The following is a 218,773-nucleotide window of genomic DNA, read 5'->3' on the forward strand; positions in this document are numbered from 1 at the left end:
GAATGGCGTGAACCGGAAGGTGGTGCTTTGCAGTGAGCTGAGATCGCGCCACTGCACTCCAGCCTGGGAGAATGAGCGAGACTCTGTCTCCAGAAAAAATCAGGCAAGAATCTACTCTTAAACTACTAGGGAGGAAATGGAAATATATTGCTGTAATGTTACTTTTTTGAGACTGAGTCTTACTCTGACGCCCAGGCTGGGGTGCAGCGGCACGATCTCGGCTCACTGCAACCTCCGCCTCCCGGGTTCAAGCGATTCTCTTGCCTCAAGCTCCCGAGTAGCAGAGATTACAGGTGCCTGCCACCACCCCCGGCTAATTGTTTGTATTTTTGGTACAGACAGGGTTTCACCATGTTGGCCAGACTGGTCTCGAACTCCTGGCCTCAAGCCGTCCACCCACCTCAGCTTCCCAAAGTGCTGGGATTACAGGTGTAAGCCACCACACCCGGCCTGTTGTATTGTTCTTATGCTGTATGTGAAGTAGTGTAATATATTTGAAAGTAGTCTGTGCTGTGTTAAAGATATATATTTTGGATCCAAGCACACTAAAAAACAACAAAACTAAAAATAAAACAGAAGAACTAATGTAATAAGTCAATAAGAGGAGAAAACAGATCTATAAAAAATACTCAATCCAAAAGAAGGCCATACAAAAGGGAAAAAATAATCCCAAGAACAGATGGGGGCTGGGTGCGGTGGCTCATGCCTGTAATCCCAGCACTTTGGGAGGCCGAGGCGGGTGGATCACCTGAGGTAAGGAGTTTGAGACCAGCCTGACCAACATGGAGAAACTCTGTCTCTACTAAAAATACAAAATTAGCCGGGCGTGGTGGCACATTCCTGTAATCCCAGCTACTTGAGAGGCTGAGGCAGGAGAATCACTTGAACCGAGGAGGCAGAGGTTGCGGTGAGCCGAGATCACGCCATTGCACTCCAGCCTGGGCAACAAGAGCAAAACTCTGTCTCAAAAAAAAAAAAAAAAAAAAACAGATGGGACAAAGAGAAAATAGCAAAACTGTATATTTAAATCCAATCACATTGATAATTACATTAAATGTAAATTGTCTAAACATGCCAATTAAGAGAAAATGACTGTCAGATTGGATTTTAAAAAGACTCAAATTATATGCTGTCAACAAGGAACCCACTTTAAATATAAAGACATAGATAAGTTAAAAAGTAAAAAGATGGATAGGTTGGGCACAGTGGCTCATGCCTGTAATCCTAGCACTTTGGGAGGCCAAGGTGGGTTGATGGCTTGAATCCAGGAGTTAGAGACCAGCCTGGGCAACAAAGTGAGACCCTGTCTATACAAAAAGTAAAAAAAAATTAGCCAGGTGTTGTGGTGCAAACCTGTAGTCTCAACTACATGAGAGGCTAAGGCAGAAGAACAGCTTAGAACCTAGGAGGTCAAGGCTGCGGTGAGTTATAACTGCACCACCGGTTATAACTCACCGCAGCCTTGACCTCCTGGGCTCTAAGCTGTCCCCCAGCCCGGGGGACAGAGCAAAACCCTGTCTCAAGAAAATAAAAATAAAATAAAATAAAATAAAATAAAAAAATAAAAAGATGGAATAAGATATATCATGTGAACTTTAATCAAAAGAAAGCACGAGTGGCAACACTAATACCAGATGAAATGGACTTCAGAACAAGGAATATAACTAGACATGAAGAGATATGTTACATAATAATAAAGAGGTCAGTTCATCAAGAAGCCATACAATCATAAACGTGTATACACCAACAGAAAACTTCGAAATAAATAAAGCAAAAATGGCCAAAAAAAAGTGGGGGGTGCGGGGGAGGAACAAATCTACAATTTAGTTGAATAATTCAAAACTCCTCTTTTGGTAACTGACAGAACAAGCAAACCTTACCATCACTACCAACCAACTTAACTTGGCTGACATTTACAGAACATTCCACCCAATGACAGCAGACTACACATTCTACTCAAGTGAACATGGAACATCCACTAAAAGACACCATTCTGGGACATAAAACAAGCCTTGGTAAATAAAAAAAAAAATGAAATAATGAAATTAAATTAGAAATCAACAACAGAAAAAGACTTGGGAAATCCTCAAATACATGGAGCCTAATACACTTCTAAATAACCCATGTAACAAGGAAGAAATCACAAAGGAAATTAGAAAATATTTTAAACTGGGCCGGGCTCGGTGGCTCACGCCTGTAATCCTGGCACTTTGGGAGGTCTAGGTGGGTGGATCACCTGAGGTCAGGAGTTGGAGACCAGCCTGGCCAACATGTGAAACCCTGTCTCTACTAAAAATACAAAATTAGCTGGGCATGGTGGCATGTGCCTGTAATCCCAGCTACTCGGGAGGCTGAGGTAGGAGAATCGCTTGAACTTGGGAGGCGGAGGTTGCAGTGAGCCAGGATTATGCCACTGCACTCCAGCCTGAGCAACAGAGTGAGACTCCGTCTCAAAAAAAAAAAAAAAAAGAATTTTAAACTAAATGCAAACAAAACCCCAATATATCCAAATTTATGAGATGTAAAAAAGCAACACTCAAAAGTTTTTAGCTTTGGATTAAGAAAAAGGGAGGCTCAAATCAATAACTTAAGTTTCTACCTGAAGAATCTGAGGAGCAGGGGAAGCCAAGCACAGTGGCTCACACCTGTAATCCCAGTACTTTGGGAGGCTGGGGTGGGAGGGTCATTTAAGCCCAGGAGTTCAAGGCTTGTACCAGTGTACTCCAGAGAGACCATGTCACAAACAAAACATATGGAAAGCTCGAACCATGAAAGTTTAATAAATCTAAATGAGGACTGGGTGCAGTGGCTCATGCCTGTAATCCCAGCACTTTGGGAGGCTGAGGCAGGTGGATCACCTGAGGTCAGAAGTTCCAGACCAGCCTGGCCAACATGGTGAAACCTCGTCTCTACTAAAAAATACAAAAAATTAGCCCGGCATGGGGGCGGGTGCCTGTAATCCCAGCTACTTGAGAGGCTGAGGCAGGAGAACAGCTTGAACCTGGGAGGTGGAGGTTCCGGTGAGCCGAGATGGTGCCACTGTACTCCAGCCTGGGCGACAGAGTGAGACTCTGTCTCAAAAAAAAAAAAAAAAAAATGGCTGGGTGTGGTGGCTCACATCTGTAATTCTAGCACTTTGGGAGGCTGAAGCGGGCAGATCACTTGAGGTCAGGAGTTCGAGACCAAAAACCCAAAGTGTGGCACCAATTATTTATGATGCGCACGACCAAAAAGACTGTAGTATCCAGAATATTTAAAGTACGCCTACAAATCAAGACATGTACAACAGAATAATGAACAAAGGATATAAATATACAACTCACAGAAGGCCAGTAACATATGAAAAGATGGTTATTCATGCTTATTATTTTTTATTTATTTTATTTTTTTTTGAGATGGAGTGGCACTCTGTTGCCCAGGCTGGGGTGCAATGGCATGATCTCGGCTCTTGCAACCTCCGCCTCCTGGGTTCAAGCGATTCTCCTGTCTCAGACTCCTGAGTAGCTGGAATTACAGGCACGCGCCACCAGGCCCAGCTAATTTTTGTATTTTTAGTAAAGACAGGATTTCACCATGTTGGTCGGGCTAGTCTTGAACTCCTGACCTCAAGTGATCCGCCCACCTCGGCCTCCCAAAGTGCTGGGATTACAGGAGTGAGCCACTGCGCCCAGCTCCACTGGTTATTAAGAAAATATAAATTGAAACCACAGATGAGATTCTGTTTTACACCCCACCAAACTGGTACAATTACAAAATCTGACAATTCAGCAAAGATATGGAACACAGGAACTCTTTTACTACTGGCAGTTTAAATTGGCACCACGTTTGAAGAGCAGTTTTGTATTGTCTAAAATAGACCTACATAGTTACGGCTTAACAATTCTGCTTCTTGGTATAAACACTGGAGAAACTTGCACATGAGCATAAGCAGACATGTATAAGAATTTCTTTTCTTTTCAGAATTCTGTTTCTGAGACAGAGTCTTGCTCTGTCACTGAGGCTGGAGTGCAGTGGTGCCATCAGCTCACTGCAGCCTTCAACTCCTGTGCTTAAGTGATCCTCTGGCCTCTGCCTCCCTAGTAGTTCAGGAAGGAATAAATTTATTTATTTATAAAATAAAAATGCCAAGAATTTATGATCCAGTATCCACTTTTTTTTTTTCTTTTTTTGAGGCAGAGTCTCACTCTGTCACCCAGGCTGGAGTGCAGTGGCACGATCTCATCTCACTGCAACATCCGCCTCCTGAGTTCAAGCGATTCTTGTGCCTCAGCCTCCCAACTAGCTGAGATTACAAGTGCCTGCCACCACGCTCGGCTAATTTTTTGTATTTTTAGTAGAGATAGGGTTCTGCCATGTTGGCCAGGCTGGTCTTGAACTCCTGGCCTCAATTGATCTGCCCACCTCAGCCTCCCTAAGTGCTGGGATTACAGGCGTGAGCCACCACACCTGGCCCAGTATCCACTTCTTGGTATATACTTTTGAAAACCTCATGCAGATTTGCGGAGAGACAAATAATTGGAACATCACTTCTAATAACAATGATAACAAAAAAAATCAGAAGTAACCTAAATGTTCAATAACAGAAAACCAGCCAAAAAGACGTTCTATGGAAGAACACACAGTTGATTAAAAGAACACGATAGAACAATACTTCAAAGTTCTCCGGGCCGGGTGCAGTGGCTCACGCCTGTAATCCCAGCACTTTGGGAGGCCGAGGCGGGCGGATCACGAGGTCAGGAGATTGAGACCATCCTGGCTAACACGGTGAAACCCCGTCTCTACTAAAAATACAAAAAATTAGCCGGGCATGGTGGTGGGTGCCTGTAGTCCCAGCTACTCGGGAAGCTGAGGCAGGAGAATGGCGTGAACCCAGGAGGCAGAACTTGCAGTGAGCCGAGATCGTGCCACTGCACTCCAGCCTGGGCGACAGAGCGAGACTCCATCTCAAAAAAATTAAAAAAATAAAAATTAAAAAAAAGTTCTCCAAAACACAACCTGGAATTTTAAGTTGCAAAATGTAGACCTTATGAAAAACATGTTCACATTTCCATACTGTGCCATGCCCAAAAAAGGTGTTACCTTTAACTGGAGACATTTAAGTTAATGACCTTGGAAAAAGATAAAAATCGTTTTTATTGGCCTGGCACGGTGGCTCACGCCTATAATCCCAGCACTTTAGGAGGCCTACAACAGGCAGATCACCTGAGGTCTGGAGTTCGAGACCAGCCTGGCCAACATGGTGAACCCCCATCTCTCCTAAGAATATAAAAATTAGGGCGGGGTGGCCGGGTGGCTCACACCTGTAATCCCAGCACTTTGGGAGGCCGAGGCGGGCAGATTACCTGAGGTCAGGAGTTCGATATCAGCCTGGGCAACACGGTGAAACCCCGTCTCTACTAAAAATACAAAATTAGCCGGGCGTGGTGACACATGCCTGTAGTCCCAGCTACTTGGGAGGCTGAGGCAGGAGAATCGCTTGAACCTGGGAGGCGGAGGATGCAGTGAGCCGAGATCGCGCCATTGCACTCCAGCCTCGGCAACAAGAGTAAATCTCCGTCTCACCAAAAAAAAAAAAAAAAAGAAAAAAAAAATTAGGGTAGGGTGCTGTGGCTTATGCCTGTAATACCAGCACTTTGGGAGGCTGAAGCGGGTGGATCACTTGAATCCAGGAGTTTGAGACCAGCCTGGACAACATGGCAAAACCTCATCTCTACAAAAAATACAAAAATTAGCCAGGCATGGTAGTGTATGCACCTATAGTCCCAGCTACTGGGGAGGCTGAGGTGGGAGGATCGCTTGAGCCCAGGTCGAGGCTGCAGTGATCTGTGATTGTACCACTGCACTTCACCCTAGGTGACAGAGTGAGACCCTGTCTCAAAAAAAAAAAGAAAAAAGAAAAAAGAAAATACATTTTAAGAAAACTGAAGAACTGAGATATACGTGAGACAAAAGTCCAATGCTGATTCACACGTAATTTGAAAAGCTAATGAATAGAAATGAAGATCTGCTCTCCCCCAAGTAGATACACAGGCACACGTTTTTAGGTTGCAGATGGAAGTACTGAACTGAGAAAAAGCCAGGGAGAGAAGCAAAGATGGTTTTGGTTGTAGATTGTTGAACTTTATTTTTTTTTTCCCCAAGACAGAGTCTTGCTCTGTCGCCCAGGCTGGAGTGTAGTGGTGTGATCTGGGCTCACTGCAACCTATGCCTTCCAGGTTCAAGCGATTCTCATGCCTCAGCCTCCCGAGTAGCTGGGACTACAGGTGTGCACCCCCATGCACAGCTACTGACTGTTGAACTTTTATTTTTATTTTTTTGAGACAGAGTCTCGCTCAGTCAGCCAGGCTGGAGTGTAGTGGCGTGATCTTGGCTCACTGCAAGCTCCGCCTCCCAGGTTCACACCATTCTCCTGCTTCAGCCTCCCGAGTAGCTGGGACTACAGGTGCCCGCCACCACGCCTGGCTAATTTTTTGTATTTTTAGTAGAGATGGGGTTTCACCGTGTTAGCCAGGATGGTCTCAATCTCCTGACCTCGTGATCTGCCCGCCTCGGCCTCCCAAAGTGTTGGGATTACAGGCGTGAGCCACCGCGCCCGGCCCCTGACTGTTGAACTTTAAGCCCTAATGAATTATTAGCAATTATTTATTATTTTGAACCGGTTGCTTCTCCTGCTCCAAAAGATAGATGGTCAAGACTCGGTAGCATACTTTCCAAGATGTGCTTACCTCAACTGCTCTCCTTAATGCGTCTTCAGTCTGGCTTTATGGTATCCCACACAGCAAAAATAACCAAGATGGTCACCTCATCTGTCTCCCCAGATTTCAAAAGAAAAAAATTATGCCAGTCACCCTGCCTATCAGTGGGGTCATCTGGATGTAGCAACCTCATTCTGGGACTCCACATCACACTGATCGCGCACTTCCCCACAAGTGCTCTGCAATCATCCACCCTGAGCAAGCGAGGGCTCTGCCTCTGGAGATCCATTAAAGTGTGTGGGGTCCACATATTTAATGGAACACACTACATACATGGTAGTGTAGAGAAACAACTTTATAACCTAGTCATTTTCAATAAGAAAAATCAGTGCTAGCCTTTGCATTTAAAAGTGTGGAAAAATTTAAATCTATTTTAACTCACTAAGGTAATTAATAGTAAAACTAAATAATTGGCCAGAAAGAGTTGTTTTTCAACTAGAGCCTTTTAAAACAAAAAAGATGTTTGAAACATTTCTTTTTCTCCTACCCAAATGTTGAAATACTGTACTAATGCTTCAGAGAGTAACTATATTAATGAAACATCAACAAGTTACAGATAAACATTTTAATTGATTAAATATATTACTTTCAAGATCTTTTTGAAATCGCACTTGTACTGTACTAATCAACAGCCAAAGGCAATAAGAAAGTTTAAAACCAAAAATATTCTGACATGAACACATGACAGGAACCGCTGCTATGTAAAGTAACATACACTGCTCCCAAGAACAATGATATTTTTAGGAGATAATTCATCTTAACATGTGCAAGGACAAATTTGTAATCAAAGGCTGGAAGAAATATATATTAGTGCCTGCTTTTTAAAAGTTTATTTTACATTTTAAATACAGTATTTTTCTCATAAAAAAAAAATCCAGGAAGTGCCTAACTCCATGGTTTCTATACCATATGTACATGAAAGCTGACAGAGAGCCTGACAAATGTTCTGGATGTAACAGTATGAACACCTATGAGCTGGGACTACTTCTGAATCAAAATTAAAAAACACAAATTAAGCACTGCTTAAGAAAAAAAAAATCCAGTTTCTGAACAACCAAAAGAGAACAGAGTTAGATATGTACAAAACCAGGTATTAAAAAACAGAAAGAAATACAGCACACAAAAAACTCAAACAACCCATATGTAGTGAACTGTATATACTGCAGTTAATGAAAACCCTCCTACAAGAAGTGATTTAGGATTTGAAATTTTAAAAATCTAAGTACTTCAGTAACAACATACAATAACAACATTAAGTGTATATTGCCATCTTTGTCATTTTCTATCTATACCACTCTCCCTTCTGAAAACAAGAATCACTAGCCAATCACTTATACAAATTTGAGGCAATTAATCCATATTTGTTTTCAGTAAGGAAAAAAAGATGTACCTCTTCCCGTCAATAAAGAAATAACACAAATTAAAGCTATAAAATTTAAGCATGGGCATATGTATTTCCAATTCTCCTTAATAAGTAATTCCAAACTGGAATAATGTGGGGTTTGTGACTAAGTAGTAACAAATTAAAAGAAAATAGACTGTCTCTGGCAGTGATTTCCATATTAGTGCAATGTTACTTCCCATATGCTGAATTATATTTAAATGATTTTATGTATTTTAATTCAGTAGGTGCCAATTTGAGTTTATAAAATCCTTAATTTTATTCTTTGTGCAGAAAAGTTTCAATTTGAGATACTCTATGAAGCCAAAACAAAACAAAACAAAACAAAAAACCTGTATTTTGCTACTAGTAGTATGAATACCAAATAAAGATACAAGGATTCAAAGTTTGTGGAAGTTCCTGAAGAAAAATCTCTGAGGTGTTCTACGTATCTTGATACTTCAATTATCAATTAGTTTTGAACATTCTAGTTTAAGATTATCTCAGAAAATAATTCTCTGTAATATAACTCTGAACTAAACAGCTGCACCCAAAGCAGAAACAATCTGGGTCATTCTGAACGAGATCAAACTGAGGCCATTTCTTTTTCTATTATAATCTGTGAGGTGTTGAGTTTTTAAGTTTTAAAAATGGCCTTTAATCAAAGCCAGCTGCACCTGATATAGACTTGTTAACTTATGGATTTCAAATTAGAGGACACTGTAACTACGGGCTCTCATAAGACACATGGAGCAGGCAGCAAGGGGCTAACCATCAGCCGGGTAAGGTCAACGTTGGGGTGTTTTATTTTGGAGACTTTAAATATTTAACATGTAGCTCATGTAACTTCAGCATCCACTAGTGACTCTGCTGGTCAGCACCCAAGGGCTGGATGAGTCTGAGGAATCTCCTTTAACCCCAAAGTATGAATGCTAAAGAGTCTCAAGGAAATTTTGATTCCCAGCAAGAGTTCACAAACCATCAGACCAATATCAATAAGGTAAACTGTGACTCTAATGCTCCACAAAAGTAAAAAGAAATTTCCAAATTAAATGTCATCTTCTGCCCAACCCTAGACTCCAGACTTTGTAACAACATTTTTATCTAGTATAATAGACTCTGTAGTAGACTGATTTTGACCGCCACAAAGAGTAGGAGTTGTCAAACTTGAGGAGATAGACTCCTCTCCCTGGATATTGATGGCTGCCAGCATACACCTCCTCATGACAGTCCCGTCGGTACACAGGCACAATCTCATCCAGCAAAGGCTTGTTGGCATTCTTTTTGGCTTTCTCTTCACAACCGATGTTTTCTGTAAGAACAGAGACAAGTCAATGAACAGATTCAGGAAAACCACACTTGCATCAGGCAATTAAAATCTATCCTTTCTTTTTTTTCTGGAGACAGAGTCTTGCTCTGTCACCCAGGATGGAGTGCAGCGGCGTGATCTCAGCTCATTGCAACCTCCACCTCCTGGGTGCAAGCGATTCTCCTGCCTCAGCTTCCCAAGTAGCTGGGATTACAGGCGTGCACCACTACATCCAGGTAATTTTTGTATTTTTAGTAGACATGGACTTTCACCATGTTGGCCAGGATTGTCTCAATCTCCTGACCTTGTGACCCACCTGCCTCGGCCTCCCAAAGTGCTGGGATTACAGGCGTGAGCCACCGTGCCCAGCCTATCCTTTCTTTGAGAAACTGCTCTTGTTGGGAATTCTGTTGAACCATTTAACAAGTTATGTGCATGTGAGCATTTATTAGTTCGTTCATTCATTCATTCATTCACTCATTCATTCAAATACCTAAGTATGTGCTATACACCAAACCCTGTTCTGAGCCCTGGGAGCCCAGTGATGAACATCTAGTGGTAGCAGTGGTCAGCATCCTATCTCTTTCTGTGCTTACTACCATTCCTATTTCAAGGTCCCATTTTCCCCTTTCCATAGCCATTCAATTCCTAATTCATCCTCAGGAATTTCACTCATCTGAGTAACATGAAAATGTTGCTCTCATCATCCTCCTTCTGACCAATATGAGTCCTCCCCATTTTAGAAAGATGGAAGATGATTTGTGAGGACTATTGCTTTCTGTATATCTTAAATATAAGCAGTAAAATGAAAAAATCATAGTAGAGAGATAGGCATTCAGAGATACTCTGAAAATTCAATTATTTTCACTAGGCCAATTTAACCCAGAGATGATCTAAGTGGCAAAAAATGGGCTCTGAAAGGTTTGCCCCGGTTAAGAGTTTTTTGAACTGTAATGCTATGAGGTTAGGAAAAAAAATGCCTCTAGAAACCTACAGGAATGAGAAAATTATGAACCAGCTTCGAAGTCACAGTTTAACATATTTAATACAAACCAGCTCAAAGAGGTCAAGGGAGTATTCAGCACAGAAGACAAGACTTTCGGGTTTATGGTTGTTGTTTTTGTTTGTTTGTTTGTTTAAGAGACTGGGACTACAGGCATGGATTTTCAGGTTTATAACATGGCAGAGTGAATTCTGGCAACACACTGAGTGATGCTTGTCAATGGCCACTATCAGGAATTTAAAACAAGGTAAGTTTGAGAAATTCTCACCGTCTATAGCAGATTAAGGAGATATGATGACTGACTATAATGTGGCATCCTGGAAAGGATCTTGGAACATTAGGTAAAAACTAAAAACATCTGAATAAATATGGACTTTAGTTAATTAATGAATCAATGTATCAATATTGTTTCATTAGCTGTGATGAGTGCACCACAGTACAATGTAAGATGCTAACAACAGAGGGAACTTGGTGCAGGGTATATGGGTACTCTTTGTGCTATCTTTGTAACTTTTCTGTAAATCTAAAACTATTCTAAAATTAAAAGTTTATTTTAAAAAAGCAGATGGCACTCTTATAAAGGTAGGTCAAAACCAGATTTACTTAACCACAGAAATACCTATAATTAAGCATGTTTCACATGCAAATGAGAAATACAGAACCATCCAAAATGTACACTATTGTTGACATCCAAGAAATAGACTGGTCCATTGATTCAAGACTCAAATTTTGTTTTAAATCTATAAAACTAAAGATTACTGGGATAGATGAAAAGGCATCTTTTATGAATTTAAGCCAAGGTTTAGGACCTGTAAACAATGAAGAAAATGGAGAATTAAAACAGGAGGATGTGTTACCATCCATGCTTCTTCAGAGAAAGCAAACTCCTCTGTCTACCTTTCAAGACCTAAGGAAGAAAAACCAAACCAAAACCCAAAAAACTCAGACTCTTCTACCATATGAAATACAAGACACGGTAGGACAGTAGCTTCTAAGGCATATGGACAAATACAATTTGTGAGCTAAATCTTTAAATGGGATGAAGTGACGCTCATGTAATGAACAATTCTTAGGAATGATAAAGCTTCACTGCTGTGAGGCTAAAATGTTTTAGCTGCAAATCATTTTATGATTAGGAATGGTACAAGTACAGGGAATGCCATCTTTCATTTGAGGGACATATTAGAACTAAGATCAAGGATATTAAGGTTCTTACCTCTAGAAATGAACCCCTGCCATTTTCACTAGTGATCTTCCCAACACCAATATAACCCCAAAACTATCATCAGCTGAGGGTTCAGACTAGGCAGTAACCACCTTTTAGAAGCTCTCTAATAGGCAAGCCAGGAGAAATACATTACCTCAACCAACTTCTGAACAGAGAATTCTTATTCACAAAGCTCTTTCATTTTTTTTTTTTTTTGAGACGGAGTCTGGCTCTGTCGCCCAGGCTGGAGTGCAATGGCACGATCTCAGCTCACTGCAATCTCCACCTCCCGGGTTCAAGCGATTCTCCTGCCTCAGTCTCCCAAGTAGCTGGGATTACAGGCATGTGCCACCATGCCTGGCTAATTTTTGTACTTTTAGTAGAGATGGGGTTTCACCATGTTGGCCAGGCTGGTCTTGAACTCCTGACCTCAGGTGATTCACCCACCTCAGGCTCCCAAAGTGCTGGGATTACAGGTGTCAGCCACTGCGCCCAGCCATCTTTTTTTTTTTTTTTTTTTTTTTTTTTTTGAGATGGGGTCTGGCTCTGTGGCCCAGGCTGGAGTGAAGTGACTTGATCTCAGCTCACTGCAACCTCTACCTCCTGGGCTCAAGCAATTTTCCCACCTCAGCCTCCCAAGTAGCTGGGACTACAGGTGCACACCATCACACCCAGCTAGTTTTTTGTATTTTTGGTAGAGACAGGGTTTCATCATGTTGCCCAGGCTGGTCTTGAACTCCTGAGCTCTAGCAATCCATCCGCTTTGGCCTCCCAAAGTGCTGAGATTACAGGCAGGGGCCACCGTGCCTGGCCTCACAAAGCTCTTTGTAAGTACAGTAATTTGTATGCATACAAAAAACTTTCCTTCCCAGACATCTGCAGACAGTCTGACTTTAATGAGTCCCTGTGATGCAACAGAAAGGACAGAACAGGTTCTGATGTTGTTGAAGGTCACATGAGAAAACAGTAGTGCCCCCTGGCTAATCTGCTACAGTCCTGCTCTCTAACTGCTTTTTATTTTTTTTAATTTTTTTTTTTTTTTTTTAGAGGGAGGGCCTAGCTCTGTCGCTCGGGCTGGAATGCAGTGGTGTGATCATATAGCTCACTACAGCCTCGAATTCCTGGACTCAAGCAATCCTCTTGCCTCAGCCTCCCATGTACCTGGGACTACAGGTACATGCCACCACACCCACCTAACTAAAAAAAAATTTTTTTTGTCGAGATGTGGTGTCACTCTACAAAACGGGTTGCCCAGACTGGTCTTAAACTTCTGGCCTCAAGAGATCTTCCTTACTTGGCCTCCCCAAAAGCTGAGATTACAGTCATGAGATACCATGCCCAGACAGGCTTTTTCTTTTTTTTATTTTTGAGACGGAGTCTCGCTCTGTTGCCCAGGCTGGAGTGCAGTGGTGTGATCTCGGCTCACTGCAACCTCTGCCTCCCAGGTTCAAGTGATTCTCCTGCCTCAGCCTCCCGAGTAGCTGGGATTACAGGCACCCACCACCACGCTCGGCTAATTTTTATATTTTTAGTAGAGACAGGGCTTCACCATGTTGGCCAGACTGGTCTCGAACTCCTGACCTTGTGATCCACCCACCTCGGCCTCCCAAAGTGTTGGGATTACAGGCGTGAGCCACCGCGTCCGGCCCAGGCTTTTTCAATCTTACATTTTTTCTTTCTGTCTCAGTCAGTATTATTTATGAGCAATGCTTTGCCTTGCTGGTGGTACTCAGGAATAAAGACTGATGAAAACAAAATGCCGTGTAAGACAAAGCAGCTCATGCTTCCATATTTACCAGCTAGAATCTGGACCTGTGGTATAATGAAGGATTTTAAATCTGCTTCTGGGGTAAAAGTCAATCTGCAAGATGTACTGAAATTTCTGGGATACTCTGATGGTTCATGTAGATAATGATACGGAATTATCTTTGGATTATCTTTTGATTAGCATTAAATATTAACTGTTAAATTGAATATTAAACTTAATTTCAAGAAATGTATGGCACACCTGCAGTGTATGTTTCTGTAGATAGCCCCAGAGGCCCCAGGGTGTTGCATGGTATGGTAATATGATTGGACAACTCTGTACTTCACAAGTTGATAGAACTTTCAGGCTTATTCCATGTACTTTCAATAATATCTTTTTAACTTTATCCCACTGTAATCTGTAAAGCAACATTGCCAACCCTCTTCAAGAACAAGCAGTCTGTTTACAAGCCACCTGAAAGGTCAGTTAGTCTGGAAGAACTGAGACATGGTGCTTTTCCATTCTCACAGGGCATGCATTCCATATCACTTTCAATCAAGTCAACAAATAAATTAAGTGCTTATTAAGTGTATATAAACAAACCCTACATTCTAACTTTCCTGGGTAACAAAAATAAAGAGACCCTCTTCTCAAAAAGCAATACATTTATAACCTATTTCTTAGACCAAGATATTTTAGACTGTCCTTTAAAACACCCAATTTTGTCTACTTATTCAGAGGAAGTAAAAAAATTCCACTCTAGCAAAATAGGGATTTCCAAATGGAAAAATAATTGAAATTTTTTTAAGTGGACTATTCTGGTGAGTTTCTGTATTTACATAAAAAATTTTAGAATAATGACCTAAAATGCTAATATCAACAATATAAATTTAAATAAATGCCAGGGTTGACAGGAATTCTTACTTGCTCCTTTAAAATTTTTCAAAGTGGGTCGGGTGCTGTGGCTCACGCCTGTAATCCCAGCACTTTGGGAGGCCGAGGCGGGTGGATCACAAGGTCAGGAGTTCGAGACCAGCCTGACCAACATGGTGAAACCTCGTCTCTACTAAAAATACAAAAAATTAGCCGGGCACAGTGGTGCGTGCCTGTAATCCCAGCTACTCAGGAGGCTGAGGCAGGAGAATCGCTTGAACCTAAGAGGCCGAGACTACTGTGAGCAGAGATCATGCCACTGCACTCCAGCCTGGGTGACAGAGTGAGACTCTGTCTCAAAAAAAAAAAAATTTTTTTTGAAGTAATCTTGCATATTTGGCTTTTCAACACACACGGTTAGAAGTAAAATAGTATTCAGAAAGGAGTAAAATAGCAAATTGCCAAATAGATTTTCCTGGCATTCAGAAAAATTCAGGTTTAGGCCCCAGTCCCCTACAGGAGCCTGGCCTCATAACATTTTCAGCCCAAGGTCCCACTAATGAAGAAAGTGTTCCCTAACCATGAAGTGTTAGTCAGGAAGCATAAGGCTGGGTGACACCTGAACTATGTACCATTTCTGCCAACACACAACCCAGCAGCTACTGAATATGGACCAAGGGTTCTACCTTCTTCCTCCTCGTCGTCATCGCTGGACTCACTGACATGCACGCTGACAGCAGTGTTTGGAGAGTCTGTCCATTCAAAATACACCCCAAACCCAATGTCATAATTGTCTGTGGCAAATTCCCAAAAGAGATATGATCCTTCTTCATGGGTGGGTACTCGAACAGTGACCACTTCTCCTCGGCCCACTGTAATCACGGAATCTGCATCCTGCTGAATCTTCTCTTTGAAGTCTTTGATCTGAGGTCGTGTCCACATGGATGGAGCTGCTATTACTGGAAGAGATTCTAAAGGCAATAGGTATTAAAAAGCTAAAGAAAAAGAGCCTTCACCCTGCAGGTAGCCACATTTTCATAGCACTACCTGATCAGTTGTACTCAGGCACCAAGTACAATATGGTCTAGCTTAGATCAAGGACTTGGAGGAATAAAAAAGCCTCCCCATGGGAGTCTCTCCAGATTACTATGTTTAACAATGTTGCAGGCACTCAGAGGTCATCGTACTTCTTCAAGTAACAATGGCAGCCCACAATTTTAGAAACGAATTTTTTTCAACACTCCCTCTATGGGGATTCAAGAATGACCTTGGGAAGGCCCCAGCTGGAGTGAGGGAAATATTCTAGCAAGGAAGAGAGATTCTGGCTTTAGGAATAAATTACTCTTGTGGATGTGAACAAAGAAAGCTGGACTTTGACTTCAGCCTGTCTGTTGAAAAATTCTTCACCTCCAACTATCCCAAAGTTCTAGGGGCTATTCTAAAGGAGCTCAAAGAAACAAAAACTCGGACAGGATTAGAACCACTAGGGACTGAGAAAAAGGGGTAAAGTCTTGTTACTGAGCAGTACCTATGTGCACTTGACTATGCAATAAGTTTTTCAAAGTTAGTCACAGAGCCTTTGAAATATTTTCTCTCATTTGAAGATGCTAGTATAATCCCTTGATAAGAAAAAAAAAGGGAAGGGGGCAGTAAACCAAGGGATTTCAAAGCCTTTTCTGAAGCAATTATTACTTGTTCTAAACAGACAAGGAAGATCTCTGAAACCAAATTTCTTATGAACCATACCACCATCCCTGACCACTGTCACTGAAATGCTCTCCTCTTCCTCCTTACTTAGTTAACTCCTCTTGCTTCAGATATCTCAGGTCAATTGTCCCTTCCTCTGGGAAGCCTCTGGTGGCCTCTCTGACTAGGTCACACTTCCCTGTTTTACATTCTCTCAAAGATAATGTACCTCTCTCTCCATCACCGTACTTATCACAGCTACAATCTACATTTTCTGTGTGTTATTTTGCCTCACCACTGTACTCCTAGCACTCAGGAAACCTTCAACTAATTGCTGAATGAACAAATGAGCTGCCCATGGAAAGCTAGTAGAGCTTTGAAAATGCAGTTATTTTCTAGGCAACATGATACATTAGTCTCAAAAATATATCTATTTCTATGGTAGCCAGCCTCCAAGATGGTCCCCAGAGATTCTCACCTCTGGGTCTTCATGCACTTGTGAGGTCACCACCCACAATATATAAGGATTGGTATGTGTGACCAACAGAATATGGTGGGAGTTCCAAAGTCAAGGCATAAAAGACACTGCCACTTCTGCTAGGGGAAGCCAGTAACTGTTTTGAGGACCCTCAAGAAGCCCTATGGAGAGGCTTCATGGGGCCAGGAATTGAGCTTCCAGCCAAAAGCCAGCCATGTGAGGGAACCATTTTGGAAGCAGATCTTCTAGTCCTGGCATCAACATCTTGACTGCAATCTCATGAGGGAGCCTAAGTCAGAGCCATTCAGCTAAACTGCTCCTGAAACCCTGACCCACTGAAGCTGTACAAGATAGTAATAAATGTTTATTGTTATTTCAAGCTACTAAATTTAGGTGTAATTAATTTTTGTTTGTTTTTTTTTTGAGAGACAGTCTTGCTTTGTCACCCAGGCAGGCGGAATCATAGTTCACTGCAGCCTCAAACTCTTGGGCTCAAGTGATCTTCCTGCCTCAGCCTCCCAGAGTGCTGGGATTACAGGTATGAGCCACTGCGCCCAGCCTGTAATTTGTTATGCAGCAATAGATAATTTATATATATATATATGACAAAACATAACTTTTGTCTTAAAAGTGTCCAAAGACATCTGATTTGCTCTTCTACACTGGTCTATGAGTCACCAGAGCATTAGATTCAGACTAAAAAGAGTAAAAAAATGTTCAACTCTCACAAATATGTAATTGTTCTCAAAAGCTAATTATAACCTGACTTCATGACTTTTGCCTTTCACAGATTTGGAATTATGACATCTGGACAAACACATATGCAAAACCTACCTTTTGGTCCATTCTCCAGGGCTTCTTCTGCAGCTTCTGGTTCCAGTTCTTTTTCGGAGCTGTCAGTGTGTGTTTTGGCCTGTCCATTAACTGACATCATATTACTTGGTACAGTTGCATTCACTTTTGATGATGTAGGCAAGGAAGACCCAGCCACTACTACTTCCTGTTGTTTCTGTAATGCTGCCTACAAACCAAGAGAAAGTGAAGACACACTGACCAGGAAGGCTAGCAAATAAGACATCTGCCCTGGAGTACATCTGATACCATGCTTTTGCCCTACCAAAGTGCTATGCTCAAGAAATTACTAATAAATTTTTATCAGTTTTTATCCTGTCTATAATGAATATTATTAGTACAATATCAAACTGACAGCTAAAAATAATAAAAAATCAATAAAAATTAATGTGGACAAAAACCTGCAACTAAGGCTCACATTTCTGTGATCTGAGAATCACCATAAAAACTAACCAGGAAAAATGAAAGTAAGGCCAGCCAAAGTGGCTCACACCTGTAATCCCAGCACTTTGAGAGGCGGAGGTGGGTGGATCATTTGAGGTCAGGAGCTCAAGACCAGCCTGACCAACATGGTGAAACCCCGTCTCTACTAAAAATACAAAATTAGCTGGGCATGGCAGCACACGCCTGTAATCCCAGCTACTTGGGAGGCTGAGGCAGGAGAATCGCTTGAACTCGGGAGGCGGAGGTTGCAGTGACCTGAGATCGTGCCATTGCATTCCAGCCTGAGCAACAAAAGCGAAACTCCATCTCAAAAAAAAAAAAAAAAAGTAGAAATAATCAACCCAAAATAAAACTATTAAAGGCAAAAATTGAACACAGTAATGTGCTCTTGAAATTGATGGAAGAAAAAAATCTTGATAAACTTTAAATACACAAAATTTGAATTAGAAAAATTAAACTTGGTGGGAATAGTCACAGAAGAAAATTCACAAAGGCAGAAGCTATAATTGGCAAAATCTGGTATGGGCCCCCAAAGCAATAAAAAAATCAAATATGGACAATTTATTCTAACATAATTGACCCCAAAAAGTCAATAAATTAAAACTTCAGGGAAAAATTATGATCACAATGAAATTGAAAATTGTTAATCGTGTTGTAAAATGCTGACCTAAGAATCAAACAGACTTACAGGATGCAATTTGAGGTTAAAAATATTTTCTCAATGAAAATTTGTCACTGTTTATATAGTTATGATTGAAATGTGTATTCATAAATATAAAATCAAAATGTCCTCTGAGTCAAAATGGCAGTAAAAACATCTTAAATCCAAAGGACTATTTTGGGACATTCCTCTTCTAAATCAATATGGACAGATACTACTTCAAATATCTGAGTATTACTTAGGTAACTTTGGTGGGGAACTATAAATTGAATTACAACATACATGTAGAAAGTGTACAAATGATAAATTACACAGCTTGATCAATTTTCATAAATCAAACACATCCATGTAACTAATACTCAGATCAAGACAGTATCTGCATCCAGAATATTCCCTGGTACCCCTTTCTGGGCACCTGCCCTGAAGGGTAACAACTATTTGACTTATAACACTATAGATTTGCTTTGCCTATTTTAAAACTTTAAAGAAATGGGTTGTATAGTATACATTCTTTTTTATGTCTGGCTACCTTCACTCAACATTACTTTTATAAGCTACATCTATAGAGTCACAAGTAATTGTATTTTGTTGTTTGCATTACTTTTAAGTTATTCCATCATAAAAAGATAAAATCTATCCATTCTACTGTTGATGAGCATTTGGGCATGTAAGCAATGTTTTAAACTAAAACACTGTCACAAATAAGCAAGTACGTATATGTTCACTGCAGGAAAAAAAATACACACACGCACACATACACACACACACGGAAAAAGCCTTTATGATCCCATGGGGTAGGGATAATGATATATTTTGGCATATCTCTACACACATTTCATTGAATGTATCATTTACAAGCCAATTACTTAAATGAATAGCAATGCTTCTCTTTGCTGCTAATATAGGTTAATAACACAATTAAGATTTTAAGATATCTTCTTCCAAGGTCTGGATTTTCAGTAATTTCCACATCAATTTTCTAGAAGGGATACTAGCTTCCAGAGAAAGTACCTAAAATCAAAACAAGTCAGCACACTCAGAACATTCACTGCATGACAGGAAAGCAAAAGAGCATTTTTGATGATCAATAGGCCCAGCTCAAATGGTCCCTCATCTCCACTAATCCTTTCTTGAAAGGCTCTAGCAGAAAAACAACTTTCTCTGGGAACCCCCGACCATGAATCTATTGTACTACATGTAATAGATTGTAATGATATATTTCCATACTCTCTTCCTGTTATTAGGAAGTTTAAAAAAGCACAGAAAGGTATAAAAGCAACGTATCAAACACCCACAAATGTATCTACACCCCAAAATTAACAAATGTGTTCATTTTGCTATTTATATAAAAATTAATATTTTATAGGAGTAAAGTTCCCTTTGTTCCTTCCCCAGTCTCTTTCCTTTTCTCTTCTCAGAAGCAACCAATAAATTTGATAAACTGAGTTTGATCACTCTAATCTCAATTATGGATTTTTTTTTTTTTTGAGACGGAGTTTCTCTTTTGTTGCCCAGGCTGGAGTGCAATGGCACAATCTTGGCTCACCGAAACCTCCCCCTCCTGGGTTCAAGTGATTCTCCTGCTTCAGCCTCACGAGTAGCTGAGATTACAGATGTGTACCAACATGCCAGGCTAATTTTGTATTTTTAATAGAGATGGGGTTTCTCCATATTGGTCAGGCTGTTCTCGAACTCCCAACCTCAAGTGATCCACCCACCTCAGCCTCCCAAAGTGCTGGGATTACAGGCATGTGCCACCACACCTGGCCTATGGCTTTTTTTTTCCTCGAGACAGGGTCTCACTCTGTCACCCAGGCTGGAATGTAGTGGCGCCATCACAGCTCACTATAGCCTCAAACTCCTGAGCTCGAGTGATCCTCTCGCCTCAGCCTCCCAAGTAACTGGGACTACAGGCGTGCACCACCATGCCCAGCTAATTTTTTTTTTCTTTTTTAAGAGATGGGGTCTCCCTATGTTGCCCAGGCTGGTCTCAAATTCCTGGCCTCAAGCAACCATTATGGCCTTGGCTTCCCCAGGTGCTGGGATTAAAGGCATGAGCCACTATGCCCAGCCTCCATTATGGCTTTCTAGTTTTGTTTCAAAGATTTGCGGTTTTGTCCTATTTGACTTTCTTCTCATTAAATGATAGCAACCTATAAACAGGACAGAGTGTATGTGCTATTAAAAATCATCTCACTGCCTATCAAAGAAGCAGGAAAATGGAAGTGAAACTAAAGTAGAAACAGGCTTCAGAGGAGAGAGAATAAATCTCTCAAAAATACCACTTATTATCTTGAATAAACTCTGGTTTGGCATCTTTTCCTCCTCTTCAGGATTACAAAAAACTTGCAGTGCTTTTTAACTTCTAACTGATGCCAAAGACTCAGGAGAAAAGGTTGTTTAGTAAGAATACACATTTTCAAGGAATTTAAAGAGTTTGGCAAAAACAACAAAGATTATTTCATGCAGTAAGAAATGCTGAGCAACTATAATGTAACACTTTTCTTCACTCAGATTTTTTGACAGGTGGTAACTGCTTTATAAGTGAAAATTAAGTAAGTTAAACTAAGCTACGTTAAGTTTAAGGAGGTATTTTATGCCTGCACAAGATGTAAAAAATGAATGTAAAATTAGTGTCTTCTACAAGTACAAAAATCGTTCACAGGGTAACTCTTTTCTCATTTGACTCCTCTGATAGTCCTGTGAGGTTAACAGGACAGGTGCTTTGATTTTATATCCTATTGTTACGGACTGAAAGAAAGAGCAGAACAATCAGAGCAGTAATAACTTGTCTGAGATCAAACAAGGTAATGTCAAAGCCCAAAGAGAATCCAAGTGTTATGAGACTCCCAGTCCCATGTTCTTTCACCTAAACCAACCTCTCCTATGTGGAAGCAAAATACTTGGGGGCAGGCAGTTGGAGGAGGAATAGCAATGTGCTGTTATGAGCACTGCCTAACTATGGTGCCTAACACAAAGTCAAATGGACCCAATCTAGCTCTGCAGAACCAGCCCATGGTCTTAGGGCAGGGGAGTCCTCCCACTGGAGGCTGTCCAAGCCTCTGACAATGCACTGCCTGAAGGACATCTCTGAACTATGGCTAGTTACTCAGGTCCTCATGTTCCAGGACCACTATTAGGGTCTATGCCAGACTCACAGTAAAGACACTCAACCCATACAACTCCCAAATACCCTTATGACAATATAACATCATCGGTTGCTTCGATAACACATATTTTCTCTCACAATTGCCTGTGCAATTCTCAAGTCTGCCTAAAAGATCACCCAAAAGTTACTTTACACCTTAGAGGCTAACTAATGCAAAATTCATTTGCGACTGTTAAAAAAGAACTTGGGTTCCAATGAAACTAAAAACTCTCTCTAAGGCTGAATTCTAGGGTTGTCTATCGTACCTGTTGCTGTGCAAGCTGGACTTGATACAACTGCTGCATGTACTGCTGATAGTGTTGCTCCTGCAACTGGCGGATGAGAATTTGCTGCTGTTCGTAGTTCCCTGGATACTGTTGGGCTGCATACTGCTGGAACTGCACGGCAGTCTGGGAGTTTAAAGCTGCCATTATCTGCTGCCTAAAAACATTAAAAATATATATACTAGTCTGGCTACAGGAGATTGTTCATGACAAAATAAAATGTCCTTATTACTTACTTTTACAGTCTGTAACTCTTAAAAACAACTAAGCTAGTAATGTACACCAATTAGTATGTGTTCTGGGTCCAGAAGAAAGATTTAAGAAAATAAGCCTGGCCTCTAATTTTTTACTTAGGATTTTCCAGGAAAATTCGGGATGGAAGATAAGCATATGATCATCATCATCATGACCACCATCATAATTATTAACATTTATTGTGCCCTTACTATGTGCCATGCAGTGTTGAAAGTACTCACACATACTAACCCATTTAGTCCTCACAACAACCCTCTGACAGAGGGTTCAGTAACTTGCCCAAGACTATACTGCTAGCAGATGCTACAGCCTGATGCAAATCCAGGCAGTTTGGCTCTAGAGCTACACTAATTTACCACGATGCTTTAAGATGATGGATTGTCATCTCTGACATAGATGAGGTATTTAACTGTTGGCTATGGCTTCTGTACCTAAATACATAAAAAACAGTAAGAGGCAGAAGAATAGCTGGAAGATGTTACAGGTGGCCCTGGTAAGTATAAATAAAGCCAGTGAAAAATTAAGGGTCCACAGCATTTAATTTAAAGCCTGTCTTAATAGAGGAAATACTGAAAATATCTTGGCATGCTTAGTTTAGAGATACTCATATTCTTTTATAGATAAACCACATGCTTCTTCTTTTTTTTTTTTTTGAGACGGAGTTTCACTCTGTCACCCATGCTGGAGTGCAGTGGCGTGATCTCAGCTCACTGCAACCTCCACTTCCTAGGTTCAAGCGATTCTCCTGCCTCAGCCTCCCAAGTAGCTGGGATTACAGGCACCTGCTACCACGCCTGGCTAATCTTTATATTTTTAGTAAAGACGGTTTCACCATGTTGGCCAGGCTCGTTTCAAACCCCTGACCTCAATCAAGTGATCCGCCCGCCTCGGCCTCCCAAAGTGCTGGGATTACAGGCATGAGCCACCACAGCCAGCAACCACATGCTTCTTAACTTACTTATGTGACCAACTTAACAGAGACCTCAAAGCCATCTATTAATAGATAACAAAGCAAAGCCTCACAAACTCCTACATACAGCACAACATTCGATCCACCTAGGACAACCTCCCCCAAAAAAGAGCTGCATTCATAGTCTTTCTCCAAAGTTGAATGAGGGCCTGGATTAGTTTGAGGCTAGCACTAAACCTTTTTCTGAGGAACTACCCAGAAATAATGAGAAGAAATCAATGGACTCTCATGTTCTCTGGTTTAACCTACAAGCCATGCCACCCCTACAAACTCAGACTTACTTCCCAGTGTTTTATGGGTGTTAATCACTGCCTCCTTGTACCCACAGCTCCCTCTTGAAGAACCTGTCAGTCTCTGAGTCTCAAAGCCCTTACTGAGTAAGCAATAGTTGAAGCCTCCAAATCTTGTACTAAGGACTATAAATGGATATCTGACATAGACTGGACCAACAAGATTCTCTGTCCTGGGAAACTGCAACTGGGTCTCACAGATTCCAGCCAGTCTCTGTCAGATGCATGGAAACATAGACCAAATAAATCCTCGGACAGCCTTGCATATGCCAAAGCAGACAGTTGACAATTTGCAGAGAGCAAGGATGAAGCAGAGACATAAGCTGAGAGAAGCAGAGACAAGAAACAGAGAGCGCAACCAAGCAACCTCAGCTCCTGCTTCCAATCTCTGGGTTCTGCAAGTGAACCCCCAAACCTTCTAATACATTCCTTTTTTTTTTTGAGACGGAGTTTCACTCATTACCCAGGCTGGAGTGCAATGGCGCGATCTCGGCTCACTGCAACCTCCACCTCCTGGGTTCAAGAGATTCTCCTGCCTCAGCCTCCTGAGTAGGTGGGATTACAGGCATATGCCACTGCGCCCAGCTAATTTTTTGTATTTTTAATAGAAACAGGGTTTCACTGTGTTAGCCAGGATAGTCTCCATCTCCCAACCTCAGGTGATCTCCCAACCTCAGGTGATCTGCCCGCCTCCGCCTCCCAAAGTGCTGGGATTACAGGCGTGAACCACCACACCTGGCCCGCTCATTTCTTATTTTTATTCTATTTTTTTTCCATTTCTCATTTTAAAACATAAGCCACATAATAAACTTACTTTTGCTGCTCCAACCGAAGCCTTTCTTCTTCTATCCGTCTCCTTTCCTCTTCCTCCCGTCGAAGCCTTTCCTCTTCTTCTCTCCTACGTTTCTCTTCCTCCTTTTGCAGACGTTCTCTTTCTTCCTCTTCACGCCGCCTTCGCTCCTCTTCCTCCTTCCTACAAGGCAAAGATAGAGAATGAACCCTATACGTTGAATCCTGTTTAAAAATAAAACTTTAGCTCCCAGGGAAAACTGACATGACCTTTTTAGAGAACAATGTGGATATATACATCAAAATTTAAAATACATACACTTTACTAGCAGAAACTTATAGGGAATCAATCGCACAATATACAAATCACATCAAGAATAATTATTGTTGCACAGCAACAGAAATGTGTCCATCATAAGAAACTACTTAAGTCATTATGATATTCCTATACCCTGAAGGATCCCCTCTAATATATGCTCACAGCACTAAAAGCTTTTCCTTCATAATACCTGCTGTCATTATAATTAAATTTGTGTGATACATTCAGCAATAGATCTGCATTACCCATTAAACTAGATGCTCCATAGGGGAAGAGACTGCCTATCTCACACCACGACATCCTCAGGGCTTAGCACAGTGCTGGAAAGAACAAGCACTCGACAAACGTGTACAGAAGTAAAAAATCCACCCTGAAATATCGCAGAGCCAAAGGATAGAAATACATTGCCTAATATGTAAAGACATGTAATACACTTGCTTAATGAAAAAAAAAAAGGTGAATACAAAGGAAAAGATCTGGAAGGACATACCCTAAATTTATCAGTTATTATCTATGCAGAGGAGAGTGGAATTAAAAGAAATGTGGGAAAAAAGATTTTTTTCAGTTTGTGTTTCATATACTGCCATAAATGAAAATTTTATATTGCATATATTTGTGTATTATTTCTGAAATTAAAATTTTTTGTAAAGCTTTTAATTTAAAAAAGAACGGTTAACCTCTCAGGGCAGCCCTTGCCCAGCTTTCACCCACCCCACAAGACCCTTCCAAAAAGAACAGATCCTATTGTGCTAGGAATGGACATCTTCCGGGTCTGAGAGTGGTATGGTGTTCAGGGAGCCTGCAGACAGGATGAAAGGGAAGATTTCTAAGGAGTATCAGATAAGACACTATTTCATAAACCTACCACGAGAATTGTCTGGGCTACCTCACCTTTCTCCCCTCTAACTCCTATAAGTGATTAACAACTACCTGAGCCACAGCCAAGTCTCAAAATATTGTAATAACATGACCTATTTTTTTTTTTTTTTTGAGACAGGGTCTCACTCTGTCACCCAGACTGGAGTGCAGTGGCACATTCTTGGCTCACTGCAACCTCCGCCTCCCAGGCTCAAATGATCCTCCCACCTTAGCCTCCTGAGTAGCTGGAATTACAGGGACCTGTAACCACATCCGGCTAATTTTTGTATTTTTTTTTTGTAGAGATGGGGTTTTGCCACGTTGCCCAGGCTGGTCCTGAACTCTTGGACTCAAGTGATCTGCCCGCCTCGTTCTCCCCAAGTGCTGAGATTACAGATGTGAGCCACCACAGGCGTGAGCCACTGCACCCGGCCATGACCTACTTTTAATGTGTCACAGCTGGTACAGAGCAAGAAGGTTCACAAGCCAGAGCTTAAGCTTCAGGATAGATGAAGTCTACTCTTAAACACTTTAAAATAATTCTATGTGGACTTTATCCCATGACAAAAGTATATTTTTAAAACGAAAACGCAGCTCTATATGTTGAGTAGTAACTTTTGACAATGCTTAAGAGAAATATGCATATATATCATTAAAATAAGAACTTAAAAAGCAATATATAGATACTTCTACAGACACCCTAGCGATACCTGATTGATCCAACATCACTACACAATGGACTGTAGGACATAAATCAATTTTCCAGTTAAAGAAATCTCATTCTTTTCTCATAAGAATCAAAACCTTTCCTTTAGATTAAAAAAAAAAATTTCTTTGGATAAATATCTTCTGAAAATGTAATCAAGCAATTTCCTATTATCTTAAATAGGAATAAATCATATCTAATGTTCCATCTCTTGATAACTCAGGGGTTACAGCTGTAAACATAAAAATTGTACATCATACTATTGTAATGGAGAAGTTTACCTTCATATTAAATGACCCCTGACTGCCATGCTTTTATAATTCTCGTGTCTATTTTTCATGCTTTCTATTATGTCCCTAATTATCAAGCTATTTTCTCTTCTAATCTGTTATTTCTAATCCAGGTTAAGGTAGGAAACCAGAGAATCAATTGTTTTTAAAGAATAACATCGGCTGGGCAAGGTGGCTCATGCCTGTAATCCCAGCACTTTGGGAGGACCAGGCGGGTGGATCACCTGAGGTCAGGAGTTTGAGACCAGCCTGGCCAACATAGTAAAACCTCATCTCTACTAAAAACACAAAAATTAGCTGGGTTGGTGGCAGGCACCTGTAATCCCTCTCCCAGCTACTCGGGAGGCTGAGGCAGGAGAACTGCTTGAACCCAGGAGGCAGAGGATTGTGTCACTGCACTCCGGCCTGAGCAATAGCAACAGAGCAAGACTCCATCTTAAAAAAAAAAAAAAAAAAAAAAAAAAAGTATAACATAACCTGAAGAAAAATTGGTTTTGTAGCATCATTTTCATCACCTAAAATTTTAGATAGTCAAAATTGATGAAAATATAGCCACTAGAAAAATAAGGTGTAACTATAATTCTAATTCACAACTACAACAGAGAATCCCATAAGCATAAACAGCACATTCAGTAGCTCCTCCTCCAAAACTTGAAAATAATCAATAAGCCAGCTGGAAGCCAAAGCCAACATGAATGTCTATATAAGGTAGCATAGTTGCAAACCATGAAATGGAGCATGAGGATTCTAGAAGCTCGAGGGAGACTGCAACAAAGGGTATGTCAGACCAGAGGATAGGGAGGAGGGAGTGGTTGAGTTTATGGTGGGGCTTATTCAGAAACTTAGTGTAATAAAACAAAAGGAAGGCTGCCATGATGGATGGGAGGTTCCTTTTAAAGGCACGGCCAGTAGGAAGCAGTCCTCCCTCCCCCCAAAACTTATAATACAAGTACCTGTTCACATCAGGAAGTTTGAACAATTGCCACAAGAAATGGGGATCCAAGGAAAGCAAGACACCTGATCTAGAACTAGAACAGACACTCTACAAAACAAAAGCATCAGTACACTGGGCTGCGCAGCAATAAAGTATTCCATGCCCTCAAACTTCACCTTTTTTTTTCTTGCTCTTCCTTCTCTATTTTGTGGGACGCAACATATGTTGAAAAGAGATGGCAACACCTATTTAAGAGCTTGACAAACTCCACCATGGCATCCTCTTTAGACATGTTTCCCAGGGCTGCCCATTCTCTCCTGTAAGGAATAACAAGAAAAGTTACCTCCCCTTCTTAGTAGAATGAGAACTTTTAAATTTAAACCTAAATATGAATAATTCTCAATTGTAAGTAAAATGAATGATTCTATTGGGAGCAAAAGGCTCAAAACTTCAAGTTTTAACAAGTATGTATTGATTTACTAAATTAGATACGCCACATACAATCCAAACAACTGCATTGCTGATGATTCCCATATAGCAAAAGAGTATCAATTTTTCTTTTTTCTTTTTTTTTTTGAGATAGGATCTCACTCTGTTGCCCAGACTGGAGTGCACTGGTGCGATCTTGGCTCAGCAGAACCTCTGCCTCCCAGGCTCAAGCGATTCTCCTGCTTCAGCCTCCCGAGTAGGTAGGATTACAGGCATGTGCCACTACCGCCGGCTAATTTTTTAATTTTTAGTAGAGATGGGGTTTTACTATGTTGGCCAGGCTGGTCTTGAACTCCTGACCTCAAATGATCTACCCACCTCGGCCTCCCAAAGTGCCGGGATTACAGGCATGAACTGCCGCACCTGGCCTATTTTTCTTATATAATATTTGAGCCTTAATTAAACAAAAATACTCAATGTATTCTTTTTTTGTCACAATTTTTTTTATGCCTCAATAAGGGAATCAATTACTATATATTTTAAATGGCTACTTTTAATATTATTTGGGAAGAATCAAATGAAGCTCTACTTGTCTTATGTTCATAAGCAGATGAATACAGTTCTTCCACAATATTTAACCATAAACATCTCTAAGCTAAAAACAGATAAATATCTGAAGACTCCAGAAGCTGCAAGCAAAAATGTTCAGTTCTTATCCTAAGCTAATGAACCAGCTACTTACACCTTAACCAATACACATTGTACCCTTTGCCAACATTATCCTCATTAAATTCACTATACAGAAAAACACTGTTACCTCCTGTCATTCCCCAACACATCAAAGAATCCAACCTCAGGACAAGTGTCTGGATTATATGGGCCCATAAGAACTTGCTTATGCAGTGCCACAAGCTTCAATTTTTCTTCATAAGTTGGATGAAATGCTTTGCCATCTTTTTCTATAAGAAAAAGAAACACAAAGAAAACAATTAGCACAGGCAAAATACATAATTTTCAGCATTATATACTAAAGCTTTGCTACAAAGCATGTCACAAACTGCCTGTAATAGACACAAACACTAATAGTGAAATTTTTATTTCAATTACTACTTTTAAAAAATTTTTTTATTTTTAGACAGAGTCTCACTCTGTTGCCCAGGCTGGAGTGCAATGGTGTGATGAAGGCTCACTGAAGCCTTGACCTCCGGGACTCAAATGACCCTCCCACCTCAGCCCCCCAAGTAGCTGGACTACACGTGCGTGCCACCAAACCTGTCTTTTGGCAGAGACAGGGCTGCCCAGGCTGGTCTCGAACTTTTGGGCTCAAGCAAGCCTCTCGTCTTGGCCTCCTTTTCAAAACTGCTGGGATTTGAGCCAGCATGCCCAGCCCAATTACTACATTTTATTAATAACAGAACCTAAGACGGAAATCCGGTATGCTGATTTTTTTTTTTTTTTTTTTGAGACAAGGTCTCGCTCTATTGCCCAGGCTGGAATGCAGTGGCACAATCACAGCTCACTGCAGCCTCAACCTGCTGAGCTTAAGTGATCCTCCCACCTCAGTCACCCAACTACCTGGGACTACAGGAGTATGCGCCATCATACGTGGAAAATGTTTTTATTTTTGTAGAGACAAGGTCTCACTATGTTGCCCAGGCTGGTCTCGGACTCCTGAGCTCAAGTGATTCTCCCGTCTCAGTATCCCAAAGTGCTGGCATTACAAGTGTGGACCACCATGCCTACCCTGAATTAGGTTGTAAAAATAAGCCAACTATCAATACTTATGCTAAAGCTACTACAGAAAAACCCATCTGTCAAGCTGCAGTCAGGCTACAGCCTTGACCTCCCAGGCTTAAGCAATCCTTCTGCCTCAGCCTCCCGAGAAGCTGGGACTACAGGCATGTGCCACCACATCTGGTTAATTTTTTACTTTTTGCAGAGACGATGTCTTACAATGTTGCCCAGACTGGTCTTGAACCCTGGGTTCAAGCAATCCTCCTGCCTCAGCCTCCCAAAGTGCTGGGATTACAGGTGTGAGCCACCATGCCCAGCCCAACAATCGGTTTTTAAAATAGCTTTTAAAAATAATTTTTAGCCAAAAGAGAAAAGAAAAACTTAAAATAATTTTACATTAGTCCCTTTTAACATGATCATGCATAGAAGATTATGTACACTTTGAAAGGCTGTATTCAAAAATGTATCCATCCCACTAAGGTAGTATAATGTGGTGGAAAAGGCTTTGGAATTGGATGGCCTGGGTTTAAATCTCAGCTGAGACACTTCCTAGCTATGTGACTATTTAACCTCTCAGTTTATTCATCAATAAAGAAAGGGTTACCCTTCAGAGGTTGCTACTTCAGAGGTAATAGGATTATTATTATTACTAACTTATTAATGCTTTTCTTTCCTTCACCTGATTGGCTCTGGTAGGTTTCCATATAGGCAATTAAGAGTGCGACCAGTTTGACCAATAAAGACTAACTGCTACCAACATTTAAAAGCCGTATGAAATTGGGTTCTGGTAAAATGGGAAATATTCAGAGAACAGTTCCACTTCTTTGATAAATGGTAGCACTAACTACTGGTTGATTCCAATGACAACAGACTACCAAATTTAAAGAAAACGGGGAGGGCACTTGAAAGTAGCATATGCTACTTATATGTCTCATTCATGTATATAGTGGTGAAATAAAATCACTAATAAGTGAGAAGAATATGGGTTAAAGAACAGCAGGAAACTCAGAGAAGAAAAAATATAGAAGCTGCCAATAAACATCCAAAAAGATATTCAACCCCACTAGTCAAGAAATATAAATTAAAAGCATTAGATACCAAGACCCCCACCTCCCATCAGATAAACAAAAAAGTTAGATAACATCTAAAGTTATTAAGATCCTACAAACAGGTACCCATTCTCATATATGAATGCTGAAAGTATAAACTGTTATAGTTACCTTGAAGGTCAATTTGGCAATACACAATAGTCCTTATCTTATCCCCCAGTGGATGTTTAAGACTGCAGATAATATTGAACCCTACATATATTATGTTTTTCCTAAATGTACATACCTGTAATTTATAAATTAGATACAATAAGAGATTAACAATAAAATACTGTATTATATTTGTATATTGTAATTATATAACAATATACAACAACAAGTTATGTGAATGTGGGATCTCTGTCTCTCTCAAAATATCTGAATGTATTCTACTCACCTATTTTCAGACCTTGATTAACCCCGGGTATCTGAAAGAAGGGAAAGCAAAACCATGGACAAGGAGAGACTCCTGTATTTCAAAACTATAAATGTGTATGCCCTATGATCCAGTCATTCCAGTTCTCATTACATATGCTTGACAAGCACTCTCAAATATATAAAAGGAGGCAGATACAAGGACATTCATTGCAGCACTATTTTCTTGTTACTGGAAATAACTTAAAAGGTTATCAATAAGGGAAAGTCGAAACAACATGGTACAGTCATGCTCTGCATAATGGCATTTCAGTAAAGGACAGATTGTTTATATGAGTGTAGTCCCATAAGATTATTATAATGGAGCTGAAATTTTCCTATGGCCTAGTGGTGTGGTAGCCACCATAACATGATGCAACATATAACTCAAGTATTTACGATGATGCTGGCGTTAAACTAACCTACTGTGCTGCCAGCTGTATAAAAGTATATATAGCACATACAACACATAATACTTGATGACATTAATCATCAAATACTTGATAAGGATATTAATCACCAAAAGTTTTCTTACACTACGTCACAGGTAATTATTAGAGAAACACAGCCCAGAACAACTTCCTTCTCACTTTTTATTTGAGACGGAGTCTCGCTCTGTTGCCCAGGCTGGAGTGCAGTGAGTGGCACAATCTCGACTCACTGCAGCTTCCGTCTCTTGGGTTCAAGTGATTCTCCTGCCTCAGCCTCCCAAGTAGCTAGGACTACAGGTGTGCGCCACCATACCCGGCTAGTTTTTATATTTTTAGCAGAGATGGGGTTTCACCATGTTAGCCAGGCTGGTCTCCAACTTCTGACCTCAGGTGATCCACCCATCTCAGCCTCCCAAAGTATTGAGATTACAGGCGTGAGCCACTGTGCCCACCCCCTTCTCGCTTTTAACAAATGGCGATAATTTGAAAAATAGCTCCAGCTCCTGATCTTAGCCTTGTGATTTAGAGAGTTTTTTTTTATTTTTATTTTTTTTCTCGAGACAGAGTCTCGCTCTGTCACCCAGGCTGGAGTGCCGTGGTGCGATCTCGGCTCACTGCAAGCTCTGCCTCCCGGGTTCACGCCATTCTCCTGCCTCAGCCTCCCGAGTAGCTGGGACTACAAGCGCCCGCCACCATGCTCGGCTAATTTTTTTTGTATTTTTAGTAGAGACGGGGTTTCACTGTGTTAGCCAGGATGGTCTCGATCTCCTGACCTCGTGATCTGCCCGCCTCGGCCTCCCAAAGTGCTGGGATTACAGGCATGAGCCACCGCGCCTGGACTGCCTGGCTATTTTTTTTTTTTTTTTTTTTTTTTGGGATTTTTAGTAGAGATGGGGTTTCACTGCTTTAGCCAGGATGGTCTCGATCTCCTGACCTCGTGATCGGCCTGCCTCGGCCTCCCAAAGTGCTAGCATTACAGGCGTGAGCCGAGTTTTTGTTTTTTAAAACAAAAAAAAAAAAGGGCATTAAGCAGCCGGGCACAGTGGCTCACACCTGTAATCCCAGCACTTTGGGAGGCCAAGGCAGATGGATCACCTGAGGTCAAGAGTTCGAGATCAGTCTGGCCAACATGGCAAAACCCTCTCTCTACTAAAAATACAAAAACTAGCTGGGTGTGGTGGTACAGCACATCTGTAATCCCAGCTACTCAGGGAGCTGAGGCAGGAGAATCGCTTGAACGAGATGGAGGTTGCAGCGAGCCTAAATCATACCACTGCACTCCAGCCTAAGAAACAGAGCGAGATTCCATCTCAAAAAAAAAAAAAAAAAAAAGACATTAACCTGTGTCATTTTATCTTGAGCCTATAAAAGAACATATGCTGCCAATGATTCAAGAAAAAAAGATGTGGTGGGCCTGAGACTGAGAGTGCATTTTTCCTTTCCTTTTTTTTTTTGGTTTTTTTTTTTGAGACGGAGTCTCACTCTGTCACCCAGGCTGGAGTGCAGTGGCATGATCTCGGTTCACTGCAAGCTCTGCCTCCTGGGTTCACGCCATTCTCCTGCCTCAGCCTCCCGAGTAGCTGGGACTGCAGGCGCCCGCCACCACGCCCAGCTAATTTTTTGAATTTTTTTTTTTTTTTTTTTTTTAGTAGAGACGGGGTTTCACCATGTTACCCAGGATGATCTCGATCTCCTGACCTCGTGATCTGCCCACCTGGGCCTCCCAAAGTGCTGAGATTACAGACGTGAGCCACCGTGCTCGGCCTTTCTTTTTTTAAGAATAAACTCAATTAAGTAGTTTTATCTAAATAAATGTCAGTAAAGATAAAATCACATGGAAACTATTCACCTGAAGACAACTTTTCTGATTAGTCATGCAAAACAGCAATTTCGAACATACACACACACAAAATTTTTTTTTGCTGCAGGAAGATGATTTGAACTAATAGATGGGGCAAGTGGATATGAAAAAAATTTTTTGAAATCCCTGACTATTGCTATAAAGTTATCTGTAAAATACTGCTATTTGGGTTTTCTACTAATGGAGGGAGGGTTCATTTCCTACCAGATGATACGTTTGCTTCTTTTTGAGACAGGTTCTCACTCTGTCACCCAGGCTGGAGGGCAGTGGCACGATCACAGCTCACTGCAGCCTTGAACTCCTGGGCTCAAGGGATTCTCCCACCTCAGCCTCCTGAGTAGCTGGAACTACTGGTGAGTGCCACTATGCCCAGTTAATTTTTGTGTTTTTGTAGACAGAGGGTTTTGCCATGTTACCCAGGTTGGTCTCGAGCTCCTGGCTTCAAGTAATCAATCGCCCTAGGCTTCCAAAGTGCTGGGATTATAGACACGAGCCACCATGCCTGGCCAACTTGTCTCTTTATTTCAAGCATTTGATAATGTGAACTAGGCGCAGGGTCTTTGAGGGATGGTAAGTAAACAATTTTTTTTTTTTCTGAGACAGACTCTCGCTCTGTCACCCAGGCTGGAGTGTGGTGGCACAATCTCGGCTCACTGCAACCTCCATCTCCCTGGTTCAAGGGATTCTCCTGCCTCAGCCTCCCAAGTAGCTGGAATTACAGGCATGCACCACCACGCCTGGCTACTTTTTGTACTTTTTAGTAGGGACGAGGTTTTACCATGTTGGCCAGGCTGGTCTCGAACTCCTGATCTCAGGTGATCCACCCACCTTGGCCTCCCAAAATGCTGGGATTACAGGTGTGAGCCACTGTGCCTGGTCGAGTTTCAGTACTTTTGGATGTTATTTTAACGTCTGCCCTTTTTACACCTGACAGAATTAAAAATACAGTGCAAACTTAAAAAGTATATTTATTTATTTATTATTTTGAGATGAAGTCTTGCTCTGTTACCCACGATGGAGCACAGTGGCGTGATCTCGGCTCACTGCAACTTCTGCCTCCCGGGCTCAAGCGATTCTTGTGCCTCAGCCTCCTGAGTAGCTGGGACTACAGGTGTGCGCCACCGTGCCTGGCTAATTTTTGTATTTTTCACAGAGATGGGGTTTCACCATGTTGGGTTGGCCAGGCTGGTCCTGAACTCCTGACCTCAGGTGATCTGCCCGCCTCAGCTTCCCAAAATGCTGGGATTACAGACGTGAGCCACCGTGCCTGGCCAATAAATGTGTTTTTAAAAAGAAGAATATGTGGCCACACACGGTGGCTCATGCCTGTAATCCCGGCACTTTGGGAGGCTGGGGCGGGTGGATCACCTGAGGTCAGGAGTTTGAGATCAGCCTGACTAACATGAGAAACCCCGTCTCTAATGAAAATACAAAAATTAGCCAGGCATGCTGGCGCACACCTATAATCCCAGCTACTTGGGACGCTAAAGCAGGAGAGTTGCTTGAACCTGGGAGGCGGAGGTTGCAGTGAGCCGAGATCGTGCCACTGTACTCCAGCCTGGGAAACAAGAGCAAAACTCCATCTCAAAAAAAAAAAAAAAGAGGAATACATTTTCAGTGCTAGTCCTGGTCAGGCAAACAGATTCGCTGACCTCTGTGAACTTCAGTGCTTAAGCCTACGTTTTTGTTCACAGGCCCTCATCAAAAAACACGCCCAGCAAATCTCACAAAAGAAATTGACTTTATGGGTCAACTACTGTGAGAATGAACAAAACAGTATATCCATTCTTGTGAACTGTCCTTGCATTCCCATTTACTCTTTTATGCACGTACTAGTTTTAAGAATTGCTCTATCGCCAGCTGCAGTGGCATGCACCTGTAGTCCCACCTACTTGGGAGGCTGAGACAGGAAGATCATTTGAATCCACAAGTTAGAATCTAGCCTGGGCAATCCATTAAGATTCTGACTCTGAAGAAAATAAAAATAATTGCTCTATAATCCTTTCTTTAAATCTTACTACTGAATCTCCAAATTAATAATTTTTCTAGATGAGAGCCAAATTTGTCTCAAAAAAAAAATCAAGAAAACAAACAGCCAGGTGCAGTGGCTCACACCTCTAATCCCAACACTTTGGGAGGCTGAAGGGGGAGGATCACTTGAGTCCAGGAGTTTGAGACCAACCTGGGCAACACTGCAAGACCCCATCTCTACAAAAAACTAAAAAACAGCTGGGTGTGGTGGCATACAGCTGGGTGCGGCGGCATGCGCCTGAAGTCCAGGCTTCTCTGGAGGCTCAGGATTGCTTGAGCCTGAAGGTCGAGGCTCCAATAGACTGTGAAAGCACCACCGAACTCCAGCCTGGGTGACAGATGAAGACCCTGTCTAAACAACAAACAAACAAACAAACAAACCCAGCTGGGCCTGGTGGCTCATGCCTATAATCCTGGCACTTTGGAAAGCTAGGGCAGGTGGATTGCTTGAGCCCAGGAGTTTGAGACCAGCCTGCGAAACAAAGTGAAATCCTGTCTCCACACACATACAAAAAACCAAAATTTAGCTGGGCATGGTGGCGTGTACCACAGTCCCAGCTACTAGGGTGGCCAAGATGAGAGGATCCCTTGATCTTGGGCATTGAGACTGTGGTGAGCCATGATGGTGCCACTGCACTCCAGCCTGAGTGACAGAGTGAGACCCTGTCTCAAAACGAAACAAAATTCAAAATGTTAATACTAATAATTATTTTTGAAAGACTGTATTACAAATTAATTTTATTTTATTTATTCATTTTTTATTTCCCCAAATTTTCAGTAAGCATATGTACTTTGTAATCAAACACACATACACATTATCTTTTTTAACACACATTTTTAAAGTCGAAGCAATGTATTTTCAGCCTTTGGGATGAGGTTAAGAGATTATTCTCCCAAGGAATATACAAAACCCAGGAGGCTGTGCTAACCCCAACCACTTTCGGTATAGCACAGTTCACACAGTACTGAAGTTCTAAGCTTCAGAAAAAAAACACAGAAAAATAAAAATCCTTCACAATCTATATTGCTATGCAGACTATTAGTATTACACAAAAGGTTACAGCTCTCTTACTCTTCAGGTGGCTCTGGTTGACACATCACAAGAGTTTAGTATTTTAAATCAGGTGAGAATAATTTTCTTCTTTTTTTTTCTTTTCTTTTTTTTTTTTTTTTTTTTTGAGACAGAGTCTCACTCTGTTGCCCAGGCTGGAGTGCAGTGGGATGATCTCGACTCACTGCAACTTCCACCTCCCAGGTTCAAGTGATTCTCCTGCCTCAGCCTCCCCAGTAGCTGGGATTACAGAAGTGTGCACTACCACACCTAGCTAATTTTTTTATTTTTAGTACAGAAGGGGTTTCACCATGTTGACCGGGCTAGTCTCAAAACTCCTGACATCAGGTAATCCGCCTGCCTCAGAGCCCCGAAGACCTGGGATTACAGTGTGAGCCACCGCACCCAACCAAGAATAATTTTCTTCTAAATTATTTCTGGTACCATAAACGTTAAATGTAGTTAGCAGGAAAATAATAAGTACCACTAACTGCACAGACACAAAAAGCCTTGTAGAAACTCAAAAATCTTTAACCAGGGCCCTATTCCTAAAGGAAAGTTCTATTTCAGTCCTCCCAGAAGGGAACACAAGCATCATCCTCGGCTCTTGCACTCATTAATTATTAATATTACAAAGTTATTTAATTCAATCAATTTTGGAATTCTGCTTTCTATGGCAAACAAAACCAAACACAAATTCTGCTTGGAAAAGAAAACATGCAGATAAACCTCTAATTAAACATGATAGATTGAACACAGACAATTACCTCTGATCCTTAATGAAACCACACTAAAAGGAATAAGGAAGCCAATTTAGAGAACCCTGGAAAAAGCCAGGTGTGGTGGCTCACGCCTGTAATCCCAGCACTTTGGGAGGCCAGGGCAAGTGGATCACCTGAGGTCAGGAGTTCGAGACCAGCCTGACCAACATGGTGAAACCCAGTCTCCACTAAAAATGCAAAAATTAGCTGGGAGTGGTGGTGCACGCCCTGTAATCCTAGCTACTTGGGAGGCTGAGGCAGGAGAATCGCCTGAACCCGGGAGGCAGACGTTGCAGTGAGCCAAGATCGTGCCACTGTACTCCAGCCTGGGTGACAGAGCCAGACTCCGTCTCAAAAACAAACAAACAAAAAAAGAATACTGAATGCTAGAAAACAATGAATGGGAAGGTGGGCACAGTGGCTCAGGCCTGTAATCCCAGCACTTTGGGAGGCCAAGGCAGGCAGATCACCTGAGGTCAGGACCAGCCTGACCAACATGGTGAAACCCCATCTCTACTAAAAATAAAAAAAAAATAGCCCGGCATGGTGGCATGCACCTGTAATCCCAGCTACTCACGAGGCTGAGACAGGAGAATCGCTTGAACCTGGGAGGCGGAGGTTACAGTGAGCCGAAATTGCCACTGTGTTCCAGCCTGACAAAAGAGTGAGACTCCATCTCAAAAAAAAAAAAAAAAAAAAGAAAGAAAAAGAAAAAAGAAAGCAATGAATGGAATAATGCCTTCAAAATTCCGGAAGGAAATTATTTCCAATCTAGACTTTTATGCCCAATCAAATAAATCAAAAGTGACAGTAAAACACATTTTTGGAAAGGCATGGTCTCATGCACTCTTTTCACAAGAAGATATTAAGGGGTGTGCATTTCCAAAGTAATGGAATAAATAAAAACAACAACAAAGGAAAATAAGTGATTCAGGGAAAACAAAATCTAACCACAATAGGAAAAGACGAAGGTAATTTCCAGGATGACAGTTGGGCAGCCGACTTAACTAAGTCTTACCACAAACACTAAGACTGATTCAAGAATTTAAGGACATTTAAGATAGATGTCTTTATAAAAAGGTTTGCACAAGAACAAAAATGTAATCAAAGTGTATCATCTGTTTCAGCAATGAATAACATAAAAACAAACAGCAGACAACAATTTAACCACAAAACAAAATTAAGAGTCTGAGAAGAGGAAAGGAGAAAGAGAGATACAGACATACATTAGAATTTTTTTTTTTTAATTAAAGCAGCAGTAGGAAAATGGAAGCAAATACCAGAAGAAACAGTTAAAATAATGGAAAGCAGCTGCCTCTGGGGAGAAGGCCTAGGAAATGGGAAAAACACCAGAAAACAGGATGACTATTTTTCATTATAAATGTTGTAGTCCAATTTCACCTTTTCAATTGCTCTGGTTTCCATTTTTAATAAAAAGGTAAAACGAATAAACTCATGCACAATTTCAGTAATCAGTTCATAAGCTACTATGACACAAGTGGTGGGCAGAATAATGGCTCCTCAAAGATGTTTAACTTCTGGAACCTGTGAATATGTTAGGTTACTTGCAAAGGCAGAATTAAGGTTGCAGTTGGCCTTTTCCTGAACTACTCATGTGGGCCCAATGTAATCATAAGGGTCCTTATAAATGGAAGGGAAGAAAGAAGAGTCAGAGATCTGAAGAGGCTATGGTGGCTCTGAAGATGGAGGAAGGGGCATAAACAAAAGCTTGCGGCTGGGCGTGGTGGCTCACGCCTGTAATCCCAGCACTTTGGGAAGCCGAGGCGGGTGGATCATGAGGTCAGGAGTTCAAGACCAGCCTGGCCAACATGGTGAAGCCCTGTCTCTACTAAAAATACACAAATTAGCTGGGCATGGTGCACGTGCCTGTATTCCCAGCTATTCGGGGGGCTGAGGCTGGAGAACTGCTTGAACCGGGACTGGGAGGCAGAGGTTGCAGTGACTCAAGATCGCACCACTGCACTCCAGCCTGGGCTACAGAGCGAGACTCCGTCTCAAAAAAAAAAAAAAAAAAAAGCTTTCAGGTGCTCTCCAGAAGAAACAAAGCCCTGCTGACACCTTGATTTTACCCCAACAGGACCTATCTCTAACCTACAGAACGGTAACAGTGTGTGTGTGGTTTTTGTTTGCTTTGCTTGTGGTCATATTTATTACTACAATTTTTTACACCTTCTTTAACAATAGTTGTGATCCTGGTGGTCTTTGGCAAGAGGGCACTCAGAAAAGCACGATTTAACTTTTGGTATTATGAGTGAATGAGAAATTATTATCATAAAAACTGTGACTATATGAATATGAAAAGTAAAATATACATGAAGAAAAAAATGCCTCAACTTTTGTGAATACTGACTCACAATGTCAAATAATCAGCAAAATTATAAGGCTAATTATAAAGTTTATCTGATCCATGACTGTCAATGAGATATTTTAATATTTCTTCTCAGTAAATTTAAAAAAACAGTATTTGTTAGTAGATAAATTGTTAGAAATTGTTTATTAACTGCTTTCGAAGAAACATGTCCAGCAACTTTGAGGAAAAAATGTGCACATTATTTTTAATCACATACAATCAAACATAATTGGTAATGTACCGAAGATTACATTCAGCCGTGAGTAACAGGAAACACCCACAATATTCCTGATATGAGGAAAGTGCTTATTCTCACATCAAAGTACTGGGTGAAACCAGTCACTGCACAATGCGGCAGAGGAACAAATTCCCATGTAGCTGTTTTTTTTTTTTTTTTTTTTAGACGGAGTCTTGCTTTTGTCGCTTGAACCGGGACGGGTTCAAGTGGTCCCAGTTGATGCTGGAGTGCAGTGGTGTGATCTCAGCTCACTGCAAGCTCCACCTCCCAGGTTTACGCCATTCTCCTGCCTCAGCCTCCCAAGTAGCTGGGACTACAGGTGGCCACCACCACTCTTGGCTTTTTTTTTTTTTTTAAGTAGAGACGGGTTTCACCGCATTAGCCAGGATGGTCTCCATCTCCTGAACTCGTAGATCCGCCTGCCTCAGCCTCCCAGAGTGCTGGGATTACAGGTATGAGCCACCGTGCCCAGCCCCACGTAGCTGTTTTTGACAGTACCATTGTAGCTGTCATCTTGAATCAGGAACAGTCAATACCAGTATGAACAGAGGAGTTTACTATACAAATCAGATCTTCTATCAATTTAATCCATAGACTAGGGGAGTCAGATCATCAGAGGATATTCCCAACCATGAGAGTCTGAACAGGTTGTCCGGTACACGTTAGGGCTTGCAGGAAAATCTTAAGTGCAGACGGATTTTTAGTATGAGTTGTTTTGAGCCACTATTTTTTTTTTTTTTTAGACAGGGTCTTGCTCTGTAGCCCAGGCTGGAGTGCAGTGGCACGATCTCACTCACTGCAACCTCTGCCTCCCAGGTTCATGTGATTCTCCCACCTCAGCCTCCTGAGTAGCTGGGGCTACAGGTACAAGCCACCAAGCCTGGCTAATTTTTGTGGGGTTTTTTTTGCAGAGATGGAGTTTTCCCATATTGCGCAGGCTGGTCTGGAACTCCTGAGCTCAGTGATCCACCTGCCTCAACCTCCCAAAGTGCTGGGATTACAGACGTGAGCCACTACACCCAGCCCAAGCCAATAAATTTGTGGTAATTTGTTACAAGAGCAATAGGAAACTAACATGATATACAAAACACATTTTTCAGGCAATTAAAAACAGATAATGGGATGTACATTATGTTCTTACTAAACTCACAAGTATTTAACTTTACAGTTCAAATAGGACAGCATAATTTGATACCAAGTCCAAAGCTCTGAAAGATTACAATTAAGTCCCTCCCACCTGAAATTAAGTATACAAAAGACTATTAGGGGCTGGGCGCAGTGGCTCACACCTGTAATCCCAGCACTTTGGGAGGCCAAGGTGGGCGGATCATCAGGTCAGGAGTTCGAGACCATCCTGGCTAACATGGTAAAACCCCGTCTCTACTAAAAGTACAAAAAAAAAAATTAGCCGGGCATGGTGGCGGGCGCCTGTAGTCCCAGCTACTCGGGAGGCTGAGGCAGGAGAATGGCGTGAACCCGGGAGGCGGAGCTTGCAGTGAGCCGAGATTGCGCCACTGCACTCCATCCTGGGCGACAGAGCAAGACTCCGTCTCAAAAAAAAAAAAAAAAAAAGACTATTAGGCTCACACCTCAATTGCTATTTTATAGGAGAAATCATATTTTTTCTCTTCTCTCTGGAGGCAAAGGAAAGTACCAAATTATTTCAATGTCCCTTCTAGCCTTCATTTAATGAAAGAAGGCCATAAAATCTACGGCGTGGAAAGGATGTTAAAGATAGGTGATTGAATTGCAAACTAAATCTCAAATCCTCTCTACAATATCCACCCAGCAATTGCTAACCTATGCTTGAATACTTCCTGGTGATAAGAACTCACTGTCCCAAAGCAGTCTAATCCATCTTTGAATAGCTGTGATTCTTAGCTCTTTATTCTGAGGTGGTATCTCTCAACTCCATCCACAGGGTTTATTTCCTGTCCTCAGCATTAACTAAAACACATCTAACTAATTAGACCTCAAGAAAGTCACAAAATATGTATTGTGTTTGCCCTGAGTTCTCTATTCTCTTGGCTACACATTCCCAGCTTAGTCAATCATACTTCAAATTTAAATTTAATTCCCAGCTCTGCTATTAAGTATATAACATGGACAAGTTATTTAATCTTTTGAAATCTGTTTTGTTATCAATAAAATAAATACTGCTCCTTAGGGTTCATATGAGTGTTAGAAATGTGTCCCAAAATCTTTGTATAGTGCCTGCACAGAGCAGACACTGACTAAACAGCAGCCATTATGATAATAATGGCAGGGACTTGAATTCCCACTAGGTACAAGTTGCTCTCTTCTGAATGAGCTCCATTTTGTTTTTAACCCTAAAGGATGATGCCTCAAACAAGCAGTATCCACGGCTTGTTTGAGGTGTACTCCTTGGTGCAGAGGAGAGCAGGACTATCTCTCTCTTTCCCTCATCCTAGTTACCATATTTCCACCAAAGCAGCCTAAGATCAAATCTGTTTTATTTCATGGCCATATCACACTGTTGCCTCACAGAGAATACACTTTGATTAAAATCCATCTTTTAGAAATATTAAAACTGGGCCAGGCGTGGTGGTTCACGCCTGTAATCCCAGTACTTTGAGAGGCCGGGTGGGCAGATCACCTGATGTTGGGAGTTTGGGACCAGCCTGACCCAACATGGAGAAACCCCATCTCTACTAAAAATACAAAAATTAGCCGGGTGTGGTGGTGCACACCTGTAATCCCAGCTACTTGGGAGGCTGAGGCAGGAGAATCGCTTGAACCCAGAAGGCAGAGGTTGCAGTGAGCTGAGATCGCACCACTGCACTCTAGCCTGGGCACCAAGAGTGAAACTCCGTCTCCAAAAAAAACCAAATATTAAAACTGAAAAACCAACTAGGTGCAGCAGCTCACGCCTGTAATCCCAGCACTTTGGGAGGCCGAGGTGGATGGATCACAAGGTCAGGAGTTCAAGACCAGCCTAGCCAACATAGTGAAACCCTGTCTCTACTAAAAATACAAAGATTAGCTGGGTGGGGTGGCACGTGCCTGTAGTCCCAGCTACTCGGGAGGCTGAGGCAAGAGAATAGTCTGAACCTAGGAGGCGGAGGTTGCAGTAAGCCAAGACTGGGCCATTCCACTCCAGCCTGGGCAACAGAGCAAGACTCTGTCTCCCAAAAAAAAAAAAAAAAAAGGATAATACAATGCAGTATTCCTAAATCAATGAGTAGGAAACACTCTGGGAATTGCCTAGCATATACTAACTGCTTAGTAAAAGTTTTAAGACTTCCCCTCCATTAACTCAAAACATCCATAATCAATTCTCAGAAGTACCTCCTTTTCAACAACATAAGCAGCCACAAAAATACCAATAGCCAGGCATTCTGCTAAGAGTTTATATATATAATTTCTTATAATTCCTAAAACAACCCTTTGAGTACAGGAAAGCACAAAAAGTTAACAAAATTAAGTGGCAGAGCAAGGAAAACACACCCTAAAGAGTGTTGACTCCAGAGCTTACCTTTCTAAATACTGATTCACAGTAGCTCTTGTATTAGTTAACTGATAAAACATCTGCTCCTGGGCATTGGCTACACTGTCCACTTTCTGAAAACTCATCAAGCTACACACTTAGTATTTGTGTACTTTAGTGCACTGCATGTGTGATAAAGGGAAGCCTCGGGAAAATGTTAAAATCACTTACATTAAAAACATATACACACTGGGCACAGTGGCTCACGCCTGTAATTCTAGCACTTTGGGAGGCCAAGGCAGGTGGATTACCTGAGGTCAGGAGCTCGAGACCAGCCTGACTAACATGGTGAAACCCTGTCTGTACTAAAAATACAAAAATTAGCTGGGCGTAGTGGCATGTGCCTGTAATCCCAGCTACTCGGGAGGCTGAGGCAGGAGAATTGCTTGAACCCAGGAGGCAGAGGCTGCAGTGAGCTGAGATCGCGCCATTGCACTCCAGCCTCGGTGACAGAATGAGACTCCATCTCAAAAAAAAAAAAAAAAACAATGACAACAACAACACATACACATTCCTGAATCCAGTCAAAGGAAAGTTTTGGTTCAGCTCAAATTTAACATGAACTTGGTGGCTATAATTGTTTTTCTGTCTTACATCTGTCTCTCTTAGGTCTATATATCCTCCTACAGTATTACATACTTATGTCTAAAGGTAAAGATAATAAAAGGGAAAAAGAACTCTAATAGATGTTCCATAGTAACAAACTTGAAATTATCTGAGGATAGACCACTGAAGTCCAGGAGGCACACTAATTATATATGTTTCCAATGAATAAATTACAGCTGTACAGTATTTTAAAACATTAAGGAAGCCATTTATAAATGCTCTTGTAGTTGCCTATGTTTAAAGAAGACAAGAGGAAATGGAACCATTTCAGTTGTCCATTTGTTTGCTATCATTAATATAATTCTCTCCCAACATATAATACTCTACTATCAGTAACACAATTGGGTATAATCAATAGCAATGCTAGTAGAACTATTCCATAAAGAAAATGAGTCCAAGACTTACCTTCCAAATAACTGAGGGGCCTGAGGCAGGATCCTTAACTCAGAAATGGGATTAATACCCTTACAGAAGGCCTCTTGGAGGATTAAACAAAATAATGTACATACAGTTTTTGGCATAGTACCTGAGATTTAGTAAACATCTACTCAATAACTATTGACAATTATTACTCTGAAATCTTAAATTAATGTAAACAATCTACCAGCTTAATGTAATACAGTAATAAAGTATTAGAGAAGGAAAAGTCCACCCCAAAGAACTCTAAAAACCAAAATACAATTCCCCAGGTCAACTCCATCCAAGAAGTATAAAGGTCATAATAAAATGAACCCACTGGATTCCTGTGGGTCCTTAACCCATGGAGATAAGAAAACCTAGCTTAACATTGTTAAAATAGAACTGGGCAACTCTGGCCGGGCGTGGTAGCTCATGCCTGTAATCCCAGCACTTTGAGAGGCCAAGGCGGGTGAATCGCTTGAGCTCAGGAGCTAAAGACCAGCTGGGCAACAAAGCAAGACCTCTGTCTCTACAAAAAATACAAAAATTAGCCGGGCATGGTGGCTCGTGCCTGTGGTCCCAGTCACACAGGAGGATGAGGTGGGAGGATGGCTTGAGCCTGGGAGGCATAGGGGGCAGTGAGCCAAGATCGCACTACTGCCCTCTAGCCTGCATAACAAAACCAGACTGTCTAAAAAAAAAAAAAGAATTGAGCAACTTTGCTCCTCCCTTTAAAAACCTCCAGTGGTTCCTCATCTTCTAATTTACTGACAAAAAGGCCGAACTATTAATACTTACATGGCCAGGCGCGGTGGTTCACGCCTGTAATCCCAGCGCTTTGGAAGGCCGAGGCGGGGAGATCATTTGGGGTCAGTCCAAGACCAGACTGGCCAACATGGTGAAACCCCATCTCTATTAATAATACAAAAATTAGCTGGGTGTGGTGGCACAAGCCTGTAAGCTCAGCTACTCACGAGGCTGAGGCAGGAGAATCACATGAACCCAGGAGGCAGAGGTTGCAGGGAGTGGAGATCATGCCACTGCATTCCAGCCTGGGTGACATAGCAAGACTCCGTCTCAGAAAAAAAAAATGACAATGGCATGCAAGTCCTTCCAAGAATTGAACTCAGTTACCTTCCCAGCTCTCTCCATCAAACTGCTTTCTATTTTCCATTTTGCAAACAGACATGCTTTGACTTCTCATGGCTTTCATGGCTCTTGGCCTTCCCCCCTCTGGAATGGCATCTGCTCCCTCAGTCCTCCACACTGTACTGCAGTTGTCACTGGGTCCTTAACTCCTCTTTTGGACTCTAAGCAAAAGATAACGTACTATTCATTTATAGTTGTAACCTAATATAAAACTATCCATACTGAAAAGTCAATAATGTCTGAAATTTAGATGGTAAAATGCTAACTTACATTTACCCACATCTTCATCTATTTTACTTTTACTGTCATAAAAAATTAAGAATAGTTGACGTAATTGATTCAGTCACTGGCCTATTACCACCCTGACAAGGATGGAATAAGAAATAGGGCTTGTCATTTCCAACCCAAGCTATTTGCAATGGAAAAATATATCCATGCTTTCAAGATTCGTATTTATTCCACAGTGGAAGAGAAAATGTAATGTTCTTTCCTTTATTTATTTATTTTTTTGAGATGGAGTCTTGCTCTGTTGCCCAGGCTGGAGGGCAGGGACGAAATCTTGGCTCACTGCAAGCTCCGCCTTGAGGGTTCAAGTGATTCTCCTGCCTCAGCCTCCCAAGTAGCTGGGACTATAGGCGCCTGCCACCACGCCCAGCTAATTTTTTTATTTTTTTATTTTTAGTACAGATGAGGTTTCACCGTGTTAGCCAGGGTGGTCTCGATCTCCTGACCTTGTGATCCACCCGCCTCGGCCTCCCAAAGTGCTGGGATTACAGGCAAAAGCTACCACACCCGGCCGAAAATGTAATGTTATTTCTAATTCTCGTGAGATACTGGTATAAAACCATAGAATAGCGATTAAAAGTCCCAGCAAGACTGACAAAACACCATGTGTTCCACCAGAAAAATCCACACATTAAAACAAAGGTGCCGGGCACGGTGGCTCACGCCTATAATCCCAACACTTTGGGAGGCCAAGGTGGGCAGATCACCTGAGGTCGGCAGTTCGAGACCAGCATGGAGAAACCCCGTCTCTACTAGAAATACAAAAGTACCTGGGCGTGGTGGCACATGCCTGTAATCTCAGCTACTCGGGAGGCAGAGGCAGGAGAATCACTTGAACCCTCGAGGCAGAGGTTGCAGTGAGCTGAGATCGCGCCATTGCACTCTAGCCTGAGCAACAAGAATCAAACTCTGCCTAAAAAAAAAAAAAAAAAAAAAAACCAGGCTGGGCACAGTGGCTCACACCTGTAATCCCAGCACTTTGGGAGGCTGACGCAGGAGGATCACGAGGTCAGGAAATCGAGACCATCCTGGCTAACACGGTGAAACCTCGTCTCTACGAAAAATACAAAAAATTAGCCGGGCGTGGTGGTGGGCACCTGTAGTCCCAGCTACTCGGGAGGCTGAGGCAGGAGAATGGAGTGAATCCGGGAGGTGGAGCTTGCAGTGAGCCCCGAGATGGCACCACTGCACTCCAGCCTGGGCGACAGAGTGAGACTCTATCTCAAAAACAAAAAACAAAACAAAGGCAGCATTACTTGGCTCACTCCACATTCCATAATTCTTCTGACTGCTTTTACATCCTTCCCTTTTGTCAGTTAGTGTCTCATATACTAACAGTCTCCAATGACACATGCAGAAAGGTAGCTTTTAATTGCTACACAGCTATTTCTCCTTTTTAGTACCTGGATATTGCTTTGAGAACTTCATTTAGGAAGTGAGTGAACCACACCTATCAGTGTAGCTTTATTCTCTAAGGTGACTAACACCTAGGCCCCAAGTTATAAGTTTCCCCAGGATTCCTACCACTCAAGACACATGTTAAAATAATCTGTTAGGTTAAGACCACTGAATCTTAAATCTGAGACATCATATTTTATAGAATCCAGCTCCCTTTATACATATGAAACTGATTCTGGAAAAGTTAATTGTCTAGTTTACAAGGTAACTAGAATCCAGAGCTTCCTGACTCTCCAAACAATGTTAAGTATACTACACGTTACAGTGTTTTAATCTTTTTCTTTGTTTTGAGACAGAATTTCACTTTGTCGCCCAGGATGGAGTGCAGTGGCATGATCTCGGCTCACTGCAACCTCTGCCTCCCATATTGAAGCGATTCTTTTTTTTTTTTTAGACGGAGTTTTGCTCGTCGCCCAGGCTGGAGTACAATGGTGCCATCTTGGCTCACTGCAACCTCCGCCTCCCGGGTTCAAGTGATTCTCCTGCCTCAGCCTCCCTCAGTCCTGCAACAGAGCAGGACTCCAGCTCAAAAAAAAAAAAAAAAAGGAATTAGTTCATTTCTACTCTTACTCTCTGCTACAATATACTTTACTGAAAAATAAGTTCCAAGAATAAAAATTTAAGATGGAATGTAGCTATATGAATTGTACAGAAACCACCTGATTTTTATCAAGTGGTAATATATCATCACTACAGCAAACTCTAAATTCAAGCCGGTGATCTAAAAGTCAAATGATCCAAAACCCATTAGCCATTACCAATTCCCCAAGCTAGTTAGTACACAGAGGGCTCAACTCATTGTGCAATGACCACGAATATGTCATTGAATGTGAAATGATCAAATGTTCTGGAAAATTTATAAAACTTTCACTAGTTTGCACAATTAAAGTTATTTTGAGAGAAAACAACTTCCGTGTGTATCATTACATTGAACTACTCAACTTTGGCTAGTAAAATATGTACTCCAAAAGGTACTCCCTCTGGGGAAAGTGTCATAAATATGCTGCTCTGGAATGTACGTGGAACCTAGCAACCACTTTTAAAGTTGCATTTGCTGATGTCCCTCCCTGTCCATTCGCCCTACAAGACTAAGTATCTTTAAGAATCAAACTAACGGGCTTTCATCAGTTTTTCCCACTGACAAAAATCATGTGATTGGTCTCTCCACCATTCGACTAAGTGAATCACCCAATTAAAAAAAAAAAAAACCGCACACTACAATCTTGCTCTAAGACAAGAGACATTTAACAATTAATTATGCGAAAAGCACAGAAGGTACTGTTAGGCCTTACTCTGAGAATTCACTCTTGCACATTGCTTACAATGTAAAATTTTAACCACCTAGAAGTTACTAGAACATAGTGGACATCTCTCCTCAAGAGTTTGACAAGCCGGAGAGGATGATGAGCTTAACACTTTACTTCCTCCTCTCTGCCACATCAATCTGCCGGGGGATCAAGTCCTGTTCCAGTTTATGGTTCCCAAGAATGGCTGGAAAAGCTATGTATGGAACCTCTTGACAGATTTCTTCCACTAAGGGTAAAAATCGGCGGGTTCTGATGTGACAAGCCATGGGAAATAGGAAAAGAAAAGCGTCAGTTAAAAAAATAATAATAATAAAAGGCAATCCCAGAATGGGATCCTTTGGAAGAAAGTGGGCTCATTCTTCCACCAGGGCTCCTGGAAATCCCAGAAGCTAAATCAGGTAAAATGTCCCGGTAACCTCTGGGAGGCGGGACATGACTGCTAAACCAAGGTTGCAGGCCCGTCAGGGGTGTGACCTAGTGGCCAAGCGGGTAGTGACAAACTTCGGGTACCCCCAAGGAGGGAACCCCGCTTGAGTCACCACAGCCCAGTATGAGTGGGTGAGGGCAAGTCTGGTCCAGTCACCCTGGGGACCACAGCCCACGCCGGGCTCCCGGGGCCGGGCAGAAGCGGCGGGGGTGGGGCTGGCCCGGCTCACCTTTGAAGAAGCGCAGTGCCAGGCCGTACAACTCCTCCAGGCCGAAACCCCAGCGCTGCTCCAGCCGCCGCGCCTCCTCCGCCGCGCCCCCAGCCGCCGCCTCCCCGGGCTCGGGCTGCTCCCCTGAGGCGCCCGGGCCGCGACCGGATCCAGGTGGCGAGGGCGGTGGCAGCGGTGGCGGCAGCAGCGGGGCGCCCTCCGCCCCAGGCCGCTCCTCCGGGTCCGGGCTGAGCGTGAGGCCGTCGACGGACACCTCGAGTCGCTCTGCGTTCAGCACCGCCGCCATCTCCGGCTGCTGCACCTCCTCAGCGGGGACAGACGGCAGCCACGTATCGACTTCCTGCTGACCTCTGACCTCCGCTTACCGACACCGGAACTTCCGCTGCTGAGGAGGCTGGAGGGCTCCGGGAGAGGGGCTGAGGCCTGGCGCCCCACCCCCTCCGGAATCGTCAGTTGCCCTGGCTCAGCGACCACCCTTCAGGCTCCCCAACTCCCGTTGGTCCCGAACTCCCCTCCCCCGCACCCCATCCTTTCGGATCCCAGTTGCTCCAGGTGGGCGGGTGCTACCACCCCCACCGCTCGGTTCGGTGCTGCGGCTGTCAGTGCCCAGCAGGGGCGGGGTCAGTGGAGCCCCGCGCGGGGGTCGGAGTAGGGAGGATTGACGAGGTCGGCCAGCACCCAACCCTCCAGGTCAGAGGCCCTTCACATTTGCAGGGGCCTGCGTGGTTGGCAGAGCTCTTTTGCCCACCACCATCTCGTTTGGCCTTCACAGCAACTCTAAGGAAATGCAGGGCAAATTCCCAATTTTTTTAAAAGGGGAAACTGAGACTGCAGAGAAATTCAGTGACTTTGAGGTTGCAGACGGGGCTGATCCTGGTTTTGCAGGAAGCGCAGCTCATACAATTTGTGGGGACCCTCATTAGGAAAGAGTACAAAAAGTTACGCGCAGAAGGGTAGGAAAGTGAATGTATATTTAGAAAGAGAAAGAAAAAACAAATGATATTTTAAAAGTTAATAAAACCCACAAACATCACACACATAACCGTAATATTTTCATTGACTGCCTGATATTCTTCTACAGGGCGTCTGAGAGCCCAGAAACCTATTTTTTTCTAAAAGATTGAAGTCGCCCCCGACATTATGTATATTCACCTGTGTTTCCAGACTTTGGGAGCACCATTTATGATCATTTTTCCCACCTTTGTTTTGGCTGCGTACTTCTGATTGCCTTTTCCTATAACAATTATTTTGTAACTTTTTTTTTTTTTTTTTTTTTTTGTTTTTTGCAGACAGTCCTGCTGTGCCACCCAGGCTGGAGTGTAGTGGTGCAATTCGGTTCACTGCAACCTCTGCCTCCCGGGTTCAAGCAACTCTCCTGCCTCAGCCTCCCAAGTAGTTGGGATTACAGGTGCTCACCACCACGCCCGGCTAATTTTTGTAAACTTAGTAGAGTCAGAGTTTCCCCATGTTGGCCAGGCTGGTCTCAAACTCCTGACCTCATGTGATCTGCCCGCCTCAGCCTCCCCAAAGTGCTGGGATTACAGGTGAGAGCCACCGCGCCCGGCGTATTTTGTAATTCTCTATAAAGAAAAGAGAAAGATCAGTCTTTTCTCCAGCATGGCTGATTAAATTTGTTTCTTAATAATTGTTTATAAATTTATTTCAGCATCACAACTCATTACTGATATTGTTAACGTACTTTTTTAGGGTTATTGTTCAGTTTGGGAAACCTCTCTCAAGTTTCATGGATGTGCTATGAGATTTTTATGGCCGTTTGGCTGCTTCAGTGACAATTTTGTGTGTGGTTTTTACTGAAGCCCTAGAGAGTTTTTTTCTTTTTTTTGAGACGGAGTCTCTCTCTGTCGCCCACGCTGGAGTGCAGTGGCGCGATCTTGGCTCACTGCAAGCTCCGCCTCCAGGGTTCACGCCATTCTCCTGCCTCAGCCTCCTGAGTAGCTGGGACTATAGGTGCCCACCACCATGCCCGGCTAATTTTTTTGTATTTTTAGTAGAGACGAGGTTTCACCGTGTTAGCCAGGATGGTCTCAATCTCCTGACCTTGTGATATGCCCGCCTCGGCCTCCCAAAGTGCTGGGATTACAGGCGTGAGCCACCGCGCCTGGCCGAGGGTTTTTTTCAGGACAAGATTTGTATGCTGCATTCAGACAGGATCTCATTCATTACGGTGGATAAGACATATAACTTCACATACAGACAGACTCACTGTAGTACAACTATAAGTTTTTGTCCCATAAACATAGGGTTTCTAATCTATTCCCTTTTGCATGCTTCACATAAAAACATGAAGTATGGTGCAGTTATAATTGCAGATATGACTTAGATTCTCAGTGAGTGAGAACCTTCATTTTGATTAGGCATTGAGAGAATTGATCCCTCTCCTTATAATCTTCCACTTCTGATGGTTGGAAGCATATTTTTAAGTCTTTTAATTTTAATTACTCAAAGAAGCTTCATTTTTTATTTAGCTTTCTGACCCTGTGCTTGTGCCTTCAACACTCTCACAATGATTTTCTTTTCCTCGATAAGGAAAACATGCTTGATCCTGTCACAAACACATATAGCACACATGGAACCACCATAGGCCCTGCTGACATGGTTTTTTGTGTTTTGGACAATCTCATAAGACTTCGGGTCTTATAGCACGAACCCCTTGAAGTCTGCGTGGGTACACACCACAGTAGATTTTGGTGCTTTCCCAGCCTTCTTGGTATAAAGGTAAGCAATTATATTACCAGGGGTTCAGGACAGCCTAGTTTTATTAGAAGCTGTATTGTAGGAAAGCCTACAACAGTATGTCAAACGCTGGACCATTCTATGTGCCTATAGACAACATCCCCAGAAGAGGAAAAAGAATGGAAGAATTTTACTAGCTCTTTCTTTTCTTTCAAACCTTGTTGCTCCTCCACTACCCAAGTACTTCCTGTGTCAGGCAACATAGGGTTCCTTCGCCCTTTGGCCTTGCACTTTTGTGACATGGTGCTGGCTGAATTGACATAATGGGCAGTAGGTATATTCCAGAAAGCCATTCCTACACCCATGGTGAGCAATAATTTAAAAACATGCAGAAGTGACTGCAAACCACTTAAATGCATGCCACTGACCCCAAATTAAATGTATCCCTATTCATTGTCCCCTTAGCCAAATCCCCCACAAAGCCTATAGCCATTTCAATACCTCCTAACCAGAGGAGGATGACGAAGGGAAGTTAGAAACGAAGACAGAGGTCTTAAATATCTTACTCTCAAAACTGTTACAGAAGTGTATACTGCTAAGGCCGCTCTAAGGGCCTTGGGAGGGGCCTGTGTAAGCAAGGGGCCCTGAAGCTTGAGCTTCATTAACTTTATGGTAAACCCACTTCTAGTTGTAGAGGACTAAAAACTCTAATTCTACTGCTCTAAGGTCTGTGTTCTTCCCACTTAGCTTGGATCTTTATATTTAGCTTCATTAGCTTAAAAATATGCATATTATGTGCCTAACCTTCAAAATGTTATATATACATATATATTCCCCTGTGTTTTGCTCAGTGTTCTACCTTTAACATTCAATAACTGTTGGGATGATAATGAGTAGGGTAAATATAACCCTTCTTCATGAAATGCTAGATTCTGTTTTCCAAGTTTTCACGATAAGCATTTCTTTTGTAATCAGAAAAAAAGTTATTTTTTTAAAAAGTATACAATAATTATTAAAACCTATAGAATATACCTAGGAAGGTAGGTAAAATATGGTAATTAATTAATTACATGGACTTTTTATACAAAAATTAGCTGGGCGTGGTGGTAGGCACTTGTAATCCCAGCTGCTCAGGAGGCTGAGGCAGGAGAATTGCTTGAACCTGAGAGGTGGATGTTGCAGTGAGCCAAGATCACACCACTGCGCTCCAGCCTAGGTGATGGAGAGAGACTGTCTCAAAAAAAGACATACATTAAAAAAAATTATATGGACTTTTTTATTGTTTTGTAATTTAACATATTGAATATGGTTGGAAAACCCAAACATCCTCTAGACCAAGCATCTGAACCTCTTGCTAATCGAAACATCAAGGGCCATTGTGTAGGTGGTTGCCCTTAATGACTAAAAACATTAGGGGTTGGCACAGTGCGTCATGCCTGTAATCCCAGCACTTTGGGAGGCTGAGGCAGGAGGATTGTTCGAGCCCAGGAGTTTGAGAACAGCCTGGGCAGCATAGGAAGACCCTGTCTCTACAAAAAATAAAAAATTAGCTGGGCATGGTGGCATGTGCCTAGGGTCCAGCTACTTGGGAGGCTGAGGTGGAAGGATCACTTGAGCCTGGGAGGTCAAGGCTCCAGTAAACCATGATGGCGTCACTGCATTCCAGCCTGGGCGACAGAAGGAGACCCTGTTTCTAAAAAATAAAATTAAAAAATTAGAGAATATAACTTCGCTTTAACAGTTCACTGTGGGAGATGAGTTCCAGACACGCTCACCTGAATGTCTTATTAAACTGCAGATTCTGACTCAGTAGGTATAGAGGGAGGCCTGAGAGTATACATTTCTCATAAGCTTTCTGGTGATGCCGATGCTGCTGTCTACAGACCACACTTTGAATAGCAAGTCTAGGAAACGTGTTTTTCCCATGCTTTATTGAGTATAATTGTTGTATAATAAACTGCAAATATTAAAGTTTACAATATGATGAGTTTTGGCACAGGCATATACCTGTATAACCATTACCATAAAATAACAAACATCCATTACTGTTTTGTAATTCCTTCTTCCCCCAAGATTTTTCAATAGATCTTTGTTATAATGCACTTGTCACAGTAGAATCTAACTTACATAAACAGTTCAGCGCAACTATCTGTTTTTCTTTTCCTTTTTTTTTGAGACGGAGTCTCGTTCTGTCGCCCAGGCTGGAGTGCAGTGGCGCGATCTTGGCTCACTGCAAGCTCCGCCTCCCGGGTTCACGCCATTCTCCTGCCTCAGTCTCCTGAGTAGCTGGGACTACAGGCTCCTGCCACCACACCTGGCTAATTTTTTTGTATTTTTAGTAGAGACGGGGTTTCACCGTGTTAGCCAGGATGGTCTCAATCTCCTGACCTCGTGATGCGCCTGCCTTGGCCTCCCCAAGTGCTGGGATTACAGGCGTGAGCCACCGTGCCCGGCCAACTACCTGTTTTTCTATATCCCTGTCTTTTATATGTGAGGAGGCACACAGATTGATCAAAAAGGTGTATTTTTGAAAACTTTCAAATATCTTCTCCATGTCTGTTCTTTTATAAAAGAGGATACTTTTGGGTGTTCTGCCTATGGTGTACCCATTCTTTTATTCCTTTACTTTCTTAATAAACTTGCTTTCATTTAAAAAAAAAAAAAAGGATACTTTTTTTTTTTTTTTTGAGATGGAATCTCACTCTGTTGCCCAGGCCGGAGTGCAGTGGCGCGATCTCGGCTCACTGCAACCTCCGCCTCCTGGGTTCAAGCAATTCTCCTGACTCAGCCTCCTGAGTAGCTGGGATTACAAGAATGCACCACCAGCCAGGCGCGGTAGCTCACGCCTGTAATCCCAGCACTTTGGGAGGCCGAGGCGGGCAGATCGCGAGGTCAGGAGATCGAGACCATCCTGGCTAACACAGTGAAACCTCGTCTCTACTAAAAATACAAAAAATTAGCTGTGCGTGGTGGCGGGCGCCTGTAGTCCCAGCTACTCGGGAGGCTGAGGCAGGAGAATGGCTCGATCCCAGGAGGCGGAACTTGCAGTGAGCCGAGATCGCGCCACTGCACTCCAGCCTGGGTGACAGAGCAAGACTCCATCTCAAAAAAAAAAAAAAAAAAAAAAAGAAGAATGCACCACCATGCCCAGCTAATTTTTGTATTTTTAGTAGAGATGGGGTTTCACCATGTTGCCCAGGCTGGTCTCGAACCTCTGATCTCAGGTGATCTGCCTGCCTTGGCCTCCCAAAGTGCTGGGATTCCAGGCATGAGCCACCGCGCCCAGCCAAAAAAGGATACTTTCCAATCCGCAAACTTTGCTGTGTGAATTTCTTAAGCTCCATTCCATTCAATAATTTTCCACATGAAGTGTTTACCATTTCTGAAATGCTTTCTGAAATTTAGACTTTCCATTTGTTCTCTCCACATATTTTCATCTTTTCTGTAAATATCGTGGATCACTAGACAGGGACTGAGTTCAACTTTTTGTTTCCTGCTTTTTCTGGTGAACTAATAATCAGTACTCAGTAAAGTTTTGCAGTTAGTCTTATTTAGTAATGCAGTACCCTTTAGTAGTGAAAATTATTTTGTATTCCTTGACTGCAAGCACTTAGAGATCAAGGGGCATTTCCCTGGACTTCCACAGTCCCTAGCACAGGATAGGAAACATGGTAGGTGTTCAGAATGTCTTACTGAGTGAATGAATGAAGGTGTAATTACACTATTATGTACGATATCAGTTCAGCTCAACATACATGTAAGGAGTGCCTTGTATACCAGGTATTTTATTTTATTTTATTTATTATTATTTTTTTTTTTGAGATGGAGTCTCGCTCTGTTGTCCAGGCTGGAGTGCAGTGGGATGATCTAGGCTCATCACAACCTCTGCCTCCCGGGTTCAAGCAATTCTCCTGCCTCAGCCTCCTGAGTAGCTGGGACTATAGGTGCGCACCACCATGCTCAGCTAATTTTTGTATTTTTAGTAAAGACAGTGTTTCACTATCTTGGCCAGGCTGGTCTCGAACTTGACCTCGTGATCCGCCCACCTTGGCCTCCCAAAGCGCTGGGATTACAGGCATGAGCCACCATGCCTGGCCGTATACCAGGTATTTTAGGATACAAAGGTGAGTGCTGTGGTATCTACACCCAAGGTGTTTATGGTCCAGTAGGTGAGACTGTGGCAAAAGCACCAAATTAGGGCCAGGCTTCCAGTGCTGGAATTTTACCAACTCGTGACGTTGAGTCAGTTACTTTACTTCTGTTTCCTCCTTTATAAAATGAGAATAATAGTACTATCCCCCTCTTAGGCTGTTGAGAGGACTGAATCTATGAATACTGTACATGTAAAGCACATAGAAAAGGACCTGTTTGAGACTAGGCACAGTGGCTCACACCTGTAAACCCAGCACTTTGGGAGGCCAAGGTGGGAGGATCACTTGAGGCCAGGAGTTCAAGACCAGCCTGGACAACACAGCGAGACCCTGTCTTTACAAAAAATTTCAAACATTGGCCAGGTGTGGTGGTGCACACCTGTAGTCCTAGCTATTCAGGAGGCTGAGGTAAGTGGATATTTGAGGTTATAGTGAACTATGATCGTGCCACTATACTCCAGCCTGGGCAACATAGCAAAAAGGACTAGCCTGACACGTACTGGGCCTTTAGTAAATTTTGTCCACTATTATATACAATGCTCCCTTACAATGTAAAAGAGAGTTTGCACACTCGGGGCTCCCAAGATAAAGCCTACCCACTAGTATCTTTTATTTGGCTTGGAAGAATTAGCCCCTATAATGCTTTAAATTTGAATTGGTTGCTAGCATTTTAAAATCTGGAATTTTAATGTAAAAATCCAGATTTATGACTTACCTTAAAAAACTAAGAAATCTGGCAACTGTGGGCCTGACACTGGTGCTTGACAACAATGAGGTGCAGTTGTGTAGAGAATGCCTTCTTCAGGAGAGACATGTGCTCTCAAGTTCTCAACAGTCCCCCAGCCCATGGTGACAGACACTGTCCATGCTATCTATCATGGACCTATATTTGGTTTTGTAGAAAATGATAAAAATCAGTTTATCAGCTGGGCGCAGTGGCTCACACCTATAATCCCAGCACTTTGGGAGGCCAAGGTGGGTGGATCACCTGAGATCAGGAGTTCGAGACCAGCCTGGCCAACATGGCAAAATCCTGTCTCTACTAAAAATACAAAAATTAGCCAGGCGTGGTGGTGTGTGCCTGTAGTCCCAGCTACTCAGGATGCTGAGGCAGGAGAATCACTTGAACATGGGAGGTGGAGATTGGAGTGAGCCGAGATCGCGCCACCGCATTCCAACCTGGGCGACAAGAGCAAAGCTCTGTCTCAAAAAAAAAAAAAAAAATCGGTTTATCATCTTACACAGCTCTCTATCAATTTATATTGTTACTTGCCTGACCACTGTCTTAGTCTGCTTGAATTGCTATAACAAAATACCATTTACTGGGTAGCTTAAAAACAACAGAAATTTATTGCTCACCATTCGAGAGGCTGAGAAGTCCCAGATCAAGGCTCCAGCAGATTCAGTGTCTGGTGAAGTCCTGCTTCCTAGTTTATAGATGGCCATCCTCTGGCTGAGTCCTCACATGGTAGAAGGGACAAGGGAGCTCTCTGGAGTCTCTTTTATTTTATTTTTGAGACAGGGTCTCACTCTGTCACCCAGGCTGGAGTGCAGTGGCGCAATCTCACTGCAACCTCCGCCTCCCAGGCTCAGGTGATCCTCCCACCTCAACCTCCCAATTAGCTGAGACTACAGACACACTGCATCACACCTGGCTAATTTTTGTATTTTTTTTGTAGAGATGGGGTTTCTCAAGCTCGTCTTGAACTCCTGGACTCAAGTAATCCACCTGCCTCAGCCTCCCAAAGTGTTGGGATTACAGGTGTGAGCCACCATACCTGGCCTGGGGTCTCTTTTATAAGGGCTCTAATCCCATTCATGAGGGCTCTCCCCTCATGACCTCATAACCTCCCAAGGGCCCCACCTCCTATACCAACACATAGGGGATTAGGTTTCAACATACACGTTTTAGGAAGAGGTAAACATTCTGTCTACAGCACCACTGTAGGCATTCATAACTCCCTAAGATAGAAGAAAGAGGAATACACAATGTCTGGAAGGTTTGTGGATGGCTTCCACACAGGATAGAATTATCTGATTGGTCCCTGTGCTCCTTTACATCTGAAGGATGTGGAAACAATCAGATAGGCAGAAGGAATACCATCTGCTAATGCCCTGAGGGCTAAGAGAGCCTGGCATGTTTAGTTATCCCTGGCTGGAGCATTTACTGCAAGGGTGGAGAGATAGGAGATGAGCCTGGGGAGGCCAGCAGGGGCCAGGTGTGCAGGGCCTAGAAAGATTGGCCTGCGGTGGTCCTGTAGGTGGTGGGGAGCCAGTGAAGGATTTTATGCAAGGGAATGTCATGAAGGAGAGGCTGCAGGAGAGGCTGGCAGCAGGGAGCTCAGAATGGAGGTTCCCCTTACAGTCCAGGTGAAAATAATGAGATCTGGAAGAGAAGCAGGGTAGGGAGATGACAAGAAAGAGGAGATTAGTAGCACAGTCAATAGAGCCAGCAGAGCTAACCAGAGTAGGTGAGGGAATGGGAGTCCATTACATTTAACTGTGGCAATCTGAGACCCACTTTTTGGACCTCTGTCTCTTTATCTGTAAAAAGTAGAAACTGTTTCTGCCCTAGTTTCATCACATGATGTTGATAGGTCTAAGTTAACTTATCTCTGTGAAAGTGCTCTAGAAACTTTAAAATATGATAAATAGATAAGATATGGTTTTTATAGTCGCTATAATCATTTCTCTCTGGACTTCATGTCCAAAACACTCTTTTTTTTTTTTTTTTTTTTTGCTTTGAGACAAGGTCTCATTCTGTTGCCCAGGCTGGAGTACAGTGGTGCAATCACAGCTCATTGCAGCCTCGACCTCCCTGGGCTCAGGTGATTCTCCCACCTCAGCCTCCTAAGTAACTGGGATCACAGGCATACATGCCTGGCTAAATTTTTTTGTATTTTTTGTAGAGACAGGATTTTGCTATGTCGCCCAGGCTGGGCTCAAACTCCTGGGCTCAAGCAATCCACCCACCTCGGACTCCCAAAGTGCTGGGATTACAGGCATGAGCCACTGTGCACAGCCCCAAAACACTCTTAAGGGCCACTGTCCATTATGAAATTATACATATTTTTTTCAGATTCAAAAGTAAAGATGATTCTAACAAAAAAAAAATCAAATACCGGTGGGCAGATCACTTGAGGTCAGGAGTTCGAGACCAGCCTGGCCAACATGGCGAAACCCTGTCTCTACTAAAAATACAAAAATTAGCCTGGCGTGGTGGTACACGCTTGTAGTCCCAGCTACTCGGGTGGCTGAGGCAGGAGAATTGCTTGAACCCGGGAGGCGGAGCTTGCAGTGAGCCGAGATCACGCCACTGCACTCCAGCCTGGGCGACAGAGCAAGACTCTGTCTCAAAAAAAAAAAAAAATCTGTAAGTGTTTGATTTTTCTTTTTTTGAGACGGAGACTTGCTCTGTCGCCCAGGCTGGAGTGCAGTGGCGTGATCTCGGCTCACTGCAACCTCCGCCTCCCGGGTTCACGCCATTCTCCGTCTCAGCCTCCCAAGTAGCTGGGACTGCAGGCACTCGCCACCACGCCCGGCTAATTTTTTTGTATTTTTGGTAGAGACGAGGTTTCACCGTGTTAGCCAGGATGGTCTCGATCTCCTGACCTTGTGATCCGCCCATCTCGGCCTCCCAAAGTGCTGGGATTACAGGCATGAGCCACCGCGCCCAGCCAGAAATTTGTTTTTTAAAAAACAAGTCTCCCCAAATCCCATAACATTGACAATGTTGGGAGCGTTCTTCCACTTGTCTTGCAAACTGACATTCACATAGTAATAATAATGATAATTATTATGAAATAATATCCTCCAGTTACAGCAAGAAGACGTGAAAGGTTGGGAAAGGAGACCTCTGATTCCAAGGACTCGTTCAAAAGATGCTGAGACCGAGGCTTAAGCTTCAGGGCACCTCGGCCCCACCTGCTGGCCGGAGACGGTAGCGCTGCCCCAGCCGCTCAGTGCTTATGGGGCTGGCAGAGGGATGGGATGGGGCTGGCTGGGAAGAAGAGGTCGCTGAGGCCCCGCCTGGGAGCTGCAGAGCTGGGGCAAACCTGGGGCTCTGGGCAGGTCTGCCCCAGGCAGTATACTGTGGAGAATGAAACTTTTCTAAATGATCAATAAAAAAGCCAAAGTGGAGTCAGCTGTGCTGAAGGAAAGACTGAATTATCTTTCTATTCTCTCTATAGACAAATTATGAACTTACCATATGGAGACCAAGGAGTATGCAGTCAAAAAATGGAAGAAAAATGAGTACAGAGCTGTGTCATGAAGTTAAATAATACTAGCAATAATAATATAATAGGCCAGGCGCGGTGGCTCACACCTGTAATCCCAGCACTTTGGGAGGCCAAGGCAGGCAGATCACTTGAGGTCAGGAGTTTGAGACCAGCCTGGGCAACACGGTGAAACCCCACCTCTACTAAAAATACAAAATTAGCCAGTTGGGGTGGCACACACCTGTAATCGCAGCTACTCAGGAGGCCGAGGCAGGAGAATTGCTTGAACCCGGGAGGTGGAGGCTGCAGTGAGCCAAGATTGTGCCACTACACTCTAGCCTGGGCAACAGAGTGAGACTCTGTCTCAAAAAAGAAAATAAAATTGGCAAGTGCAAACAAATAGGAAGAGTGGGAACTGGGTCCCCAAGTGCTGAAAGGATGATCAGAAAGGGGCCATAATAATTGCTTAGTGCAGTTTGCGAAGGCTTCCTGGAGGAGGGGTATTTTTGAGACTTAATTAAAATCAACAAACAAAAAGATGTGAGAGGTGCAGTAAAAGGATCTGGGAGAAGGAGGTTGAACCTAAGAATGAGATATGTCAAGGAATCCATGATGACTATCGTTATCCCAGTGACTCTCATGTAAACAGAAGCTGGTCTTCTTTTATATTCAGTTGTGCTCACAAACCTGGCCCAGTTCCTGGCACACAGGAGATGCCCAATCAGTGTTTGTTGAACCGGCTGGGCACGGGGGCTCACACCTGTAATCCCAGCACTTCAGGAGGCCGAGGCAGGTGGATCATTTAAGGTCAGGAGTTCAAGACCACCGTGGCCAACATGGCAAAACCTCATCTCTACTAAAAAAATTACAAAAATTAGCTGGGCATGATGGCATGCGCCTGCAATCCCAGCTACTAGGGAGGCTGAGGCAGGAGAATCACTTCAACTCAGGAAGTGGAGGTTGCAGTGGGCTGAGATCATGCCACTGCACTCCAGCCTGGACAACAGAGCAAGACTCCATCTCAAAAAAAAAAAAAAAGTTTGCGGAACAACTGAAACTGTATGCAGAATTCCTGGCATGGCAATACCAGGAAGTTATAGGGGACCAATATCATCTCAATAGCTTTCTAACTATTAGAACTGACCATTAAAGAGTGCCAGTAATAGCTACCAAACGCCTCAAAAATGCCAGGAGCTAGGCTAAACTCTTTATATACATTGTCTCATGTTAGCTTGCAATAGCTGTTGAAGAATCATTGTCCCTATTTATTCATTTATTTTGAGATGGAGTCTTGCTCTGTTGCCCAGCCTGGAGTGCAGTGGCGTAGTCTCGGCTCACTGCAATCTCCACCTCCCAGGTTCAAGCGATTCTCCTGCCTCAACCTCCCAAGTAGCTGGAATTACAGGTGTCTGCCACCACGCCCGGCTAATTTTTGTATTTTTTTTAGTAGAGATGAGGTTTCACTGTGTTGGCCAGGCTGGTCTCGAACTCCTGACCTCTGGTGATCTGCCTGCCTCAGCTTCCCAAAGTGTTGGGATTACAAGCATGAGCCACCGTACCCAGCTTGTCCCCATTTAAAAATAAGGAAATTCCAGGTTCAGTTCAATTAAAACATAAAAGAAAAATTAGGAAACTATCCAGGCATGGTGGCTCACACCTGTAATCTCAGCACTTGGGGTTCTGAGATGGATGATGGCTTGAGGCCAAGAGTTCGAGACCAGCTTGGGCAACATAGTGAAACCTTGTCTGTACCAAAAAAAAAAAAAGGAAACTAAATTACAGAGGTGGCTGGGGGCGGTGGCTCACACCTGTAATCCCAGCACTTTGGGAGGCCGAGGCAGGCGGATCACGAGGTCAGGAGATCGAGACCATCCTGGCTAACACAATGAAATCCCATCTCTACTAAAAAATACAAAAAAAAATAATAATAAATTAGCCGGGCGCGGTGGCAGGCGCCTGTAGTTCCAGCTACTCGGGAGGCTGAGGCAGGAGAATGGCTGGAACCCGGGAGGCGGAGCTTGCAGTGAGCAGAGATCGTGCCACTGCACTCCAGCCTGGGAGACAGAGCGAGACTCTGTCTCAAAATAGATAGATAGATAGATAAATAAATAAATAAATAAATAAATAAATAAATAAATAAATTACAGAGGTTAAGCAACGTGCATAGGGTGCATGTTATCTATTTACCTGTAGATAGACTTTTGGATTTCTTCAAATTCTGGGCTAATACAAATTAAACTGCTATGAACATTTAGATACAAATCTTTGCATAGACATGATTTCATTCCTCTAGAACCTGATGTGTGTCCAAATCCCATCCTGAAGTTCTAGCAGTGCCTCCAGCCCTGGCTGGTTTTTGCCTCATGCATCTTGCTCACATGTGGGGTGAAATCCATCATTTTCCCTCCACAGATCTGATCAAGAGCATTCCTCAAGGGTATATCCTTGGAAGATCAAGGTCCGTATACAGCTTACCTCCCAAACCCCCATCCCCCTCAGTGGGATCTCCCAGGATATTAATAACGGTTAGTTAATTTTTTCTTTTTTTCTTTTTTCTTCTTCTTTCTTCTTTCTTCTCCTCTTCCTCTTTCTCCTTCTCCTGCTTCCTCTTCACCTTCCTCTTTTTATTTCCTCTTTTCTTTTCTTTCCTCCTCCTACTCTTCTTCCTCTTCTTCTTCCTCCTCCTCCTCCTTCTCCTTCTTCTCCTTCTCTCCTTCTTCTCCTCCTTCTTCTCATTCTTCTCCTTCTCCTCGGACAGGGTCTTGTTTTATTGTTCAGGCTGGAGTGCAGTGGCACTATCATGGCTTACTGCAGCCCCCATCTCCTGGGTTCAAGCCATCTTCCTGCCTCAGCTTCCCAAGAAGCTGGGACTACAGGCATGTGCCACCATACTCAGAAAAATTTTAAACTTTTTGTAGTGGTGGGGTCTCCCTATGATGCCCAGACTGGTCTCCAACTTCTGGGCTCAAGCGATCCTCCCATCTTGACCTCCCAAAGTTAGTTAATGTATTTCACATATACTATGCCCTACACGCTTTATCTATTTGGTATTATTTCTCAAATTTTTCTTGAAGTAGATGTTTATAGGTGAGGAAACAAAGGGTCAGGGAGATCTATAATAACAGAACATTACTCAACAGAGAGGTGAGAGAGGGCAGTGCTAAGCAGAGTAGACTCTAGAGCTGGTTTGCACAATTTTGGAGCCAGTTATACACTATCCTAGCTGTGTGATCTTGGGCATGTTGCATAACCACCCCATGCCTCAGTTGCTACGTCTGCAAAATGGAACAATAGTAATAGTACCTAATCAGGATGTTGTGTATGTTAACACATATAACCACACTTAGAATAGTGACTGGCACAGTTAATTCTCCATAAGTGTCAGCTATTTAATTATTGCTATTTTTATAAAACCCTCCCAGAGTCCTGAGTCAACAAGGGGATAAGAAAGATCCTGTCACCAGATGCCAGAACACAGGCAGAAATCCCAGCTCCTACTCCACATCCAGGCTGCTGTAGGTAAACCACTCAAGGGAACACTACACAAGAAGGAAAAGGCATTCCCAGCTGCCAGAAAACTATTCAAGATAAAATCTAGGTGTTTTTCTTTTTTACTGTAAAAGTACACGTTTGTTGTAGAAAATTTTGTTAACAGAATAATATAAAGAGAAAAATTTAGATAGAATTCTGCCACCAGAAAGCTTCTATTAACACAGGTTCTGTTAATACGATTGTTTCCTAGTGGGGTGCTTTCCTGGCCTGGCCCAGCAGAGGTTGCTGTTTGAGAAACAAAGCCCTCCTCCCATCTCTTTGCTTGGGGCTGGCCAGGGGAAAGCAAGATTTAAATCCAGTCTCATGGCGAGGGGTGCAGAGAGCTCTCAAAAGTGTGCACAGGATAGAGACAGTGTCGAGTGCCCATCAATAAGGGACAAGTGACATACATTATGGTACATCCATTCAGTGGAGTTCTAGTAGTTGTTAACAAGCATGCCCTAAAATGGAAAGATCTCAAAAATATATTACTATGTTACAAAAGCAAGGTGCAGAACCGTGTTTATAGTATGGTTCTTTTTTCTTTCTTTTTTTTTTTTTGAGACAGGCTCTCTCTCTGTCTGTCACCCAGGCTGGTATGCAGTGGTGCAATCACAGCTCACTGCAGCCTTGACCTCCCAGCCTCAAGCAATCCTTCTCCTTCAGCCTTTGGAGTAGCTGGGACCATAGATGTGCGCCACCATGCCTGGCTAATTTTTAAATTTTTAGTAGAGACAAGGTCTCACTATGTTGCTCAGGTTGATCTCCAACTCCTGGGCTTGAGAGATCCTCCCCACTCAGCCTCCCAAAGTGCTAAGATTACAGACATGAGACACCATGCCCAGCCATATAGTAGGGTTCTTTTGGATTGAAATATGTATGTAGATTAAAAAATAAAAATATATGGGATATATATGGGTGAGATTTAACCTTTCATTTCCTACTTTCTGTACTGTTTGAATTTTCCAGTCTTCCACATGCATTATTTTTTAAATGCCACTGAGAATTAACTGGGAAGGAAGATTATGGCTTATTTCAAAAATCTTTCTATTGTGTACATACTTGTATTTTTTTTTTTTTTTAGACGGAGTCTTGCTCTGTTGCCCTGGCTGGAGTGCAATGGCGCGATCTTGGCTCACTGCAATCTCCGCCTCTTGGGTTCAAGCAATTCTCCTGCCTCAGCCTCCCAGGTAGCTGGGACTGTAGGTGCCCACCACCACGCCCAGCTAATTATTGTATTTTCAGTAGAGACGGGGGTTTTACCATGTTGGCCAAGCTGGCCTCGAACTCCTGACCTCAGGTTATCCACCCACCTCAGTTTATCCACCCGCCTCAGTTTATCCACCTGCCTCAGCCTTCCAATGTGCTGAGATTACAGGCCTGGGCCACCGCACCTGGCCCATACTTGTATTTTTTAAAAATAATCTTTTCCTCAAAGCCTATTGTAGGATTTTTTTGAGCTACAGCACCTGTTGCTACCATAGCTGCTATGCCTCCTAGTGCCTGACACATAATAAATATTGAGCAAACATTTGTTCAATGGGTGAATAAATCTAATATAAAGGTCAGAAGCATTTCTTTTTAGCTTTATTTCCCTTCAGAGAATATTTCCTGAATTAAATTTACTGCATCTTCCCCTCTAGTGTTCCTACAGTCCCTGAAGGGCAGGTTAGGTGACAAGGTTATCTTAAACTCACCTTTTGCAGCTTTCCTCTTCTGCCAAAAGCTCAACCATCTGACACATTCATTGCAAAATTATGTAGCTGGGCACAATGGCTCACACCTGTAATCCTAGCACTTTGGGAGGCTGAGGTGGGCGGATCACTTGAGCCCAGGAATTTGAGACCAACCTGGGCAATATGGTGAAACCCCATCTCTACAAAAAATACAAAAAATGAGCTGCGCGTGGTGGCATGCGCCTGTAGTCTCAGCTACTCAGGAGCCTGAGGTGGGAGGATCGCTTGAGTCCAGGAAGTTGAGGCTGCAGTGAACCATGATCGCACAACTGCACTTCAGCTTGGGTGACAGAGAGAGACTCTGTCTTAAAAAAAAAAAAAAAAAGAAGTATGTACTGGTCACTTACTGCAAAGGACAGAACAAAGAGCTGCTGCTAATTTCTTGGAAAGATTTTCCTAGTGAAGTTATTCATTTAACAAACATTAATTGAGCACCTACCATATATTCCTGGCGCAGGATGATTGGGGTGGTCTCTGTTCTAATGTACCCTGAGGCCTGAGCACCATGGATCTCAGCCCTATCAGACCCAAAGCCTCTTTGTTAAACAGACAGTTTTTAATATCCCTTTTACCATGTGAAAGAAATTCATAAATAAAACAACATATGTACCCAATGAATTTGTAAATGTCCTAATTGTAATATAAAGGAGACATACAGGGAAAGTGACTAATAACAAAACTGTGAATGTTTGTACATGACTCCTAGGATGATCATGAAGTGGTCAGAGGTTTGAACCTATCCATGGAACCACCCTGAATACATCTGCTGCAAATGCAGATGGATACCAGCTTCTCTGTGGGTGATGTGATCTTTTAAATTTCAAACAACCCTTGAGAAACAAATTAGTTTCAGTAATAGATGCTTTCTTGAAAAATTCATCATATGTTAAAACCATGCACAAATTCACCGTGTTTATTTGTAAAAACGCAGGTTCTAGGCTCAGATAATTATAGATTGTGTTTTTGTCGCCATAACTGTCCAGGGACGAGGGATGTTGAGTGAACTGACCTGTGCATTGCAGGACATCTGGCATCCCCTGCCCCACCCAGCAATCACCAGGCCCATCCTCTCCAGGCCTGAGCCTTTTCTCCTCTGAGAAGAGATCCCCCACTGTTGAGAACACTGGGTCCAGGGGCTGCTATGTGAGGCGTCAGAGGCAGGAACTCTGAAAAGTCAGAAGCAGCCCTGTCTCACTGCATATCTTCAAGCACCAGGAAGTCCTGACACCCAGGAAAATGTGGTGTGCAAACCCCAGAGCAGGGACTAGGGTGATGGATTCCCAGGTGTCACACAGCAGGATTCTGGCTGGAACAGACATAAAGGTGATAATCGAATAAAACCCCCAGTAAGAAGGACCTTATAATAAGTACCAAGAGAGCAGGCCAGCCATGCTCTCCCTCATGACACAGGCATGTGTGCCAGGCTACATCTATTTAAAACAAAACAACTTTTTAAGGTGTCTGGGAAGCAGGGCTATGGTGGCTGTTGTATTAGGTGCAGAACAGGTGAGAGGCTCATAGTACATACAGCACACATCAGTCAAAAGGCAGACAGGCAGGGGATAAGGCAATATTTTCTTATATAATTTTTATTCCTTATGTAATTTATTTATTAATCCTTAATATTAATTATATTTAGTATATTTTATACTCAATATATTTTAATATATCATGTATTTTAATAAATATAAAATATAAATATATTCTACAACTATAATCAAATAATATAATCATATAAATATTAATGATTAATATTAATCATTAATAAAGAAATATCCAGTCAGGCTTGGTGGCTGATGCCTGTAATCCCAGCATGTTGGAAGGTTGGAAGGAGGATCACTTGAACTCAGGAGTTTGAAACCAGCTTGGGCAACATAGTGAAACCTTGTCCTTACCAAAAAAAAAAAAAAATACAAAAATTAGCCAGCTATGGTGGCTCATGTCTCTAGCTCCAGCTACTCAAGAGGCTGAGGTGAGAGGATCGCTTGAGCCTGGGAGGCAGAAGTTGCAGTGAGCCGAGATCACGCCACTACACTCCAGCCTGGGTGACAGAGCGAGACTCCGTCTCAAAAAAAAATCCTTTATTTCTTATTAACTTATTTTCTAATAATATATTTACTTTTTAATTATCACAAAATAATAGATATTTGTGGGAAAAAAATAAAAGATTAACACAGCACTGAAGGGTATAAGGGTGAAAAGTAAAATTCCTCTTCCCTACCCTAACTTCCCAGTCCCACTTCCCAGGATTGAGTTTCTACTTATTTATTTATTTATGTATTTATTTATTTTTCAAGGCAGAGTCTTGTTCTGTCACCCAGGCATGATCATGGCTCACTGCCACCTCAACCTCCCAGGCTCAAGCAATCCTCCTGCCTCAGCCTCCCCAGTAGCTGGACTACAGGGGTGTACCACCACACCTGGCTAATAAAAAAATTTTTTTTTTTTTTGTAGAGACAGGGTCTCCCAACCAGCCTGGTAACACGGTGAGACCCCATCTCTACAAAAAAAAGTAAAAAAATTAGTCGGCTGGGCGTGGTGGCTCACACCTATAATCCCAGCACTTTGGGAAGCCAAGGTGGGTGGATCACCTGAGGTCAGGAGTTCGAGACCAGCCTGGCCGACGTGGTGAAACCCTGTCTCTGCTAAAAATACAAAAACTATCTGGGCATGGTGGTGGGTCCCTGTAATCCCAGCAACTCAGGAGGCTGAGGCAGGAAAATCGCTTGAACCCAGGAGGCGGAGGCTGCAGTGAGCTGAAATTGCACCATTGCACTCCAGCCTGGGCAACAGAGCAAGCTTCTGTCTTAAAAAAAAAAAAAAAAGGCCGAGCACAGTGGCTCATGCCTATAATCCCAGCACTTTGGGAGGCTGAGATGGGCAGAGCACGAGGTCAGGAGTTTGAGACCAGCCTGACCAACATGGTGAAACCCTGTCTCTACTAAAAATACCAACAAAATATCCAGGCGCGGTGGTGTGTCTGTCCTCCCAGCTACTCAGGAGGCTGAGCAGCAGAATCGCTTGAACCCAGGAGGCAGAGGTTGCAGTGAGCTGAGATCATGCCACTGCACTCCAGCCTGGGCGACAGAGCGAGACTCCGTCTCAAAAAGAAAAAAAAAAAAAAAAAAATTAGCCAGGTGTGGTGGCACATGCCTGTAATCCCAGTTACTCAGGAGGCAGGAGAATCGCTTGAACCCAGAAGGTGGAGATTGCAGTGAGCCAAAATCGAGCCATTGCACTCCAGCCTGGGCGACAGAGTGAGACTCCATCTCAAAAAAAAAGAAAAAGAAAATGGTATCTTGGCTGGGTGTGGTGGCTCACGCCTGTAATCCCAACACTTTGGGAGTCTAAGGCAGATGGATCACCTGAGCGCAGGAGTTCCAGACTAGCCTGGCCAACATGGGAAAATCCTGTCTCTACTGAAAATACAAAAATTAGCTGGGCATGGTGGCATATGCCTATAATCCCAGCTATTTGGGAGGCTGAGGCAGGAGAATCACTTGAACCCGGGAGGCAGAGGTTGCAGTGAGCCAAGATCGTGCCACTGCAATATAGTCTGGGTGACAAAGCAAGACTCCATCTCAAAAAAAAAAGAGAGAGAGAAAAGAAACTGTATCTTTTCCATATTGTTTTATTGTGTAGCTTGCTCCCCCCTCAGCAATATATCATTATCCCATGACAATCAGTGTTATTTCACAACACAATTTTAATTAATTTTTTTTTTTTTGAGACAGGATCTCACTTTGATGTTTAGGCTGGAGTACAGTGGCTTGATCTTGGCTCACTGCAGCCTTGACTTTCTGGGCTCCAGTGATCCTCCTGCCTCAGCCTCCTGAGTAGCTGGGACTACAGGTACACACCACCACACCTGGCTAAGTTTTTGTATTTTTTGTAGAGATGGGGTTTCTCCATGTTGCCCAGGCTGGTCTAGAACTCCTGGCCACAAGCAATCTGCCCACCTTGCCTCCCAAAGTGCTAGGATTACCTAGGCGTGGACCACCGTGCTTGGCCACAACACAATTTTTAATAGTTGAACAGCATTCTGTCTTATGGATGTACCATAATTCACCCAAGCAATCCTCTATTGGTGCTGCTTTATCAGATCAGATGTGGAGAGGTCAAGTGACCAGCAACACATATTCCCTGTGCACCTCTTCTGTGTTCAGTGTGTGCTGAGGGGAGGAGAGAAGGGCAGGTCATGGCCGTGTCTTCAGGAAGCCAACCATCCACAAACACGGCTCCAGGAATGACACGAGACTGTGTGTTGCTAACTTGGGAGGTTATGAATGTGCTGGAGTTGAAGAAGTGAGTGATGGAGCAATGGAGGGTTGCCGTGGTGAGGTTAGACTGTGGTATCAGGCAGACCTGGGTTTGAGTCCAGGCTTGGCTGCCAAACAACTTGAGTAACCAGGTTTTGGGTAAGTTACTTGGTCCTGTCCCAAAGCCCCAGCAACTTCATTTGTAAAATAAATTGTGGTATCTATACAATGGAATATTATTCAGCCATAAAAAGGAATAAAGTTCTGATACATGCAATAACATTAGATGAACCTCAAAAACACTACACTAAGTGAAAGAAACCAGGCACAAAAGATCACATCTTGTATGACTCCGTTTTATTTTTTTAAGAGACAAGGTCGGCTGGGCATGGTGGCTCACGCCTGTAATCCAGCACTTTGGGAGGCTGAGGTGGGCGGATCACTTGAGATCAGTAGTTGGAGACCAGCCTGAGCAACATGGTGAAACCCCGTCTCTACTAAAAATACAAAACTTAGCTGGGCATGGTGGCACACGCCTATAGTCCCAGCTATTCGGGAGGCTGAGGCATGAGAATCGCTCGAACCTGGGAGGCGGAGGCTGCAGTGAGCCAAGATCATGCCACTGCACTCCAGCCTGGGCGACAGAGCAAGACCCTGTCTCGGGAAAAAAAAAGAGACAGGGTCTCTCTCTCACCCAGGCTGGAGTGCAATGGTGTCATCATAGCTCATTGCAGCCTCAAATTACTGGGCTCAACTGATTCTCCTGTGTCAGCCTCCCAAAGTGCTGGGATTACAGGCATGAGCCACTGCGTGCAACTCTAACCATCCTATTTAAAAGTGTAATCTCCACCCTATTCCCTATCCCCCTTCCCAGACTATATGGACAAGAAATCAGGGGTTAAGTGTTGGCCCAAGTCACTACCAGTTGACGGAAAAGACCCTACCACTTCTAACAAAAAACATAATTATACCACACTAAATTATTGTATAATCATGTATTGATTTTGTTTATTGTCCCCAAGATGGCTGAGATTTTGCTGTTTTGTTCCCTGCTGTGTTCACAGGGCCTAGAACAGGTAAGCTCAAGCGAGGTGCTCCATGAATACCTTGTGAATGTGTCAGTTCCCAGAGGCCAGGACGTCTTCCAGGAGATGCATGGAATGGAGGGGCCGGGGCCAGAGAGAAGGTCTGCGGCTGAGTGAGGGACCTTAGGGGCTCAGAAATCCTAAACTTCTGGCCAGGCGTGGTGGCTCATGCCTGTAATCCCAGCTTTTTCGGAGGCCAAGATGGGCGGATCGCTTGAGGCCAGGAACCCTGTCTCCACAAAAAATACAAAAATTAGCCAGGCTTGGTGGTGCCTGCCTGTAATCCTAGCTACTCAGAAGGCTGAGGCAGGATAATCACTTGAACCTGGGAGGCAGAGTTTGCAGTGAGCCGAGATCATGCCACTGCACTCCAGCCTGGGTGACAGAGTGACTCTGTCTCAAAAAAAAAAAAGAAATACTAAACTTCTGGTTGATTTTCTGATTGTTCTGAGAGAGGTTGGGAAGGAGGGCACACTGACCAGATGGTAGGTTCCAGCAGAGCCAGGGCATAACTGTTTTTCCCCAAATGGATTGTCTGAGTACACAGTTGTCATCTCAAGGTCCAGTCCCTCTGGGGTTCCCGTGGAAGAAATAGCTTCATTCCTGGATGCTCCTCAATGGCTGGAAGGGAGTAGGAAAGCTCTGAGACAGGTGACCCTGGCTTTCCCATGGTCTCCAATGGAGTGCCAGGAGTCCACAGGGTAGTGGCAGAAATGGAGTGGGGTTTGGAGGGGGTGAGCAGACCCATCTATACCACGTACAAGCTATGGAAGCTTGGGCACCTCATCTACATTCTCAGAACCTCAGTTTCCCAACCTGTCAAATGGGAGAAACAGTGCATAAAGAGTGGATTGTCGGGGAATTTGTCAAGGTAATAATGCACAGAACACCTAGAAAAGTGCCGAGCCCAGCACAGACACTGCTTTCTCCTTCTTGCCATAGGCCGCAGTGGGCTGTAGGGCTTCACTGGATTGTAGAGTCACTGCTCATTTCTAGGTGGGTGTGTTTGAGAGCAAAGCCTCAGCAGGTTTGCAACTGGAACCTCCATGCAGCACACTGTTGATCAGAGTCCACGAAAAGGTCCTGTAATAAAAGCCCAACATATTCATTCCTAAGGGTTTTTATCGGTGGTCAGATGAACACACGACTCCATCTCCAGCGGAGCCGGGGAAACGAGGCGAGCTGCCTGGGCAGTTTGGGGCCACCTTCTGTCTGCCAGACCTGGTGCGATATGATGGACAGTGAGGGCCTGCCCCAGGGCCTTCTACAGAGCCTCAGACACTGGGGGTGCGGGGAGAGTCTGGATCATTGAGGGGACACACATCCAATCCCAGCACAGGAGGGTCCAGGTGGCACAAGTGAAAAGCCCACCAGGCATTTGGCCGTCTCCGTCTGTCCGCGCTGTTCCTGCAACTCAACACGGCGCCGCTCTTTTTCCGTTCTCTGAAGCTGCCTCCGGCAGATGGCTGAAATGCCCCTCTGAGCCAGGAGGCACCTGCGCTACGTGCGGGAAGTGGTCGGACTCCCAAGGTCATCTCCTCTCTGGAGTCATTTCCTCTCCTGAGATGACAACTCTGTTCTCAGAGTGTCCTTGATGCTCAGGCATTGCAGGTTCCCTCTCTGCACCCAGGGTCCCAGGACAGGTCCAGAGCCCCATCATGGGACTTGGTGAGAATCTGGAGCTGGTGCTCTTCCGGGGCCACTCTGGACAGGGATGGGGAAAGTTGATTGGAGTCTCTGAGGCAGAGAGAGGGAGAGGAGCCAGGCCTCAGGCTTTCCAAACCCTTCTCCTTCTGGTGATTTGAGGTTGGTGGATAATCCTTGTGCTGCTTCCCTCTCCCGGCTGCTGGCTTTCAGATCATATTTCACTGTTCACTGAGGTTTCTACCAAAGAGTGCCAGGAGAAAAGAAAAGAGATAAAAAATACCAAATCGTTTAATGAGATTATCTACTTGCAACTCTAAGTTTAAAAAAAAAAATTGGCCAATGGGGAGAATAAAACCTGACCAAAAAGAGTACTGGAAAGATTATAGGTTGATTTCAATTCTGCCATATTTTACCTTCTGATGTACAATTGAGAAATGGTTGAAAATAAATTAATACTTAAGTACTGTACACATAGGGTGTTCCAAAGACTCAGACAGAGCAGTTAAATTTCCAGATCCCCTACCAAAGCCCCCAGAGCCTGCTCATGTGGTAGGAAAGTGAGTTATGATTATGGAGTCACAGAATTCTAGAAATCCTCTATTCCAGTCTTCGAATCAGGCCGCATATTGGAATCACCCGGGGAGCTTTAAAAATTCCTAATATTGGGGTCCCACCCGCCCCAAGAGACCTAGATTTCTTTCATCTGGGGTGCAGCCCGGTATCCAAATTTTAAAAATGCCCCCAGGAGATTCTGATATGCAGCTAAGTTTGGGAAGCACCCCATCTTCTCCTTTGACACATCTGGAAACTAAGGCTCAGAGAGGAAAGGCCTCGCCTGAAGTTACCAAGGCGGCCTTGTGGGCCTCCATCCCTTGGGCCCAGTTTCCTCAGCATGTTGTCACAAGTCCCCTCCTCAGGGAAATCACAGATTCTCATTCCTGATAAGCGCTGTCCTCCCGCATCCCATCCCCCCTCGCGCCCTAGGTGTGACTGATTGGCATGCTAATTCCCCACCGGCATCACCCTCTGGGGGGCTTCACAAGTACCTGTCAGCTGACCACTTCCTCTTGCCGCTCCTCCAAGGCTTCAAAAACCCAGGAGAAACTTAATATGGCCCCAAGACCCTTTCATCCCATGGCTGCCTTTCATCTGAGCCTTTGAAAGTGCCGTGAAAAGTTTCAACTATCAAAGAACCCCCAGGAAGAAGGCAGCAGGCAAGGACCACTTCCCCATTTCAATGCTGGCAAAACTGAGGCTCTGGGAGAAGCTGACAGTTGCTCCAGGCTGTAAAGCTGCAAATCTTCAGCTCTGCCCTCTGGTTCCTTTTTGAGATAAATCAGTTGACAGAAACCTGTAGGGGCTGAAAGAACCCCTGCTGAGTCTTCCAGAAAGAGATAGTGAACCAGACAGTTGCTCTTGGGTGGACACTGTCCCTTGTCCTTGTCCTTATCCTCTTGAATCTCAGCAACTTGAATGGGTTCCTTACCTCTGCACCCTCAGGAGTTGGGGTTCCAGCATTTCCTACAACCACTGCCTGAGCGACCACCATTTGAGCTGGTCACTGAGTTTGCCATTAACATGGAGTCCTGCCCACCAGGAGCTCACAGACCAGATGGGATCCAAGATGAGCACACCTGAAAAAACACTGACTTTGCAGAGCAGTGTGGTGAGATGTGACAGACTGGCAGTGTGAGTGCCTGCCAGGGGCCTGGCCAGGTGGAGGCCATGGACGGCAGGAGGGGCTGTCGACTGAGCTAAAGTGAGTGTCTCCACCTCATGAAATCTGCAGCATCAATAACATCAGCACCAACATTAGTGTAGGAAGAATCACCAAGATACTCCATGAGCAGTGGTTTGTAATGTGTTCATTACTATGCACACGTTGGTTTTGGCTTGTATGGGCAGGGCTGTACAGCTTAAAAAATGTAAATATGCCAGGCACAGTGGCTCACACTTGTCATCCCAGCACTTGGGAGGATCGCTTGAGGCCAGGAGTTGGAGGCAAGCCTGGGCAATATAGTGAGACCTCATCTCTATTAAAAAAAAAAAAATTCAAAATTAATCAGGCATGGTGGCATGCACCACCTATAGTCCTAGCTACTTGGGAGGCTGAGGTGTGAGGATAGCTTGAACCCAGGAGTTGGAGGCTGCAGTGAGCTATGATTGCACCACTGCACTCCAGCCTGGGCAATAGAGTGAGACAGTGTCTCAAAAAAAAAGTAACTAGGTAAGCTCATGTGTTCACTGCTGGCACATTTTGCAAAAGAGAAAACCGATGCTCAGAGAGGTTAAGGGACTTGCCTGAGGGCCAGCAACTGATGAGGAACTAAAGTGAAGACAGTCGGGCATGGTGGCTCACGCCTGTAATCCCAGCACTTTGGGAGGCCGAGGCGGGTGGATCACCTGAGGTTAGGGGTTCAAGACCAGCCTGCGCAACATGGCAAAACCCTGTCTCTACTAAAAATACAAAAATTAGCCGGGTGTGGTGGCAGGTTCCTGTAGTCCCAGCTACTTGGGAGGCTGAGATCACGCCACTGCACTCCAGCCTAAGTAACAGAGCAAGACTCCATCTCAAAATAATAATAATAATAATAATAAAATAAAAAATAGGGCGAAGACAAATTCAAGAACCTGCACTATTTGTAGCGTTAGAGTCTTGACCCAGCAAGGGCAGGACCTGTCAGAGCTCATACAGGAGGCCAGCAACAGAGGCACCTTCGCCCCTGCATATTTATTCATTTCTGAAGTGTTCATTGGGCATTATCCAGTACCACATTCTGGGCTGGGGTTGGAAGTGTGGTGAACAAGGCAGACCCGGCTTCCGACAGTCTCCCAGGGATGACAGCCCATCACAAAGGGAATCCCGGTCCACGGAGATGAAGAGTACACATGGGAGGGCTGACGGTGCCCTGCAGAAGACCTTGACCTGGTCTTGGGGTATGGGCTCTTTTAGGGTGTCCTCACCCACATTTCCACGTGGGACAGACCTCAAGCCATCTACTTAGCTCAGGTCAGGAACTTTGATGGCTGTGTGGGTGGAAGGGGGAGTCACTTGGACGGAGCTGTGTGTGAGGGGGTGCCCCTGTCTGGATCCTGGCTGTGGAATGACACCCAGCCACAGTTTAGTATTAGGCCTGAATGGACGCCTGCTGCGAGGAAAAGCTGTGGGGCTAAACCAGGGAGACTAATTTTAGGGTCTGAGATGGATGCTCGCCCAACAGCCTCCACCAGCCCTTCCTTCCCCAGGCCCTGGCTGGCTCAACCCCTTCACCCCTCAGACTTAGGGTGCCTCATGGAGGCCCAAGTAAGAGATGCGAGCTTGTCCTCACACCATGCTCTCCACCACGCCTCATTCTCTTTCTAGGAAGCAGAGGCCTGCTCACGTTCCTGATCTTCTGACTTAGCGGCTTTCAAAACATCTTTGAGTCTAAACAAAGGCTGTCGCAAAGTTCCTCGCTCAAGACAGATCTCTCTCAAGGCCCTCCTGGAGTAAATGTAATTATGTTCCTCTCCCACCCCCAGACTGAGCAGGCCTGGCCCTGGTCACGGCAGAGATTATTACAGATTTTGTAGCATCCGAGTTGTACAGCAGACACAGTAATACCAAATATTTGTGCCCTCAAAGAAATTATATTCTGCTTAGGGGAACAAGATTAGTTTACATAAAAACTATACATGAAATTTACATAAATTTACATATGTATATGCACACACAGAGAAGGCTTTATTTGAAAGGGTTGATAATGGCTACCCCAGGATAGATTTATTTATGGGTTTTTTTTTTATGGTTTATGTTTGATGTATCTGTAGTAAGCATAGAATACTTTGTTCTTTGTAGAGACAGGGTCTCCCTTTGTTGCTCAGGCGGTCTTGAACTCCTGGACTCAAGCGATCCTCTTGCCTCAGCCTCCCAAAGTGTGGGATCACAGGTGTGAGCCACCAAGCCTAGCCTAGCATATAATATATAAAAATATTACACTAATATAATATATATTATATATATAATAATAAGAGAAAATTTTACAAAAAATAGGACTAGCATAAGGTGATAGAGAACAGCACATAATTAACAGAAACACTGTGATGTGGGCAGCTCCGGGCAGAGAAACCTTGGTTTCCAAGGGAAGGAGGACTTGAACCAGCTGTGCAGCAAGGTGGGTGGGTGGGACTTGCAGCAGGAGGAGGAACCGTCTTAGGCTAGAGAAGGAACAGGGAGTGGAGAGTGGGGTATGCGAGGTGAGGAAGGATGGCCTAAAGCAGGGCCAGATGGCTAGGCCCTGGATTTGGTCCATGTTGTTCTCATTCCAACAACCTGGTGCCTATTGAGCCCGTTCCCTCCGCCTGGGTCATCCTCCACCCCATGGGGTGCAGGGATGAAAGGCCACATCTATGAAATCATACATAAAAGGCCTGTCTTTGGTGCCTCTGAGAGCCACTCAGGGACTTCCAAGCTGGGCAGCGCCTGGCAAATCCTCCGTTAGGCCTGCAGGAGGCAATGTGGATAATTAATTAATTAATTTATTTATTTATTTATTATTTTTTTGAGACGGAGTCTTGCTCTGTCGCCCAGGCTGGAGTGCAGTGGCGCGATCTCGGCTCACTGCAAGCTCTGCCCCCGCATTCACACCATTCTCCTGCCTCAGCCTCCCGAGTAGCTGGGACTACAGGCGTCCGCCACCATGCCCGCCTAATTTTTTTTTTTTGTATTTTTAGTAGAGACAGGGTTTCATCGTGTTAGCCAGGATGATCTCGATCTCCTGACCTCGTGATCCGCCCGTCTCGGCCTCCCAAAGTGCTGGGATTACAGGCGTGAGCCATCGCGCCCGGCCGGCAATGTGGAGAATTTAAAGCAGGTTCTCCTGCTGCAGTGGACCAAGAGTGGGCTACCCAACTGGAAATTTCCCAGGCTGGGCTCCTGGGCTCAGCACTGCCCAGACAAGTACCTGCTTGCCCCAGTCTGTGCCTCCAGCCTAGGAACCCAGGACTGAGTGTGCAGGAGGTGGGAGTGGCCTTCCAGAGTGGGCTCCCTATCCCCAGCTGCTTCCCCAAGATGAGGCCTGGGCCTATGCACCCCATCCCTGCTAGAGCTACCAGAAAGGATGCACCCTCTGTGTGGCCCGATGCTGGGTGTGTTTCTGATGCCTCACTGAGGGTCACTGTTAGGGGCTGTGGTTAGGGAAGTCCCTTCTCCCAGACTTCTAAATGAACAGTTGTAAGCTGATCCACTGTGTGGCCATCTTGCCACCTGTGCTGATATAGCCTCCAGCGCCTCATTTGGAGTAAATTTAACAGATAAGAAAAAATTCCTGGAGACATCCAGAACTCAACCCAGAGGCCCCAGAAACTTGCACAGGACAACAGGGGAGAAGAGATGGACCTCCCGGGTAAAGGGTTGTTGGTGGAAGGAAAAGCATCCCCCTTGATTTTCCTTGTCTGTGTGTCCCAGATCTTCCTCTGGGGCCGCTGGGTCCTCAGGGTCCATGCCCCACAGCCTGATGCCTGTGCTGGGGGTAGAGTGCGGTCTTCCAAGCCTGGGCCCCAGCCTGCCTGCTGTGCTGGCTCTCTGCAGGCCTGGCACATTCTGCATTTGTACTTTTGTTCACACCTCTGCTCCCAGGGTCCTTCTCACGACCTACCTAAACCCTGCCTCCTTTCAGGCTCGGCCCTGGCCCCCTTCATCCAGAAAGCCTCCTCCCCACACTCAAACCCGCCCCTACCTCTCCACCAAGCCCATATTCCCCAGACACTGAGCACAGCCAGGTGTTCTGTGGGGTGTGTAGGAACTAGGGCTTGGTGGCTGTGGCTTGTGCAGCCTGCCCTGGGGAGGATTCCCCAGAGGAAAAGTCATGCTCACATCCGGCACTGCACTCCTCCAGCCCCTGGCTCCACAGGGAGGGACTGGGGCTGTCGAGTCTCCTCTGGGTTCACACAGCGAGAGCCACCTCAGACCAGAAGACCTTGCCTTCCCAAAATGGTACTTTTGTTCTCATGCTCACTATCTTCTACCTCTCTCAAAGATGCTTTTTTTTAAAGCTTTTTATTCTGGAAAATCTCAAATATACACAAAAGTAGAGAGAGTCGTAGAATGAATCCTCATGACCTAGCTTCAACTGTTACCAGTTTCCAGCCGGCAACCTTGCTTCTTCTCCATTTCCCTCTCCTTCCCTTAGCCTCAAACTAGATTATTTTGAAGCAAATCCCAGACATTTTATTATTTCATCTGCCAAAATTTCTGCATATATCTCTAAAAGACGAGGAGGCTTTTAAAAATATGACCCCAAAATCACCATATAAACTAAAAGAAAATTAACCACAATTCCATTATCTCACATCTAATGCTTAAAATGTCCCAACTTTTCCTAGAAATAAATATTTACAGATAGTTTGCTTCAATCAGGATCCAATCATTGCATTTGGTTCATATGTCTTTTAGGTCTCTTTGAATCTATAGGTTCTTTTTCTATCTCTCTCTTTTGCAGTTGCTTTGATTATCTGATGAAGCAGCTGGCTGTTTATCCTGTAGACCCCGCAGCAGTCTGGTTTTTGTTGATTGTCTTCCTGTAGCGATGTGGGGAGAGTTCTTGTTCCCTGCAGTTCTTTCGAATAGGCAGTGAGTTCCAATGCTGGATTCGATTCTGGTTTTATATTTTGGCAAGAATGATTCATAGGTGGTAGTGTGTATTTCTACAGGGAAGTAGTTATCAGTAGCCACGAAGGTCATTGCTTAGGCCCATTATTTGATCAGAGGTTGCCAAATGGGGCTATTCTAACTGTAGCATCCCTTCTTTATTTACTAGCAGAATACTTCCATAAGGAGGAACTTTTCTTCGTCAGCAGTCTGTTTACCTTGTGTTGCAGTAATACAGAAAAGGCAGGACAAATGCTTGCCTCCTTCTCTTGGCTTACCAGTTTGCAGAATTAAGCATTTTTTCCCTAGAACCTTCCAAGGGGATCAGTTTTGTTTCCCCAGGATCATCACAAAATAATAGATTTTAACACATTTAATGTGTTTCAGTCTACTGCTGTTATTTTTCTTATTGATGCTCACACTCTCATATGTTTGGCTAGTGGGAGCCTCCTCATATTATTTATTGAGAGTGTTTGCTACCTTGGTAGACGGTTACAGTTTTCTTGTTTTCAGCTATGACTATTCCAGGCCTGTGGTGTTTTTTTTTGTTTTTGTTATTGTTTTTGAGGCAGATTCTCGCTCTGATGCCCAGGCTGGAGTGCAGTGGTGCGATCTCAGCTCACTGTAACCTCTGCCTCCCGGGTTCAAGCGATCCTCCTGCCTTAGCCTCCCAAGTAGCTGGGACTATAGGTGCACGCCACCATGCCCAGCTAATTATTGTATTTTTGGTAGAGACAGGATTTTGCCATGTTGGCCAGGCTGGTCTCGAACTCCTGACCTCAAACAATCAGCACGCCTTGGCCTCCCAAAGTGCTGGGATTACAGGCATGAGCCACTGCACCTGGCCCAGGTTTGTGTATTTTTTCTCCCAGGCCTAGAATGAGCCATTTCTCAGTGGAGTGTTTTTTTCTCTTGTGGGAAATGGTATGGAGAGACGAGAGTCTGAGTGCTAATGGCTTTCAATGATCGCACAATGGGCAACCACGTTATAAACACGGCTCTCTTTGGCACTATTTGTACAAGTGATAAACCCAAAGTGAATGCAGATTTGGGGCAATATATGAGAATGAGCTGAGTGTAGGTCTAAGGGAGATTCCCGAGAGGGGTGAGTCGGCTGAGCCAGATGGACTTCCTCAGTGCAGGCCAGCCACTCACCCAAGCAGCCAGGCTGCTAAACAGAAGAGATTCTTCTTACGTACTGCAACTCGGGGCCTGGCCTGACACGAGTTGGTGCTTGGAGCACGTGAGTTCAATGTAAAAGAAGAGGTCAAAGTTATTTCCTCTTCCATCTACATGAGTACAGAAAGTTCAGGTTACTATGAAGGCTAAATGCCCAATCGCCTGAGAGAGTAGAACTGTTGATTTCAAACCACATCTTCCTAGTGCACACTGAAATGAATGAGGATCTATTTGAAAGTGTCTTATTATATCCCAGATCCTCCAAGAACCTGTGTTTGATTAGATAACAGAGTGGCATTTTACCTGCAGGATGTCTTCCAGCGATTACAGGCAATCCAAAGAGAAAATGTTTGGGAAATACACACCCAATGTGTGCAGGCTGGGACAGAGTCCAGAATTGATCTTAGGTTACTCTGGGTGTCTGCTAACACTTTAATAAATTATTTGGGGCAGGGTGCAGTGGCTCACGCCTGTAATCCCAAAACACTGGAGGCTGAGGCGGGCAGATCACTTGAGGTCAGGTGTTTGAGACCAGCCTGGCCAACATGGCAAAACCCCATCTCTACTAAAAATACAAAAAAATAGCTGGGCATGGTGGTGCGCACCTGTAATTCCAGCTACTTGGGAGGCTGAGGCAGGAGAATTGCCTGAATCTGGGAAGTAGAGGTTGCAGTGAGCCGAGATTGTGCCATTGCACTTGAGTCTGGGCGACAAGAGCAAAACTCCGTCTCAAAAAATAAATAAATAAAAATTAAAAAAATAAATTATTTGGGAGCAGAAAAGACAAATATTGGCAGATTCTATGTTCTCCTAATGCCTCTCTCTTTACTTGTCCTTGTCCAGTATGACTTCATGCAAGATATGTGATACACATGAATTCAATATCATGTCATATCCCACAGAGTCAGTGAATGACAGCAGAGTTTCACTGTATGGTTAGAAAATAATTAAATGAGGTTTAAGTCAAATGACAATGTTAAAGAAACTTGTATTATTATTCCTTAGTAGTATCATAATTCTTTAGCCAGCAAGTGACCTCAAATTGTCACTTTTGGAGAAAGATAATTTACGAATGCTACAGTAACGTGTTTTTGTTTTTTAAAGACAGGGTCTTGCTCTGGTGTCCAGGCTGGAGTGCAGTGGTGTAATTATAGCTCACTGCAGCTTCAAACTCCTCCTGGGCTCAAGCAATCTTCCCACCTCAGCCTCCTGAGTAGCTGGACTATACGTGTGCACCTCCATACCCGACTAATTACAATAATATTTAACACGCTTTTTGCCAAATCTATAGGAGTCTGTCAGGTATAAAATGAAGTAACGGGCTGGGCGCGGTGGCTAACACCTATAATCCCGGCACTTTGGGAGGCTGAGATGGGCGGATCACCAGAGGTCAGGAGTTCAAGACCAGCCTGGCCAACATGGTGAAACCCCATCTCTACTAAAAATACAAAAATTAGCTGGGCGGGGTAGCACATGTCTGTAATCCCAGCTACTTGGGAGGCTGAGGCAGGAGAATTGCTTGAACCTGGGAGGCAGAGGTTGCAGTGAGCTGAGATCATGCCACTGCATTCCCACCTGGGTAACAGAGTGAGACTCTGTCTCAATAAAATAAAATAATAAAATAAAATAACAACTTTGATGATCCAGAGTTGTGATTAAACAATAAAAATGAGAGTCTAGAATTCAAGTCTAGTGTATTATTTTGTACCAACTGGATACCTCTCTGTATATACACATAAAAGGTTATCAGAGCCGGGCACAGTGGCTCACACCTGTAATCCCAGCACTTTGGGAGGCTAAGATGGGTGGATCGCTTGAACCCAGAAGTTTCAGACCAGTCTGAGCAACATGGCGAAACCCTCATCTCTACAAAAAATACAAAAATTAGCTGGGCATAGTGGTGCGCACTTGTAGTCCCAGCTATTTGGGAGGCTGAGGTGGGAGAATCACCTGAGCCTGAGGAGGTAGAGGCTGCAGTGAGCTGTGATCCACTGCACTCCAGCCTGGGTGACAGAGCAAGACCCTGTCTCGAAAAAAGTAAATAAAATAAAATTATCAAAAAAGGGTGATTGGCCGGGCGCGGTGGCTCACGCCTGTAATCCCAGCACTTTGGGAGGCCGAGGCGGGTGGATCACGAGGTCAGGAGATCGAGACCATCCTGGCTAACACGGTGAAACCCCGTCTCTACTAAAAATACAAAAAATTAGCTGGGCATGGTAGCAGGCGCCTGTAGTCCCACCTACTCAGGAGGCTGAGGCAGGAGAATGGCGTGAATCTGGGGGGTGGAGCTTGCAGTGAGCTGAGATCGCACCACTGCACTCCAGCCTGGGTGACAGAGCGAGACTTCATCTCAAAACAAACAAACAAACAAACAAAAAGGGTGATTTGCTGGATGACGGTTTAGGGCTGTGCTGATAGATATGGAAGCTACTAGCCACCTATGGGTAAATTCAAATCTGCTAAAATGAAATGAAAAATTCAGTTCTTCAGTCACAGTAGCCCCATTTCAAGTGCTCAGTGCATACACTGAAGAAAGGAATATCAGTCAAATGTCAGGTTTGAGAATATTCTGCTAGTTGTTTCAGTTCTTCGTTTCAAGTATGCAGATATAAGTTTGGAAAACTTCTGGATTCTGTTCTCTGAGGTTGAAATGTTATTTTAACTTTATTGGTTAACTGTGTGGATTGGGGTTGCAAAAGACTCCTCTGTGTGAGACGAGGCTTCAGGCAAAAATAGTGGGAGGAAGAAAAGGAATCACTATTTTAAAATACACGTTGGGTTCAGCATCTATTGTGTGCTTAGTTTTTGAATGTATATGGTGCCAAATACACAACAACAAACAAGGCTTCTTAACGAGGGGATTTAATCACTTTCCTGGCACATTAATACCTTTTGGGGGCTGTTGTCTTTCAGTCTGTTGTAACCACTGGTTCTGAAATAAACTTCAGGAATTGTGGAGGCCTGGGCAGCCAGAGGAGAGGAAATCAAAGTGAGGCCAGGATCAAAGGGGCAAACAGCGCTGCGGATCTCAAGGTGGAAGCAGAGCCGTCAACTCCCCTCGGCTGTCTTTTCCTGGTTTTCCCTTTAATAAATACCCAGGATCTCGGCCAGGTCTTAGGCAGTGGAGGGCCTGACTTGAACAACAAAGAGAGCCCGGGGAAGAGAGTACTTAGCACTTGGGGAGGAAAGACAGGCCTCTGTGATATTTGGGTGATTCAGTGACAGGAACCGTGGTGGGAAATGTTGAGGACGCAGAACGGGACAGTGACCCCAAGTGGCCCCATCCTGCCCAGACTGGGCTGCTGTAGAACCGGCCCTGGATCCAGATAATCATGTTTTTTTTTCCCTACTGCCTCTTGTATTTACTGGTCTTCCCTCATTATACAGGAAGCATCCTTGAGGATTGTCTTCTATTTCACCTTGCCTTCCCTTGTGTCTATTTCAAGTTACTGACAGACTAAATGTAAATAATGGCCAAAATCTCTCAGCAAATCAAGTGGTGAGCTCGCCCAGGTGCTGGAGAGGGAGGAATCCAGATCCTAATCTCAGTGATTGCTGTCTTCAGCTAACCCTGAACTTAAGTTTGCTATGCTGGAGCTGGTCAGCTGATGTGCTTCTGTAGAAAAAAAGCACTTTATGGAGCTTTATACATCACAGGGTATCTGTTTTGGGAAAATAACTTGCAATAATTATTTTAAAAATTATATTGCCAAGGATAGGGCTCTTCCCATTTTCCTATTGAAAAACTGAATATAGAAGAATTAGCAAATGGATATGTGATATACATATCCATTGTATGCCTGCAGCAGGGTAACTGAGTCAGGAATCTAGAACTTGGATATAGTGAAAACCATTTATATGTTTATAAGTGTCTGTCAAAGAAGAGAAGTAGCAAATCATTTTAATTTCAAGTGCTTTTGTAGAAACTCAATATGACTTCTATCTTTCCAACCCTAGTCAATGAAAATCCCAAGTGAAATGGGAAATCCACTCGCATGGAGAAGTAATTTCTTTTTTCTTTTTCTTTTCTTTTTTTTTTTTTTGAGATGGAGTCTCAGTCAGTCACCCAGGCTGGAGTGCAGTGGCGCGATCTTGGCTCACTGCAACCTCTGCCTCCCGGGTTCAAGCAATTCTCCTGCCTCAGCCTCCTGAGTAGCTGGGATTACAGGCTTGTGCCACCACGCCCGGCTAATAATTGTTTATTTATTTATTTATTTATTTATTTATTTATTTATTTATTTTGAGACGAAGTCTCGCTCTGTCACCCAGGCTGGAGTGCAGTGGCATGATCTCAGCTCACTGCAAGCTCCACCTCCCAGGTTCACGCCATTCTCCTGCCTCAGCCTCCTGAGTAGCTGGGACTACAGGTGCCCACCACCATGCTCGGCTAATTTTTTTTTTTGTATTTTTAGTAGAGACGGGGTTTCACCGTGTTAGCCAGGATAGTCTCGATCTCCTGACCTGGTGATCCGCCCGCCTCAGCCTCCCAAAGTGCTGGGATTACAGGCATGAGCCACTGCACCTGGCCAATGGATGTTGGCTGTTTTGGAGATGCTGGGGAATTAACTTTTTTTTTTTTTTCTGAGTCAGAGTTTCACTCTTGTTGCCCAGGCTGGAGTGCAATGGCACAATCTTGGCTCACTGCAACCAAGAGAAGAGGGGGAAAGAAAGGAGAAGGGGTGGAAGGAAGATGGAAGAGCAGGAGGTAAGTATATCAGCTGCCCAGAAGGGCCTCAGGGGCTACACAGGACACAGTCCCTGCCAACCCCACCCCTTACCACAGCCAGGAGAGAATCAAGCCCAAAATTCTTCTCTGCAGCAGCTCCAAGAAAACTTTCCGCTTTGCCACCTGGAATGTCCACCCAGGATAAAAAGATCCAAGCTCTTCTGAGACTGTCTTTTGACCTTCTAGAATGCAGAGACAGGACGGGGATTGTGCCCTGAAAGATCCTCCCAATAAAGATCTCCCTTTGAGTCGACCACAGTGAGTGATCCCGGTGAAATCAGCGCTCAGGTGCTGGGGGCAAAAAGACCTGGGCCTCTGTGTTCCTCTCTTGAGTTCTTGCACTGTGGTGGGGCAGTTCCCATAGTGGACCATGGGTTTCTCTTTCAATAAGGAGAGCTCAGTGACATCCAATTCGACAGACATTCACTAAGGGGCCTAGCACCGCGCCTCACGCAGAATAGGTGTACAAAGCAGACACTCAATAAACTCAGAAAGGGAGAGGTGGGTTCCTGCTTGCTAAGACTTTATATCTAGCAGATAGAGAAACCATAACCATAGCACAAAGTAGAGAAAATGGGAGCTTTCAGAGCCCCAAGGGGCAGAGGAAAGAATGATGATTCAGGGCGCGTGGAAACTTCATGAGGTGGCTTTCATCTCCTCCCATCCAATAGACGGGTCTTAAGCATTGTTGAGTATCTCCAGAAAGGCCAAACTGCGCCGTATCCTCTGCTAATGGGGCACGTTGCCAACCCCGCCCTACCTAGGGTATCTTTATTGGTGGGCCCATGGACATTCCAGCCAGACCCCCCCACTCCCCCCACCCATTTAATCAGGAGGAATGTGCTGCCCCCTGGATCCTTTATCTTCACCCCCCTCCCCGCTTGGATTCAGGATGTGTTAGGGAGGCTTGCAGAAGACAGGGGCCGGGCTGTTTGACCAACCTGGTACAGGGTCTAGCACATAGCAGGGGTGGTAAATAAATAGCTTTGATGAGGACAGACGGGACTAGGGCAAGGCTCAAGGCCCAGGCCATGTAAGGCACAGGCCAGGCAAGGTGCTTCCGCCGCTCTTAACGGGGATTTGACCCGGAGAAGAGAGTTCTGTCGCCTGCGGCCCGCGCACCCGGGCCCCTCCGGGCTGCCCCTCCCAGGCAAATAGTCCTTCGGGGATGTGGATTGCGCCGTCCGGGCGGGTGGGCGGGGAAGAACACGGAGGGGGCCGGGACCCAAGTTCACGCCTCCCTCCTGCATCCCGCAGCCGGCGGAAGCGATTATTCCCCGGCGTCTGGCGGGGCCGGGGGCGGGCTCGCACCCGGAGGAGACACGGGTCTCCCCGAGCCCACCTTTGATCGCACCGCCCCGCCTTCCCAGCCCCTGGCCCGGGAGGGTATAAGTGCGGCCCGCGCCCCTCCGAGCGGCGCGCTGGGTTCCGGAGCGATGGCCACAGCCGAGTCCCGTGCGCTCCAGTTTGCCGAGGGCGCCGCGTTTCCAGCGTACCGGGCCCCCCACGCCGGCGGGGCGCTCCTGCCGCCCCCGAGCCCTGCGGCAGCCCTGCTCCCTGCGCCGCCCGCGGGCCCCGGCCCAGCGACCTTTGCGGGCTTCCTCGGCCGGGACCCCGGGCCGGCCCCGCCGCCCCCCGCCAGCCTGGGCTCGCCTGCGCCCCCCAAAGGCGCGGCCGCCCCGTCGGCGTCGCAGCGCCGCAAGCGCACGTCTTTCAGCGCCGAACAGCTGCAGCTGCTGGAGCTCGTCTTCCGCCGGACCCGGTACCCCGACATCCACTTGCGCGAGCGCCTGGCCGCGCTCACCCTGCTCCCCGAGTCCAGGATCCAGGTGAGGGCCCGCTGCGTTCGCAAGTGCGCGCTGGAGCGGAGGCGCTGCGGACTCTAGGTCTGGACTGCGGGCTCCTGAGGCCACACCCGGGACGTTGCAGGCACGGTGCTTCCCCTGAGGCTCTGCGTACTAGACTGAAATAGGGGGTGATATCGGCACCTGCTGCATAGGGTGGTTGCGAGGCCTGTGTGAAATAATTTAGGCCTGCACTGAACGATTTCTCTCATTATTAAATATAATAAGGGCTCCTAGGAGGCTAGCCGGTCCCCTGAAATGGCCAGAAAGTAATTCCCAGCAGGAAGATAAGAAGTTTTACACTTTTTCTTTATCCGGGAAGAAGACACAGATGAGGGGCAGTTGGGGTTTTCCTCTGGCTTTGAGCGTGAGAATGGTAGCTGAAAACGGGGAAGGCTGGCTCGCCAAGTTACCCCCATGCTACTTTCTTGGCAAGTGTTACGTTTTGGGATTAGATTTGAAAGGATGTAGCGAATTGAGATAAAGCGAGAAGCACCTGGAGCTTGTTTTCAGTTTGAAAAATCTAGTGCAAGGTGTGTTTATTTTTATTTATTTAGTTTTTATTTGAGATGGAGTTTTAACTCTTGTTGCCCAGGCTGGAGTGCAATGGCGCGATCTGGGCTCACTGCAACCTCCGCCTCCCAGGTTCAAGTGATTCTCCTGCCTCAGCCTCCCGAGTAGCTGAGATTACAGGCGCCAGCCACCACGCCCAGCTAATTTTTGTATTTTTAGTAGAGACGGGGTTTTACCATGTTGGTCAGGCTGGTTTCGAACTCCTGACCTCAGGTGATCCACCCGCCTCAAAGTGCTGGGATTACAGGCGTGAGCCACCGCGCCCGGCCGTGTTTATTATCTAAAGTAATTTAGATCAGAATCTTAGAGTTGGTAAGGAGAAGCCTGCCTTTTTGTCTGTCTGTAGCCCCGTGGTCGGTGTCCAAGCGCAGTTTTAAGTAGCAGCCCTCATTTAAACACTGGGAGAGTGGACTTGTTTTCTCTGCACCCCTGGCGGTCATACAGCTGTCAGTCTCAACAGCTGGCATGAGCAAAATACCTCCTTGATTAGTTTGACAAGGGAGTGCAGACCTTAAAAAACAGGTTTTCTTCATAATTTAATGCAGTTTTTTTCTAAGAATTCTAAGTGCTTCCATTTTTGTGACCCCATTTTTCATGAAAATTTCTCTAACTAAAGAGTAGATAGAACTAGGCATTATTCCAATGTTTCCATCTGGGAATGGGGAGGCAAGGAAAGCCAGGTGTTCTGAACTTCTAATCGTCAACCCAAGTGCTTTCTGAAGACAAGGCTCTGGAGAGGAAGCCAGGGGATGTTAAACTGGAACTTACCAGTATGAACTGTGAACATAATGTTAGCATAAAAAACTCCAACCAAAAGCAGCTTTTATTTTCTCCCCTCTTCCAGGTATGGTTCCAGAACAGGCGTGCCAAGTCTCGGCGTCAGAGTGGGAAATCCTTCCAACCTTTGGCTAGGCCGGAGATTATCCTCAACCACTGTGCTCCTGGAACTGAAACGAAATGTCTGAAGCCCCAGCTGCCTCTTGAGGTAGATGTGAACTGCCTGCCCGAACCAAACGGGGTTGGAGGGGGCATCTCTGACTCTAGCTCCCAAGGTCAGAATTTTGAAACCTGTTCCCCTCTCTCTGAAGACATTGGTTCAAAGCTGGACTCATGGGAGGAACACATCTTTTCTGCCTTTGGTAACTTTTGAGGATTCTGGGAGAATTCGGGATAAGCTCTGAGGAGCCATGACTGACAGCCTGGGAGAGACACATCAGCATACTGTCCTTTCTGACTTCCATGCTAAGGACATGTCCTTGTTAACCTTGATGATGGTTTTGACAGCACCTCTCACATTTGAAGGTACCCCGCCACTTTGTCAATGACGTTTTAAGCCCACACTCCCACCCCAGAGTTCCCGCATTCGTTTTTACCTGTGTTCTCTCCAAGCCTGCACATTCCATTGGTCTGCATCCCTATGCCTTCTTGCCAGGCCTGTTTTTAGTTTTTGGACTGGTTGTTCAGAACTCATTATTTTCTTCACAAGAATGCCTCAGCTTGACTCAGTTTCCCCTTGTGTTTGACAGCTGCCATTTTCTCCTGGTCCCTCCAAGGCTTATAATCTTAAAGTCACTCTACCCCGTCTCTTCAACCCTCATCCTAGGTTTATTACTTTTTAAAATTGGGCCTGTCATCTTCACGTTCAATCATAGCTCCAATGACTCTGCATGCAGATTATTTCGACAGCCCCCTTGCCTCTAGCTTCTCAACTACTTAAAAAAAATTACCCTCTGTGGGCCAGGTGCAGTGGCTCACTCCTGCAATCTCAGCACTTTGGGAGGCCGAGTGGGTGGATCACCTGAAGTCAGGAGTTCAAGACCAGCCTGGCCAATATGGCGAAACCCCATCTCTGCTAAAAATATAAAACTTAGCTGGGCACGGTGACGGGAGCCTGTAGTCCCAGCTACTCAGGAGGCTGAGGCAGGAGAATCACTTGAGCCTGGGAGGTGGAGGTTGCAGTGATCTAAGATCGTGCCACTGCACTTCAGCCTGGGAGACAGAGGGAGGCTCTCAAAAAAAAAAAAAAAAAAAAAAAAAATTACTCTATGGTTCTGTGGTAGCCTCCAGTTGCTACCAAATTATAAAAAGCTTTCAGTTACCCTCCCAGATAACTGATATCATCCTTAGCCTGCAGGACAGCTATGCAAATCTGAAGGTCAACTATCCACAATATATGCTTTGGTCTTAAAGTCACTCCTTTCAGTTTTGAACCAAATTCATACCTTTTGCTTTCAAAACACTCGAGGACTCCCCACCTGCCTTCTGAAGTCTGAAATTTTCTCTAAGTAATCCTGATTTTGCACCTGTTACTTCGATCACTCCATTACCCTTAGCACTTGTTATTGTACTTCCTGTGCAAGTTTTGTGGATTATTAAATGTCTTTCACAAATGTTCCAATGTAATTTCTATTTAAATGAATTCTTCTAGATAACTCCTAGTACAGTGCTTCACTCCACAATTGCTCAGTACATACTATGTGGCCATGAAAGACATTTCTAAAAGTTTCTGCAAATGTAGTTTTTAGCCAGTAATCAATATTATATCAGCAGGCCACTGAGCTGAGAAATTTAATTGGGTTAAAAACATTTTTGCTTGAATGTTTAATAATATTTTGTGAGTATTTTGGTTTTGGGAAATTTCTCTTTGCAATTTATAATTCTAAATGTATGTAAATAACCGTTTCTAAGTCAGTCTAAGATCAATTAAAATATTTTGATATTTTGAGAGTTTTCAAACTCCTTTAGAGTCAAAGGAAATGGTCTGTGTATGAGGCAACCACAGGTGAAGTTTCTTTGTAAACTGTGCTTTAAAGTAGGCTCATGGGATGCCATAGCTAGCTAGGGCCAGGACATCATGTCTTGATGGTTACTAGAAGAGCATGAGATTATACATGCCAGATGCCCTAATTTTCAGAGATGTTATTCAAGTGGTTTGTACTTTTCTTTTTTTGAGATGGAGTTTTGCTCTGTCACCCAGGCTGGAGTGTAGTGGCATGATCTTGGCTCACTGCAACCTCTGCCTCCCGGGTTCAAGCGATTCTCCTGCCTCAGCCTCCCGAGTAGCTGGGATTACAGGCGCCCGTCACCACGCCCAGCTAATTTTGTATTTTTTAAAGCAACCAAGAGCTGGGCAACAGAGCAAGACTGTGTCAAAAAACACCACAACATACAAAAATTAGCTGGGCATGGTGGCACATGCCTGTAATCCCAGCTACTCAGGAGGCAGAGGCAGGAGAACTGCTTGAACCTGGGAGGTGGAGGTTGCAGTGAGCCAAGATCGTGCCACTGCACTCCAGCCTGGGCAACAGAGCAAGAATCCATCTCAAAAAACAAAAACAACAAAAACCAACCAAGAGTTTCCAAGCACTTAGGAGTTGAGGAAAAAAGCAAGCAAGCAAGCAACCAACCAGGAGGTTGGGCACAGTAGCTCATGCCTGTAATTCCAGCAGTTTGGGAGGCTGAAGTGGGAGGTTTGCCTGACCCCAGGAGTTTGAGACCAGTCTGGACAACATAGCAAGACCCTGTCTCTTGAAAAAAAAAAAAAAAAAAGCCAGGCACGGTGGCTCACGCTGTAATCCCAGGACTTTGGGAGGCTAAGGCAGGCAGATCACTTGAGGTCAGGAGTTCAAGACCAGCCTGGCCAACATGGTGAAACCCTCTCTCTACTAAAAATACAAAAATTAGCTGGGCATGGTGGCAGGTGTCTGTAGTCCCAGCTACTCAGGAGACTGAGGCAGGAGAATTGCTTGAACTCGGGAGGCGGAGGTTGCACTGAGCCGAGACTGGGCCACTGCACTCCAGCCTGGGTGACAGTGAGACTCTGTCTCAAAAAAAAAAAAAAAAAAAAAAAGTCAGGCATGGTGGCATGTGCCTGTGGTCCCAGCTAATCGTGAGGCTGATGTGGGAGGACTGCTTGAGTTCAGGAGTTCAAGGCTGCAGTGACCTATGAGCGTGCCACTGCACTCAGCCTGAGTGACAGAGTGAGACCTTGTCCCTGCCATTCCCCCAGCAAAAAGCAGCCAAGAGAACATAGTTGAGGCCTTAGCAGCAAAGTGTACTTATCGATTCTTTGAAAACTGTTTGAAACCAAAAATGAGCTGATAAACATTAGCTATTAACACTGTGCTCAGGGCCCATCCTGGAGGTGCTCAGGAGGTCTCACAATCACAGAGCTTTACATTTAAACTTGTGACTTACATTTAAACTTGTGACATGGCCAAATGAGATACTGCAAATACATCCACAAAACTGAAAGACATATAACACTTTAAATTATGGTCCACTAAGAATCGCACTTACGAAAAAATCTGGTAATTATTTTATTATTGCTTTTATATTGTCTCATGTTGTTTCCCCAGTGAACAACTGTAAAAATCTATAAATATGTAAATCCTGTTGTCACATTTTAAATTGTGGGATCCTCTAAGAAGTAGCCTGCAGCTCTCTCAAACTCTAAGAGGCCCTAACTGCTAAATGTGTTACAGACATTATCTATTTTATCCTCACACCTACCATGTAAGACAGGGACTAATCTTCCTACTTTAAAGATCAAGAAACTGAATCTAAGTAGTGTCTCACAATTATACAGCTTATAAATGGCATGGCCAGGACTCAAACTCAGCCCACCCATTAGTCTACCACCATACAGTGCCTCCTATATTGCAGTGGTCTTGTTAGTCAGGACTAATGATAAAGTAATGTGATAGGTTTAAAAGCAATCACCAAGTCAGAATTTCTACATGCCAGTCATTACTGTCTCATCTTTCAAGGAAATCACCACGGAAGACCATACTCTTATTCTGATGACATTAATGTTGCTTAGAGCTTTTTTGAAACTCTCATTTGCCCACTCATTACACAAATATTTATTTGTTGCCCATGAACAGGCACTTTACCAGGACCTGGAAATAAATGGTGAACAAAAACAGAAACAGTCCCTCCCCTCATGGAGCAGAGGCTAGTAGGGAGACAAAAGACCTCCAAGAAATATTAATATTAAATTGCAAATGTGCCAAGTGCTGGAAGGAGAGATATATGATCTGGAGACATTGTAATAGATGTGCTGTGGTTAATGAAAGCTTCCTTGAAAAAGTGATGCTGAAGGTGAGATCTGGAAGATGATCAAGAGTTACAAGGAGAGGAGAGGGAACACACTGCATGTGCAAAGACCCTGTGAAGTAACGAGCAGATAAAGAAGTGGGGGGGGGGGGGCCAGATCATGCATGGCTTTATAGGTCTTGTAAAAGAGTTTTGAATTTGTCCTGAAAGCCAAATGAAGACTTTAAAAGCATTTATAGACAGAGGGATAACATGATCCATTCTGCATTTTAAGATGATCCCTCTGACTGCATTTGAAGAGGGCTGAGTAGATGCTGGGAGGTAAGTTAGGAGACAATTGCAGTGTTCCAGGCCAGTGATGATGGCAGCTGGGCTGCAAGTAGTGGTGATAATGAAGATGGAGAGAGGTGCATTGATTCAAAAATGCTAATGGGCAAATATTTTTGTAGATTCTCAATGGTTACGAGTGAATGTGACTTTTGGAACTAGCTTAAAGTAACTCAGAACCAAATCTATATAAATAAAAGCCATGTATGTGCTTGCATGTTTGCTCAATCTGGCTTTGATAGCTTTCTTTAGAGCTCCGAAAGTGTGTTAAGCAGTGGCATATCATTCAAATCAATGTATGGCTGACCCAACATGACTACTTGGAAATATAGATTTCTTCCTCCCAAAACAGAAATAAAATTCAACTGTATTCTCCAGCACAGTCCCTGCTGTCAACACATGAAGGCACTGAAAGATAAACAGTGCTCAATTAAATATGTGTAAAATGAGGTACTATTTAAGTGTGACAAATAAGCCTTAAGAAATGTAAGTAAGACAGGCCGGGTATGGTGGCTCACACCTGTAATCCCAGCACTTTGGGAGGCTGAGGCAGGTGGATCACTTGAGGTTGGGAGTTCGAGACCAGCCTGACCAATACGGTGAAACTCTGTTTCTACTAAAAATACAAAAATTAGCCAGGCGTGGTGGCGCGTGCCTGTAATCCCAGCTACTCAGGAGGCTGAGGTGGAAGAATCCCTTGAACCCAAGACCTGGAGGTTGTGGTGAGCTGAGATTGCATCACTGCACTCCAGCCTGGGCGACAGAGAAAAAAAAAAAGAAATGTAAAAGAAAAAATGCACAAAATACCCAATTCTAGGCAGAATATATTAAAATCAACCTTTCACTAGGTCTATACCAGGCCAAATAACTTACCTGCTTAATACCATACCACTGGATGGTATGGTAATAAATAAAATCCGTATCACTGGATGGTATGGTATGGTAATAAATAAAATCCATACCATTGGATGGTATGGTACTTCAGAGAGACTCGGTAATCTGTACTGTTTCCCCTAAAAATATAACTTAATGGAAATTACAATTCTTCAAAACTTTTTAAACAGAAGGAATGCATATTGACTTGAATTAAATGAAAATATAGAAAATAATAATTTTCATAGATCAATTTATTTAGAATTACAAATATTAAGAATAGAAGATTTATGCATTTCTTAATTAACATAACAGTTTAGCTAAATATAAACTCTGCACTAAAGTTCTGCAGTGGCACAATACCAACAAAGAATACGGAAGCCTTTTTAAACTATACAAAAATTTCAAATGGAAAATAATCTTGTTTCAGTTTTATTATACATTAACATATAAAAAGTCTCATTTTATGAGACATCTAAAGGAATTAAAACCACCTCTACAGCTATATCTTAAACTCCAAATTTGAAAAAAATTTATATTTTGAGTTTATAATATTCTATTAAAACGAAGAAAATTCCAAATACATACTTTTTACAAGATTAACATTTTAGGCAGCGTTTTCCTAAAAAAGAAAAACAACCAAAACAAGCCTTTCTTCTGCATTTCACAGCACTGGTTATTATATTTGTTTTCCTTATAAAATCTTTTTACTTTATAAATTGTGTACTGTTGGATTTTAACCAGTAATCTGGTTTAAAAGTTGTGCAAATAAACAAAAAAATATGAAAATAGTGTGTTATCATTTTTTTTTTAATAAATCTCACAACAATGCACTTTTGACCTGAACTGATGGGAAGACATGCCAAATCCATTTTTAGAAATTTAGCATTTTGCACCTTTTTTCCCCCTGTTCCTTCATTTTCTTTCAACAAACAACAAAGGTTTCTTTTATATGTTATGATAAATTAAAATATTTATTATTATAAAATGATCTACAGAACCATGTCACATTGCAAGTATATATAACATATACTTGTAAAGTCCACATTTCCCATCTATATTTCAGTGGTTTCCTTAAAACTAGGACTTCCCACACCTCATGATGTTATCTTTTGAAGACTGAGATGGTGATCAACTAAATCAAGTGGAGTTGTAATTTTCTGGATGGAATTTCCACACTGCCACCGACATGAATAAAAAGACCAGGTTTCTTCATACTCTCCATTGCAGCAGTTGTCTGCATGTGTTGCGGTGAATTCATGCACATTAAAAAAAATGGTCAATGTATTCTTCCACGAAATTATATTATGTTCAGATATTTCAGTTTAAAAATATTTGTGAATATAAACATATGTAACATAAGCAATGCTACTGCATCTGAATAATAAAAGAAAAATAAATATAATGCTGGTCAGCAATGCTGGTTTAAGAAGCAGTACAGTCTATTAAAATGCCTTATTTGGAGATTTAAATTTCCCTTGTTTTCCAGCAGTTAGGTTATTTGGTGTTGGAAGCCTATATAAAGGAAAAGAACTTCTCAAAAACAATGTCCCGTGCAGTTGGAATAATGAAATCTTTACTCAGTCTCTGTTGGTGTTATTTGCTGCAAAGGCATGTAAGTTTCCCATCTGGCTCAGGCCACTCTGAATATGTGCAACATGGATTTCTACATTATTCTGAAAGCAACTAAAGAAAGAAGAAACATGGTTAACTACTTTATTTCAAAAAATTAAGAAAAAAATTTTTAAAAGAAGACCTGAATTTTAGTTAGGAAACAGCTATGATAAATCTTAGGGAAGGAATAAATCTCCTCTAATATATTAGCCATAATTCTACTTCAGTAGTAGTTGAACAAATATGCTCTAAAGAAGCAAAGGAGCCACGGGGGGCTGGAAGGAGAAGATGAGTCTCTCACTGACTGGGGAAGCTCTACCTCTAAGCTCAACCTCCATGCTGACCCCAAACCTAAATATATGTCCTGATTTCTTTATATACAAAATCCATGTGAAATTTCTATTCTGTCCATAGGCTGGATATAAGTGAAAAGCTCTTACAAATATATTTAACGGATAATAATATATGAGTACTTCACAAATATGCATAATTCTTAAAACCTGGACTGAAAATTACTATGAACTTCACATTAAAATGATTAGAGTATACCTAACGAATTACCTGATATTAGAAGCGTCTATTGTACTCTTGATATCATTTAATGAGTCTGTAAGTGATTTGAATTCAAAGGAATTCAGGTCTCCTCCTTCTGCTAGACACTAAAGGGAAAAAAATTTCAAAATTTAATTGCATTATAGCTCAAATATAGTCATAAAATACCTGATATAATCAATGAATTAATTTCTTAGCAACAAATTAGCGTGGGTTGCTTTGTGTCAAATTAAGAAAATATTTTCTCTAAGATTTACCTTAATTTGTAACAAAATAGCTGTAAGCCTGGAAATTAAGTCTGTCAGATTTTCATTTTCAACGCAGGGCTGTCCTGTTGAGGAATTTGCATGCCGAACAATTTCCTGTGCTTCTTCCTCACACCTGCGTCTCATATCTGTTGGCTGATCTGCAGGCTGGAGCCCCTGGTCTGGAGCAAGCTGAATACAGATGATTGAAGCATGAGACGCATGTTCGAGAAGCCATGATTATTTCTGTATGTGTTTGTGCCCTCTTTTCAGATTTTAATTTTTATAAAACTAGCATTTAAAACTAAAGTGGTACTCTTACCTTAGAAGTTTTTTTCCTTTAACAGTTTCTGATTTTCTATTTTTTGTAATTTTTAATTTTGATATAATTTCAAACTTCTAAAAAAAGTTAAAAGAATAAAACAAAGAACTCTTGATAACATTTACTCAGATTTACTGTTTATGTTTTACTACATTTGATCTGCCATTTGATCTCTGTGAATGTATAATTCTTCCCGTTACTAATTTAAGAATAAGTTGCAAACACTGTGCCTCATTACCTCTAATCACTCCAGTTTGTATTTCCTTGGTATTTTTGAAGAGTACGAGCCAATTATTTTGTGTAATATCCCCCAATGTGGGTTTGTTTGTTTCCTTATGATTAGACTGAAGTTATGCATTTTTGGGCAGAAATACTACAAATGTGGTGCTGAGTTCTCTGGCATCTTTATTAGAAGGCACGTGATGTTGACCTGTCCCATTACTGGTGATGTTCTCTTTGATCAATTGGTAAGTTAAGTGTCTGCCAGATTTCCCTACAGTAAAGGATTTCCTTTTTGTAAGTACTAAGTAGTTGTGAAGAGATACTTTGAGGCTATGTAAACATCCTATTTGTCATCAAACTTTTACCTACCAATTTTAGCATCTGTTGATGATTCTTGTCTATATCAATTATTACTATGATGGTTGCAAAATGGTGTTTTTCTCACTCTTAACACTGCTTCTATATTTATTAGTTGGCATTTTACTACAAAGTAGTTTCCCTTAAAAAATGAACTAGTATCAGTATGAACCCATACTGACATAACTTTTATTCTATGGGTTATAATCTCTTACTATATTTATTTATTCTGAAGCTCAAATTGTCCCAGATTTGGCCAGTGGGAACCCTGTCAAGCTGGCCCTTTTTGACACGTCCCCGTAATTTGGGGGCACATTTTACTTCCTTGGCATAATAAGGTGGGCCGGGCTCATCTTCTTTCTCTGCCTCAGGTCTGGAATCAGTCTCTTTTTCAAGAAGTCCTGCTTTTTTAAATTGGAGAACAGAGATAAGAGACCAAGATCTGGGTCTAGTGTGTTCTTTGCTATTAGGGTGTCTTTGCTTTTGGCTCTCTCAGCAGACATATACACTCACTTATACATATAGCATAAAGATAAAATAAACCATGAATTCATACTGATTCCCCCTATTCCCATCTAATGCCACAGGGTTCACTCTAGTCTTCCCCCTCTTCATAACTGCCTTCTTCAACAGTGAGAAACCTGGCTCGCGTTATCCTAAATTTTTTTTTTTTTTTTTTGAGACAGTCTCACTCTGTTGCCCAGGCTGGAGTGCAGTGGTGCGATCTCAGCTCACTGCAACCTCTGCCTCCCAGGTTCAATATACTTATTTGCTTCTTTGCTCAGTCCTAGAGTACACAGTAAGAGTTTCAGAACTGCTGCTGGGTGTGGTGGCTCATGCCTGTAATCCCAGTACTTTGGGAGGCCGAGGTGGGTGGATCACCTGAGGTCAGGAGTTCAAGACCAGCCTGGCCAACATGTCTCTACTAAAAATATAAAAATTAGCTGGGCATGGTGGTACATGCCTGTAATCATAGCTACTGGGGAGGCTGAGGCAGGAGAATCGCTTGAACCCCGGAGGCAGAGGTTGCAGTGAACCGAGATTGCGCCCCTGTACTCCAGCCTGGTGGACAAGAGCGAAAATCCGTCTCAAAAAAAAAAAAAAAAAAAAAGAGTTTCAGGACTGCTATGCATGCCACCAAGAGAAAAAATTCTACTAACTAGAGTTCAATGTTTATTTAAATTTTGGTTCAGACTAAAGGTATACAGTCAAAATATAAGTTGAGTATCCCTTATCCAAAATGCTTGGGACCAGAAGTGTTTTGGATTTAGGATTTTTTAAAATTTTAGAATATTTGCATTATACTTACCGGTTGAGAATCCCAAATACAAAACTCCAAAATCCAAACTGCTCCAGGGAGCATTTCCTTTGAGTTTCACTTTGGCACTCAAAAAATTTTGGACTTTGGAGCATTTCAGACTTGGGATGCTCAACCTATGCTATGTTCAAGCTATCTGAATCAGTTTTTATCCCCTTCAGTAAGTTTATGTCACTCCTTTGAAATATAGTTAGGTTCATTTATTTCTGTTTGCATTTACTTGTATTTGTTGGGGAAACAAACACTCAGAAAAATGTCATTCCTTCTTGCTCACCAACTCCTACCCCATTCCCAAATTAGTTTCTAATGTATCCTTTCTGCTTCCTTTTGAAAAATTAAGCTGATACATATACATTGTATTTCCACTTATTTCCTACTCCAAAGGTTATACTTTGGAATATGTATGTGTATTTTCGTATTTGCTTTTTGCATCTAATAACATATCCTGGAAATCACTCTGTGTCAGTAAATAGAGAACTTCCTCTCTTACAGCAGCATAGTATTCAATTGTGTGGATGTACCATAAATAGTCAGTTCCCTATGTGTGGGCATTTATGTTTATTTCTAATATTTTTTAATTACCAATAATGCTTCAATGAATAACTGTATCCTTTAATACTTTTCTAAAATTTAAATTGAAGCATACATAAATACATAAAAGTACACAAATCGTAAAGTGTACAGGTTAATGAGTTTTCACAAATCAAACATGCCTGAGAAGTCAGCAACTAGATTAAGAACCAGAATATTACCAATGCCCCAGACCCCCTGATAATGCCATCTTCCAGTACCACCTCCCTCAGGGTAATCACCATCCTGACTTCTAGCATCAGAGGTTAGCTTTTGAGCTTTATAAAAATGTAATCATACATTATATATTCTCTTGTGTCTGACTTTATTTATTTATTTATTTATTTTTTCTTGAGACTGAGTCTCGCTCTGTTGCCCAGGCTGGAGTGCAATGGCGCAATCTCGGCTCACTGCAAGCTCCGCCTCCTGGGTTCACGCCATTCTCCTGCCTCAGCCTCCCGAGTAGCTGGGACTACAGGCGCCCGCCACCACGCCCAGCTAATTTTTTTTGTATTTTTAGTAGAGACAGGTTTTCACCGTGTTAGCCAGGATGGTCTCGATCTCCTGACCTCGTGATCCGCCTGCCTTGGCCTCCCAAAGTGCTGGGATTACAGGCGTGAGCCACCGCACCCGGCGTGTCTGACTTTATTTGTTCCACATTGTGTTTGTGAGATCCATCTATGGCACTGAGTTGTAGTCGAGTTCATTCATTCTCATTGCTGGGTAGCATTTCCATTGTGTAATTATACCATGTTTATTAGTTGATTGTAGTACTGATGGGTATTTGGGTACTTTGTGATTTCTGGCTATAAGGAACAGTGAGGCTATGAACATTCTAGTATATGTATTTTGGTAAATACATGTTGATGTATCTTTTTGGTATATATTGAGAAGTAGAATTGCTTAGTCATGGTGTTCTCTCTGATATGTTCTTATTTTAAAATCTATATTGTAGTTCCATAAGAGCTTTGAGAAGATTAAATCACTTTACTTCATTAGGAAAGGAGCCTATCACAAATGGCCTTGGGTACTACAAAAAGATTGATGAGCAACCCGTTTCTGCATGTACCATCAGCTTTGTTATGTGTCATCCTGGACTGCATAGTCTGCATGTCTTGTGAATAATTGCTAGTCCAGGGGAGAAAATCTATTTACTAATACAATGCATATTGTTATGTGGATGACTGACAACTATCAGGAAAATAAGCCAACTGTTTAAAAATCTGATATTGCTGGGCGCGGTGACTCATGCCTGTAATCCCAGCACTTTGGGAGGCTGAGGCAGGCGGATCACCTGAGGTCGGGAGTTTGAGACCAGCCTCATCAACATGGAGAAACCCTGTCTCTACTAAAAATACAAAATTACCTGGGCGTGGTAATGCATGCCTGTAATCCCAGCTACTCGGGAGGCTGAGGCAGGAGAATCACTTGAACCTGGGAGGCAGAGGTTGCAGTGGGCCGAGATGATGCCACTGCACTCCAGCCTGGGCAACAAGGGCGAAACTCTGTCTCAAAAAAAAAAAAAAAAAAAAAATCTGGTATCACAGCTGGGCACAGTGGCTCATGTCTCTAATCCAAGCACTTTGGGAGGCCGAGGAGGGCGGATCACTTGAGGTCAGGAGTTCGAGACCAGCCTGGCCTATAATATGGTGAAACCCCATCTCTACTAAAAATACAAAAAAATTAGCCGGGCATGGTGGTGCACAGCTGTAATCCTAGCTACTCAGAAGGCTGAGGCAGGAGAATTGCTTGAACCTGGGAGGCAGAGGTTCCAGTGAGCCGAGATTGTGCCACTGCACTCCAGCCTGGGCAACAGAGTAAGACTCTGTCTCAAAAAAAAAAAAAAAAGAATCTGATATCACAAATAGAGGTGGCTTTCCTGGAAACACACAACCTCAAAGTATGCAAATTCAGGAGCATTTTAAACTCAACTGAATCATTTTAATTCTTACCCTGTAGTAGGAAACTCAAATTTTGGATGAAACTGTTGAACCACTCTCATATGATCACATGTGAATGAAAATTCACAAACAACCCTGTTATCTATGTATTTGAAATTCAAGAATTCATAGTTCTAATGCTAATTTAAGGTTTAAAAGAGAAGGCAACAAAATTGTATGGCCAGCATGATCAGAACTTTGTGAGAAAAAGCAGGTATTGTTTAAAAAACAAAAACAAAAAAACAACCAAAAAAGACTAAGAAGAAATAAAGCAAAATTTGGTCTTTGGGGCTGGGCACAGTGGCTCACACCTATATCTCAGTACTTTGGAAGGCCAAGGTAGGAGGATCGCTTGAGCCCACGAGTTTGAGACCAGCCTGAGCAACATAGCGAGACTTCATCTCTATAAAAAATAAACTGGGCATGTCGTGCACCTGTGGTTCCAGCTACTCAGGAGGCTGAGGTTGGGGGATAGCTTGAGCCTGGGAAGTTGAGGCTGTAGTTCGCCAAGATTGCAAGATTGCATCACTGTACTCCAGCCTGGTCAACAGAGCTAGACCCTGTCTCAAAAAAAATAAATAAATAAATAAAGAAGAAGAAAAAACAATGACAACAACAAAATTTGGTTTCTGGGGTAGTGGAATTAAGAGTAATTAGTTTTCTGGATTTTTCCAAATTTTTTTGGAGGGCCTTATTTGTATCTTGAACCAAAAAACTCAGAATTGACAGCTTTCTGTGTATAAAGCACTCTTCAACACTGATGCTGGGAGGAGTAAGAAACTTTATATAATACAGTTCTGCTAAAGGACTTTATGAAGATATTGGCTTGGTATGGATTTTCTAAAGTGTGAAAGTAAAAGGATTAAGCTTCAAATACAAATATGGAGGGAAATCTATACATATCACTTACCTCATAGCAATACTGTTGAACTTTATGCAAAACTTTGTTTAGGTCCTTGTTCAGCTGTTCAAGCTCCAGAACAATTGTTGCATATCTCCGCTGAAATTCAATGCTGATGGGCATGGAATATGATTTCTGAGAAGAGAAAAAAATCAGATCTTGGTAAGAGTTTGTTTTTTAGCAATGCAATTTCAATGATCTAAAAGGAGATTTGACTTATCTAAAAAGCAAACTAAAGGTTATTAAATTTGTCTGTTTTAATTGTTATAGTCTTGTCTGTGATAATGGCATTGTTATTTAGGAGATTGTCCTTGTTTATTGGAGCATCATGATGTCTGCCATTTGCTTTTTTGAAAAGGAGATCTTCTATAGAGATAAATTAAATGGAGCAAAATGTTAATTGATAAATGTGTAAGCAATGTTCGTTATATTCGTCTTTCAACTTTTTCATAGGATTGTTAGTTGTTAAACCGTATGTCCTCATTTAAAGCATTCTAGTTATTTAAATCAATTGACGCTGTACCTGGAATCAATTCAGTATAGCATAATGGTTTAAGAGCGTGGGTATTAGAATCAGATTATATATGTTCAAATTCCACCTCTATCATCATCTAGCTGTGTGATGTTAAGGAAGTTTCTTAATCTCTCTGTGCCTCATGTTCCTCAACTGCAAAATGGGGATTATAAGAATATCTATCTAGTGGGGTTGTTGCAAAGATTAAATGAGATAATACATGCTAGCACAGTGCTTCCCACATAGAAGATGCTCAATGGATATTAACTTTTTATTGTGTCATCATTCCATATATGCTCCTTACCAACAAGTGTTAATGGACTTTGATGCCATTTCCTTCCCTCTCTTCACAATACTTCCAATAAATTATACTCTCCATTTCATTCCTGCTAAAAATGCTGGCAATGAAACCTCTCTAGTCAAGGAAAATTTAACATTTCTTTTTTCAGAGGATTTCTGAGAAAGCACGTTGTTATGCACTAAGGAAGCAAAATCGCTCCTTCTAGTAAGTATAGGTAGGGAAAGAAAACTTTCCTAGACCTAGGGAGGAACTACTTATATAGGTTCCAAATCACAGAATTATAGACTGAGCTAACAGAAACCTCAGAGGTCATCTAGTTAAGCCATACCATTTTACAGAGGAGAAAACTGAGGCCTAGAAAAGTTAAATGACTTAACAGCACACACTATTAATGATGTGCTGATTACTTAATGATGACAACAGATGTACTAAATAGAGCTGACTAACGTGCCATGCACTAAGAGTGGTTTTGTTGTTGTTGTTTTTGGGATGGCGTCTTGCTATGTTGCCCAGGCTAGACTCGAACTCCTGGCCTGAAGCCATCCTCCTGCCTCAGCCTCCCAAGTAGCTGTGACTATAGCATGTGCCACCACACCCAGCTTGTTCTAAGTTTTTTTTTTTTTTTTTTTGAGACAGGGTTTCACTCCCGTCACCCAGGCTGGAGTGCAATGACGTGATCTCCGCTCACTACAACCTCTGCCTCCTAAGCTCAAGCAATCCTTCTGCCTCAGCCTCTCAAGTAGGTGGGACTACAGGTGCGTGCCATCACACCTGGCTAATTGTTGTACTTTTAGTGGAGATGGGGTTTCATCATGTTGGCCAGGCTGGTCTCGAACTCCTGACCTCAAGTGATCTGCCTGCCTTGGCCTCCCTAAGTGCTGGGATTACAGGTGTGAGCCACCGCGCCTGGCCTGTTTTGTTTTTTAGAGACAGGGTCTCACTCTGTTGCCCAGGCAGGACTGCAGTGGCATGATCATAACTCAGTGCAGCCTCAAACTCCTGGACTCAAAGGATCCTCCTGTCTCAGCCTCCCAAGTAGCTTGGACTACAGGCATGTGCCACTATGCCTGGCTAATGTTCTAAGTGTTTTTAAAGGATTTCATTGAATCCTCACAATAACCCCATGAGAAAGAAGATATTATTGCTTATTGTCTCCATTTTACATATGAGGCCCATGTACCGCAGCCAGTAAGTGGTAACCTTGTGGGATCTGAAGCCAGTTTGCATCAGTTAGAATTCCTCTGCTACTATAGATCTGAAGCAGTAAAAGAGAAAGAGGGGAGGGAATGCCACAGTGGGAGTAGGGAAGGGATAATTTCCACATAGGCCTGGAATCATATCCAGGACATCCTACTTTTAGTTTACCATTGGTGCTTCCTGAATTGCTTCCTATTCGTAAACCTCAGTTTTTGTGAAGTTAAAACCACTGGATCATCCGAAAGATTTTCTATAAGAATGCAGGGATAATGCAGGACATGCTGAATTTAATTTCATTTCCTTGTTGGGAATTGGGGGTTACTGAGGATATAGTGTAACATAAATTATAACTAAGTATTTGATCAAGCCTCTTCTCGGGGAAAAGTGTATACTTTTGCAGACTCAGAACTAGTTAATCAAAATCAAAATCATTAAAAGCTCTATCTCTTACAGCGAATTTGAGGGTGTCAAAAGTCTCTATCTTCATCTTTTGTGTTCAACATTTTAATGAATTAAAGATGTACAAAGGGTTTACATATACAGTATACATCAAAATGTATGAAATTGGGAGATGGCTAATGCATTACAAAATGGGGTGATATAGGCCGGGTGCGGTGGCTCACGCCTGTAATCCCAGCACTTTGGGAGGCTGAGGCGGGTGGATCACGAGGTCAGGAGATCGAGACCATCCTGGCTAACACGGTGAAACCCCGTCTCTACTAAAAATACAAAAAATTAGCTGGGTGTGGTGGCAGGTGCCTGCAGTCCCAGCTACTCGGGAGGCTGAGGCAGGAGAATGGCATGAACCCGCGAGGTGGAGCTTGCAGTGAACTGAGATCGCGCCACTGCACTCCAGCCTGGGCGACAGAGCGAGACTCTGTTTCAAAAAAAAAAAAGAAAAGGGGGTGATGTAACTAATGAACCATAAAAAAAATTCCAACACTAAACAGATATATACTTCCTGTCAAAATTATCATCTGGTTATATCTCCAACTTCTAAAAATATTTTTTGAGCTCCCTTTTTTGAAGCTGTTCTCAAAGTCTTTATCTTTTTGAGTATCTCCCAATGATGGAAAATATTTCCCTTATCTTCTTAAACATCTAAATAATAAAGGGTTAATATAGAAGAATAAATGTACAAGAATGACCAAACCAATTTTGAAAGAGAAAGACAAATGGAGGGACTTGTACTGGTAGTTATCAAACAGTATGGTATTGACATGGGAGACAAATACACCAATGGGAGAGAATGGTGGCCAGTCTATACTGAATTCCAACACATATGTATATGTATGCCTGGCACATATGTTTGTGTGTGTACGAATATATGTATATTGTTTGGAAATTTTGTATATAGTAAAGCTGGCCTTTCAAATCAGTGGGAAAGGATGAACTATTAATAAATTGGAACAATTATCTATTTGAGGAAAAAAGCTCTCTGTACTCAAATCATTCACAAAATTTTAGGATGTACTGAAGGTCTAAATATTAAAAGAAACTATAAAAGTATCATGAGAAGACAGGAGAATATGTTTATGAATAAGAGGTAAAGAAGCTATTTTAAACAAGTTACAAATACCAGAAAAAGGAACAGGCTGATATAGAGCTGACCCTCAGACAACACAGGTTTGAATGGTGCAGGTCCACTTACATTACTTATATGCAGACTTTTTTTAAAATTAATTTTTGCAACAGCCTACCAGATCGTATAGATGCAGACTTTTTCAAAAGTTACAGCAGTGTGCCTGCTTCTCCTGCCTTCCCTTCCATCTCCTCTACCTCTTCTGCCTCTGCCACCTGAGACAGCAAAACCAACCCCTCCACTTCCTCCTTCTCCTCAGCCTACTCAACGTGAAGATGACAAGGATGAAAACCTTTATGATCTACTCCCGCTTAATGAATAATGAATATGTTTTCTTTACCTTATGATTTTCTTAACATTTCCTTTTCTCTAGCTTACTTTATGTAAGGATACAGTATATAATGCATATAGAAGATATGTGTTCATCTACTATTTAGGTTATCAGTAAAGCTCCTGGTCAACAGTAGGCTATTAGTAGTTAAGTTTTAGGGGAGTCAAAAGGTATATGCGGATTTTTGACTGCTGGCGGGGGTTGCACCCCTAACCCCCATGTTGTTTGAGGGTCAACTGTATTTGACTACATCAAAATTTAAATTTTCTGTACTATGGTAACATGCGAAACAAATAATTTTGTTAATATAAATGGCCAATTAAAATACAAAAAGATGCTTAATTCCACTAGTAGCCTTAGAAATACAAAATAAAACAATGAGATTTATATTTCACCTATCAGATTGCTAACAATTTAAAGATCTTCTAACACTAGGATTGAAGAGAGTGATCTATATTTACTGATACTATACAGTGAAAAGCAGAATGTTACATAGTATAAAATTTATTTAAAAATGTCTGCCCTTGGCCGGGCATGGTGGTTCAGGCCTGTAATCCCTGCACTTTGGGAGGCCAAGGCGGGCAGATCACTTGAGGTCAGGAGTTCGAGACCAGCCTGGCCAACATGGTGAAACCCCATCTCTACTAAAAATACACAAAATTAGCTGGGCGTGGTGGTGCGTGCCTGTAATCCCAGCTACTTGGGAGGTTGAGGCAGGAGAATCGCTTAAACCCAGGAGGTAGAGGTTGCAGTAAGCCAAGATTACAGCACTGCACTCCAGCCTGGGCAACAGAGCGAGACTCCGTCTCAAAAAAAAAAAAAAAAAAAAAAGGTCCCCTCCTCAAAAAAACCCAATAGTATATATTCTATAGGTATTTATACATTAAAAAATAAATACAAAGAAAGAAAAACACACATGAAACTCAATAAGAATGGTAATTTTTTAAAGAAAAGTATATTCATTTTACACATATACACATACAATTAAAAATTATTATTATTTTTTGAGATGGAGTCTTGCTCTGTCGCCCAGGCTGGAGTGCAGTGGCACAATCTCGGCTTACTGCAACCTCCACCTCCAAGGTTCAAGTGATTCTCCTGCCTCAGCCTCCCGAATAGCTGGGATTACAGGTGCAGGCTACCTGCGCCGGGCTAAGTTTTGTATTTTTACTAGAGGTGGGGTTTCACCATGTTGGCCAGGCTAATCTCGAACTCCTGACCTCAAGTGATCCACCCACCTCAGCCTCCCAAAGTGCTGGGATTACAGGCGTGAGCCACCGTGCCTGGCCTAAAAATTACTTTTGGAGGTGGAGGAGGGTAGATCACTTGAGGCCAGGAGTTAAAGACTAGCCTGGCCAACATGGTGAAACCCCGTCTCTACCAAAAATATAAAAAATTAGCCGGGCGCGGTGGCGCATGCCTGTAATCCCAGCTACTCGGGAGGCTGAGGCAGGAGAATCGCTTGAACCTGGGAGGCAGACGTTGCAGTGAGCCGAGATCGTGCCTCTCCACTCCAGCCTGGGTGACAAAGCAAGACTCCGTCTCAAAAAATAAATAAATAAAATAAAAACAAGTCAAAAATATGACATTCAATTAGGCTTGTATGAATAAGGTGAGGCATTTGAACCATTAGAAATAACTAATACATTCTGATAAAAAACCAGGTATGATCACAAAGTAATGAAAGATTTTCTTGTGTGGCTTACAGGTTCATGTTGAAGGCAAACAGTCTGTAAAAATATGAGCTTATAAGGGACAAGATGGAAAATATCAGATTTAGCAGTTCATGATCAAGGGTATGGATTTATTTGACTAGTCCTCTACAGATATTCATTTAACCATTTACAATTTTTTGCTATTACAACAATGCTGTGATGAACATCCTTGTATGCGCATCTTCTGAATGATACTCTAGAAGTAAAATTTCTGGCCCGTCAGTATGGCCAAGCTACCTTCCAAAAAGACTTCAATTAACTTATATTCCCACCTAAAGTGTATAAACATGCTCCTTCTTGATGAACATTCAGGTTGTTTCTAACCTTCAGATCTTGCAAACATGCTGCAATGAACATGTAGTCATTTTGGACAAAGGCAAACATAAGTGTAGAAGTTTCCAGGAGTGCAACTGCTAAATCAAAGGATTTGAGCATTTTAAATCTTGATAGATATTGCCAAAGCACCTGTAGAGGCCAGAGGGAACTCCCCTTCACCATCTGAAGGCTCACTGAAAATCACTGACAAAAGAGAGATTAATAGGAAAAAAGGCATACACATTTATTTGGTTATAATTTTATGTGACGCCAGAGTCTTCAGAATGAAGAATACAAAATAAACTGTCAATTTTTGTGCTTAGGTTCACAAAGCATATGGACAGTGGTATAGAAATATGATTGGACACAGGAGACTGAGGCATAAGAATTGCTACACCCTTCATAAAAGATGTACTAATTTATGTGTAAGAATGCCTACTTGTCTACATCCTCACCAATACAGTGTTTTGTTAAAGTTTCTTAGTTCTGCCAGTCACATACTTGTCTTTTTTCCCCCCCCCCAAGAAACAGGGTCTCACTCTGTCACCCAGACTGGAGTTCAGCGGTACCATCCTAGCTCACCACAGCCTCAAACTTCTGGGCTCAAGCAATCCTCCCCCATCAGTCTCCTGAGGAGCTGGAACTATACCATGCCTGGCTAATTTTTCTAAAAAACAAAAATTTTTTTTTTTTGAGACTCAGTCTTGCTCTGCTGGCCAGGCTGGAGTGCAGTGGCGTGGTCTGGGCTCTCACTGCAACCTCTCTCTGCTTCCTGGGTTCAAGTGATTCTCCTGCCTCAGCCTCCTGCGTAGCTGGGATTATAGCTGTGTGCCACCACGCCTGGCTAATTTTTGTATTTTTACTAGAAACGGGGTTTGGCTATGTTGGCCAGGCTAGTCTCAAACTCCTGGCCTCAAGCAATCCAATGGCATGAGCCATTATACCCAGCCCCAATTAAACATTTTTATTGTTCCATTTCCCACCTACTTCCCCCTAATTAGCTTGATAAATATTCATCTTTTACTATTATTTTAATAGGTTAGAGATTAAAATGTCATCCATCTTTGATTTATCTAGGCCTATATGTATATACACCCCTACCCTGACCAACAGACAATTGTATAATTCTCTCTATACTTTAAGTGCCACAAGAGTTATTTAATGTGTCACTTAGATTAATCCACATATTTACCCTTTTTGTTGTTTCTTCATTCCCTGAATCTTCATGTTTCTTTTACAAACTTCAAGTTTTTTCTTCTGCTTAAACAAAAACTTTAGTATTTCCTTTAATGTAGGTATTCTGGTAAGAAAGTCCATAAATTTGTCTACAACTGTCCTTGTAACTTTATCCTTGAAGGCATTTTCACTGGTTATGGAAATCTAGGTTGGTAGTTATTTTGTTTCAGCCCTGTGAAGATGTCATTCCATTATCTTCTGTCTTCTATTGTTTCTGTGGAGATGGTAGCTCTCAGACAAATTGTTGGTTGCTCGTTTGTACATACTCCCCACTCCCATCCTGCCCTGGGTACTCTAACATTTTTTCACTTTGTGTTTAGTTTCAGCAGTTTTAAGATAACGTGCCTAGGTCGGGCGCGGTGGCTCACGCCTGTAATCCCAGCACTTTGGGAGGCCAAGGCTGGTGGATCATGAGGTCAGGAGATCGAGACCATCCTGGCCAACATGGTGAAACCCCGTCTCTACTAAAAAAAAAAAAAAAATACAAAAAATTAGCTGGGTGTGGTGGCAGGCGCCTGTAGTCCCAGCTACTTGGGAGGCTAAGGCAGGAGAATGGTGTGAATCTGGGAGTCGGAGCTTGCAGTGAGCTGAGATTGTGCCACTGCACTCCAGCCTGGGTGACAGAGCGAGACTCTGTCTCAAAAAAAAAAAAAAAAAAAAAGATAATGTGTCTAAAAGTCACTATCAATTTATTTATCTCATTGGGGTTGATAGGAATTTATCTGTGGCTTGTTGCCTTTTGACGGTTTTGGAACGCCTTTAGTCATTATCTTTTAAAATACTGCTTTTGTCCCATTCTTTCTTTTTCCTTCTGCTATTCCGTTACACATTAGACCTTCCTCACTGTATTTCCTATTTATCGTCTCTTCTCTTCTAAATTTTCCACTCATTTTTATCTTCATGTTTCATTCGGGATATTTTCTTCTGATCTATTTTAAATTACTAGCTCTCTCTTTAGCTGTTTCTAATCTGCTGTGGTTGTATCCACCGAGTTCTTAATTTTGATTGCTAGAGTTTATAGTTTTCATTTGGTCTTTTTTATTGTTGTTTCCAGTTCTCTTCTAAAATTCTCAATTTTGTCTCATCTCTTTTAACAAATTAAGCATTTAAAATATATTTCTAAAAACTCCATTGTCTAGTCTACCTACTGTCTACAGTTGATTTTCTTTTTTCCTTAGGGTTATTGTGTCTCCTATTGTGTCTTGAATTTAAATTGAGTTTTAGATACTATATATAAAAATTTATAGAAATAATTTGAGGCCTATAAAAATGCTATATTCCTCCAAAGAGGACTTAAAGTTTGCCAACTTCTCCCAACCCTTGGTGGGTCTCTGGACTCTAATTTTGGCCTCCAACCCACTTAAGCCTTTCAAGAATGCCACTTAGCTTCTCAGCTAGCTTTTCTGGAACTTGCAGAAGTCCCCAAGGAAAAAGCAACCCTGAACATCAGGTTCCCCCTTACTTCTTTCCTTCTTTTCCCAGATCCTATAATTCCTTAATGCCTTGTTGTTTGTTTTCTTTCTTTTTTTTTTTTTTTGAGACAGAGTCTCGCTCTGTTGCCCAGGCTAGAGTACAGTGGCACAATCTTGGCTCACTGCAATGTCTGCTTCGTGGGTTCAAGCGACTCTCCTGCCTCAGCCTCCCAAGTAGCTGGGATTACAGGTGCACACCTATCACACCCAGCTAATTTTTTTTATTTTCAGTAGAGACAGGGTTTTGCCATGTTGGCCAGGCTTGTCTTGAACTCGTGACCTCAAGTGATCCACTCGCCTTGGCCTCCCAAAGTGCTGGGATTACAGGTATGAGCCACTGTGCCAGGCCTTCTTAATGCCTTGTTAATGCTCCAGTGTTCTTCAAGCAGGTTATTTTAATATTTTATTCCAGAGGAAACAGTTATTTACAGCAGGAAGGTTAATCCAAATTACCTAGTCTACTCTTACCAAAAGCAGAAAAAAACCTTAACTTTCCCCAAATAGTACATTCAAATTCTTTAGAGAAGTGCTTCTTTCTCTCCATTTAACTTGAGTAAATGCCACGTTTGAGTTCTGTCACTGAGATGAAGAAGGGGAACAAGGAGAAAGACCTTGAATTAATTGCCTTTTAAAATACTAATCTCACTTCTGCACTTCATCATATTTGCCAACTCTGGATCTAGGGCCTCTTGTAGCTATGGTTTCTGTTTCATTTAAAAACATGCCAGAAAAAATTTCGAAATCTCATAGACATTGTTAAGCAGACTGCTTCATTTTTTCTGTTTACTTCTTTTTGTACCTCATATTCTATGTGCAATTATAAAGGATATGAAAAAAATTTGTTCAGCCTACCATCTTTAAATTAACTTTCATTAAATCTTTCATTTTACTTTCTAAAATTTATCCTACAGATAGACACAAACAAATGCACAAAAATATTAGCATTATATTAATAAAATGCTGGAAATAAATATGTTAACAGGAAGTTGTTTAAATTATGGTACAATACAATCATTTTAAAAGATAAGCCAATATATCATAATTTAATTCCATTTTGCATGAAAATAATTTTTAGTATATGCACAGAAAAAGAAATCCATATGGTAAACATATAAATAAACATATTTATAACATATGCTAACTTAATACTATTTATGGAGAAGGCATTATAAAGAACTACAGTTTGACTCATTAAATCATTTCATAATATTTGAATTTTTATAGGGAAACTATTTTTACATAAATAAAACAAATAATAAAACATATCAAGCCAACTAGATTACTTCTACAGAGTTCTCATATGCTAAGAAGCCAAGCCAACATCAAAACGGTCTCTGGGAATACAAATTCGTTTTACACTGAAGCCTACATCTCCTTGGTTTGCGAAACAACCCAAAATAGGTCTCTATTTGAAAGCAGATAAGATTAACTGGGCAAAGGCAAGCCCAGTGCTTTAAAGCATGGAACTTAGAAGAAAACAGTCCTAACTAGTGATATTAAAGGGAAATAATTCATTTATACATAAAGATAGAAGAGATGATAAGGTGACCAGAGAAAAACAGAAGTGGGGTGGAAGAGCACTGAAAAGGCATCGAATATAAAGGGCAGAAGTAGAACTGATGGAAACCAAGAATTAGAGTCCAGTAGGAAAGAAGCACGCACATACATTTCTATGTTTAAGATATGTAATGGCAATATGCTATAGCTAATCCTTTTCATTTTCGGATGGCTTGTGTATCTGATAATACTAATTTCATGTTATGCTTAAATGAGTTAAACTGGGAAATAAACCCAAGTTTTAATACCTGTACTGCTAAAGAGAGCAGTATGATCTTACGCTGAAATCACCTGACATTTTTGGTCTTAAAAATTCAGTAATTTTTGGATAAAAAAAATTCTATAATCCTAAAAGAGGATTGTTCTTTATTCACTTAGGTATCTACTTTTGCAGCTGTAGATACCTAACTGTATCCACACCTATACCCTTATAACATTTCATTCCAGAGATTCCCAGTGCCACTATTCCCATTCCTGCACTTACAACAGACACTGATCATCAGTCACAGCACTTTGCCCCTTGAGCACAGTCAGAGCCCTCCCTTTCAGACTTCTATACAGTCATTTTCAATAAACTGGAGATAGTACATGAGATAAAACCTATTTGCCATCCTACATATCCTTAAGCAAGATGTGAATTTCATTACAATTCAAAGACTTTCTTAGTGAATAGTGCCTACATAAACAGCTTTTTAAAAAACTCTGGGCCGGGTGCTGTGGCTGGCTGGGTGCTGTGGCTCACACCTGTAATCCCGAGGTGGGTGGATCACCTGAGGTCAGGAGTTCCAGAGCAGCCTGGCCAACATGGCGAAACCCCGTCTCTACTAAAAATACAAAAATTAGCTGGTCGTGGTGGTGTGCGCCTGTAATCCTAGCTACTTGAGAGGCTGAGGCAGGCGAATCACTTGAACCCGGGAGGTGGAGGTTGCAGTGAGCCGAGATTGCACCATTGCACTCCAGCCTGGGCGACGAGCAAAATTCCATCTCAGAAAAAAAAAAAAAAAGACTTCTGGTAATTATCTTATGAATAAAATTGGCTCTCATTTTTTGAACTCATTAGATAATAAATTAGGATATAAACGTTGTCAAGATAACCTAAAGATGACAACATAGATATTTCCTGACTTACTTATTCTGAAACATTTTTTATAACCTGCCATTACAACTTCCTTGGTCACAGGTATCTGAGCAATTCTAGACTCATGCAAACTGCTGAAAGAACCTAATATATCCATTAATCCTATTCAACTGTACAGTCAATGGCATAATGAGGTCTGGGGCAATGCACTGCCAATTTACTTAGCATATGTTCTGTATAACAAGAGATAGTGATAGCAATGAAGATTTACTGTTGTATGTATGTATGTATTCCTGTATTCATTCATTTACTGAGACAGGGTCTCGCTATCACCCAGGCTAGACTGTAGTGGTAGAATCATAGCTCACTGCAGTCTCTGACTCTAGACTCAAGCAATCCTTTTGCTTCAGCCTCCCAAGAAGGTGGACTACAGGTGTGGACCTCATGCAAATGAGGATTTAAAAATAATATTTATCTGAAGGTTTCCTTCCATAGATATTTTTAAATCATTAGATATAGATGGTCTCACTATTTTAAAATTAGACAAGCAAATGAAGAAAAAAAAAGAGAAATTCTTACCAATTTTTCTGCTTCTGTGTTCATTTCCCTTAATTTCTTGATATGTTCCTTTTTAATCATGAGAATTTTTGATAATCTGGTCTACAGACAAAGAAGAAATATTTTAGAATAAACAGAGGCATTTAGGTATATTGGTTAGACATTAAATTTCCAATATTTTAGTAAGATACTTCAGCAATAGATTTTAGTGTTTCAACATATATATATAGCATAGCATTGTTTTGGTTTTTTTTTCTGAGACAGAGTCTCCCTCTGTCACCCAGGCTGGAGTGCAGTGGCACAGTCTTGGCTCACTGCAACCTCTGCCTCCCAGTTCAAGCAATTCTCAACTCAGCCTCCCGAGTAGCAGGGATTACAGGCACACGCAACCATGCCTGACTAATTTTTGTAATTTTTTTTTTTTTTTGGAGACGGAGTCTTGCTCTGCTGCCCAGGCTGGAGTGCAATGGCGTGATCTTGGCTCACGGCAACCTCCGCCTCCCAGGCTCAAGCAATTCTCCTGCCTCAGCCTCCCGAGTAGCTGGGATTACAGGCACCCGCCACCATGCCCAACTAATTTTTGTATCTTTAGTAGAGATGGGGTTTTGCCATGTTGGCCAGGCTGGTCTTGAACTCCTGACCTCAGATGATCCACTCACCTTGGCCTCCCAAAGTGCTGGGATTACAGGCATGAGCCAGGGCACCCAACCATTTTTGTATTTTTAGTAGAGACAGGGTTTCACCATGCTGGCCAGACTGGTCTCGAACTCCTGACCTCAAGTGATCTGCCCATCTTGGCCTCCCAAACTGCTGGGATTACAGACATGAGTCACCACACTCAGCGTCATAGCACTGTATTTTATATATCTGATTAAACCGACAAGCAAATATTATTTTAAAAATCCATTGTAACTAGGACATGTCAAAAGGACTAAGGAGTCAATCTGAACAAGCTTTCACTGGTCCAAAATAGGGCAATTTGCAGACCAGTAAGAACAATAACTGAAATGAACTAAAGCCAAATGTTAAAATCCATGAGTTACAATGATACTTAGGAAGAAGAAATAACACAGTGAGAGCAAGTCTGAAATCTTATTGAATGAATGGATCTAAGCATTGATAATCAATGGCAGCTAACATTAAAAAATAATTAGGTCAGAGATGCAGTGGCTCACACCTGTAATCCCAGTACTTTGGGAGGCCAAGGCGGGAAGATCACTTAAGCCCAAGAGTTTGTGACCACCCTCAGCTTCCCAAGTAGCTGGGATCGTGAGTCTAGGAGTTTGAGACCTCATCTCCACAAAAAATAAACAAAATTAGCTGGGTTTGGTGGCTTGCATCTGTAGTCCCAGTTACTCAGGAGGCTGAGGTGGGAGAACTTTGAGCCTGGGAGGTGGAGGATGCAGTGAACTGAAATCATGCCACCGCACTCCAGCCTGGGCAACAGAGCAAGACCCCATCTCAAAATAAATAAATAAATAAATAAATAAATAAATAAATAAATGAATGAATGAATGAATGTCTCCTATCAAAAGAACACAAAACCACCTGTAAAAGTAGTCACATAAAAACAATCAGCCAACCAAAAAACCTAAATCCGTCAAACCTCTAGAAATAATTTTCAATTTACGTTAAGATACAAAGAACATGTTAAATAATCCCACAAGGATTTAGTCAAAAAATCGAGACTGTGGGAGACTGTATGGATAAATAATCCAGTTTCTTCAATAAGTTGCATGGAGAAAAAAGGCACTCAACATTTAAAAAACAACTGAAAAATCTGAATACCAACTGAATATTTGATATTGACATTTAAATTTTTATAGATGTAATGATGGTATTGTAGTTACGTTGCTTAAAAAAAAGAAATCCAGGCCAGGTGTGGTAGCTCACGCCTATAATCCCAGCACTTTGGGAGGCGGGTGGATCACCTGAGGTCAGGAGTTTGAGACCAACCTGGCCAACATAGTAAAACCCCGTCTCTACTAAAAATACAAAAATTAGCAGTGCGTGGTGGTGGACACCTGTAGTTCCAGCTACTCGGCAGGCTGAGGCAGGAGAATCGCTTGAACCCGGGAGGCAGAGGCTGCAGTGAGCAAAGTGGCGCCACTGAACTCCAGCCTGGGGGACAAGAGCGAAACACCCTCTCAAAAAAGAAATCCCAGCTGGGCACAGTGGCTCACACCTATAATCCCAGGACTTTGGGAGGCAGAGGTGGGAGGATCACTTGAGTCCAGGAGTTTGAGACCAGCCTGGGCAACACAGCAAGACCCCATCTCTATGAAAAAGTAAAAAATTAGCCAAGTGTGGTGGCGCCCACCTGTAGTCCCAGCTACTCAGGAGGCTGAGGCGGGAGGATTGCTTGAGCCCAGGGGTTTGAGGCTGTAGTGATCTGTGATCATGCCACTGCACTCAGCCTGGGTGACAAAGTGACTGAAACCCTGTCTCAAAAAAAAAAAAAAAAGAGAAAGAAAGAAAGAAAAAAATGTATCTCTCTTTTTTTTGGAGATGGAATCTTGCTCTGTCGCCCAGGCTAGAACGCAACTGCATGATCTTGGCTTCACCTCCCAGGTTCAAGGAATCCTCATGCCTCAGGCTCCCGAGTAGCTGGGACTACAGGCTCGCACCACCACGCCTGGATAATTTTTGTATTTTTAGTAGAGATGAGGTTTTACCATGTTGGCCAGGCTGGTCTTGAACTTCCTGACCTCAGGTGATCCATTAGCCTCAGCCTCCCAAAGTGCTGGGATTACATACAGGCATAAGCCATCATGCCTGGCCAAAAAAAGGGTTATCTCTTAGAAATAAATAAAAAGGGCCGGGTACGGTGGCTCACGCCTGTAATCCCAGCACTTTGGGAGGCCAAGGTGGGTGGATCACCTGAGGTCAGGAGTTTGAGACCAACCTGGCCAACATGGTAAAACCCCATCTCTACTAAAAATACAAAATTTAGCCGGCATGATGGCAGGCACCTGTAATCCTGGCTACTCAGAAGGCTGAGGCAGGAGAATCACATGAACCCAGGAAGCAGAGTCTGCAATGAGCTAAGATCACACCACTGCACTCCAGCCTGGGCAACAGAGTAAGATTCTGTTTCAAAAAAGAAAAAAAAGAAAGAAAGAAATAATAAGGCCGGGTGTGGTAGCTTATAGCTACCCAGGCTGAGTGCAGTAGCGTGATCATGGCTCACTGCAGCCTCAACCTCCTGGGCTCAAGTGATCTTCCCACCTCAGACTCCTGAGTAGTAGGGACTACAGGGGCGTATCACCACACCTGGCTAATTTTTGTATTTTTTTGTACAGATGGGGTCTCACTATGTTGCCCAGGCTTGTCTTCAACTCCTAGACTCAATCCTTGTCTATGTTGCCCAGGCTTGTCTTGAACTCCTAGACTTCCAATCCTCCCAGCTTGGCCACCTAAAGTGCTGGGATTGTAGGTGTGAACCACTGTGCCTGGCGGCAAAACATTTTTAATGTTTATTTTGTCATAAGAAAAAATACATTTGGAACAGCAAAAAAATCAAAATATCAACTTCACTTAAGAGCAAAACTGAGAGTTTTATAAAACCTCACATACTATAAAAGGTAGGGACATAAAATAACTTTTATTTTTACCTCTTAAGTATCTTAAAATAATAGTGGAAGTAGTATTTTAACTAGGCTTTACATATAGATTATAAATTTTAAATTAAGTACTAAAATCAAATACATAGACTTTCAGTTTACAGTCTGGGATATAAGAAGCTGGGAAGGTGCTACTCCATCCTAACACCAGGTAAAAAGCTGACATACTTAAAAAAATCAATGACACTTGGCCAGGCGCGGTGGCTCACGCCTGTAATCCCAGCACTTTGGGAGGACGAGACGGGCGGATCACGAGGTCAGGAGATCGAGACCATCCTGGCTAACACGGTGAAACCCCATCTCTACTAAAAATACAAAAAATTAGCCGGGCGTAGTGGAGGGTGACTGTAGTCCCAGCTACTCGGGAGGCTGAGGCAGAAGAATGGCGTGAACCCGGAAGGCGGAGCTTGCAGTGAGCTGAGATCGTGCCACTACACTCTTGCCTGGGCGACAGAGCGAGACTCTGTCTCAAAAAAAAAAAAAAAAAAAAAAGTCAACGACACTTCTTAGATCTCTAAGAAAATTGAGGGCCAAGGCAAACTGTTCACAAAATTGGAAAGAATGAAAGGCAAGTATGTAGAATCACAATTTACTGGAGCAGAAACCCATGAGCAAAAACCTCTAGGAACCAGTGCTTGGGTAGGGAAAACTGAACTGTAATATATGTGGTAGGTGCATTAAGCATTTACTCTACGGGACCCAGTTAGGAGGCTTTTTTGAAAAGCATACTTTGTGAGTTTTACTTCCAGGGGCTTAATCTGGTTCTTAGTGAATACTGCAGAAATACTCCCTCTTGCTTCCTGCAAGGGGAAGGAAAACTAACGATTTTGAATTAAGATGGAGCATTCTGTTCTTAGCAAGGCCTGCCCTCAGGAAAAACTATTTAACCAGAAGCTAACATGCTAGGGTTTTATCAGAGGCTTACTGACCTGGGGGAAGAGAAAAACCCAACCCCAGCCCACTCTAGCCACCCCGTACCACATAAGAGGAGGAAAAACTGAGGTGCATTTGTGAAGTTCATAGTCCAGAGGCTCAGGCTGACACAGTTCCTTTTACATAGTACATCATGTTTGGCAATTAAGAAAAAATTACAAGGTACGCCAGGAGGCAAAAAAAAACATAGTTTGAAGAGACAAAGCAAGCATAAAAACCAGCCTTAGATATGGCAGGGATGTTGAAATTTGAAAGAACTATGAGTAATAAGCTAAGGCCTCTAATGGATAAAATAGCATGCAAGAACAGATGGGCAATGCAAGCAAAGAGATGAAAATTTCTCGAGCTTGAGGATATATTATTTATTTTTCTTTTTTTTCTTCCACAACAGTTATCTCAGAAGAGGATATATTAATAGGAACTTCCAAAACTAAAAAACAAAGAGAACAAAGACTGAAAAAATCAGCACAGAATGTCCAAGGATTGTGGGACAACTACAAAAGGTATAACTTATGCATTAATGGAAATACAAGGAGAGGAAAGAGAGAAAAAAAGGAAGAACTATCTGAAATATAATGAATGAGAATTTCCCCAATTTAATGTCAAATACCAAAGCAAAGATCTAAGAATCTCAGAGAATACCAAGCAGAAGAAACACCACAAAAACCTCTAGATTTACACATATCATATTCAAACTACAGAAAATCCAAGATAAAGAAAAATTCTGGTCCAGCTATGGTGGCTCACACCTCTAATCCCAGCACTTTGGGAGGCTAAGGCGGGCAGACTGCTTGAGCCTAGCAGCTCGAGACCAGCCTGGACAACATGGCAAAACCCCATCTCTACATACTAAAAAAAAGGAAAAAAAAATCCTGAAAGAAAACACTTTACCGATAGAGGAGCAAAGATAAGAACTTCATCTGACTTCTTCTTAGAAACCAGGCAAGCAAGAGGAGACTGGAGTGAAATATCTTGCGTTGAGAAAAAAAATCTGGCAATCTAAACCTCTGCACCCTATGAAATTATCATTCAAAAGTAAAACAGGACTGGGCATCATAGCTCACGCCTGTAATCTCAGCACTTTGGAAGGCCAAGAGGGAGGACTGCTTAAGCCCAGGAGTTGTGCAGCAGCCTGAGAAACACCGCCAGACCTTATCTCTACAATAATAAATAAAATAAATATATATATATATATATTTTTTTGAGACAGAGTCTCGCTCTGTCACCCAGGCTGGAGTGCAGTGGTGCGATCTTGGCTCACTGCAAGCTCCGCCTCCTGGGTTCACAACAGTCTCCTGCCTCAGCCTCCCGAGTAGCTGGGACTACAGGCGCCCACCACCATGCCCAGCTAATTTTTTGTATTTTTAGTAGAGACAGGGTTTCACCATGTTAGTCAGGATGGTCTGGATCTCCTGACCTCGTGATCTGCCCACCTGGCCTCCCAAAGTGCTGGGATTACAGGCATGAGCCACCGCACCCGGCCAATAAAATAAAATTTTTTTTAAGTGAAAGAAAAATACTTTCTCAGAGAAAAAAACTTGAGAAAATCTGTCGCCAGTAGGACTGCCTTGTAAGAAATGATTTTTTTCTTTTTTTCTGAGACGGAATCTTGCTCTGTTGCCCAGGCTGGAGTGCAATGGAGCGATTTTGGCTCCCTGCAGCCTCCACCTCCCAGGTCCAAGCGATTCTCGTGCCTCAGCCTCCCAAGTAGCTGGGACTATAAATGCCACCAGGCCCGGCTAATTTTTGTATTTTTAGTAGAGACGGGGTTTCACCATGTTGGCCAGGCTGGTCTCGAACTCCTGACCTCAAGTGATCTACCCACCTCAGCCTCCCAAAGTGCTAGGATCACAGGCGTGAGCCACCACACCTGGCCAGAAATGTTAAATGATGTTCTTTAAAGAAAAAGAAAATTTTATATGTCAGAAACTCAGATATAAATAAAGGAAATGTATCAAAGAAAGAATACGTTGAAGGTAAAATACAAACTTTTATTTTCCTTATTCCTAATTGTTCCAACAGATAACAGTTTGTTCAAAATAATAACAGCAACAGCATATTTGATTATATATGATTATGTGTATATATGCTTATGCATGCTTAGGTATAAATAAAATAATGAGAGCAATGATACAAAGGAAAGGAGGGATGAATTAGGATTATTTTGTTATTATCAGGTACTAGCACTACCCATGAAGCTGTACAGTGTTATTTGAAAGTGGATATGGATTAGTTGTAAAAGTATATAATGTAAACTCTAGGGCAACCATTAAAGAAAGCTAAAAGAAAAAAAAGTATAACCTATATGCTAAGAAAGCAGAGAAAAATGGAATTATATAAAGTAAACCATAAAACACAAAAAAAGAGTGGAATATAAAAATAGAAATAAAGAATATGAGCAACAAATAGAACATAGTAATAAACACGGTAGATATTTATTACTATATGATAATCCAACTACATCAACAACCACTTTGAAATCTACTTTAAACATAAAGACACAGATAGATTAAAAGTAAATGGATGAAGGCCAGGTGTGGTGGCTCATGCCTATAATCCCAGTACTTTGGGAGGCCGAGGTGGGTCCCATCGCTTGAGCCAAGGAGTTCAAGACCAGCCTGGGGTACACTGACACCCCATGTCTATACAAAAAATACAAAAATTAGCAGGTGTGGTGTCTTGTGCCTGTAGTCCCAGCTACTTGGGAGGCTGAGGTGGGAGGATTGCTTAAGTCCAGGAGGTTGAGGCTGTAGTGAGCCACCGCACTCCAGCCTAGGCTACAGAGGGAGACCCTGTTCTCAAAAACAAACAAACAAACAAACAAACAAACAAACAAACAAAACAGGGCTAGTCTCAGTGGCTGACACTTGTAATTCCAGCACTTTGGGAGGCTGAGGCAGGCAGATTTCTTGTGGTCAGGAGTTCCAGACCAGCCTGGCCAACATGGTGAAAACCTGTCTCTACTAAAAATACTAATATTAGCCAGATGTGGTGGAGGACGCATGTAATCCTAGCTACTTGGGAGGCTGAGGCATGAGAATCATTTGAACCCAGGAGGCAGAGGCTGCCTGGGTGACAGAGCAAGACTTTGTCTCAAAAAAAAAAAAAAAAAGTAAATGGATAAAGAATATGCCATGCTAACACTAATCAAAAGAAAGCAGGAGCAGTTATATCAATTTCAGACAAAGCTGACTCCAGAGCAAGAAAAGGTGTCAGGAATAAAAAGGGGCATTATGGCTGGGTGTGGTGGCTCACACCTGTAATCCCAGCACTTTGGGAGGCTGATGCGAGCGGATCACAAGGTCAGGAGATCGAGACTGTCCTGGCTAACACGGTGAAACCCCGTCTCTACTAAAAATACAAAAAAATTAGCCGGGCATGGTGGCGGGCACCTGTAGTCCCAGCTACTCAGGAGACTGAGGCAGGAGAATGGCATGAACCTGGGATGTGGAGCTTGCAGTGAGCCGAGATCACGCCACTGCACTCCAGCCAAGGGTGACAGAGCAAGACTCTGTCTCAACAAAAAAAAAAAAAAAAAAAAAAAAAAAAAAGGCATTACATAATGAGAAAGGGGTCAATGTTCCAAGAAGACATAATAATTTTTTTTTTTTTTTTGAGACAGAGTCTTGCTCTGTCACCCAGGCCAGAGGGCAGTGTTGCAATGTCAGCTCACGCCTCCTGGGTTCAAGCAATTCTCCTGTCTCAGCCTCCCAAGTAGCTGGGATTACAGGTGTCTGCCACCACACCTAGCTAATTTTGTATTTTTAGTAGAGACGGGGTTTCACCACATTGGCCAGGCTGGTCTCGAATTCCTGACCTCAAGTGATCTGCCCGCCTAAGCTTCCCAAAGGGCTGGGATTACAGGGGTGAGCCACCACACCCGGCCAACAATACTTAATATTTATATGCCTAATAACAGAACATCAAAACATGAGGCAAAATGATTAACTATTGACAAATAGATCAATCCACCATTATAGTTGGAGATTTTGATACCCCTCTATCAGAAATGAACAGATTCAATGGGCAGAAAATCAGCAAGGACATAAACTCAACAATACCATCAATTAACTGGATATAATTGGTATCTATAGACTACTTCATCCAACAACCATAGAATATACTTTCTACTCAAGGTCGTGCGGAAAATTCATGAAGAGCTCATTCTGGGCCACAAAACATACCTTAACAAAATTAAAACAATAGAAATCATACAATGTATGCTCTTACACCACAATGAACTTCTACTAGAAATCAATAACAAAGAAAGCTGTAAAATCCGAAGATATGTCTAAATAATACGAGTCAAAAAAGCAATCTAAAAGAAGAAATGAAAAAATATTCTGAACTAGATAAAAATAAAAAGACAACTTGTCAAAATTTGTGTGATGCAGCCAAAGCAGTGCTTAGTGGGAAACTTGTAGTATCGAATGCATATATTAGTAAAGAAGACTTAAAATCAGTAATTTAAGCTTCCACCTTAGGAAACTAAAAAAAAAAAATAGGAAATTAAATACAAAGTAATCAGAATAATATAAACTAGAGCAGAAATCAATAAAATTGAAAACAGAAAATAGAAAAAAATCAACAAAACCAAAAGCTGGTTGTTTAAAAAGATCAATGATACTGATAAGCCTCTAGCTAGGCTAAGAAAAAAGAGAGAGGACACAAATTATTAATTTCAGAAATGAAAAAGGGGCATCACTACAGATCCTATGGACTTTAAAAAGATAAACTCCTTGAAATTTCTAAATTTGCACAAGAAAAAAATGGAAGGCTCTGAATAGGCTTATATCTACTAAATAAATTGAGTCAATAATTAACCTTCCAAAACAGATAGCACCAGGCCCAGATGGGTTCACTAAGGAATTCTACTAAACATTTGAGGAAGAAATTATACCCAACCTCTGTTATGTTTTAGAGGATAGAAGCAGAGGAAATACTTCCTAACTCTTCTCCAAGGTTAGCATTACCTTAATACCAAAATCTGACAAAGACACAGTGAAAGAAAACTATAAGCCAGGCACAATGGAATGTACTCATAGTCCTAGCTACTGGGAGGCTGAAGTGGGAGGATCACTTGAACCCAGGAGTCTGCGCCTAGCCTGGGCAACATAGATCCCCTGTCCAAACATGAAAAGAAAAAAACTATAGATCAGTATCTTTCATAAACACAGATGCAAAAATCCTCAATAAAATATTAGCAAATTGAATCCAATGATGTATAAAAGAATTTAAGATCACGGCCAAATGAGTTTTTTTTTTTTTTTTTTTTTTTTTTTTTTTTTTGAGACAGTGTCTTGCTCTGTCACCCAGGCCGGAGTGCAGTGGCACGAACTCGGCTCACTGCAAGCTCCGCCTCCCAGGTTCACGCCAGTCTCCTGTCTCAGCCTCCCGAGTAACTGGGACTACAGGCACTGGCCACCACGCCTGGCTAATTTTTTTGTATTTTTAGTAGAGACGGGGTTTCACCATGTTAGCCAGGATGGTCTCGATCTCCTGACCTCGTGATCTGCCTGCCTCGGCCTCCCAAAGTGCTGGGATTACAGGCGTGAGCCACCGCACCCGGCCCCAAGTGAGATTTACCTGAAGTATGCAAGGCTGATTCAATGTTTGAAAATTAATTAATATAATCCATCACATCAGTAGGCTAAAGAAGAAAAATATGATCAGATTGATAGAGGCAAAGTATTTGACAAAATTCAACACTCATTCATGATAAAAACTCTCAGTAAGCTAGGAATAGACAACGTCCTCAACCTGATAAAAAAAAAAAAAATCTACAAAAAAACCTCATGTCTAATATCATACTTAATGGTGAGAAACTAGAAGTTTTCCCACTAAGATCAGGAAGAAGGCAACAATGTCCTCTCTTATCACTCTTTTCAACATCATACTGGAAGTCCTAGCTAATGCAATAAGATAAGAAAGAGAAATTAAAGGTAGAATTGGGAAGGAAAAAAACAACTATCTGTTTTAGGCGGGTGACATGACTGTCTACGTAGACAATCTGAAAGAAATGAGAAAAAAAAAAAATCCCTGGAACTAATAAGTGACTACAGCAAAGTTGCAGGATACAAAGTTAACATACAAAAGTCAATTGCTTTGTCAAACAATAAACAATTATGATGTGAAATTAAAAACACAGTATCATTTACCTTAACACCCCCCAAAATGAAATACTTAAGTATAAATCCAACAAATATGTACAAGACCTATGTGAGCAAAACTCTGATGAAAGAAATCAAAGAACTAAATAAATAAGAGATATTTCATGTTCATGGATAAGAAGACACAACACTGTCAAGATACCAGTTCTTCTCAACTTGATCTATAAATTCAATTCAATACAAGTCAAAATCCCAGCGAGTTGTTTTATGGATATTGACAAAATGATTCTAAAGTCTATATTGAAAGGCAAAAGACCTACTATAGCCAACACAATATTGAAGTAGAAGAACAAAGTTGAAGGACTGACACTATTCAACTTCAAAACATACTATAAACCTACAGTAATCAAGACAGTGTGGTAGTGGCAAAGAATAAAATAAAATAGATCAATGGAACAGAATAGAGAGCCCAGAAATAAATCCACATAGTCAATTATCTTCAACAAATGGGCAAAGGCAGTTGCGCAACAAATGGGCAACAGTGGAGAAAAGTCAAGTCTTCAACAAATGGTGCTGCAACAACTGGACATCCACAAACAAACAACAAAAAAATGAATCTAGACAAAAACCTTACACCTTTCACAAAGGGAATCACAAACATAGATGTAAAATCCAAAACTATAAAACTCCTAGAAAGTAACACAGGAAAAAAAATCTAGATGACTTTGGTTTTGTGACAACCAACTTTAGATATGACATCAAGGGCATGATCCATGTAAGAATGAAATGATGAGCTGAACTTCATTAAAATTAAAAACTTCTGTTTGGTTAAAGACATTGTAAAGAGAATGAAAAGACAAGCCACAGACTGGGAGAAAATATTTGTAAAATATACATCCGATAAGGAACTGCTTTCCAAAATATACAAAGAACTCTTAAAACCCAACAATAAGAAAACAAACAATTGGATTAAAAAATGAGCCAAAGACCTTAACAGACACCTCACCAAAGAAGATATACAGATGGCAGATAAGCATATGAAAAGATGGTCAATGAGGAAATGTATATGTCATCAGGGAAATGCAAATTTAAATAATAAGATACCACAACAAACCTATTAGAATGGCCAAAATCCAGAACACTGACAACACCAAATGCTAACGAGGATGTGGAGCAACAGGAAATCCCATTCACTGCTGCTGGGAATGCAAAATGGTACAGCCACTTTAGAACACAGCTTGTCAGTTTCTTATATAACTAAGCATACTCTTACCATATGAACCAGCAATTACACTCCTTGGTATTTACCCAAAGGAGCTGAAAACTTACGGCCACACAAAAACCTGCACACAGATGTTTATGGCACCTTTATTCATAATTGCCAAAATTTGAAAGCAACCAAGATGTCTTTCAGTTTGTCAATGAGTAAATAAACTGTGGTACATCCCGACAATGTAATATTACTCAATGCTAAAAAGAAATGAGCTATCAAGCCACGAATAGACATGAAAGAAACTTAAATGTATACTAGTAAGTGAAAGAAACCAATATAAAAAGGCTATATACTGTATGACTTCAAATATATGACAGTCTGCAAAAGATAAAACTATGGAAACAGTAAAAAGATCAGTGATTTCCAGGGGCTCAGGGGAAGAGATAAAAAGGTGAAACACAGAAGATTTTTAGGGCAGCAAAACTACTCTATATGATACATAATGGTGGATACATGATATTATACATTTGTCAAAACTCTTAAAATGTTCCACATCTTTAAATACATTAATGTGAACTATGGTCTTTAGGTGAAATGATGTGTTAATGAAAGTTCACTGACTGTAACAAATGTACCATCTGCTGGGAGATAATAGGGGGAGACTACACATGTGTGGGGTCAGGAAGTATATGGGAAATATCTGTATCTTCTTCTCAATTTTGCTATGAACCTAAAATTGGTCTAAAAAAATAAAGTGTATTGAATTAAAAATCAAATATAACAAGGATCGATAAAAATATCACATAGTGATATTTAGACATAGTGTAGTAGTACTTAGCTTCTGGCTCCCTTTGCTTATTGATCTCTCTCAAACTCTCTCACACACACAACACCTGTTCAAATATAACATATTAGCTTTGTTTTTACTTCTACTATTTAAAAGAAAAAATTAAAAACAAGTGTCTTCTTTGTGAAAAGAATAAGTCTTTGCTCTTATCACATTTTCAATCTTTCATATAAAATATCCATCTGCCTTGAGAAGCCAAAGGTATAAGAAATTTTATATTGCAAGGATAACTAACAATATATCATTGGCTGGGCATGGTGACTCAAGCCTGTAATCTTAGCACTTTGGAAAGCCAAGGTGGGAGGAACATTTGAGCCCAGGAGTTCAAGACCAGCCTAGGTAACATAGTGAGACTCCATCTCTACAAAACCAATAAAAAATATATTAGCTGGGAGTGGTGGTACATGCCTGCAGTCTCAGCTACTTGGGAGGCTGAGGTGGGAGGACTGCCTGAGACTGGAGGTTAAGGCTGCAGTGAGCCATAATGGCACCCCTGTACTCCAGCCTGGACAACAGAGCAAGACTTTGTCTCAAACAAACAAATAAATAAATAAATAGGCCAGGTGCAGTCGCTCATGCCTGCAATTCCAGCACTTTGGGAGGCCGAGGGCGATCATGTGAGGTCAGGAGTTTGAGACCAGCCTGGCCAACATGGTGAAACCCCGTCTCTACTAAAAATACAAAAAATTAGCTGGGTGTGGTGGCGTGCGCCTGTAATCCCAGCAACTTGGGAGGCTGAGGTGATTCCACTGGAACCCGGGAGGTAGAGGCTACAGTGAGCTGAGATCGTGCCACTGCACTCCAGCCTGGGAGACAGAGTGAGACTCTGTCTCAAATAAAATAAATAAACAAATAAATAAATAAATATTAAATAAAAAAATGTGATTGAGGAACACAGAATGCTATATACAGACACACAACTGACAAGACCTTTCCTCAAAATAACATCAACTGCAAAAGAACACTGTGAATATTTTCATGGATTATGTTATAAACATTTTTATTTATAAAGATCATATCAGCCAGGTGCAGTAGCTCACACCTCTAATCCCAGCACTTTGGGAGGCCAAGGTGGGGGGATCACTTGAAGTTAGGAACTGGAGACCAGCCTGGCCAGCACAGTGAAACCCCATCTCTATTAAAATTACAAAAAAAATTAGCCGGGCATAGTGGTGCATGCCTGTAATCCCAGCTACTCAGGAGGCTGAAGCAGGAGAAAAGCTTGAATCCAGGAGGTAGAGGTTGCAGTGAGCCCAGACTGACCCACTGCACTCCAGCCTGGGCAACAGAGCAAGACTCAGTCTCAAAATGAATAAATAAATAAACAAATGAAAATAAAGATCATTTCTATCCCAAGCCAAAGTAGTTTTCATTTTCCAAAAAGGAAATGAAACATTATTAGACTATGATTCAAACTAAAAAATTTATTTAATCTAATTTTCAAACTCACTACATTTTTAAGAGTCCAGCTATAAGGAAATTTTCCAATATAATACTTCTACACTTAGTTCAGTTTAGGCTTAGATTTCTTAGTGTCTAATCACTAAGTACTTAGCAGGTGAATACCTGTTTCTAGTCTCTGAAAAGAAATAAAATTTCTTCTAACCATATAAGCTAGCCAGGACATCATAACTGTTGAACTGACTGATGATGGCAGAATATGCTGAGGTTACTAAATAAAAGCCTTCATAGTTACCCAAGTTATTAACAGCCAAACATTCAGAATTTCACAGAACATATGCAAGAATGTTTGAGCCCTTAAAATAGCAGAATAATAAGAACTCAGACACAAGACAAAGCTCAAGAAGAAAGATCTTTAAGTCTTTTTTGGTTTTTATAACTTTTATTTTCAGGCTTTGTTGGAAATAGCAGCTCTTAAAACCTACACGGTGATAAACCTACACGGCCCTAGAAAAATTTTCAACTTTAATAACATAAAAGGCATTGAGTTTTTAAACAAACAGCCAAGATATTCAGAACAATTCTTACCACTTGGATAAGAAATTCTACTGGAAAACCACCTAATGTTTCAGTGTCAGAGCCAGAAATTTTACTTCTCCACGGCGACTGTCCTAATAAAGGATCATTATCCTATGGGAATAAAAAGGAATTATTTAATCATTGACTATTCAGAGGAAGTATCTTATTTTTTTATTTTTATTTTTTTTTAGACGGAGTCTCGCTCTGTTGCCACTTGTGATCTCGGCTCACTGCAATCTCTGACTCCTGGGTTCAAGCGATTCTCCTGCCTCAGCCTCCCGAGCAGCTGGGATTACAGGCGCGCGCCACCACGCCCAGCTAATTTTTGTATTTTTAGCAGAGACGGCGTTTCACCATGTTGATCAGGTTGGTCTCGAACTCCTGACCTCGTGATCCGCCTGCCTCAGCCTCCCAAAGTGCTGGGATTACAGGCGTGAGCCACTGCGCCCGGCCAGGAAGTATCTTATTTTTAGAAAAAGAGAAAATTCTGTTATAATTAATATTATATTAAAATCCAATAAAAAGGAAATTATTTCTGGAGATGAAGCAACTATTTATTTTATTTAATATTTTCAATTCAAAATAGTGTGCATACTTTGAAGTTGCTGTAATAGATGTGTATTTCTTAAGAACATAGTTCACCTTCATAAAAATCAATTAAATTATTGATATTTCTAAAATATACTTACTATAATTGGTGACTGGAGAGGAGGAGTATAATGTAACCGTGGTGGGGTCATAAAAAATCGAGAAGGCCGCTGTTTTTGTCCAAAGGCAGCAATTGGCATTGTCTCATGAGGTTCATTACTCTGAGAAAACAGAATAATTCACAAAACTTAAAGAAATTTACCAATCATTTAAGCTTTATAATCATTGTATTTCAGCTTGAGATATATATTCACGCATATTCTATGATTCATATAGAATTTATTACTTATATATTTAATTATTTATAGAGTAGCATATTAGTCTATACAGATCAAAGGCTAGAACTTGAAACAGAGTATGAAAACACTACTTTGCTGCCAAAAGGATGAACCTCCAGAAGAAAAAAAGAAATAAAAAAAAAGGGGGGGGGTCAAAATAGTTCAGAGAATCAAAGATTAATATTAAAGTTTTCTATGGCCACATTTGGTTATCTGCATTTAGACTGTCTGAATATACCCTACAATTAAAAATCAACTCTTATTTAGCCAGGGAGAAATATTTGGGTGATCTCATAAAAACAGTTAAATTAATGAAACAGAGAAGCAATTTACTTTTTTTTTTTTTTGAGACCGAGTTTTACTCTTGTTGACCAAACTGGAGTGCAATGGCGCGATCTCGGATCACTGCAGCCTCCACCTCCTGGGTTCAAGCAATTCTCCTGCCTCAGCCTCCCAAGTAGCTGGGATTACAGACATGTGCTACCCCACCCAGCTAATTTTTGTATTTTTAGTAGAGATGGGGTTTCACCATGTTGGCCAGGCTGGTCTTGAACTCCTGACATCAGGTGATCCGCCCATCTCAGCCTCCCAAAGTGCTGGGATTATAGGTGTGAGCAACCGCGCCTGGCCAATTTACTTTTTTTGAAAGGAGAGTTTAAAGCTTTCATCCTTTAATGTAAAAACTTAAGAGCAGTGTACTCTGTTCTACATTTAGTTCTAATTTTCTTTCTCTCCTATTGCGGAGAGATATCAAGCAATATTGTATTTCTGCACTAAGGAGATATATATATATATATATATATATTTCTTTTAGGAAATATATTTACAAAGACATACATATATATGTGTGTGTATATATATTATGTATATATGTATGTATGTATGTATGTATGTATATTCTAGGCAGAGGTTGCAGTGAGCCGAGATCACACCACTGCACTCCAGCCTGGGCGACAGAGCAAGACTCCGTCTCAAAAAAAAAAAAAAAAAAAGATCTCAATTCTAGTCTCAGCCTAATAGGAAACCAGATCTAGAGCCTTGAATAAATTACGCAATTGTACTTATGTCTGAGTTTCATCATGCAAAAGTGAAGGTAATTAACACCCACCTTGCATGCCTCTGAAGATAAAACAGGAGAACAAATAAGTACAAGATGTTACTATACTTTAAAAACAATTTTGCAAGAGGACTATACTTTAACCTAACAGCTGCAATGAAAATGTTATGTAGCTTCTTCTCCAAGGTTATTTAGTCAGGACTCATCAGTTTGGTTATACTAAAGTGCTGTGTCGTTAAGGTCCAACAGAGAAATGCTAGTTCCTGGCAAATGGAAGACTTAAGTATAGATCCGAACCAGGGGTCTAGCAGATAGGGCTGGGGTCCCCTAAGGATCTCTTCCTCTGTGAGATAAAGTCTTGATTCTATCATAAAATACGATTTCTAAAAAAACTCTATATAACACATTTAACAGGCATAAAACACAAATGTATTATGAAATACTACTTACGAGAACTTCATAGTCAGGGATGGTATGGGTTCCAAGCCCTGTCCTATCAAAAGTTACTCTATAAGTAGCATTAAGAGTATCCACAGCATCTATTTGTCCAGTGAACAAACCATCATGAACACCACGTAATCGTGCTGAGAAAAGAACAAAGGCATTATGATGTGTGGGAGATACAAAGAATAGTCAAATATAAAACTGTTCCAAGCATGTAATTTAAATCATAGTACAGTATTTTGTCTATTAGAGTTTCAAAACAAGCACACACTTTATTTTTGGCTTAGAGAAACAACAAAGAATTTTTGAAACAAAAACAAAAACTATAAATGATGATCCCTAATTTCATATTTGAATAAAATTATATTACTCCCAAATTAAGAGAAAAATATTTTAAATCATTTAACTGCAAAAAAAACAACAAAAGAACTTTGGTCATTATACTCATGAGTGAAGCACCAGGAGTAGTTCAATTTAAAAAAAAAGACAAAGATGTTGTGTAGAAAATAATTAAAGAAGTTAATACTGCAGGCCTGATGCTGCTATACTTAGGAAAACCTCCTTGCAAGGTTGGCCTTTGTCTGGTATCTGGGAACTTGGATTTCGGAAGTGTTCCCACTGTTCCCTAATTAATAATGGTGGTTTTACTGTGTCTAGATTGTGCAAACGATGTGGTTAATGCTGGACACCTGCTTTCCCTCTGGAAGACTGGAATTTTAGTATGTACTAGGCAAAAGATGCCTACATACTCAGCCCCCAGTAGAACTCTGGTCACTGAGTCTCTAATGAGCTTCCCTGGTAGACAACACTTATAAGCATTGTGACAACTTGTTTCTGGGAGAATTAAAAGTCTTGCATGACTCTATTGGGAGAGGACTTTTGAAAACTTGCACGTGGTTTCCTCTGGACTTTGCCCCAAGCACCTTATTCTTTTGCCAATTTTGTTTTGTGTCCTTCACTGTAACAAATCTTACCCATGAGTACATGTGCTGAGTATTCTGAGTCTTTCTAGTGAATCACCAAAACTAGTAGTCTTGGAACTGATGACACAGATGAACTGTGTCACTATTATTTAAGTCCAGCCTAAAATAACATCAGAGAAATCCAAACAAACATCCAGCATGAGTAAAAAATTTAAGAACAACAGCATTGATGGCTGTAAACTGGGCAAAGTAATACATTTTATACTAACCAAAAAGTATAATACACAACATTTTAATAGAACACAGAAATACACAATGCAAGACTGTTTAAAATAAAAGGATCAATTGATAAAAACACAACTGTAGAGGACTAAAATCTCTCTCAGTTTCTGACAGATCCTTTAAGGGAAAAGTAAACATGGATACAGAAGATGTAAATAATGAAGCTGAGTAAACAAATATAAGCATAGAAAAGGACTACTAGTTATGGTGGCATGAAGAGGCTGGTAATTCCTCTCCACAAAAAACAAGTACAAACCTGAATGAGATTGTGAAAAACAACCATTCCAGGGTACTGGAAATGGATCAAATGTAGAAAACAAGAAACGTTTATTGTTGAAGAAGTGCTAGAGCTTCAGGTTAGGGCAGGGGGACTCAGTGGCCTCTTTGCACGAGGTTATTCACACACCCACTACTACCACCAACGTGGTCGATGAGAATGGTTTTATTAGTTCAGGGTTGGTCACGAAAACCAGCCAGAATTTTGACTGGTCATGAAAGACAGCCAGAAATTTAACAGGGAGATCATGGAAACTAGAGAGCCATAAAAGGGCGGAAATAAGCTCTCTACCATCCCTGGCTAACTGGGTTACTATGCAAATGGAGGGGGAAGATCCAATAGTCTGGCAAAAAGTAAAAGCTAAGGATGACTTGAAAACTAGCAGCAACTTTGTATTTACATTCCCCAACTCACATATAAATCAATGTGAGGCTTTTCCCGATCAAGATGTTTGAGCATAACCTCTGTTCAAATCATTAGGTGACCACTAAATTATTATTATTATTTTGAGATGGGAGTCTCGCTCCGTTGCCCAGGATGGAATGCAGTGGCACGATCTCGCTCACTGCAACCTCCACCTCCCGGGTTCAAGTGATTCTCCTGCCTCAGCCTCCTGAGTAGCTGGGATTACAAGTGCCCGCCACCACACCCGGCTAATTTTTTTTTGTATTTTTAGTAGAGACAGGGTGTCACATGCTGGCCAGGCTGGTCACAAACTCCTGACATCAGGTGATCCGCCCGCCTCAGACTCCCAAAGTGTTGGGATTACAGGCGTGAGCCACCGCACCCAGCCCTGACCACTAAATTATATGCAGACACAGGGGTAACTCTTTGGAAATCAAGTTTAATAATAATAATAAATATAAGAATAAAAAATGAAGCAGAGACATCAGTATTTGCATAGCCAAGTTATTAAAGCAAATCCAACAACTCTCCAAAAAATTAGAATACATAGTTGCTACAATATATTATCTGAAATATCAAGTTTTCCACCAAAAATTACTAGACATGTAAAGAAGTAGGAAAGCATGGCTCTTAAGAAAAGTACAGTAAGAAATTGAGAGAGATATTTAGCAAAGACTTAAAAAAGCAGCTGTTATAAATATGTTCAAAGAATTAAAGTAGGCTGGGCGTGGTGGCTCACTTTGGGAGGCCCAAGAGGGTGGATCGCTGGAGCTCAGGAGTTCAAGACCAGTCTGTGCAACATGGTGAAACCCCATCTCTACAAAAACATACAAAAAAATTAGCCAGGCATGGTGGCATGTGCCTGTAGTCCCTGGAGGCTGAGGTGGGAGGATTGCTTGAGCCCAAGAGGTAGAGAGGTAGAGACTGCAGTGAGCCAGGATAGTACCACTGCACTCCAGCCTGGAAGACAGAGCAAGACTCTGTCTCAAAAAAAAAAAAAAAAAAAAAAAAAAGGTTTGTGTATGTATGTACTTTTTTCCTATTCTCTTCATTTCTGTTTTTTGAAAAATTTATTTGATAAATAAAATCTTTTTTATTTCTTTTCCATTTACTCCTTTAGATAACCTACAGAAAATCCCAGATAACCTGGAATTATCGTTCATTTTACAAAGATTACTTTTAGGATAGTTCAGATTCTTATAATTTCTTAACAAATCAATGATTTTAATATCTTTTTTAACACTCTCATTTCTCCAGGGGTAAACAACTGTGGCTTAAGTATGACGTCTCAAACAACTTTCTATATACTGTAGCTAAAGTATCATGTCTAGACATTTTTCCAAACTTCTCTACTATTCAAATTTTCCATTACTTTGAATACGCAGTGCATCTGTCAAAACTCTTGTGCTTCTAACTCTGTATCTGACAATCACAAAGTCCAGTCACTTTTTACCTGCCAGATTCTTTGTTCCTACAGCAAAATCCCTAATAGAGTGACTTTTTAATTCTTTTGGCTCTTGTTTTTGAGGAAAAATCTACTACTCTTTGTTTACTAAAATATTTTCTAAAGAAGGAATATGTTTAATTAAATTCTATTGTGGTCAGAGAAATTCTCTATATGATTTCAATCTTTCAAAATGTATTGACATTTTTAATGGGCCAGTATATGGTATATGTCGATAAACAAGCCATTTGCCTATGTAAATAATATGTATTCTGCAGTTGAGTGTATTGTTCTAAACATATTATTTAGATCAAGATGACTGATAGTGTTGTTGAGATCCTCTATATGTGTATTAACATTTTTTGGCTTCTTCTACCTATTAATTACTGGAAGTGAGGTGTTAAAATCTACAACTATGATTGTGGATTTGTCTATTTCTTTCTTTAGTTATCTCAACTGTTGCTTTCAAGTATTTTGAAGCTTTATTGTTAGGTATATAGTAATATACATACATAATATTAGGATTGGTATATCTTTCTGAACTGGCCATTTTTATCATTATGAAATACTTCTGACAATACTGTCTTGATGCCTGTTTTTCTCTGATGTTAAAATAGCCACTTTAGCTTTCTTACAGTTACTATTTGCACTGCATATCTTTTTCATCTTTTTGCTTTCAACCTGTCTATGATTTTATATTTAAGTATAACTCTTGAAGACAGCATATAGATGAGTCTTACTTTTTTTTAATCCGTTCTCATTATCTTAACTTTTTTTTTTTTTTTTTGAGACAGAGTCTCACTGTTGCACAGACTAGAGTGCAGAGTACAGTGGGTGAGATCTTGGCTCGCTGCAACTTCTACCTCCCAGGTTCAAGTGATTCTCCTGCCTCAGCCTCCTGAGTAGCTGGGATTACAGGCACGTGCCACCATGCCTGGCTAGTTTTGTGTTTTTAGTGGAGACGGGGTTTCACCATGTTGGCCAGGCTGGTCTTGAACTCCTGACCTCAAGTGATCTGCCTGCCTCGGCCTGCCAAAGTGCTGGGATTACAGGCATGAGCCACCATGCCCAGCCAATCATTACTTTTTAATTGAAGTGGCTTTTTTTTTTTTTTTTGAGACAGAGTCTAGCTGTGTCACCCAAACTGGAGTGCAGTGGCATGATCATAGCTCACTGTAGCCTTGAACTCCTGTGCTCAAGCGATCGTCTCAGCGTCCTGAGTAGCTGGGACTACAGGTGCCCACTACCATGCTTGACCTTTTTTTTTTTTTTTTTTTTAATGTTTGTAGAGACAGGGTCTCACTATGGTGGGAAAAAGCTGAGTGTTAGGAAAAAAGCTGAGGCAGGGCTTGCATGTCTGACATAATGTCCCCTGGAATGTGTCTAGACTTGCTGGCTCCTTGCTTCTAGCCCTCCTAGGCTCCTAGATTGATTGTATTCCCATTATCTCAAGTAGCAGAACATGTTCTATATAAAGGCTAAGCCGTCACAGCTGTAGATCATGTGCCTGCCTTTTTGACCCCCACATTCTCACCACCTGTTTCTTTGTTGGATTACCAATAAACAGTGTAGGGTCCCAGAGCTTGGGGCCTTCACAGCCTCCACAATCGCGATGGGTCCCTGGTCCCACTTTCTTTCTCAAACTGTCTTTTTCTCAATCCTTTGATTCAGCTGGACATCATCACCCCCACGACCTGGTGTTGGGTCTGATCACCCCAACACACTATGTAGCCCAGGCTAGTCTCAAACTCCTGTGCTTAAGTGATCCTCGTGCCTTGGCCTCCCCCAAAGTGCTGGGATTAGAGGTGTGAGCCAGTGTGCTTGGCAGAAGTGTTTATAGTTCATTGGCATTTAATACAACAATAGGATGGCCAGACTTAAGTCTACCACCTTGCTATTTTCTATTTATCCCATTTGGGTTTTTTGTTGTTCCCTGTCCCTTCTTTCCTGCCATCTTTTTTTTTTAATTAGGTAATTTTTTTTTTTTTTTTTTTTTTGAGACAAGGTCTCACTCTGTCCAGGCTGGAGTGCTGTGGTATAATCACTGCTCACTGCAGTTGAGACTAAGGTAATCCTCCCATCTCAGCCTTCCAAGGAACTGGAACTACAGGAGCACAACACACCTGACCAATTTTTGTATTTTTTGTAGAAACAGTGTTTCACCATGTTGCCAGGCTGGTCTCAAACTCCTGGGCTCAGGTGAGTGGCTTGCCTCAGCCTCCCAAAGTGCTGGGATGATAGGCATGAGCCACTGTACCTGGCCAAATTCAATATTTAAAAAATCAAATTCTCTTTTGACTTTTTAACTATACCTCTTTGCATTTGTTTTCTTCTTCTTCTTTTTTTTAAAAAGGCAGTTCCCAAACCAGCAGCATTACTTTGAAACTTGTCAGACATGCAAATTCCCAGGCCCTATCCCAGACCTTCTGAATCAGAAACTCAGAGGTAGAGCCCAGCAATATGTTTTATCAAGCCCTCCAGGTGATTCTGATGCATACTAAAGTTTTTGAGCCACAATGGGCTAGGAACTACAATGCTCCCTCTCAACATTACTTTTTTTTTTTTTTTTTCTTTGAGACGGAGTCTCACTCTGTCACCCAGGCTGGAGTGCAGTGGCGCAATCTCGGCTCACTGCAACCTCCGCCTCCTGGGTTCAAGTGATTCTCATGCCTCAGCCTCCCAAGTAGCTAGGATTACAGGCGTACATCACTATTCCCAGCTAATTTTTGTATTTTTAGTAGAGACAGGGTTTCACCATGTTGGTCAGGCTGCAACTCCTGGCCTCAAGTGATCCACTTGCCTTGGCCTCCCAAAATGCTGGGATTACAGGCATGACCCACTACGCCTGGCCTTAACATTACTTTCTACTAAATTAATACTGTGTGTTCTTACATAAAATTTAAGAACTTGGCAACACAATAATTTCATTTTATTCATTTATTCATTTCTGGTGCTCTATGGTCCTTTCCGTAGATTCCAGTTTACATAAGATATCATGTAATGTAAAAAAGTTCCTTTCAGTCTGAAGAACTTTTTTGGCATTACTTCTAGCATTTTTTCTGATATGAAGTTGGCTGCCATCCATATCAGTGCTCCTCTTACATAATATGCTGTTTTTCTGTGACTGCTTTTAAGAGTTTCTCTGAAGATTTTCTGTATTGTGTCTAATGATGGGTTTTGTGTATATGTGGGTATCCTGCTTGGGGTTCAGAGTATCTTAGATCTATATTTTTGGAAAAATTTCAGCTTTTGTTTCATCTAATATTTTTTATGTGCATCGGCACATAAAATAATGTCCCCTCTCTCCTGTTTTTACGGGGACTACAATTACACATATGTTATCTTGCTTAATATTGTCTCAGAGGGATCTGAGGGTCTATTTTTTTTTTTCATTTTTTTCCTACCTGTTTTCATACTTGGATAATTTCTACTGATAACATTCTCAAGTTCACCGACCCAGTCTTTTAGTGTTTCCAATTTGCTTTTAAGTTCATTCAGAAGTTTTTCTTTTCAAATATTATACTTTTCAGTTCTAAATTCATTTTCTTTATCTGAAAAAATGTCCATTTATTCACTCAGATTTTCTCTGTTCATTATATTTATATTTACATTTAAGTTCACGAACATGTCTTATGATAGCTATTTTGAAGTCACTGTCTGCTAATCCCAACATCTGAGTCATCTCAGAGTCTATCTCTATTGATGGCTTTTTTATTGACTTATGGAATAGTCTTTTTTTCCCCACAAGTACAGCAATTTTTTTATTGTATGCTACACAGGGTGTTGAATTTTTTTCTTGTAGACAAAAAAAATTACTGGCAGATCTTTTCGATCCCATCACACTTGCTTTTATATTTTGTAGGGGCTGGTCTGTTTCAGTTATGAACTTATTTAGAGCATGTTTACTCCTTAAGGAGGCCCTGTGAACTTGATATAATTTCCATAAGTCACAACATATCATTATTCTTTTGATTTTTTTCAACCACTTACAAATATAAAAAGTATTCTTAGCTCACAAACTATGCATAAATAGGTGGCAGCCTAGATTTGGCCTATAGGCCGTAAGTTTGCTGACCCCTGCACTAGCCCAAAGAGAAAATGTAAAACATTGCTTTAAAAAAGCTCTAGGCTAGGCTGGGTGCGGTGGCTCACACCTGTAATCCCAGCACTTTGGGAGGCCGAGGCGGGTGGATTATGAGGTCAGGAGTTCGAGACCAGCCTGACCAATATGGTGAAACCCCGTCTCTACTAAAAATACAAAATATGTCGGGTGTGGTGGCGTGCACCTGCAGTCCCAGCTACTCGGGAGGCTGATGCAGGAGAATCGCTTGAACCTGGGAGGCAGAGGCTGCAGTGAGCCGAGACTGAGGCACTGCACTCCAGCCTGGCAACAGAGCAAGACTCCGTCTCAGAAAAAAAAAAAAAAAAAAAGAAAAAAAGAAAAAATAGCTCTAGGCTGGGTGCAGCGGCTCACGCCTGTAATCCCAACACTTTGGGAGGCCGAGGTGGACAGAAGATCACTTGAGGTTGGGAGTTTGAGACCAACCAGCCTGGCCAACTTGGTGGAATCTCATCTCTACTAAAAAAATTACAAAAATTAGCCAGGCGTGGTGGCGGGTGCCGGTAATCCCAGTTACTCAGGAAGCTGAGGCAGGAGAATTGCTTGAACCCTGGAGGTGGAGGTTGTAGTGAGCCGAGATCACACCACTGCACTCCAGCCTGGGCAACAGAGCAAGACTTTGTCTCAAAAAACAAAAACAAAAATAAAAAACACAACACACAAAACAGCTCTAGTAATTTTCTCACATTTTGCTATAGCCTGTCTAACCTATTCTCCACTGTAACAAGAGTACTTACATAAAAACACTACCTAAGATTTTCAGTCTTGTCAAATAATATCACCAGTTCTTAAAATTCTAAAACAATGAATTTCTAAGGATTTCCTAATGAGTCTGAGAGTCACTCTTCACGTCAGCATTTCTCTGGCATAAATCAGTATGTCAGCATTAGTACTTATACTAGACTTTATTGCTGTAGTTATTTATATGGAGTTTTTACAACTAAACATTTTTCAAATATGCTGTCTACCCATCTCATCCCATTTCCACCTCTACTTCCAGACTAGTTTTAAGACAGAGATCATATCATCTATAATCTGTTGATTACACAGTGAGTTGTCAATATACACTCATTTATTACCAAATCTAGTCTCTCCTAGATAAACTGTGTTTGCATTTCATATGCATGATTCAGTCTCTTCTCTATTTTCTACCTTTCATCTTAATCGTTTTTACAATATAATGGAAACAAGTACCACTTTTATAGCCAGGAAAAATGATATAAATATGTAACTCCAGGTTCCCTTCCCTCCAAAAACTATTCTCGAATTACTCCAACCATTTTTCAATGGTTGAAGTACAATTACTCAGTACAATTACTAGCCTATTCTATCCACTTAACTCCTTATTTCTTGTATTACATATATTGTAATTTGCCTTCACCAAGTAATTAAGGATTAACTTAAACCTGAGATTTTGCACTTTCTCTCCATGAGTACACAGAATCACATCTATAAAACGGACAAAATTTACACCCCTATAAAATGTTGAGCAGACTAGTGAATAATTTAGTTTTATTCAATCATTAGAAATGGACTATTTCTAGACCCAAAGTCCACGAGAACAATGGTATTTGTGAACTAACCAGACAAGGCTAGTTAGGAAAGGAAAACAAACAATGTAGAAGGAAAATATAGAATAATTAAAAATAAAAAAAATTTACGGCCAGGTGTGGTGATTCATGCCTGTAATCCCGCACTTTGGGAAACTGAGGCAGGAGGATTGCTTGAGCCCGGGAGGTCGAGGCCACAGTGAGCCAAGATCCAGCCTAGGTGCACTCCAGCCTAGGTGACAGAGGGAGACTCAGTCTCAAAAAGAAAAAAAAAAAAAAAAAAAACTTTAAAATAATACATAGCTATACTTACTCCAATAGATTATTAAATTTCATCTTTGTAGCAGTTGGCTTTAGTTTATATTGTAGTAGATGTTACTTTGAACCAATACACTTTTTCCCAATTACTTTAAAAAATAGATTTCATGCATGAAGAAAGAGTAACTTCTATAGTAAATTGCACAGAGCTACAGTTTAAGCTTTCTAAATTTAAAAGCCATTTCTCGAATAGAGATTATCTGGGTTATTTACACCTTCAGAATTTTGTCCCATGTGTACGTGTAAACACATTCTAGTGAAAAATCAAAGTCACTAAGGAAAAAAAATATCAAGTGATGTGTACTACAGAACCCCTACTCCATCCCTGAGCATCAACCAGGCTCAGAGAGAGTTGAGGGATAGGGATAGGGTGAGGGTTAACGATGTCTATTGTAAATATTTCTTGGTAATTAAAAATGAAATAAAATAAGAACCAAAGAAACAAAAAAGATTACCTTGATTAAAAATTACAAGTCAAAAGAGTAATTAGCTTGTTTTCACTTACCTGTAACTTTCGTTCCAATAACCAGAGGCAAAGGAATTTCATCTGGGAGATCTTTGAATTGTGAAACATCTGCAACTTTCCTTTGTTGTAAGAGCCTTATTTTCTGCCGTTTCTGTTTTAATGCTGATCTCTCTTCCTCAAAAAATGCAGAAGAACATCTAGAATAAATTATAAAAAACATACAAACTGATAACTACCCCATATAAAAACTTAAAATCTTTTTTTTTTCTTTTTTTGAGATAGAGTCTGGCTCTGTCATCCAGGCTGGAGTGCAGTGGCACAATCTTGGCTCACTGCAACCTCCATCTCCGGCTCAAGCGATTCTGGGCTCCACCTCCTGGACTCAAGTGCTGAGATTAAAAACTTAAAATCAGCCGGACGTGGTGGCTCACGCCTGTTATCCCAGCACTTTGGGAGGCTGAGGCGGACAGATCAATTGAGGTCAGGAGTTAGAGACCAGCCTGGCCAACATGGCCAAACCACGTCTCTACTAAAACTACAAAAATTAGCCAGGCGTGGTGGCAGGCGCCTGTAATCCCAGCTACTCAGGGGGCTGAGGCAGGAGAATCGCTTGAATCTGGGAGGCGGAGGTTGCAGTGAGCTGAGATTGCGCCACTGCACTCCAGCCTGGGCGACAAGAGTGAGACTCCATCTTAAAAAAAACAAAAACAAAAACAAAAAAACCTTAAAATCTATTCATCTCACCACTCCTTTTTTTCTTCTCATTAAGTATACTGTATTCAAAAATAGGTTCTTAGATTGTTTCTGGCCGGGCGTGGTGGCTCATGCCTGTAATCCTAGCAGTATGGGAGGCCACGGCGGGTGGATGACCTGAGGTCAGGAGTTCGAGACTAACCTGGCCAACATGGCAAAATCCCGTCTGTACTAAAAATGCAAAAATTAGACAGGCGTGGTGGCAGGCGCCTATAATCCCAGCTACTCAGGAGGCTGAGGCAGGGGAATCGCTTGAACCCAGAGGGCAGAGGCTGCAGTGGGCCAAGATTGAGCCACTTCACTCCAGCCTGGGTGACAGAGTAAAACTCCGTCTCAAAAAAAAAAAAGAAAGGCCGGGCGCGGTGGCTCACGCCTGTAATCCCAGCACTTTGGGAGGCCGAGGCGGGTAGATATCGAGGTCAGGAAATCCAGACCATCCTGGCTAACATGGTGAAACCCCGTCTCTACTAAAAAAAAAAAAAAAACCAAAAAACAAACAAACAAACAAAAAAACCACAAAAAATTAGCAGGGCATGGCGGCGGGTGCCTGTAGTCCCTGGTACTTGGGAGGCTGAGGCAGGAGAATGGCGTGAACCCGGGAGGCTGAGCTTGCAGTGAGCCAAGATCGTGCCACTGCGCTCCAGCCTGGGCAACAGAGCGAGACTCCGTCTTGGGGGAAAAAAAAATTGTTTCTTTTTGGCCAAGCATGGTGGCTCATGTTTTAATCCTGGCACTTTGTAGTCCGAGGTGGAAGAATTGCTTGAGCCCAGGAGTCTGAGACCAGCCTGGGCAACATAGTGAGACTTTGTTTCTGCTAAAAATAAAAAAATTAGCTAGGCATAATGGTGTGCATCCAGCTACTTGGGAGGCTGAGGCCGGAGGATCATTTGAGCCCAGGAAGTTGAGGCTGCAATGAGCTAAGCTGTGATTGTACCACTGCACTCCAGCCTGCACAACAGAGGGAGACTGTTCCCCACCCACCCAAAAAAAAGAGCTGGGCAAAGTGGCTCATACTTGTAATCTCAGCACTTTGGGAGGCTGAGGCGGATGGACTGCCTGAGCTCAGGAGTTTGAGACCAGCCTGGGCAACATGGTGAAACCTCATTTCTGCCAAAAATACAAAAAAAAAAAAAAAAAAAAGCTGGGTGTGGCGGAATGAGCCTGTAGTCCCAGCTAGTCGGGAGGCTGAGGCGGGAGGATTGTTTGAGCCTGGGAGACAGAAGTTGTAGTGAGCCGAGATTGCACCACTCCAGCCTGGGCAACAGAGCAAGACCCAGTCTGAAAAAAAAAAAAAAAAAAGGAAGGAAAGAAAAAGGAACTGTTTCTTTTCACAGTAAATTACCTTTCATTTTTTAAAAAACAGGACCTTCCAAGACTCAAAGATTTTGCAGGTTATTCCTTCCTACAAAGCAAAATAATTTTTTCACCATCCTTTGATGAAATTGTGCCTGGAATCTAGATCTCATAGGGACCAAGTTCCATTTCAATATTCTACCCAAAAGAACATGATATTTTCTCTGTGACCCAGTAAACACACCAATATAGCAGTTAAAGATGAGACTTCCTACTATGTAAACTTTTAATCATAATTTTTGCCTTAAAAGTATAAATGCTGAATTCCCTCTTATTTCTAGAGCCTATCTTCCTTCCGTTTTCAAATCCCAGGATGAAGCAAAGTATTTAAACATCACTTTCATGCCATGTTATGGCTTTCACTTTCAAAGGTACATTATGAGCTCTATTGTCATTTGTCTCAAAAACTAAATAAAAACAATGAGAAAAAAGGATATAAAGACCAGCACTGTATAAAGTGAATTGTTGTAAGCAATGATGAATAAGGACTGGAAATACACAGAAAGAGCTTAGCTGATAATAATGATTTTTTTGTATGATTTCTGAACTTGTTGAATATTGATTCAAGCAGTATATATGGGAAGAATATGAGAAGATAAAGCAAAGGATAATGAGTTACTAGTAAGCTAAGTAGTACTATAAAAACAGACTTGCGGCCGGGCGCAGTGGCTCACACCTGTAATCCCAGCACTTTGGGAGGCCGAGGTGGGCGGATCATGAGGTCAGGAGATCGAGACCATCCTGGCCAATATGGTGAAACCCATCTCTACCAAAAACACAAAAATTAGCTAGGCGTGGCAGTGTGTGCCTGTAATCCCAGCTACTTGAGAGGCTGAGGCAGGAGAGTCGCTTGAACCTGGGAGACAGAGATTGCAGTGAGCCGAAATCACACCACTGCACTCCAGCCTGGCAACAGAGCGAGACTCCATCTCAAAAACAAACACATAAACAAAAAAAACCAGACTTGCTTCTGGTGTAAACAACATCTTTTAGAAATCTTCCTGGTATATAACCATTATGGAAATTAGTATGGAGGTTCCTCAAAAAACTAAAAATCCAGCAATCCCATGGTTAGGTGTATATTCAAAAAAAGGAAATCAGTATATCAAAGAGATATCTGTACTCCCATGTTTATTGTAGCACTATTTACAATAGCCAAGATATGGAATCACCCTAAGCGTCCATCAACAGATGAATGGAATTTTAAAATATGGTATATATGCACAATGGAATCTTATTCAGCCACAAAATATAATGAAATCCTGTCATTTGCAGCAACATAGATGATATTGGAAGTCATTATGCTAAGTGTAATAAGCCAGGCACAGAAAAACAAGTATAAGATGTTCTCATTCATACATGGAAACTAAAAATGTGGATCTCATGGAGGTAGAAATTATTAATAGAATGGTGGTTACCAGAGGCTGGGAAGGGAAAAGGGAGGGGAGGATGAAGATAAGTTAGCTAAGGGGTACAAAAATATAGTGAGATAGATTAGCTAAGGGGTACAAAAATATAGTGAGATAGAAGGAATAAGTTCTAGTATTTGACAGTACGGTAGGAAAATTATAGTTAATAATTTATTGACTATTTTTTGTTTTTACTTTGTTTTTTATTGACTATTTCCACATAATTAGAAGAGAAAAATTATAATGTTCCCAACACAAAGAAAAATGTTTGAGGTAATGGATATCCCAATTACCCTGATTTGATCATTACACACTGTACACATGTACTCCCAAAATATGTACAACTATTATATATCAATTTAAAAAATATACCAAAAAAAGTCTTCTTGACATAAGAACCCAGGACCCATACTATTTCCCTATAGTTGACAATTTTTTTTTCTTTTTCTTTTTTTTTTTTTGATTTGGAGTCTCGCTCTGTTGCCCAGGCTGGAGTGCAGTGGTGTGATCTCGGCTCACTGCAACCTCCACTACCCAGGCTCAAGCAATTCTCCTGCCTCAGCCCCCTGAGTAGCTGGGACTACAGGTATGTGCCACCACGCCCAGCTAATTTTTGTGTTTTTAGTAGAGACGGGGTTTCACCATATTGGCCAGGCTGCTCTCGAACTCCTGACCTCATGATTCACCTGCCCTGGCCTCCCAAAGTGCTGGGATTATAGTGTTAACCACCGGCGCCCAGCCATTATACTTTTCTTACAGATCCTTTGTTGACACCTTAGACATATACAATCAAAAAATGCATATGTTCCTCTATTTTTCTCAAATAGCTACAGTATGCACTGTTGTGTATTTTGCTTTCTTTTCTTGACACAGCATAGCAATCATTTCCATATTAGTACATAGAAACCATCTTCTGTTTTTGTTTTATGTTAAATGGTTTCAGGGTTTTCTATTATATGGAGTGCCATACTATAATCATTCCCCCATTTATGGACTTTTAGGCTGTTGCCAATCTTTTACTACTACAAACAATACTGCAATAAATACCTTTGTACATGTAATTTCATCTGTGTGCAAGTAGCTCTGTGTTGTACATTCTTGAAAGTGCTACATCAAGGCAATGGAAATTTGTAAATTTTATAGATATTACCAAATTGTCCTCCACAGAGATTATATAAAATTAGTCTCTCACCAGTAATATGTATGAGTGACTAACCATGCCATTACTAACCCAACACATTAAAACCTTTATGAACTCTGCCCATCTGATAGTTAAAAGCAGTATCTCGGCCGGGCGCGGTGGCTCACGCCTGTGATCCCAGCACTTTGGGAGGCCGAGGCGGGCAGATCACCTGAGGTCAGGAGTTCAAGACCAGCCTGGCCAACAGGGTGAAACTCCGTCTCTACTAAAAATACAAAAATTAGCCAGGCGTGGTGGCAGGCGCCTGTAATCCCAGCTACTCAGGAGCCTGAGGCAGGAGAATCACTTGAACCTGGGAGGCAGAGGTTGCAGTGAGCCAAGATCGTGCCACTGCACCCCAGCCTGGGCAACAGAGTGAGACTCTGTCTCAAAAAACAAAAAACAAAAAACAAAAAAAACTGTATCTCAGCAAACTTTGATTTTGCATTTCCCATTATGAGTAAAATGGAATTTTTTTCATGTTTACAAGAGCCATTTCTTTTTCCTTTCCTATCAATTACCTGTTGTTGTTCTTGCTTTTAAACAGACAGGGTCTCCCTTTGTTGCCCACGCTGGAGTGCAAGGGGGCAATCACAGCTCACTGCAGTCTCAAGTCCTGGGTTCAAGTGATCCTCCCACCTTGGTCTTGTGAGTAGCTAGGATCACAGTCATGTGTCACCCAACTGGCTAAGTTTATTTTATTTACTTATTTTTGAGGCAGGGTCTTGTTCTGTTGCCCAGGCTTGAGTGCAGTGGCGTGAGCATGGCTCACTGCAGCCTCAACATCCAGAGCTCAAGCGATACTCCCACCTCAGCCTCCTGAGTAGCATGCCTGGGTAATTTTTGAATTTTTTTTTTTTTTTTTTTTTTTTTTTGGTGGAGATGGGGTCTCACCATGGTGCCCAGGCTGGTCTTGAGTTCCTGAGCTCAAGTGATCTTCCTGCCTGAGCCTCCCAAAGTGCTGGGATTACAGGTGTGAGCCACCACACCCAGCCTGAATCATCTACTTATAATCATTTTTATTATGCGTTACCTGACATTTTCTTATTGATAGGAGTTCTTTATATAGTAGGGAATTAGCTCTCTGTAATAAGATGTGATGGATATTTCTGTACTATCTTTCAACTCTGTTTACAGGCTTTTGTTTTTGGCCATGTAAAACGTTCTTATTTTTGTATAGCCAAATTTATTAATGTTTTCTTTTATGGCTCCTAGGTTTGAAGCCTGCTTTTCCAGGCCAGGCATGGTAGCTCATACCCATAATCTCAGCACTCTGGGAGGCCGGGGCAGGCGGATTGCCTGAGGTCAGATGTTTGAGACCAGTCTGACCAACATGGTGAAACCCCGTCTCTACTAAAAATACAAAAGTTAGCCAGGCATGGTGGCGGGCGCCTGTAGTCCCAGCTACTCTACTCAGGAGGCTGAGGTAGGAGCTTAGGAGGCAGAGGTTGCAGTGAGCCGAGATTGTGCAACCACACGTCAGCCTGGGTGACAGAGCAAGACTCCCATCTCAAAAAAAAAAGAGAGAGAGAGAGAAAGGCCTTTTCCAATTCAAGATTAAGTAAAACTCTCTTATGTTTTCCTCTTGTGGTTTTATTCTTTCATTTAAAAAAATATTTAAATCTTCAATCCTTTTCAAATATTTCCTAGTTGTAAGGCATGAGAACAACTTGTTTTTTTCTATAGACTACTAAACAGTAGTCTCGGTTTCCATTAAACAAACAATCCACCCTCTTCTTCACCATGTACTTGAGAGTCAACCATTGCAACTATTATACTAAACTCCCAGAGACATCTGTGACTGTATCTGGATTTTCTTTTCTTTTTCATTCATTTTTCTATTTATGCACCACTACCACTCTGCTTTAATTATGATCACTTTATAATCTATTTTAAAGTGCTCTTTAAAGTGGAATCTCTCTTCATTACTTTGCTTTTTCAGAATTTTCCTGCTTGATTTCTCCCCTCTTATATGTGAATTTTAGAATTAACTCATCTAATTAAAAAAAGAGGCCAGGTGTAGTGGCTCACACCTGTAATCCTAGCACTTTGGGAGGCTGAGGTGGGTGGATCACCTGAGGTCAGGAGTTCAAAACCAGCCTGGCCAACATGGCAAAACCTTGTCTCTACTAAAAATACAAAAATTAGCTGGGCATGGTGGCGAGCACCTATAATCCCAGCTACTCAGGAGGCTGAGGCAGGAGAATCACTTGAACCCAGAAGGCAGAGGCTGCAGTAAGCCGAGATCACGCCACTGCACTCCAGCCTGGGTGACAGAGCAAGACTCTGTCTCAACAAAACAACAAAAAAGGCCTGTTAATATTTTTATTGGGACTGATTTTAACTTATAGACTAATTTAGGATGTTGAGTCTTCTTTTCCAAGATCCTGTATGTCTTAATGTTTCTTCATATGTATCTTGCATATTTCCTCTTAGGTTCTTTCCTGGTAGTTTATCTTCCTTTGTTTCTTCCTTTTTATCTTCCAAGTGGATGGAGTTTCACCAATTGATTTTTAAAATTAAGATATTTTAAGGTTTATTGTATCAATAATTTGTATTATACCTGGACTTCCTCAAAGAAAGAAAAACTACACATTTTATTGAAAAAAGACTTCAACTATTAATTAACCTTGATGAATTAAAGGACTATAAGATTAAATAATGTTATGGTAAGAGAATAGAAGATCAATTAACGAGAAATATTATGACACTCAAACTACAGAACTATGACAAAACAGTAAATAGTGACCAATATCCCACTCTGATGGACAATAATTAGAAACAGTGTAACTCAATTTGCTCAAACACGCAAAATGATAGCAAAAAGTCACCAAATGGCTACTGTAATTACCAAAGGCCATAAATTATGAGTATGAAACACACTAAATAACATATCAAATTTTAATTTTGTTATTATAAGAAATATTAAAAACATCATCATCAAGGTCATCTTGATGACAGTTTAATTAAAAGTTCTCTCTGTATTTCATCACCATCTAAAGAAATCATTAAATCTAAATTCCATTTCTATTTGTCCAAATCACTTTATATTTACAGACCTTCCTTGAACTTTCCCACCATTTAAAATGAAAAAGTCTTGCACATACTTTTTACCAGGCAGATAGACATAATGTGAGAACTAATGATCTAATTATTCTTCTAACATATTTCCAATTTTCACTCAAAAGTAATATAAGGTTTTCCAATGTGTTACCAGGATAACACTGGAAAAGAAAAAATCATTTCACATGAAGAGCAATTCTCAGGAAGTAACATATTAGATAGATTAATTTGTTTTCTACTTTTATATAAAATAAAATAGGCACTTCTGGGAAGGCTCCTGAGATTATAAAGGATTTCACAAAAGATAACAAAAATGTACACAGAACTTTACAGCATCCTTAAATACTTTTTAGGACATTCTTAAATATTTTTTGGAACACAGAGGGACATAGATAATGTAAAACTAAAAAATTACGTTGAAAACCTGTGATCCTAACAAAAATGAAATTGTGCATTTAATTATAAGATGCATACGTATAAACAGCACCTACATTAAAGTTGGTTAACAGGATATATTTAACATATAATCAATTATTCTGAAAAGTTATGTTTTGGTACTAGTCATTTTAAAGATTAAAAAAATCAATGTACTAATGATACTAACAACTATTATTTATTGATTTTATTTTTTAATTCTTTTTTAGAGGAATGGTCTCACTGTGTTGCCCAGGCTAGAGTGCAGTGACTATTCACAGGTGTAATCACAGCATACTACAGCCCTGAACCCCTGGCCTTAAGCAAATACCCCATCTTAGCCTTCCAAGTAACTGGGATTATAAGTACATGCACTGCTACTGGCTTGATTTTATTTTAAACAAAAACAAAAACATTATTTTTACCTCCGTGGTTTTCCCATAAGCCGCCGAATTTTTCCCCATTCTACTCTTGTTAACTTTCTTGTTTTCAAATTAGGAAAAGATTCCTTTAGACATACACAGAAGTCATTATCACCTTCAAAAAGTGGTCTGTAAAACAGATATAGTATTTTAATGGTTACATACAATGTGTTACTTTCTTAAAACACATAAAATCACAAAATGCTAAACTTTCACTTCTACCCCATATATATATATAAACTGGCACAAATTCAAAGTGCTAAAACTAAATCCTTGGCATTTGTGAAACATCTAATGTCGTGTAAAAGTTGCTCAGGAAATATTATTTGTGTTGTGATTCCAAGAGACACTGATTTTTGTTCAATCTCTTATACAGGTATATCCTTTGGGAGGCTATCGTGGCCCTGGCCTTGTATCAGGTGAAGATAAACCAAGTTAGCTACAAAGTATCTTTGTCCCAAAGGAATACCATCACCAAGGAGTCCTCTTTGGAATTAAACCAGTCTTGGGACACTGGAGGACTCCAGAGGGTTAGATTAGCTTGGGGGATCCCAGAAGAACTCAGATTACACTGAGACACCCTGAAAACTCTCTTAAGCCTATGGACAAAAATAAAACAATTCTATTCATGAGTCTGGGAAACCAGGAACCAGTGTTGGCAATGATACATAAATGCCTTGGGCTCAAATATGAACATTCATGAGATTCACAAGCTCCAGAGTAGGCAATTGGTATAGAAAACAGAGAAGGGAAGAAAATATAAATATCCAGCAGAGCAAGCAGCAATGACTGGCATATGAGGAAGGATTATAAATAAGAACTTTTCCTCAGTAAATTCCATTGTTGAATAATTGTATTTCAGCCAAATCTCATACTACGTCATACTTAAGCATATGTGTATACCTAGCGTGCTTAAGTACCACATCCAAACTAGAAAGACTACCCTCTTAAAAATCTTAAGCCATTTTTACCATTAGTAATGGTTTCTCTATGATTATACCAGCACTTAACATCTCAATTATAAAATGAATCTCATTCACTGCAAATAATGGTGTTTTAAGGTATCTCTACTCCATAGTCTTTAAGAATTCTAACACAGAAATTATACCGTAATCAATTCTTCACAAAAATGTACAGTTTTCTTCCCCAAAAAGGATAACAGGGAAGAAAACTATGACAAATAGAATAGATCCAACTGGAATGTGGAACAGAAAAATGAATTTAGAGAAAAATAAGATCAAAGTAGACCTATAGAAAATGTTGTAGCTTAAAACACTTGAAAAACTTAAATTTCTGATTCAAGTAATATTCATAATATAAGCCATGATACATACTTATCTATATTTGAATAGAACCACTCGTATATACACCATTTATGTGCTTTAGGAAGCTTGAGCAGATTACGTAATCGAAAACCAATCTTCTGTGAAGCTTTCTTATCTGGTGTTGACATTGTTGCTGTAAATTTCTATACAATAAAAAAAAGAGATTAATTTATGGCTCCATTAAGTAAAAATGAACATTTATAACCCTGAATAAATTTGCAAAAGGTAAATTATGTTTAAGTACTTAAAAAGGTTCACTGATTCACTGATATTCAACATGGAATTTTGTTGCTGTTTTAAACACTCCGATTATTTTTGATTATTGCCTTTTTTTTTTTTGACAGTCTTGCTCTGTTGCCCAGGCTGGAATGCAGTGGCACAATCTCGGCTCACTGCAACCTCTGCCTCCCGGGTTCAAGCTACTCTCTTGTCTCAACCTCCCAAGTAGCTGGGACTACAGGCGCACGCCACCACACCCAGCTAATTTTTGTATTTTTAGTAGAGATGGGGTTTCACCATGTTGGCCAGGCTGGTCTCAAACTCCTGACCTCAGGTAATCTGCCTGCCTCAGCCTCCCAAAGTGCTGGGATTACTGGTGTGAGCCACAGCGCCCAGCTTAGATGGATACTTTTTTAACCTAATAAAACATTTCTCCCCACTCCAACCCAAAAACCAGTATCGTAATATTAAAAGACGATGAGAACGACAAATATTTCAACTACCACCACTAACCTAGTATGACAAAGATTTCAACTACCACCACTATTTCATAACACTGTTTTGAAGGAATTGGCCAATCAGGTAAGAAGAATAAAATTTAGAAAGAAGATAAAACTACCATTTCCTTGTAGGTGAAAACTCAAGAAAATCAACTGTAACAATTAAAAACAGTAAGAAAATTTAATGAAATGGGTAAATACAAAGTTGATATACAAAAACCATGATTCAAAAAAATCACTATATGTAAATAATAACTGGACAGGCCATAAGAGTTTATATCCTGTTTATAACAGCACAAAAATGGACATAAACAAAAAAATTAAATATGTAGGAATATACTTACGAAACATGCAAGACTGATATGGAAAAAAATTAAGTCTACTGTGAAATACTATGAACTAAGTGGAACTACAATCAGTTCTTAGGTAGTCTCAATGTTACCTATATATATCATTTCCCATAAATTATAATATTAGTCCAATCCCAGTCAAAATGCCAACAGGATTTTTTTTTCCTAGTCAAGTTGATTCTAAAGTCTACATGGAAAAATAAATGCACAAAAATATTTAGGAAAAAATCTTATGCTGGGCGCAGTGGCTCACGCCTGTAATCCCAGCACTTTGGGAGACCGAGATGGGCGGATCACAAGGTCAGGAGCTCCAGACAGCCAGGCCAATATAGTGAAACCCCATCTCTACTAAAAATACAAAAATTAGCCGGGCGTGGTGGCTGTGCCTGTAGTGCCAGCTACTCAGGAGGCTGAGGCAGAAGACTAGCTTGAACCTGGGAGGCGGAGGTTGCAGTGAGCAGAGATCACACCACTGCACTCCAGCCTGGGCGACAGAGTGAGACTCCATGTCAAAAAAAAAGAAAGAAAAGGAAAAAAATCTCAAAAAAAGAATATGTGATAATATCTTACCAGGCATTAAAACACAGTATAAAGTCATGTTAAACCAATTTTGTGTGTGTGTGTGTGTGTGTGTTTTGGTTTTGTTTGTTCTTTTGAGACAGGGTCTCTCTCTCTGTCACTTAGGCTGAAGTGCAGTGGTGCAAACATTGCTCACTACAGCCTTGACCTCCTGGGCTCAAGCCATCCTCCCACCTGAACCTCCCAAGTAGCTGGGACTGCAGGCATGTGCCACCACACTGGGCTAATTCATGCATTTTTTGTGGAGACGGGCTCTCGCTATGTTACCAGGTTGGTCCCAAACTCCTGGGCTCAAGCGATCTTCCTGCCTCAGCCTCCCAAAGAGCTAGGATTACAGGTATGAGCTGCCATGCCCAGCCAAAATAATTTGATACTAGCACATATAGAGATATGCTAGATGTAGAGATAGAAAGCCTGAAAGTAATCCCAAATACTTATACGAATTTAGCTTTGATGAAGGCAGCATTTTAAATCAATGTTTAAAAAGATGGATTACCCAATAAATGTTACTAGGACAACTAAGTAGTCCTCCGGGGGGGGGGGTGGGGGGGGGTGGGAAAGCTAGGTTGCAATTTTACTTCATCCCTTACTGCAAAATAAATTCCAGATGTACTGAAGGTTCAAACCAAAAAAATGAAATATGAGAGAATTCTAAAATGATAAATTTTAGTGTAGAAAAGGTCTTTCTGAGCATGACAAACTCAAGAAGTCATTAAAAGGTAACAAAGTTACATTTGATCCTTAAAATATTTTAAAATCCCATATGTTAAAAAATACAGAAACAAATCAAAAGACAAACTATAAACTCTAAAAAAAATTACAGCCATTATAAACATCCAAAGGGCCAATATTTTTAATATATACAAAATTCTTATAAACTAGTAACACAATGACCCACAATCCAATAGAAAAATGGGAAAAAGGCATAAACAGTTTACAGAAAAGGAAAGAAATAATTTTTAAACATATGAAAAGTGTCTCAACTTTGCTCTTATATAAAATGCCAACTAAAACAAGTGAGAGGCTATTTCTTTTTTTTTTTTTTTTCTTTTTTTTGAGATGGAGTCTCGCTCTGTTGCCCAGGCTGGAGTGCAGTGGCACGATCTCGGCTCACTGCAAGCTCCACCTCCCGGGTTCACGCCATTCTCCTGTCTCAGCCTCCCGAGTAGCTGGGACTACAGGCGCCCGCCACCACGCCCGGCTAATTTTTTGTATTTTTTGTAGAGACGGGGTTTCACCGTGTTAGCCAGGGTGGTCTTGATCTCCTGACCTCGTGATCCGCCCACCTCGGCCTCCCAAAGTGCTGGGATTACAGGCGTAAGCCACCGCACCCGGCCAAGGCTATTTCTATATATCAGATTAGCAAAAATCTAGATGGTTGGTTCTGTACTGAGTTGGAGGCATTTGGAAAATAGGAACTCTAATATATATAAACCAGTACAATTTCTTTCCTTTTTTTAAAAAAATTTTTTAACACAGCGTCTTGCTCTGTCACCTAGGCTGCAGCATACTGACACGATCGCGGCTCACTGCAGCCTTCGCCTCCCAGGTTCAACCTATTCTCATGCCTCAGCCTCCCGAGTAGCTGGGACTACAGGCACGTGCCGCCACACCTGGCTAATTTTTCTATTTTTAGTAGAGATGGGGTTTTGCCATGTTGGCCAGGCTGGTCTTGAACTCCTGACCTCAGGTGATCTGCCCACCTCGGCCTCCCAAAGTGCTGCTATTACAGGTGTGAGCCACTGTGCATGGTCCCAGTTCAATTTATTCGGAGAGTATTTGGTACTGCTTTAAAAACTTTAAATGTACATAATTTACGATCCAGCAATTCCACATCTTAGGCATCTGTCCTAGAAAAAAACTTGCAAATTTATACAAACATGCTCAGGATGTTCACTGCAGCATTATTTGTCAAAGTAAAAATTTACGAACAATTTAAATGCTCCCAAATGGGAGAATTTATAAATAATGATATAAAATTGAATACTATTCAATAGTAAAAAGAAATGAAACACTGAATCCGATTATCTCAATCAATCAACATGGCCAGATCTCAAAAAAAGACAGTGAAAAAATTACAGAATGACACATGGCACAATACCATGAAAATGATACTACAAATGTAATTTTTAGAATACATACATTTAGAAAAAGAAAAAATATATATACATTTAACAATATTAAATATTTTCTATGAATACATTAAAAGTATATTTAAAAGGTTTCATAAGGATAATCAAACTAATTATAGTGGCTGCCACTGTATGAGGGAAGTACATATTGGAATGGTAAGTTAGGGTCAAAATTTTAAAATTTTTATTATAAACTTTGTATTTTGGAAAAGTTGTAGATTTACAGGCAAGTTGCAAAGATAGTACATATTCCCACATGCCCTTCACCTGGCTTTCCCTAACATCAATATCTTATAGTAACTTTGGTATATTTGTCAAAACTAGTGCAATACTATTAACTAAACTACAGGCTTTATTTGGATTTTACCAGTTTTTTCACCAACATCCTTTTTCTGTTCCAGAAACCAATTCAGGATACCACACTGCATTTAGAAAAATAACTTTGTTTTTCTTTGTTTTCCCTCAGTGACCATTCTCAGGAGAAAAAAAAAAATTAAATGTAAAAAGAAGAAAAAAGAAAAAATTTATAAGTGAGGAGATGTTTAGCATAAATAACCAAATTACTATAAAATATTCTTATCACAAAAAGTGTTATTTCTTTCTACTACATTATTGACCCAGATTTTTAAATAGGGTATATAGGGTATTAGCAGCTCATCGAATATAAAACTATATTAAGGACCCGCCTGTTGGGTATGGGAAAATAGATTCAAATTGTTAGAGGGAATCTTCTATTGACTGATTGAGATAGGGTCTCACTCTGTCACCCAGGCTGGAGTGTAGTGGCGCAATTTCGGCTCACTGCAGCTTCCACCTCCCAGATTCAAGTGATTCTCCTGTCTCAGCCTCCTGAGAAGCTGGGACTACAGGCGTGTGCACCACACCCAGCTAATTTTTGTATTTTTGGTAGAGACGGGATTTCACCATGTTGCCCAGGCCAGTCTGGAACTCCTGAGCTTAAGCCATCCACCTGCCTTAGCCTCCCAAAGTGCTACAGGCGGGCACCACTGCACCAGACCAGAAACATAAATTATTAAAACTGACAGGGTCTCTGTTCTATTGCCCAGGCTGGACTGTAGTGGTCTGATCATAGCTCACTACAGCCTCAATCTCCTGGGCTGAAGTGATCCTACTTTGGCCTCCCAAAGAGCTGGTACCACAGGTGCCCACCACCATGCCTGGCTAATTTTTAAAAAAAATTTTTTTTGTAGAGACAGGGTCTCACTCTGTTGCCCAAGCTGGTCTCAAACTCCTGAGCTCAAGCGATCCTCCCACCTTGGCCTCTCAAAATGAGCCACTGCCCAGCCAAACTAAATGCTTTAAATATATGATTTGTATATGTAAAGTCTATCTCAACAAAGCTGGTTTTTTTTCTTTTTAAAGTAGGACTCTGGAGACAGGCTGCCTGACTGTTACTAGCCTTTACTTCCTAGCTTTGAGTTCTTGGGCAAGATACTTATCTGTGTCTGTTTTCTCATCTACAAAATGGGAAATAATGTAACAGTAACCTATCTCATAGGAGTTGTTGAAGATTAAATCAAAGTAATACCTATGAAGTGCTTAGAACAGGACTCAACACATAAGTAATCAGTAAAAGTTAGTTTTCATAATTTTTCAGCTCTGGGTGGTGTTCTTTAAATAAACATACAGACAAAATACGAGAGATTTAGAAGATATGACTAAGGAGGGTAAGGGAACAAGCCATGTCAGGTAAATGAAGATGGAAAGCACTAGAGATTCTACAACTAGTAAAGAGAAAACTCAGAGGATATAAAAACTTTTCACATACTTGAAGAAGTCTCATATCATGTTTATCCTACATTATATTTGTTCTGTATTGCTCAGAATTCTCTGTATTGCTAAAAAGGGCTCTGTAAAATAGTCCAGAAGGAGTGATGTGCTCAGGAAGGAAGGCAGTGGATAGAGTTGCGACAGGACAGTGTCACAGTCATAAAGATCAGTTTTCTGTATGTTTGTGAATCATCTAGATTATCCTAGTAACATAGCTATTCCAAAGTCTAGCTAACAAAATTGTTATTTAACTATTTCTTGTTCATTCAACCTTGTATACAACAGCTAACTTAGCCAAGAAATGCACACTGCATTTTAGTTTCAACAAGATCAAACTATTATTATTTTTAAATTTATTTTAATTTATTTTTTGAGACAGACTCTTGTTCTGTCACCCTTGCTGGAGTGTACAGCTGTGATCTCGGCTCACTGCAACCTCTGCCTCCCAGGTTCAAGTAAGTAGCTGGGATTACAGGCGTGTGCCACCACGCCCAACTAATTTTTGTATTTACTGTAGAGATGGCATTTTGCCATGTTGGCCAGACTCGTCTCAAACTCCTGACATCAAGTGATCCTGCCTTGGCCTCCCAAAGTGCTGGGATTACAAAATCAAATTATTAGATGCTTATGTGCACTTGTCCTTGACAACTTTTTTTTTTGAAGTTCAAGATACATTTTTGTTCATTCTACAGAACATGAACATATTTTCCTGTTTAAAATTATCATAAGGCATTTAAGAGTTTTTATTGGTAGGGTAGATTGCTGGTCATGCTTTTAATTTATTTAATGCTAAGTCCTTGGGTCAGGTGTGGTGGCTCACACCTGTAATCCCAGCAGTTTAGGAGGCTGAGGTGAGTGGATCGCTTGAGGTCAGGAGTTTGAGACCAGCCTGGCCAATGTGGCAAAACCCTGTCTCTACTGAAAATACAAAAATTAGCCAGGTGTGGTGGTGCGTGCCTATAGTCCCAGCTACTTGGGAGGCTGAGGGACAAGAATCACTTCAGTATGGGAGGCAGAGATTGCAGTGAGCCAAGATCGTGCCAATGCAGTCCAAAAAAAAAAAAAAAAAACCTGGCTGGGCGCAGTGGCTCACGCCTGTAATCCCAGCACTTTGGGAGGCTGAGGTGGGCAGATCACCTGAGGTCAGGAGTTCAAGATCGGCCTGACTAACATGCAGAAACCCCATCTCTACTAAAAATACAAAATTAGCCAGGCACATGCCTGTAATCCCAGCTACTCGGGAGGCTAAGGCAGGAGAATCACTTGAACCAAGGAGCTGGAGATTGCAGTGAGCTGAGATCACACCACTGCACTCCACCTGGGCAACAAGAGCAAAACTCTGTCTCAAAAAAAAAAAACAAAAAAAAAAAAACCTAATGCTAAATTCTTGGTTGAGAATATCACCTCTACCATCCATTATACTAGAAAATCTTGTTTTATAAGGCTTTGGAAAATAATGAAAGAGAAATAGGGAATGATTATATCAGAAGTTATAAATTGAATAAGACAAAAATTACATTACCCTTAAAGTTAATATTTCCCTATCTAATTTTCATTCCTTTAATTTTTACATGTCTACTTTTTTTTTTTTTGAGACAGAGTCTTGCTCTGTTGCCCAGGCTGGAGTGCAGTGGCATGATCTCGGCTCACTGCAACCTCAGCCTCCTGGGTTCAAACGATTCTCATGCCTCAGCCTCTCAAGTAGCTGAGATTACAGGCGTGTGCCACTATGCTAGCTAGTTTTTTTGTATGTTTAGTAGAGACAGGGTTTCGCCATGTTGGCCAGGCTGATCTCGAACTCCTGGCCTCAAGTGATGCACTCACCTTGGCTTTCCAAAGTGCTGTGATTATAGTCATGAGCCACCATGCCCAGCCCACTATGAGTTTTTAAATGCCAAAAATAAATAAGGAGATACGATTTCATGCTAAATATTTTCCTCTCAGCAGGGTGCAGTGGCTCACGACTGTAATCCCAGCACTTTGGGAGGCCGAGGCGGGTAGATCACTTGAGGTCAGGAGTTCAAGACCAGCCTGGCCAACATGGTGAAACCCCGTCTCTACTAAAATATAAAAATCAGCTGGGCGTGGTGGTGTGATCCTGTAATCCCAGGTACTCGGGAGGCTGAGGCAGGAGAATCATTTGAACCCGGGAGGCAAAAGTAGCAGTAAGCCGAGATCACGCCACTGTACTCCAGCCTGGGCGACAGAGTGAGACTCCGTCTCAAAATATATATATATAAATAAACATATATATATATATTTTTTTCCTCTCTTGGATAAAGGAAGTCTTCAATGTACTTCTCTTGGTGATCAAGTAAAACATTTTTTCCCTCTTATATCTGTGCAAACCTACAAATTGATGCCATGTTGCCAAATTCTTCCACTATCTCCATGCTTAAAAGTGTGCATTTGTAGGACTAATGACTGGCTTTCTATCCTGTTTTAAAGTTGATCAAAAAAATAACATTTTCTAGGTAACTAAAACAGGACCAGAGCAGCCGTACGAATTTAAAGAAAAGAACTTGTTACTCAAAATGTAACAGAAATATAAACTTTATTAGGCTGAGCATTTGCTTACTTCCTTTCCAATGAAACAAAATTTTAGCACACACATACCTGTGGAACCATTGCAACCCTCTGGTTTCTTTTAGGTGACCTTGTATTTATTTGCCTATCATCTTCATCAGAAAAAAGTCGACTTCGTTTTGAATTTCTGAAAGGCTATGATAGAAATGTTTTCATTTAATGAAAAAGCCGAACCCTCCCATTTTTGTTCCAAAATACAATTCTATACTTGGAAAACTGAGCTAACTCTGGATTATCAGCAGTATGGAAGGATAAAGTATGGGCAACACAAAGCACACAAAGCCAAATATAAATAATCTCAGATTTAGAAAGCAGTAAGATGTATTTATACAAGGTGCTTATGAATGAAATACCTAGCTGATGAATAAAGTAAAACTGGAACCCCAAGTCTCCTTAGTACACTGGCAGCCTTGGACAGTGATGATAGGAAAATAAGTTCCGGAAATTCCAGTTCAAATTATGTTGTTGCTTGGGTTAATACCAATTGGGTGTGTGACATGATATGTCTGCTGCATAGGGCTGGGCTGGGCCAAAGGTTCTAAATCACTCTAGAAGAGTAAGCCTAAATGTGTATACTATTATACTCTATCTGCTGTCAAAAATTGTTAACCGAATTTTCACTTGTAAATAAAAGATACATATGATAGATACCTGATAATTACCCATAGAACTAAAAAAGTTGTTTAAGTACCAAAAGTACATCATACACTTAAGGGTCTGTAATAGTAAAGATTTTACAGTTCACCCTAGGTTCAGAGGTTTCATTAATAGAGAGAAAAAGAAATAATATCCCGATAAGACCTACATCCTTTTCAAAGCCTTCTCCCACCCCTCATGGCTATTTGGAAGAGAAACAGGTGCAGGCGGCTAACAACATATGGGCAACATCCACTCGGGTCTATGAACCCTTGAAATTAAACCCACTCTGGCTGGGCACAGTGGCTCATGCCTATAATCCCAGCACTTTGGAAGGCCGAGGCAGGAGGATCACTTGAGCCCAGGAGCTGGAAACCAGCCTGGGCAACACAAGGAGACCCCATCTCTACAAAAAAAAAATTTTTTATTAGCTGGGCGTGGTGGCACACACCTGTAGTCCCAGCTACTAGGGAGGCTGAGCGGGCAGGATCGCTTGAGCCTGGGAGTTCCTGACCAGCCTGGGCGACAGAGCGAGACCTCGTCTCAAAAAAAGAAAAACAAAAAGAAATTAAACCCACTCAGAGTCTTGATACTCTATAGCCCTGACAGGAATTCCATTCTACACTGCCCCCCTTCCCTGACCACAAGCAGAGAAGAGGAAGGGAATGAAGATGATGGAATTGACACAGTGAGGAAAGCCCCTCACATTCACTGTGGTCAGCTGCCCAGGCTACTGTGACTGCTGCTGTCTATCCCAACTCCAGGACTGTTTCATGACAGACCCTTAAAACCTCCTGGCTACCTGGCAGGGCAGGAGAGAAAGAGAGTTCCTAAAACTGTTAGTCATGTCAATTATATGCTCATCTCTACTTCCCACCTCTAAATGCACTTACCTTTGAGCTACACAATGATTTCTTTTTTTTTCTTTTTGTCTATACAAGATTTTAATACCTTACCACATATATATATTTTTGCAGGTACCAAAGCCATGTAAAATTTTTTGCGTATCTAATAAAAGTATAAGTTGTAGTTTTTGTTTTTCCTATTTAAAGAAACTATTACACAATTACTGAACAAATGCTTACTGATGACCAGATTATCACTGGGTACAGATTAATTTACCTAAATAAGATCAAACAGTGCTTAATGACACTTGAGGTTGGGAAAAAAACTTGTAAATTTTTTACTGTGCTGCAAGAATTTACACATGACAATAATACAGACAACTTAGCTAGAATTATTCTAAAATGTAAGAAAAACTCACTCCTTACCATTTCCACAGCAGAGCTTGTATTCCTGCCTTTCCAAACAGGTGTTTTCTGTAAAGAACTGTACTTTTCATTCCACGTGTTAGATAAGCTTCCTTCTGTAATAAATAGTTAATACTAATGGAATTTTGGCTTAGTTCAAAGGATTTCATACCATGAATACTGTTTTTTTCATAACAGCCATATATCTAAAATATTTAATATGGAAAAAATATACTGACTATAATAATTTTAGATTATTATAAATGAAAAAGCTCTTCCGTATTTTTCTGTCAAACTCTCTAAATAATTTGATAAAGCAATGCATCTTGAAAGTATTAAATGTCCATACTGAAACATGTGCTTCTTTTTCTTTGTTTTTGGATTTTTAATAATTTCTCCATTCCAACTTGCCAAGAACTATCTCATAACTTTTGGTACAATTCTGAAAGCAGGGGAATCAAAAATGGAAAAAGCCTTTTCTAACCTTGAATTTAGAGCACATTTCTTTTTTACTTTTTCTTTGTGTGTGAGACAGAGTACTTGCTCCATCGCCCAGGCTGGAGTGCAGTGGCACAATCTTGGCTCACTGCAACCTCTGCCTCCCAGGTTAAAGTGGTTCTCCTGCCTCAGCCTCCCCAGTAGTGGGATTACAGGTGTGTGCCACCACGCCTAGCTAATTTTTGTATTTTTAGTAGAGACAGGGTTTCTCCATGTTGGCCAGGCTGGTCTCAAACTCCTGACTTCAGGTGATCTACCCGCCTCAGTGTCTCAAAGTGTTGAGATTACAGGCATGAGCCACCAGGCCAGCCTGTATTTAGAGCACATTTCTAAATGTTTTCTGCTTTAATATGTGAATCACTTGATATATAAAAAGGAAATTAGGCCAGGTGCAATGGCTCATGCCTATAATTCCAGGACTTTGGGAGGCCGAGGTGGGTGGATCATTTGAGGCCATGAGTTCGAGACCAACCTGCCCAACATGGTGAAACGCCACCTCTACAAAAAATACAAAAATTAGCTGGGCATGGTGGCACGCACCTGTAGTCCCAGCTATTCAGGAGGCTGAGGCAGAGAATTGCTGGAACCTGGGAGGCGAAGGTCGAAGCAAGCCAGGGTCAAAGCGAGCCAGGGTCGAAGCAAGCCGAGATAGCACCACTGCACTTCAGTCTGGGCAACATGGCAAGTCTCTGTCCCCTCACAAAAAAAGAAAAAGTAAATCAGCGTGGTTATTTCTGTTTTCCTTAATTCAGAGAAATGTCTTCAGAGTTGTACACAAGCAGAAAAGAATTCTATCGAATAGACATATTATGATTTACACATATTATAATGATTAGACATATTGTGAAAATAAAGAGGGGTAAGTTTAATTTTTGTAAAAAAGATGTTTATATAGAGGCATAGAAAACTGGGATGAATATACAAGCTGGTTATTTTTATTTTCTTCTAGTGGCTCATCAGCATTTTCTCATTTTTTCCATAAGAAATGTACGTTACTTATATAAATGATTTATCAAGATGAATGAGTGCCGGGTGCAGTGGCTCACATCTGTAATCCCAGCACATTGGGAGGCCAAAGTGGGAGGATCACCTGAGGTCAGGAGTTCAAGACCAGCCTGGCCAACATGATGAAAACCCATCTCTATTAAAAATACAAAAATTAGCCAGGTGTGGTGATGCATGCCTGCAGTCCCAGCTACTCAGGAGGCTGAGGCACAAGAATCACTTGACCCAGGAGGCAGAGGTTGCAGTGAGCCAAGATATTGTGCCACTGCACTCCAGCCTGGGCGACAAACCGAGACTCAGTCTCAAAAAAAAAAAAAAAAAAGGCAGGGGGGAGAGAAATGAGTTTAATATTGGGAGAAAAAGAATAATGGAATAATTTTTAAGAATCACAAAAGACAAACAAACTGGGGTGTTCTGGAAGACAAATTGTCTTCTCAAGCTAGAAGGATTTAATTTGGTAAATCACCAATCCAAAGCACAATATAGTAGCTTTAAAGACTAAAAGTACTTTGAGAATATTTAGCTTGGTTCCAAATTTATTGACCTACCAGAATCTTAATCAAGAGGTAAAATTTTAAAGAAACTATGTTAAAAAGGTTAGTCTAATGTACCTGCCAAAAGAAATAGTGAGACCAAGGAACATGTCAAACTTTTTCTTAGAATGAGAAAAGTACTATTATTCTTTTATTTTTATTTCAAGACATTATTACTTAGAAAGCAAGATTCTTTTTTTTTTTTTTTGGAATTTGAGACAGAGTCTTACTCTGTCACCCAGACTCCCAGACTGGAGTGTGGTGGCGCGATCTTGGCTTACGGCAATCTCTGCCTCCCAGGTTCAAACAATTCTCCTGCCTCAGCCTCTCAAGTAGCTGGGATTATAGGCACCTGCCACCACTCCCGGATAATTTTGTATTTTTAGTAGAGATGGGGTTTCACCTTGTTAGCCAGGCTAATCACGAACTCCTGAGCTCAAGTGGTCCGCCTGCCTCAGCCTCCCAAAGTGCCGGGATTACAGGCGTGAGCCACCGTGCCCAGTGAAAGCAAGACTCTTAAAAATAAGCTATTACGGGCCAGGTGTGGTGGCTCATGCCTGTAATCTCAGCACTTTGCAAAGCTGAGGCAGCAGGATCCCTTGAGCCCAGGAGTTCGAGACCAGCCTGGGCAACAAAGTGAGGCCTCCTCTCTACAAAAAATAAAGAAATTAGCTGGGCATGGTAGCATGTGCCTGTGGTCCCAGCTACATGGGAAGCTGAGGCAAGAGGATCACTTGAGCCCAGGAGGTCGAGGCTACAGTGAACTGTAATCACATCACCACACTCTAGCCTGTGTGACAAAGCGAGACCCTGTCTCAAAAAATAAATAAACAAAAAATCTGCTGGGCACAGTGGCTCACGCCTGTAATCCCAGCACTTTGGGAGGCCAAGGTGGGCAGATCACTTGAGGCCAGGAGTTTGAGGCCAGCCTGGCCAACATGGTGAAATCCCGTCTCTACTGAAATTACAAAAATTAGCCAGGCATGGTGGCACATGCCTGTAATCCCAGCTACTCAGGGGGCTGAGGCAGGAGAATCGCTTGAGCCTGGGACGCAGAGGTTGCAGTGAGCCAAGATTGCACCGTTGTACTCCAGCCTGGGCAACAGAGAGAGACTGTCTCAAAAACAAACAAACAAACAATTATGCTAACATATAGGTCAGCACAGTCGTTTAACAAATGCTTTTAATCTAAATATTTATGGAATGTTTAATTAGAAAGGTTTTTAATCAATAATTTTAGAAATTTTTAAAAATAATTTCTAACAACTGAGGATCAATTCTCCTATAAAAGCATATTAATTTAAGGTTATCAGTGAAAACCAATACTGAAAAGCTACAATGAATCATAACTTAGAAGGAAAATGGAAACACTATATCCAGATTAATTTAACAAATTAGACTTTTAGCTATGGTATACCTAAAAATGCTATACTTCTTACCTTTTAAACTGACAAGGGCTTTTGCTGAAGAGCCTGCAATTAAAAATAAAACAAATCAATAATTATTTCATAACCAAAGTGAGAGAAAAAGACCTTGGTTTGGGGGTAAAAGTGATCCATTTAGTTTTAGTAATGTTGAGTTTGAAGAGATGGTGGAATGTGCAATTCGAAATATCTGGCAGACAATTCAAACTATAAACCAGAACTCAGATAAAGAAAGAACTGGAGAGAGACATATGAGAGTCTTGCTGAAGTTGTGAGAACTGGAGACCATTCCAGGAGAAGAAAGTGAAGAAACAGAAGAAAGAGGAAGAGTGGGGACAGAGGTAATTTTGGATCCTCATCCAGGCGTGCTGTGGTGCTGGAAGAAAAGAGAAAGGGAACCGACATCCATTGAGGCAAAGACTGATGTAGTAATGGAGTGGAAAAAAACAGGCAATGGAAATGATTCAGGGACTGTCAGAGCAAGCAATAAGTCCCTTGAAAGTCTAGAATGCAGGTATATGTGATACTTCAAGATCTAAGCTGGAAAAGGGAATACAGAATGGCCAAGAGGGGCTAGAATAAAGTTGGAGGGGTCCACTGGATAAAACAAACTCCAGTGTACATTAGAGGCCAGGTATGATGGCTGACACCTGTAATCCCAGTGCTTTGGAAGGCCAAGGTGGGAAGGCTAGCTTGAGGCCAGGAGTCTGAGACCAGCCTGGGCAACATAAGGAGATCCTGTCTCTAAAAAAATGTTTTTAATTCACTGGGTATGGGGGCACGTGCCTAAAGTGTCAGCTACTCAGGGGGCTGATGTGAGAGGCCTGCTGGAGCCTGGGAGGTTGAGGCGGCAGTGAGCTGTGACCGTGCCACTGCACTTCAGCCTGACAGACAGAGTACGACTCTGCCTCAAAAAAATAAAAAAGACATTAGAATAACAAGGAAGCTCCTCATACATGCAAAATCTAGACTGAATCTATATTATTAATAAACAACAGGGGATTCTGTTGCAGGTAACCCACTTTGAGAAACATCAGGCTACAGGTTCTGGTGTGAATGAATTATAGGATCTATGGGTAGGGAAAGTAGAAAAATCAATAGAGAGGCCGGGTGCGGTGGCTCACGCCTGTAATCCCAGCACTTTGGGAGGCCGAGGTGGGCGGATCACAAGGTCAGGAGATCAAGACCATCTTGGCTAACACGGTGAAAACCCGTCTCTACTAAAAACACAAAAAATTAACTGGGTGTGGTGGCGAGCACCTGTAGTCCCAGCTACTCGGGAGGCTGAGGTGGGAGAATGGCGTGAGCCCACAAGGCAGAGCTTGCAGTGAGCAAAGATTGCGCCACTGCACTCCATCCAGCCTGGGTGACAGAGTGAGACTCCATGTCCAAAAAAAAAAAAAAAACAAACCAATAGAGAAAGAAGCTTTTTGAGAGTGAGAAAGCACTAAATTTAAAAATCTCAGAATTGGATGTATACATTGCAAAGTCCAAGTCATCTGAAAAATAATAATTAAGGATGATCTCAGGGGATTAAATAAAAAAGAACATGAACTAGGAACAAAAATCAGAGAGGACGGATTAATCCTCCTTGCTATTTAACAAAAGCAGCTATGATTTACATCTCATATAAATGGATAACAGACTTAAAATGAGAAGCAACAGATAAAGTATGGCAGTTATGAAACACTTCATCTCAGATCCTTAAACACTATGCATCTCTGATCACTAAACCTCAACTGACTTTTTCCTCCACAGGTCTGTGTAAGAGACTTGTGAAACAGACACCTATTAGCATTAAAGACACTTACTTTCACTCTACTCTCTTGCCCAGATGTGAAGAATAGTTAACAGGACACCATAAAAGCTTCTGCATGGCAAATGAAGCTTAATGACAAAAGGCAGTAAAGTCATGGGGGTGAATGACATAAAATCTTGCTAAAAAGTCTCAAACAATGAAACACAACTGTAAAGCAGCAATAGTAGACAATACACACATCTGTGTACCAAAAGATATGCAGTGCATTTGAGAAAAAGTAGTAACCATTCACTCACTGAATATGTAGAGTACTGATGGCATGCCAGTCCCTACCTGCTCTAGGCAATGGGAATACAACAGCAAGCAAAATAGTCAAAGTCCCTGCTCTCATGGAATGTACATTCTAGTGATGGGAGGCAAACAAAAACAGCTATCGAGTAATGATAAGCACTCTGGAAAAAATAAAGCAGAAGAAGAAGAATACGCAGGGTGGGGATGGAGGGAAGGAAAACTATTTGTATATAAGGTGTTCATGATGAGCTTCTATGAAAGGTGATGCTTAAGCAGAGATCTGAAGGAAGAGGTATATAGGCCATAAGAATATCCACTCCTGCTCCACGAAGGCAGGAACCATATCTTGGGGATTCTGACCAATCACCTTTAACCTTTTTTTTCTTTTTCGTTTTCTTTTTTCTTTTTCTTTTTTTGAAATGGAGTCTCACTCTGTCACCCAGGTTGGAGTGCGGTGGCGCAATCTCAGCTCACTGCAACCTCCACCTCCCGGGTTCAAGAAATTCTCCCCACCTCAGCCTTCCAGGTAGCTAGGATTACAGGTGCATGCCACCATACGCAGCTAATTTTTGTATTTTTAGTAGAGACAGGGTTTCGCCATGTTGGCCAGGCTGGTCTCGAACTCCTGACCTCAGGTGACCACCCGGCTCGGCCTCCCAAAGTGCTGGGATTATAGGCGTGAGCCACCGCAACCGGTCCTTCTTTCCTTTTTCTAGATGCAGGATAGCATAGTGGTTAAGAAAACAGGTTCTAGATTGAGACTAGCTATGTTTGAATCTTGGTCCTGACACTTTCTTGCATGCTACCTTAAGCAAGTTACTTTGCCTCTCTGTGCTATTGTTTCTTCATGTGTAAAATGAGGATTAAATGAGTTAATACATGTAAAAGTGCATAGAACAATGCATATATTACACAGTTAATTTTGATATAATGCTGTTAGTATTATTTTGAGCAATCAAAAAATAATAGGTTAAGAACATGGATTTTTCAGTCAGGCGAATCTGATTAAATTAGAATCTTGCTCTAACGAGGTGTTCATTAATCCAAAGATTCTACCCTTCTTAGTTCATAAGCATGATGATTGGGTTTTCATACTCATGTGTGAGATGTGTCTCTCTCAAACTTTGTGAAAAGTCAGCACATGACCCATCTGATGTGGAAAAAAAAATTTTATTGAATGCCTACCATAAGCACTGTTAGGGGCGAGGGTTACCCCAAAGAACAAGACAAACAAAGCCTCTCCTCACAGGAAGCTTAAACTCTAGTGGAAAGAGACATATATATATAAAACACGTACATAATAATTATAGCTCATGATAAAGGAAATAAACAGGGTGATATTGGTGGGGACGGGGGAATTACTCTAAGTACTAGCTACCTTACTTTTGAGTACAGACGGTTTCTCTGAGGAGGTAACATCTAAAAAACTAGCTGTGAGAGAGCAGGAAATCAAAGCAATGAGTCTGGGCAGAAGAAACAGGTTAAGTCCTAAGAAGGGAGGAGGGGTGACTGTGCTTGCATAGGGAAGAATGGTATGAAAGGGCAGAGGTAAGCCAGGTGTTATGCATGGAACTGGGAATGCAATTAAGACAGTACCTGCTCTGATGGGGCTACTAACCAATCACATAAACAAATACAAAACTGCAACTGTAATAGCTGCCACTAGGAAGTTACATAGTAATACAAAAAGATTTAAAGAATATGGGCCTGGCCTGGCACAGTGGCTCACACCTGTAATCCCAGCACTTTGGGGGGCTAAATGACTTGAGGGCAGGAGTTCGAGACCAGCCAGGTTCTACTAAAAATACAAAAGTTAGCCGGGCTTGGTGGCACACATCTGTAATCACAGCTACTCAGGAGGCTAAGGCAGGAGAATTGCTTGAACTCTAGAGGCGGAGGTTGCAGTGAGCAAAGACTGCACCGCTGCACTCCAGCCTGGGTGACAGAGCAAGACTCCATCTTTAAAAAAAAATAAAGATAGGCCCTGCATGGTGGCTGAAGCCTGTAATCTCAGCACTTTGGAAGGCTAAGGCAGGAGCATCGCTTGAGGCCAGGAGTTTGAGACCAGCCTGAGCAACATAGGGAGACCTCGTCTCTACAAAAAAAAGAAAAAAAAAAAAAAAAAAAAAAAAAACCTTAGTTGGGCATGGTGGTACATGCCTGCGGTCCCAGCTACTGGGGAGACTGATGCCGGAGGATCTCCTTAGCCCAGAAGATCAAGGCTGCAGTGAGCCACGATCATGCCTCTGCACTCCAGTCTACACAACAGAGGGAGACCCTGTCTCTTTAAAAAACAAAAAACAGATTTAAAGAAGACATAATTTAGTCAGGGAGGATGGGAAATGGCTCTCTGAAGAAGCATAAAATGGGATCTAAAAGACAATTAGAAGTTAACTGAAAGTAAGGGGGGTGTGGGGGGGTAGCATTCCAGGTTGAGAGAACAGCATGTGCAAAGACCCTGGAGAAAAGGGGAGACTGGCGAGTATCGGGAATGAAAAAGGTCCAATTTACCCCAAGGGATAGAATGAGGGGACAAGTGGTAAAACATAAAGCTGAGAGGTAGGGAGCAGCCAGACCACAAAGGGTCTTATAGCTACTAAAGGGTTTGTAACAGGAGGATGACATACATTCGTTTTGAAAGGATCCCTCTCGCTGTGTGTTTGTGGGAAGGGGGCTGAATTAATGAGAGGCTGAGGTAATTGGTAAAGAGAAGAAATGGTAACAGTTTGGGCTATGCTGATGGTAAGAAATGGGTAGAATTGATAGATATTTAGAAGGTAAAATTTACAGACTTAGTAAAGGCTTAAATATGGGAAGTGAAAGGGAGGAAAGTGGCTGGGGGCGCGGTGGCTCACCCCTGTAATCCCAGCACTTTGGGAGGTTGAGGCGGGTGCATCACCTGAGGTCAGGAGTTTGAGACCAGCCTAGCCAACATGGTGAAACCCCGCCTCTACTAAAAATACAAGAATTAGCCAGGTGTGGTGGCGGGCGCCTGTAAACCCAGCTACTCAGGAGGCCGAGGCAGGAGAATGGCTTGAACCCGGGAGGCGGAGGCTGCAGTGAGCTGAGATCGCACACTGCACTCCAGCCTAGGTGACACAGCAAGACTCTGTCTCAAAAAAAAAACAAAAGAAAAGAAAGAGAGGGAAGTGCCAAAGAAAATCTCTAGGTTTCTGCCCTGCCAGCTGAATGCACAGTGGAACCATTCGAATCACTAGAAGTATCTGTCCTGGGGTAGGACTGAGGTGGATTTTAAACCTGTGCAGTTTGAGGGGCCTTTGAAGCATCTAAGAAGAAATGTGAAACAGGCAAGAGATATCAAGAAAGGGAGCTCAGGAAAGATCTGGGCTGAAGATAGCCTTAATTTCCTTATATAAAATGTGAGCACTTACATCAACTGAAATGAAGATTAAATGAGCAAATACATGTAATATCCTTTGCATGGCATCTGGTTCATAGTAAATACTCAATAAATGGTAGCTTTCATTATTGATAATGTTATATCGACTCCTGAACAATATATTAGCTAGCCTCCTTGACTAAATGTGGCCAAAAAACATACTGCTATTTCCAGTATCAAATTGAAATCGCTTTTCCTTTTCAAGACCCTGCTCTAGTTTCAGTAATAATACCTGTTACTTTGCACTAATTCCATAAAAATTATTTATGTATACTTGATTTGTGGCACTGTATGACAAAGAAAGAAAGAAAATCCCTGGTTTCAACAAAGCTGAAGTCTACCTAAACAAGACATACGCTTCACAAATACACACCAATGCACCAGAGATGTCACAAAGTAATATAAATGATTAGGTTATATAATTTGAAAGTGGAGCTGGAATTTGAACCCTAATATAAATCCCAAGTCCCTACAAAGAACCACAGTAAATTCTCAATAAATGCTGGATGATATGAAGCAAATATTCCTAATGGCAGTTGTAAGAAAGCCACTTAAAATGCCTCTCATTACAACAGAATGACTACAGTAACCAAAACAGTAGCTCTAGTGATTGTGACATCCAAGAGGTGATAAGACATGTTTATGATAAAGATACCAAGGATGATGAAAAACATTTTCGGATGACAAGTACACTGTGCTTAGTAGGTCCACACTCATTTGGGAGCATTCTAAGTCACAATCAAGACCAGCTGCGGTGGCTCACGCCTGTAATCCCAGCACTTTGGGAGGCCGAGGCGGGTGGATCACCTGAGGTCGGGAGTTCGAGACCAGCCTGACCAACATGGAGAAACCCCCATCTCTACTAAAAATACAAAAAAATTAGGCAGGCGTGGTGGCACATGCCTGTAACCCCAGCTATTCGGGAGGCTGAGGTAGGAGAATCGCTTGAACCTGGGAGGCAGAGGTTGCAATGAGCCGAGATAGTACCATTGCACCCCAGCCTGGGCAATGAGTGAAACTCCATCTCAAAATAAATAAATAAATAAAATAAATCACAATCAATTGTATTCTACAAATAAACAGTACAGCTCATGACTGGTCAATAGCTGTGCCCTACCCAATACAGTGACTACTAGCTACATGTGACTATGCAAGTTAAAATTAAATAAAATTCAAAATTCAGTTCCTCCATCACTCTAGCCACATTTGAAATGTTCCATGGCTACATATGGCTAGTAGCTTGGCTGCCCTACTGGACATCACAAAAGAGAACAGTTCTATCATGGACAAAGTTCCTTGGGGACTTAGTGCTGCTCTCTATCAAATTTAAAACACAAACACTTTTAATACGACTTTTCACCAGCTTGGCAACTTGAATTTTTAACTTTATAACTTACTAAGAACACATGACCTCACAAAGAAAATGGAATCGGTAGTATGTTGAGTCCTCATTTTTAAGTCCATTTGCCTTGTGCATAGATAAGATTCAATAGTAATTGAGCCTTTCACAAATATGTATAAACTGAATAGTGAAAGTGGATTCAGGACTTTTTTTTGTAATTAAATAACATATTTGTCTTTTCATATAATTTATGCAATATTGTAAATTACAAAATTAAGTTCCATTGCCCTTAAACTATGGAATTGGTGCTTTTACTTACTCAACACAAGTGAGCATACATGTCTTAGATGTCAGGGTGAGTAAACATGGTTAGGGGAGGCAATGCCCTAGGGTGGGTGTCAGGCAGGGTACACGTACGCTGTGTTGGTCACATCCATGCATAAAGGTACCTTTATGGCTCTTAAGACACATATAGAATAAAGTCTGCGGGACGGGGTCTACCTGAACACTGAGTATCCGGGCTGGATGATCTCAGGAAAGGTCCACAGCCACCTGTGGTCCCAGGGGAAGGGGCCAACCCTCTGACACGGAAACACTTCCAGGGGTGGACACACCGGTGGGGGGGTGGGGAGGACAGTGAAGATCACAAGTGCCCGTAGAGGCAGGAGCTGTGACAGGACAAGATCAGAGGCTGGGGCAAGAAGAAGGGGCCGTGGACCACCCCGTGCCCAGCCCGAGCCCTCCCCCGGCCCCGGGACAGGCGAGTTACATAACCCCGGCGGGCGTCTCTCGGCGCCGGGCGAGTGGTGCAGGCGGCGAGGACAGCCCCCGCGCCCAGGGGCCGCTCTTCCCTCCACCTCGGCTGGGGGCCGGAGTGGCGCCAGGGGAGCAGCCACCGCCTCCGCCTGGCACAGGCTGGACTCCCGGGCTCTCGGTTTCCGGCCCTGGCGCTCACACAACCCCAGAAACCAACACACAGACACCATAACAAAGGCGGCGACGCGGCGGCAACACCGGAGTGGGAGGACTAGGGGACCACAGTGGGGCTGGCAGTCAGCCCACCTGCCCAGCGGAGGGCACGGCCGTCCGTCCCGGCCGGTGCAACCGCTGGGCAAGCAGCAGGCGGGAAAAGGGGGGGGTGCTTTGAGGTGCTACTCACTCTCGTCAGGCAACTGGTCGAGCTCCGCCATCTTGAACGAGCCGCGCCGCTTTTTCAAAGGCTGCCCGCCGCGGTGCATTGTGGGGCGGAGACTGTCTTTGCGAGGGAGGTTCGAATGCGGAGCTCGCTGCCCGCGGCGCCGCGCTGCGCTGCTCCCGCCGCGGCTGGCTGAGGCGGGCCCGGCTCCGCCCGCGCCTGCCCGGGGAGGAGGTGCCGCCGAAGGGGGGCCGCGCCTCGCCCCTCCGCCGCCGCCTCCGGCCGAGCCGGGCGGGAGGAAGGGAGGAAGGAGGCCGCACGGCGAGGCCCGGCGCCGGAGCGCGGGGGGAGCAGTACCAGCTCCGGAGTCCCGCCCGGGCCCCGCTCCCGGCGCATGTTCCGCGGCCCGCGCTGCAGCTGCGGGAACTGCAGGCTGTTTGTTCCGAGTGGAGAACGGGAGGGAGGCCCCGGCGGGGGGAAAGAAGCCCTCGGTTCTGGGTCGCATTGCCCGAGGGGGCTCTACGCAAAGTGAAATACTCACAGTTCCCGAAACCCACGTTGCTTGGGCGCCTCCGTCCCCTCACTTTTCCCGAGACCGCCGGCCGCAGCAGCCCCCTGCGCGTCGCGACGTCCGGGACTCGGTCCCAGCGGCCCCTCGCGATCCGGGCACGCCTTTCCCGAATGTTGGAAGCTGAGCTGCGTGCAGCCGGGGAGCGAGACCTTGAGAGGTCATGAAGTTGGTCATTTAGGCCGACAGCTAAAGAACTGTTCTGCTCAGCTGTTTCATCCATTCGACACTAGATCGTGCAGTGGGCTGGAAGAGAATTAGAAAACGAGTAACAGGAGGCTTCGAGAGGATACAGAAAGGAACAGTGACACTACAAGGTGATAAAGTACCTGATCCAAATGTTATGAGAATACTGGACGAGAATTGAACGAAATTGAAAGAAGCCCAAGGAAAAATTTCACAATATCTGTCTGTAACACTTTCCAGTAATAAAACACTGTTGCTTTTCAAAAATTCATTTAACGAATGTCATTGAGCTCCAATCCTTTTCTCCAGGAATTTATGGGGGTTGGAGGAATGAGACCGTTAAGCAGTCAAAAGACAACGTGGGTGAATTCCAGGAACTACAAAGTTAAAAGGCGGTAGACTAAGGTGACAGAGTGGTACACAGAGGCCCGCCCAGGCTAAGGAGTTGAACTTGCTTAGTCCACTGGAGCAGTGGAAAAGTCGGGTGTAAGAGGGGCACGTTTCTATTTGTGTTTTAGAACAAAAATATGGGAAATGGATTGGTGGGGGACAAGATGAGAGCCTAGAAACCAGTCAGGAAGAAGCTTATTTGGGGCATGCAAAGGACAGAAGAGAGATGCCTGCACTGGTAGCTAGAGAGGTGCAGCGGGTGGGCTCTGGAGCCCCAGGGCCTCGATGGGAAGAATCCAGATGGGCTGCTAGTTGTATAATCTCAGGCACGTTGGTTTCTTAACCGAATTCTCTGTGCCTCAGTTTCTTATCTGTAAAATGCAAATAACAGGGTTATTTTGAGGGCTAAACGATTTGATAGATGTAAGGACCTTATACTAGCTGCTAGCACCCATCAGCTAGCCACTATTACCACCATTACCACAGCATAGGCAGTATTAGAGAGAGGTGGCAGCATGCACTCCACCTTTCAAGACGTGGAAAATAAAGGATTGGGTGAGTCACTGGGTGTGAGGAGAAGGAAGTCTCATTGCTGATGCCAGCTCTGTGCCTTGGGTAACTGGGTGCTGCCATGCTAAGGTAGGAGGGAGAGCAGGGAGTGAGCAGGGAGGGTGAAAGTTCAATTTTACAAAGTAATCCTTCCTTCAGAGCTAGCTTAACCTCTCCTTTGCCTTCTAAACACACTCTGATCTGCTCCCTAAGAAGATTAAAACACTGGTCCTTGTTGTCAGCACCTAGGGGGTGCTTCAGCAGCTTGCACTTCAGTATCAATTTGGAGATGAGATCAAGAAAAGGTCAGCCCTTTAAGAATGGAAGAATAGAAATTAAAAAAACATGAGAGGTTACCAGAGTGGGAGAAGCAAAAGCTTTGTGAATGTCATGATAGTCAAGGTGTCATTAGACCAAGGCAAACCTGGTTTTATTCTGAGGCAGTTTTCATGTACACGCAACAACACAACTACTGTTTAAATCAATGTTTTTAGGCCCTTGCCTGATAATCTGCATTTTAAACAAAAACTTTGACTCTTCTCATAAATCCAAAGCCTGAAGCTGTATCCTAGCCCCAGATCTAGCGCTTAGCTGTGTGATCGAAGCCAAGGCACACCTAACTCTTCAATAAGTTTCGTTATTGAATATTTATGACAGGTTTTACAATGATTGGCTTACTTGATTCTCCCAACAACCTGGTAATTTGTCCAAAGACAATGGCAAGCAAGTGCTAGAATCAGGAATCTAGCCCACTTTTCGGTGCCTCAGTGACTCCCTCTGTGATGGGAGGATTACACGTATGTCTTTGTCCATTTGTGCTGCTATAACAAAACATCTGAGACTGGGTAATTTATAGACAACAAGAATTTTTTTTTTTTTTTTTGAGATGGAGTTTTGCTCTTGTCACCCACGCTGGAGTACAATGGTGTGATCTCGGCTCACTGCAACCTCTGCCTCCTGGGTTCAAGCGATTCTCCTGCCTCTGCCTCCAGAGTAGCTGGGATTACAGGTGCCTGCCACCACTCCTGGCTAATTTTTGTGTTCTTAGTAGAGACAGGGTTTCACCAGTTTGGCCAGGCTGGTCTTGAACTCCTGATCTCAAGTGATCTACCTGCCTCAGCCTCCCAAAGTGCTGGGATTACAGGCATGAGCCACCGTGCCCAGCCGACAACAAGAATTTATTTCTCACAGTTTCAAACGCTGGGAAGTCCAAGATCAAGGTGCCAATGTTGGTGTCTGGTGAGGGCAGCTCTCTGTTTCCAAGATGGTGGCTCGTTGCTCCATCCTCTGGAGGGGATGCATGCTGTGTCCTCACATGGTAGAAGGGACAGAAAGGCAAGAGAACACCTCCTTCAGTCTTGAGCCCTTTCATAAGGGTGCTAACCCCATTCACGAGAGCAGAACCCTCATGACTTAATCACCTCCCAGAGGCCACACCACTTAATACTGTTGCATTGGGGATTATGTTACAACTGAATTTTGGAGGGAATACCATCATTCAAACCATAGCAACATGCAACACAGGGGTATTAAGTTTCCTGCAATCACTTATTCCAATTTAAAATGACATGACTGTGTGTGGTGTTTGCTTTTTAAAAAAAACAAACCACGGTGTGGATAAGGTCATTAAGTCATGAAAAACCTAAATAAAAATACACCATAAGAAACATCTCATGTACCATCATAAATATATCCACCTACTATGTACCCACAAAAATTCTAAAAAATTTTAAAAATACCATAAGAAAAATAAACATGGCCACGTTTTAGAAATACCAGGTTTGACCATTTCTAGTCCTGTGGCCTATTTATCAATTATTGGGTTGGATTATTTTTGTGAAAACAGTTGCAATGACTAAAGATAAAATGTGTGTGTTGGGGGCCTGGTGCAGTGGCTCACACCTGTAATCCCAGCACTTTGGGAGGCTGAGGCAGGTGGATCGCCTGAGCACCTGAGATCAGGGGTTTGAGACCAGCCTGACCAACATGGTGAAACCCAGTCTCTACTAAAAATACAAAACTAGCCAGGCGTGGTGGCTTGTGCCTGTAATTCAAGCTACTTGGAAGGCTGAGGCAGGAGAATTGCTTGAACCTAGGAGGTGAAGACTGCAGTGAGCTGAGATCACACCACTGCACTCCAGCCTGGGTGACAGGGTGAGACTCCGTCTCAAAAAAAAAAAAAAAAAAAAAAAAAGCGTGTGTGTGTATAGTATGTGTGTGAATGTTTTTATAAATACTTTTGATAAAGTTGGGAATTTGAGTTAGTAATGAAAAAACAAAGACAATTCAGTTTGCCTTGCTTGAGTATCTCAGCCATAATGAGGTAAAAAGGCTCTCCAGCCTATAAATATATATATTTTTAAGTTATGTTGCTGGTAGGACTCCACACTCAGCATTTCCTCTTCCAGCATCCAAGTACACCAGGAGTACTGATGGCCCCAGGATCTAGGTTCAAATTGCAGTTCACCTACTTCCCTTGTGTGTATTCTTGAACAAATTACTCTCAGTAGTAGTTTTTAGTTTTCTTCTCCCTTTCTTGAAGGGTTATCATGAAGATTAAATTACATATTGTAAATTAAGTGCCTACCAAGATCTCCAGTGACTGTTGGTATCCTTCCTTGATGAGAATCCCTCTTTTACAACATAAATATTCTCAAAAATGTGCCCAGTGGCCATCCTGGTAATTCCCTTCAGAATCATCTCCCTGAACATGTTCAGAGCAGTGGAAACAGGCGTGAGGAGTGAGAGCAGAAGACATGGGTTCTAAGCCTTGCTTTACCTCTAGTGAGCACCATGATCTCGGACAAGTCATTGAACCTTTCTGCCTTCGTCTTTCCCATTTGGGGAGTGAATATAACTACACTGCCCTACCTAGATCACAATGTGAGGATGCATGTCCATAAAATTGAGATAATAAAAGATAAAATTCTCTACATGTGCTAGATATTATGTATAACATCCAAGTTTAGTGGAGTTTAGTATGTTACACTACTCTAATGAAAACTATAACAAAGCTTTTTAAAAAATCATATACAATACAAATGTGAAACTCATAATGAACCAAAGACCTAAATGTAAAAGCTAAACCATAAAAATTCCTAAAAGAAAACATAGGTGTAAATCTTCATGACCTTAGATTAAGCAACAGTTTCTCAGCTATGACACAAAAGCACAATCAACCAAAGAAAGTATAAATTGGACCTCATCAAAATTAAAAATTTGTGTGTTTCAAAGGGCACTATCAAGAAAGTGAAAAGACAACCCTTAGAATGGGAGAAAATATTTGCAAATCTTATATCTGATAAAGCACTTGTATCCAAAACATTTAAACACATTTAAAACTCTTATAACTTGGTAATAAAAAGACAACCCAATTCAAAAATGTGTGAAGGATCTGAATAGACATTTCTCCACAGTAGATAAGTCAATAAGCACACAAAAGACTGTTCAAGATCATTATCATTGGGGAGCTACAAATCAAAACCACAATGAGATACCAATTCACACCCACTGGGATAGCTATGATAAAAAAGACAGATAATAACAAGTGTTGGCAAGGATGTGAAGAAATCAGAACACTGTGTACTGCTATTGGGAATGTAAAATGGTGCAGCTGCTATGGAAAACAATATGGTGGTTCTTCAAAGATTTATACATAAAAGTACTATGCTATATGATCCAGCAATTCTACTCTGAATATAAATACCCAAAATAATGAAAAGCAAGGACTCAAACAAATATTTGTACACCCATGTTCTTAGCAGTATTACTTCACAATAGCCAAGAGTTGGACGCAACCTAAGTATTTATTGATGGATGAATGGAAAAAGAAAATGTGGTACATAAATACAATAGAAAATTATTTAGTCTAGAAAAGGAAGAAAATTCTGTCATATATGAGGGGTCTTAAGAAAGTTCATGGAAAATGCATATTATGAAAAAACTGGTCATGCATGGTGGCTCGTGTCTGTAACCCCAGCACTTTGGGAGGCCAAGGCAAGCAGATCACCTGAGGTCGGGAGTTCGAGACCAGACTGGCCAAAATGGCAAAACCCTGTCTCTACTGAAAATACAAAAATTAGCCGGGTGTGGTGGTGGGCACCTGTAATCCCAGCTATTCGGGAGGCTGAGGCAGGAAAATTGCTTGAACCCGGGTGGTGGAGGTTGCAGTGAGCCGAGATCGCACCACTGCACTCCAGCCTGGGCAACAGAGTGAGATTCCGTCTCAAAAAAATGGAAAAAAGAAAAAAAGTATGCATGGATTTCAAAATTTTTTTGCACCAAAATAAACTTGTACTTACTTGTTATAACATGCCTGAATGGGATCTAGTCTGAAACACTAAGAAGGATAAGACATCAGTTTGAACAGAGTACCTTTCAGAGCAACATAAATTCTGCCAAAATTGAAGCAAGAACAAACATCAATGGTGAAGCTTGATGGTGGACAAATGGAAGCTTTACGGTGAAGCTTGGGTGAAAGAATGATGAAATTATTGATGCTCTTAAAGCAAACTAAATATAGCCTGAGAAGAAAGTCCATACTTCTGTATTTGAGTCCTTGTGGACTAACTGTAACCTAGTGTAATAGGCAGACAAGATTAAAAACTTAACTTAGGAGTATGTGCCTATAACTAAATTGCTGAGTCTTGGCCAATCCCAGCAGCCATACTTCAAGCACTCTTAGACTGCTGAGTGTTCAAACTGTGTTCAAATAAGGCAAATGTTAACCTGTAACCAATCCAGCTGTTTCTGTACCTCACTTCTGATTTCTGTACATCACTTTACTTTTTTTGCCTATAAATTTGTTCTGACCATGAGGCACCCCTGGAGTCTCTCTGAATCTGCTGTAATTCTAGGGGCTGCCCAATTTGGGAATTGTCCATTGCTCAATTAAACTCCTTTAATTAGGCTGAAGTTTTTCTTTTAACAATGCTTTGCAAAAAGTTTATGAGGATGATGCACCAAAGAATTCAGCAGTTTACAAATAGATAACTCATTTTAAGAGAGGACAAGACGATATTGAAGATGAAACCTGAAGCAACAGAGCATCCACTTCAATTTTCAAGGAAAAAGTTAACCTTATTTGTACCCTAATTGAAGAAGACTGATTATTAACAGCAGAAACAATACCCAACACCATAGATATCTCAATTGGCTCACTTTACACAATTCTAATAGAAAAATTAAAGGTGAGCAAACTTTTCATTTGATGGATGCCAAAACAGTTGCATTCAGATCAGCTGCAGACAAGAGCAGAGAGCACAGCATTTTTTTTTCCTTCCATGTCAGACAGGTAATATGCCGATGTTGTAACAAGGTTCAAGGGTGGGACATCTCACACATGAGCATGAACACACAATCATCGTGCTCAGGAGCTACAAAAGGATTGAGCAGAGCTTTCAATGGAAATTTTAAACGAGTGGGGTCAGGATCCTGAAGCACTTCCTTGAAGAATTATAACAGGAGATGAGACGTGGCTTTACCAGTATGATCCTGAAGACAAAGCACAATCTAAACAATGGCAACCAAGAGGTGGAAGTGGTCCAGTCACAGCAAAAGTGGACCAGTCAAGAGCAAAGGTCATGGCAATAGCTTTTTGGGATGCTTGAGGTATTTTACTTGTTAACTGTCCGGAGGGCCAAAGAATGATAACATCTGCTTATTACAGGAGTGTTTTGAGAAAGTTAGTCAAAGCTTTAGCAGAAAATCCCTAAGAAATCTTCACTAGGGAGTCTTTCTCTGCCACACCAATGTTACTGTTCATTCCTCTCATCAAAATGGGTGCAAGCAAGAGTTTCAACAGGCTGGACACAGTGGCTCATGCCTGTAATCCAGCACTTTGGGAGGCCAAGGCAGGTGAATTGCTTGAGCCCAGGAATTAGAGACCAGCGTGGGCAACATGGTGAAACCCCGTCTCTACAAAAAATACAAAAATTAGCCAGGCGTGGTTGCGCATGCCTGTAGTCCCAGCTGCTCGGAAGGCTGAGGTGGGAGAATTGCTTGGGCCCAGGAGGTAGAGGTTGTGGTGAGCCGTGATTGTGTCACTCCACTCCAGTCTGGGCTACAGAGTGAGGCCCTGCCTCAAAAAACAAACAAACAAACAAATAAATAAATAGAGTTTCAAAAGGAAATCATTAGGCATCCACCTTACAGTCCTGATTTGCCTCCTTCTGCCTTCATTTCCTAATCTTTAAAAAAAACCATTAAACTACACCTATTTTTCTTCAGTTAGTATCGTAAAAGAGACTGCACTGACATGGTTACGTTCCCAGGACCCTCAGTTCTTTAGGGATGGACTAAATGGCTGGTATCATTGCTTACAAAAGAAAGTGTCCCGAACTTGGTGAAGTCTATGTTGAGAAATAAAGTTTATATTTTTTATTTTAACTTTTTTGACAATTATTTAAGATCTTTATTGACAAGTGCTTGCAGTTCATTGACTATTTTGAAAAAACACCAAGTTGTAAACTTTTATTACAAATTTAAAATGAAGTTCTTAAGTCTCAACTTGACCAGATATGAAACAATTTAAAAATCTTTAGAGGCATATTGAGAAAAGCCAGACTTTTTTTTTTTTTAAGAAAACCACATTTGTTATCACCAAAAAGAGTTGTCTTTAGGAAAAAAGTGATTTTAAAAACCCATGCTGCACAGATAATGCAGATAGTTCTAATAATTGGTCAGCAGCAAAGAGCAAACAATGTCTTCAGTGCCAATCTTTTGTTCATTTCTTATTGCTGCAGTTTCACATTCATTTCTTCTTGTTGTACGACTAAAGGGGATGATGGTAGAGATGGTAAGCTGGTATTTACTCAGCCCTACCCTGCTCAGCCTTGGCCATGGGCAAATTTTCTTTTTTTTTTCTTTTTTTTTTTTTTTTTTGAGACGGAGTTTCGCTCTGTCGCCCAGGCTGGAGTGCAGTGGCGCGATCTCGACTCACTGCAAGCTCCGCCTCCCGGGTTCACGCCATTCTCCTGCCTCAGCCTCCTGTGTAGCTGGGACTACAGGCACGCGCCACCATGCCCGGCTAATTTTTGTATTTTTAGTAGAGACGGGGTTTCACCGTGTTAGCCAGGATGGTCTCGATCTCCTGACCTCGTGATCCGCCCGTCTCGGCCTCCCAAAGTGCTGGGATTACAGGCGTGAGCCACCGCGCCCGGCCGGCCATGGGCAAATTTTCAGCTGCTTTTGTCTCTTTGCCATATTTTCGGGGTCTCCACCTGGGCACCGACCTTGCTGCTGACCTGGGGTCTCATCTCCTTGATTTCTTTTTATCCTCTTCATCACCATCCTCTCTAGGCTGTCTTTGGCTAAGAGGGCCCCAGTGGAATCATGGCCTATAGCCACATACATATCTTGCCTCACTGGTCTACCTGGTGCTCCTGCACCCTGGCTGTCAGCATCCTCCATCTCCGCTCCCTGCGCTGGAGGGCTGGAACACTGTGGTCCACGCCCATAGGGTCTCTTCAGGTAGTAGGGCAGGAACCTTCTCCAGGAACCTTCTCCTGAGGAAGGGCCAGTCTTGTTGGGCCTGGCCTTTGGGAGCACTCTCCTATCCTTCCTTCTTTTCCCCACGCTCACTATTCTGGTAATTCCGCTGGTAATTGTGTGGAGGACCCCCAGGACGTGGATTGCTTCCATAATGGTTACGGCCTGCTCCACGTTTACTGCCTTGCAGTGGAATTCCACCAGGGCTGTGACATCTGCTGCTTCCACACCCTTTTCTCCTTCAGCGTCAGACTCCACAGTCTCTCCAGTTCCTACACAGCCAAGGTACTTCCTGGGGTTCTTTTTTAATGGCAGATCTGTTTCTTACATTGAATCATTTTCCTTTTCCCGAAAATCTTCGCCATGACCTTCTTGTCCCTACCCACAGAACCATGGATGTGAGGCCGCCGAGGCCACTACTCCCTGGGCAGCCAAGGCTGGTGGTAGAGGTGTGGCTACTTTCAGGGCTTTCTGGGGTATCTCAGCTCCTGATCAAACTTTATTTTTTTATTTTTATTTTTTGAGACAGGGTCTCACTCTGTTGCTTAAGCTGAAGTGCAGTGGTACAATCATAGCTTACTGCAGCCTCAACCTCCCTGGCTCAAGGAATCCTCCCACTTCAGCCTCCCAAGTAGCTGGGAATACAGATACGCACCACCACACCCAGCTAATTTTTTATTTTTTGAGACAAAGTCCTGCTGTGACGCCCAGGTTGGAGAGCAATGGCACAATTTTGGTTCACTGCAACCTCCACTTACCAGGTTCAAGCGATTCTCCTGCCTCAGCCTCCTGAGTAGCTGGAATTACAGGCACGTGCCACCACACCCAGCTAATTTTTGTATTTTTAGTAGACACGGGGTTTCACCGTGTTGGCCAGGCTGGAATCAAACTCCTAAGCTCAAGTGATCCTCCTACCTTGGCCTCCCAAAGTGCTGCGATTACAGGTGTAAGTCACTGCACCCAGTCTTAAAAAAAAATCATTTAATTCAATTTTTCCACTAACTTCTTGAAGTCCGCTCGTACTACAGCATAGATCAATCTTGAAGACTTTATGCTTAGCCGAATAAGCCAGCGAAATAACACATAAGGAGAAATACTGTAGGATTCCACTTATGTGAGGAACCTGGAGTTCTCGAATTCATAGAGAAAAAGCAGAATGGTGCTTGCCAGGGGTTGAAGGGGAGAGGAGTGAGGAGTTATTGTTTAATGGGTACAGAGTTTCAGTTTTGGATGATAAAAAAGTTCTGGAGGTGGATGGTGGTGATGGTTTCACAACAATGTGAATGTACTTAGTGTACTTAGTGCCACTGAACTGTACGCTTTAAAATGGCTAAAATGGTAAATATTATATTATGTGCATTTTACCACAAGAAAAAAATTCATATTACACAAACATTACAGGTATGATTCCAATTACTAAATATATTTGCATAGATTAAGCTCAGAACAAAAGATATCCAATGTTTATGGTGGTTATCTCTGAGTGATAGGGTTATGGGTGCTTTTAATTTTCTCTGAATCTGTATTTATAATAGAGAAATTATAAGTAGTAAATTATATAAAATTATGAGCAGTAAAATGTTTTTTATTACTTTTGCCAGTACTGCAAGTCCAAAATATTTTGTATTATCTTTTTTTTTTTTTTGAGACAGAGTTTCTCTCTTGTCACCCAGGCTGTATTGCAATGGAACAATCTTGGCTCACTGCAACCTCTGCCTACCAGATTCAAGGTTCAAGCAATTTCACTTCAGCCTCCCGAGTAGCTGGGATTATAGGCACCTGCCACCACACTGGCTAATTTTTATATTTTTGGTAGACATAGGATTTCGCCATGTTGGACAGGCTGGTCTCCAACTCCTGACCTCAGGTGATCCGCTCACCTTGGCCTCCCAAAGTGCTGGTATTACAGGCGTGAGCCACCGTGCCTGGTCTTGTATTACTTTTATAATAAAAGCAGGCATTGAAAAATGTGGTAAAAGAGGGAAACAACAGACACTTGAGGGTGGAGAGTGGGAGGAGGGAGCGGATCAGAAAAAATAACTGTTGGCTATTAGGCTTAGTAACTGGGTGATGAAATAATCTGTACAACAAACCCCCATGACATGAGTTTACCTATATAACAACCTGCACATGTACCCCGAACCTAAAATAAAAGTTAAACAAAAGGAAAAAAGTGGTATACCATACAATGAAATATTATTCAGCCATAAAAAGGAATGAAGTACCGGTAAATGTTACAACATGAATGAACCTTGAAAACATCATATGCTAAGTGAAAGAAGACAGTCATAGAAGATCACATATTGTATGATTCCACTCATGTGAAATGTGCAGAATAGGTAAATCCATGGAGATAAAGGACAGATTAGTGATTGCTTAGGGCTGATGGGAATAGGGGCAGGGGTGGGGGATGGGGATTGACTACTAATGAGTACAGGGTTTCTTTCTCTCTTCTTCTCTCTTTCTTTTTTAGAGACAAGGTCTTGCTTGCTGTTGCCCAAGCTGAAGTATAGTGGCCTTATCATAGCTCACTGCAGCCTAGAACTCTTGGGGCTCGAGAAATCCTCCTGCCTCAGCCTCTGGAGTGGCTGGGACTAGTGTGTGCCACCATGCCTGGCTAAATTTTTTTTTTGTAGAGACAGGGATCTCATCATGTTGCTTACGCTGGTCTTAAATTCCTGGCGAGAGGTGAAGCCAGCGCGCCTTCTGGATGGGGTGGGCACTTGGAGAACCTTTCTATCTAGCTAGAGGATTGTAAATACACCAATCAGCACTCTGTGTCTAGCTAGAGGATTGTAAATGCACCAATCAACGTTCCATAAAAATTGACCAATCAGCACTCTGTAAAATGGACCAATCAGCACTCTGTGAAATAGACCAATCAACGGGACATGGGAGGGGCCAAATAAGGGAATAAAAGCTGGCCACCGGAGTCAGAAGTGGTAACGTGTTCTGCCTTGTTATTTTGCACTTCAGATTGATTCTTGCTGTTGCTTACTGTTTGGGTCTGCGCTACTTTTAAGAGCTGTAACCCTCGCTACAGAGGTCTGTGGGTTCGTTCTTGAAGTCAGCAAGACCACGAACCCACTGGAAGGAAGACACTGTGGATATATCTGAAGGAACAAACTCTGGACACACCGTTTTTGTGACTTCTTAACACTCAACACCAACGTCCGCAGCTTCATTCTTGAAGTCAGTGAGACCAAGAACCCACCGGAAAGAACCGACTCCGGACCCACTGGCCTCAAGGGATCCTTCTGCCTCAGTCTCCCAAAGTGCTGGAGCCGCCGTGTTCAGTCCACTGTACAGGGTTTCATTTTGGGGTGATGAAAATGTCTTGTAATTGGCCGGGTGTGGTGGCTCACGCCTGTGATCCCAGCACTCTGGGAGGCTGAGGAGGGTAGATCACTTGGGGAGAGGAGTTCAAGACCGGCCTGACCAATACGGTGAAACCCTGTCTGTTTTAAAAATACAAAAATTAACTGGGTGTGGTGGTGGGCAGTGGTAATGCAGATACTCGGGAGGCTGAGGCTGGAGAATCACTTGAACCTGGGAGGCAGAGGCTCAGTGAGTTGAGATCGTGCCACTGCATTCCAGCCCGGGTGACAGCAAGAATCCGTCTCAAAAAAAAGTCCTGAAATCAACCCTGGTGGTTGCACAACTCTGTGCATACAGTAGTCCCCACTTCTCCAGAGTTTCTCTTGCCGTGGTTTCATTTACCCATAAACAACTGAGGTCCGAAAAGAGATGAGTACAGTATAAGATATTTAGAGACACAGTTACAATATACAGTAACTTGTATTACAGTATACATTTGTTACAGTATATTGCTGTGATTGCTCTGTTTTATTATTATTTTTGAGACAAGGTCTGTCATCCAGGCTGGAGTGCAGGGGTGCAATGATGGCTCACTATAGCCTGGACCTCCCCAGGCTCGGGTGATTTTGCTACCTCAGCCTCCATAGTAGCTGGGACCACTGGCATGCATCACCACACCCAGCAATTTTTGTATATTTTATAGAGATGGGGTTTTGCCATGTTGCCCAGGCTGGTCTTGAACTCCTGGGCTCAAGCAGTCTGCTTGCCCTGGCCTCCCAAAGTGCTGGGGTTACATGCGTGAGCCGCTGTGCCCAGCCTGTTCTATTTTATTATTAGTTATTGTTGTTAATCTCTTACTTTGCTAATTTACAAATTAAACTTTATCGTAGGTATGTATGTATAGAGAAAACAGTATATATAGGATTCAGTACTATCGTCAGTTTCAGGCATCCAATGGGGGTCCTGGAATGTATCCCCCAGGGTTAAGTGTGAACTAGTATATACTAAAAACTATAGAATTGTGTATTTTAAATAGGTGAATTGTGGTCTGTGAAGTATAACTCAATAAATGTGTTACAAGGAAAATCTTGTTTTCAGACTAGGTTTTATCCCAATCTTAAAATCTTTGGTAGTCGTTTTGTGCTAGACCCCTTCCTAGGCACTTAATGAAGATGTGAAGTCAAAGAGGCACTCTACTAGGCAATTTTATTTATTTATTTATTTATTTATTTATTTTTTGAGACGGGGTCTCACTCTGTTGCTCAGGCTGGACTGCAGTGGGGCAATCACAGCTCCTGCAGCCTCAACCTCCCAGGCTCAAGCCACATCCTCCCACCTCGGACTGCCAAATAGCTGGGACTGCAGAGGCACGCTACTACAGGGGCACACTATTTTTTGTAGAGACAGGGTTTTGCCATGTTGCCCAGGCTGGTCTAGAACTCCTGAGCTCAAGCAATCCGCCCTCAGTCTCCCAAAGTGATGGGATTACCGGCACTTGGCCTGTTCAGAATTTCTTAAATGAATTAGCACATATAAGCTAGAGGAGCCCACCAGCCCAGGCTACCCAAGGAGGAATACCTTGTCATCAGAACTGCCCAAACCAGAAAGATTGGATGACTCAACACAGTGCAGATTTGTGAATTCTAACCCAGAAAGATTGCCCCTTCAGGACCTGTATGTGTCCAAGGAAACATTAAGAGTTTAATAGCCTGGGCAACATAGTCAAACTCTGCCTCCACAAAAATTAGCTGGGTGAGGTGGTGTGCGCCTGTAGTCCCAGCTACACAGGAGGCTGAGGTGTGAGGATCAGTTGGGCTGGGGAGGTTGAAGCTCCAGTGAGCTATGATTGCACCACTGCAGTCCAGCCTGGGAAACAGAGCAAGACCCTGTCTCAAAAAAAAAAAAAAAAAAAAAAGAAAAGAAAAAGGTTTATAGTCATCAATTCTGCTGTCTTCTCATAACCCCTAGTATTCTAGGCAATTTAATAGGGTACGATTATTCAGTAATTGGCCAGCAAATACTTATTAATTAAGCACCTACTATGTGGCAGGAACTAAGGTTGCAAAATTCAATGTGACATAGTGCCTCGCAGAGCTTTCAGTCTAAGGGAAGACACAGACACATTCCATAAGCAATTGCAATAGTTTGACAGTAGCTGTCCTAGGGCTGAGGTCAAGATACTGTAGGAGCATAGTGGAGTGCGGGATGTAGGGGAGGAAAAGAAATATTTTTTCCTTGATCATCACTGGGTTTGTGGCTGAAGCCCCTATAACAAAAGATAGTTTAACAAGAAAAGTATACACATTTATTTATTTAAGTTTCATGCGACATGGGAGACTTTAAAAGGAAATGGCTGGGTGCAGTGGCTCGCGCCTGTAATGCCTCGGGAGACTGAGGTGGGCTGATCACCTGAGGCCAGGAGTTTGAGACCAGCCTAGCCAAGATGGCGAAACCCAGTCTCTACTAAAATTACAAAAATTAGCTGGGTGTGGTGGCATGCGCCTGTAATCCCAGCTACTTGGGAGGCTGAGGTAGGAGAATCGCTTGAACCCGGGAGGCAGAGCTTGCAGTGATTCAAGAGCAAGCCACTGCACTCCAGCCCAGACAACAGAGCAAACCTCCGTCTCAAAAAAACAAAAAAAGGAAATGGCCCAAACAAACAGGTAAATCTGTGTATATTTTATGCTAGGTTTGATGGAGAAGTGGATGGTCCTGGAAAAATATAATTGGATAAAAAGTATGATCTAATGTTAATAAAGTGTGAGGGGACCACTTAGCAAGACCTATTTGTTCCGATTTTTCTTTGTGTCTCTGTGTGTTCAGAGATAAGGATGTCCCTTTCCTCTAGGTATAGGGAGGGACCTCTCCAATGAGGTCTCATGACCTGCTTCAAGGGAGAAGGCTGAGAGGAAGATGAGATGGACCTACTTGCTTCTGCTGTTTTCTCAAATACCAAAGTGCTGTATTTGTGGGTAGCATGTCCTGAACTTAATCAGAGGTTGATAGGGGGTGAGGTAAGAAATGTTTCCCAGTCTTTGAACTGAGACCTGAAGGCTGAGTAGAAGTTAGAGAGAGGAAGTGGAAGAAGAAAGTACTATGATTGGCAGAAAGTCATGTGCAAAGGCCCAGGGGAAAGAAAGAACAGAGCTTTTATCCCAGGAACTTTAAGTAGTTGAGGATAGTTGAAGAGTTTAAAATTAGATGTGGCAAAAGCTAAGACTCAAGAGATAAACAGGGGCCTCACAAGTATAGAGGGCTTTTGAAACCTTTCCTGAAATGGGTTTTGATACCTATGGAGGTGCACCACTGCTAGTCAGGGTTCTCTAGAGAGAGAGAACCAACAGGGGATGATTAGATAGATAGATAGATAGATAGATAGATAGATAGATAGATACATACATACATACATACATACATACATACATATACAGACAGAGGAGAAGGGATTTATTAGGGAATTGGCTCACATGATTCTGGAAGCTGAGAAGTCCCATGACAGGCCATCTGCAAGCTGGAGACCCTGGGATGCTGGTATTGTGGCTCAATCCAAGTCAAAAAGTCTTAGAACCAGGGATGCCAATGGTGTAATTCTCAGCCCAAGCCCCAAAGCCTGAGAACCTGGTGGGGTGGGTGGTGCTCATGTAAGCCCTAGAGTCTCAAGGCTGGAGAGCCTGGGGTCCTGATATCCAAGGACAGGAGGAGAAGAGTAGGTCCCAGCTCCAGGAGAGAGAGGAAATCCTTTTCTCTCCTTTTTTTGTTCTATCTTGGCCCCCAGCCAATTGGTTGGTGCCCAGCCACATTGAGGGAAGATCTTCCCCTCTTAGTCCACTGACTCACACGCCAGTCTGCTCTGGAAACCCAGACAGACACACCCAGAAGGAATGTTTTACCATCTCTGTAGGTGTTCCTTAATCCAATCCAGTTGACACCTAACCTTAACCATCACAGCCACTGAGATCTCCAGCCTCCAACTGCTGTCCCTAAGCTCTGCCACAGTATTCATATCAACACCATGCTCTCCCCAGGCTGCTCCTAGCCAATAACTGCGCATGGCAGAGCTGCTCAAACCAGCCCATTCCATGCCTCCTCTAATGGGCTTTCTTGGCTGTGGGGGCTCCTGTGTGGTCTGGTCAGGATAGGCTGCACGCTTACCTGTAGAGCTGCCTGGAGCCTGATGGTGACCCTTGGCCAACACTATGGAATATATCAAATGATGTTCTGTAACCATCGGTCTGTGGATTGTTTGGGGAACAGGACATACCAGCCCATCAGCACTGTTTAATAATTGTTTCTTTGATGGAGCCTGGAGGATTTCAATATTAAGGCTGGTCATGGAGCTAAAACATGCCTATGTGACCAGTTCACTCCAAGAGATCCCACCATGAGTGAGCTTTGGACTTCCTGGTATGTACACACATGACGGTTCAAGACCTGAACGTGTAGCACAGGCAGTGGGAGTCAGCAGAGACAGAACAAAGAAGCCTGTGCCTGAGATCTGTAGCCCCTTCTTTGCATAACGTTGCCTGCTGTTACCATACTGTATCCTTTGCCTGTTAAAAACTGATATGTGAGGGCTGGGCTGGGTGGCTCACGCCTGTAATCCCAGCACTTTGGGAGGCTGAGGAAGGTGGATCATGTGAAGTCTGGAGTTCAAGACCAGCCTGGCCAAGATGGTGAAACCCTGTCTCTACTAAAAATACAAAAATTAGCTGGGCATGGTGGTGCACACCTGTAATCCCAGCTACTCGAGAGGCTGAGGTGGGAGAATTGCTTGAACCCGAGAGGTAGAGATTGGGGTGAGTCGAGATCTGCCACTGCACTCCAGCCCGGGTGACAGAGTGAGACTCTCAAAAAACAAAACAAAACAAAACAAAACTGGTCTGTATGAGTATAGAAACTGTTGGAGTCCTGTGAGTCCTTTCAGCAAGCAAACATGGAAGGTAATCAGAGCATGATGAACACAGCCTCCCATTGGCCTAGCTGTCTCTCTGCTTTATTCCTCAAAAGCATTTCCCCAAATAAATAAATCTATACATCTGATTGTGTCCTAGCCTCTGTTTCTCAGAAAACTTGAACAGGAACAGGGTATCAAGAGTGGCTGGAAAAGCACACAGTTTAGGATTGACTAATTTCTCACCTGGCTGGCAAGGAGTATCCCATCCCAAGTGGAATGTGGGGCACGGATAATGCCTGATTCAAGGTGGCCCAAAATATCCGAGTGGAGGGGAACACCTTTGCTGGTGAGATGATTCAGGCATTGAAAGACAGGGGAAAGACACTGCTTAAAAACACAGTGGAGTTGGCTGGTTATTAGTGCCCCGTATAGGAATAATGAAAAGCGAGAGTTAAACACATACCAGCTAAGTGGAGAGCCAGAGCCCTCATTGGTAGCTTACAAAGAGGCCATCATTGCCTTTACGAAGAGTGAACACAGCTGAGGAGCAAACTCAGGTCTTAATGTTACTGAACAGAATTGGAGTCCGCTTGCCTGGTGCAATAAGGCCAGAAGAACCACACTGAGGTTTGCAGCAGGAGAAAGGAGGGAGTTTATTTGCAGGGTGCCAAGTGAGAATCAAGCAGCTCTTGCTTAAATCTTGACCTCCCTGATGGGTTGAAAGTAAGGACGTTTTGTTTTGTTCTTTGAGACAGGATCTCGCTCTGTCACCCACGCTGGAGTGTGGTGGTGCAATCATAGCTCACTGCAACCTCAAACTCCCGGGGTCAAGCGATCCTCCCATCTCAGCTTCCCAAGTAGCTAGGGCTATAGGCATGTGCCACCATAACTGGCTAGTTTAAAATTTTTTGTAGAGATCGGGGGCAGGTGTGTAGGGGGGGGTGGGGTCTTGCTATTTTGCCCAGGCTGATCTCGAACACTTGGCCTCAAGAAATCCTCCTGCCTCAGCCTCCCAAGGTGCTGGGATTACAGACATGAGCCACTGTGCCTGGCCTGAAAGAAAGAATTTTTAAAGGCAGGGGTAGATTTTAGGAAAGCAGAAGTTACAGGCAAAATCATAAATCAATACATGGAGATTATACACTGTTTTGGCCTAAAAAGGTGGGATATCTTGAAGTGGGGGCTTACAGGTCACTGATAGACTCAAGATTTTCTGATTTGCAATTGGTTGAGGATGAGAAGTTTTGTTTAAAAATTTGGGGTCAGCAGCAAAGAATGTTAGCTCTGGCTTGTGGGCATGACCTCCTCCAGGCCCCTCAGGAAGAAATTGAGAACAAAGAAGTCCAGTCCTCAGCTCCCTGTTCTCTGAGGTCTAAAGTGCCAGCAGATCCATTTGATAGGGGTTTGAGTTCCTGAAAAATAACTCAGTGACATATGTTAAGATGTTATCTTTAGTTTCTGTAGGGGAACCAAACATCCTGTGATTCTAACTACTGTTTTAAACTACCATTACCTTCTTGCGTATCAAGTTGCTTATTTACTTCTCAGGAGTAGCTAGGAGCCTGGAATTTCCCTTGAAGGAATTCACCATTTTCCTTTATTTCCATGCTCGAGGTGCCTGAAGGCTCAAAAAGGGGGGGTCCCTGCTCCCTCTCATTAATAGTTAAAGTCATTGAGTTCCAGAGGCATTTAAATGGTCAGCCAAGGCTGGGCACGGTGGCTCACACCTGTAATCCCAGCACTTTGGGAGGCCAAGGCAGGCAGATCACTTGAGGTCAGGAGTTCGAGACCAGCCTGGCCAACATGGTAAAACCCAGTCTCTACAAAAAATACAAAAATTAGCTGGGCATGGTGGTGCGTGCCTGTAATCCTAGCTACTGGGCAGGCTGAGGCACGAGAATCACTTAAACTGGGGACGCAGAAGTTGCACTGAGCTGAGATCACACCACTGCACTCCAGCCTGGGCAACAGAGCGAGATTCCATCTCAAAAAAAAATAAGTAAATAAGAATAAAAAATAAATGCTTAGCCAAGACAAGTTGTTTACACAACCTCAGAGCCCTGGTTGAGGAAGCCTGGGACCCGGACACGCAGGATGGAGACATCTGGGGATGTGCCCTAAAGGATTCGTCTCTGCAGACTCAAAGGTCACATACAGAGGTATCCAGCCTCCTCCCAGGCCCGGCGCGCTGGCTCACACTGTAATCCCAGCACTTTGGGAGGCCGAGGCGGGTGGATCACAAGGTCAGGAGATCGAGACCATCCTGGCTAACACGGTGAAGCCCCGTCTCTATGAAAAATACAAAAAATTAGCCGGGCGTAGTGGCGGGCACCTGTAGTCCCAGCTACTGGGGAGGCTGAGGCAGGAGAATGGCATGAACCCGGAAGGCGGAGCTTGCAGTGAGCCGAGATCGCGCCACTGCACTCCAGCCTGGGAGACAGAGACTCTGTCTCAAAAAAAAACAAACAAAAAAATTGAAACATACAATTCAGTAAAGTGCACAAATCTTTAGTGTATAACATCTTGACAATTTGTTTCTTTTTAAAATCAACTATTATTGAGATAAAGGTTATATATATTAAAATGTACCTATTTTTAGTGTATGGTTTGATGAATTTTGACATCTATGTATATATCATCATAATTAAGATATATAACATCTCCATCACCAACAAAATTTTCCTCATACTCCTTTGTAGTCAGTCCTACCCCTCCCAGTACTAGGCAAACACTGGTCTGCTTTTTGTCACTATATAGTAGTTTTTCCTGTTCTAGGACTTTATATTAAAAAATCCTACTATATATATGTATTATACACACACACACACACACATACACACTTTTTCGGATCTGGATTCTTTAGCTCATCAATAAAGTTTTCAAGATCCATTCATGTTGTTGTGTACTGTGTCTATCAGAAGTTTGCTCCTTTTTATTGCTGAGTAGTATTCCCTTGTATGGACAAACCAATTTGCTTATCTATTTGCCTATAGATGGATATATATTTTTTGAGATGGAGTTTCGTTCTTGTCGCCCAGGCTGGAGTGCATTGGCATGATCTTGGCTCACTGCAACCTCTGCCTCCAGGGTTCAAGGGATTCTGCTGCCTCAGCCTCCCAAGTAGCTGACATTACAGGTGCCCACCACCATGCCCAGCTAATTTTTGTATTTTTAGTAGAGACGGGGTTTCACCATGTTGGCCAGGCTGGTCTTGAACCCCCACCCTCAGGTGATCCGCCCACCTTAGCTTCCCAAAGTGCTGGAATTACAGGCATGAGCCACCTTGCCCAGCTAGATGTGTATTTGGTTTTAATACCCATCCACAAATATTCATGGCAGCTATTATTAATAAAACTATTATTAATAAAGCTGCCATGAATATGCATGTACAAGTCTTTTGGGGCTCATGGGATTTCATTCTCTTGGGTAAATACCTAGGAATGGAATGGTTGGGTCATATGGTGGGTACATATTTAACTTTATAAGAACCTGCCAAATGGATTTCCAAGGTGGCTGTGCCATTTGACATCCCTATCAATTCTGGCCGCTCTATATTCTCTTCAGCGGTTGGTAATGTCAGATTTTTGACTTTTTTAAATGTGTGTGCCCTTCTGATAGGTATGTAATGATATTGATTTCTAGATTCTTTTGTGGTCAAATAAAATATTCTATATTGTGGGCCAGGAGAAGTGGTTCACGGCTATAATCCCAGCACTTTGCAAGGCTGAGGCGGGCAGATGATTTGAGGTCAGGAGTTTGAGACCAGCCTGACCAACATGGTGAAACTTCCTCTCTACTAAAAATACAAAGAAATTAGCTGAGCGTTGTGGTGCACACCTGTAGTCCCAACTACTTGGGAGTCTGAGGCAGGAGAATCGCTTGAGCCGGGAGGCTAAGGTTGCAGTGAGCTGAGATCGTGCCACTGCATTCCAGCCTAGGCAACAGAGCAAGACTCCATCTCAAAAACCAAAACCAAAACCAAAACAAAACAGAACTCTATATTGTGACAGTCTTTTTCACTGTAAGATTTGTTTCATGCCCAGGACATGGACTGTCTTGGTGAATGTTACATTTGCACTTGAAAAAAAAATGTGTTTTTGCTTTTTTTTTTTTTTTGAGACGGATTCTCACTCTGTTGCCCAGGCTGGAGTGCAGTGGCACGATCTCGGCTCAATGCAACCTCCGCCTCCCAGGTTCACGTGATTCTCCTGCCTCAGCCTCCTGAGTAGCTGGGACTATGGCATGTGCTGCCATGCTTGGCTAATTTTTTGTTTTTGTTTTGTTTTGTAGAGATGGGGTTTCTCCATGTTGCCCAGGCTTCCATCCATTTATTCTTTTTTTTTTTTTTTTTTGAGAAGGAGTTTTGCTCTTGTTGCCCGGGCTGGAGTGCAATGGCGCCATCTCGGCTCATCGCAACCTTCACCTCCTGGGTTCAAGTGATTCTCCTGCCTAAGCATCCTAAGTAGCTGGGGTAACAGGCATGCGCCACCATGTCCGGCTAATTTTGTATTTTTAGTAGAGATGGGGTTTCTCCATGTTGGTCAGGCTGGTCTCGAACTCCTGACTTCTGGTGATCTGCCCGCCTCGGCCTCCCAAAGTGCTGGGATTACAGGCGTGAGCCACCTTGCCTGGTCCATTTATTCTTAATCTGTTGTCTTTATATTCAAATTAGATTTCTTTATGGAGTATATAGTTTTGTCTCACTCTTTTTTTTTTTAGGGTCTTCCTGTGTCGCCCAGGCTGGAGTGCAGTGATGTGATCTTGGCTCACTGCAACCTCCGCCTCCCAGGTTCAATTGATTCTCATGCCTCAGCCTCCCGAGTAGCTGGGATTACAGGCATGTGCCACCACACCCAGCTAATTTTTGTATTTTTTAGTAGAGATGGGTTTCACCACGTTGGTCAGGATGGTCTCAATCTCTTGACCTCGTGATACGCCTGCCTCAGTCTCTCAAAGTGCTGGGATTACAGGCGTTAGCCACCGTGCCCAGCCTCATTTTTTTTTAAAGGTCAATGAGATACAATTCGTTAAGAATAAAAATATATTGTTTCGCCAGGTGCAGTGGCTCATGCCTGTAATCTTGGCACTTTGGGAGGCCGAGGTGGTGCATCATTTGAATCCAGGAGTTTGAGACCAGCCTGCCCAACATGGGGAAACCCCATCTCTACTAAAAATACAAAAATTAGCTGGGTGTGGTGGTGCATGCCTGTAGTCCCAGCTACTCAGGAGGCTGAGGCACGAGAATCGCTTAAGCCTGGGAGGCGGAGGTTGCAGTGAGTCAAGATTGCGCCACTGCACTCCAGCCTGGGTGACACAGCAAGACACAGTTTCAAAAAAAAAAAAAATTAGCCAGTGTGGTGGCCTGTGCCTGTAATCCCAGCTACTCGGGAGACTGAGGCAGGAGAACCGCTCGAACCTGGGAAGTAGAGGCTGCAGAGAGCCAAGAGGGCACTGCATCCAGCCTGGGTGACAGAGCGAGATTCTGCCTCAACAAAAAAAAATAATAATCAATAAAAATACATCGTTTCAAACTTAGAATAATTTAATATTCTCTTTATTATTTCACATGTATCTGGAAATGGAATAGATACCTGTTCTCATCCTGTCCCGAGGCAGCGTTCCAGCAACTGGTACACGGTTCCCAGATAGAGTCAAAGTGACTTTCCTCTTGCAACCATTTTCATTGTCAAAAAAAAATTTGTTTTCATATATTTCAAGAGTAGCTTCAGATTAATACCTCTCAGAACAATCTCGTCCTCAAGGCCAACTTGGTTTAGAGCCTTTAACTGCAAATAATTTCCAGGCAACACTGACGACCAACATAAGGTAAATAACATATAGGCACATTTCAGTTCTATGGATTTCACTTTCATATTTTAAGTCTATCACTTTATACCTTCAGCATCAACATTAAAATAGAACCTAAGAAGATTTCTGTTTGAGCAACATTCTATATAAGTATCTCCACCTCTACCCCACTTGCAATCAGACTAGATTAATTTGCTTTCAATTATAATAACTGATAACTTTAACAGATTTTTAATCTAATAGTTTAACAGCTTTTAATTATAAAACCTATTCTCAATTATAATTTATAATTTTTTAAATTTAATTTTTTTTTGAGACAGGGTCTTGCTCTGTCACCCAGGTTGGAGTGCAATGGCACCATCACAACTTACTGCAGCCTCAACCTCCTGGGCTCAATCAATTCTCCCACCTCAGCCTCGCCAGTAGCTGAGACTACAATTGTATGTCATCATACCTGACTAATTTTTTAAATTTTTTTGTAGAGACAAAGTCTCACTATGTTGCCCAGGCTGGCCTTGAACTTCTGGGCTCAAGTGATCCTCCCACCTCAGTCTCCCAAAGTGCTGGTGTTACGGGCATTAGCCACTGCACCTGGCATGTAATTTACAGTTAAAAAGACTAGTTCAAGTACTTACGTTGATGAATCCCATACAACACCAAAACAAAGGAAAATTATTTTCAATATAATTAACTGCAGATACATGGCTTAGTAAGACTACTAAAACAGCTCATGCCATGTATTTAAAAACAAAAACAAAAACAAAACCAAAACATGCCTGAGGCAAGGAGATTGCGGCTGCAGTGAGCTGTGATTGCCCCAGCCTGGGTGACAGAGTGAGATACTATCTCTTAAAAACAGAAAAAAAATATGAGAAAAAAAAAAGCTGTACTGAGATGGATTTTAAAATAATCTCAGAAAATAGAAAAATTATTAATAATCTTTACAGCTTTTGATTACATATCTTCATAATGATAATTTTAATCACAGGTCTCAAATTTTGTTGCAAATATATTGCCATTAGGTCTCTAATCGTAGATTATCTTTTGTTGAATATTCTGCTGATAAATAAACAACTGCTTAACATTCCAATCAAATGTATTCTCACAATTAACTACAAGACTGGTGCCACTACTGGGAAACGAGCTGAGTTAATCAGCAGTTACATCAAATGTAATGAATCCCAAATCACTTCTTTCTCTCGGTCCGTTGAAGTCATCTACGTTTTTCAGCTTGATCGGCGAGTCATTGCCACCACACCAGGATGCTTCCGTCTTTGAAGGCAGTGGTGATGGTGAAAGCAGCTAAATATGAGCGCCACCATCAGGCTGAGAAGCGGCAGAGAGTTCACCTGCGACACCACCGCATTCATCTCCCACGACCCTGTGTCCACATGCACGCTTGGGCTCCTGTTTCAGGAGTGTATCACATATCTTTAAATATTGTTATGCTACTTTACATATCATGTGAGAACCTTTTAATAATGCAACTCCATTTTCCCTTTGGAACCTTTGTGCTATTGTTTTAAGACATTTCATTTCCATTTCCATTAGAAAGTCCAAACTATATTTTTATATTTGCTTTAAATGGTCAATTATCTTTTTAGAGAAATTCTTTTAAATGAAAAAAGTATTTTATATTTACCATGTATTTACATCTCTTTCTTTCTTTTTTTTTTTTTTTTTGAGTTGGAGTCTTGCTCTGTCGCCCAGGCTGGAGTGCAGTGGCACAATCTCGGCTCACTGCAAGCTCTGCCTCCTGGGTTCATGCCATTCTCCTGCCTCAGCCTCCCGGGTAGCTGGGACTACAGGCACCCGCCACCACACCCGGCTAATTTTTTGTATTTATAGTAGAGATGGGGTTTCACCGTGTTAGCCAGGATGGTCTCGATCTCCTGATCTCGTGATCCGCCCGCTTTGGCCTCCCAAAGTGCTGGGATTACAGGCATGAGCCACCGCGCCAGGCCACATCTCGTTATTTCTTTGTGTAGATCTAATTTTTCTATCTGTCACCCATGCTGGAGTGCAGTGACACAATCACGGCTCACTGAAACCCCAAACTTCTGGGCTCAAGCAATCCCTCTATCTTTAGCCTCCTGAGTAGCTGGGACTAAAGGTGTGTGCCACCATAACCAGCTAATTTTTCTCTATTTTTGGTAGAGATTGTGTCTCGCTAGTTGCCCAGGCTTGTCTTGAACTCCTGGCCTGAGGCAATCCTCTCCCTACTGCCTCCCAAAATGCTGGGATAGGCTGGGTGCAGTGGCTTATGCCTGTAATCCCAGCACTTTGGAAGGCCGACGGGGGCAGATCACTTGAGGTCAGGAGTTCAAGACCAGCCTGGCCAACATGGCGAAACCCCATCTCTATTAATATAAAAAATATTGAAAAAACAAGGCAACAACAAAAAGCCCAAAGTGCTGGGATTACATGCATGAGCCACCGTGCCCAGCCAAAAAAATATTTCTTATAATGCCGTTCTCTGGAAATGACCTCACAGCTTTTATTTATCTGAAAATGTCTTTCTTTTCTTTTCTTCTTTTTTTTTTTTGAGATGGAGTCTTGCTCTGTCGTCCAGGCTGGAGTGCAGTGGCATGATCTCAACTCACCGCAACCTCTGCCTCCCAGGTTCAAGTGATTCTATTCTCCTGCCTCAGCCTCCCCAGTAGCTGGGATTACAGGCGCATGCCACCATGCCTGGCTAATTTTTGTATTTTTAGTAGAGACAGGGTTTCACCATTGTTGTCCAGGCCGGTCTCAAACTCCTGACCTCAAGCAATCCGCCCACCTTGGCCTCCCAAAGTGCTGGGATTACAGGCGTGAGCCACTGCACCTGGCCACAACATTGGTACTTTTGATATTTGTCCTTTTTTTTTCCTTCACACTCACAGACTCAGGTCGCAACTTTTGACATTTGGATTGACAAAGGCTTGGCACTTGTTGACATGTCTTTGTTGTGGAGGCCTTTCCTGTGCACCGTAGGATGTTTAACAGCATCCCTGCTGCTGTGGTCTGAATGTTTGTGTCTCTCCCAAATTAATATGTTGAAGTCTAACACTAATAGTATTAGAGGAGGTGGGGCATTTGGGATTGGTGTCCTTATGAAAGAGGCCCCAGAGAGCTGCCCTGTCCCCTTTCGCCATGTGAGAAAGCAGCGAGGACACATTCTCTAAACCAGGAAGCGGGCTCTCATCAGACACCAAATCTGCCAGTGCCTTGATCTAGGTCCTCCCAGCCTCCAGAACTGTGAGAAATACATTTCTGTTATTTATAAACCACCCAGTGTTTTGTTATAGCCACACAAATGGACTAAGACACCTGGCCTCTACCTTCTAGACAATGGTAGCATCTTCCCAGTCATGACAATATAAATTGTCTCCAGATACAGCAAAATATCCTCTGGGGAGTAAACTTACCCCTGGTTGAGAACTGCTGTTCTAGGTCTATTTCAGTTCTACTCCTAAGGTGTAACCCTTCACGGATCTTTACCACATATCCTCAGTGTTTAATCAGGTCTCTTCACTCAGAGTTGGAACTCAAACATACCCCAGTAGTGTGTGGGCTCTGGGAACTGTCCAACTTACATTTCCCCATAGTGATTTTTTGCTTGGCTTTATGGAGTTTCCTGTTAGAGATACAGCTTAATATTTAGCACAAGACTCCAGAACACTGTTATGCAGATTTCCTGGGCTCTTTTTTGGACTCTTTTCTCTGTGTTACTTTGCCTTGCAAATTCCAGCCACCTTAGCCTCCTGAAACCAATCTCTGTCCTTCAACTTGGTGAAACGACTATATTCTGTTTAGGTTCCCTCTTCTTGCACCACAGCAGTCTGGGAAGTATCTCCAGGCAGACAGCCTAGGTCATTTTTGGACTCATTCCATTTATTTTCCTTCTCACAGTCTTGAATTGCCTATAGTACATGTATGCACATTTATAGTACGTGTATGAACATTTGTTTCATATACTTTGCCCAGTTTCCTTATAGCAGGAGGGCATGTTTGGTACTTGTTACTCTGTCAGGGCTGGAAACAGAAGTCTCCCTCAATAATTACATTTTTAAACATTTCATCTACTAACATGCCCTGTTGATGTTGGTCTTCCTTCCTGTCACTCTTTACTACTTATCTTTTCTAAACACATAATTACTGAGTAGGCCAAGAAAGACATTTCGAGTAAATGCTACTTTGTTTTCTTTGAGATTACCTTTTCTAAAATGCGTCAGATCTCTATTTTGCTTTTGGGCAATCACATTCATCCTTGGGTAAATACTGACCATATCCATTATTCGCTGTACCCAAGGCGGATACACTTGCATTTCAAATTAGAGGTAAGCAGAATGGTCCTCTGTTCATTGATATAGGAAAATGATGGGCCAGGAAAATAATTAGCCAGGTGTGATGGCTCCCACCTGTAATCCCAGCACTTTAGGAGGCTGAGGCAAGAGGATCACTCGCATCCAGAAGTTTGAGACCAGCCTGGGCAACAAAGTGAGACTTTGTCTCTACAAAAATTAGCCAGGGATGGTGTTTGTACCTGTAGTCCCAGCTACTTGGGATGCTGAACTGGGAAGATCAGTTGAGCGCAGGAGGTGGGGGCTGCGTTGAGCCATGATCATGCCACTGCACTCCAGGCTGGGTGACAGCGAGAGCCTGTCTCAAAAAAATAAAATAAAATAAAATACAAATAAATAAAATAAAATAAAATAAAATAAAATAAAAGACAGACTTAAGATTGAGATAGACCCCTATCCCCTTCCACCGTTTGAGGACATAACAAGAAGGTGGCATCTATGAACCAGGAGACAGGCCCTCACTAGATACCGAACCCGCTGCATCTTCATCTTGGTCTTCCCAGCTCCAGAACTGTGAGAAATAAAGGTCTGTTGTTTATCAGCTACCAAGTCCACGGTATTCTGTTTGTTATAGCAGTCCAGACGGATGAAGACGATAATCATAGTAGTTAACATTTACAGACTACCCACCACACACCAGTCACTAGTTAACACTTTACCTACACGTTTCTCAGTTATCCTCACAACCTTTTGAGAGGGCCAGCCTTATTATCTCCATTTTACAAATGTACCAAGAGTTGAAGCAACTTTCCAGGGTCACACGGCCAGGAAGCAGCAGTCAGGTGGCTCATGTTCCTCACCACGTCATGGCTGTGACAGCTCCACTGTCTCTACAACATGGGCACTAAGCTTTACAAAGGCTCCCTCTTTCAGCGAAGCTTCTACATGGTGCCCGTTTATTAATTTAAAAATGTAAAAGTCCCTAACATTGAAATGAGTGATATAAGAATTGTATTAGTCACTCTCGAGCTTTTTCATACATTTTTCTGTTTGAATGGAATAATTTGCATTTTTTGAAATGGAAAACAATTAGTCACACATCAAATTCTACTGCATCACTAATACACTGTCTCACGAGCATACTACTAGGAATTATTTGGCCTGCCACGTCTGCCAGGGATCTACAATTAAGAATTCACCCACCATGTTGTCTTTAAGTCTCATTGCATTTCCTATGCCCAGATAAATCCTCTGTCCCTAGTTGATTCAAGAAATATTTATTGCATGCATCTTGCATGCAGGATAAGTACTCTCCAGTTGTTGTTTTTTTTTTTTTTTTCTGTTTTGAAAGCAAATCTTGTACTTTGGTTGCAAGCGTTCTTAAATTTATTGTGTCACCTGCATGAGCAAGTGTATTTAGTATTTAGTAAATACAGACTAGGTATTTAGTAACTATCTGTGCATTCACTGACTCCCACCCCTAGTCCTGGAACTTGTTCTTTCTCCTACTACCTTAGTTGTTTAATTCTAATCCTTCCCCTGGGCCTCTGTGTTGAGGAAACCATATTACATCTCCATTAACCATCAGTGTCCTTAAGTTCTCAGTTATTTAGTACCTCCTCTTAATTTGTTCCTGTATCATTCTCATTCCACTTCTAAAGCATAATTTCCTCTCAAACTATATGGATTTTTCTCTATATTTAGCTCTTGGTTTTTCTAATCTCCTCCCCCTCCCTTCCCCTCATGTTTTGCTTCGTTTGCTCCTCATACATTCCCGTTCCTGTTCCTTTAGGGAGAAAACTGACACACATACACACTCACTGAGGCCTCCCTCCAGTAGGGATTTTTTTTTTTTTCTTCTGAGACAGAGTCTTGCTCTGTCACCCAGGCTGGAGTGCAGTGGTGTGATCTCGGCTCACTGCAACCTCCGTCTCCCGGGTTCAAGCAATTGTCCTGCCTCAGCCTCCCGAGTAGCTGGGATTACAGGCACGCCCCACCACGCCCAGCTAATTTTTGTATTTTTAGTAGAGATGGGTTTCACCATGTTGGCCAGGATGGTCTTGATCTCCTGACCTCATGATCCGCCCACCTTGGCCTCCCAAAGTGCTGGGATTACAGGTGTGAGCCACCGTGCTTGGCCCTTTTTTTTTTTTTTGAGACAGAGTCTTGCTCTGTCACCCAGGCTGGAGTGCAGTGGCATGATCTAGGCTCACTGCAACCTCTGCCTCCCAGGCTCAAGTGATTCTTGTGCCTCAGCCTCTTGAATAGCTGGGATTACAGGTGCATGCCACCATGTCTGGCTAAATTTTGTATTTTTAGTAGAGACGGGCTTTCACCATGTTGGCCAGGCTGGTCTTGAACTCCTGACCTCAAGTGATCCACCTGCCTCAGCCTCCAAGAGTGCTCACACCACCACGCCTGGCTTTTGTTTGTTTGTTTGTTTTTGTTTTTTTTTTTGAGACAGGTTCTTGTTCTGTCACCCAGGCTGGAGTGCAGTGACGCAATCATGGCTCACTGCAGCCTCAACCTCCTGGGCTCAAGTGATCCTCCCTCTTCAGCATTCCAAGTAGCTGGGACTACAGGTAACTGCCACCACACTGACTATTTTTTGTAGAGATGGGGTTTCATCATGTTGCCCTGGCTGGTCTTGAACTCCTGGGCTCAAGTGATCCACTGCCTCAGCCTCCCTAAGTGCTGGGATCACAGGTGCATGAAACTATGCCTGGCTAATTTTTAATTTTTTGTAGAGATGGGGTCTTGCCATGTTGCCTAGGCTGGTCTTGAACTTCTGGGTTCATGCAATCATACAGGCATGAATCACTGCACCCAGCTGGGAAATCTTTCTAAAGTCCTTTATGTATTGAGAATTCTTCACTGTATCAGTTATACCTTGTGTTGTAAATAACAGAATCCCCTCACTTGAATGGATTTGGTTTCAGGTAATGAGAATCCTGGAGGAGGACGTCTTCAGGTTGGTGGATGTGCAGTTTGGGAAGGCTACCAGGGACCTAGGTGTACTCTCTCCTTACTCTCCCTTCCCCCAGCACATCAGCTTGTCCTCGGGAAAGCTCTTCTCACGGCACTGATGGTAATGACACACCTAGGAATCCCGACATCAGCATGCCCTTATTGTACCATCTCAGCTCACTGGAGCCTAGACCTCCTGGGCTCAAGCAATCCTCCCATCTCAGCCTCCCAAGTAGCTGGGGTCACAGGCACATGCCACCATGCTTGGCTAATATTTTATTTATTTATTTTTTTTGTAGAGACAAGGTCTCACTAGATTGCTCAGGCTGGTTTTGAATGCCTGGGCTCAAGTAATTCTCCTGCCACAGCCTTCCAAACTGCTGGGATTACAGGCATGATGAGCCACCACACCTGGCCACATGCACTTTTTTAACTAATGCACTAGTAAGGGCGATGGGACAACCATGATTGATTTAGACCAGAGGGGTCAAGTTAGCAACCAAGTGCCGGGGGTATGTGGAATCACCTGGGTAGCTTTAAAAACCACTGATGCCTGAGTGTCCATGCCCTCATCATCCATTTTCATTGGTGATTTGGTTTGGCTGTGTCCCTACCCAAATCTCATCTTGAATTCCCACATGTTGTGGGAGGAACTTGGTGGGAGGTAATTGAATCATCGGGGCAGGTCTTTCCTGTGCTGTTCTCGTAATAGTGAATAAGTCTCACAAGATCTGATGGTTTAAAAAATGGGAGTTTCTCTGCACAAGCTCTCTCTTTGCTTACTGCCATCCATGTAAGACGTGACTTGCTCCTCCTTGCCTTCCACCATGATTGTGAGGCTTCCCCAGACACATAGAACTGTAAGTCCAATTAAACCTCTTTCTTTTGTAAATTGTCCAGTCTTGAGTATGTCTTTATCAGCAGCATGAACATGGACTAATACAGTAAATTGGTACCTGTAGAGTGGGGGTGCTGCTGGAAAGATATCTGAAAATGTGGAAGTGACTTTGGAAATGGGCAACAGGCAGAGGTTGGAACAGCTGGAGAGCTCAGAAGACAGGAAAATGTAGGAAAGTTTAGAACTCCCTTTAGTTTAGACTTGTTGAATGACTTTGACCAAAATACCGATAATGATATGGACAATGAAATCTAGGCTGAGGTGGTCTCAGATAAAGATGAAGAACTTGCTGGGGACTGGAACAAAGGTGACTCTTGTTATGTTTTAGCAAAGAGGCTGGCAGCATTTTGCCCCTGCCCTAGAGATTTGTGGAAGTTTGAACTTGAGAGAGATGATTTAGGGTAGCTGGTGGAAAAAATTTCTAAGCAGCAAAACATTCAAGAGGTGACTTGGGTGCTGTTAAAGGCATTCAGTTTTATAAGGGAAGCAGAGCATAAAAGTTCAGAAAATTTGCAGCCTGACAATGTGATAGAAAAGAAAATCCCATTTTCTGAGGAGAAATTCAAGTTGGCTATAAAAATTTGCAAAAGTAATGGGGGGCCGAATGTTAACCTGCAAGACAATGGGGAAAATGGCCCCAGGGCATGTCAGAGGTCTTCACAGCAGCCCCTCCCATCACAGGCCCAGAGACCTATGAGGAAAAAATGGTTTCGTGGGTTGGGCCCAAGGTCCCCATGCTGTGTGCAGCCTAGGGACTTGGTGCCCTGCATTCCAGCCACTCTAGCCATGGCTAAAAGGGGCCAAGGTACAGCTTGGGCTGTTGCTTCAGAGGGTGGAAGCCCCAAGCCTTGGCAGTTTCCATGTGGTGTTGAGCCAGTGGGTGCATATAAGTCAAGAACTGAGGTTTGGGAACCTCCACCTAGATTTCAGAGGATGTATGGAAACACCTGGATGTCCAGGCAGAAGTTTGCTGCAGGGGCAGGGTGCTCATGGAGAACCTCTGCTAGGGCAGTGTGAAAGGGAAATGTGGGGTCGGAGCCCCCACACAGAGTCCCTACTGGGGCACTACCTAGTGGAGCTGTTAGAAGAGGGCCACCATTCTTTAGACCCCAGAATGGTGTATCTACAGCTTGCACCATGTGCTTGGACAAGCCGCAGATGGTCAACAGCACATGAAAGCAGCCAGGAGGGGGGCTATACCCTGCAAAGCCACAGGGGCAGAGCTGCCCAAGACCAAGGGGACTTACCTCCTGCATCAGTGTGACCTGGATGTGAGACCTGGAGTCAAAGAGATCATTTTAGAGCCTTAAGATTTGACTGCGCTGGGTGCGGTGGCTCATGCCTGTAATCCCAGCACTTTGGGAGGCCGAGGTGGGCAGATCATGAGGTCAGGAGTTTGAGACCAGCCTGCCCAACATACTGAATCCCTGTCTCTACTAAAAATACAAAAATTAGCCAGGCGGGGTGTCGGGCACCTGTAATCCCAGCTACTCGGGAGGCTGAGGCAGAAGAATTGCTTGAACCCGGAAGGTGGATGTTGCAGTGAGCCAAGATCATGCCATTCACTCCAGCCTGGGCGACAGTGCAAGACTTCATCTCAAAAAAAAAAAAAAAAAGATTTGACTGTCCCAGTGGATTTTGGACTTGCATGGGGCCTGCAGCTCCTTTGTTTTGGCCAATTTCTCCCATTTGGAATGGCTGTATTTACCCAATCCCTGTACCCTCATTGCATCTAGGAAGGAACTAACTTGCTTTTGATTTACAGGCTCATAGGTGGAAGGGACTTGCCTTGTCTTGGATGAGACTTTGGAGTGTGGACTTTTGAGTTGATGCTGTAATGAGTTAAGATTTTGGAGGACTGTGGCCGGGCGTGGTGGCTCACGCCTGTAATCCCAGCACTTTGGGAGGCCGAGGTGGGTGGATCACGAGGTCAGGAGATTGAGACCATCCTGGCTAACACAGTGAAACCCCATCTCTAATAAAAGTACAAAAAAATTAGCCAGGCGTGGTGGCAGATGCCTGTAGTCCCAGCTGCTCTAGAGGCTGAGGCAGAAGAATGGTGTCAACCCAGGAGATGGAGCTTGTAGTGAGCCGAGATCACACCACTGCACTCCAGCCTGGGCGACAGAGCTAGACTCTATTTAAAAAAAAAAAAAGATTTTGGAGGACTGTTGGGAAGGCATGATTGGTTTTGAAATGTACGGAGATGAGATTTGGGAGGGGCCAGGGGCAGAATGATATGGTTTGGCTGTGTTCCCCACCCAAATCTCATAATGAATTCCCACGTGTTGTGAGAGGAACCTGGTGGGAGGTAATTTGAACCATGGGGGCAAATGTTTCCTGTGCTGCTCTGGTGATAGTAAGTCTCATGAGATGTGATGGTTACTATAAGGGGGAGGTTTCCTGCAGAAGCTTTCTTTGCCTGCTACCATCCATGTAAGACATGATTTGCTCCTCCTTGCCTTCCACCATGATTATGAGGCTTCCCCAACCACATGGAACTGTAAGTCCAATTGAAACTCTTTCTTTTGTAAATTGCCTGGTCTTGGGTATGTCTTTATTGGTAGCATGAAAATTGAGTAATACAATTGGTTTGGGATGTGCCTGGATGCGGGGGTGGGGGGGGGGGGGATTAAAAATCTTCCCAGGTGATTCTAATGTATAGCCAAGAGTTGAGAGGGGTGAGGAGTAAATATCAGGAAAGAAATGGGACCAGGAAGGAGAGAAATGATTGTTGGGACAGATGAAAAATAGTGTCTGCTTCTCTCATGCATCTTTATCAAAAGTAAAGTATGCTTCATACATTTTTTCATTGATTCCTTTCCTCTTTCAGTATTTTTTGGGCTTCTACAATGTTCGGGAGATGAGAAATCAAAGGACACTGTTAGGAAATTAGAAGAAGTTATATAGGTCAAATAAAATAGAAAAAGTATACTGCCCCCAGGCAAACACAACCCCAAGGCAAGGGACTCGACTAGGGAAGAAAAGGCTGGATTTCAGCCCTCATTCCCTCCTTTGACTAGGCATCCTCATGCAGTGTGCAAACTCAGCTGTGCAAGGAAGCCAAAAGCATCCAAAGATAAACAAGACACAGGCCCTGCTTGTCAAGACCTCATCATCTGAACCGGGGAAACAACAGGTAAACATACCAACTGCTTTTGATAGTTTAAGATCCATCCTAGGGGTAGCCATAGAAAGTAGAAGGCATCTGAAAGTTATATTGTTAGATTACATCTTGTGGTTTTTCAGGAGACAAATGCTTTTAATTTTTTTAGCCAATTTTCTAACAGAAGAGTGATTATATACGCATATATATTTTAGGAAACAGGTTCTCACTCTGTCGCCCGGGCTGAAGTTCAGTGATGTAGTGGGGCGATCATGGCTCCTTGCAGCCTCAACTTCCTGGATGCAAGAGATCCTCCCACCTCAGCCTTTTGAGTAACTTGGACTACAGGTGCTCACCACCACACCTGGATAATGTTTTAACTTTTGTTTTGTTTTGTTTTGTAGAGATGGGGTCTCACTGTGTTGCCCACAGTGAGACCTTGAACTCCTGGGCTCAAGTGATCCTTCTGCCTTGGCCTCTCAGAGTGCTGGGATTACAGGTAGGAGCCACTGTACCCGGCCTTGCATATCCTTATGTAATGACATCCTGCACAGCACTAATTCATTAGAAGGTTTTTTGTGTTTTTGAGACAGGGTCTCACTCTGTCACCCAGGCTGCAGTGCAGTGGTGTGATCTCAGCTCACTGCAACCTCTGTCTCCCGGGTTCAAGCAATTCTCCTGCCTTGGCCTCCTGAGTAGCTGGGATTACAGGTGCGTGTCACCACGCTTCGCTAACTTTTGTATTTTTGGTAGAGGTGGGGTTTCGCCATGTTGGCCAGGCTGGTCTTGAACTCCTGACCTCAGGTGATCCACCCACCTCAGCCTCCCAAAGTACTGGGATTACAGGCGTGAGCCACTGCACCCAGCCCCAGTCTTAAAAAATAAAATAATTTTTAAAAATTTAAATGTTAAAAAAACGAAAACCAAAACTTTTCACAGTATTTGTTAAAAGTCTTTCTTTTCCCTGTTCTGAGGGTACTGAGCATGGATGCATCTCAGCCAAGGAGAGCTGGCGGTGTCGCCCACCCAGAGCCATTGAGCCTAAACAAGTGCAGCGATGGCACAGCTCTCAGCCAGTCTCCTGTGCATTCTGCCTGGTTGAGTGAGTTCTGCGGCTCTCTAGCTTCTCTTTTTGCATTTATTTTGTCTCTGGCAAGTAGTTCTAACCCACGAAGGCTGGCTGTAGAAGTAATAGGGCTGGAACTATTTCAGAGAAGCTAAGGGAAAATATGTTGGATTTTAACAGAGACTGAAGGGGCTTGCAAAGAAACAGTCCAGGAAGAGAGGTAGGCAGGTGAGTGAGGACTGTGAGAGTCCCCTGACTTCATGAAGGAAATAAAGATGTCACTGCCCGTCAAGAGAACTGACAGGAAGAATTATGGCTTCAAGTATGATATGGTTTGACTCTGTGTCCCCACCCAAATCTCATCTTGAATTGTACTCCCATAATTCTCACATGTTGTAGGAGGTACCTGGTGGGAGATAATTTGAATCTTGGGGGAAATTTCCTCTGTACTGTTCTTGTGGTAGTGAATAAGTCTCACAAGATCTGATGGTTTTATCAGGGGTTTCCACTTTGCATCTTCCTCATTTTCTCTTGCCACTGCCATGTAAGAAGTGTCTTTCACCTCCTGCCATGATTCTGAGGCCTCCCCAGCCATGTGGAACTGTAAGTCCAATTAAGCCTCTTTTTCTTCCCAGTCTCGAGTATTCCTTTATCATCAGTGTGAAAACGGACTAATACAAAGCATGTCCATGACCTCAGGAGATTTGGAGAGAAAGGACGAGCAATTGGCAGTGGCTAATGCCCAGAACACCAGCAGAGGCCTGCACCAGCAGAGACTACTCAGAAGTGATTTGCTTAATGCTCCTATTTCCAGAAGTGCTAAACAGAATATGCTCTAGCTTTTGCCAGCTAATACTTTCCGAGTAGCAAGAATTAGTTCACTCAGTTAACATGGGTTTAAAAAAAAAAAAAAGCAAGGGGCTGGCATGGTGGCTGAAGCCTGTAATCCTAGCACTTTGGGAGGCTGAGGCCGGGGGATCACCTGAGGCCAGGAGTTCAAGACCAGCCTGGCCAACATGGTGAAACCTTATCTTTACTACAAATACAAAAAACTAGCCAGGCATGGTGGTGCACACATGTAGTGCCGGCTACTTGGGAAGCTGAAGCAGGGGAATTGCTTGAACCTGGGAGGAGGAGGTTGCAGTGAGCCGAGGCCATGCCACTGCACTCCAGCCTGGGCAACAGAGCAAGACTCCATCTCAGAAAAACAAAAAACAAAAAACAAAAAAAGAGTAAGCCATAGAAAAGCTAAGTCTTGATAGGGACTGGGGAGCTGGGAAGGAAATTTGAAAAAAACACAGGTCACCTGCCACACAGATGGGAGCTGAGGTAGTAGATTTGGTCTCCATATAAAATAAATTTTTCTGGCCAGGTACGGTGGCTCACTCCTGTAATCCCAGCACTTTGGGAGGCCGAGGCAGGTGGATCACCTGAGGTCAGGCGTTCGAGACCAGCCTGGCCAACGTGGTAAAACCCCGTCTCTACTAAAAATATAAAAATTAGCCAGGTATGGTGGCAGGCGCCTGTAATCCCAGCTACTCGGGAGGCTGAGGCAGGAGGTCGCTTGAGGCAGAGGTTGCAGTGAGCCGAGATCATGCCATTGCACTCCAGCCTGGGGGACAAGTGTGACTTCGTCTCAAAAAAATAAATAAATAAAATAAAATAAATCTTTCTGTTTAACAACAAACGGAGCCTTATAAGGTATGATTATTAGAATTATTCAATTATAACTGACCTTATAAGGTATGATTATTAGAATTATTCAAGCAGTGTTGGTTTGACCAACACTCAAGGAAGCCATGCAAAGGAGTCACACACTGGCTAGAAGGCTGGCCTATATCCAGGGTTCTTACCCCTGAGACCCCAAAGAAAGGTAAAGTCCCTGCTGGATGCGGTGGCTCAGCCTGTAATCCCAGCACTTTGGGAGGCCAAGGCGGGTGGATCACTTGAGGCCTGGAGGTTAAGACCAGCCTGGCCAACATAGTGAAACCCCATCTCTGCTGAAAATACAAAAAATTAGCTGGGTGTGGTGGCACACGCCTGTAGTCCCAGCTACTCAGAAGGTTGAGGCATGAGCATTGCTTGAACCCAGGAGGCTGAGGTTGCAGTGAGCCAAGATTGCATCACTGCACTCCAGCCTGGGTGACACAGCGAGACTCCGTCTCAAAAAAAAAAAAAAAAAAGAAAAGAAAAAGAAAAACAAAGGTGAGGACCCTTCTTTTCCTCTGAAAAATTCACATACTTATTGAATTGATAATTTATTGCTGCATAATAAATCACTCCAATAACATAGTAGTTTCTTATCTCACAGCTTCTGTGGGTCAGGAATTTGGACGCAGCTTAGGTGGGTGATCCTGGCTCATGAGATTGAAGTGAATGTCGACCAGGGCTGCAGTCATCTAACACAGCAGCTGTCAGCTGGGGTAGGGGGGTGATTTTGCTCCTCAGGGGACATTTGGCAACATCTGGAAACATTTTTTATAGTCACTAAGTTGGGGGAGTATGCTACTGGCATCTAGTGGATGGGGGCCAGGGATGCTGTGATGGCTCCTACAGCATACAGCACAACTCCCCACAACAAAAATTATCCAGCCCCAAATGTCAATAGAGGCACCCTGATCCAAAGGCTCAAACAGGGCTGAAGGATCCCCTTCTGAGAAGGCTCACTCACACGGCAGGTAAGGGCTGCTGGTGTGCTCCCAACATGGCAGCTGGCTTTCCCCTGAGCAAGTCAGCTAAGAAAGAGGGCAAGGGGGCTGGGCGCGGTGCCTCACGCCTGTAATCCCAGCACTTTGGGAGGCCGAGGTGGGCGGATCACCTGAGGTCAGGAGTTTGAGACCAGCCTGGCCAACATGGCGAAACCCTGTCTCTATTAAAAATACAAAAATTAGCCGGGTATGGTGGCGCATGCTACTGGGGAGGCTGAGGTTGGAGAATCACTTGAACCCAGGAGACAGAGGTTGCAGTGAGCTGAGATTGCGCCATTGCACTCCACCCTGGGTGACGAGAACGAAACTCCATCTCAAAAAAAAAAAAAAAAAAAGGGCCAGGGGGCGTGGTGGCTCACACCTATAATCCTAGCACTTTGGTAGGCTAAGGAGGGCAGATTGCCTGAGGCTGAGAGGTCAAGACCAGCCCGCGGAACATAGTGAGACACCTGTCTCTACCCAAAAAAACAAAAACAAAAACAAAAACAAACAAACAAACAAAATATATATATATATATATATATATATATATATATGGCAACGAGGAAGCCTTTTATGATGAGTTTATTAGAAGCAAGTTACTGAGTACAGTCTTCACTGAAGGGACAGGACCTGGCTTCCACCAGTTTTTTTGTTTTTGTTTTGTTTTTCAACCTCTCTCCCTTGGCTTCCACCATTTGAAGAGGGAATCATCAAAGAATTTATGGACATTTGAAAACCAGCAACCCTATCCACAACACAATTCTACACATTAAGTTCAGTGTCACAGATTCCAGAGCCTGCCCATGGAATCCCTAAATTAAATAACTCAAGGTTCCTTCCAGCTCCAACAGATAAAATCTAATAACTTCTGATCAAGACATCTTCAAGGACAGGTAAAAACTAACAAAGCAGCAAAAACCTCAGGATTCTATCCCCAGCCCCTGTGTTCACATTATACCCTTCCTTTCCTCCTCCTCCTGGCTCTCCATCCAAGGTCCTTGCAACTTACTGTGTCACTGTATTTCAATCCAAAGCAGGACTGAGGGGCTGACGTTTACGCATGAACCTTGAGACTCCAAGAGAAAGATTAGCTGAGGTTTCAAGACCCCCCCGCCCACTCCCACCTTTTAGACTTAATGCAAGTAGGACTGACAATGTTGCAAGTAAAGGTAGTTCTTATTGTCTGGTTAGAGGAAATGAGGTACAGCCAGGTTCAGCAATGGACCCATTCATGGATGTCATGGGCTGATTCCCTGAGGCTTTATTTAATTTCAGTCCATTCATTTAGTTGCTTTCCATTAATCATGAGTAATATCCCCCAGGAATGGTGGTCCTAAGACGGTTCTTGGAAAAAGAAAGCAAAGTCCATTTGATTTTTTAACTTAGTTCTCAAGATTTTCTAGAGAATCATTTCTTGGTAGTGATTTTCTGTTTTCAGAATGGAGAAGGAGATGCTTACAGGCTTCTGGGTGTAAAATGGCTTCCTCAATCCAGCGCTTTGATGGATCAAAGGGAGACAGTAATAGACTATTCCGTGACCCGCCCTTGAAGCGTCAGGCGAGCTCAGCTGAGCACTTGGGGAAAAGTACTGATGGAGCAGAGGGTTTTTAAAAACAGGGCCCAGGTGTTTTTCCTGGCCTGGAAACGCTGCCAGTTTTACTTCTTGCCACCCCTTTGATCACCTTTGGAACAAGCAGGGGCTGTGAAGAGAACAGTCAGGCTCAGGCACCACCATCCCTTGCCTTAGAAGTCTGGGTGTTACTGGGAGGTGCTGACCAAATGGCGTCTGTGTGTTGGGGTGGTGGGGGGGCCTCCCTTCCTGGGGCCTCTCAGGATGGGAGAGGACAGTGCTTTGTGGCGTGAAGGCACTGCGGAAGAGGAACAACGAGCCTACTCCTTGGGAAGCAGATACGACCTGTGGGTCTGTCACACATGGGCAACGAAACCTCTGTGTGTCCTCGCCCCTGGGGCTCACCTGCTGCAGGCCCCATTCATCACCCGAGAGTGAAAGAAAGGACAGAGCACAGCATGGCCAGGTGGGTTCATTGTACAAACAGGACCCAAAACGGAGAGGTCCCGGGGTTTATTTATCAGTCAGGGTCTCGCTCTGTCACCCAGGCAGTGGTGCAAACACTGCTCACTGGAGACTTGACCTCCTGGGCTCAAGCAGTTCTCCTGCCTCAGCCCCCTAAGTAGCTGGAACTTAAAGGCCTGTACCATCATGCCCGGCTAATTTTTTTTTTTCTTTTTTAGATGGAGTCTCGCTCTGTTGCCCAGGCTGGAGTGCAGTGGCGCGATCTCAGCTCACTGCAACCTCTGCCTCCCGGGTTCAAGCGATTCTCGTGCCTCAGCCTCCCAAGTAGCTGGGTTCACAGGTGCTTGCCACTACGTCCAGCTAATTTTTGGTATTTTTAGTAGAGGCAGGGTTTCCTTATGTTGCCCAGGCTGGTCTTGAACTCCTGAGCTCAAGTGATCCACCTGCCTCGGGCTCCCAAAGTGCTAGGATTACAGAAGTGAGTCTCCGCGCCCGGCCTCCGGCTAATTTTTAAAATGTTTTTATTTTTTGTAGAGACAAGGTCTTGCTGTGTTACCCAGGCTGGTCTCAAATTCTTGGCCTCGAGCCATCTTCCTGCCTCAGCCTCCCAGTGTTGAGATTAAGCATGAGCCACTGCACCTGGCGAGATCCTGGGTTCTAAGGAAGACTTCTTGGGGTTCACTGAGGGTGTGGGGTTGTGCTGGGAACTCCACCCTGAACTTTGCACTCCTTAGGCCCATCCTGCCTCCTTCTCTCCTCTGCCGGAGGCCCTGACCCAGGCCTCCACCCACGCTTCGCCTCCAGGGCTGCAGCATGGGGCCCAGACTCCCCTGCTTCCCCTTCTCGTGGCTATTAAAGGCAAATAAACAGACCCTTTTACAACTCTAGAGGTTTCCTGCCTGTTGTTACGGGGAGCAGGCAGCTGTTAGCAATCAGCAAATGTGGGCAAGTTCCTGAGGTGCCAGAACTGTACAGCGTTCTTATGGGGAGCCCTGCTCCGCAGGCCGCTGCTCCCTTATCTTCAGTCAGCCGGCAGGTTTCCTGATTTCCTTATCTCAGAGCCTACCTTTGGCCAAGGGGACCTTCTCCTCCACAAAACCCAACGTCCCAGTCAGAAATGACAATAAGCCCTTTGGAAGTGATTCAAGCAGAAAAATAAGTGCCGCTTTGTTTCTCTCCAGCGGGTAATTATGTTCCGCCAGGGGATGAGGCCTGAAGAAAGTTTCCTTAGAAACCGAGGCCAGCAGCAGTCTTTCAGGTGTGCGTTCTGGGAGTAAAGGCCAGGAGCTTCTTGGAGGTAACCGGCACTGGCAACGAGCTTGGCAACCTCGATATGGCCAGTGCTATGGAGCCGGAGGAACCAGGAGAAGCTTGCTGTGGAGAGGAGGCACCAGCAGAAGCCACCCCTGGTGCCCACGTCCCCAGCCACAGTGCCTTCCATCCAGGGCTGAGGGCACCACAGTTAACAACGGGAAAGTGAAGGGACTTGGGGAACCCAAGCCCAGTGCTTATGTGTGCTAAACAGTAGGGATAATGAGAGTGTGACAGGAAAATAGAGACTTCCCAATCCTATTTAAAAGGTTGATGGTTTTTATTATCTGATTTTACAGGCTTATTGTGAAAAAATGTGAAAAACCCCAAAGATTAAAATTACTCTTATGTTTACCACATACAGACTACTACTTTTCCATTTTGGGGTTTTCTTCTCAATCCTTTTTTCTAAAATGCATATATATATATATATATATTTTTTTTTTTTCTCACAAAATTGCATCATGCATCAGGCAATGATGTGCCTCGCCAATTTTTGTATCTTTTTAGTGGAGATGGGGTTTCACCATGTTGGCCAGGCTGGTCTTGAACTCCTGCTGGGATTACAGGAGTGAGCCACAGCACCTGGCCTAATTTCCAAATTTTATCAAATTAATGTATGTACATATAGTGTGATAAGCAAGTGCAGTAGTTGAAAGGTTTAAAATAGAACAAGGGGCCGGGCGCTGTGGCTCACGCCTATAATCCCAGCACTTTGGGAGGCCGAGGCAGGCAGATCACCTGAGGTCAGGAGTTCGAGATCAGCCTGGCCAACATGGTGAAACCCTGTTTCTACCAAAAATACAAAAATTAGCTGGGTGTGGTGGCATGCACCTGTAGTCCCAGCTACTTGGGAGGCTGAGGCAGGAGAATCGCTTCAACCTGGGAGGCGGATGTTGCAGTGAGCCAAGATTGTGCTACTGCACTCCAGCCTGGGCAACGGGACGAGACTCTTCTCAAAAAAAAATAAAATAGAATGAGGGCTGGGCGTGGTGGCTCATAGCACTTCGGAAGGCTGAGGTGGGAGGATCCCTTGAGTCCAGGAGAGAACAGTGTGGGCAAAATAGTGAGACCCCCCCCCCCGCCCCCGTCCCCTGCATGCTGCACACATGGTCAAGGCTCTTGGATGGAGAAGGCCCCCAGCTGGGCTGACTCAAGTAAAGAGGAAACTTTATGAGAAAGTGACGAAGACTCTGGGTATCCAAAAGAAAGAAGCAGAGGATCAGGTCTGTGGGAAACAGGAAGTGGAAGCAGAAAGTCCCATCTTCTCTCCCCTGAGGTGGGAGGGGCATGGCCTCTGGAGAGCTGCTGGGCTCCCTCTTCCCTTTGATGACTTCTACCAACTCACTATGCAGAGTCTAACTTGGTCCACCTATGACATCTTAGCTCTAATTTTTTTTACCACTGAGGGGCAGGAGTTGATGTTGTTTTTTGAATGGCATTTAAAATCAACTTTTATTTATTAAGGTGTGATTTATCTTCAGTAAACTATCTAAAGTGTGCGACTAAATGGATTTGACATCATAATCGACACGCACATTTCCATCACCCCCGAAAAGAGTCCCTGGAGGTGCAACAATTTTTTCTTTGTACAAATTGCTAAGCGTATTGACTGCTGGCTTTGGGTTATGTGAAGGGAGTTGTCACTTGGTCCACTCAATAAGCAGGATTTGTGTAGAGGCCAGGCAAGGAAAGGCCCATCTAAATAGTCATCTACTGTATGACCTTGGGCAGGTTAGTCCCGCTGTGCCTCAGGTTCCCATATGTAGACTCAATCATAATATCCCTCATGGGGTTGGTGTGAGGATCAAATTTAAAAATGTGCAACAGAATGTTAAAATCAAAGTTGTGGCCAGGCACAGTGGCTATGTCTGTAATCCCAGAACTTTGGGAGGCTGAGGAGGAGGATTGCTTGAACCCAGGAGTTCAAAACCAGCCAGTCAACATAGTCAGACCCCATGTCTATAAACAATAAAAATAAAAATTAGCCTGGTGTGGTGGCATGCGCCTGTAGTCCCAGCTACTGGGGAGGCTGAGGCAGGAGGATCACTTGAATCCGGGAGGCAGAGGTTGCAGTGAGCCAAGATTGTACCACTGCACTCCAGCCTGGGCAACACAGAAAGACCCTGTCTCAAAAGAAAAAAAAATTGAAGTTTTAATGGAGATTTCAAGATAAAATACGTGAAAAGAAACAGTCTGCGAAGAGCTCCGTGATTTTTGGGAGCTTCAGCTAGGTGGGGGATATAAAAGGGCCCAGAGCATGCAGAGGGAGGGAGCATTTCCTAAGAAGGCTGTCCTAGGCCAAGAGCCCATGCTCCCCCCACTAAGCAGAAGGGAGTGATTGTCTCCTTGGAGTTTATTGGTAACTCCTCAGCGGCAGGTGTGGTGGTCCAGGGTCAGTCCCGTCCTCTGGGAGACACAGGACTAACTGCTTTTTGGGGAGCAACTGGAGAGCTGTGTGGGGACTGGCCAAGCTCCTGGAGATGGTCAGGGCCAGGGATGTGTGAGTGAGTCCTGTGGACCAGGTGTGGGTGTCCAGTGGGAGAGAGCAGGGTCTTGTCCAGTGGAGAACCCAGCAGCAGGGAGCTGGAGTAAGTGCCTAATCACTAAGAACTGCACAGGGGGCTACTGCAACAGGCACCTGCCTGGTTTAAGGGAGTGCCCTCTGAGAGACCCAGCAGGGACCCCCTGAAAAGCTGATGAACGTACCCTAAGGAAGAGCCAGTGACACATGCCTGCCAGAGCTGGATTAACCGGGTACCAGTGCAGGGAAGTCCTTTCCTATCCCCCAGTGGCTCCCTCCCTTCACCTTCCCTGAAACTGCCTAGAAAGTAGGACAAGAAGAGGAGAGGCTGAGAAATGGAGGAGAAAGCAACTTTTTTCTTTCCTACCGCAGGCCTCCAGCCCAGGGAGAGAGAAACGTTAATGCTAAATCAAGTTCAGAGATTTGACTGTTACCGTGGACTAGACATCCCAATTACTGAGCTGGAAGTGTCTGAATCTGAGAGTCACCAGGGGAAACTGTCTTTTACAGAAGGGAAGGCCTGCAGAATTTCCTTCCAGTGGCAGGGGAAGGCGTCTCCTCTGAACAATTTTAAAGGGCCAGTGGGAGAAAAATAAATGGTTTGTTCACACGTGTTTGTTCAACATAAGGTAGTTAAGACGTGTTTTGTTGAGTGTCCGTTAGTTTATCAGAGGTGTCCTGCATTTCATCAGTGCTGTCACAAGCCAGGGCCTGCCTGGAGATGATCCCTGCCCCGGGGACCAATGCGGGAGATGCCCAAGACGACCACACTGCAGTTCACTGGGCTTGTTCTTAGGGAGTTGCTAACCCTGCCCCGGAGATCTCAGAGGTCCTCACAGGCCCTCGGGCTGGTCCTGGTGTCCTGGGCACCACTGTGGTTGCCCATCCTAAGAGGGAATGGAACTGCCACCAGTATAACTGGAATCCAGTAACTGCTCAGGCAAAAGACTGTAGCCCCAGTCAAGGAAAGCAGGACCATCCCCTGGGCAGAAACATGAGTTCACAGCAAAAAGACAAGCTAGGGAGGAAAAGACGTTTGGTTGACAATGACCTCCGCAGTGTCATCAAAGCCTGGCTGAGCCTGTGAGATTAGCACTAAGTACCGCCACTTAAACTATTCTGGGCAACTGTTTCTATTTCTGTGATGGTTTACATCTTTTTTTCACAAAATCAAAGAACATTAAGCAGCTGAGGGAACCTTAGTGATGATCTGCACCTGAAGTTCTAAAGACCTTGAGCTCAAGGGCCGCTGAGAATCTGATGGGCTTATGGACCCACTACCCACAAAAGTGCCCGTGTCTCAGCTTCTGTGCACAATTTCTAGGGCATGACACGCTCTCAGGCCACATTCTTCACTCCCTTTGTCCTTGCTGACATCCTGCACCGTGCCTGATACTCTAACTCCAGCCTTCCTGCAGCTGTGGGGCACAGGCATGTGCCCCAACCCCTAGGCAATGAGATGAGAAGACAGGACTATTGGGAACAATGGAGAAAAGTTTTTCTCTCTGGTAAAAGATGAGGGGGTAACTCTCCTTTCCTGCCTCTGGATGGTGGTGCTAGGTGTCCAACTGCCATCTGGCAACCATGAAAAGCCAAGAGAAACAGAGAAGCAGAATTAACCAACGCTGCAAACATCAATTTTTAAAAATTTTTATTAAAAAAAAATTGAGACAGAATCTCACTATGTTGCCTCACCCAGGCTGGAGCACAGTGGCGCCATCTCAGCTCTCTGCAACCTCTGCCTCCTGGGTTCAAGCAATTCTCCCACCTCAGCCTCTCAAGTAGCGGGGACTACAGGCACGTGCCACTCTGCCTGGCTAAATTTTTGTATTTTTACTAGAGATGGGGTTTCACTATGTTGGCCAGGCTGGTCTCCAACTCCTGACCTCAGGTGATCCTCCCACTTCAGCCTCCCGAAGTACTGGGATTACAGGCATGAGCCACCGCACCCAACCTTGTTTTTTTAGAGTCAGGTCTCGCTGTCGTCCAGACTGGTGCAGCGATGTGATGTGATCACAGTTCACTGCAGGCCGGAACCCCGGGGCTCAAGTGATTGTGATCCTCCGACCACAGCCTCCCTAGCAGCTGGGACTACAGGCACAAGCCACCATGCCTGGCCAAGTTTTTAAATTTTTTGTAGAGACAGGGTTTCATTATGCTGCTGGGCTGGTCTTAAAACTCCTGGCCTCTGGAGATCCTCCTGCCTTGGCCTTCCCGAGAGTTGGGATTACGGGTGTGAGCCACAGTGTCTGGCTCCCACTTCTTGAAATGTGGCTTTCCTTTTTATTTTTTAAGCTGAAAGCAGCTCAACTGACAAACAGATTCCCCAAAGACCACCCAAACCAACTTTTAAGAGTTCATGGACCCAGTTTAGGAAGCATGACTAGTCTGGTCTCCTCATTCTACTGTCTTCTCTGGTCAACTTGCTTCTGCAACTAGAAATTAATCATGGAAAGGTGAAGGCAGGCTGGAATGTGGCTTTCCGAGTCACTGTGTGTTGTCTCTGAACTCTCTGGAAGAACTGGGATGAAAGGCAGTCTTCACATATGAAGAACAATAAGGTAGAAACATCACAATGGAAAAGACACGTTCTCAACCTGGCTCAATCTCAGCCTCTCTTGGGACCTCTTACCTCTCTGAGCCTGTTTCCACATCTGCCTACTTCACATTAGGTTGTCTCGAGGGACTGCACATGAAAGTGCCAGAGTAGGTTCTTGCTGGCATCTGGCTGACTTCTTCCGGACCACAGTTGTTCCACAGCATGAAGATGCAGCCTGCCACCCACGAGTGGTTCAGAGGATGATCCAGGAGGCTGAGTTGGCTGCTGCCTTCTTTCACTTTGGCCAGGAGAGCAGTGAGAGCACAGTGCACCCGGGATACTGAGGCCCTGCCACCCGCTTGTCATCAGGGAGAAGAGGCAGGAGCTGGTGCCACCATCTGCTTCTCACCACCCTCCATCAATACCCTGCTGGCTTGAC

At 42.7% G+C, this 218,773-nt stretch overlaps 3 protein-coding genes, 3 long non-coding RNA genes, 2 other non-coding genes and 4 pseudogenes across 25 annotated transcripts, besides 15 other annotated features; 5 read left to right on the plus strand and 7 right to left on the minus strand.

Moving 5' to 3' along the window:
• LOC124904586 (uncharacterized) lies at nt 7,306-9,234 on the minus strand (annotated as a pseudogene). The gene is made up of 2 exons (XR_007067022.1): nt 9,222-9,234; nt 7,306-8,871 (listed from the first exon to the last, which is right to left on the minus strand). The product of XR_007067022.1 is annotated as an uncharacterized LOC124904586 (transcript).
• Nucleotides 7,306-49,368, minus strand: ACBD3 (acyl-CoA binding domain containing 3). Its single transcript, NM_022735.4, has 8 exons — nt 49,017-49,368; nt 28,486-28,627; nt 27,416-27,556; nt 24,158-24,316; nt 21,811-21,985; nt 17,274-17,460; nt 14,962-15,246; nt 7,306-9,448 (listed from the first exon to the last, which is right to left on the minus strand). The coding sequence occupies exons 1-8, from the start codon at nt 49,300-49,302 to the stop codon at nt 9,237-9,239; spliced, it is 1,587 nt and encodes a 528-aa protein (NP_073572.2). The 5' UTR covers nt 49,303-49,368; the 3' UTR covers nt 7,306-9,236.
• ACBD3-AS1 (ACBD3 antisense RNA 1) lies at nt 10,630-17,604 on the plus strand. The gene is made up of 2 exons (NR_146443.1): nt 10,630-10,695; nt 17,230-17,604. It is a non-coding gene; the product is annotated as an ACBD3 antisense RNA 1 (long non-coding RNA).
• Nucleotides 26,480-26,649: an enhancer, noted in NCBI's record as "experimental_5830 CRE fragment used in MPRA reporter constructs". NCBI's record gives its function as "activates a minimal promoter by MPRAs in K562 erythroleukemia cells, with activity observed for both the introgressed and non-introgressed 1:226351639 variant alleles {active_cell/tissue: K562}" and the evidence as "EXISTENCE:reporter gene assay evidence [ECO:0000049][PMID:34662402]".
• Nucleotides 44,552-45,052: an enhancer, noted in NCBI's record as "H3K4me1 hESC enhancer chr1:226369626-226370126 (GRCh37/hg19 assembly coordinates)". NCBI's record gives its function as "activates a minimal SCP1, AML or CMV promoter by ChIP-STARR-seq in naive H9 embryonic stem cells {active_cell/tissue: H9 hESC(naive)}" and the evidence as "EXISTENCE:reporter gene assay evidence [ECO:0000049][PMID:30033119]".
• Nucleotides 45,053-45,553: an enhancer, noted in NCBI's record as "H3K4me1 hESC enhancer chr1:226370127-226370627 (GRCh37/hg19 assembly coordinates)". NCBI's record gives its function as "activates a minimal SCP1, AML or CMV promoter by ChIP-STARR-seq in naive H9 embryonic stem cells {active_cell/tissue: H9 hESC(naive)}" and the evidence as "EXISTENCE:reporter gene assay evidence [ECO:0000049][PMID:30033119]".
• Nucleotides 48,859-49,338: a silencer, noted in NCBI's record as "silent region_1880". NCBI's record gives its function as "represses an Ori minimal core promoter by ATAC-STARR-seq in GM12878 lymphoblastoid cells {active_cell/tissue: GM12878}" and the evidence as "EXISTENCE:reporter gene assay evidence [ECO:0000049][PMID:35858748]".
• Nucleotides 48,975-49,269: a silencer, noted in NCBI's record as "tiled region #9906; K562 Repressive non-DNase unmatched - State 1:Tss". NCBI's record gives its function as "represses a minimal TATA promoter and a strong SV40 promoter by Sharpr-MPRA in K562 cells {active_cell/tissue: K562}" and the evidence as "EXISTENCE:reporter gene assay evidence [ECO:0000049][PMID:27701403]".
• Nucleotides 50,523-60,001, plus strand: LOC101927247 (uncharacterized). Its single transcript, XR_001738504.2, has 2 exons — nt 50,523-50,560; nt 59,679-60,001. It is a non-coding gene; the product is annotated as an uncharacterized LOC101927247 (long non-coding RNA).
• RPL34P7 (ribosomal protein L34 pseudogene 7) lies at nt 51,458-51,890 on the minus strand (annotated as a pseudogene).
• Nucleotides 66,075-66,576: an enhancer, noted in NCBI's record as "H3K27ac hESC enhancer chr1:226391149-226391650 (GRCh37/hg19 assembly coordinates)". NCBI's record gives its function as "activates a minimal SCP1, AML or CMV promoter by ChIP-STARR-seq in primed H9 embryonic stem cells {active_cell/tissue: H9 hESC(primed)}" and the evidence as "EXISTENCE:reporter gene assay evidence [ECO:0000049][PMID:30033119]".
• Nucleotides 73,101-73,822: an enhancer, noted in NCBI's record as "NANOG-H3K4me1 hESC enhancer chr1:226398175-226398896 (GRCh37/hg19 assembly coordinates)". NCBI's record gives its function as "activates a minimal SCP1, AML or CMV promoter by ChIP-STARR-seq in naive H9 embryonic stem cells {active_cell/tissue: H9 hESC(naive)}" and the evidence as "EXISTENCE:reporter gene assay evidence [ECO:0000049][PMID:30033119]".
• Nucleotides 77,580-78,545: an enhancer, noted in NCBI's record as "H3K27ac-H3K4me1 hESC enhancer chr1:226402654-226403619 (GRCh37/hg19 assembly coordinates)". NCBI's record gives its function as "activates a minimal SCP1, AML or CMV promoter by ChIP-STARR-seq in naive H9 embryonic stem cells {active_cell/tissue: H9 hESC(naive)}" and the evidence as "EXISTENCE:reporter gene assay evidence [ECO:0000049][PMID:30033119]".
• On the plus strand, nt 84,766-85,125 carry LOC124904528 (uncharacterized). Its single transcript, XR_007066907.1, has 2 exons — nt 84,766-84,851; nt 84,966-85,125. It is a non-coding gene; the product is annotated as an uncharacterized LOC124904528 (long non-coding RNA).
• Nucleotides 85,126-86,290: 1,165 nt separating this feature from the next.
• On the plus strand, nt 86,291-89,687 carry MIXL1 (Mix paired-like homeobox). 2 transcript variants are annotated; one of them, NM_001282402.2, is made up of 2 exons: nt 86,291-86,701; nt 88,110-89,687. In NM_001282402.2, exons 1-2 carry the CDS (start codon nt 86,309-86,311, stop codon nt 88,437-88,439), a joined length of 723 nt encoding a protein of 240 aa, NP_001269331.1. In that variant the 5' UTR covers nt 86,291-86,308; the 3' UTR covers nt 88,440-89,687. The 2 variants fall into 2 exon arrangements, with proteins under 2 accessions (NP_001269331.1, NP_114150.1); NM_031944.3 differs by having other exon boundaries at nt 88,134-89,687.
• Nucleotides 86,610-86,669: an enhancer, noted in NCBI's record as "active region_2647". NCBI's record gives its function as "activates an Ori minimal core promoter by ATAC-STARR-seq in GM12878 lymphoblastoid cells {active_cell/tissue: GM12878}" and the evidence as "EXISTENCE:reporter gene assay evidence [ECO:0000049][PMID:35858748]".
• Nucleotides 86,715-87,009: a silencer, noted in NCBI's record as "tiled region #4175; K562 Repressive DNase matched - State 4:PromP". NCBI's record gives its function as "represses a minimal TATA promoter and a strong SV40 promoter by Sharpr-MPRA in K562 cells {active_cell/tissue: K562}" and the evidence as "EXISTENCE:reporter gene assay evidence [ECO:0000049][PMID:27701403]".
• Nucleotides 89,688-93,775: 4,088 nt separating the features above from the next.
• LIN9 (lin-9 DREAM MuvB core complex component) lies at nt 93,776-172,394 on the minus strand. 16 transcript variants are annotated; one of them, NM_001366238.1, is made up of 15 exons: nt 171,736-172,130; nt 163,800-163,832; nt 160,346-160,437; nt 158,469-158,573; nt 150,291-150,424; nt 148,960-149,085; nt 140,402-140,559; nt 130,584-130,717; nt 128,840-128,959; nt 128,160-128,261; nt 113,466-113,546; nt 101,598-101,723; nt 95,971-96,150; nt 95,723-95,820; nt 93,776-95,233 (listed from the first exon to the last, which is right to left on the minus strand). In NM_001366238.1, the coding sequence occupies exons 1-15, from the start codon at nt 171,812-171,814 to the stop codon at nt 95,128-95,130; spliced, it is 1,674 nt and encodes a 557-aa protein (NP_001353167.1). In that variant the 5' UTR covers nt 171,815-172,130; the 3' UTR covers nt 93,776-95,127. The 16 variants fall into 16 exon arrangements, with proteins under 16 accessions (NP_001353167.1, NP_775106.2, NP_001353170.1 ...); NM_173083.3 differs by having other exon boundaries at nt 160,346-160,440; NM_001366241.1 differs by having other exon boundaries at nt 160,346-160,459.
• On the plus strand, nt 166,889-166,990 carry LOC124904831 (small nucleolar RNA U13). The gene has a single exon (XR_007067427.1). It is a non-coding gene; the product is annotated as a small nucleolar RNA U13 (small nucleolar RNA).
• Nucleotides 170,924-171,690: an enhancer, noted in NCBI's record as "NANOG-H3K27ac-H3K4me1 hESC enhancer chr1:226495998-226496764 (GRCh37/hg19 assembly coordinates)". NCBI's record gives its function as "activates a minimal SCP1, AML or CMV promoter by ChIP-STARR-seq in naive H9 embryonic stem cells {active_cell/tissue: H9 hESC(naive)}" and the evidence as "EXISTENCE:reporter gene assay evidence [ECO:0000049][PMID:30033119]".
• Nucleotides 171,244-171,473: a silencer, noted in NCBI's record as "silent region_1881". NCBI's record gives its function as "represses an Ori minimal core promoter by ATAC-STARR-seq in GM12878 lymphoblastoid cells {active_cell/tissue: GM12878}" and the evidence as "EXISTENCE:reporter gene assay evidence [ECO:0000049][PMID:35858748]".
• Nucleotides 171,894-172,143: a silencer, noted in NCBI's record as "silent region_1882". NCBI's record gives its function as "represses an Ori minimal core promoter by ATAC-STARR-seq in GM12878 lymphoblastoid cells {active_cell/tissue: GM12878}" and the evidence as "EXISTENCE:reporter gene assay evidence [ECO:0000049][PMID:35858748]".
• A 6,293-nt stretch (nt 172,395-178,687) lies between the features above and the next one.
• LOC124904814 (small nucleolar RNA U13) lies at nt 178,688-178,791 on the minus strand. The gene has a single exon (XR_007067410.1). It is a non-coding gene; the product is annotated as a small nucleolar RNA U13 (small nucleolar RNA).
• YBX1P9 (Y-box binding protein 1 pseudogene 9) lies at nt 180,641-181,330 on the minus strand (annotated as a pseudogene).
• On the minus strand, nt 194,612-196,282 carry LOC101060016 (signal peptidase complex subunit 3-like; annotated as a pseudogene).
• Nucleotides 195,859-196,413: an enhancer, noted in NCBI's record as "OCT4-NANOG hESC enhancer chr1:226520933-226521487 (GRCh37/hg19 assembly coordinates)". NCBI's record gives its function as "activates a minimal SCP1, AML or CMV promoter by ChIP-STARR-seq in primed H9 embryonic stem cells {active_cell/tissue: H9 hESC(primed)}" and the evidence as "EXISTENCE:reporter gene assay evidence [ECO:0000049][PMID:30033119]".
• Nucleotides 212,310-212,810: an enhancer, noted in NCBI's record as "H3K4me1 hESC enhancer chr1:226537384-226537884 (GRCh37/hg19 assembly coordinates)". NCBI's record gives its function as "activates a minimal SCP1, AML or CMV promoter by ChIP-STARR-seq in naive H9 embryonic stem cells {active_cell/tissue: H9 hESC(naive)}" and the evidence as "EXISTENCE:reporter gene assay evidence [ECO:0000049][PMID:30033119]".

This window comes from Homo sapiens, chromosome 1 (assembly GCF_000001405.40).
Source record: "Homo sapiens chromosome 1, GRCh38.p14 Primary Assembly".
Classification (NCBI taxonomy): domain Eukaryota; kingdom Metazoa; phylum Chordata; class Mammalia; order Primates; family Hominidae; genus Homo; species Homo sapiens.

Bases quoted from the DNA above. Each gene is read 5' to 3' on its own strand.
- MIXL1 (NM_001282402.2), top strand. From the start codon at position 86,309: ATGGCCACAGCCGAGTCCCGTGCGCTCCAGTTTGCCGAGGGCGCCGCG. The intron at 86,702-88,109 runs GTGAGGGCCCGC...AACCAAAAGCAG, and splicing joins TCCCCGAGTCCAGGATCCAG to CTTTTATTTTCTCCCCTCTT.
- ACBD3 (NM_022735.4), bottom strand. From the start codon at position 49,302: ATGGCGGCGGTGCTGAACGCAGAGCGACTCGAGGTGTCCGTCGACGGC. The intron at 21,986-24,157 runs GTAAGTTTATTA...TAATGTTTTTAG, and splicing joins CTTCGGTTGGAGCAGCAAAA to GCAGCAGATAATGGCAGCTT. The intron at 9,449-14,961 runs GTAGAACCCTTG...CTGTTCTTACAG, and splicing joins TGACGACGAGGAGGAAGAAG to AAAACATCGGTTGTGAAGAG.
- LIN9 (NM_173083.3), bottom strand. From the start codon at position 171,814: ATGCACCGCGGCGGGCAGCCTTTGAAAAAGCGGCGCGGCTCGTTCAAG. The intron at 95,821-95,970 runs GTAAATCTTAGA...TTTTCCCTTTAG, and splicing joins CTATTTTGTTACAAATTAAG to TGTCTAGCAGAAGGAGGAGA. The intron at 95,234-95,722 runs GTAATTCGTTAG...TTCTTTCTTTAG, and splicing joins ATAGACGCTTCTAATATCAG to TTGCTTTCAGAATAATGTAG.